Source organism: Muntiacus reevesi, chromosome 2 (assembly GCF_963930625.1).
Source record: "Muntiacus reevesi chromosome 2, mMunRee1.1, whole genome shotgun sequence".
Classification (NCBI taxonomy): Eukaryota; Metazoa; Chordata; class Mammalia; order Artiodactyla; family Cervidae; genus Muntiacus; species Muntiacus reevesi.
In genome coordinates, this window is record NC_089250.1 from 23,144,453 (window position 1) to 23,432,810 (window position 288,358).

At 41.9% G+C, this 288,358-nt stretch overlaps 1 protein-coding gene across 1 annotated transcript; it reads right to left on the reverse strand.

The window, feature by feature from the left end:
* Nucleotides 1-51,408: 51,408 nt before the first annotated feature.
* On the reverse strand, nucleotides 51,409-230,779 carry PIP4K2A (phosphatidylinositol-5-phosphate 4-kinase type 2 alpha). Its single transcript, XM_065921087.1, has 10 exons — nucleotides 230,384-230,779; nucleotides 123,556-123,653; nucleotides 121,781-121,877; nucleotides 105,644-105,796; nucleotides 91,195-91,341; nucleotides 86,495-86,533; nucleotides 65,112-65,225; nucleotides 57,692-57,932; nucleotides 56,180-56,283; nucleotides 51,409-53,620 (listed from the first exon to the last, which is right to left on the reverse strand). Exons 1-10 carry the CDS (start codon nucleotides 230,525-230,527, stop codon nucleotides 53,540-53,542), a joined length of 1,218 nt encoding a protein of 405 aa, XP_065777159.1. The 5' UTR covers nucleotides 230,528-230,779; the 3' UTR covers nucleotides 51,409-53,539.
* Nucleotides 230,780-288,358: the final 57,579 nt, after the last annotated feature.

The following is a 288,358-nucleotide window of genomic DNA, read 5'->3' on the forward strand; positions in this document are numbered from 1 at the left end:
TCCGCTCAGGGGCCTCTGCCCTGTGAGGAGCTCTCAGGAGAATGTGCCTCCCTCCCCACAGCCAGCATGCTGCGGTAACTAAATGAAGACATGCTCAATCAATTTATAATTAACACACCATTCAAAGGCCTGACAAGCATCACACATTCTGAAAACCAAAGACAGGATTGGGAAAGACCATTTTCAAGAGTGAAAAGAAAAAAAAATAAAGAGCTTTGAGTTTACATTTGTCAGCATTTCTACCTGAAATAATAATAATAATAATGAAAAAACAGAGAACAGAAGCAGCCTCTTGAAAAACCTGTTCAAATCCACGGAGCAATATTAAAATACACACCAGCACAGACGTTCCATCACTTTAAAAATGTTTTGCATCCCTGATGCCAAGCAGGATGTGGGAGGTTTCTTGCAGCCAGCACCAAGTGTTGGGGAAACATGAAAAAAACAAAAAACAAATCTTCCATATTGACTCAGCCAAAATAAACATTTCATTGCTTCTGTAATAAAGATGATTTCTTGATTGTTAATAGATGAAATTCCAGGTAACTAGCTTTCCAGGTTGTACAGTGTAGGCAATTTTCAGAGATGCAGCATAATAGCGTACATGACAAAGCATTGGATTTGATTGGCTGCGGGGAGATTGAAGGAGAGAGACAGCACTGTGAGTTAGCGTGAGAGGCCTTAGCAGGGAATTTGATGGATGATTGAATCCAAAGACTAGTGTGCCATGTATTAGGTGCTTACTAACACCCAGGAACTTAAACTCGTTGTTAAAAATACGAGGAAACTGTCTCCAAGGAACACGCTAGAAATCTCAGGCTGGTTTGTAGACTTTTTAAGACAGAAAGAAAAGGAGAAAGGAAGGAGAGAGGAAAGGAAGAAGAGAAGGGGGGAAAAGCAATGATTTAAGTGGCTTTATAATTCCCCCCATTCTCATGAGTAGCAATCATCCATATATTCTTCAGGGCTTTTCTTCATATTTTGTCTTATTTCATTGTCATCACAACCTTGAGGGAACCACAGTGAGGAAATGTACACACAGAGGTAATACAGCTTGCCCACGGTTTCTTGCAAACAGATTGAGAGGTGGGGACCACAGCCAATCTCTCCAAGGAGCAAAGCTGAGATGGCCTGTTCTGTGTCATGGAATGAACCCTCCTGGTGCTTACCTGGGGTCCCTCTGTCCTCATGTGGCTGTTCAGGTCACATATGGAATGTCATAGAGAAAGTCTTCTGAGGGCAGGGCCATGGACTTAATGACGTCCATAGATCCTGGCCACCTGATCATTTCCTTGTGACTCACAACTCAGTTGACATCTATACTCCTCGATCCCTTATGGTAAGTGGGAGATGGAGGCTCTTTGAAGGTATGAGGGTGGCTGGGAGGGGTCTTTGGAATGGCTTTCTCTCTCCAATACTCAGATCATCCCCTGGAGAAAGCCTGCTGCCATTTTGACTCTATGATCATTTAATGTGATGAAGAGTTGCCGTAGCAACATGATTCCTGCATCAGGTTGACATAAATTCATGCTTGCCTAGTTTGAAAATAAAAATTGAACATTTAGTCTCCACCAGAGAATTTATACATAAGAGCGGATTGTAGCTACAAATCCTGACTTTATTATTTTAAAAAAATTTAGTGTTGATTTGAACATATACAGAAGTGGAGGTAAGGGTAATGAAGCTTTACGTGTCTATTGCCGTCTTTAATAGCCATTAACATATGGCCAATCTTGTTTCATTTTTATCCTCCTTCCTTCTCCAGCCCTAACTTACTGTCTTGTTTTTTAAACAAATCCCAGCTATCATATAATTTCATCCACTAACACCTCAGTTTGAATCTCTAAGAGGTAAGGACCCTATGTTTTTTTTGACCACACTGTGAGACATGCTAGATCTTAGCTCCTTGACTAGAAGTTGAACCAGACCTGCCTGCAGTGGAAGAGAGGATTCTTAACTGTGGGACCACCAGGATTCTCACATGAATAATAATAAGTAAATAATTCTCACATGAATAATAAGTAAAAGATGAAAATAAAGGAAACTTAGAACACAAATTCTGCCTTTCTCCCAAATCAAACGGTTTAAATTGCATCTATTCCCTTTTATTAACATCTCTACTTCAGACCCTATTTTTATTTTGGCTTAAAATATAATAGCACTATGTAGCAGGCAATGTTCCAAGTCCTTTACATGAATTATTTCATTTAATCCTCACAGTAACCCTGTGAGGTAGATATTGATAATATCCCATTTTGAAGATGAGGAAAAAGAGGCACAGAGAGCTTAGTAACTTGGCTAATATCAAACACTTGGAATATGTAAATGAGCAAACACATAATTTTTAATTCAAAGAATGCATATTTAGCTCACAGTTTGTAGCTTGTCCAGTGCCTGCTTTCTAGTGCTTTGCACTCTCCTACCTTCTCTTAAGACTTGACATTAAAACTTTATTGAGTATTGGGATTAACATACACACACCACTGTATATGAAGTAGATGGCTGGTAAGGACCTACAGTATAGCACAGGCAGCTCTACTCAATATTCTATAATGGCCTACATGGGGAAAGAGCCTAAAAAAGAGTGGATTATATGTATATATATGTAACTGATTCTGGACATGAATTTGAGCATATTTCGGTGGGCTCTAGTCCATCCATTCGCAAAGAATCAGACATGACTGAGTTCGTGCATATGCACGTGCACACACGCACACACACACACACACACACAGAGGGAGATAGTAGAGGATAGAGGAGCCTGGCATACTACAGTGCGTGTAGTCGCAAAGGTTTGGACTCAACTTAGCCACTGAGCAACAATACTGATTCACTTACTATATACCTGAAGCTGACACAACAATGTACATCAACGATACTGCAGTTTAAAAAAAAAGTAAAAAACTTCCTGGGCAGAAACAGATTGCTGTGAGTTTAGACTCTTCCTGAAGATGACTACCTATCTTTATCCCCAGGAAGTATATTTTCAACTGTGACATACATTCTGTTGAATCCTGAGCAGTATCCTTCAGTGGAGACTCTTGGGAGGTTTGGTCCCTGAGAAGCAGAGCGGTGAGGCAGGCACCATGCTGGGTGTTGTCACTCAGCCACTTATTGGGTGTGCTTCAGAGAGCCAGGGCGAGTTGCTGACCTCAGCTCCTGGCACGTCAAAACCGTCCCACCTTGCATTGCCACCATCCCCTTACTACTATTCTATTTTCTCAGAGACTCTTGAGGCCAGTAACTAATCTGCCATAAGGTGATTTGGCTGTTTGTTCTTTTTCTGTGTCTGAGTACCAAAGCTTGCACTTAGTTAAGTACTCAGTAAATAAAATTTTCCAGGTATTATGATTCTCTGAGTTCTTTTAATATTTCCCTCAAATCAAGCAAATAGTGACATATCTGGCAGTAACTGAAATTCAGAATAAATAAAATTAGCCACATAATTCAGAGAAAATACAGATTTTTAAATCAAAGGGAAAGATGTTCATATTTGATTTTCCACTATGTCTGCCCACATTGACATCATTCAATACAGTTTTCCAGCGCCTTTGTAGACATAGTCTTTGGAGTTTATCTTGGGGCAAAACTAGCAGTATGTTATCTGCAGTTTAACATTTACTATTTTAAGGGTTAAGATTAAGTTGAATTGCCACTACTAGTAGTTATTTTAAGTTTCTAAGAAACAGGCAGGTATACAGAACAAGAACTGAAAAGGTACAATTAAAATCAATAGTAACAGAATGTACAGACATGTCCAAATTATCCCCAAATACTTTCCTCATGCTTAATAATTCAGTAAAACGACCATCCAAACTTTCTGAGGCTGTTCTGGTTTTAAATATTTGCCCTATTACTCTCATGTGTGTCTACCAGATCAGATGCCAGGCTTTGGTTTAAAAAATATAATTACTGTATACAGTGGACGAATACCAACACTAAAGTTGTGCATTGACTTGGCACTTCCCCTTCTCATACAAGCTTGTGCTCCTGTCTGTATTTTATTCCAGGGGACAGCAAATACTAAAAGTGTCTCATGTGATGCTGGGATTATACTGAAAATGATTTTTTTTTTAAATGTAATTGTGTAGCTTATATAGTTCAAGCTGTTTCCTAGGAAATAGAAATAATCCTAGGCAAGCAATTGTATGAAAAATAAGTCTGGTAATTTGGTTTACTCTTTTTGCTTAGTATAAAACCAGGAAGCAATTTAACACTTAGTATATATGATACCCATCACCTAGTTTCTGCATTTTTGTCAAGAAAGATCCTATAAATGATATTCTTTTTAAATTTATTTTTCAATTTATTTTATTGAAGTATAGTTGATTTACAATGTGTTGATTTCTGCTGTACAACAAAGTGATTTCAGTTATACCCATATATATTTTTTTCTAAAGTTATTTTCCATTATGGTTTATCATAGGATACTGGATATAGTTCTCTATGCTATACAGTAGGACTTTGTTGTTTATCCATTCCATATATAATAGCTTACATCTGCTAACCCCAACTTCTCCAGCCCTCTCCCCCTTGACAACCCCAAGTTTGTTCTCTATGTTTATGAGTCTATCTTTGTTTCATAGGCAGGTTCCTTTGTGTCATATTTTAGGTTCTGCATATAAGTGATATCATATGGCATTTATCTTTCTCTTTCTGACTTACTTAGTATGATAATCTCTAGTTGCACCTGTGTTGCTGCAAATGGCATAATTTCATTCTTTTCAAAGACTGAATAGTATTCCATTGTATATATTGACTATAAACCACATCTTCTTTGTCCATTCATCTGTTGATGGACATTTAGGCTGTTTCCATTTTTTGGCTATTGTGAGTAACACTGTTGTGAACATAGGGGTGCATATATGTCTTTGAATTACAGTTTTCTCTGCATATGTACCCAGGAGTTGGACTGCAGGATCATATGGCAGTTCTGCTTTTAGTTTTTTCTGTACTGGCTTTACATTCTCACCAGCAGAGTAGGAGGATTCCCTTTTCTCCACACGCTTTCAGCATTTGTTTTTTGTAAACTTTTTGATGATGGCTATTCTGACTGGTATGAGGTGGTACCTCACTGTAGTTTTGATTGGCATGTAAATGGTATTCTTGATACTGAGTGGTGTGTGTGTGTGTGTGTACACAACTCATTATTAAAGGATCTGAAATTCCAGCCCAGAGTGACTTCTTTGCTTACTTTGATGTGACTCACTTTGACCTGTCAAAAATGGGATTATATATGCATTTTCATACATTATCATGCTTAGGAAATAACAGACATGTATTTAGGCAGTGATTCAGTGTTCAACAAATACTTATTTGTTATATATTTACTCTTCTGCCTCAAAAATAGTCATGGATGTTATGCCAGATTCCGGCACCCTTTACTTCCTAAACTTTACACCCCTCAGTTTACTCTGGAGTTCTTTTTTAACTCAAGAACAATAACCAGGCAATACAAGATTTGTATACTGACTTTACAAGAAAAGTTGGGAGCTGCAGAAGACACAGTGTCAGTCTCATGTGAGAAGGAGGGGAAGCTTGTCTGCTGCACCCTCACAGACCCTGCATGATGCATTGCTGCCAAAGAGTTTGAGGACAGAATGCTTGAACTTGAGAACCACACTCCTCCTGGACCCTGCACCCAGGGTGCTCTCCTGAGCCCTTCTCACACTGCAAAGGCCCTGGCCTCCGATGCAGAGTAGTAGTCCCTTCCACCCGGCCCAGCCTTTAACTGGCCTTGTTCCCAGACGTCTTCCTCCTCTAGGCGTGAGCTGGCAGGGACATTGGCCATACATCCTTATTGCCAAATGCCAACTTTAACAAAATTGTTAATTGTGCTTTCTTTTGAAGCAGAGTTGTAGTGGTCAGTTTCAGAGCTCAGAGAAGCAGCGTTTATACTTGTGTTTAACCAAAGCTCCCAGTGCTGCAGCAAGTCACTGACACAAGCACTGGCTTCACTTTCCAGTCTGTAGAGTTCAACCTTCAGTCCTTTTTCAGAGATGGTGAGAGAGTGGATGGAAAAGTCAACTAAACCAAAAGTCAGAAAGCATGGTCTTCATCTGACAGGGAAAAAGCTTTTTGTTGCTGTTGCCATGAGAGCTCAGGAGAAGTGTGGAGCATGGTCTCAATTTACCTAAGAAATGATGCCTAAAACTTGATATCTGTTTTTATTGTTGTAAAAGTAAAGTCCCTGAAATCAGTAAGGCCATTCCTTCTAGTATCATTTATTCTAAATGCAGGCACAATTCTATGAACAATAAACAGCAAATTCTAAGATGGCCTGTTGAAAGAAACCAGACTTTGAGAAGTAAATAACCCAAGAGATATCAACTTATTCTAAATAAAATGTGGCCCCAAGATAGTTAATTGGGTCATCCATAATAAATAGCTAAATTTATTGAGACATTCTATGTTGTAGGTATTTGTGCTAAGGCTATGACATGGATTACCTGGTTGAATCTTCATAATAAGTAAGAAAAGCACTAATGTTGTATCCAATATTTAGAGGAAGAAACTGAGGCTTGGAGGTATGGTCTTGCCCACTAGGAAATAGTAAAGCCTGCCAGGACTCAGCTTTCCCCTCCCACTCTGATGCCCAAGCTCTCACTTGCCATGTCACATCATCTCTGTTCTAGGCTATGGGTTCCTCTCTCCCTCAACGCCCACCCTAATCAGGCCATCTGAGTCAGTAAGAGTGATTTCTTTGTTCACTTTGGCTCTTAGTGTTCTAGAATAAGCAAAGAAACTGGCAGGAGTGAAATGTGTTTATTGTAATCCATTTTCACAATTCTTAAACTCCTTGAGACATTTAATAATAAACGTCTTATGCTAAATGAGGGAACTAACTATAATTCTGCACATACTTTGTTGTAGGATTGGAAAATGTGTTCAATTTAGTTATAAAGTGATGTTCTACAGAGTGAATGCTATTTTCCTATAGATGAAAACTGTAGGTCTACTTTTTACAGGAAATTTCCCTGACCTAAGAGGGTTAAGATTATGGGGCTTCCCTGGTGGCTCAGACGCTAAGATTATAGGGATGACCATATAGGACACTCTAGAACACCTGGAAATCAGGCTTTCATCATGCTTCCAAGTTAGGTATCGCCCAGGTATCCATGTATAGATTGGACATCTCCAAGTTCATGTCTCCTGGACACCTCAAACTTTTGTACCTGAGATCAGACAAGACATCTTCCTCCTCAAACCTGCTCTTTCTCTGGAGTTACCCTCGATCAACACTCTACCATCCATCCAGTCCCCCAAATGGAAACCTGGGGTCTTCCTTTCCCCTCTCCTCTCCCTCACTCCCCATAACCAATTGGTAGCCAGGCTGTGTCTCTTCATCCTCTGGAGCCTCATCCCTGCTCTCCATCCTTCTCAGCTCAGCGTTCCTCATTGCTCACCTGGATCAGTGTGACATTTTTCCTCAACACCCACATTAGGTATCTTCTCTGGGCCTAGCTCCCTGGGCCCCTCTGTCTGGGCTCGGGTAAGCTCACTCTCTGCTTGTGCCCCCTCTATCATAGCACTCATCCTGTCTGCTGATTGCATGTTTACTTTTGTATCTTGCCCCTGTGAACTGTAAGCTTCTTGAGGGTGGGGACTGTATCTGTTTATGAACAGTCAGCTCCGAACAGAGCTGACACATGGTCATTACTCATTAAACTGTTGAGAAAGTGGAGGAGACTTTGCAGGTGTCCTGTCTTCAGTATTCCTGGGGGAATCCTGTCAGGATTGCTATGTGATCACACAGCTTATCCACTTGGGGCTTGGGGAAGGCATGCCAGGAGTTATATTTCCTTTTCATTTGTATCTCTTTTGTGATAATGAAAAAGAACACAGCAAAATCAACAGCATTTAGGAAAATCAATATTATAGGCCAGAAATAAGAGCTTGTTAATTACAATAGATAGGTCAAACAGGCTCAAACCTAGGGATTCGATCTTCAGGCTTCATGTACTAACATATCTGATTTTTTACATTACTGAAAATTGCAGTATATTACCTGGCTGTGGCAGCTATTCAAAAATTAACAACAGTAAAAATAATGATAATATTTATCACTTATTAAATGATTCCTATGTGCTCCCTATTCTGAGTGTTATGTTCATATGTCATTTAACCCTCACAACAATTTTATAAAGTTGATATTAATATCCTATTTTACAGTTGAGGGCACAGTTAAGTGACATGCTTAAGGTCACCTGCAGGTCAGTGGTGGCACTAGATATAGACCTGGCTATCTAATCTCAGAGGCCACATTTATCCATCACTGCTGCCTGACCCAGTGCACACAGGATTCCATGGTTCTGCTCAGCCAACACTCAGCCATGAGTGACTGCCACTGAAATACAATTTGTGAGCATGTAGGAAAACACAGACTTTCTGACATCCTTTCTGATAGTCACAACTTATCCAAATTCAGGCAATTAATCAAATATCACAGATGCTAATTTGTTTAACATTGTCTTTTCTTAGCTATACATAAAAGTAGGCTTCATTAAAAGGGCATTACTTCTCCAAAAAAATTTATTCTCTTCCTCCCCAGAATTACCTTTCTGGAGGCTATTTGTTGATATTACTTGGTTTGGGTAGGAACTGAGATTTTTTTCTTTAGAATGGGTGGAAAATATACTCATGCTAGTTACACAGATCTTTGTATCTTCTTTTGTCATCTGCTCACTGCTACCCATACCTTTTGAACAGTCTTCTGCCCTTGTTGGCTTGACTTTTACTTGTAGACCGGGAAAGATAACATGGGGCCTGAATTGTGTTGACACAAAATGGCCTGACTTTAAAAGCTATAATATCCAAAAATTTCTTCTGAAAGGCAGCTTCTGGAATTACTGACAGAAGCATCATCTGACATGACCACCTTCAACTAAATGTGGTCAGGGCTCCAACCCTACTGGGGTTCTTAAAAATAGTCCTGCATAAATAGTGAATAGTAATGAGGAGAAATAGGGCCTTTAAGTTTTACGTATTCTCTGATGTCCATTCCTCTATATTACTAGCCATAAAAATATGATCCACTGAAACTGCTAGCATGAAATACCACAGAAATGAGAGGAAATAAGATTCTATTGCAGGTGTACCTCAGAGATATTGCAGGTTCGTTTCTGTACCACTGTAATAGAGCAAATAATGTGATCCAGAGAGTCATACACATTTTCATTTCCCCAGTGCATATAAAAGTTATGTTTATACTATGCTGTAATCTGTTAAGTGTACAATAGCATTATGTTTAAAAAATGTACACACCTAGTTAAAAGTACTTTATTGCTAAAAAATGCTAACCATCATCTGAGCCTTTAGCAGGTCATAGTAGTAAAACATCAAAAATTATGGATCACATATCATCATAACAAACATAATCATAAAAAAGTTTGAAATATTGTGAGAATTACCAAAATATGATACAGAGACATGAAGTGAGCAAAGGCTTTTGGAAAAATGGCACAGATAGACTTGTTCAATACAGGGTTGCCACAAACCTTCGATTTATTAAAGAAAGAAAAAAATTGCAATCTGTGGAATGCAATAAAGCAAAGTGCAGTGAAATGAGGTATGCCTATGATTGAGTGCTTCACTCATCTGTGAATGCACCTGTTACACTTTCTGGGTTATAGTGTCCATGTTCACAAGGGTATAAGACCTTTCTATGAAGTTCTAAGTTACTTCATATCACTTAAAATATATATGTTTGAGGGTTATACCATGTGTCAAATTCCTAAGGACTTAAGGAAGTGTGAAACGCTTTTAAAATATAATTAGAATCAGTGAGCTATGACAAAATTGCTCAAATGTATTTAAAAACAGTTCCCCCAAGAGCTGTGGATGAATGAGTGCGTTAATCATCACCTCAGTATTAAGAACTTAAAAATGAAGAATCTGCTTTTTAAAATTACTAAGCCATCCCTGTAAGTGTCCTCAGATTGACTCATCCCCCAATCTGTCTGGTTTCTTAAGGAGCATGCCTAGACTACTCTCCATAGAGAAGAAAATGTTCTAGAATAAAGAACGATGAGTAGCATCAATTAAGATTGTTGAACTAAGAGATCAACAGCTCATTAAGATAACAGTAGGTTAGTAGCTCTTTAATATTCTTTGGAACTGGAAATTTTTAAATATCAAGTTAGAATTGAAATATTTGGGGAAATTTTTAGTATATTGTGTATCTTTGTGGGAGAAGCTATACAAATACATCGAAACCATTTTTTTGTGACATTTCAAATATAAGACTGATGTTTTCTATGCAAATGTGGATTATATAAGGTATATGCAGTTATCAAAATTCATAACACAATAACTTGGAGTCTGTGCATTTCACTATCTGTAAATTATACCACAATTTAAACAGATCCTCAAACTCTCAAGGTCATCAAAAACAAGGACAGTCTGACAACCTGTCACTGCCTAAGGAGACATGAGAATTAAATGTAATGTGATATCATGGATGGGATCTAAGAACAGAAAAAAGAAAAATTTTGAATGATATTCCAATGAAGTATGTAGTTTAGTTTATTATAATATAGTAGTTTTGGTTCATTAGTTGTGATGAAAGTACCTCATTAATGCAAGATGTTAACAATAGGGGAAACGAACTGGGAACAGGAAAGCTCTGCCATTTTTCGACAAGCCTAAACTATTCTAAAAAATTTTAAACTTATTTTAAAGATAGAAAAAAGCAGAATAAGAAGGGGTAGGGAATGGATATTATGGCAGTCACCCAAGACCCTGCTGGAATGTCAAGAAAACAAAAATAATATTGGTATACATTATTTCAAGCAGTAAGTGTAAATTAGCCACAAAAAGCAAGTGTTTTTTATTTACTGGACATTAGCATTGAATACCCTTCTATCATATTTACTTTCCCATAATAAAACCGAAGATTTTCATCATTACCATTATTGTTTTTTAACTGGGCTAACCTACTGAGAAAGGTTGTACACATAAAAATGGCAATGGACTGATTAACCAGTATAACTTTTATCTTTGAAGTAGCAGATTTCTCATCGTAAATATTGTAGTGCCACTGTTCCATCCTGTTTAACTCCACCACTCAAGAGTTACAGTCTTTATGTGGGTAAATAGAAAAATTCATTTCATGCCTGCCAAAAACGTTTTCTTCTCAGGTGTGAGTGTGTGTGTATAAAGAGATGGTGTGTGAAGAAAACTCGCTTACAATGCCTTCCACGTCTCTGATAAATATGTCTTTATGCTACAATCCATTATCATTATAATAAGAGCCTGTTGATCACCCTTTTAATACCCAGTGAGTCTTCTTTATTGATTGATGTCGGTGCTAACCAGCCCCCAGGGCCGATGGACTGTGAAGCCGTGCCTTGCGTCGCCGCATCTGGGCCGGGGTGCAGAGGCGAGGACCGCTTCGGAACCCGTAGGATGTAGCAGGTACCTTCCTTTGTGGTGTGCAGCTCCATTAGGAGCACCCCTTGCAACGACAGATTTCTTTTTGCATTTAACAGTTCTGGGACAGAGACTGGTGGAGAGGCCCAGAGCCGACGTAGACTGAGACGAAGACGAGGAATACCAAGAGCAGGAAGAGGCTGGCTGCCGCGGCGGCCACAGCGAAGAGCTCCATTTGCAGCGCAGCCTCCTGCAGCCGAGACTCCGGGGCAGCTGCGAGGCGCTGCGTTGCCATGGGAACTCGGCGGCGCCCCAGAGGAACCGAGCGTTTATTACCTGAGAATGGGCCGCGCGGACGCCGCCCCTCCCCCCCCCCCCCGACCCCCAACCCCAGCGGATAGACGCGCATCCTCCCGGTCCCCGTCAGCCTTGCGGGGAAAACAGAAATCAGACACTGCGCGAAGGACTCTTTGCAACGCTTCAGCCTGCTGGCCGAGCCCATGCCCCGGATGGAGGCCCCTGCGGGATCGGCCCGCGCAGCCCTTGCTTCGTCGCCACTCCGGCTTGTCGCCCAGATCCGGGTTGTGACGCGGGGCGCAGAGAGCCCCTTTCGCTTCGCCGACACCCTAGGACCACGCCGGGAGGAGGAAGGCAGCGCGGCGCCCCGCAGATGCAGACAGAACCCCGACGTGGGCATTTTTGCGGAACCAGCCCAAAGCCAAGCGGCGTTGGCTTCTACTACTCGCCCCTCGGGCTCTGTAAGGAGGGAGGGAGCATAAGAGACATCTACCCTGAGTCCTAGTTATTGGAACATGTTCCTGACACCCTGCCTGTCCCAGTGGCTAGAAACTTATTGCAGGAAGGTATTGTTTGTGTAATTAATTAATAGACAATAAACAATAACTGGGCTCCTGAAACCCGCGCTGCCGGGTGTCGGCCCGAGGGCTGGACGGGAGGCGTTGCGAGGTGCTGGCCCGGCCGCTTCGGGAAGCACTGGCAGCGGTACCCGAGGGGCGCATCCACACCCAGGCTCAACTTCCACGGTTTACTTAATTAGGAGAAACGCAGAAATTGGACGAACTCTATTTTACACACCGCACTTTCTCCTCTTGGGTCACTGGCGAAGCTCACGTCTGCAGAGACATCCGGGTTCCGTGCCTGAGGTTGAAAAATCCGCCTCCAGGGAGCGAAGGTCTTGTCGCTCCAGGCTATAAATATTAATAAGCTGAGAGGCCGGGGCATAATTATCTTCCTTTAATTGCAACTCAACTAAAAATTCAGTCTCCTGCCACTCAGACCCCACGAAGTCGGGAATGCTAGGTTTTGGTGTCAGGAGACTCCCTCTGCGCAAAGTCGTTCTTTGTATCCTCCGCCCAACATGCAAACCATATGCTGCACCTCTCGGCGTGTTAAAATCACCCCTGGAGAGATTTGAGCTGACGGCCCTTCGCTCGCCTCATCCCCGGCCGCCTAGTGCGCCCTATTTGTCTCCCTGCTACCAAGGGACTTGGCCTCTATCCCCCCCTCACTCTACCCCCGACCTCCTGCTACTTAGGCAATAGTGTGAGGGATTGAAAGAACTGGGGCAGCTGCTCCGGGTTTGCCCCGAAGGCACCTGTGGCGGCTCCGGCCCGGGTCCTGGGCGAGACCTGCGGGCTGCGGAAGGGCTCGGCCCCGTGGCGTCCGGGAGAGCAGTCCCAGCGTCCCGGGCGCTCCCGATCGGAGGCCCGGCCATCCGGTGCCCCGCAGCCCGCTGCGCTCCTCCCTGTATCCCTAAGGAGCCGCACGCGCGGGGAAGCGGTGCCGGCCTGCTGGGGAGCCGCTGCTCCGTGGCTCAGCGAGCGCTCCGCAGGGTCGGAGGTTGGGGTGAGTGCGTGGACTGGTGCCATGTGCCGTGCACACTCCCAGAGCGCCCCGGATGCTGAGAAATGGGCTTTCTGCGCGAAACCCGGGAAGCCCAGCCCCTCGCTGGCTGGGCCCATTGCTCAGGCCTACAGGCAGCGGGCTTGCGGATGGCCGGGCCCAGGGAGTCGCCAGAAAAAGGCCCGGGGTGAGGGCTCCTGCTTCCCTGCCCGCGGACTTCGACGGCGCAGCCCTACACTCAGGCCCACGCCTCCACTGAGTGTCCCCAGGGCTGGCAGAGCCGAAAGAAGGCCTCTTCACTCCACAGGGGCGGGAACCATCAGCCGAGTGAAGGCCCTGCGGAACCCAAGCGGCCCGGACGCGGGAGGAGCTCTACCGCGCTCCTCTCGGAAAAGCGGTGGAGGCCCGACACCCTGTCGCGAGGAGGCCGGGTCCGTCGGAGTCTCGAGGAGGCCTGGCCATCTGCGCGTCGACCTAATCACTCCTTCAGGTTTCTAAGACACCGTCGAAGGCCAAGACGAGCTGCCTCGTTATTTCGTCTTCTCATTGCCGCTTATTCGAATAGTTGTGTGCCAGCAAAGAGCTGCCCATGACAGAGAGGTGCTGTCCACTTCCTAGAGAGTTTATGAATATTTGAAATTATTAATGGTCATTTACTCGGTTCATTCCCATTTAAATTGCATCAAGAGGAAAGTTCAGAATGCAAAATAAGGATTTAGGTAAAACAAACGCAACAGTTAAGCTAGTACCCATTTTATTTTAATTAAAAATGCAAAGCCATCGAGGAGGCCCAGTTAAGAGACGCTCACTATTCAACCCGGAGCGTCGGTTAGATTAGGGTGACCTGTGGTTGTCACCAAGTTTCGTGTCCACTGCAATGATAAAAAATTTAAATAAATAAACAAGAGGTCGGATGTTTCTGCATGCTAAGTCTATTTGAAGAGTAGGCAGTTTCTCCAAGCCACTCCAGAGGCAAGATTGGGTTTTTTGCTGATCAAATCAGTTTCCTGTAGCAGGAACGTGGGCTCCAGAGTCCACAGCAAGTAGTTAACTGAGGCTCAGAGTTGGGGAGAGTTCAGTTTTGGTGGTCAGGGCAGGGCATCAGTGCTACCACCATTAACACTGTGGTTTTGCATTTTCCCCCTCTCTGCTTTCACCAGCTGGCACCCAGGTCACCTGTTTGGGAGAGTGAGCCTGGGGGAGGAGGTAATGAGGAGGGCACTGAGCTGCCAGACAAAGAGAGGGGGCAGCAGTGGGCATCTGGACTGGTATGGGTTTTTATTATCATTCCTGCACCCATCCAGTGTCGAATTAAAAAAGACAGAGCTCTATGAAGACCACATGCAGTTGGCCTTCTCTAAAGAGAAATTTGGCTTGAGTTCCTTGTTTAGAATCAGGCTTAGAGGTTGCAAGAAGTAACTCATTCTGCTGAACTCTTCTTTCTGCCATGGTGGGTGGAGACAGGCAGTGGTGGCAGGTGGGCAGCGGTTAAGGACCTCCTGTCCCTAGAGCCCAGGAAGCATCTAGAAATCTGATAGTAGCAGTATTTCTCTGATTGTCTTGAAAACTCTTTCATCTCCACCAAGAAGGGTTTCACCAGGCTTAGCTGGTTGTTGGGATATTGTTCTTTGCTAATGGAATATCTCTTCTCTCTCACCCCTGCTCTCCTACCCGCCCACACATCTCACACATCTGCCCTTTTTATATTTTGTGTTAAACTTTGTAGCTTGCTGATCAAAGTCATGTACCAACTTGTCTCTCTGAAACCCTACCCACAACTCTAAGTCCTCTCTGGCAGTACAAGTCTGGAAGCAGTTTTTGAATTGTGCTGGCTCAGCCTTACCCGGTTCCTCCTGGGGTGATGCAACACTAGAGTAGGGCCCAGAACGCTGCTGGGTCTGTCACCACCGGCTGAGCCACTTCGAGATGCCAGACTGGTCCTCCCTCAACCCCTGGAGCTTTGACAGGAGTCACAATGTAACACCTTCCTCTTTGTAGGGCTTTAGAGTCACTAATGTTCTTGCCACTTCCTTGTAACAACTTCTTGTTATTCATATTGGCAGATGAAGAGACCGAAGCCCAGAGAAGTTAATCACTGAGGCCATGACCTTGGGCTCTTGCTACCAGACCTGTCACTTTGAAGGCAGCAGTAGACACTGTGAACTCTAATCAGTATTTCATCCTAGAATTGGAACTGCGTCTCCTCTCTGTTTGGCAAACACAATTTGGCTTCAATATATCAGTATATCCTTGGGCTTCGCTGGTGGCTCAGCTGGTGAAGAACCCGGCTGCCATGTGGGAGACCTGGGTTCAATTCCTGGGTTGGGAAGATCCCCTGGCGAAGGGAATGGCTACCCACTCCAGTATTCTGGCCTGGAGAATTCCATGGAGTCGGATGCGACTTCCACTTTCACTTTTACTTCTGTTTGGCAAACATACCATTTTAGAGGTAGAGAGAGTAGCCGGCTCCTCACAAGAACCAGGGTGCAATCCAGGCAACAGTGCCAAAGACAAGGGGGAGCCAGGCCTTTCCATAGGATGTGGCCTTCCAGTTGGAGAACGTTCCCCCAGTAAGAAGAAGCCTCTTTTTACAAAGACAGGGGGTTTTGCCCAGGTGGTGATAGGTTCCCCTTTTTCTCCTCTTCCCTCCCCTCCACACTTGCTTGACTCAGTGGACACTGGGCCCAGCAGCTGGCCTTGTTTGTTCGTCAGTGCAGGCCAAGGACTGGGACTTTTTTTTCACCTCAGAAGCTTCAGGGTGTGATGTTTAATAGCATTAGACGTTCAACAACCTCAGACCTTAATTCTCCTGAGTTTTATACACCTGGGTACACCCACCATTCCCAGTCCTGAACAGCCAATCTGATCTATACCTCTGATCAGGTGTAGATAAGCCAATCTGATCTACATCTCTCACTTGGTTAGGTTTCAAGAAAATGAGACTGGGATCTAAAAGAATTGAATCTTTCTCTTTTTTGCTTGGATTTTCAGACTTGCTACTTAGGATTCCTCATGTCCTCAGTCCAGTGGCATGAAGAATACTGGCATGAGGTAGAAAGGTGTATTGGAAGAAAGAAAATGGCAGTCTTTGATGGATAGGGCTGAGGTTAACAAAGCATTTGAAGATGTTTGTAAAACTACTTATAAATGTATGAAAATTACAACTCAGCTGCTGTTCACCAAAGCAGTGAGTCAAATTACTCGGCAACTGTGTTAAGCACTTAACATGTGCTGACTCATTTCACCTCCACAACAACCCTACGGTCATGACTATGGCTCTACCCACTTTACAAGTGAGAAAACTGAGGCACAGAGTTGTTCTGTAACAGTGCTGGTAAAAGTTCAGAGTCGGGATCTGACTAAATCTTGTTCTCCTGTGAATTAATGCCAAGTCATCAATCAGACAGGTTTAGCTGGTTTCATCAAAGCTGTGGTCACTAATGCCAAGTGGCTTCATTTGGAAAGTTAATTCTTCACTCTTATCAATAACGCATTTTAAGTTTTCCTTCTCCTCTTTCCTCCCTGCCCCTTCACCCTTGGAGCTGAGATTCCTGAGACTGAGCCACAGGCTGAGGAAGGTGGCAAGTGGTTAAATGCGATAATTTGTTGCCATTCATTCCTCTTGTAACCTATGTCTGGAATGATTCCGAATCCAGCTGAGCCAAAGTGTTCAAAGAAAATACATGTTACCAGCCATCCAACATCCATGGCGCCTTGAGTCAGTGATGACAGTGCCTTTTACACAATTGTGTGTATTTAGTCTACAAAGCATATTCACACACAGTCTCTCATTTTAGGTATTTCCTCTTGGCACTTGGGGCCTTATCTCGAAATACGGAATGGAAGGCTGGCTCGCTTGTTAGAAAGATCCCAGGCTGGGCCAGCTGCCCCAGATAGAACCCAGTGACTCACTGTGCTCTCTTGTGCCTTTGGAAAGAGAAAAATGTAAACATGCCTGCCAGCTTCACAATCAAAAGGAGGCAGTCTTACCCAGACACTTTTTTCCAGGGTTTTCCCTCCATGACACCTTGTACTATTTGTTCACATTTCAATGCATTTCCCCTAAATTGTTCTCATCCTCTCCCAGCAGATCAGAGTTTAGAAACCCTTCCATCCATGAGTTAACCCTCAGTGTGGCACAAAGATACTTTTCTGCCTCTCCTTCTGTCCTAACAAATCCAAATCCTAAATTCAGCCAAGAGACTGAATTTAGGACGTCGGAGTGGATTTCTCTAGAAAGGGATGTGTGTTTTTAAAAAATTTCAGATATCTTTTTTCTCTTTTGCTCTTTCTTCCCATCTTTGGCAAGACAGAAAATGGAATGGTCCACATGCAGGTTTCTTCCTGAGTAGAAGAATCAAGTGAGGTTCCCTTGTGTATAGGCATTTGGCTACTGCGTCTATTCGGTTTGCACAACTTCTAGGATTCTGACCTCCCTCTGCCATTTTTGCAGGCCTGGGATGAGGGCAAGGTGAATGAGCTATGTGCCTTGTGCACAGAATTTCAGGAGATGCCAGAAAACTCAGTGGTCAAGATAAATATTTTAACGCAATATTAAAAAAAAAAAAAATCAACATCAACACAAAAAACCACAATGAACAAATGATAAAATTTTTCAATAAAAACAGTATGACTGACATTTCCTTTTGCCTCAAGCTTCAGTCTGGCTTGTCACAGCACTGCCTTCTTATTTATCTTTCTCTTAAATCAGAGGAAATGAGAGCAGCAGCAGGGATAAAGCTAACTGAAATCGATGTAATAAAACAGAGAAATGAGATGTGAACAGAATAAAACCAAAAGTAAAATAATGCGTTGAAAACAATAAAAAGAGAATGAAAAGGAATGCTTAGATTAATATATACATACAGCTTTTTATCAATGCCAATGAAAGATTTTCAGAGAGAATTATTTGACCCTCAAGCTATTGTTTCAGTGATTATTAAACACTTTGCTGTAGTTCAAGACATTTTTAGACACGTGTATTTTCCCTAATCCTACAGACATTTTTTTTTTAATAATAGTATTCTATGTTTTTAGAGTGCTTTATTTTTCACAGCACTTTTTTGGGGCATATTATTTCATTTATTCTCACATAGAGTTAGATAGGGCATGCTATCTTTTCTCTGAGAAAATGAATAGGTAGGATTGGGGAAGATAAGGAAAAGCTGTTTTCTGAGTGCCAGACATGGTGCTACATTCTTGACATATGTTGTTTTATTTATTTTCCAGATAATCCTGATGTATGGATATGACCAGCTCCATTTTACAGATCGATCAATAAGCTGAAATCTAGGGGGACTGGTTAGTTAACTAATAATATTCTCAGAATATTTATTTGCCAAAAAGCATATAGTATCATATTCTCGTGCTTTTGGCTATTAGTGTAATAAAATTTTTGAAAGACAAGTTAGACCAAGAAGTTACTAATAACTCCAAACAATGTATAACTCCAAGATTTTTTCTATGCCTCTGTGTTTAGTCACAGTACCTCTTAAGATTTTCTCTTTGCTTCTTCTGAATAATCTTATCTGTATCTATGCCAGAGTGAGTCAACTTCTAAAGTCCTAGTTTAATAGAAATACAGAAATTCTCTTAAAGTGGAAATATTTTGATCTAAGTAGATGTAAATGACTGGTTAGGGAAGTGATTTAGTAGTTTTTCTTCTCTGCAAAGTACATTTGGTTGGTTTAATATGCTAAAATGAAAGTGAAGTGAAAGTGTGAAGTCACTCAGTCACATCCAACTCTGCGACCCCAAGGATGGTAACCCACCAGGCTCCTCTGTCCATGGGATTTTCCAGGCAAGAAGACTGGAGTGGTTTGCCATTCCCTTCTCCAGGGGATCTTCCTGACCCAGGGGTTCTAACCTGGGTCTCCCACATTGCAGGCAGATTACTGTCCGAGCCACGAGGGAAGCTTTTAAGTATATGCCAAAGTGTGGAACTGTTCTCCGGTGTGCCCGATTGTAGTACACAGTTTAGTTTTATAAATAGAAACATGACAACATCAAAATCATGTTTAGTTCACCATAACCCTACCCTTATACATCTGTTTTATTTTTGAACACTGCATTCACATGAAGAATTTCAATGAGTAAATGTATTATTTTATATATTATTTAATATATTATTTTATAAACATCTCATGATTTCTATAGACTTCATACTGAGAAAACATGCACTTTAGAACAAATATGAGGGACTTCCCTGGCTGTCCAGTGGTTAGGACTTCCACAGCAGAGGGCACGAGTTTGATTCCTGGACCTAGAAAGTAAGATCCTGTATCCCTCGCAACATGGCCAACAAATAAATAAAACCTATGATCCTTTAAAATAAAGTTTATGTGATTTCACTTCAGGCTTACAGAAGCCGCGGAAGATAGGTCTTACTAGTCTTCTTCCAGGGACTTGGAGTCTGAGGCACTGAGGGGAGGTGGCAGACAGAAGAAGGGGCTGAGCTAGGATTCGGTCAGCTGGGACACCCTCCTCCCCTGGGCGCTCAATCACTCTGTGACAATCAGGCTATCTCTAGTCTTTTATTGATCAGTTTCCAGGCAAGAAAAGAATCCTTATGGCTCTCTGAAGGGGTTGCAGGGGTGTATCATCCTTCCAGCAAAGAGAACCACCCTCACCTCCACCTTGTTAACCTTGGATGTTGTTGTTAATTACTTTAAAAAAGATGCTCCGGGGCAGGTGTAAAGTCAGACTGTGGGGTTGTTTTAATGTGTATTTCTTTGATTACAAAATGAGGGCAGAAATATTTTTGAAACATTTGCTAATTTGTCTTTCCTCTTGCATGTAAATTGTGGTTGATATACTTTGCCCGTTTATTTACAGGGGTCAATTTTTTAAATGAACTTGAATGATCTTTTTTATTTTATCCATACTAATCCTCGTCTTTCAGAGGTGATTAAAATATTGTCCAAGCCTGTGGCTGATTTTGTGATTTTTTTTTTTGTAGACTATATTTAAAGAGAATAATTCCATGATTTAAATGATCAATTTTGCAGCACTGCCAGATGACTCGGTGGTGATTTGATTACACAGTATTATTTATCAAAACTAATTGAAGTTGATCATTTGAAGTTAATTAGCGGTAAGCTTCCTCAACTCTAACAGATTAAGCTCAAGCTTAGGGGGGAAATGAAACATACTTCTGCATTTTCTGTCCCTGAAATCAGAAGCTCTTAAATAGAACCATGTAACAAGTAAGCTTATGTAGCCTCTGTGTTTTTCTTTAAAAATAATAAACTTATATTTATTTTAATAGAAACCAGCATAGGCATCTCTGATTTTTATGTTTTTTAGTTCTGAAAACGTTTTAAAGCAAAGAACAGAAACAATATTTCATCTGGATCAACATGAGCAATCTGAAAGAGTAGACAGTGTTAACGCAGATTGAGTCCTCACTTCCCTCTCCCTGTACTTTCCTGAAATGGAAAAGAAAAATTTTTTGTCATCTTACTAGGTAGTCAGACAGCCTCTGGGGACTACACATGACTGTTCTCCCCTAATCATATAGGCTTTCTGAGGTGGAAATACCATGTATATCAGTTATTTTTCCTAATTTAATATGATCTTTGCCTATATACCTTAAATATGTGCATTTTAGCAAGCAACCTCTCTCCCCTCCCCCAACACCGAATCTTTTAAGACTCATTCATAGAGATTTTTCTTTTTTTCTTTCTTTCTTTTTTGTTAACAGATCTGCACACAGGTAGTTACCAGGGCCCAAGTACACACCCATGGGGTGGAAAGAAGTAGCCTGACTAGAAGGTGTTACTCTCCTCTGCCAAATTCCCCCTCACTCCCCGCCCCACCGCACACAAAGCCCTTGTTTTGAAAAGGTTCACCCCTGGATTATTCTCACTTCTCCAGAGTCCTGAAGGGTAACACTAACAACTGGCTTGTAGCCAGGGCCAGCATCGGGAATGAATTATAATCCCTCTCTCCTTTCTTTTTAATGTCGGAGAATCTGTATCTGTGGCCATCGTGAAAGGTTCTTTTGTTTGTTGGTTTTTTGTTTTTTGCTGCGAGTATGCAGGGAACAAATCTAAGCATAAAAAGAAGTCAGGAAATAAAACGTTTCTAGGGCAGTGCCTGCACTTGGTGGGGCGTTAGGCAGTACTGGCCATTCACTTCATGGCTACTGTTAACATTTGCCCAGACACTCTTCCTTTCCAGAAAAGTGGCCAGAAGCAAGGGCCTCTCATTTCTCTTGGAGACCATCAGCTTTCATCAAAGCCCTGAGCCGGATAATGGGTCACGTACCCTTAGAACATCTGATGGGCTTGCTGAGGCAAAGTTTAAAAAAAAATTTCAAGTGAGTTGGTACAGGTTATATTTTACTTCCAACAGATGCTACAAAATTGTTCAAAGCACAGTAGCTTCAGAAAACAGGATATCCTTGAACCATGAAGTTAATTTGACCCAGGTGGTGTCCAAAATACCAAGGATTCGTACTGAGATGGGTTCACTGGCAGTGTTCCTTGACCCCACCCCCTCTCATTCTGATATCCTGCATTCTATCATCTATTTATCCTTTGGCTTTCCTTTTTCAACTTTGACATCACTACAGGTACTTTTCTTCTTGACATGTGTAAATGAGCTGACTGTATACCTGAGGCTTGAAATATCTCCTTAAAAATCTCAACATTCGCCTATCAAAACAGCTTACAAAGCCCTTCTTTGAGAAATAGGAGTTGGAACCTATGTCCTCTGGTGGATGGTACATCTTCCTTTTAAAGAAAGTCAATTTACTTTAAACCAATGGATTGTTTATATATATATATATATTTTTAAAAATTCACCTGATCTTCTTCCTATGTGAAGAGAGAGGTAGCCATTTATTGTAAAGACCCAGAAAAACCCTATGAGAGGGGCTTCCCTGGAGAAAGACCACTTTCCAATGCAGGGGGTGTGGGTTTGATCCCTGGTCAGGGACCTAAGATCCACAAGCCTCTCGACCAAAAAACCAAAACAAAACAGAAACAACATTGTAATAAATTTTATATATATATATATATATATATATAAACAATGAGAGGAGAAAGGGAGTAACTCATAATTCTTCAGGCTTGAATTTAGCAGCCAAATACTCATTTCAATATAGTTGTTGCATTCTAGATTCTCTTGCTCATCAGCAGTGCTTGGCAATTTGGGTAGAAGACCGGAACTATTTACTTCCCTGAGGTCAAGTGTTAGATAAGAGCACTTATCTAACTTTATTTTTCTGTCACAGGTATTCTTCAAAACAAGCTAAAGTGTCACTGGAATATGAAAGTGAATGGCACATTGATCTAATTGTTAGCAGCTTTTACTCATTCGGTAAACATTTAGTACATGCCTGTTGCACACCCTCACTGAAAGAAACCCCTGACACTAGTACTTCCTGTGCTAGAGGAACCAAACCATGCCATTGTGGCTGCAGCATTGTTATTAAATAAAATGCAATTTCATTAAGTATTCTGAACAATCTGTCCAGGTAAGTGTTATGACCCTGATTTTAAACACCGGAGAGCTGGCTCAGAGAGCTGAGCCTTACATGGCTTATCTGTCTCAAGCTGGTAGCAGTGGAGCTGGGGTTGGCCCCACTTGGCCTAAACCCAGGTTTGAATCTGGAATCCCTTTAGGTCTCTGACAAGTTCTCCTTCAAAAGAATACTGAGAATGAAATAAAGGTAAGATGGTTGAAATTGGGGAAGTCAAGGCAAGTGTCAGCTAAAGTCACTCGATGGCCTTTTCTGTCTCTGATTGAGGCTGTGGATCTATTTTTAGATCATGTTATTTAGATCAACAACCCTGTTGTTGCCTGTTTCCTTACTAAGCCATCACTCTTTAATTTAAAATTGTAGTACATATATTGCTCTAGGCCTCTGGCCATCAGTCCCCACTGGTCTCTAGAACCTTGCAGCTTCCCAGGGCTCAAAGACACCTGGCCCACCTCCTCCAGGAAACCCTCCTGGGTCACTCAGGCTTTCACCACATGCTCCTCCTGAACATCTTTCCCTTCATGACCAGGGCAGGCCCTCTCTCCTCCACTGCTTGTGTATTCTTTCTGTTCCTAATAAATATTTGCTGAATGTAGGAACACCACTTACTGTTTCTGAGCAATCACAAAGGTGAAAAGAGCTGAATAGATACATGGTGTGTCAAGTTCCCTGAAAACAGCAAGACCTTGGCAGGTGGAAAGGATCTGCCAAAAATCACTGCTAGTTTGTTAATCCTCCAAAGGGGCTGGTCTGATAGAAGCAAAGTCCATGGTTCATAAAGACTGGATAAATGTTTTATATGAAAAATAAATCAGCAAATTCACTGTCAAACTCCAAATGGCCAGCAACCATGGAAAGTCACAGTTTAACTTCCTTAAAAAAAAAAACCAAAAAAAAAACTGTCACCAGTAGCCAGATGACAGAGCCTGTCAGAAAAACCATGTGTCACTTTGGAAACAGATTGCTAACTGACACACGGCATTCTTTTCCGGGCCCATCCCTGCAGACTGGAAGAGGAGTGAAATCTCGCAATACCATTTGTCATTTGACTGTGCAAAAGTTTCCCTTTAATTTTGAGGGTATTTTGAAGTTACGTAGATTTCCACCTATGAGAAGGAGTGTCTGTCATGAGAGTCTTTTATGGGAAGTAAAATATATTTGAGAATTAACTCCGATTACATCATTTCATGTAATTTGGGGTTTGGCTCATGGCAGACATGTTATGAGTCAGCTAGGGCAGATGCAGCTCATTTCTTTGTCATACAGACTTCCCAAATCTGGCCCTAGGTGCTAAGCATATCATCATTTAATCAACCTAATGGGGAAGTAAGAATTGCCAGGCTAAAAATATGTCAAAATATTCCAAGAGACTGACAGAACAGTGATGAGAGAAAGAAAAGAGTACACTGGTGGAATGAAATGCTGGGTGGAATAAATGAAACTTGCTCAACCCATCTGTTCAAGAACAGGCATTTATTTGTTTGTTTGCTGGGTGCGGTGGTAGGTATGGAAGAAGCAACATGAAGTTGACGGAACTGCCATTCCCAAGAAAGTGGTGGTGAGCAGAGCATGCCCTGCATTGTGAGAAGCACTGTGATGGATGTAAGTGCCCCATGGCCCTTGAAGGATTCCCCGAATTCACTTCTGGAAAGTCAAACTTCCCCAGGTCCGCCATTCATGACATCTCACACTTAAAAATCACATGCATGACAAAACCCACTGAAATGTTGTGAAGTAATTAGCCTCCAACTAATAAAAAAAATTAAAAAAAAAATCACATGCAAATAGAATATTGATCCTCTTAGTGCCAAAGAGACAGCACCTGGTGTCTCAGGGCAGCCCTATTTACTAAGCACAGCCCTACATTTTGGGTTTTGTTTTTTTTTTTTTGCTCAAAAGAAACATCAGCTTACTATGGCTCATGGGTGAAATTCAAGCGTGACAAATGTCCAATTTAAAAATAAAGCCTTACTAATACAAAAGGCGTGACAGAAAGAATACAGGCATTAGAGGCTGACAGATCCAGGCTCCAATCCTTGACTCAGCTGCATGATAGAGGGTGGGTTTCTCAGCCGGGCACACAGTAATTGGTAGCTAATGCTATGGATGATTATAAATATCTGTCATGAAAGCACTTAATTTATAGGGAAAACTGCCCCCAAAAAGAAAAGGCTCAAACTGCACTGACGGTGTGACTGGGGCTCTTGGGGAAGCAATCAGCACTGAGAGTGATTTGGAAGAAAGGATTTATGATAGGAATTAGCTGATGGCTGTCTATGAGGTGGGCAGCGATGGCAGTAGGGAAGAAAATCTGGAGGCAAATGGAGGAGACTGGGGACTGAATGGAATCCACAGGGTTCTGGGATCTTCATTTTCTCTCACTGAACAAAACCTTGAGTCTCACGAGGCCTGCAGAGGAGCTGATACTGAGGACCCAGGTCTCAGGAATGAGGCAGGAGCTGCAGAGGCTGCCAGCCAGGGGCTGCTCCGCCCTGACTGGTGAGGCAGCAGGTCATGGGCAGGCGTTGCGGGGCCCCTGCTGTCCTATCCTGACCTTTGGCATGTCCTGCCACTTCCCTTCTGCTTCCAAATCCAGTGCAAATTTCTCCTGGCCAAATCTCCCTGGGAACCTTTCTGGGCAGAGAGCTCAGAGGAACAGTTTCAGCTTAATTCAGTAACATAAAACAAACCTCTCCAGCTGGGAAACGTGCACTGCCCTGCAGCTTCAGAACAGGCTTCTCTTCCTCTCTCTGGTTTCCTGTCCCTCCTCACTCTGCCCCTACCCCACCCAACCCTTCACACTTTCACAGGTCTCTGTGGAGGACTCACACTGTTCCAGGCACTACATTAGATTCAGGGGATAAGATCGTGAGAGAAAACAGCCGTGGTATCTACCCTCGTGACTCATACATCGACAGAGTGAGAGACATTAATTAAATAACCATGCACGTAAGTGTAAATTTTCAACATGGTAGCACAAGGAAGCCAGGCGGCTCAGTGGTAAAGAATCTGCCTGCTAATGCGGGAGATATAAGAGATGAGGGTTCGATCCCTGGGTCTGGAAGATCCCTTGGAGGAGGAAATGGCAACCCACTCCAGTATTCTTGCCTGGGAAATCCCATGGACAGAGGGGCCTGGTGGGCTGGCTACAGCCCTTGGGGTCACCAAGGGTTGGACACAACTGAGCACATATGACGCAAATGTCATGGAAGAAAGGGTATCTGGTCTCTTGAAAAGGCACAAAGGAAGGATTTCACCTAAGCTTGAAAACCTGGTGATTAGAGTATCACTTCTCTAAAATCTCCAGATGTATCTAGAAGCACTGGTAATGCTATTGATTCTCATTGACTCCTAAGGTGAGTCTCAGACCATCACCATCACTGATACGCAACCATCACCGTGGACCAGAATGAGGGAGGCCAAATTATATTAAAATCTGGAGAGATTTCTCTAAGTTGTGTTATTTGACAAGCTAATTTTTTTAGGAAATTCCAGTTCAGATACTGACAGAACACTGAGTCACAGAGAAGGGGACTGTAGCGAAAATTTCATGTGGTGCTCCCCCTTCTCCCAAGTTGCTTACCCAGGATGCCAGTAGGACATCCCTTTGACTGAATCATTTTCCAACAGTAAGACCTGGTACAACTTAGATTCTCTATAAACGCGGCACCTCCATTGGTAAATGCACAATTTGAATATGCTCTAACTGAAAATGGTGAATTACTTTTTCCAAGGTAGCATCCAAGTACTGACATAATGTATGTTAGCAGCTTGTTTTTTGGTTCTCTATCAAGAGCACCAGGCAGGGTCCCTGCCACATGATAGGTGCTCAGTAAGTGTTCTGATATGCTCAGGCTGCAATCACAAATACCGTATTCTCGGTGACTTATAAACAACAGGAGTTTATTTCTTACACTTTTGGAGGCTGGCAAGTCCAAGATCAAGGTGTTGGCAGATTTGGTGTTTGCTGAGAGCCCACTTCCAGGTTCTCACTGTAACCTAATTCGGAGGAAGGGGTGAGGAAGCTTTCTGGGGGCTCCACCCTCATGACCTAATCATTTCCTAAAGACCTCACCTTCAAATACCATCACAGTGGGGATTACGTTTCAACATATGAATTTTAGCTGAGATACAAGCATTCAGTCCACAGCAGAAAGTATTAGTTGAATGAATGACTCCATCAAAATGATTGGTTAGATGTCAAGATCTGCTCGGCAGCTCAGATTGCTAAACTGTAGCAAGTATTTCACCTTCTCCCAACAGTAGGAAGAGTATAAAAGGTTTTATGGGACCTCCCTGGTGGTCCAGTTGTTAAGATACTGAGCTCCCAATGCAGGGGTCATGGGTTCTATTCCTGACTGGGGAACTAAGATCCTGCATGCCTCGAGGTATAGCCGATAAAAAGAGCATGAAAGGTTTCGTATTTGAATCAGTGTAGTGTTAGTCACTCAGTCATGTCCAACTCTTTGGGACTCTGTGGACTACAAGCCTGTCAGGCTCCTCTGTCCATGGAATTTTCCAGGCAAGAATACTGGAGTGGATTGCCATTCCCTTCTCCAGGGGATCTTCCCGACCTGGGGATCGAATCCAGGTCTCCTGCATGGCAGGCAGATTCTTTATAGTCTGAGCCACCAGGGCAGTCCATATTTGAATCAGGATTTGCCCAAATCAAGGTGTTTCTGTGTCCCTGATTACTCATTTGTTTTTGACCTTCAGCTCTGCAGTGACCTTTGGGTTCTCCAGGCCTGGGTGGGGAGAGTTGTCTGGTGTTGACTCACTCCTCAGTCACCACCTCTGACTCTCATAAGCCCCCCAGTCCAGCTTGTCCCCGTGGTTTGCTCCGCACTCAGTTTGCACAGATTCAGCCTTCTGTTTCTTGATTTTTGTTTCTGTCTGATTTTACTCCCACTGCCCATTGCCCACTTGACCACAGCTGCCAAACTTCCAGCATATGAGGACCAGGGTGCCAGCTGAGAGCCAGCAGGCTGAAACACCACGTGAGGAGGTTGTCCGATGTCCTCAAGGTGGCTGCCAGCATGGTAGGTGCTGCCGATGGTGCTATCACAGACATCCCGGGAGTGATTTTCCAGAGCTGCACTGTCTAGGTGCAGAGTGAGTGATGGGGCTAGTCCTGGTCCTTAACATTCCTTTGAAATTTGATGCTAGTCTCATCTTTTTGGTGATATTTTTGCTTTAAAAAAAGAACTTTTCTGAGTATAAGAGAAAAACATGCTCATTATAGATAATTCTGCCACAAGGTAGGAGCCTTGCCTTTTGGTATATGCGTCATAGAAGCCACAGGGACCACTTCCTTCCCAGTGGAGGCCACTGCACACAGCCCCAGCACTAGACATTACAGTCCCCGATGCTGTCAGAGCATCTTCCTGGAGCACAAATCTCATCTTGTTACTCGGGACTTAGGTCAGCTGGTTCTTGAAAGGAGGACTTGGGCAAAGTTCTGCTCAGCAGCTCACAGATACCTCAGTAGAAGTCGGGTAAAGGCCCGGGGGCTGGAGCAGGAGTCAGTCCCCATGAGAAAACAAATGGTAACCTCCGCATCATTGGATTTTAAAAATTAATAATTTTATTTATTAATTTATTAGTTTTGGCTACGCTAGGTCTTCACTGCTGCTCAGGCTTTTTCTCTAGTTGTGGCAAGTGGGGGCTACTCCCCAGTTGTGGTACATGGGCTTTCATTGTGGTGGCTTCTCTTGTGGCTGAGCACGGGCTCTAGGGTGCATGGGCTTCAGTAGATGCAGCACATGGGCTCAGCAGTTGCAACTCCCAGGCTCTACGGCACTGGCTGAAAACTCGTGGCACACAGGTTTAGTTGCTCTGAGGCATGTGGGACCCTCCCGGACCAGAGATCAAACCCGAGTCTCCTGCACTGGCAGGCAGATTCTCTACCACTTGGCCACCAGAGAAGCCCCATCATTGCATTTCTGATCTGTTCTCACAGGACACAGGCTTCCTCTCCCAAGCTGCCATATTCTCAGGGAACAACCGTATCTCACACTAAGAAATCCCCACCTGGAAGTCCCATGTGTGGAAGATTCTATGATGGCCCCTCCCACGCTGTAAAGCAGTGTGGGCTTTATTGCTTGTTCAGACATCTGGAAACAGTGCGTGGCTGGTGTGACTGAGGGACCAGAGCTGTCAGCCAGAGCAGCATATTCTCTCATTCTGATGGCTGTCACCATGCCTTTTGTTTATAAACTGTTGGAGCAATTAGAAAACGCTGTAAATTCAAATCAACTGGAGAGGCGTCCTAGTCTGGGCAGGGGTTCAGAGTCCTTGCACAGAACCCTTCGTCCAGAGGGGCCTCATCTGGTCCTTGTAGTTCCCGAGCCAGGCAGCCCAACCTCAAGCCCAAACCTGGGTTTCCTGGCAAGTCTGTCCTTTCTCTCAACGTCACTAGCTCAGCTTCTCTCTCTCTCTCTCCTCTGGCCTCACTCAATGGAAAACAGCTGGCCAACCTCCTTCTCTGCCTTGAAGGTGGTTATTGAAGTGCTTTCGCATCTTCCCTCTGCAGCCTGCAGCCCTTCGTCACTTACTGGGCATCTGAGGTTCCGTGTCAGCATGAAAACTCATTACCTGCCCGCCTGGTTCTGCTGGCTCAGCTTCTTCTTGGAAGCAGGTGGCATTTCCATGATGAATATATTAAAAAGAAAAAAAAGAAAGAAAACATTCCTGGTTTGTTTTTAGACAAACAGTTGTTATTAGACACCCAGTCCTCATTTGAGGTAAGTATATTCTCAAACCACATGAAGGAACTTCCTAGGCAGAAAATAGTTTTTCCTGTAAGACTGTCAGAGACAGAGATTGAAAATGTGTCTGTTGCAGGATTAATTAGGCAACTAAGGGAGATGTAAACGTTGCTTAGTTATGCAGAGGCAGAGATGTTTCTTCTTCCTGGATGTAAAGAGCTGCGTTGCAGAGAGAGACCTGTACCTTTCTTCTCACCCCCATCCCCTGGCAGTGCAGGGGAAGGGTGTGCATGAATAGTGATGGCCAGTAACTCAGGAAAAAAACCATCAGCAATTAGTGGTGTAGGAGCGATCATGGCAACACGAGGGCCTGGCAGAGATGTCTGAGGGGTTTAGGGTAAAGAAAGAGCATTTCCAAATGTGGTCTCCAAATTAAAATATTGATTTCAATGCCTTTCGATTAATTGCTATTACTTCCCTTGGGTCAGAAAGAGGATAGATTAAGAGCGAAAGGAGTACAGAGGAGGGAGGAGGAGTGAGGAGAGAGAGAGAAAGGATAAAAGGACTCAGACATTTACAAAGTAAATGAAAAATTGCCTGGTGAAATTAGACCAGGCCTGCAAGGTCTCTGACTGCTGGGAAACTCCAGTTCGTACCAGGTCATTTAGGTTGTTAAACCAACTGTCATTGGATAGGAAAGAAAGAGCTGTTTAAATTTTGGCAGCTTGATAGACTTTTAAAAAACCTCTTTTGCAAGGTTGATTTTAACATAAATCTTGAGCAGACAGAACATGTAAAACACCACTCAGGCCATTACAGTTATGTTAAAGTTTTATTTTCTCCTGCCAGTGGGATCTTTCTCTCTGCTGATATTACACGTGTCTGCCAAAACCATATAAAAGTCATTCATGGAGAAAAGTTTCCAGCGCCAGCAGCCAATCCAGTCCTTTCCTGAATCTGAAGACTGGCCTGGGGACTGGGAGGAAATAGATGTTAGGAAAGATGCTGAGTGAGGAAACCTTGAAGGGAAGATGAATACATGCAGTGTCTAGCGGTCCCAGCCTCAGGGAAGGAAGGCTCTTCAGTGCATCACAGCTAAAGCTGAAAAGAGACAGAAGTTGTTTGTGGTGTTTGTCAGTGATGTTTATCTTCTCCTCTGTCAGGCGTTGTTTTCTGCTAACTAGGAGAAGTTGCTTAAAAAACCCAACTCAGGTCAACCCTGCAGTTTGCAATAATCAATACATACATTTGCATGTATGTATTTTTCCCCACACATTTCTGCCTACACCAGTCTTTCTGTTTCTCCTCCTTTTAAAATCAGGAATTATAGAGACGGCCATAAGGAAAAAATGTTGGTCTATAGTAAGTAATGGCTTTGATGAGACACACACAAACACACAGATGCTTCCTGTGGCATTTAGAGTAACACAAACTTGCCTTGGGCTGACAGTCGTATTTTTATACTGTGATGTGGGCCATATATTCAGGACCGTGGAGACAGATAAGAATTCTGAAGTTCCCTCGTGATTACCCTTCGAAAGGAAGCCTTTGTTTAACTCGTGGCGGTATTCACAGGACAATGGACTGCCAGTGATATATGCAAATGTGTCCTTTTCCCATTACTGAAAATGACCTTTATGATTAGATTGGAATAGCAACATCAATTCCTGGGTTACTGTGACTTATTGGCCTAAAGAGAGGGAGAATGTTCATCTAGCAAGATGTAAAAACTCAGAATCAGATCCATCAAATTCTAACCGTCAGTGTAGCCCCAGGATTCTTGAGTGGCTGGAGACGTCCTTCACCTTCCATGCCTAGTTCGTTTTTTGCAAATCAGGGGGAACCACCTTTCCAGCGGGCGTTAGGAGGCTTTAGAGTTTCAAGTAAAAGTCAGAAGAGCTGGCTTAAGTACTATCAAGACATATCAGATCCCCCTACATATCAAGACCCTTTTCAGATTATTTCTGAAATTACTCCCAGTGACACAGGCTGATTCAGGCCAGATTTAGAAACACGTATGTCAATAGAAATCATTATGAAACAGTTAAGAGTTATTGACTATTGGCAGTCCCATTGCAGTTAAATGCAAAAAAATGCTAGAATGTGCGACTTCTGTGGTGGTTCAGTGGTTAAGACTCTTCTACTGCAAGAGACGTGGGTTCTATCCCTGGTTGGAGCACTAAGATCACACATGCCACGTGGTGTGGCCAAAAAAAGAAAAAAATCGAGAAGGTGATTTTACCGAAGGAGCAGTATGGCCTCACCAAGCACCCTGCTCCTTACCTCCAGCCACCCCCAGCCCGTCTTTCCCCTCACATCAGGGCAATGGACTCAGCGGTAAACAGTACCACTCTTTCCATACTCATCATGATGATTTATTTGCCCTGTGATGGCATGTTACATTTTTGAAATGCCTTAAAATGACTTGACCGGTTTCTCCAAGTCAACATGTATTAAGAATCAGGGGGAGACAGACTAACTTAAAGACGCAAAGTAGAGCCAGTGTGTGTTGACAAGCACCTGCAGTCCTGGCAAAGCAAGGGGAGATGAATATGGATGTGTCTTTTACTGACTAAAAAAAATTAAAAATAGTGTTATCATTTAGAGAAGCATCAGCTGCTATTAGAAAGAGGAGATTCCTGACAAAATTAAAAAAAAAAAAATAAGCAAAGACAAGGTTTGCAACTGCGTGAACATTTATACAGGTTACACTTAACTATTTGCAAATAAACAGCCATGTTAAAGCTCTACTAAAGCGTACTCATCAAAAGAAGTTGCCCTCACCTTGTTAAAACATTGTTCTGTGTGAAAGAGACATCTGACTGGGTTTCACAGCCACAGGGTGAAAACACTGTTAAGTATTTAATTGCTTAGAAGGTAATCCTATTATTTCAGATTTCCTCCATAATGAATTCTTTTTTTCCCCTAATTTGAGGATTTATGAAGGGAAAGTGAAACTCTCTGGTAGATTTATTTTTGAAAAGGTACTTGAAAGAGTTGTAATATCTAAGCAGCCTCTGTCTCAGGAATAGGCTCTGAGCAGCGGAATGATGATTGGGTACCAGAGGGTGAATAGATGGGACCCACGTGGACAGTCAAGTCAGGTGACGTCTGCCTTTGGTTCTGAGCATGAAATCACCATGAAAACAAGACTTTTGAGAAGCAGGGTGTAAATGAATACTTTGTTTCATCAAAGCCGCTATATGTCTCAGAGAAAGTCATGCGTTTGAGGACAGGTCTCAGTCTGGAGCATTTAACGTCAATTTGTGCACCTATGAGAAGTTTGGGGAAAACAAATTGTAAAATTGGCTTTATTTTACAATTTCTGGCACAAATGACTGGACCAGCAGGTGAATGGAAACAGAGGAGAAGGAGAAAAGGACAAATGGGTCAGTGGAGGTGTTGGGTAGATCAAGGAATTGCAGGTACCCCAGAGTTCCTGGGACGTGACGCAGATATCTGTAGGGATTTGTTTTCCTGGATGGGATGGATGGAGTGAAAGGTTTTGTGATCACAAAGAAGGTCAATCAGTGCTTATCCTTGTAGATCTCCTCTCCCACCCCACACCACCTTGGATCATTGGGAAATGGGGACTTCTGATTAAGTTGATTAATATGCCCTAAATGAACCGCTTAATTTCAAAAAAGGGTTCAGAGGCCCTAATAATACTCACACCACACAAACCAATCCAGCCATGATTGATGTGACTCTCCATAAAGCTGTTTAGGACAGAGCGGTGTCTGGTCATCATTTATCATCTCATAGTTCAACAGAGGCATCCTGACAACCCTTGTTTTCAGATACCTTTGATTCTTGATAAATAAGAATTTATTTTACTTACATTTTTATTCTTGCTTTTAGATTATGAAACATGCTATTATCCAATCTGTGCTTAAAGTTTTGACAGAATTTTGCTGGAGGGGCCACCACAGTGCTGACCTTGGTTGATGGGTTTGACCTTTGCTAAGTGGGATTCCTCAGTGGCTGCTGGCGGCTCTGAGAATGAGATCCTCTGGAAGCGAGAAGCATCCTCTGATTTAAGCCACAGACAACAACTTAGATTTGGGGATTTATGTCATTGAGTTTCTCTCTGTGACTTTACCTATATTTACAATGTAATGAGCAGGACATCTTTTTTAAAAAATTTTTTTCTTATACTTTTAAAACATTTTCATTGCTCTTCAAAAACATTTTGGAAAGTTTTCATTATTTAGCATTTTAAATGTAGTAAAGCATCTAAGGTTCACTTAGTTACAACATCCAAGAAGCAAAGAATTATTCTCACTCACCAACACCATCCCTCTGACTTCTCAAGATGAAAACATCCCCATCATCATGCTTTATCCAAATTTCTACTCCAATAAAGCTTTTTTTTTTTTCTGAGTTGCATCATAGATCCTCTAAAGAACACCCTGACAGACAGTCTGTGTACATTTTACCTGTAGAGAAAAATCAGACTGGAAATCAGACTGGAAGCCATTAGACAAAAAGGAAGGTTTCACGAGGACTTGAGCAAGGAGCTAGGTGATGATGAGGGAAAGTGAAGGTGAAGAAAAACATGTCTAACATGTTATCACGATGCCTTCAGATAAAATTCTCATCCCAGCAGAAAACCCATCAGAGCCGTGTGGACACCAGGTCCTGCAAAAGGTGTTTTTCTGTTGCAGGTGAGAGTCTGTCATGTCATCTTGGGAGGAAATTCTCATAGAATTGGGGTGAAGAGTCAGCCTCCTTCCTCACCTTTGTTTCCCCTTCCTTCCCGCCCAAGCCTGGGCTCTGAGGCAGGTACCCAGTTCTATGCAGTTATAACCCTCTTATCACTGCATTGCCTTTTAAAAATATATGTATATTTATTTATTTACTTGGCTGTGTTGGGTCTCAGTGGTGGTACTGGGCCTCTCTCGTTGTGGCACATGGGCTCTAGAGCATGTGGGTTTGGTAGCTGTAGTGTGCAGGCTAAGTTGCTCAGTGGCATGGGGATCTTAGTTCCCCAACAGGGATTGAACCTGCATCCCCTGCATTGAAAGGAAGATTCTTAGCCACTGGATCACCAGGGAAGTCCCTCACTGTGTTGCTTTCTATAGCTGCCTGAAAAGATATCATTTCATTTAGGGCAAAATCTGATCCTGTTTGGTGACCCATTTGTTACTACTACCTTGAAACCTACTTTACCGTACCTACACATCAAATCATAACTCCCAATCATTATCCTTGTTCTGACATGTTAGACATGGGTGGCCTTGCTCTGAGATAGCATAAGAATACCTAAGGAAGGAAGTTTGAAAGGAAGAACAAATAGAGGGAAGAGCCATTTTCTGATAACTTGATTCAGAAATAAAAAGGAATGAAAACCATGGATGAGGACAGGATACAGACAGATCTCTTCTAACCATCCACCCATATGGTACTCATTTGTCAATGTTAGATGAGTATATGGAAGTGGATTCCATTAATTCCTTCTAATTAATAAATTAGGAATATCCAATGAATACCAAGAGTCCCGAGTAATGTGGGGAACACATGTATCTACTATGTGCTAGGTCCTAAAACTAGTGCATAATGTAGGTTATCTCCCTTCATCACAAAGCAGCCACATGAGCTGCAGATCGTCCACTTTCTATAAACGTGGCATTGGAAGCTCAGAAGCCTGCCTGGGGTCATGCTGTAGAGCTGAGATTTCATCCCGAATCTGAGTGATTTTAAAGTCTGTGCTCTTCTCACGATGGGATACGAAAGAAGAACATTGAGCTGTCCACTCACAAAGTGTTCAAGGGAGACATACTTGCAGAATGTGCAAGGGAAACACAGATCTACCCACAGGCAGAGAGCAAAGAACAGGGGCCCAGACCCTTGGCACAATGGCATCCAGGACACAGTCCGATCTCCTGGGGAGCCGTAGCCCTCCAGTGCTGGCAGAACATTGCAGTTATCGTTTATGCTAGCCTGAAAGCCTTTTGATTTAGTTCATTTACTTTTACATCATCAGTGGCTCACACGAAGCTTAGCACATAGCAGGAGCTCCATACAATTTGTTAGATGAGAGTTTACGATGCCAATTCTGTATCATCAAATCCTGGAGGCCTTTTCCATTCATCCAGAGATCTTGTTTCTTGGCAGCACTTTCTAAGTCTCAGGCCTGATTTTATAAGCGTCTGGGAACTTGTCTGCCCACACAGACCTCTCCCTTCCTTTGCTGACTGTTAAGGCTGCTCCCTGCACAAACTCAGGGCTTATTGTTGACATCTGATTCACATGTCACAATTGTTTTTGCCTTTGTGAGAATTCTGACTAGGGAATAACAAATACATGAAAATAAGTGAAGAAATAAAAAAGGAGAAAGGGGCGGGATGGGGCTTCACATCCTATTTTTCACAAGAAAAGTTATAAATGCTGAACTGACATTCATTCAAAGAATAATGAGGAGGTGAATCTACATCTGGTACCATCCCTGACATGTGTGCTTTAGTTCAGCCATAAGAAGGCCCAGCCAGTCAGCACCTAGGTATTACCAGACTTACAAAATCTTCTTGAGAGTGTGGAGAATGTGGAAGTGAGAATTTAGCTCAAGGTGAATCCACAACTTTCTCGGTAAAAAAAAGTGCTTTAAAAGCGGCCATGCATCACCCTATCTGCTTAGTGCACAAGCAGGCATATCTAGGCTCGCAGCCGCCAGGAGAAAGGAGAATTAACCGTGCGTTTGGACTGCTGTGTGGACAGCTCTGGCCCCACCGTCTTCTGTGAGAGCCCTTTGAAGCACAGACACCTCACCGCATGCCTCACTCCAGAGGAGGCTCCGAGAAATCAAACCTTAAATCAGTCTGACAACAAATTGCTGGTGACTAAAGTTAATCACAGGTTCCCCTGAAGGCTCAGTGGTAAAGAATGTGCCTGCCAAGCAGGAGACAGGGGTTTGAATCCTGGGTCAGAAAGATCCTCAGGAGAAGGAAATGGCAACCCACTCCAGTATTCTTGCTTGGGAAATCCCATGGACAGAGGAGCCTGGAGGGCTATAGACAATGGGGTGGAAAGAGCTGGACATGACTTAGTGACTAAACAACAATGAAGTTAATCATACTGCACTGTATATTTGAAAATTGGAAAGAGAGTATCTTAAAAGTTCTCACCACAAGACAAAAAGAATTTGTAACTATGTAAGGAGATGGATGGTAACTAGATTTACTGTGGTGATCATTTCAGGGTGTATACATGTATCGAATACAGTGTATAGAATATTGATACAGTGTATACAAGTATTGAATCATTATTTTGTACACCTGAAATCAAATTAATGTTACATGTCAATTATACTTTAATAAGAAATCATTCTTTTGAAGGAATAAGACAATAATAAGTTTTAAGGGAAAAAAGCAAAAAACCCAGGCAGGGGCAATATGATCTAAGGCATGGCGGGCAATGTGAGGAGGGCATATTATTCTAAGTACAATGAGAGCCACTGAAAGTTTTTATATATGTGAATGACATGCTTCAGTTTACCTTTTAGGAAGAAGAGAATATAACTTTTAGTAAAAGGATGCTCAGGGAGGGATGATGGGTAGCAGTGGCAACAGAGAAGTTAATGGAATGAGAGATTGAGATGGAAAAGCCAGCAGGATCTGCTAATTAGTGGAATATGGTAGTAAGGGAAAGACATAACAGAGGTTCCCAGATTTGTGGATTGAACAACTGGATGAAGCCTGGAGCTTAAACAGGGTGGATGGATTTGGAGGAAGTAGGTGAATTTGAGGGACATTAAGGAGGGAGAATGAGGAGGATGTGGTATTACTGGATGTGGCAGGGGTGATGCACCTGAGGTTGGTAAGGAATGACTCCTAAGACTTTGGCTTATATACCTAAATGGAGGGAGTAAGATAGGAAACACCAAAAGAAGCCTGGGTTTGGGGAAGATAATAGCATAACTGTAGTTTGGTACTTTCAGAATCTGTAAATTAAGGGCCTTTGAAAAGTTCAGATATAGAGGATGATTAGACAATTGGCTAAAGTTTTGGGTAGGAGATTATATGTGGGAGTTAATGATGTACAGTTGATAAAACTGTACTGGAGTCATGAAAGTAGCTGAGGTTGACTAGAATTGGTTTTACACAGTGAGCAGAGGACCCAGGTCCAGCCTCCAAGGGAAACCAAAGCTCAGTTAGAATTTTCAGGTGTGGAGGACAATGGTGGCTGCTTAATTCTGAATCTTTCCATTTCCCCTCCCAAAATATCTATAAATCCAATAAGGAGAGCAGATAAAACCACACATGACCCACCTCTCCAGCAGTGTGAGAAGACAAGAGTATCATCATGCTCAAATGACCTATAGAAAACTCTAAATTCCACTAGTTCCCATCATCACCTCATCCACTCACCACTGCGTACCTTTGGGTGTGGACAGTGGAGGAAAGGAAGCTTAAGAGACTCAATTTAAAAAAAGAGAGCAGGGGGTACATAAGACAGAAAAGTTACCTCTATAAAGTTACGTCTATAAAACTTCCTGGGAAAGTCCAATGTAAAATACTGAATGCAAGTCAGGACTCGGGAATTCATAGCACTGGCTACAGGAAAGCAGCTTGAAAGAGTGTAGGAAAGGAAGTCGCCTCTTGGAGAAGCACTGCTTCTGGGGGAGACTTAACTACAAAGGGAAGGAAGGTACTTATTGGAGGTGTGGTAATGAGGAAAAGAAAGAAACAAGAGGAGGAAATTAAGAATCCTGCAGAAACAAAAGGCACGCCAATGACTCCTCCCACCCTGTTAAAGAAACACAAGAAAATAAACAAGGCCAGACCTTGTTTCCATACAAAACTATTGTAAAAATACAGAACTTACAGTAGTCTGACAGTGAAAATTCTCTCCAGAACAACAACTGTGAAGCTGAAGAAAACTATAATGTAATACTTCAAAATATGTTCAGACAGCGTGGGGGTCTGATGAAACATCTTGAACCAGAAATGCAAAAATGAAGAGAACAAAGGTAAGAAATAAGACAAGGGAATATGGAACTCAGAAAAGCAATAGGGAAAGAAAAAATCTTCTCAGAAATGAAGGTTCAATTACAAAAAACCCAAGGAAGAATAGCTTCTAGTGAAATTTTAATAAAGGATATTGAAGAAAAACAGAGAAAAATCAAGAGATAGAAAACTAGGGAAATAAAGATGTGAAATGGATTACAGAAAAAGTGGTTGAAATGGAGGGCTAAGTTGGTCCAGTATTTTTATACTTGGAGACCTTGCAGAAGTCAAAGCAGTGGAACTAAACTGATATTTAAAATTAAAATGGAAGAAAACTTCCTGGGAAAAACCAACAAACCCCGAATCTATTAAAAGGAGCTACTGGCACCCACGTTCGTAGCATTATTTACAGTAGCCAAAAGATGGAAGCAACCCAACTCTGTCAATGAATGAATGAATGAATAAAATGTGGTATATTCATACAGTGGAATACTCTATTTAAAAGGGAAGGAAATCCTGACATATGCTAAAACATGGGTGAACGTGAGGACATTATATTAAGTGAGATAGGCCAGTCAACAGAAAAAGAAATACTTTATGATCCCACTAATATGAAGAATCCAGAGTAGTCAAATTCATAGAAAGTGAAAGGGTAGTTGCCACGGAGGGGAGGGACATCCCAGCTGCTGCTTCATAGGTAGAGAGTTTCAGTTTTGTGAGATGAAAAGAGTCTGGAGGGTGAATAACAGTGTGAATGTACATGTGAATTTACTTAACACTACTGAACTCTACACTTAAAAATGACTAAGATGGAAAATTTTATGTAATGTTATTTTACCACATTTTTTAAAAAGGGAACAACAGGGGCACACTCAAAATGAACCTGGTATGATCAACCTTGAGACGTCCTGGAGTATTTGGTATCTATTGTTGTATAACAAATTACCCCCAAATTTAGCAGCTTAAAATAGCAATTCTGTGGGACTTCACAGATTCTGTGGGTTAGGAATCCAGCAGCAGTTTATCTGGGTACTTCTGCCTAAAGCCCTCTCATGAAGCTGCAATTAAGTTGTCAGCCCTGGGACTCACCTGAGGCTCAATGGGATGAGATTCACCTAATTATAGATGATTGAGCAAACGTGTGTAAATGGACTGAGGGTGCGCATGTCCTATATTTAGTTGCAAATCCATGGCTAAAATAAAAGCTATGGGTATAAGAATAATACAGAAACATATGTATGGTCTGAAAAAGTAGAGAGCAACTCAAGATGGGAAGGGAAGACAGGAAAGCAGAGTAAGCTCGTATGTTGCTGTGTAAGTAATGGGAGTCAAAAGATGCCTTTTAAAGGATAGAGTGAGCATGCGTGGGCACTGACGCAAGGGCACGCCAGGTCAAAGGTCAGTCTAGGAGGGATGGCCGCCTGACGGGGAAGCTGCCTGCTGCTGGGCTGGAAGCTCAGTGCCACCCTGAGCCTGCTCTGGGGCACAAACTGTGTAGGGGTCATGCACACTGGGCAGGATTGTGACGTTAAAGACTACAGGAAAATTCAAACTGTAAGTCATCAGAGAGAGGTGAGTGAAAACTTTGCCACTGATTTAATAGCAGAGCCAACGTGGGTGATAGTGTGGGATGGCGGTGGAGGCTATTGGTCATCTGAAAGTGTTTGTAAACTTGAGCAAAGCAACAAAAACTGGGACCTGCAGTTATTGTGGACTACAATTTGGACAGTACCCCCGAAAGAATGGATTGTGCATGCTGAGTCTTAGCATCCTTTGGATGTATAGCAGACGCTTTATTGTTGTTTAGTCGCCAAGTCCTATTCGACTCATTCGCGATCCCATGGACTGTAGTCCGTCAGGCTCCTCTGTCCATAGGATTTCCCAGGCAAGAATACTGGAGCGGGTTGCCATTTCCTTTTCCAGGGGATCTTCGGGATCCAGGGATAGAACCCACGTCTCTTGTGTTGATAGGCGGATTCTTTACCACTGAGCCACCAGGCAAGCCCATATCAAACATTACTCCCTGTTAATGTAGAATGTCAGTTCAGTTCAGTTGCTCAGTCGTATCTGACTCTTTGTGACCCCATGGATTGCAGCACACCAGGGTTCCCTGTCCATCACCAACTCCTGGAGCTTACTCAAACTCCTGTGTGTCGAGTCAGTGATACCATCCAACTGTCTCATTTTCTGTCGTCCCCTTCTCCGTCGTCCCCTTCTCCGCCTTCAGTCTTTCCCAGCATCAGGGTCTTTTCAAATGAGTCAGCTCTTCGCATCAGGTGGCCAAGTATTGAAGTTTCAGCTTCAACATAAGTCCTTCCAATGAACACTCAGGACTGATCTCCTTTAGGATGGACTGGTTGGATCTCCTTGCAGTCCAAGGAATTCTTGAGTCTTCTCCAGCACCACAGTTCAAAAGCATCAATTCTTCGGTGCTCAGCTTTCTTTATAGTCCAACTCTCACATCCATACATGACCACTGGAAAAACCATAGCTTTGACTAGGTGAACCACCTGCTTTTAAAGTACTTATTAATGTTCTTGAAAAGATATTATATTTTAGGGCATAAAGAAATCATAGATAGGCTTCATCAAAGTTAAATATTAGTAAGTTTCTGAACACAATACAAGAAAGCTAGAAATTAAAAATGAAACTAAAAACAACAGCAAAAACTTTTCCACCTGGAAATGAAAAAAAAATTCTGTTAGACAACTCTTGGGTTAAAGAGGAAGTAGGAGAAACACTACAGAATTTCTGAAACATTATGATAATGAAAAGGCTATAAATCGAGAGCATATATTTCTATTTTAAGAAGCAAGCAGTGATCAGAAAAAAATTCATAGCCCTAAACACCTATATCAAGTAAACATTTTGAATGAAAATAAATGAATTAGATCCAAATTCGGAAATCTAGGGAAAAAGGAACAATAAAGTAAGCTAAGTGAAAGCACAAAAAGACAAAAGATAAGTGCAGAGATTATGTTGAGAGTGAAAACAAAAATAGTACATCAAATCTGTTAATCAAAATTCTGGTCCTTTGGGAAAAAAGTATGGAAGGTACCACTAACTAATTTAATAAAGGAGATTTGATGACAGAAGCAGAGTCAGAGAGAGAGAGAAAGAGAGAGAGAGAGAGAGAGAGAGAGAGAGAGAAGGAGGGGAAGAGAAGGAGAGAGGAAGGAGAATGAGAGATTGATTTGAAGATGCTACCCTGCTGGCTTTGAAGATGAAAGAGGAGGCCACAAGCCCACAATGCAGGCAGCCTCTAGACACTGGAAAAGCAGGGAATGGATTCTTCCCTGGGGCTTCTAGAAGAAATGCAGCCCTTCTCCTGGGTATTTACCTACAATTCCTGAGTCACATGGTAACCTATGCTTAACCATTTGAGAAGCTGTGCCCGACTATTTTCCAAGGTGGCTGCTCCATTTTACGTTTCCACCAGCAGTGTTTTGAGTGTTCCAATTCCTCCACATCTTCACCAATGCTTGCTGTTTTGTTTTGTTTTTTTTTTTTTTTTTTTTTACTATATCCATCCTAGTCAGGGGTAAAGTGAATTGTGGCTTTGATTTGCATTTCCCTCATAACTAATGATATTGAGCATCTTTCAAAATGCTTATTGACCATTTGTGTATCTTCTCTGAAGAAATGCCTGTTCTAATTCTTTCCTTGTTTAAAAATTTGTCTCTTTTATTAATAAGTTGAGTTGTAAGAGTTCTTGGTGAATTCTTGATACAAGTCTTGTTCCTTTGTTTTGAATGTTTTTGCCTGATTGTTCATTTTCCTTGACTTTCTGTGTTGGTATCTGTACATTGGACAAAACAGGCGCCTCTTTCAGTCTTCATGGGCTAGTCTTGTACAGGAGAAAACTCCCATCAGTTAGCCCAGTTAGAGATGCTGAGGGGGGGTCTCTACCAACTCTTTCCCTCTTCAGGGTGAAACAACTTGCTGTTGTTTTTGCCAACTGAGGGGGTTGCTACGGCATCTGTCAGTCCAAGCCATTGTCTCTGTTCTCTGCCAGGCAGCTGTGTGCACCTGTCAGAGATCAAGACTGATGCTAGTGCTTTGGGCAGTCCTGGAGAAGTTGGGTCCGTGGACACACAGATGAACTCTTTCCCTCCCTAGAGGGTGCTGATCTCTGGGGTTTCTCCTCTACTCATTCTCTGCTAGGCAGGGGGCAGGTCTGTGGCGTCTGCCAGCCCAAACCCTCATGTCTGCTTTTCCCCAGGCACCTAAACTGTTCCAGACCTGTCAGAACTCCAGGACTGGCCAGCAGAGCTAGTCAGGAGTTTGCTGTTGGTCCAGTGGTTAGGACTTGAGGCTTTCGCTGTTGTGGGCCTGATTCAGCCCCTGATGGGGGAACTAAGATCCTGCAAGCCTCATGGCCAAAAAAAACCTCCTCAGCTAGTCCTCTGAGGAGGTTGCTTGTAAGAGCTGAGGAGTTGGATGTGTAAGCCAACCCCTTCCTTCCCCTGCATTAAGCAGGGGGTGAGGGGGTCTCTTCCTGATCTCTCGGTGCTGTGCCGGGTGCAGGGACTCCAGCGAGAGGGAGCCGTGAATCTCCCTGCTGACTTCTGTTGCATCTAGTTTTGGGTTCTCCCAGGTGCGGGAGCTTTTCAGTTAGTTTCTGAATTTTTTCATAAAGCAACTTTGTCTGTGAACTGGTGATGAATTGGTGTGTTTGTTGGAGAGGAAGTTCTGGGGCTTCCTATGCCACCATCTTGCTGACTTCACTCTCAATTCAGCTCAAAGGACCTCGTTTAATCTTTATATAAACCAAGATGAAACTCAAAAAGTTCACTGTTCTTTCCAAAATTCAATTATTTTCTTGAATAAAGACTCTTCAGATTGCTGCATGCTTTTTGGCTAATGTCCAGAAAAAGTAGAGTATGACTGTTTCTGCTAGTCCTGATGTTTTCATGGAGGAGTAGATTTTCAGAGGTTTTCATCCCACCATTCCAGAATTGCTTCTTCCCTTTGTTATTGAAAAAGCTGTGGAAGATTTGTATCAGATCTGATCTTCCATTAGAAAAAATATAAGCATTGGTTTATGTGATTGTGGGAACTGTTTAGCTAAGACCACAACTCACAGGGCAGAGTCTCAGGCAGGATGGGCTAGAGCTCTTAGGCATGAGCTGAAGCTGCTGTCTACAGATACAATTTCTTCTTCTGGGAAACTTAAGTTCTGCCCTTAAGGCCTTTCAGCTTAATTGAATCAGGCCCACCTGGGTTGTCTATAATAATCTTTCTTGAAGTAAATTGATTATAGACTTAAATCCCATCTACAAATTACCTTCACAGCAACACCTGGATTAGTGTTTGATTGTTTTTATCATATCTCTGGGGAAGCCATGGGAGTGAGTCTCAGAAGGCCACAGGTTTCAAGAACTGTTAATATAAACAAGGCAAGCCAACCATGACTGCCCAAATCAGATGAAGTATAAAGGTGTAGGAAGCAGTTTGAATCCACATGCACTGACTGGAAGGAAATTGAAGAGGACTTCTAATAGTTTGGGAAACTTGAAAGTAGCGGTGATGGGATGCAGTGCAGAGAACGCAAAGACCACCTGGCTCTGTGATTCAGTACCTCAGAGCTTACCAACCTGTCTGAGCCTCAGTGTTCTCAGCTGTTCTGAAAGGAGAATAGCAATAATAGCAAAACCATGGGTATGAGCTTTAAATGAGAGAAAGTGAAGGAAAATGCTTTATGAACTGTAAAGCATAATGTGAACACCTGAGTTATAGAAAGACTTCATCAAAATTAGTAAGTTTCATCACACCGATGATGTAAACACCATTTTACATAACATTATTTAGAATAGTCAAGAAGACTGGAAAAAACTGATAGCGTCTACACATTGATGGCATATATATCCTCCACCCACATGGAAACAGTGGATGTGAGGCCCGTCAGTGAATCGCAGATGCCGCTGAGGTCGGTCTCTAGAGCTGTGATCAGTTTTGACAATTCACTTGTGTATTTTTAGCATTGTTTGCTGCTTCTTGTTTTGGGTCGAAAGAGGCAGTGCACAGTTTATGGCATTTTGTTTAGTTAAAAACTAAGTAAAGTCAGTGTAGGAAAATATTAAATAAAAAAATTGTTTCAGTGTTAAACACTCAGTGTTTGTTTTTGGGGACTTTGTGTTTGACAGTGTGAGGATGTTTTGGTTTCCATGCCCAGCACTGCATCTGCATTCACTGCAGAAACATATTCTATGCACTCTTTGCACTCTTGATTATTCATTTATTTCAGAGACTTAGAAAGACCTGCTCATTTTCAGGAAATCAACTCCAAAATCAAGGGTGGGGATATGGTGGGAGAAGAATGAGTTGTTGTTGTTCAGTCACTAAGTCATGTCTGACTCTTTGCGACCCTGTAGACTGCAGCATGCCAGGTACCTCTGTTCTCCACTATCTCCCAGAGTTTGCTCAAATTCCTGTCGATTGAATTGGTCATGCTATCTAACCATCTGATCCTCTGCTGTCCACTTCTCCTTTTGCCTTCAATCTTTCCCAGCAACAGGGTCTTTTCCAATGAGTCAGCTCGTCACATCACATGGCCATAGTATTGGAGCTTCAGCAACAGTCCTGCCAATGAATATTCAGGGTTGATTTCCTTTAGGATTGACTGGTTTTATCTCCTTGCTGACCAAGGAACTCTCAAGAATCTTCTACAGCACCACATTTCGAAGCATCAATTTTTCAGCATTCACCCTTCTCTATCGTCCAACTCTCACATCTGCATATGACAACTAGAAAAACCATAGCTTTGGCTAGGCAGATTTTTGTCAGCAAAGTGATATCTCTGCTTTTTAAAATGTTGTCTAGGTTTGTCGTAGCTTTGCTTCCAAGGAGAAAGTGTCTTTTAATTTCATGGCTGTAGTCACCACCTGCAGTGATTTTGGAGCCAAAAGAAATAAAGTCTCTCACTTTTCCATTGTTTCCCCATCTATTTGCCATGAAGTGATGGAACCGGATGCCATTACCTTAGTTTTTTGAATGCTGAGTTTCAAGCCAGCTCTTTCAATCTCCTCTTTCACCCTCATCAAGAAGCTCTTTAGTTCCTCTTCTTTTTCTGCCATCAGAGTGATGTCATCTGCATATCTAGAGTTGTTGATATTTCTCTCAGCAATCTTGCTTGTGATTCATCCTGCCCGGCATTTCACAAGGTGTGCTCTGCGTATAAGTTAAATGTGTTGTGTCCGAACTTCGCAACCCCATGGAATGGAATCTGCCAGGACCCTCTGTCCATGGGATTTCCCAGGCAAGAAGGCTAGAGTGGGTTTTCATTTCCTTCTCCAGGGAATCTTCCCAACCCAGTTATTGAATCTGCATATCCTGCATTGGCAGGTGGGTTCTTTACTGTTGAGCTATCAGGGAAGCCCATGGGTTCATTTATCAGAATTTAAATGGAAATCTCCCTTATTTTGTCCGGCCAAATCCTGCTTTGGGATTATATAAGTACAACCAAAGCAAGAAGACGCTCCTTTCTGCAATTTTGGGGGGAACTATCTGAGGTCATTTAAGGCACTGAATCCACAGGACACCCCAAGCCACCAAGAAGCTTAAGGGAAAAAACAACTAGGTAAACAGAGTCCAACCAAATTCTTATAATTTAGTACTATCAGCTTTAGTAAAATCAGTAAAAATAGCACATATTTGTCGCCACAGAACCTTTATCTGTGTGAGACCAAAAAATATTTTTAAGTATATATAAAGATGTTAAAGTTGTTTCTTAAGGAAATATCACATATGTTGAAGAACTTAGGCCTCTTTTTTCACAAGACTTTAACAAACTGATCGAATGACTTAAAGTTATGACCTTTTTATAAATGGGTCTCTCAGACAGCTCCACCGGCAACTATGATGTTAATTTAAGTAATCACAGCAATTTACTAAAAATCAAAAGGCAGTGTCAGTTAGTTCAGTTCAGTTGAGTCGCTCAGTCGTGTCCGATTCTTTGGGACCCCATGGACTGCAGCACACCAGGCCTCCCTGTCCATCACCAACTCCCAGAGTTTACCCAGACTCATGTCCATTGAGTCGGTAATGCCATCCAACCATCTCATCCTCTGTCGTCCCCTTCTCCTCCCGCCTTCAATCTTTCCGAGCATCAGGGTCTTTTCCAATGAGTAAGCACTTCACATCAGGTGGCCAAAGTATCAGAGTTTCAGCTTCAACATCAGTCCTTCCAATGAACACTCAAGACTGATCTCCTTTAGGATGGACTGGTTGGATCTCCTTGCAGTCCAAGGGACTCTCAAGAGTCTTCTCCAACACCACAGTTCAAAAGCATCAATTCTTCAGTGCTCAGCTTTCTTTATAGTCCAACTTTCACATTCATACATGACTACTGGAAAAACCATAGCCTTGACTAGACGGGCCTTTGTTGGCAAAGTAATGTCTCTGCTTTTTAATATGCTGTCTAGGTTGGTCATAACTTTCCTTCCAAGGAGTAAGCGTCTTTTAATTTCATGACTGCAGTCACCATCTGCAGTGATTTTGGAGCCCCCCCAAAAAAGTCAGCCACCGTTTCCCCATTTATTTGCCATGAAGTGATGGGACCAGATGCCATGATCTTAGTTTTCTCTATGCTGAGCTTTAAGCCAGCTTTTTCACTCTCCTCTTTTACTTTCATCAAGAGGCTCTTTAGTCCTTCTTCACTTTCTGCCATAAGGATGGTGTCATCTGCATATCTGAGGTTATTGATATTTCTCCTAGCAATCTTGATTATAGTTTGTGCTTCATCCAGCCCAGAGTTTCTCATGATGTACTCTGCTTATAAGTTAAATAAGCAGGGGGACAATATACAGCTTTGACGTACTCCTTTTCCTATTTGGAACCAGTCTGTTTTTCTGTGTTCAGTTGTAACTGTTGCTTCCTGACCTGCATACAGATTTCTCAAGAGGCAGGTCAGGTGGTCTGGTATTCCCATCTCTTTCAGAATTTTCCACAGTTTATTGTCATCCACACAGTCAGAGGCTTTGGCATAGTCAGTAAACCAGAAATAGATGTTTTTCTGGAACTCTGTTGTTTTTTCGATGATCCATTGGATATTGGCAATTTGATCTCTGGTTCCTCTGCCTTTTCTAAAACCAACTTGAACATCTGGAAGTTCACGGTTCATGTATTGCTCAAGCCTGGCTTGGAGAATTTTGAGCATTACTTTACTAGCGTGTGAGATGAGTGTAATTGTGTGGTAGTTCGAGCATTCTTTGGCATTGCCTTTGGGATTTCTTTGGGATTGGAATGAAAACTGACCTTTTCCAGTCCTGTGGCCACTGCTGAGTTTTCCAAATTTGCTGGCATATTGAGTGCAGCACTTTCACAGCATCATCTTTCAGGATTTGAAATAGCTCAACTGGAATTCCATCACCTCCACTAGCTTTGTTTATAGTGATGCTTCCTAAGGCCCACTTGACTTTGAATTCCAGGATGTCTGGCTCTAGGTGAGTGATCACACCATTGTGATTATCTGGGTCATGAAGATCTTTTTTGTACAGTTCTTCTGTGTATTTTTGCTGCCTCTTCTTAATATCTTCTGCTTCTGTTAGGTCCATACCATTTCTGTCCTTTATTGAGCCCATCTTTGCATGAAATGTTCCCTTGGTATCTCTAATTTTCTTGAAGAAATCTCTAGTCTTTCCCATTCTATTGTTTTCCTCTATTTTTTTGCACTGATCGCTGAGGAAGGTGTTCTTATCTCTCCTTGCTATTCTTTGGAACTCTGCATTCAAATGGGTATATCTTGCCTTTTCTCCTTTGCTTTTTGCTTCTCTTCTTTTCACAGCTATTTGTAAGGCCTCCTCAGACAGCCATTTTGCCTTGCCTTTTTGCATTTCTTTTTCTTGGGGATGGTCTTGATCCCTATCTCCTGTACAATGTCATGAACCTCCGTCCATAGTTCATCAGGGACTCTGTCTATCAGATCTAGTCCCTTAAATCTATTTCTCACTTCCACTGTATAATCATAAGGGATTTGATTTAGGTCATACCTGAATGGTCTAGTGGTTTTCCCTACTTTCTTCAATTTGTGTGCCTTCTGTAAAAACCAAGGACAGTGATCACAACAGCTTTTAGTAAAAGAATGAAAGAAATCTCAGTGTCTCATGATGAGAGGTGAAAGATCTCTGCAGGTAAAACAGCAATTGTAGCTCAAGTCCATTGCAGAAACTATTTTGTGATACTGAAATAAGGCTCTCTTTCAGGGATCGGTGAACTTTCTCTGAAAAGGGCTACGTAGTAAAAATTTTAGGCCTTGTGGGTCATCAGTCTTAGTCACAACTCTACAACTGCCACTGTGATTTGAACGCAGCCATAGAAAATATGTGAATGAATGGGCATGGCTGTGTTTCAATAAAATTTTATTTACAAAACTCATGTGGTGGCCTGGATTTGACCCTTAGGCTGTGGTTGGCAGACTGCTGCTCTGATCAGCAGTAAGAAGCTGCCTTGTTCTTATATTACAAAACAGAAAAAGGGGGAAGAGGAGAGGTAGGAAGGAGGGAGAGGGAAGCATGTTACAAAAAAATATTTAAAATTTGGTGCTTAGTTTAGTGGGAGGGGTTAATTGCTTAGGAGTGTTTTCCAAATGGGGACCATTCATCAGAAGCACCTGGGAAGCATTTAAGTTATAGATTTTCCACCTCCAGAGAATGCCATTCAGTAGGTCTAGGGATATTTTTATATTCTCTAGTGAGATCCTTTGATTTAAAAAGTCAAGTGACAATATAAAATGCTGTAGAGAAAATGATAGGAAAATGGAATCATATAGGTTGACTTTCATAAAATGAAATACGTGGACCATTTGCTCTAATGTTCTGGAGGGTGCATACCCAGCAGGCCTCTCCAGAAGCAGCAGAAGGGATGGGTCAAGAATTACAGAGGAGTGACTGAAGTCGAGCCCCAGGGGTACCAGGTCCCTCACTCATGCTTTCAGCTTTCAGCCTTGAGTTGCCACAGAGCCAGGCCTGAGCCCTGGCTTTGCCATGAACCCTCTTGTGACCTTGGACAAGCCCCTTTGCTTCTCTGGGCCAAGGTTTCCTCTTCTGGGACCCCTCCCCCAGCAGCACGGGCAGGATTCCATAAAACACAGACATCTCACAGTGGCTTTGGAGAAATTCTAACCTTTGTCCCTCTCTTATGAAATTAAACTAAATACAAGTGTTTAAGAGTGAGAAAATCACTGACTATGGCATGTTAACAGCCATTTGGCAGGATTTTTCATAGAATCGCAAAAACAGGACTGAACTTCTGAAGGACATTTGGTTTAGATGATGGGGTTTCCGTTTATGAAGGAACTTTCAATAATCACTCAGGAGAACTTGTCAACTCGACTTTTCCAGACACTCTGCCGGCGTTCTGGGCCACTTCACTGTGCCAGGCTGGTTACAGGGCCATGCCAGTTGTGTGTGAGGAGGGGCTGCAGGCTGGGCCGGGGTGAGCAGGGGAGTCGGGTAACGCTTGTGTGCGGGACTCCAAAAGGCGCAGCAGGCTTCTGCCTTTCAGAGGGTAACTTTTCTGTTTTTAACATAGCAGTCACATGACTGGAGCTGAATAGAGTGCTGTTTAAGATAGGGGGAGAAGAAGAGATGGGGCGTGAGTTTGAGAGCTGGAAGAAGGCTGCACATATGCACGACACACACTATAACCATTTTTGTGCTGATGACAGAATTTCTGGAGAGGCCGTGTGCAGTGGTCCTGGGGCCTCAAGTCCACAGATGCTAAGAACTCTAGGACTTAAACGTCTCAGCCTTGCTTTCTTCCCACTCCCCTACTTCATTTTTTACATTTATATATTATATGCCTTACCACTTCTTTATTATTACATACAGTTCCTAATCTCTTGCATTTAACCTTAACCACCATTTCCAAAAGTGCTGCATGAAGGATTAATGCTTCAGACCAACTCTGGTCTTTCTGTGAATTAGCAATAACCAATTTTCTGGGACTAATGTGAATTCTGCCCATGAAATTAAATAACCAAAATGAAAATGAATGTCTCTGTTCCACAAAGAAAATGGAATTTAAGCTCCCTGCTGACCACAGTCAGCTCTCCTGTAATGTAGCATATATGTTCCTAAAAATCCCTGCTCTATGCAAAATTACACAGTAAAAACCACAGAGCTCATGGGAATAATGAGATTGGGGGCACAACACCCAAAAGTGTCATTATTACTGATACACTGGTGAAAAAGGAGCCTATCAATACAAACAGTAGCACAGTTTTACATACTAAATGGTCAGGAAATACATAAATACTACAATAAATGTGACACATTATCTTGAAAAATACATGGAGGATGCCTGTGGTCCTGGGTAGTGGGCATTAGAAGGGTTGTGGCTCCTGGGTTGTTGAATGTAAGGGAAGGAGAGTGATGTGAGGTCAGCAGGTCCTGGCCAGTGTGCCCCCCAGTGTGTTGAGCTCACCCTCATCGTGTGAGGGTGTGCCTGGCATGTTCCCACCAGTGCAGTTAATTGGGGTGCAGTCTTCCATTTTCAGCTGATGTTCCATGAGAACCGGTGTGCACACAGCAGATGTGAAAAGTGCATGATGCTCAAATGATCCCCTGACATCTCTCCCATTAGAACAATTACACATGTTCAAAACAAGTGCTACTCTAGCTTAACTGTGTTTGCTCACCTGGCACAATGACAAGGGAACGCTCTAAAAAGCCTTCTAGCTTTTTAGAAGCCACCAATGGCATTCCAGTAAAGTTTCAAAAAATGCTGAATGACCCACAGAACTATGGTTGGTAGATTTAAAAAATAAAACTGTGTAACTTTAAAGGGTATTCACTGAAGAGGTTTCTTTCTCTGTCCATCTTTCAGTAAGTCAATTTTGTCACGTGTATCATATCATGTTTCTGTTATTTACTAGTGAAATAGTTCACAGGTTGAAGGCAAAGCTCCTGTTTGTGAAAAGATTCAATTTTAGTTTTACTTCTTCAGGATCAGCTACAGACACTCTTAATACTGAGTATTTAAATTTTGTTTGCAATAAAGAGACACACAATTGAGAGAGAAGCACAAAGACTCCACCTTGTGAGTCATCAAAGTGCTTTATTTTGTAAAGCCCGGCTCATAACTGGAGTGTACTGTTAGCACTAGAAGATACAAGGCGAACTTCCTCACTCTGTCCGAAGATTTGATCAACAGGGTGGATGACAGAGACTGTTACAGACAAAAATAAAGCATTTTGTAAACTTCTAAAAGCATACACAGATGGGTCACAAAGGAAACAGTTACTCAAATAATGTGTGGGTACCTTCTCTTTACTTCAGGGTCTCACATTTGTAATCCTGGATTAAAGAAACTACAGCCTAACTTCAGAGTACTGAAAAGGACTCGATGCCAGAATGAATGGCAGGGTGGGGGTGGGGGCATATTAAATCACCATTTCAATTAATTTAGACACATGAAATACAGATTTGGACAATCAGATCACAGTGCTGTCAATGTCGTCTGCTGAGGATAAAAATTCTGAGTGAAGTCAGTAGATGTGGTAGAATGGCCTTGCTCCCCAGATTCTGGCTGCTGTCACCCCATATTTTCTGAAGTAAACCTATATACCTTGGGCACAGTTGCAGACTTGATAAGCCCTGAAGTAAAGTTATTGGAAGAGGCAGTATGGCGGGACTATTTGTTGAGTTGCAAGTAATTATTAAAGGGTGGATTTTTTTTTTTCTTTCCTGAACCTGCCTACAAAAATCATCTCACATTTTAAACAAAGAATTTCAAAGGCACAGCTTTAGCACAGTGTATAAGTTGATAACGTATTCCTAAGCAAGTCTAATATTTTAGCTTGACGCCTTTCAGAAAATGCCACGAAGTTGGTAAATATATGATCGATGTTGGAAATCTATAACTTGATTAGACACAGTCAGCACAGTTTAGGGCAATGAACTTACATAACCAGATCTGGGTTAAACATTTTCTTTAAAAATAAAAAAATCATTAGACTGATAAATGTACATCTGGAGGAAAACAACCCTTTTCCTTTTACTGTAAAAGACTGCCTACCTGGTACTTTGAATAAAACATTTACCCCAAAACATGACTGCAGGATACATTTCAAAATATGACAAACATTATTTCACCTATACTGTAAAATGACTTTACATGTAAACTTCAAAAATCACGTGCTGTACATTAAATTTTTAGATTCAAAAATATCCCTGTTTTCCTAATAATGTAAACAGTAATATTGAGGATTTCAGTTAAAGGGCAAATTTATAACAAAATACCACTGTCCAACAGGAGGATTGAGAGTTCTAAATGCTTTGCTCACCTTCCCACCATGGGAGATGTAGATACCATTGCCCAAAACTATGCACTTTTCAGATAAGCTTTTATTTTTATTTTGTAGCATTAATTCCTGTATTGCAACGAAAGAGTGTTATCAGTGAAGAAGCTCCAGGCAAGAAAAGAGAAGTAAGCAGTTTTCCTGGACATATTTACTGAGGTGAAAATGTACAGAGAGAGTCACTAGGGGCATCAGCTTCCTGCTGGAGGAGGGGCGTTTGTCCCCAGACACGGGGAGTCCCGACACCCAAACCAGGAGGCACGGGAGATGCCAGCCTCCTTCATCCAGCGCCCGGGTACAACTATTAAGGAGTGTCAGCGTGCGTGGTAGAAGTGTAACATCTGCAGTAAGTTTTTTTTTCCTCTTAATCACCATCATTATTATTATCATCATTATTATTATCTTCATTATTATTACGAATACTGTCTCACATCTTTCAACTCCAGAAAATAAACTGATCCACAGTTTATCGTGTGGTGCCAACCTGGTTGGTCTGACATGCATTGCCTTCTCCCCCTCCCACCCTCTTGTGCTCGCTCACTCACCCATTCATTCATTCATTCATTTGTCCACAGCTGGAATCAGAGGTTTGTTGCCCCAAACACACACTAACCAAAGCTGGTCAGTTTCCATTAATCAATCAATTTTTAAGATGCACACACGCACAGACACACACACGTCAGAAATAGCTAGAATGATGCTGGGAAATATCAGGTAGCTATTAAAGCGAGTAGCCCCCAAGTCAGTCATCTTGGCCTGAAGATGTAAACGAGGAGGTGTGCTTCACTGAGTTTGGTGTTCATTTTTCCTGCGCTGAAGCCACCTCTATCCTTCCCATGCTCACATCCGTCTACAGTTGTGCAGGACGTTACGTCAAGATGTGACCAATAAAGTCCAAAAAGCGCTTGGAATACTGTTCTGGGTTCACGGTGGAGATCTCCGCACCAGCCTGGGCAGTGTGGGAGAAGAGGAAGAGTGATACTGTTAGAATTACTTGATCACACCTACAGCAGCTTCCACTGCCGCTGAATATGAAGCCAGCCATTTTCAAACCTGTGCAGCCTCTCTCGTAACTCAGAATAGCTTGGATATGGGTCTGAATAACCAAAACTCTTTAAGAATCTGGGTGTGATGTAAATCCATGACTGATTCATGTCAATGTATGGCAAAAACCACTACAATATTGTAAAGTAGTTAGCCTCCAACTAATAAAAATAAATGGAAAAAAAAAAAAGAATCTGGGTGTGAAAATGAGGCAGAGTCTCAGGAAAAACAGAGGTTGGTGTCATATACACTGTGACTGCTGCCACCAAAAAAAAAAAAAAAAAAAATCCAACCACGTTTGAGATGTTCCCGTCAAATGTGGCATCTGTGTGGCCTCCATTCAGAAGCCACGGGGACACTTCTGTTTCTCAGAAGAGCAGACGGGAGACACCTTGAGAATGACACAAACGGCAGCATTTGGCCAAAGGGAAACTCCGGTGACGAGGACACAAGGACCATGTTCATTTTTCAGGACCAAAGTAAGCCGCCGGGTGCTCAGGAGTAAGGAGCGGCAGTGGCAGGGGCGGTGTCAGCTGTGACTGCACTTCCCCTGAGGGGCCAGCGCTGGTCCTCGCAGTGCAGGCACGGGGTGCCACTGTCCCTCTTCACAGAGGCCTGCCTGGAGCTGGGAAGCCGGCCCCTGGAAGCGGCTCAGCGGGGTTTCCTGTGACGAGCACAGTGCAGACCAGAAGACCCCCAGAAGTTACTGGCCAGCTTTCAGAGTTGCAAAGGGCAGGACCAGAGTTTTTACCAAGTCACTGGGTGCTATTTTGATACCCGCAGCTCACGGGGAAGCTGTAATTTCCATGCCTGGCCTGGGCCGCTGGGATCTCCACAGAGGAGCCCCGGTTTTGAAGGCAGAGAACGGTTCCCGGCAGCAGGTGGACACAACGTTCCTTTGCAGAGGAATGTCTTGCTCTTGCAGATTGCACCTGATTTTAGGCTGGGTGCCGTATCATGCAGCTGAGCTGGTGACATACAGGGGAGCAGGTGGAGCCGTGTCTGCCCTGGCACATTTCCAGTTTCACCTGGTCTAGAATATCCTACAGGTTTGAGGAAGGGTGGGAACAAACAGAGCCTCTCCCCACTGACCACAAAACCTCATCAGCAAGGTGTTAGGGCCCTGTCAGCCACCGGGGGGACTGGGGCGCCAGGGCGTCTCCTCCAGGTCACACGACTGGAGAGGTGAGGCAGGGACACCAGCCCAGTCCCGCCCCTGCAGTACGGCCAGGCTCTTCAACCAGAGATGAGCATCGGGGCTACCGGAGCCTTTCAGAGACAACCTCCCCCACCAGCCTCCTGAACTGGACTCGGAATCCGGGCAAGGGGTGGTGCATCTGACTGGCAGAGACTTAAAATGGTCCTCAGAAGGCTGCGGTGCGCACCCTCGTGTGAGAACTGCTGCGGACCCTCCTCTCTGACAGAGGATTTCCAGCGCGTTCAGTGGGTAGGATGAGGTCCTGGTCGGGGCACCGCACAAAGCTAGAACACCGTTAACTAGTTGGCAATATTTTGTGAAATATTTCTGTGGCCAATGGGATATGGTGTTGGGCTGGTTCCATTGCTGGAATGACAGCCTGTTTGATTTTAAAATAAAGAAAAAGAGCCTTTCATAGATGTTGATGTTCTGGTGGATCTTGGCTGACTCCGCACTGGGGAAGTGTGACAGAGCCAGAGCACAAGTTCACCCCACGTGCTGGGCTTTGGGCCTTTTCAGCACACCTGGAAAGCCAAAATGAGGTCCTACAGTGCAGGCACAGTGGAGACTCTCAACTGGTGAAGTCCAACCGGCAAAGTGGGCCTCGCTGGTTTACTGGGGGGTGGGGCTGGGCCCGGGGAGCAGTCCTCTCTACCCTGCCTAGTGACCTGATCCTGGCAAGTTACTCCGTAAATGCTCAGCTCCTTCACCTGATAAGGAGCACACTAGTTATCCTTATCAAGGCTTGTCACGGGATTCCACAAGTTACCATATACCGGAAACAGTGAGAATTCCAGGCAAGAACAATAAAAGCAAGGGACTCGTATCACTAAACTTTGATCTTGCACTCAAAAACCTTCTGTAATAGAAAAAAATACAGTCCACTGTGTGGAAAGAGATACTGCGTATCTTAGAAGCATCTTAAGCAGAGACTAAATGCTTCAGTTCTAAGCACTTCATATTAAACAGCTGTCGTCATTCAGCACTTTTGTCTTTGAAGCATTTCTCAAACAAAAAAAGAATTTGTGTAATATTCTCATGATGCATGAGTCTGTTAATAACCCCAGTGGGTAACAGAAGAGCCGCGAAGGGGCTGTGACTTGCCAGGGGCCTTGGGAGCTCTGACTCTGCGTTGGAGTGCAGCCCCTGCAGGGAACCCGAGCCATGGAAGGGACCGGGCAGCTCCTAGGAAAAGAGTGTACCTGCTCTGGCCCCTGCACCACAGGAAGCAGGGAGCAGAGAGGGAAACCAGGCGGAGATACTTACGCCATGTTTAACAGTTTTTGCAGCGTGGGCAGCTTTCTTTTTCGCATCGTAATGAGTCAGAATGTCAATAATTGCCATAAAGTACACCTCCTTCCGAGGCGAATCTGTAAAGGGATGAGAGACACGATTGTGGGACAGATGGTGACAACACCTGGGACAGTGTGAACTGCTGCGGGAGGAAGAGCTGAGGGAGTCAGGGTCTGAAAACAAAGGCAGTGGAGGCTGTTAGAAAGTCTTGTGCATCTCCAGGAAACAGCTTAACTTTCTGTTCCCAATTCTCTCTCAATTTAAAAAGTAAAAAAGAGAATATAACCCCAGGATATTACCAGCAGAGGTCCAAGGGTGAGACTGTATGTTTTTTATTAATTTGCATTTTCTTTAGTGATTGTATATTACTTTGGTATAAAGAAAAATGTTTTTTAAAGAAATACTGTTTAAAACAAGAATTGTCTTGGCCAAAAAGTTCATTCCCGGTTTTTCCATGAGATGCTATGGAAAAATCTGAACTAACTATTTGGCCAACCCAATAGAAGTAATTATGCTTACACTTTCTACTGTTACCTGTAACTGTTCCTAATGCTCATTGGCTCTAGTATCAGAACTGGATAAAGGCATACATCATCTACAATACCCGTCTTCTACATATTTCCACAAATAAGCTGCTGTTTCAGTTATGAACTATTGTTCAAGTATACTTGACTCTAATTTCCTGTGTTGAAGAAACCATTTTGGTGAGCAAAATAAAAAGCAGAACTCAAACTTAACCTGGCTGCTATGCCATGAGATTTTTTTTTAAAACGATGAACCACTGAGTAATTTTTATTATTAAAAAAACCCCAGAGGCCTGCGTTTATCTCAAATTTTTTCATGTATAAGTAGCTAACATAGCATGTAATATTCCTATAAATATCCAATCACCCAGATTTTGAGGATTAAAATCAATCTCACTTTTGGGAAGAGAGCCACAGACCCCTTAAAGGGGGAAGAGCAGAGGACAGATACGCAGCAGCAGATCGGAGATGCTCTGCCCACACCTGGGCTAGCCTCAGCTTCCTTTCCCGAGGAGGAAGGATACTTGCCCTACCCGATGTCCACAGGAGGTCTGGCGTGGACCATGTGTGTGGCTAGTTCAGGACAGACTTGTGACTTGAGATCCACATAAAAGAGAGATGGCTAATAAAAAAGTATTTAAAAATATTTCTTATATATGGTACGGACATTTACACAAGCATATGCAAATGGGTGTTATATGTACACAGCACACTGTTGTGTGGTTTCACCTGTTCCCTTCAACATCCCACAATTCAGGGATTTCATCACATTACATTTCAAAACCAGAGATTACAGTTACCTTTAATATACTCTGTCCCGAAATCAACTGATTAGGACTCTTGAGAAGGAGTCTTACAGGACAGCATGCTTTTAACTGGGTTGATGATTACCAGTAGATTAACAATGAAAAAAAAAAAACCAATGGTAAAAAAAAAAAAAGTGGATGGTGTCTCCACTTACTTTCATGGCATTTAATTCCATAGACATCAATGTTTGGATCAAACTCGCCCGGAGCCAGGGGCGGCGAGCTGTTGAGCGTGTTCCCAGGGCTGTCGGGAGGGGTCCCCACAGGATGGGCGCCGTCGCTCTCCCCCTCCTCCTCCCCATCCTCCTCACACTCCACCTCCTCCTGCTCGGCTCTCTCCACGTCGTGGATTCCCACCAGCAGGCTGTAGTCCATGAGCTTCAACTGGGCAAGAAACTGGAGAGGAGGAAGTGACACAATCGTTTATGCCTTAAACACAGCTCCAGATTTAAAGAGAGCAAGTTCACAGAAGTGCAAGTAGAAGGCTGGGAGTCCTGGAGCGGCAGAGGCGAGAAGAGGATTTCCTGCAAGAGGGCCAGGAGCCTCTCATACGGGGCAGCCTCCTCCCAGGCAGCTTCTTGGGTGGAGCTGCAGTCTCCCACTCGGGGCTGGCTCAGAATCAGGACCGCTTCCCTAAACTGCAAGGCTGGAAGCTGAGAGGGATGCGTGCATCACATCGACGAGGACTGCACCAAAGTGCAGAGAGCATGACTGGCAAGGAGGACACACAGGCAAGAAAAGTTTTCTCCCAACAATTAAGACTGGCTAATGGTGAACCCAGGGACCTCCCACGTCGCTGCCAGGGGAGCCTCTCAGATCTGGCTTGTGAAAGCACTTTGAAATGCAGCATACTCAGTGAAGCTGAGTATTATGCTGTCCATCACGAATAAGCAAAGGCACCAATGTCCCAATCAACCAGCAAATGCCTCTGTCACTGCTCTGGTGAACAACACCCTCCTTCAGTCCTGCTCGGGGTTGTCCTGATAGGAGCGGGAGCTGGGGAGGCTCCTCCATCACCCCCTCCCATGCCCTTTTATCCAGGCGCCCCCTGTGCCCACCCTGGATGCCCTCCAGAGGTGTCGGCACGTGTGTGTGTGTGTGTACTGGGTGCAGGGTGGGTGGGGCTTGGCCAGGCCCGGTCCTGCTCAGCTTGTAGGGTGACAAGGCACAAGCCCCCTTCTCCCCCTCCCTGCTTCCTCTGGCCCTTGGAAGGTCCCTGAGAAGTGGCAAGGACTGCATGTTGTCGGGACTTCCCCTTCTGGTCCTCTAGCAAGGGAAGCATTCAATCTTGTCATGCCTTTCGATGGGGTCTCATTTCTCAAAGGGTAGAAACAAAATCTCACGTGGTCCATGGGACTGAGAGTTTGGTGTCATCACCGCTCAGGCCACCTTGCATCCTGTTCTGGCCTCTGACCAGCTCACTGTGCCCCTCTACTGCCCACGAGACTCAGGTCTCAGCTGCAGGGCCCTTGCTCTCGCAAGCCTGTCGCAATTCCTGCCTGGGCACGTGTGCCCTGCACACTTCCCCTGAGGACACCGGGCTTAGCTGCACGCTTGAATTCCATGAACAGAGGAGTCTGGAGGGCGACAGTCCTTGGGATCCGGAATTGGACAACACTGAGTGACTAACACTTTCACTTTTTTTCTTTCGTTTTATTAAATTATTTGAGAAACTTCTCTATCTTCCCCAAACACTGCACGCCCCCGGGGGCAGGGGCTGTGGCCGTTTTTGCCCTTGAAACTGCATTATGATTAATCAGATCATCTCACCTGCCTTCACTAATCAAGGTCGTTTAAGACTGGCAGGTCCTCCAAGGGACATGTAGCCTGAACAATGTTGTCTGGCTGGTTCTTTTTTAGGAACTAGGAATCAGCTCTGTCGCGTTCGAGCTGAGCGGGTTAAGGCTGGATAGACCCGCCGACCCTCCAACTGGGCATGCGTGAGGGTCCTTTCACACGTGCGAGGATGGCCAGCTCCACCCTTGGATCGTGCAGAGGTCAGTAGCCTGGTTTACGCCTGCGCCGAACGAGGATTCCCGCACCTTTTCCCAATCTTTGCCCACGCTCCACGCCTCAGACCGCCCTGCCGCTCCGCCCGTAAACACCTCCTCAAGCAAGCCCCTGGCTTGGGGACGCCGACTGGAGATTTGCTCTTCCTGCTTGGCTGCCCTGCGAATAAACCCTCTGCTGCAGACCTCGGCATCTCGGCGTCTGGCTGGCTCCATGTTGGGCACAAACAAACCTGGTTCGGTGACGCCATCGCTGCCCTCCTGACTCCCAGGTAAGTGATGTAGCTACTCAATATTTACTGAACAAGTGAATGGGCTGCCTGCTGCTACTTCCCCTGTCCCCCTTTCCTCTAACTTCCCCTGACCCCTTCCTCTAAGAGAAACAACCCCCTAAACCAAATAAAAAGAATAAAGCAACAACAAAAAACCTTCCCATGAGACTGCAAGAGGCAGCACCCATTGGAAGCAAAATGAGGTCATTTACAACAATTCTTTGCTCTGCAGAGCAGTCTCTCTGTACATATAGGTCCGTTTGACTTCCAGATGCATGAGGTACAAATCCACTTTCAAGTATTTTGGAGAGTACAAAAGGGGCTGCCTGTAATTAGCATGCCAAAGGTCAGGCAGCGGAAGGGTAACAGCCTGGGCTGTACTGCCCCACGAAGCAGAGTGAGTCTGCAGGCCCACATCTTCCCCTGGCACCTGGGCTACTCAAACTGTCAGCTCTGCCCAGAGCTCCTTTCCTGGGTCTCTCTGATCTGTGGTCTGCCCACTGCTTGGTCATTTGTATTCAATAATAAAAGTGAAGTTAGGCTCCGGCACCACCCACTAAACTATCAGTGAGATGAAACTGGTAAGTTGTTCTGACATACCCAAGACTAAGGAGGTGAGTTGCAGCCCCAAGTGGGGATTATATAAGAAATGGGGATTATGTAAGTCTTCAAATCTGTGTCTGAGACAAATGGAGAAGACCAAGGACAGCACAGGGGTTAAACATATAGCTTTTGCTGATCAGGGTGACCCACTGAAGTATCAGATCATCTTAAATAAAACGTAAGTTTTGGAGCCAGATGGGCAATTAAATCTTAGGTTACTTGCTCCATCTTTTACGGATTTTTTTTTTTTTATGGAGTATCACTGCTTTACAATGTTAGTTTCTGCTGTATAACATCATGAATCAGCCATATGTATACATATATCTCCTCCCTCTGGAGCCTGCCTCCCTCTCACCCCCCCATGCCACCGACCTGAGCTCCCTGCGCTACACAGCGGCTTCCCACTGTCTGTCTGTCCTACACTTGGTACTGTATGTATGTCAACGCTACGCTCTCAATTCCTCCCACCCTCTCTATTCCCATCTGTGTCCACAAGTCTGTTCTCTACATCCTCACCTCTACTCCATGAAAAATGGTATTGATGAACCTATTCACTCTGTGTCTTGATGATGAATTCACTACTCTGAACTTCAGTTATTCTAATTATAAAATGGGACAGCCCCACCAAACTCACAGTGGCGGAGAAAGGATTAGAGAGAATGTAGTGGGGGCAATGAAAAGTGCCTTACATGTAACAGTGGAAGTGGTTTTTATAACTGTCCCTGTTGTTACTGCGGCAAAAGCCTTTTTTCCATCAAGTATGTAACTTAAACATACAGGTTCAGGTGACATGCGCCAAGAGGGGAGACGTTGTGAACAGCCTGTATTGATGCCCCAGCTCTTATCACAAAACATCATTTAAAATCTCTTCTAAAGTAGAGGGAAACACAATATGCAGTAGACCTGAGGTTCTTGCTGGAGAAAGTCACTGTAGGGCATCTTGAAACTGCTGTGGGCTGAAGATGACAGGCCCCAAGAAGAAGAGGGATCCAGGGCTGCCTGGAGGGTCTACCTCCAGCTAATATTTGGAACTTAAACACATTTGCTGTTTGCTGCTCATCCCTTTAAGCTTCTAACTCAAATTAGTGATTTTTAAGTATATAAAATTTCAAACCATGAAGATTTAAAAATCTTTGTAATCTTTAGGTTCCCCTGCTTGCCAACTTCTTAATAACTGTCCGCCAGACCTTGATCAGCTTCTTTGTCCCTCAGAATATCCCACTTAACCTGCTTCCCTCATAATTCATTCCTTATTATGCCAAATCTGAGCCTTTACGAGCCCTGTTACAAGCAAACACTTATTGAAAACTGTATGGCTAAAGAGCTGTTAGTAAACTCTTTCCGTATGTCTTTGGAGAAGTGTCTATCTAGATCTTCTGCCCGTTTTTCGATTGGGTTGTTTGTTTTTTGTTGTTGTATGAACTGATTGTACATTTTGAAAATTAAGCCCTTGTTGTCCGCATCATTTCCAAATATTGTCTCTCATTCTGTATGCTGTCTTTTCATTTTGTTTATGGTTTCCCCTTGGCTTTGCAAAAGCTTGTAGGTTTGATTAGGTCTCATTTGTTTTTTTATTTCTATTGCCTTGGGAGGCTGACTATGAAAACATTGGTACTATTTATGTCAGAGAATGTTTTGCCTATGATCTCTTCTAGGAGTTTTATGGTCCTATCTTTAAGTTGTTAAGCCACTTTGAGTTTATTTTTATGCATGGTGTGATGCTGTTTTCTAACTTCAGTGATTTACATGCACTGTCCAACTTTCCCAGCACCGCTTGCTGAACAGATGATCATTCTCCCGTTTTATATTCTTGTCTCCTTTGACCGTAGGTGTGTTGGTTTTTCCCCCTGGGCTCTCTGTTCTATTCCATTGATTCATATGTCTGTTTTTGTGCCAGTAATACACTGTTTGGATTACTGTAGGTTCGGATTCAATGGACATGAACTTGGGTAAACTCCGGGAGATGGTGAGAGACAGGGAAGCCTGAGGTTCTGCTCTCCATGGGGTCGTGAAGAGTCGGACACGACTTGATGACTGAACAACAACAAGCTTTGTAGTATTGTGCATTTTCCTCAGGATTGCTTTGGTAATTCTGAATCGTTAAAGGTTCCATAAAGATTTTAGAGGATTATTTGTTTTAGTTCTGTGGAAAATGTCATGGGTGATTTGATAGCTGCTCCCTCCCCTCCACCCCACTCCCCCCAAAAAATGTGAGGCATGAGATGGCCTGTGATGGGGTGGATGCCATGGGACACAAAGTGTAGTCTCTCGTGTGAAATTTGGATCCCAGTGTGAGCCAATGAGAGATGAGGACCAGCCCTCCAGGGTCACGGTCAAAGCTGACAAGAAGAGAGTCAGAGGGCAAAAGTGACCTTCCATTCTCCATTAAGTGCTTTCTTTGGGAAAAAGGGCTCACATATGCTCATGTGTAAACTATTAGAACTAACAATGTACTTTGCTACTTTGCCCGGCATATAAATAGAACAGAATTTCAAATGCAGAGAAAAGCTGGCTAGGTTCTTATTTTCTTACAGAAATATTTGAGCTGTAATGAATTCATTTTTTACTTAAAGCATTAAGTTACCACCCCGCCCCCGCCCCCCAACCCCATCCTGGCCAGCCAGCTAAATTAGCAAGCATGGAACTGATGGAAAATGAAACTAGATTACATTCTATCAGATGTCAAGCTACTTTACCATAATTACCTGCTTAAAAAAATTAATAATGCTTCTGCATGATTTTCAAAACTAGACACTTACCAACCATTGAGAATTTTATTAAAATGAAAGAATGCTTTATGCCCTGCCTCCATTTAAACAAAACAGCTAAGTGGGAGAGCCATGGATGGGATTAAAAGTAACCAAATCTCCTAATCAACGACACTATTAGAGACAATGAAAAGGCAAAGAGAATCCTTGTGTAATTCAACTGTAAATTTGAATGGCTTCAGTTACATTATTTCTGGAGTCTAAAAATCAGAGTGATATATAGCTGAGAGGGAAAAAAAGATAAAAAACATTTTTGCAAGCAGATGAGATATCCCTAAGGGCTATTTACTATAACTGCTAAAGCAGTATTACTTCTCAGGATCAAAGCCTTTCAGGATAATGAATAAAACTCCCAAATAGTATGTCTGCCTATGGCACTTAGTTATCAGATAAAGTTGACCCCAAAGTAAAAGGGAAATACTTAACTAATATGCATTTTAATAAAAACTGCTGACAACTGAGGAAAAATAAATGCTGAATAATGAGAAACTGGAGAAAAACTATTTTTTAACAAGACACTGGGTCCTGTTTACAAATAACCAATATCTAGGTTCTAACAAAAGCATATATGTGATGTAGGTTAAAATGCAAAAAAAAATTTCTTAAAGTAACTTATAACCTAAAAATAATCATGAATTAATTTGGTCAGTCTATGTGTCTTTAAATGAAAGATGCTAGGAGATTAAAAAGAAAATTATAATACTGCTTCTGCCCTCATGGGGGATATAATCTAATCCATGACATTTGTTTGTTCTTGGCTTAAGTCATTTTTGGTTTTGTTTTAATTTTTTTTGGCCATGCAGCACTGCTTGCCAGGTCTTAGTTCCCTGACCAGTGACTGAACCTGGGCCCTGGTGGTGAAGGCGCTGAGGTCTAACCACTGGACAGCCAGGGAACTCCCAAGTCATTTTGTCTTTAATGACACAAGAAAGAATCTTTTCACAAAGCCTTTCTAAGTAGCAGATCTGTACTGGTATGTGGGGAACTGTATTTCCAAGTTAAAAAACAAAAACAAAAACAAAAACTGCACACACGAACAAAAGTAACAGCTAAGAATACTGTAGCTTAGTAACTGTCTAAATTAGAACTCTCTTTGCACTGTTTTGTAACCTAACAAACTTCAAAAAAAGAACTTTTTTCCTGAATTTATTTCTAGTAGATTTATATAAGGAAGTTCATTGGGAGAACTGCACTGCCTTTACAATAAATAAAAGATAGGGAAAGGTGTATTTTTAATACTTAAAACAATATTTACAAAGAGAACTCCTTTATAGACTAAAAGGCCATTTCCACATAGTATTTTATTTCTCACAACATCCCCCTTGACCCTGGTGTCCTAAACTGCCCATGCTGTTCCCATACCGTGCAAGGCTGACTTGACCCGCCCAGTGATACTGACTTCATAGAGGCTGGTGGCAATATTATTGAGGCTGGTATTTTCTAACACCCAGATGTGGTTCAGATGGGGAAAACCCCAAATTCAAATAGTTACCATACACTTGTCAACATGATCTGGTCTTTGACAAAATACAGTCAGTCCCCTCCACCCGGGCCCCGGTTGCCAGGGGGGTGGGGGGCGGGCGGGGAAAGGCAGTGGGTCTGAAGGGGCTGTAACCTCGCAAAGGCTACCCCCACAACAAAGAAGATGTGAACCTGGGGGAGGGGACACCAGCAGAAGACACCATGTGCCTGCTTGCGTTTGTCCTCTGAAGGAGGGAGCTGCTGAATCGGCATACTTCTCTTTTAAATCAGCTCACATATAAGCTATACCTGTTCATATCTGCTTTGACTAATGCACAATATATATTTTTGTCTTGGTTTCAGATACAAATAGATGGTTTTAAAAGCTTCTAAAAACCCAGTAGTGTTGACATTCGTACAAGGGGCCATCCCTTATATTGGTGTGTTTTTTTTCTTCCTTACCTCTACATCCTTCTTCAGCTTTTCCAGGAATACCTTTTTGTTGTTGTCATCAATATAAATCTTTTGACCCTCATTAATGAAATCATTATCCTTTAGAGTTGGCAGTTCTTTGGCCTAAAAAAAAGAGAGAGAAAAAGAATAAGGAAGGAGCTTGACTAAAATTTAAAGGACTCCTATGCTCTCCAATCCTGGAGGTTAAGTTTCCACCCCGAGGCTGAGTTGCCCTGCTCCCTGAGGGGTCTTACCCAAGGCAACAACATGTGAGGTGGCTTGCGTGCCGCAAGGGGGCGCCAGTGAGCTATGACCACTGGAAGCATTCCCACTAGGAATGGAGGGTCAGACATACTCCATATTATGAGGCTTTTGTAACAGATTTCATGGTTTCCTAAGAATGAACCTGACGGCTTTCTGAGATTCACAAGAAGTCTTCTAAGTATAGAATTAGTATTCTTGAAATTCTTTGTCAGGAACCCTCAATTTTCTTACTGGTTCAACCCAACTCCTCACCCACCCCCTCCCCCAACACACACTCTTTTGGGGTAGCCTTTGCTGGGTTCATGTTACAGATAAAATGTTATCTTGCTCAGAAAAGCACCATCCACAATCATGTATAAATCTAAGTTGGGGAGAATATTCAGCCAGAGGTTAGCCATCTGCCCTTCTAAACCTTCCGGCACAGCACTCCAAGAAGGAAATCCTCTTTTCATTTGGATAATATTGAAGAAAAATGTCTTCTGGCATAAAGCATATTAAGATGAGATGTTTACCCTTTAAAAATAAATAGGATGGTAGTGAGCTGGCAACTAAACTTATACTTATGCTGACCAACACAAAGAATGCATGATTATCAAAACATGGGTTGCAAGCAAAAAAACCTAGCTTTAAAGTAGTGTGTATTATTCACCTTTGCACAACCTGCATCCTGGGAGGGTTCAAAACCCCTCCTCCCTCCTTTTGACTGACCTTGTTAAAAAAAAAAAAAACAACCACTCCTCTTATTTCTTCCAGTTGAAAGGAATTGAACATAATATCTTGCCTTAGTATACTCATGAATGCCTCTTTTCCCTAAGTGTGAACCAAATGGGGGGGGGGGGGAAACCCAAGGAAAGAAAATATTCTCCATCCTGGTCTCCACACTGGCTCCCCTCATTCAGAGGTATAAAAAACTCACTGGGTACATACGTCTACTGAAAAACAAAGCGAGAGAGTTAGTTGCTCAGTCATGCCGCCAGGCTTCTCTGTCCACGGAATAATTCTCCAGGCAAGAACACTGGAGTGGGTTGCCTTTCCCTTCTCCGGGGGATCTTCCCAACCTAGGGTCAAACCAGGGTCTCCTACATTGCAGGCAGATTCTTGACCATCTGAGCCACCAGGGAAGCTGAACCACCTTCCAAATCTCTGAACTTCTCACTTTTTCTTCCCACTTTGTAAGGTATACACATGTGTGTAAACTACTCATGTCTATCGGCAGACACACACGCATGTGTATTATGCAGTTCTAAATCGGTAGCTTTGCTACTGATTTTAACTTTGGGAAAATCTGCAGTTTTGTGAGTTTTGATTTTGATATAACTACTGCCAAATTGATTATCTTTGCAAAGCTCAGAAATCCAAAGATTCCATTCAATAAGTGGTTGCTGAATGCCTGCCACGTACAGGAGTGTAAAAATGAATAGGTGAACACTTCTATCCTTAAAGGAGTCTGTAATTTTGTGTGAGAGACACTGAAAGCAAGAGAATACGGCAGTGTGTGAGGCACACAGATAAATAATGTGGCTCCTGAGAACTGATCTACTTTCAAACACTTTTTTGCTGAGTCAGTTTAAAGAAATGAAATATCCTTCATCACAAAAACTCACCAGGGTCCAGATGGATTAACTGCCTAAGTTGGTCATTCATCATTTAAAAATGTAAAATGTGAAAGAAAACTCTCAATGTGAAGATTATTAAATGTTTGAGTCAATTACACAGACCCTAAGTTATTTTCTCGGAACTGAAACAGTGAAATCGCACAGTGAATGACATGTGAAGATCTGAAGTTTTAACAAACTCAGAGGCCTGTGAGAAGCTAAGCATCAGGAAAGGTAAAAAACTGGAGTGCTTCAGAAAACGCTGAAGCCAGATCTATATACAAACATAGGAGATGCAGAAGGATCACGATTCCCTAAGTAGACAACATGGGCAATATTTGTCTACATTTAGGGGATGGCTGCGTGTGTGTGTTTGGGGGGCATTAAGGATTCAGATCTGCCTAAACTCCACAACTCATTTTATGAGTGTAAGCAAAGAACAGGAGAGGGATTCTTGTTTGTGAGCGAGAAACCTGAAGGCAGGGCTGACAGGCTACGGACAAGGCAGTAAATGACATACAGTCTGCTGGGGGTACCAGTCACACTCATGGAGATGAATGAATGCCATTTTAGGGTCACCCCAGCAGAATTACCTCATGTGACAGGGAGAATATAATCCTACCTCATAAAACTCTGGACACACTGTACTATATTACTAGGCTTACTTGTGAAATTTCCAGGCACTAGGGATGTATTTAGATTGGATCAAGTTCAAAAGAGGGCAACCAGATTGGTTAAGAGACTTAAGGGCTTACTGAAAGGCTCAAGAGGTGTAGGTGGATCCCTAGGGCAGTGGTTAGAGGAACCCAATGCTGATCCACAGATGCACCCCCGCCCCCCCCGCCCCGGTGTCAGCAGGATGGCAGAGTGCTTAGGAGCACCAGGGTTTAGAAACATGAATTCTGAGGTTCCTAACCTTAATCCTCCCCTTTTCTACCCAGGGACCAGTTCCTGGACCTCTGCAGGCCATCTGGTTACATGCAGAAGGGGAGACCCTGCTGAGCCCTTGATGTGCATCCATTTATTAAAGTGCATCATCTCATTTACTCTTCAAAACCACCCTAGTTCTCACCATCCTCATTTTACAGATAGAGGAACTGACTTAAGTGAGATAACACAGCTAAGGTCTCCCAGCTTGCTAAGTGGAGCTGGTAAGCCAGTTCCCGAGCTGAGATGGGAACCTGGGCTGCCTGACTCTTAGCAGAATTCTGTGTGTGCATGCTAAGTCATTTCAGTCGTATCCAACTCTGTGTGACCCTACGGACTGTAACCTACCAGGCCCCTCTGCCCATGGGATTCTCCAGGCAAGAGTACCAGAGTGGGTTGCCTTGTCCTCCTCAGCACAACTCCATGTGTAGCAGAATGACTGAGATTTTGGCCAAAACTTGTGTGACGTTTAAATAGTGAGGTAAGTGGCACTTATTGTCGTTGTCATTGCTGGGAGCGTTCAGTAACTGATATGGATTTAAACCTAGATGCCCATCAGCAGATGAATGGATAAGGAAGCTGTGGTACATATACACCATGGAATATTACTCAGCCGTTAAAAAGAATTCATTTGAATCAGTTCTAATGAGATGGATGAAACTGGAGCCCATTATACAGAGTGAAGTAAACCAGAAAGATAAAGAACATTACAGCATACTAACACATATATATGGAATTTAGAAAGATGGCAATGATAAACCTATATGCAAAACAGAAATAGAGACACAGAAGTACAGAACAAACTTTTGAACTCTGTGGGAGAAGGTGAGGGTGGGATGTTTCGAAAGAACAGCATGTATATTATCTATGGTGAAACAGATCACCAGCCCAGGTGGGATGCATGAGTCAAGTGCTCGGGCCTGGTGGGCTGGGAAGACCCAGAGGAATCGGGTGGAGAGGGAGGTGGGATGGGGGTCGGGATGGGGAATACGTGTAACTCTATGGCTGATTCATATCAATGTATGACAAAACCCACTGAAAAATTAAAAAAAAAAAAAAGGAAAAAAAATAAAAAAAAATAAAACTCCCCCCCCCCAAAAAAAAACTGTATTATAGGTTGAGAGAAAATATTGTCTTTAAAAATAGAGCTTCACTGTTTTCTGCTAACAGCTGAATGACAAAACTGAAGTCGCCTGACAACAAGACACCTCAAGAAAACCTTGGTGCTTGACTTCTTATAAATTTCAATATATCCTTCTAATAATGAGCAGCTTTTATATTAAAGATGCACCTTTTTTTTTTTAATGTGAGGGAAACTATTTTGCTGTGAATTAATGAATATCATAAACTCTTGGTGTTAACACTGCCCACAAAGGTGATGTCCACAGAAAAGCACATAAATAACTGTGGGCAGCAACCGATCCCACCCCTTGCTTTGCAGTTCCAGATTATTTGCACTTAGGGGAGCTTTGAAAGCATTGAAGTCTCTGGGTCTGGCTTTTTAATGGGCATCTTTCATAGCCTTTCTAACTCAATGCAGAACTAGCTAGAGGGCGGAGGAAATCACTAGGGCTAAAGACATCAACTCAGAAACACTTGTGAACTGTGGACTCGGAGGCTGGCTCCCAACTAGCGGTCAGTCACCTTTTTTGAAGTGGTTGTAGGTTAAGTCTTCATTTATTAGCTCTGCGTTAAAATTCTCCCAGCTAGTGCTGTGTAGACTGGGAGCCTCCAGTACCTCACATGGTGCTTAAAAGCGGCAATGCCAAGGAGGACAAGGTGTCCTGCTCTTCCTACACTGCCCTCCCTGGCCAGGGGAGTGAGGTATGTAAAACCAAGGCCAGCACAGCTCACATCTATATCCCTTTTGCAGGAAGTGACTGTACTGGGGTGGGCTGGACTCAAAGCGGCATTCATCTCTACTGATGTGAAGTGTAAACGAACAAACACAGCTAAAGGCATAAGCAGAGCGACACCGGTCTCCCGGTAAGCGAGCTATCCTGCTTTCGTTGTGTGCATGAAATTGGCACAGTGAATATTCCTGGTACTTTCCTGGCAGGTGATCGCCTACAACTAGAGTCAGTAGGCCCAGGTTTCTACTTGGGACACAGACTGAAGCATGTGCTTTTGAGCACAGGCTGAAACCGCGCCACCTGAGTTGTATCTTGGCTCCGCCAGTTATTAGCTGTGTGACTTGAGCGAGCTACTTAACCTTCTCTGTGGCTTGGCTTCCTCATCTTTAAATGGGGATTAGCAGACAACACTTCTGTGAGTATTACACTCATTTGTACTGTTAAAAAACTTAGGGCTCTGCTTGCCACGTGGAGAGTTACATATAAATGTTATTTGCTGGTCATGTTCTCAAGTATGGGGTGTGAATCTAGAGAAAAGTTCATCACCGATAAACCCAGAGCAAGATTAAAAAAAAAAAAAGTTGGCACATTTAACACTTTTATAACAGCTGGGGTGTTTAGACCCAGCTGCTCAATCCGTCCAAGCTTCAGTTTCCTCATCTATAAAGTGGAATATTAGTAACACTTATCCAGTAGGATAATGAAAAGACAGGAAATGAATGAAAAGACAGGAAACACACGGTGCTTGGCAGTGAGAACTAGGTATTAGTTTGCGTCTTAGTTGCCCATCAGTTTTGACCATGACCAATGTTGTTACAAAGTGTTTCCTGCTAATGAAGAATATAGACTTATCCATCTCTTCTATCCTTCCTGATTTTCTAGAAGAAATAGGCTCTTTAAATTTGGGATATCAGTAATCTAAGCCATGTTGAAATCTGCCTGTGTTTTCAGGTTTTCTCATTAGGCACAAACACCTCCTGTAATGTTCTCAAGGCTGTTTCACTTCACTGCGTCACACACGGTACACTAGAGGCTGGGTACGCCCCTGCCCTGGCTGCCCTCCAAACCTTGACTGCATTCTCTTGGCCAGGAAGACCTCTGGTCACTGCAAAAGCTCTCCCTGGCCAGAAAGCTTCACTGAAATCCAAGTGAGAATAAAAATATTGCTTTACAGTAACTGGGTAAGTTAAAATTTTAGAGTAATAAAGTATATTTTATGTCATTTATTAATATGGAATAAAATAGTTATATATATATGGCCAAAGACAGACGTTTGTCTTAATTTTTCATGGGTTTCATTTTTCTCAGCGAGTAAATGATAATTTACTTGGGTAAATTTACTTGGGTAAATTGGGTATTTTAGTAAATGCGATTTTGCTGACTTAAAGCAAAAATTCACTAATTGAAATCTCAGTAGCCAGAAAACAACCCCAAAAAACTAGAGAGTAGCAAGCTCCTTGGGAACACTTTCTAAAGTGGGGTGTTTTTTTGTTTGTTTTTTTTTTTGCTGTGAGCTGTAAAAAGAAAACTGTTTCATTATAAACATCCCCTCCTTTGCTTTTTGTAACTACACTATTGGGTGAAAAGTCTCTTATTTATTTTTGGCCATGCTAGGCGGCTTGTGGGATTGTAGTTCTCTGACCAGGGATCAAATCCAGGCCCTCGGCAGTGAAAGCACTGAGTCTTAACCACTGGACCACAAGGAAAGTTCCAGTTTTTGGTTTCTTTCAAAGCACAGTATTATAGGTTGTCACTCAGCAAGTCCATATTCTTAAATAGTAAGAAATACACTGTTAACAATATTGGTCATTGTCAAAGATGCTTTATGTGCATCAGGGCTTAAAGAGAATCAATGTGTGGACAGTATTCTAAATGTATAAACACTTCTGAATATGTAAGTATTCCCTAGGATCCAATAAATGATGTAAATGATTTCTCAGGACACACTTGGCCAGCAGTTTGAGATAAAAAAGGGAAAAATATTCAGAACTAAGAGCTACAAAGTCCAGAGCTTTGTTTTTAGAACTGTGCCTCTGTAGCCAGCTCAGCAGAAGGCGGTGGCCAGGGAGAAATGATGGATCCTGGGAGCAGGGGGCTCTGCTTCTTTCCATTAGGATGGTAGAAAGAGTTTTAGAAAGTGCAAGGCATTTGCACTTTGCATTTGCTTCTAATATAAAAGTATTTAGCACTTTTAATAAACTTTAAAATTTTAAATTACTGAATTTTGCACATTCTCCAAAAACAAAAATATGCTTACTAAAAGGATTTAAATTTTCTATTTGTTTCAGATAGAAGTTAACCTGTTAGTAATATGTTATATTTCATTGGATTCTGTAACTTGGTGCATGATTGCTGTCATTCGTGTGGAGTTTAATAATATTGGATGTGTTAAGAGTTATTAGTAAAGCCAGAAATTACATGGAAATTTTCATTAGCTTTTTAATGTCACTAAAATATCTTTTGGATGACTCAAACATTTTTAAAATCAATATTTAAAATCTGTACTTACAGACAAAAACTTCAAATACAGAATTCAAATTAAAATATACTGGCTTTTAACATCATTCTACAATTAAGTTTTACAAAGAGCCTATTAAATTGCTACTAACAGAAAAATTTAAAAATAAATGTACTTAAAATGCTCAGAGCCATAATTTATATAATACAGACACATTTCAGGATGGAACCCTAACAGGGAGATGGAATGTACTTCTGTCACACTCAAGCGTTTAATGCAAACAGGGTTCTGGCACCAGAAGGTTTCAATGAAAAGGATGATGCATAGCACAGCACTCTGTGATTAAAGGACTTGTATTTCAGAAAGAAATGAATTTTTGTTCAATGTGCTCATTTGGCAACCTGTTTTTAAAAAGTCTAATTGTAAGCCTTGGTGTCCAAAATTGCTGTCCAGTGTCCCTTTGATGGACCCTATTACACTTGGAGCTGAACGCACAACATAAAAAAAATATGTGCGAGTTATTGTCTCAAGTTAGGGACTGCTGATGCTTCTGATTGACTTGTTAGTCCAAGCTCACCTAAATGAAAATAAACTTGCAAAGAAAGAATAAACCCCTTTCCATCAGGCTTGCTGAAGTAACTTCATAAGAATCAGAGTCTGTAGGGCTGAAGATATACTCCAGAAATAGTTCTGTAAGGGAGAGACTTTTTAGCTAATCCTTACATTGGAGCTGGGATAAAGATAATTTGCCTGAATAACATCACATATGTGGTATCAATTTGGGGGTAGTAAGAGAGGTTAAAGATTTTATGATAAAATCAGTTCTGCTTCTCAAAACATCGAAGTCACAAATTTGATACATGGAAAGGCAAATTAGTGAATATGCATAAAGTTCAAACAGAAGTAGCAAAGATAACAGGTGTTTTCTCACAAAAAAGTACATATAACCTTTAAAAACATAAGCGGAACGTCTACACAAGTTCATAGCTTGGGAAATGATCCAACATGTCATTAATAACTATTTCCATGCTGAGAATGTATATATTTGTGACCAGCATCTGGATATGAAAATCTCAGATAATTTTTGTTTTGAACCGCTTTGTGTAAATGTAGAAAGACTATACCTCAAAATACGTGGAGAAATAGCACTGCAACTAAGAAGCACAAAACCAGATAAGCCCTGTCATAATTCTACAATTTAGAATTGTTAAGGCTGGCAGGACCCAGCTGTTGGTTATTTATTTTCCCTAAAAGCTGATATTAAGAAAGTGAAACTTACTCCTTTCCTAACATTGTGAGACTTCTCAGAAGGGCCGTTTAAGTGGCATGGTGATGGCTTGGCTTTCCTCTGTGAGTTGTGATGTGACAGATGAAGCATATGCAAGCCCTACAGTGTTTCCATCTGATAGGCAGATTCTGTGGCCTGGATGTTGATGGCGATAATCTAAGAAATGTCAAAGTCTGAAAATGCATGGAGTTTGCCAAATTGTATAGTTTTTGGTTTAATACCAGTCTAGTGAACATTAATGACCCTAATTGATATTTTTGAACCGTGGTGTTGGAGAAGACTCTTGAGAGTCCCTTGGATTGCAAGAAGATCCACCCAGTCCATCCTAAAGGAGATCAGTCCTGGGTGTTCATTGGAAGGACTGATGTTGAAGCTGAAACTCCAATACTTTGACCACCTCATGCAAAGAGCTGACTCATTGGAAAAGACCCTAATGCTGGGAAGGATTGTGGGCAGGAGAACGGGACAACAGAGGATGAGATGGCTGGATGGCATCACCGACTTGATGGACATGAGTTTGAGTAAACTCCAGGAGTTGGTGATGAACAGGGAGGCCTGGCGTGCTGCGATTCATGGGGTCGCAAAGCGTCAGACATGACTGAGCAACTGAACTGAACTGAGTGAACATTAGAACTTCATTATTTTATTATACATCTGCAGCAGGTTGGCTTAAATTCAAGCCATATTACATTTTGGAAGTTGAGTCTGCTTCAACTCTTTCTAGAATCAACTGCATAAGTTGTCAGAAATTCCCACATCTAACAGCACTGCTTCTGTGTGCTTGGGATAACCTGAGTTGAGTGCATTCAGTGAAGCTGTGTTTATACACTGCCATAAGCCAGACTGGCCTGAGCACTCTAATGCTGTCATCTGGGAGAAGCTCCCAGGAATCATACTGCATGTTATCTTTCCTCTTCACATGCCACTCTTACCAAATTCCAAAGGAATCAAATTTTAAAACTCCACTTCCCAGAATAACCCCCATGGTTTACATTATAGAGTTCTTAAGCCTTTGCTCAGACATCTGCAGACTTATGTAACAATTCAGAACATTTTTTCCATTAGTAATAGCAATCACCATAACCCATGGCCAAAGCAGACAGGACTTTGGTGATTGTCAAGTCGGCTGCAGTGCACCTTTGCAGGAGGGAAAGAGTCACCTGAAATAAGAGATGCTTGCAAACAATAAAGCGTGAGGACCAATGAGATCCTTTAATTTTATGAATGAAGACAAAGTCAAATGATTTATCCCCTGACTTCCATTAATGCCAGAGCAGGGGTTGGGACTCAGATTGGTGAAGGCTCTGGTTTGGTGCCTTTCCCTTCCAAGCCCCCTTTTACATTAATACAGCATTTCAGGGCCAGGAGACAGGCAGATGGCCCTGCTTCTGCCCGATGGGAAAATTTCCCCTGCATTTTGGGTGCTGGGATAGGTGTATCTAGCTCTGGCTGGCAAAGGAAATAATTCACTTTCATCTGGAGAGAGAAGAAATTTTACAGAAGGTTAAAGCATTAGCTGAGTTGAGGAACTGAAAACCTTGATAACCTCCCTTTAACTGGTCATTCACTGACATGGAAAAGGAAGTGCTTTTTAACTGATAGCAAAGGAAGATTCCCAGAAGAATGCACTGCTGTTTCTGTTCCTTCTGCTCTGAGCTCACTGTCTTTGTTACCTTGCCTTTCACTCATCCCAAAGAACCAGCTGGAGGTGGTAATTAATTATAATTTGTTACAAGTTAAAGATCACAGAAGAAATGCTGAAAACTGGTTTAGGAAGGCTTTTTTTTTTTTTTTTTTTGGTGTGAGGGTATTAATGATGAATTTTGCTGAACCTTCAGTCAATAATAGGTACAATGTCAGAGATGGTGACAGTCACTTAATTGCTAGCACAATTCAGAATTCCTAAGAATCTACCAGGCGGCCTTTTGTAGCCCATTATCAAGGTGTCAACAGTGATTATTGCCAATATAGTTATACAAATGCCAATTGCAGGGCAGCTGTTTTCTTTCAAATAGGTTCCAGGGAGAAGGTTAGATGTTAAAAGGAATCTTCTTATTGTGACCCAATGACTCCATTACACAGGCTTGGCTTTACTTAATAAAACCAGACATGAATTTTGAGAACTGTGCAGAACGATGAACAAAATGCATATTTGTGTAAATCCCCAGGACTCACTCATTCTCTCTCAAGAACATGGGCGTTTTAAAGAGTCAGGTCAAATCCCCCAGAAATCAAGTGAGTCCAGTTATGTTTTCTTTTACTTGTCCAGATTCCCTGCTGGGTAGCTTGCTTGCTGGCAGCATGCGAAGACTGTCATTTGTAAAGAGCGGTCTGCTCAGCTATAATTACTAATTTGATGTCACACTGGAATTGCAGCGCAGCTGTGAAAAGATGGACCACCGGGGAGACTCGCATTTCTGTCTCATTTAGAGGGGGCAGAACTGCTGGAGCCATGAATGGAAGATGCCCTTCCATTAATAAAGAAAAGAGTTAAAGAATAAGACAAGTCATAGCAGCTGTCAGAATCTGACAACGGGTTTTCTTTTTTTTTTTTTTAAAGAAGCACCATTCTGCTTTTTAAAAAAAAAAATTCAAGACATCTGTACATGCATGTTCTGATACTTGTTGCCATGAAAGTGATTCCATTATTGTTGGAAAATAGCTTCTTTATTTCCTTCAGTTCCATATTCATTATTATGCTAATGCAGATCGCACTAATTATGTGTCAAGTTCAAATCGTAGAGATGAGACTTGTCTGCACCTATATCATGAAATATTTGAGGTGACAGTTTGAAAACTTGTCATCAACAAGTGAAAAGTACGGGAAATTAAAACAACTACAGTGATGCAAATGAAAGAAAAATTAGGAATCCAGATTACTAATTAAGCCATGTCAGTGGAGATTCTCCATGAAAATTGTTCTTTGCAATTTTGTAGCAAATGATTATATGACTGCAGTGAAAATATTCTTGCAAACCATTTGATTTTGTTTATAAAAGGCTAGAATGTATAAAATATTTTCAGCCTTTTCCAATTATTTCTAACCAGAGATAAGTGATTATTATGATAATTTATGGTTTTATTTATAAAGAGCATGCTGTTCAGAAGAGTCAAAAATATTTACTGATCATGGAAAGAAAACCTGAAAATTGACAGAAAAAAGAAACCAAAGAAATTTGTTTGAGTTTAAAAATCCAAAGTTTTAAAGACTTCAACTCTATTGATTCATTCATCTTTATGTATTACAGTTTAGTAAATATTACTTTGGTTGTTGCTAGCTTTTATAAACAAACTGCCTTATCAGAGAGGCATGATGTTCTCTTGTCAAAGCACACACAGTCTCCATCAATTACCAATTTTAATTACTTTCACATCCTATGTCTTTAAGCCTTTCCCAGTGAGCGCCTCTAAGCTAGAAGGGAGGGTGGCTGGCATTTTGGAGCTGCTGCTCCTGGAGGAAGAGCTATCAGGAGCCCCAAGCCCAGAAAGGAGCAGAAAGCACTGACGTCTTCCTTGGGGCTGTTGTATAAACAGGCTTAATGTTTATATGATGTAAGATACAGTAATACAGACTATATTTACAGAAATAACTATACTTCTCAAATGGAGGAAATATGAATTGTTTTTTTTGCCAACATGGTTTGAAGTCATTTCATTACTTTTTTAACTTTTAAATCATGACTCAATGAACTGTCTTAGTACCACGTTGTTTTGAGTTACATGTTTTCGTCAGTGAAATGTGGTAAAATGTTTCCTTTTTCATCTTCATAGGATTAATATGAATTTTTGATAATAATTCCCTTTTTCTTTTTTTGTTTTTTAAAAGGGAGTCCTAAACATTTAGAAGGTTAGAATGTGCACTAAGACGGAAGCCCGGCCTTGTCCTGTCAGAACTGTGGGGCAGGTTAGAGCTTGTCTGTCAAGTAACTTCATTTACACAAAGCAAGTAACAAGAGCCCCCGTCTCAAAGGCAGTGGTCAGGATGACATGACCAAATTTGTGTAAAACTGAAAACAGATCTGGCATGTAGTATACGCTCAACAAACATTGGTTACTATTACGTACCTTTCCAAATCCCAGTACATTGAGATTAATAGGAAAAAATACACCCCTCACCACCCCCCGCCCAGCTAAGGTTTTGCCTGTGCCGCCAGCTGTGAGGCGGCGTGAGAAGAGAGGCCCCACAGTCTCAGGTCTGTCACATGGGAGGTGGGGAAACTGGACTCTCAAGGTCCCTCTTGTCTCCGACGTCCACCCCCGGGGAGATGTTCTGAGGAATAGTTTGCATACATTCAATGTATGATAAGAAGCATCCTCAGAAAACTGGGTTTCTGTTAAACACATTCTGTAATTTCCTATCTCTTCACAGAAACCTACACCAATAAAAGGCTGAACGTTTCTGGTGAGGCAGGGAGCGGGGCTGTGGTGAGTGCCAGGGGTGCCTGGGAAGCGTGTGGTCCTAGAGGCAGAGATGGGGAGGGACAGACAGATGGTGATGAACCGTCACGGCCATGTCAAACCCTGTGGCTTTCCTTCACATGCGTTCTTGTTCTGGGATTTGGAATTCTGAGGCAATCACTCCATTGGCCGTAACTGCCTTTCTTGGCACTGTTTATTGTCAAAACGGACCAAGCGAGCCCTTGGAGCCAGAACCTGAAGAGATCAAAATTGGGGTGGTGGTGCGGAGACCACTGGCTGTAGTCACCAGGGACTTGGGGACAAAGTAAAAGCAGAGCAGTCCCTGTGTGTGGCGCACGGCATCACACCCACGGCTTCCTTGGGGGCTGGCTTCTTTTGATGATGCTGAGAAAGCCTTCTTTCAATGCTAGTGTGTGGTCCCTTAAACAGCCCAGATTATTTTCTCCTAGGAGAAGATCCCAATAATAGTGAGTCTCTAAGTTTCTCATGGACTAAAACTTAAACACCCACTTGGGTCTTCGGCACCTGGAAGAAACGTTTACATAGCAACACGGAAGCCAACAGTCCGTCATTTCTGCTGCTTTGGGTCAAAGCTGGTGCCTTCAGGGTGATTTACACAGAGGTTGGAAGTGTGAAAATACAGTCACTGGTGCACAGTAAAAATATAAACTGTCAAAGGAGCCACCGTTTCCTTTCTCTGCCTCACTTCTTAAATTTTATTTATTAAAAAAAAACTTTAGTGGAGTACAGTTGATTTGCAATGTTGTGTTAGTTTCAGGACTATGGTACAGTGATTCAGTTATAGTCACTCTTTTTCAGATTCTTTCCCCATATAGAATATTGAGTAGTTCTCTGTGCTATATTGTAGGTCCTTGTTATTAATAGTTATCTATTTTATATACAGTAGTGTGTGTATGTTAATTCCAAGCTTCTAATAAATCCCTCCCCACATTTCCCCTTTGGTAACTATTAAGTTTGCTTCTGAAATCTATAAGTCTGTTTCTGTTTTGTAAATAAGTTCATTTATATCACTTAAAAAAATTAGATTCCACATGAGTGATAACACATGGTATTTGTCTTTTTCTCTCTGACTTACTTTACTTACCATAATCTCTAGGTCCATCCACATTGCTGTAAATCGCATTATTTTGGCCTTTTTTATGGCTGAGTAACATTCCACTGTATATATGTACCACATCTGCTTTATCCATTGATCTGTGGATGGACATTTAGGTTGATTTCATCTTAGTTACTGTAACTAGCACTCCAGTGAACACTGGGGTGCATATATTTTTTTGAATTATGGTTTTCTCTGAATATATGCCCAGGAATGGGATTGCTGGATCATATGGTAGTTCTATTTTTAGTTTTTTAAGGAACCTGCATAAAGTTCCTTGTTCATAGTGGTTAAAACAATTTACATTCACAGCAACAGTGCGGGAGGACTCTCTCCTCTACATACCCTCTCCAGCATTTACTGTTTATAGACTTTTCGATGGTGGCCATTCTGACTGGTGTGAGGTGATGCTTCACTGTAGTTCTGATTTGCATTTCTCTGATATTTAGTGATGTTGAGCATCTCATCATGTTCTTTTTGGTCATCTGTGTATATCTTCTTTGGAGAAATGTCTATTTACATCTTCTGCCCAGTTTTTGGTTTTTTTTTTTTTTCTTTTTAAGAGAGCTGCATGAGCTGTTTGTATACATTGGCAATTAATCCCTTGTCAGTTACTTTGTTTGCAAGTATTTCCTCCCATTCTGAGGGTTCTCTTTTTGTTTTGTTTATGGTTTCCTTTACTGTGCAAGAGCTTTTAAGTTTAATTAGGTCCCATTTTCATTTTTGTTATTATTATCATTACTCTAGGAGGTGGAGCAAAAAATATATTGCTACAATTTATGTCAGAGTGTTCTACCTATGTTTTCCTGTAAGAGTTCCAATCCAAGAATATGGTATACCTGTTTGTATCATCTCAGGTTTCTTTCATCAGTCTTATAGTTTTCAGATTACAGGTCTTTTGCCTCCTTAGGTAGGCTTATTCCTGGGTATTTTATTCTTTTTGATGTTATGGTAAATGGGATTGTTTCCTTAAATTCTGTTCTTTTGTTAACAGTATATAGGATTGCAAGAGATTTCTGTTATTACTTTTGTATCCTGCAACTTGACTGAATTCATTGATGAGCTCTAGTGGTTTTCTGGCAGCATCTTTAGGATTTTCTGTAATATGTCATCTGCAAACAGTGACAGTTTTTACTTTTTTTCCAATTTGGATTACTTTTCTTTTTTTTTTTTTTTTTTCTTCTGATTGCTATGGCTAGGACTTCCAAAACTATGTTGAATAAAAGTGGCAATAGTGGACATCCTTGTCTTGATCTTGGAATGCTTTCAGCTTTTCACTGTCGAGAATGGTATTAGCTGTGAGTTTGTCATCAGTTCAGCTGCTTGGTTGTGTCTGACTTTGCGACCGACCCCATGGACTGCAGCATGCTGGGCTGTCCATCACCAACTCCCAGAGCTTGCTCAAACTCATGTCCATCAAGTCGGTGATGCCATCCAACCATCTCATCCTCAGTTGTCCCCTTCTCCTCCTGCCTTCAATCTTTCCCAGCATCAGAGTCTTTTCAAATGAGTCAGTTCTTCACATCAGGTGACCAAAGAATTGGAGTTTCAGCATCAGCTTCAGTCCTTCCAAAGAATATTCAGGACTGATTTCCTTTAGGATGGACTGGTTGGATCTCCACTGTCCAAGGGACTCTCAAGAGTCTTCTCCAACACCACAGTTCAAAAGCATCAATTCTCTGGTGCTTAGCTTTCGTTATGGTCCGACTTTCACATCCATACATGACTACTGGAAAAACCATAGCTTTGATTCTACAGACATCTGTCAGTAAAGTAATGTCTCTGCTTTTTAATATGCTGTCTAGGTTGGTCATAGCTTTTCTTTCAAGGAGCAAGCGCCTTTTAATTTCATGGCTGCAGTCATCATCTGCAGTGATTTTGGAGCCCAAGAAAATAAAGTCTGTCAATGTTTCCATTATTTCCCCATCTATTTGCCATGAAGTGATGGGACCAGATGCCGTAATCGTAGTTTTCTGAATGTTGAGTTTTAAGCCAGCTTTTTCACTCTCCTCTTTCACTTTCATCAAGAGGCTCTTTAGTTCTTCTTCAGTTTCTGCCATAAGGGTGGTTTCATCTGCATATCTGAGGTTATTGGTATTTCTTCCTATAGTCCTGATTGCAGCTTGTGCATTATCCAGTTCGGCATTTTACATGATATACTCTGCATATAAGTTAAATAAGCAGGGTGACAATATACAGCCTTGATATACTCCTTTCCCAATTTGGAACCAGTCTGTTGTCCCATGTTTGGTTCTAACAGTTGCTTCTTGACATGCATACAGATTTCTCAGGAGGCAGGTAAGGTGGTCTGGTATTCCCATCTCTTTAATAATTTTCCACCGTTTGTTGTGATCCACACAGTCAAAGGCTTTGGCGTAGTCAATAAAGCAGATGTTTTTCTGGAATTCTCTTGCTTTTTCTATGATCCAGCGGATGTCGGCAATTTGATCTCTGGTTCCTCTGCCTTTTCTGATCCAGCTTGGATATCTGGAAGTTCTTAGTTCACGTACTGTTGAAGCTTGACTTGGAGAATTTTACGCATTACTTTGCTAGTGTGTGAGATGAGTGCAATTGTGCAGTAGTCTGAACACTCTTTGGCTTTGCCTTTCTTTGGGATTCAAATGAAAACTGACCTTTTCCAGTCCTGTGGCCACTGCTGAGTCTTCTAAATTTTCTGGCGTAGTGAATGCAGCACTTTCACAGCATTACCTTTTAGGATTTGAAAAAGCTCAGCTGGAATTCCATCACCTCTTGTGTAGTGATGTAGCTTGTTTGTAGTGATGCTTCCTAAGGCCCACTTGACTTCACAATTCAGGATATCTGGATCTAAGTGAGTGATCACACCATCATTGTTATCTGGGTCATTAAGATCTTTTCTATACAGTTCTTCTGTGTATTCTTGCCACCTTGTCTTAATATCTTCTGCTTCTGTTAGGTCCATACAGTGCCTGTCCTTTATTGTGTCCATCTTTGCATGAAATGCTCCCTTGGTGAATCTAATTTTCTTGAAGAAATTAGAATTTTTCATATATGGCCTTTATTATATTATGTTAATTTCCATCAGTGCCCATTTTAAAATCATAAATGGCTGCTGAATTTTGTCAACAGCTTTTTCTACATCTATTGAGATGATCATATGGTTTTATTCTTCAGTCTGTTAATGTGGTGTATCACACCGATTGATTTGGAGATATTGAAGAATGCTTGCATCCTTGGAATAAATCCCACTTGATCATGGTGTATGATCCTTTTAATGTAAGGTTGGATTTGGTTTGCTAGTATTCTGTTGAATATTTTTGCATCTATGTTCATCAGTGATACTGGCCTGTAATTTTCTTTTTTTTGTAGCATGTTTGGTTTTGGTATCAGAGTGATGGCCTCGGAGAATGGACTTGGCATGTTCCTTCTGCAATTTTCTGGAAGAGTTTTAGAAAGATAGGTGTTAACTCTTCTCTAAATGTATGTGAAGTTATTTGGCTCTGGATTTTAGTTTGTTGTAAGTTTAAAAATCTGTTTCACAGATCACCAGCCCAGGTTGGATGCATGAGACAAGTGCTCAGGGCTGGTGCACTGGGAAGACCCAGAGGGATGGGATGGAGAGGGAGGTGGGAGGGGGGATCGGGATGGGGAACACATGTAAATCCATGGCTGATTCATGTCAATGTATGGCAAAAACCACTACAATATTGTAAAGTATTAGCCTCCAACTAATAAAAATAAATGGAAAAAAATAAATAAATAAAAATCTGTTTCAATTTCTGTACTTGTGACTGGTCTGCTCATATTTTCTATTTCTTCCTGGTTCAGTCTTGAAAGGTTGTACCTTTCTAAGAATTTGTCCATTTCCTTTAGGCTGTCCATCTTATTAGCATATAAGTTGTCTATGATTCTTTGTATTCCTTATGATTCTTTGTATTTCTGTGGTATCAGTTGTAACTTCTCCTTTTCCAGTTTTAGTTTTATTGATTTCAGCCCTTTTCCTTTCTCTTCTTAAAGTTTCAATTTTGTTTATCTTTCCAAAGAACCAGCTTTCAGTTTCATTGATCTTTTCTATTGTTTTTATTTCTGCTCTGATCTTTATGATTTCTTTTCTTCTTCTAACTTTGGGTTTTATTTGTTCCTCTTTCTCTCATTGTTTTAGGTAAGAGGTTAGGTTGTTTGAGATTTTGCTTGTTTCCTGAGGCAAGATTGAATTACTATAAACTTCCCTGTTAGAACTGCTTTCACTGCATCCTGTAGGTTTTGGATTGTGGTGGTTTTGTTGTCATTTATCTAGAGGTATTTTTTTATTTCCTCTTTGATTTCTTCAGTGATCCATTGGTTGTTTAGTAATATATCATTTAGCTTCCATGTGTTCATATGTTGTGTTTTTTTTAAGCAGTTATTTGCCTGTGTTTGATTTTTAATCTCATAACATTGTGATCAGAGAAGATACCTGATTTCAGTTTTTTTTAGCTTTACCAAGGCTTGACTAGTGGCCCAAGATGTGATCTATCCTGGAGAATATTCCACGTGTACTTGAAAAGAAAGTGCATTCTGCTGCTTTCAGATGGCATGTCCTATAAATATCAATTAAGTCTAATGTGTTATTTAAGGCCTGTGCTTCCTTACTGATTTTCTGTCTGGATGATCTATCTGTCCATTGATGAGAATAGGGTGTTAAAGTCCTCTAGTATTGTTGTGTTACTGTCAGTTTCCCTTTATATGGCTATTATGTATATTGAGGTGCTCTTATGTTAGGTATACATGTATTTACAATTGTTATATCTTCTTCTTGGACTGATCCCTTGATCATTATGTAGTGTCTTTCCTTGTCTCTTGTGATGATAGTCTTTATTTTAAAATTTGCTTTATGTGATGTAAGTATTACTATCTTAACTTTCTTTTTGATTTCCATTTGCATGAAATACCTTTGTCCATTCTCACTTCCAGTCTCCTAGATCTGAAGTGCATCTCTTATAGACAGCATATGTATGGATATTGTTTTTGTATCCATTCAGCCAGTCTATGTCTTTTGGTGGAAGCATTTAATCCATTTACATTTAAGGTAATTATTACTATTTTTAATTTTTGGCTGCACCCTGAAGCATTTGGACCTTAGTTCCCCAACTGGGGATCAAACCTATGTCCCCTGCATTGGAAGGTGGAGCCTTAACCGCTGGACTGCTGGGGAAGTCCCTAAGGTAATATGTATGTTCTTATTTTCAATTTGTTAAGAGTTTTGGATTTGTTTTTGTAGGTTTTTTTTCTCCCTTCACCTTTTGTTCACGTCTCTTATGATTTGATGACTATCTTTAGTGTTGTGTTTGGATTGCTTTTTCTTTTTTTGTGTATCTATTGTAGAGTTTTGGTTTGCAGTCTCCATGAAGTTTTGATATAGCAGTCTACATATAAATACAAGATTGTTTTAACTTGCTTGTCCCTTAATTTCTAGTGCATGTCTACATCCTGCATTGTAGCCCTCTCTTCTATAGTTGCTGGTTTTGATATCATATTTGTGTGTGGATGATTTCGTACCTTTACCATATGTTTGCCTTTACTAGTGAGGTTTCCCATTCATAATTTTCTTTTCTAGTTGCCTTTTCTCTTCTGCCTAGAGATTCCTTTAAGATTTGCTGTAAAGCTCATTTGATGGTGCCGAATTCTCTTAGTTTTTGCTTGTCTGTGAAGTTTTTGATTTCTCTATCAAATCTGAGTGAGAACATTGCTGGATCCCTTCTGGTGTGCAGTTTCTGCTGAAAAATCAGCTGGTAACCTTATGGGGGTTCCCTTAAGTGTTAATTGTTGCTTTTCCCTTGATGCTTTTAATATTTTCTCTTTGTAATTTCTGTTGGTTTGGTTACCGTGTGTCTCGGCATGTTTCTTCTTGGGTTTATCTTGTATAGGACTCCCTGTACTTCCTGGGCTTGAGTGAATGTCTCCTGTCTCATGTTAGGCTAGTCCTGCATGACCTTATCAATGCTGCCCTGTCTTTGGTCATCCTTCCCAGGAGGTTCCCAAGCCCCCTTTCCCAGCTGAAGCCCTCTCTGCAGCCTCTCATGCCGACTGGATGTCTGTTCTGGTGCTGAGATGACAATTCCAACAACTCCATCTGCTCCCTTTTCCCACCCACCCCACTGTCCAAACCAGGAACCTAGGAGTCGCCTTAACCCCGCCCTCCCTCTACATACACTCTCTGGTACCTAATTCACCTGCCTTGTTCAATCTCTTGAGGCCTGTGGATTCTTCTTAAATCTCTATCGTCTCTATCTTCTACCACCCCAGGTCAGGCCGCCGTCTGTTCTGGGTTGTTTCAGCAGCCTCTCCAGATGGTCCTGCAAGGTGGCCTCACCTCATCCTCCAGCGAAAGCACCAAGCGCTGCCCGTCTGTGTGCCCTTGCTCACACTGCTCTTTCTTGCCTCTTCCTCTAGCTAACTGCTACCCATCCTTCAGGTTTCCAATCAGCTCTTCCCAGACCACCAAGCCAGATCTAGGTCCCCTTGCTCCGTGTTTCCTATCAAACCACTTATCACTTGATATGGTCAGTTCCTATTTAATGTGTGTGTCGCTTGGTTGGACATGTCTGTGTGGTTCATTATTTTAGCCCCTGAAGCTAGGACAGTAACCACAGATGTTCGCATACTTCTGGATGAATAAGTAAAAGATTTTCAAATCTGTAAAATTCAAACCCAAACTGAATGACGCCAGCCTGAAAGAATTTAATTTAGAAACAAAAACCTTGAGCCCAGCTTCCAAAAGGTTTGGTCAAGAAAAGGCACCTCATCATGAGGAGGAATAGCTGAGATTAGAGAGGAACCGTTCATGTAAGCACGTCCCGATTTCGCGCTGCTTAGGTTTATGCACAGAAAGCCACTTGCCAAATTCTTAAGCTGATTCCCATTGAATCTGTCGAGAGTCCTGCATAATCGACAAAATGTGGTTCAAGTATTACCTAAAGTCCAGTGTCTCAAAAGAAAGGTAAGGAGTCTCCTCGTCTGTCCCTAAGTCCTTATACACAAAAAATATTCTAATGGGTCTTAACATTTTATAGTTGGAAAGGAGTTTGAAGCTCATTAAGCCAACATTTTACAGGTGAATATGAAGCTCAACACCGTCATTTTACAGGTGAGAAAACGGGCTCAGGGAGGCAAGGAAGCTGACTCAGGGTCACACCTGGCCTGTCCGTCATAAAGTGGGGTTAGGACCCAGGTGTTGAGCTGTACCTGTTAGTCTGGATCATGATGATGGCTGTGTTTTCAAGATCATGCTGATGGAAAATGTTTCACTCACACTTCAAACTAATAACCACCTCATTGTTCAACAGGGCAGCTAACCTGAGGGAGAGAACTGGAGGAGAGTGTTCCTCAGGTCGACGACGAGCTTCCTACCATAGCTGAGGGGAAACAGGAATCACAGGGGAGGAAGAGAAGACAGAATTAAGAGGTGCTGGGCCCATGCCGAGGACCAGGGTGAGAAACGCCAGGCACTTACCTTTTCTTTGTCACTTGCTTCCCTGGCCACTGTAGAGCCCTGAAACAGAGATGATGAAAATAAGCACGTGCGACGCACCGGCTTCACGTGAAACGTGCAAACGTCCCAGGGCAGAGCTCCGAGACAGCCGAGCGCCGACTGCCCTTTGCCCTCCCTGAGTGAGGGTGCGCGGCGCCTCTTGTAGGGGTTTCTGTCTCCAACTCTTTGCCACCTGTGCCGTCTTTTCCCTGGTTCCTGTCCTCCTGGTGGGAATCAGAAGACCCGCCAGTCACGTGAACGGTGCCTTTCTAAACGCGGGGTGGGACCACACTCTCCCTCACATCACCGGAGATGGTTGGGTTGAGGGTCTCCAAAGTACAGTGGGCCATCACTTGGCGGCAGTGACCGCTGGGCTCCGAGGGCCTATCTCCCGCACTGCGTCCTGCAGGCGGGGCACCCTGGCCCCTGACAGCCCGTCTCCCTGGCTCAGGGTTCCTGACGAACTGACCTCCTCACTCACCCTAAGACCCAGTGGGGGCTTCCTGGCCCCTTTCACGTTGGAGGCCCCTTCAAACACACATCTACTCGCACCCCTTTGGTGCCTCTAGGGTGAGCACAAAAGGTATAAGCAGAGGAAAACACAGCTTTGGTTGCAGCGGTTCTACTCTGCTGCACCGGTTTTCAAATAATGCCCCTGGTTCTGTGTTGTGACAGACAACCAAGTCTGTCTGAGATGCTGATGGAGTGGCAGGGCTTTAGGGTGGAGCTCGAGAACAGAGACTGTCCTCTGTGAAAGATCTTAATGCAAAAGAAAGATTAGGAAACGCATGGCCAGTAAGTTCCTAAGTTTGATAATAACAAACAACAGTGAGCATCCCTTCTCCGTGCTCCTTGGTGACCGTCGCAGTGTCTCACAGCAGCGCCCGTGTTTGCTGAGTAAACGGCTGGGGAAGGATCACGGCCCAGCACCGGACACCCAAACTATGACCAGAGGTCAGTGACACGAGCTGCTTACTTGTCTGTTAAATACACATTTATTGGCCTGGAATACTTGCATTAGCCAGTCATTCAGAGAATGTGTATGTGACTTGGGAAATGTTGAAGTAGCTTCTAGATTGGCCACTCTTAACGTTTTTACTCTATGACCGTCTTGCCTTCAAGCAGCTCAGGCACTAGTTAGGATGTGCGGCACCTGTCCTTCACAGATGGAGAGACTCCTCATACGGGGGGAAGGGGCCAGGCCTGAGCCAGGGGCTCCCCGGCGCCAGTTCATCATCATCCCCACGTTCAGTGTTCCCAGGTCTGCTGGATCTAAAAGACCCTGCTGGGCCAGCCCAGGACGATGGTCGAAGCTTCTTGGGGACACGCTGGAGAAGCACAAAGCTGACCCAGCAAGTGAGGATGAACCCTGTGAGGCGTCCCTGAAGGAAAGCCCTCTGGGCCAGCCGAGCCCAGCAGCTGGCGCTTGCAATGGTTTGTTTTCCTTCCTTTATAGGGTCTTGATTTCCCGCCACAATATCTTCCTTTACACACTGACTGCTAATAAAGAATGTTCCCTTATTTTAAAAGAAGGGAGGGGTGAATACTCGAGTAATTAAATACTTACAATACCTGGCTACTGTGTTTGTAATACCTGAGCAGTTCCTATGCTAATGGGCAAAGGGAGGGAATTATTTTTGTATCTTTAACCAAGTTTTTAGTCTCTGTGTATTTTTTCCCTCCTTACAATATAATTTACTCTGCTTCTGATTCTCAGTGATGCTTCATCTCTATGTAAATGCAGATCATTAGCCTGGAAAAACTCATCCAGATTTAAATTCATTCAGGATTAAAAAAACAAAATTACAGAAGTCAGTCAGAGTCACGAGTTTGAGCCATGAAGTGATGCCAGGCGCCCAGGTTCCCTTACAATGGCAAGTACTGGTGAGAACAGAGTTTATTCTACAAGTTAAAAAGGGAGATGAAATCAGGACATCCAAGGTTAAATGCAAACCATAATATTCAGTCTGTAATTTACATCAAGGTATGCATCCTATATGCCTGCTTGAATGAGGCATTATTTGAAGCACTTCAGGGGATAAAGTGGGACCAGAAACAGTTGTCTTTAAGAAACTTACTAATAGAATGGATGAGAACGAAAATTCATCCACCTCTTCTTGTATGCATTATGCTGGACGTGACACAAACATATCATATTAATCCTCTCAACAACCCAGCAAGGGAGGTAAAACCATCTCTGTTCTACAGATGAAGGAACTGTGGCCCCTACAGTTTCAGCATCTCGCACACAGCCAGCACACAGTAAGACTGGGACATGGGGCTCCTGACGTGGAGAGTCAGACCAACAGACAGACCTCTAATACTCAACAGGACGAGCTAGTAACACTTTAGAGGGCCTTGTGAGAGAGATGGTTCCAAAGAGACCTGCAGGGTTGCTGGGATTTCCAGGGAACAAAACAGCTACGACTTGGAGGTAAGAGCAGACTCGAGGTAAGAGATAAGCCTGGAACATCTCCCCTCCCTTAGACCAACATTTCACAAAGCATAGTTCAGCACCCAGGGGTGCTGCAAAGTCAAAAGTATCTTTATAATAATGCGGAGACAGTCTCTGCCTTGACATTTACATGGATACTGCAAAAACAACCGTGGGGAAAACTGTTGGCAGCTTACACCGATCCAGCAGTGGCACCAAATGGTATTAGTAGAGATATCATACGATATACGAACATCCTTGAGGAAGCAATGGCATCTATTTTGTTAAATCCTGACCCTGGATGATGTACCTTCTCAAGATTCTGTGTAGGGAGTATGCCCAAAGCTCTTTTGTTTATAAAGCAGGTATGTTTAAGGACAGTTATCTTGGTGATGGTTTTGAGTTATAAGCTGAACTAGCCACTTTTTTCCAGAAATCATTTCTACATGAAAGGACAACTGGAACCTGTTAATTCCATTCTGGGCATCTGACAGGCACTTGCTCAAAGAGGAACAAAGTTGCTGGCTCAGCTCTGTGCTGTCATTTCACAGGTAACCCACTGATAAAATTTAAGCTTTCAAGTGAAAATGAAAACTTTAAAAAACTTGTATCCACCACCCTGAGCTTGACAACTTCTTAATATAGAAAGGCTTTTCTAATGAGGCAGGTGGCGATATTAATGTGGCTTCCTGATACTGTTTAATGAAATGTGTTAGTATTTGGAAGAGCTCATAACTTGGTTAACCCATTTTGTTCAAAATGACAGAAGCATGATGTATTGAGATCAATGCATGCAGACAGACTGATGGGTTTTAAAAAGTTCACTGATGTGATTTCAGATTCCACACTGTAACTCAGCTTTGAGAAATTAGCACTTGTCAGGCCTAGGTGTGCCATCACAGAAAAACACCCACAAATTTCTGAAAAAGTTATTTTAAAAACCCCTCCCTTTTTCCAACTACATATTTGTGTAAGGTTTGATTTTTTTCATACACTTCAAGTAACATGCAATAGATGGACAGCAGAAGCAGACGGGACGTCTCTGCTCTCTCACCAAGGCAGATATCACAGAGGTTTGCAAAGATGTAAAACAATGCCACCTGTCCCACTAAACATTTTGATTTGAAAGATATTTTTCATAAAGATATGCTAACATCAATAGTTTTACTATTTTAAAAAAACTAAGTTTAAAATTTTTTCTCATTTCTAACATTAAGTATTAGTATTAACCTACATATGCAGCTTTTGGGGGTTCTCTTTTAAGAGTGTGAAGGAGTCTGAGATAAAAAAATTTGAGACTGACTGATGAAGACCAGAGGTTGGCAGACTTTCTCTGGAAAGGGTCAGAGGGTAAGTGTTTTGCGCTTTGTGGTCCAAAATGGTCTCTATGGTAACTGCTCAACTCTGCTATTATAGTGCAACCACACATGATACAGAAGCCACAGGCATAGTGGGACTCCAATAAAGCTATTAACAAAGATGGCCAAGTTGAACTTGCCAGGCACGCAGGTCACAGTATGCCAGCCTCTGACCCGGACACTGTCTACATCAGCGACCTCAGAAGTCAGAGCCCCTCACTCCACAGTCAGAATTTCCAGTGGTCTACCTCCCACTCCAGATCTTTGAAACAACCTGTCCCTCACCTCCTGACACCCTATTCCAAACTGCATCCTTCCCCCATCCTTCCTGTCTTGTCTTCTGTCCATGGCACGAATCAGTTCCTAGCACACCGTGTGACTGTCTTTGTCCACCAGAATGTCAGCTCATTGAGGGCAGGTTTGGCCTGTTTTGTTCATCACACTGTTCCCAGCGCTTAAAAGCAGGGCATGGCACATAGCTGGTGTTCAGTACATACTAGCTCAATAAATTAGATGTGGTATCTCTCATAGGTACAATAAGAAAGAAAGAAAGAAAGAAAATGAAGTTGCTCAATTGTGTCCAATTCTTTGCGATCCCATCGACTATAGCCTACCAGGTTCCTCCGTCTGGGGGATTTTCCTGGCAAGAGTACTGGAGTGGATTGCCATTTCCTTCTCCAGGGGATCTTCCCGACCCAGAGACCAAACCCAGGTCTCCCACATCACAGGTGAATGCTTTACCGTCTAAGCCACCAGATTCTCACTTAACACGAAGTGCACTGCTGGCTGCCTAGTGCTTTGAGCTCTGGGTGCCTCTTAAGTGCTCAGCCTGGTCAGTTACACACAACATGGATGAACAAGCTTAATGAACAAAAAAATAAAAATCTTACCTTTAAGTCGTATTTCCTATATACAGATAAACGGTGGCTGAACACATTTCTTGTAACAATCACATATATTTCAACTCCATCCACATTAAGCCGGTACATGCCCAGGAACTGGGGAAGAAGGGTGATCCCATGACATTCCACTATATACTGCATAGGAAAGAAAGAAAAAAAGGGGGGAAATGATCCAGTCAAATGCTGTTTGTTCAGATATAAAATAACTCCTCTGCCAATGGTGTTTTACAAAATGATAGTGGTTTATACAATCATTAATGTCTTATTTACAGAAAATGACCATGTTTATACACCTGAAGACCAGGTCTGAGTGCACCATGCAGACAGATAAGAAAATCTATCTCCAGAGACAGTTTTTTTCTTAACTTTCCCAACTAATTTGTATATAATAGCATGAGGAGAGAGGACAAGTGACTAGTCCTTTCTATATAACTCCTTTAAAGTGAAATCATGAGCTGGGTTCTCCATCTTCCTTCCTAGAAGCCTTGATGATGACTTTACGAGATTCAGGCAGCATCACCTGGCCACTATGATCAACGCCTTTGATAGTGTTAAAGTCGAGACTACAGAGGAAATTGTGGCAAGAGCTCAGTGTTAGAAGCTGGGAGAGTCAGGCTCTTGGTTTTCTGCTTCCTATTGAGACTCTAATGTTTAAATTGCTACCAGATAGTCTCCCAGAGCAATAGAAATAAAAACAAATGGGAGGTAATTAAACTTACATGCTTTTTGCACAGCCAAGGAAACCATAAGCAAAATGAAAACACAACCTATGGAATGGGAGAAAATATTTGCAAACGATGCGATCGACAGGGGCTTAATTTCTAAAATATACAAATAGCACATACAACTCAACAAAATAAACCCAATTGAAAAAAACAGAACACATAAGTAGACATTTCTCCAAAGAAAACACAGATGGGCACCAGGCACATGAAAAGATGCTCAGATCACAAATCATTGTGTGTGTGTGTGTGTGTGTGCCCAGTCATTTCTGACTCTGCAACCCCATGGACTGTAGCCCACCAGGCTCCTCTCTGTCCACAGGATTTCATCCAGGCAAGAATACTGGAGTAGGTTGCCATTTCCTCCTCCAGGGGATCTTCCTGACCCAGGAACTGATCCCACATATCCTGCATTGGCAGACAGATTCTTTACCACTGACTCCCCACCGGAGGCCCTTCATCCTAAAGTATAAAGAGCATTAAAAAACAACCCATAACATCCAATCTAGGTGTGTTTAAATATAAATTGTAACTGCCATCATAAGGGTGTTTCCTTAAAAAATGAAAAACAGTAAAGAGCACAAACCTTTAAAATTTTTATTCACAACGCTGCATAATGTGATGTAAACTTTTGAACATTTCTTCTTTTCCTTTCTTAGACATATTATTTCAACCTCTCAAGGCCTTATCATTGAAAATCCTTGATCACACTTTATTGTTAACATAACTGCACTTATTTTGGGAAAACATTTTAAAGTAAGACTCTGATGCTGGGAAAGATTGAAGGCAGGAGTAGAAGGGGATGACAGAGGATGAGTTAGTTGGATGGCACCACCGACTCCATGGACATGAGGTTTGAGCAAGCTTCAGTAGATGGTGAAGGACAGGGAAGCCTGGTGTGTTGCAGTCCTTGAGGTCTCAAAGCATCGGACATGACTGAGCGACTGAACAACAAATCATTTCCACTACTTAAATAACTTCTCTTTAAGTAGAGAGAGTTTTCTACTTAAATTCTACCTTTTATGTAATATCAACACTGGTTTCTGTGTGTAACTTACAACATTTTATCTTGTAGTTATTCTCATTAAAGATGCAATATTACTTTTAAAAGACACACTACTAAGTACTTTAAATATATGGAAAAATAGAAGGACAAATTTAGAACTCTGACCTCAGAAATAATACATCCAGGTTCAGCTCTGCAAACGGGTCTTTCATAAGTGAAAATCAACTAGAATATAACTGACTTTCACAGTTTTTTAAAATTGTTTTTCAGTATAGTACTAATCTGACATCACTGCCATTTTTGCTACTAAACATTAATTATTAGAGAAATGCAAATCAAAATGACACAGAGGTGCCACCTCATGCTGGTCAGAATGGCCATTACATTAAAAAATCTACAAATAACAAATGGTAGAGAGGCTGTGGAGAAAAGGGAACCCGCCTACACTGTTGGTGGGAATGTAAGTTGGTGAAATTACTGTGGAAAACAGTATGGAAGTTCCTCAGAAAACTAAAACTAGAATTAGCACATGATCCAGCAGTCCCACTACGTATTGCATGTATATCCAGGCAAAGACAAAACTATATAATTCATTAAGATACATGCACCCCTGTGTTCACAGCAGCATTATTCACAATAGCCAAGGCATGGAAACAACGTAAATGTCTTTCAACAGAAAAATGGATGAAGATGATGTGGGACGAATATACAGTGGAATATTTACTCAGTCATGAAAAAGAGTGAAATAATGCCACTTGCAGCAACATGGATGGACCTAGAGATTATCATATTAAGCAAAGTCAGTCAGAAGGAGAAAGACAAATTCTACATGATATTACCTCTGTGTGGAATGTGAAATACAATACAAATCATCTACAAAACAGCAGACTTGTGTGTTGCTGAGTGGGGGGATGGATAGAGGAAAGAAAGAATGGTAGTTTGGGATTACTAAATGCAAACTATTACATATAAGATGGATAAACAACAAGGTCCTGCTGTATAGCACAGGGAACTATATTTGATATTCTGTGACAAACAGTAATGGAAAAGAATGTGAAAAAATATAAATATATGGGCTTCCCTGGTGGCCCAGTGGTAAAGAATCCACCTGCCAATCAGGAGACACAGGAGGCTCAGTTTCAAGATTTTATGTGTGTGTGTACACACACACACACACACACACACACACACACACATATATATTCATATGTATCAGTGAATCACTGTTATACATAAAAAGTTAATACATTGTAAATCAACTTTACTTCAATAAAATTTAAAAAATAATTTATGAAAAAAATTAATACTTTTTTGGATATGTTAAAATGATTACTTTGTAGATTTACAAGTGACATTGAATAAAATATTCATGTCAGTGAAAGAAATAATAAGTTGCCACCAGAGCAGTGGTGTGGAGCTCTACAGACAGATGGACACACTCTGGCCCCACACTGGATTCATCACTGGACAAGTCAGTCCCAGCACTGACACCATTTTCAAGAGAGTTGCAAAAACACAACATGTGTCTATCACTCTTCAATGACCATACTCTAAACAGCCACCAGATGGAGACACTTTTCAAAAGACCATCCTTACAAACTGGGTCCCACTGTAATTTCCAAAGTTAGGTTTTCCTTTCTTTAAGATGAGAGGGAAAGAAAATTTTAAAAAGGTTCTTTTATGCCTGTGACGTGTGTGAAATCACTAGAATAACTTAGCATCAATTGTACCTACTTGTAAAAATTGTACTTAATGTTTACAGACAGATGGCTGGAAGAATAGTCACCATGGTAATGGTGACATTTAAGGTAACTCCTTCTTCATTTAAAAAAAAAAACAGTCCTCAAATTTTTCAGTTGTACAATGCACTTTTATAAAAGTAAGAAACTAATCAGAATGCCCTGTCACACACTTTAGTGGTAGACACTGCAATAATCAACTCTGATAATAAGAAGCCATCTTAAGACTTTTTTTTTAAAGCCTTTAATTTTTATCATTAAAGAAAAGAAGTACAGCATCAGTGTAGGAGTTTGATTTTTCCTACCCAAAGTTCAGAAGATTTTAAAGATGCTTCTGCCCTTAAAAAAAAAAAAATCTTACCATAATTGAGCTACATATTTCAATACGATGGCTTTTTCTGAGTAGAGTTTCACCCCCAACTTGTTCTTAATCTGAAGTCAGATGAGAGGAAACTTTTCTATTTCTCGCCTTTCAAAAAACAATAAACTTGAGTTTTGCTAATACAAAACAGGTGGTAAAGAGCTCTTGGCTGAAAGGAAGATTTCTCACATCTGATGTAAAGACATAAAAGGAGTGGTTGTCTGGTGCCTCTGAAGAGGGCTGGCTGGCTGGGCCTCGGCCACATGGAGGTGGAGGGAGTCTAGCCACATAAGTTCAGCAGGAAGGATGGAGGTTCTGGAGCCAGAGTGATGATATGCAGGGGCATCACGGTGCCTCCATTTACCAGCAGTGGGATCTTGGGCAGCTTACTAAACCATCCTATGTTTCAATGTCATTTTCTAGAAAACAAGCACCGTAATTCCTACCAAGAAGGTTAGGGTGAGGATTAGAGGTAGCAGGGTGTCAGCACACCTCACACAATTGCCTGTGTTCTGTGCTGCTCTTTCTCCTACCCGAGAGGACGGTGATCGCGGTTACTCTTTACATGAAGAACTCTGGTAAGGAATCTCAATGTCAGCCCGTCTGCTCTGTGCTCAAAATGACTCAGACGTGATCTGAGGTCTACCCAGAGGGAGCCTCTGCAGAGGTGATCTGAGGGCCCACTCGACTTGCCCCCTGCCCTGGGGGGCACACAGGCTTCAGTCTGGCCATTCAACTCCCTCCCTCTGCCCCCCACGCCTTGTGCTGCTCTGCTCAGTTTAGTGTCATCATGGCCTATCTTTTAAAATTCCTGCTGGCAGAACACGTCTCTTTGATCCAAATCTCTGTACAGAGCCACGGAATGCCCGGATCAGCGTAGATGCCACTATCTGTACTGACGAATGTGAAAGGCACCTGACTACTACACAGTAAATCACTGGTGCGCTTCCCCCCCACCCCCACCCCAGGGAGAAACACACGTACACGTTATATTCTGCAACTCCTCTATCTTTAAGATTAAATAAAACATATTTAAAACATAGATCAAATTTGATTCACCTTATCAGCAAGTTTCTACATGTTCTTATACTCAAAAGCAGGGCTCACCTATAAGGCTTCATTGAACACCTTGCAACACAGATTTAAAAAACTTAAAACCCCTGAGCTTATAATCATGTACAAAACCACAATCCCAGAAAGCCTATCATGTTAGATTCCAGTATTGACAAACAGCAGTTGGCCCCAAAGGTTTAGAAAGCACTCCCGCACCAAACTGCAGGAGCGAAAATCTCCCCCATGAATCGAGTTTCTGGGTGGGAGCCCTGGGGAAAGAAGACCCTGTTTCATTTCAGCGGAGGACGTCCCACTGGGTCTGTGAGCACCTGGGCTGGCAGACCACCGAAGTGGAGCGTGAGGGTCACTGCACGTGGGAGTTGACACAGGGAGGCCCAGATAGTAATCCCCTTGCGTTCTCCACCTGCGAACCCACTAAGTGCTGTGCACAAGGGCTCCCCCACCCCACAAACTCCTGGAGGTTATCCCACATCTAGGGAGACTGCAAACACAGGGCCACAATCACACTGCCTGAGCCTTCCTGGGCCAGCACCATGAGCGCTAGCTGTGTGACCTTTGGGAATTAGTCGACCTCTCTGTGTCTCTGCGTTTGGAAAAAAGGCGCAATAACAGTACTTAGAGCACAGGGGCTTTGTGAAGGGTGTGAAGATCAGGGAAACGGCGCTGGGGGGACAGCGCTGACTCAAGCAGGAGCCAAAGGAAATCAAGACCCTGGGGCGAGGGATGGGAGAGGCAGGCGGGAAGGAAAGGGTGAGGGAGGCAGGCTTCACCTGACGTGTGCTGACGTGCTCCCTGAGAAGTGGGTTCTATTTAAATGCGGGCTAGGAACTCCCAATTTAAAGCTCATCTCCACAGAACAGACTTTCCAAAAATGAATAATGTTTATGTGTGTGCATTTTTTTATATAAAGTATGATAATACTTTCGTAAATAGAGAAGACAGTAAAAATTATAATCCTCACTTACGTTGCTTTTAGGATCAGAACTCCGAGCACTTTCCCTTCAAAAGCTTAATCACTGACAAATTAACAAAAGAACCTGTAAATAAATGCTTCAGAAATTATTTTAAAAATGTGTACTGGGGCACTACAGTCTCATGATGCTTTTTTTTTTTTTTTTTTTTTGTATGAGCACCCCTAATTTTAATAGTTAAAAACAGCCTCAGCATCTATTAATTTCTTTCTAACATTGCTGATCTGATCACAAGACAACCTAACGATGAATCTTTGCTGCCTCCCTTTTACATGCTTAGTTTCCAATTCTTGTTGGAAGAATGGAGAAATAGGGACTTAACCCCGAGGGTCACTCTTTAAAAAGCTGCAGAGGAATTCTCTGCTGGCTCAGTGGTTAGGACTTGGTGCTCCCACTGCCGGGGCCCGGTCTGGATCCTTGGCCGGGGAACTAAGATCCCACAAGCCTCGCAGCACAGCCCAAACGAAAAAATAATAGAAAGGGGAGGATATTTCCTTCACTTTCCATCAGCGTCCTGACGTGGCTACAGGGCAGTCCTTCCTCACGGGCAGAGGACAGTGTTCCCTATCTGCCACTTTAATATCTCCATTCACTTCTGACAGGTGCTGTGCCCCAGCGCTGCCCGGGAGACTCTTCTCTAGGGGTCAGGCGAGTCTGTGGACGTCTGTCCTCTGCCACTCTGAGGTCCCAAGGGACGCAAGAGGACACAAACGGGCCAAACAAGCAGCACTGGTCATCCTCGTGCGGACCAGGAATGGAGGGCACCCACAGACAGAGGGGTGAGTCCTTTGGGGAGAGGACCAGCCGTGAACACACAAGCCTGCAGAGCCTTCCTTTCCGTGGCGCCTCAGCTCCCGCCCTTTCCCAGAGGCCCTCCTACCTGTGGCCCAAAGCTGGTTATTTCCACCACTCGGTCCCTAGGGCACATTCTCTCCTATCCACCAGGGAAGGTCTTGTCTGGCACCTGAACTGACAGATGTTCGCAGTTCAGCCAGGACACCGACCTTCTATCTAAATGAGCTACAGAACAGTCCCAAAAAAAAAAAAAAAAAAAAAAGAACAGTCCCAAATTTTTTAAAAAACTGACCCTGATCATCGTTAATTCTTCTTATGCTTCCTGTACAGAACTAAAACCATCACCAAGTATTCTTGGAGTCAGTGTCCATATTCTCTGTTAAACTTGCTGCATTACCTACGTTTGCATTTTAAAAATAATGTTTTTTATTAAGTATTTTTCACTTTAGCATTTTCATAGCTGGATGCCTCGCGTCCGCTCGGGCTGTAACTTTGGTTTTTTTCAAGAGTGCTTCTCAGACACTTGTATTTGCTGGCAATGTTCATCTGGAACCCATAGAGTTTTTACTTTTTCTGTCTTCTCTTAGAACAGTCTTTTATATGACTCCTTGGTGTCAACAATAGAGGCAGATTTTACCTCTTCATTAGTCTCCCCTAGAAATTTTTTTCTGTACAGCAGCTTGTCAGAACTATGATGATAAACTGACATGGTGAAATTGGAATTTTAAAAACATATAAAACGCAACAGCCACAGGATCTCAGCTTCCTTTGCTCTTGGGTACTCAACAAGAATAACAAGTCTTATGAATCCCCCGGTCTGTTGCTTTTTCTTATGCAAAATGAAATGCCATTAAAAGATTCACAGCTGACTGAAGGTTTCAGCAGAGAGGATTCTAAGTGATGTACTGGAATGGATAAATATTTATATCTCTGCATGAGAGTGTGAACCTGGGCTCCAGCTCTTGAAAATTGCTGTTATTATCATGTTTCACTCTTTTTTTTTTTTTTTTTAGGGGCTTGAAGTGACAATTTAATATAGCATCAAATTAATACTTCAATGTAAAGTCTTGCTTCAGTTAATGTTTTTGAAAGGTTAAATTATCTGTAATTCTTATTGTGCCTCTGCCTGTGTTTAGAGATCACTTCAATAATGTTCTTTACATGAGGCCGGGGCAGAGGAATGGGGAGGGAAGGAGAGAGAAAGAAAGGAAGGAAGGGAGGGAGGGAAGGAAGGAAAAAACAGCCTGAAACTAAGGATTGGTTTGTTTCAGAAGAACCAAACAAATAAATAATCCAAACATTTCTTGAGTTGATATTTTGGGAGAATGGTCTATGTCAGTTACTATATTTTGGTTTCAAGAGTCATAAAAGAATGTAAGGATGACTCCATTTAATCTAATGTAAGTACAAAATTTTACTGCTTTTCTTAAACTTAATAAAAATCAGGCTTAAAGAGAATAAACATTTCTCTGCAGTGTTTACAAACATTCTTAGTACTGATATATTGCAGAATATACCTACATGCCAACACTGGTGCTCCGAACTCAGTTTATTATGCTCTTGTAAATACCCATACATAACATCATCATGAGAGATGAAATGACTTTGTGAAAAAACAAACAAACAAACGCCTTATCAGGGAATTCCCTGGTGGGCCAATAGTTAGAACTCTGAGCTTTCACTGCTGAGGGCTCAGGTTGGAGAGCTAAGTTACAAGCTAGGCGGTGTGTCCAAAAAACCAAAACAACTAAAAACAAACACCTTACCGTAAGTGGAGTTGGTGTTTACTCAGTGACTACAACTGAAATGGAGAAGGGCGGTCCCAGGCGTCCCGGTGCGATGCGCTCTGGAGGCCGGGCTGTCCGGCTGTGGAGTGCGGTCAGCGGGCTTCAGGTGGCAGCTCCTCCTGGGTCCGCCTCCCTGTTCCTTGGGCCCAACACAGCAGAGCTGGGCGGAGGACCCAGGGCCCCACCGGCTGGCTGTGGCCTCTAGGGCCTGCCTGGCAGCCTGCCCTCCTACTCCGCCCAATGCTACTCCTTTCCTCTCCCTGTTCCGGAGTCCCTCTCTCATCAGTATCCTGACCCCACACTCTGCAGGGCCTTCTGCTTCGGTCAGTCACTCCTGAGGGCCAGCAGACACAAGAGACCGCAAACTCAGGACCCCAGGAATGGCAGACGTTAGACTACTGGAAATAGAACTGGAAGACTTACGTATAATAGTATTTGAAGATATAAAAGGACACAATTTCAGAAATGAGTATACAATGAAAAATGATCAAGAGTGCACAGGTGGATTTTTTAATATGGAACTTCTAGAAGAAAAAATACAATCTTTGAAATAAAAAAATCACTGGATAGGGGAGACCACGGATTAAAACAATTGATGAGAGAATGAGGAGTGGGTGACACAGCTGAGGAATTAACCCCAAATTGAGCAGAGATGTTTGGAGATGGAAAAGGGGAAAGGAAAAGTGAGAGCCGTGGAGACCAGAATGAGAATGTCCTGTCCATAGACATTGGAGAGAGGTGGACAGACAGGCCATATTCAAACACAAAAGAGCAACAGGATTTCCAGAAACTGGAGATCACGTGCTGCAGGAAACGCGTGCCAGCAAGTGGGCCCTGCGGCTGCCGGAACCTGGGGACAGACAGCGATGCCCCGTCTGCAGGGTGGAGCTGGAGAGGTGCTCCCTGAGCCATAGGGACCCCTCCTGGCGTTCCTGAGAGTGTGGGCCGCTCCTGAAGACACAGGCTCTGCTGCTACTTGCTGTGAATCTCACAGTTCCAGCTGCTTACATGTAAAACTTAACAGTGCTTTTCACATTTCCATCGGCCTCTCCTCCACAGAGAACAAAAAGAACCAATGAGCAGACTCGGAATGTTTCTCCTGCTCCAGGAGGTGGGCCCGCACTGCCATTTATAGGGGCTCCATCAGCATTGCCCGAGAGCCCATGACAGGCAGCATCTCAGGTCCACCCCGATCTACTGAGTCAGAACATGAATTCTCACAAGCTGTGTGGGGGTTCTATCTCCAATCAGTAATTTGGGAAGTGCTGATGGAGGGTCTAACTTCTCTTTTGGCACCACACCCTTAATTTTTTAAGTTTTAACTTTTGGCTTTCTTGGGCCTGTTTTCTCAGTTTCTCTCTGTGGCCAACACCACTGTCCTTCGTGGGAGGATAGAAAGATGTATTCCAAGGAAGATCCAAAAAAGTCAAGCAGTTACCCCCTCATCCTATCCTGAAACTTGACGTACTAAGTAGCTTTTCCAACAATGATTCCAGAGTTTTAGGCATAACTTCTAGATTCGGCTCAAGTTACCAACAGTCTCCCAGATAACAAAAGTTAAGAAAGGATTTTTAGGTTACTTGGTCAATTTGTCAGTTCAGTCACTTTGAAATAAAAAACAAATTTAAACCCTACATTTCAAAAACGTAAAAGATATTCTTAATGCTGTTTTCATAGGCATTTCTTGATTATCTACCTTGGAACGTGTTCCCGCCTCTAAAATTTTTAAAATTTTACTGACACTGACTCCATTTTAATTAAAGTTGAAGAAGCTACATGATTCCAAAACTTCCAATGGATTTAGGTCAGTTAAAAAAAAAATCAGTCAACGCAGGAGAAATAAGACATTCAAGAAGGTTCTTGACCATTTTTTTCCTTTTTGAATGCTCCAACATTGCTTAGCTAACCAGTCAATAATCATCATCTATAAGACCCGAGTTTGTCCTAACCTGACAGAAATCTAAAGAAGATTAGACCAAAACACTAAGTTATTTTCCCCAACTATAAAAAAGAGAAAAAAACAAAGGAAAAGGAACATAAAGGTTTGCTCTGCTTAATATAAGTTTTCCATTGGTCTGAAAGATGACGCTGTGTTTTCTTAGCACACAGTGAAAATCAGGGTGGGATCTGGGCAGCAGATAAAAACTATGGCAGGATGCTGGAGCCTGGAAGAAATCTAACTTCTTACAGTTTGGATCTTCAAATTTTTCTGCATCTGTGCCACACTCTGCCAGAAACCAGGCCCCCTAGTGGATTGAATGATTTCAACACTGGGACACTGGCAACTGAGTATGTGCAAGAGAAGTACTTAAAGATCTTATTCGATCATTTACGTAGCACTTGTTATTTACCAGACACTGTCCTGAGCAGGTTATAAATATCAATCCCCCTAATTAGCACAACACCAGATGAAGGAGACTGCTGCTGCTGCTAGATCATTTCAGTCGTATCCAACTCTTTGCGGCCCTATGGAGACTGTTGCCCACCAGCCTCCTCTGTCCATGGGATTCTCCAGGCAAGAATACTGGAGTGGGTTGAAATGCCCTTCTCCAGGGATCTTCCTGACCCAGGGATCGAACCTGAGTCTCTTTAAGTCTTCCTGCACTGCAGGCAAATTCTTCACCACTAGCGCCACCTGGGAAGCCCATACAACACCGGATGGAGGAGACACTATCATCCAAATTTTAAGGACAGAGAAGCGGGTACAGAGAGGTTAGGTAACTTGCCCAAGGCCATGCAGCAGGTCGGGGGCAAAGCAGTCAGCTCCAGAGTTCACCTTCTGAACCACCTGCCACATGGGCCCTGCTGGTGAGGCTGGCTCATCAGAAAATCAGGAGGAATTTCTTTCAACACCTAGCACTGTGCTACTCCTTCAGAGCTTGGCCTTAGGGTAGTTTTATGCTTCCAGAATACAGCTGCACCTCCGGATATATTTTACTTAAACACAAAAAAAGAGCAATGAAAGAAAAGAAAAAAAGAAGAGCCACAGAATAACTAACGCTGTCAGAAAGCCCATCCAATGTACTCCGTAGGAGCTGCCCTCTCTGAGAGCCTGTCCTGTCTATTGATAACAGGATTTGAACAAGCCTAATGACTTGTCTAGACCAGACTGCTGGTTCAGAGCACATTAGAAGGTAAAAGCAATAAAAAGCAAGAAAAGAAGAAACGACAGTTCCCACCGAAGTAAGAAAAAAAATTCTGACTAGTGGTAAATCCTAAAAGTAGTCTAGGCCACCTTACCTCCTTTATGGAATTACGTCAAGAGTAAATACATGGCACAGGGAATATAGTCAATAATATTATAAAAACTTGTGTGGTACATAACTTATAAAAATATCACAGCACTATGCCATACACCTGAAACTTATCCAATATTGTAAGTCAACCCTACTTCAATAAGAAAAAGAGAGAATGCATGCACAAAGGAATGGATGAATGAAATGCAGATGGAGAAACTGAGGTTCATAGATCCCTGAATTAGCCAGTTTGTGATCAGCTATGACCTAGGTCTCCTGACCTTCCACCTACTGTCCTTTTAAACAAACTATATTAGCAATGGTGATTCTCAGTCATGAAGACCCTTTACCTCTATTTATTTAAAGACTGTTTTCTTCCAGTTTTACTGAGATGTGATTGACATAGGGCACTGTACAAGTTCAAGGTGTACAGCATAATGATTTGACTCACATACATCAAGAAATGATTATCACAGTTTAGTTAACATCCATCACTCATACAGTTACAAAAAAAAAGAAATTTTTTTCCCTTGTGATGAGAACTCTTAAAATTTACTCCTTAACAACTTTCATATATAACATACAGTGGTGTTAATTATATTATCATATTATACATTACAGCCCTAGTATTTACCTTGTAACTGGAATCTGTACTTTTTTGACTGCCTTCATCCAATTCCCCCACCTCTGGTAGCCTCATATCTGATCCCTTTTTCTATGAGTGTCTTTGTTTTTAAAGAATAATTGACCCACAACACTCTGTTTTAAGGTTAGCACTAAGACCCTTTCATTATATTTTAAATACGTTTTGTGCTTCCCTGGTGGGCCGCTGGTTAAGAATCCACCTGTTAATGCAGCGAACAGGGTGCACCACAGGTGCTGAAGCCTGCATGCCTAGAGCTCCGCAACAAGAGAAGCCACAACAGTTAGAAGCTGGTGCACCGCAACTAGAGAAAGCCCGTGTGCAGCAATGAAGACCCAGCACAGCCAAAAGTAAAAATAAAAGACTTTTTACATGAGGAAAAACATAGATGATGAAGAAATGAGAAATGAGCTTTTTCTGGATAAAGAACATACTACAAAAATAGCCATTTTGTAGCAGTGAAGTGAAAGGAAATATTTAGGGATGTGACAGCCCATGGAGCATGTTAATAGACTTATACTTTGGTCCCCAATGCATTTTATGTAGTACCGCTGATATGTCAAATCTGCACGTTCATTACAGTAACCACCCCAGAGGAAACCTTTCAAACTGTGACTTCTGTAAAAGTCAAAAAAATTCTGAACTCAGAGATGTCATCGAGAAGTTGGTATCTGAATTGCATGTCACACTGCATTTGAACAGTCTCACTTATCATAATAATATGTTTTCATCGGTCACTGAGGTACCATACTGCTTTGAAAGTTCTGAGACAATTTAAAGAAAGTAGAAAAAGATGCACCAGCATGACAGTAAGTTTCAGCGGCGGGTGACTGGTTAAGAGCTGCATCCTAGAATTCCATCCACTCAGAAGCCAATGCCCGAGTGTCTACCCTTATACGTACTAACCCAGCACTTTAAAATTTCCTTCATAGTTGGCAATGGCGCAAGTATTGTAGAATGGATTTCAAAAGGAATCAGTGTTATAAAGATTGAATAGATGTTAAATGAATTTAGAGGCTGACTAATGTTCTTAAAAATACAAATCAGGGGAGCTCTAAGTTTCCAGAAACAAGAGGTAGGGAGCTTCAAGAGTTTCACTGACCTCACTCGGAGCAAAATGCAGTCAATCACATTTGAGCAGAGTAAGCAACTGGCAAGAAACAATTTCTGATGTTGGAGCAGAAAGCGGGACCATAGAGGAAGGAAGCTGACTTTCACAGACGCTCAGCGCCCACAGATCCAACCAAGCAGCACCTTTGAAGAAGTCACTTTGCGAGGCTGGTACTTGATGCGATGATATACACACTTTTGAGGCGTCTTTGGTTAACAGCAGCAGGATGTGTGTGTGCCTGTGTGGGCATGTGCTGCAGTGTGTGGTTTAAACACCAGTTCTCAAGGTGACTGCTTCGAAAATGCCACCAACAGTGCCATATTCACGCCCTAAGACTACACTTCCTCACGGTGACATAGTTGTGACTGGTCACGGCTGCAGAACTTGGCGATGCTGTGACCACCACCACTTATGGAGGGCTTAGAGTACAGCGGCAAGTGTGTTCTGCGGGCACCCGTGCTGAGTTTATCAAGAAAGAGCAGTGGGGGGCCCATGGTAGAAAGAGATGGACGTTCCCCAGGACAGTTCATTCTACCCCCAGGAGATTATGAAGGGACAATGCTCTGAAAAGGAGGTTGTAAGTAGACAGACACCTGTTTTCTAAAATCAGAGACTTTTCTCAAAAGGTGTGATTGGTTAAATACTCAGGGGTCAACACCTCACTGCCGGCAGGCATGTGCGGAATAACTTCCAAAATGTTGCCAACCCTTAAGCTCAGTGATTTTAAAATCAGAATGGGAATCATCGAAACTACTGTACAGAAGGGTGTTTAGATTAGAAGTGTTACATATATAACTAACAATCTACCGTTCTAAATGTTAACTGTCTGTAATCTGGACACAATAATTTTTACAAACACAGCTAGAGGGAATTTTTGTGTCAAATGTGTTCTCGTCATGACCTAACTATATATTTAAATCTTGGGCCTTGATGATAATTTATTACGAATGTTGACCACCTCAGAGTTTCAAATAAAAATAAAGAAACATTACCTGGTGGTATTTCTTCAGGATGTTGTGCATTTCGGCCACATCTTCACTCGTGATGGTCTTGATGATATACCTCTTGTCGTAGGACGTGTGGAATCGCGCTCCACTGCGGGCCTGGGAGTCATTGGGAAGAGGTGCACTCCGGGTCAGGGAATTCTTCCCGTGGACGATGGGGGAGGAAGCAAGAGAACCAGTTAAAGACCAGTTTCCAGGTCATTTGTTGTCACGACAAGTTTTCAAAAACATATGTGTTTGCATTGCTATATTGAAAATCGGTAACTAACAAGGACCTACTTGCTAGCACAGGGAACTCTGCTCAGTATTATGTGACGGCCTAGATGGGAGGGGGACTTGGGGACAGGTATATATATGGCTGAGCTCCTTCCCTGTCATAACTGTCATAACGTTGTTAATCGGCTATACCCCACTACAAAATAAAAAGTTTTAAAAAAGAACAAAATCTGTGTTTGGAAGAAGCTGATAAGGAGGAGGACATTTTGTATTCATTGTAACACAAACGGCAAGTCCTTCAAGTGAAATGAAAATAGTGACTCTAATGTCTAGAATTATCATCAAAGTTGCTCTGTTTACCTTGTTCTTTCGAATTGAACAAGAGCTCAGGTTTCCTTCTGAATAGTTAGGTTCCAGCCATGGGAGGACATTTTACATTCACTGAGTGTTTCCTTATACAACAGGTATTCTGCCAAGAGCTAGGCACAGAGCACTTCTCCCAACTCTGATAACATTCCTATGGAACAATTACTATTTACATCACTATTGTTTTACAGATGAGGAGATGGGGATCAGAGATGTAAAATAACTGAGCCACGGTCACACAGCTTTAGCAAGCAGAAGATCCAGAATTCCATCTGCAATGTGGCTGGCACCGAGCCCAAGTTCTCAATTAGTCAACTACTCAAGTAGGAAATGACTCAATTAGTAAACCCTGGGGTCTGTGGCTGCCCTGGGAGGGCCTGGCCTGGGCAGGTGTGCTCTAACACAGCTCTAGAAGATTCTGACATGGTCTACCCCTAACCCCACTTCAGTCATTGTTGAGGACAGTTCATCTCCTGGAGGCGATGAGGTGGGGCTGTGAAAAGGGGCTCTCCTGGCTTCATCTCACTCCACTATCTAGAATTTCACTCCAGATTCAGGCTGTCCACACTCCCACTAGCTAAGTCCTTGCTGCTCTGTTAGGTGACTCCTGTTTGAATCTCTTTTCTCAGAGCCTCGGGGAACTCTCCTCCTTTCCCCCAAGCATGTTACACTGCCTACAGGATTAGTGGGGTCAGCAAGCCCCCAGCATCTGAGGAAGTCTGGTCTTCACCCTGCTCACGGTGCCCCTGAGAACTGACTTCCACTCCCTGCCCAGCCCCACTGGATGGCATGTGAGGGACGCACAGGGAAAGACAGTCACTCCACCTTCCTCTTCCCAAGTGGGCATTCCGAAGCCCCAGTGATCTGAAGTCTGTCTAGTTAGGGGGACGCAGATGTCTTCAGAGAGGCAGGTGGGATCACTGCATCATGACTGTCAGGAAGAGTTCCCTGTCTTTCTAGAATATAAGCTTCCTTAACCTTTCCTTTTCCAGATGAAATCCAGGACTGAGCCTTAGGAGGTCTAATGACACTGCGGAGCTGCAGCAGCTCATGGAGGGGCTGCCTGGGCTCGGGCTGATGGAGGTGAGTGTGTTCTCACGCCCAGCACCTGCCCTGGCCCTGAATGCCACCTGGCACACCTGGCAAGGGCAGAGCCTCCCTGGCCAATTAACCGAAATTGCTTTCCTTAGCATATTAGAAAACTTGTGAAAAGCAACTCCCAATGCCTTTAAATAGAAGGATCTAGCTGTATTAAACGATGAAGACAGCTGAAATTATCAGATGGGCTGAGACGTAGGAAGAGGACTTGGGGGACGAAAATGGCTAAATTAACAAGTGTTTGATTCTTATATTGTTTTTCTTTTCTTGAAAAATAAAAATCCTCCATTATATCACTTCCTACTAAGAATAAAAGGGAAGAAAATCAAGGTGAATGCCCTCTTTGGGGGTTTTAAACATTGGCCAAAAAAAGCAATCACTGCTCTTGGCTAGTGGTCTTTTTCCTCCTGAACATTCATTTGTAAAATGTTATTCCAAATAAAACAAGAACACTAGGAATTGTCAGATTACAAATTACTTTCCGGCATAAAAATCAAAGCAGGAATAATCAACATAATGAAAGAAAGGCAGACAGGGTTATAAACTATGAAACTGACAATACATGTAGGATAACTTTTGAGGGGGAAGAGAGGCTAGCAAACGATAATCATATTCAGCAAAGGAAAGAATTAACAGCAGGCTTCCCTTGTGGCTCAGCTGGTAAAGAATCTTCCCGCAATGTGGGAGACCTGGGTTTGACCCCTGGGTTGGGAAGATCCCCTGGAGAAGGGAAAGGCTACCCACTCCAGTATTCTGGCCTGGAGAATTTCATGGACTGTGTAGTCCATGGGGTCACAAAGAGTCGGACACGACTGAGTGACTGTCACTTCAGTTTCATGAACTGTCTTCTTAGGTGTACGGAATATGAAAGCGTTAACGTTCTATCACGGACTAGTGGGAGAGAACAGAACTGAAGGCTGCCGAGTCAGTGCTTCTTAGACTTTAATGGGCGATGGAGTCGCCTGGGCATCACGTGACAGTGCGGATTCTGACCCAGCAGGTGTGGGATGGGGCGTCTGAAGCACAGATGATGCTGATACGGCAGGTCTGCAGACCACACGTGAGAACCAAGAGGCTCCTGAATCGTGGCTCGATGGGATTTGTCTGGAGCAGAGCATGGTGGGTCCAGTGTCGTAAATGTGTTATAGTTACAAACATGCCTGCCTGAATGCCAGTCCCACTATAGCCCATCCAGCTCTGGTTTGGTTAAAATGCAAAATGTTACAGTGAATAATAATTCATTGCATTAATTCACTAATGAAATGTCTAATAATACTATGTTCAGTGTATGGATTTACAAAGTAAAGGGCTAGAAAAGGCAGAATAAAAAATGTACTAACTCCTCCTATGTGCATTCCTGATATTTGTTTTTCTCTTTCTCATTTATGCATATATGTAGAATCTAGAAAAATGGTACAGATGAACCTATTTCCCAGGCAGGAACAGAGACAGAGACGTAGAGAACAGACGTGGACACAGTGGGGGAAGGGTGGGGGATGAACTGGGAGAGTGGCACTGACGTATATACACTGCCGAGTGCAAACAGACAGCTAGTGAGAACCTGCACGCACAGGGAGCTTGGCTCGGTGCTCCGAGATGACCTAGAGGGGTGAGACGGGTGGGCAGAGTTGGAGGGAGGCTCAAGAGGAAAGGGATAGATGGATACATGTAGCCGATTCTCTTCATTGCATAGCAGAAACTAACAACACTATAAAGCAACCATATTCCAATAAAAATAAATTTTTAAAAATTATATTAACTTCTTAGAACAGATGCTACCTCCTTCCAAATTCTTTGTGTTTCCTTTCAGTCTCAAAGACACTGATGACTATTTATTACAGACTTTGTATAAGGATATTGACCCTCTCATAATGGCCTGGGATATAAAACTTCACAAATTCTAATCTTGATTCTGTCTTAATCTTTTAATAATCACATAAGTAGTCCCAACCCACAATTTCTGTTTCCAATGTGTGGAAGATTTTTTTTAAGGCTGTTAGTTTTCTAATAACCAGTGAAATTAGGAACAAGCACACTTTATCAACAATTGGGATGTACTTTTTATAATTGCTGTGAATATAAAAATGTGTAAGTTGGATTTATTGAAAACTTTAGACAAGCAACGAGAAGAGTAAATGCAATTTTACACAAAATGTGTGGCCCTTAGAATGACTCTTAAGGCCTGGAAAAATCCATATTCATATTTATTTCCACAGCATGACTATGGGATAGAAAGAGCCAGGTGCCTTTTCCCGCGTGGACATAATGAAATTGGGATACAGGGGAGCCAAGTGACATACCTAAGGCTCCTGCCTAAAACCTCTGAGGCAACCTTTCGGGGCAATTTACAAAGACAAGGCTAAATTTTTGCCATTAATTAATACCATGATTGTCAACTTTCTGTAACCTCTGACATAAGGGAGAAGTGTGTGTTGGGGAGGGCAGTCCTAAGGCAGGTGCTGGTCTGGGCCCTAGAACATTCTCTCCATCATCAACCCTTGATACCCAAAGGCAGTAAGCCTCTTTGAGCATCAGTTCCCGTGATGGAAGGTAAGCTGGGGTGGTGGTCTCTCCTTGGACCTCCGACAGCTCTAAAATGTACTTCCAGGAAGACAGGGCACGTGGCTCTAGGCCGTGCAGGGGAGCCCAGGCCTCAAGGTGACTTGATGTCTCCCAACAAAAGTCCAGTGAGAGGAGAGTCCGACCGCCCTCTCAGCAGGGGCACGATAATGGCTCAGGACGCCCGGGCCAGGGCTGAAGGGAGACGGTAACAGTTCTCAGAGCAGCACGGAAATAACACGTCAGAGGCGGCAGGTGTTCTCGGGACTTCTCGTGAGAACGAGAGGGCGTGGACATAGACCGAACAGTCTGCTATCTAGAAACTGAAATTCCTCAGTGTCCTCTATTTTGTCACAAAGTAAGAGCGAACCACAGCCTCATACTTGTCCATACACTTGGACAAGTCTGGGAAGCCAAGAGGAGAAAGACCTGAGAGAAACAGCCAGGGAGTGACCTCCAGACTCCAAAGGGTCTCCTTATACTTAAATAAACCTCACATTGCAAAACAGGACAGCTGGGGGCAACCTTGGAGATTGTTCCAAACCACCCAATTTACAGAGCAGAAAACAGAGGCCCAGAGAGCAGAAACCACTTGCTTGAGACCTGAGTGGGTCAATGTCCATGCAGGGCCTTGCAGAGGCCTCCGCCTCCTGTTTGAACATGTGTCTGGAGGGCATTAGGATGGGACTGTTAACCATATATTTTTCTGCGGTGACAAACACCTTCTAACCATAATATAACGCCTGAGCCACCTGGCACAAGGCCAAACCTGTTTTTGTTCTTCAAATTTTCCAAGTAAAATGTGTAAAAATACCATCAATAACAGCCTCAATGCTAATGCAGCCCAGAATCCTCAATTTATGCTTTTATTAACATGTGTACAAACCTCTCCTGACTTCTCCTACGACAATCATTACTTGGCTTTATCCAAGGCGGATAGGAAACGGGGCTGTCTTCTCTCTCAGCAAGAGTTGAGACAGATGTGTTTGGAAGCAAGGCTTAAGGACGGGAGAATTATGTGCTGAGCCCCGGGCTGAGCTGCAGGGAGACAGGGCTGGCGCTCAGTAATGTGTCCTACGGTCCTGTAGACGGTGGTGACAACGTCAGTCCTGTGAACATTTCCAACCATGTGGCACAGTTCATCACGTCTGTTTTAATTAATTCACATGTTCTGAGAATTGCTGGAGGTCTGCTTTCTCTCTTGGTCAGTGGCTTAATCTTTAGAAAACTGTCCCATTCTCCTCCTTTCCCTGCTTACAACCACAATGCCAAGAAGGCCAAGGCTGAACGGAATAGGAATAGTCTTTCACAATGGGGATGCTCCGGGTCACTCTCTACAATACTAAAACAAGCAAACAGGAAAAAAATAAAAGGAAAACATTTGCAAATCACGACAAGATTTATGTGGAGGAGTGAAGTTCTAGCTGAAAGCAGCATTTAACCCCCTAGTTTAAAAAGCCAGGTCTGAGATGAAGATCTCATCCATCCAAAAGCCTCCAAAGCACCAAGGCTGTGGTTGGTTCATTCTTCGTCAAGATAATTCCCAACTTAAATATTTATTCTTGGAAACCTTCACCCTTACCTCCCTATCTGGCTTTATTAGAAATTTACCCAGTAAAATCTACCTAGGGTTTGGAAAGGTCCACTCTCCTTAGAAAACAAATTCCTCATCATGGACAAACCTTAGGGAGTTCTAGTTTCTTGGAATAAGGTGACATTTTACAAACTCAAAATTGAGATTCTGAACCTCTCAGTTCAAAAGTGTACAGTACAAAGCAAAGTGAGGATTCGAGGTCAAAGTCATACTATGAAGACAATACAAGTGGAAGTGAAACCTTCCACGGGTCTTCTGAAACATCCTCTACAAGTCTGGAAGCCATCAGAAGAACAGACATTCTAAACCCCTGATGTATGCACTCATCAGAAGGTTCCAAACATCAACACTGTCTGTGTTACATTTAGTTTATTCATACTCTCATTTAGTTTATCCTTATTTTCTCAGATTCACGTTGTCATGAGGAGAGGTCTGACGACCTTTCAAGTTCCAAACATCATGGATACTGAAGCTAGAAGACAGTATAACATGGTATTTAAGACATGTTAACATGTCTTAAGACAGTATAACATGGAGCTTTAAGACTGAGTGATTTTGGACAAGTTATTGAAGCTCTTCTTGTCTCAGTTTCCATACTTGTAGAAAAGTAATGATGACAGAATCATCACCATTAAAAGTTTTCCTGGGGGTTAAATGAGGCAAGACAAAAATTTTGATAACAGTGCCTGGAATAGTAGTACTCCTTAATGGTAGCTATTATTATAAATAGCAAATTTCAACTTGGAAGACATTTAGAGATACAGCTCAATTATAACAAATTACTTTGTAAGTTGGTAAGTCAAAAATGAAGTACTTATAGAATGGGTTCTTCTAGTTGGCTTTTCCTTTTTCTTTTGGCTGCTCAGTTTATGGGATCTTAGTTCCCCACCCAGGGACTGAACCCATGCCCCTAGCAGTGGAGTCTTAACCACTGGTCCGCCAGGAAAGTCCTCCAGTTAACTCTTGATTCCACCTTGGCCAAGTCTTTGGTTGTGTACCCAGTGAAAATCGAGAACCACATTCTTGCCACTCTCATACTGTCCATTTCATGGCTTACTTTCTACAGCCCTCTGTAAGAACCAGTTGCAGTTTGAAAAAGAGAATTTAAAACATTTTACACAAAGAAGTTTCAAGTTGAAAATTCCTACCCTGCAAGATTATACATGGTCCCTGCTTGGTTCTGGCATCCTCTCCAACCAAAGGGCAGGAAGGACAGTGGAGGAGTGTGCTGATCCTCTACAGGATGGAGCAAACGCGGGAGCTGGGGAGACCCCTTCCTGAGGAGGAGGAGTGGGGCAAAGCAGACTGGCTAAAGATGCCAACCAACTGGAAGGTACAGGACAGGGAATGTCAGGGAGTCAGAAAGCCTGGCCTCGGATGACCTTGAGGTGGCAGTCAGGGCAAGAAGGGTGGCCAGGGGCAGGCTGGGTGAGAGCTTGAGGGGAAAGGAGGAGGTCTGGAAGAGCAGTCTTGGGGTGCTGATCTGGGAAGTCATTTACGGAATGTGCTGGGCCACCACAAAATCCAGTTCCATGCAGAGCCTTAAAAGGCTTAATTCAATGTTGAAAATACAGACGTAATAGAAATCTGCAAAGGTCTGCTCAAGTAGTGGCTCCCAGCCTTTCTTGATTACCTTTCTTTCCTCTTTAGGTTTTCAGGTCTCAGCATGTGTGGTAGAAAGAGAAGCAGTGAGAAGTTAAGGGCCATGAGGCCCCGCTCCGATCAATGCCCCTCCTACTCCTTGCTCTGTTATTTGATTATCTGCTCAGACAGACGGTCAGACTTGATTGTCTCTAGGTTTCCTTCTTGGTCTTCTACGAGGATTCATTAATGTGCTTCTGCTTTCAGTTTGCAGAAACCAGGACATGGGCAATGATTTGCTTTCAGTTTGGGGGGATCTAATGATAAGATTTCCCTGGTAGCGCAGAAGGTAAAGAATCCACCTGCAATGCAGGAGACCTGGGTTCGATCCCTGGATAGGGAAGATTCCCTGGAGAAGGGAACCGCTACCCAATCCAGCATTCTTGCCTGAATTCCATGGACAGACCATGGGGTCGCAAAGAGCTGGATATGACTGAGCAACCAAGACTTTCACTTTCAATGATAAATGCACACAAATTGCTTTTATTCACTGGCTACCCTTTTCTTCTATACATTTTGATAGCTGTTTGTTATAAACTATGTAATGCCTTAAATTCACTTGTTCTAAATGAAAATACTTTAACACAAGCCCCATACGTCAAGAAAAGGCAGCCAAAATCAATGGTGGAGGAGGAAAAGGTCTCATGCCAAATATAAACTAATCTTAAACTCCAAACATTCTTCTTCCTTAATGACTTTACTGAGATATAATTCATGTACCAGACAATTCACCTATTTAAAGCCTACAAATCAATGGTTTTTAGTACGATTACACAATTAAACCACGACCACAATGAATTTTAGGACATTTTCATCAACCTCAAAAAGAAACCCTGTACCCATTAGCAGTCAGTCCCATTTCTGCCCTCTGCACTGCCACCGCTCCCCTCCGCCCCCCGCCCCAACTAGTAAACCACTCATCTGCTTTCTTAGAGACCTGTCTGTTCTGGACATTTCATACAACACAATCATCCAGGGCACAGGCATTTGTGACTGATCCAAACATTCTCCCTGCAAGTCCCCTGAGCACCTATCACCCCGAGGGCCTGGGGGTAGACCCAGGGCTGTGTCTGGGTAAGCAAGGTGGCATCATCGACGCACTCTATCCTGTCCAGTGCAGTGAACATGTGACAGCAAGTCCATGCTGTTTCTCAGGATGCTCCCAGGCTTGCTGGGGACTTAGGGATAAAATAGACTGACAAAAATTAAAGTTCTAGAGTAAAGCTATTAGGTGCAGGGCAGGTAAGAACAGGATAACTTTGTGTTTCAGGATGATCCTGCCACTAGATAAGTAAACTCACTTTCCACCACTCCTGTTTTCCATAGCCAAATACATCACGTATCTTAAGGAGACGGGCTGGGATCTGGGACCCTTTGCTGCAGTGCCCGCACCTGAACAAACATCTCCTCCAGCGACAGACACAAACTATAAGGGACTAAAATTAACTGTGAGGAGTTCTGACAATTTATGAACAAGATACAAAAGGGCCAAAAACCCAACTGCCACTTCCGAGGTGTCTGGAGCAAAACCAGGGTACTGCCCGTGCGCCCTGCACAAAGCACCACCAAGGGGTGGGCAAACCACCCAGTCAGCCCTCCAGCCCGACCCCTGGACCTGGTGCTGCCCATACCCTCCCCCCATTTAAAGGAGCAGCTCACGTGCTCTCAGGGAGCAAGCGAAGGCACCTGTTACTTGTTTCACTTTTTCACGTGGCAACAGGAGGTCCCAATAAAGCCTTGCCTGAATTTGGCCTCTTATCAATTTCCATAGATTAAGGAGTCCAAAAACCCTGGCTGGTAGCATTGCAAAACCCCATCTCAAACCTCAAGAGCTGCGTTTGAAGCTCTAGTGCCATGTCAGACTCAACAGGAAATAAAGGAAGATGAGAGATGAAAACTCACTCTTGAATGGACTGCTTACATTTATAATTGGAAATTTATTCTCCTTTCCCTAAAGAAAGGGATTAATGGTGCTTGCCTTCCTCCCCAAGTCTCTAAAAGTCTGCATTGAAGATGTTTATTTCCACAGTGGGAGGCCCAGGATCACTGGGGCCCCCAGGAGGGATGGAGGAAATGTCAATTTAATTAGCTCATCTTTACCACCAATCTTTCTAGACTTCTCATAAAAATGTCGTGATTTACCAACCATTATGGTCCCCTATCCAATTTTTAAATACCCAAGCATTTTTAACATTTAATTCTCTTGAACTACTCATACAGTCCTATAGACATTTGGCTTTTTTCCTCCCCCATTTTGACATGAGCTTATAATTTCTGCTAAAAAGCATGTGTAGAAGTTTTTCTGTTTAGTCAACGGGAAAGCCACATACACAATCAATTCTGACACGCTCAAACGTGTAAAGGCAGCACCTCATGGGGAGACACGGGAATACCATGCAGAAGGACCCGCGTGACAGTCACCCACTGGCTTCACAGAGCATGGCGTTCTTTCCCCTCATTTCACAGATGAGAAAATTGAGACCTACCAGGGCCGAGTGGATGGATTAAGTCACAGCAACCGTCACTGAAGAGCCAAGATGCAAACCAGCTTCCCAACGCCCAGGAAAATGTTCTTTCTCCCAAGCTGGGGTACCTGTTTCATGGACCCGCCACCTGGAAGCCGGTCGCTGCCTCATTGACAACTCAGAATTATAATTACATGCCTCAAATCACCCGGGCCAGGGGCCAGGAGCCAGAGCCCAAATCGGGCTGCCTTCTGGCTTTGCATTTGATGGTCTGAACGAGCAGATGGTCCTCTGACCCCATCAGGGAGGGCAAGGCCAACACTCAAACAAGAACATCATCATCAAGGATGAAAAGCCCACTGGGTTTAAATCCTTGGGTTACCCTCCTGGGGAATTTCAAAGAAAGTCTGAGCAGTGATCCCAGGCATGGAATGGCTTTCATTGCAGAGGTGGGTGAGACGCAGTGCAATTGAACACTTATTAATAATGAAACAACTGAGCAGAAAAGAAGGACACAGAAACGAATGGTAACGACCAGCAAAGAAAGACAAAGAGTTACAGGAACGTCTGAGTGCCGTAAGGTTGCCTTTAAAAAGCTCGGGTTGGTACTTGCCTGAGACTAAAATACAAGAGGCCTGTGTCCGAGGCAGCGTCCGACCTGGACAGGAGCTCCGTGGGCAGAAGTGAGGGTCAGCGCTCAGCTGAAAATCCCAAGACTTCACCCAACATGAGTTCAGGAGCGGAAAACGAGGGCTCACTGCCAGCCTGAGTTGCCAGGTAGGGCAGTTTGCGACGGGGCAGGAATTGGTTCAACACTTAAGAAGCAACAGAAAAAGCACATGAAAAACACCTGAGAATGCTGACGGGCTGGGACGGAGTTTTCCCAAACGCCTATTCAGAGACCTGTCCAGACTGAGGGCTGAGGGGCGCCCTTTGATTTTCAGCCCAGGCAGAATTTCTGTCCGATGTTCATTGTGAGGTTCACGGTAACTAAGCTGAGGGGCCAACGCATGCGAGGAGAAACTGTGAAAGAGCGGGCAGGGCAAACCCAAGAGATGACAGACAGTTACACAGGAATAAAAGAGCCTGCCTGACTCGAGTCAGCAAACTCGGAGTGGAGACAGTACGAGAACCACTGTGTCTGTCACCCCCAGACCTGGGCCTCTGCACTTGACCCCAATCCCGGGGCGTCCAACCACGTGCTGATTAGCCTCACACAGGCACCTCCACATTCACAGGCTAAAAACTCAACTTCCTCTCTCCCCTCCCCCATGCCCACACTTCCATCCCCTGGTGACTGGCACCCCCACGCTCCTGCTTTCTCAGGATCCGACACCTCGGCTCCTGTCCTTTGATCCTGGGCTTTCCCTTCTCCCCGTCCTGTGAAGCTGCTCTCAGCTCAACCCTGTCTGTGCCAAGTGCCCTGGTTCAGGCCTCTTCACTTGTTGGGGTATTTCGTAGCTTCCTAATTTCTCTACCTCCCTTTGATGTATTCTACACATAACCGCCTCCATCTGCTTAGTTGCCACAGAGCAACTGAGCCCTCATGTGCTGCAACTACCAAGCCCAGCTCCGAAACAAGAGAAGCCACCGCAATGAGAAGCCCTCGCACCGCAACTAGAGAGCAGTCCCCACTCACCGCGATAGAGAAAAGCCTAGTGCAGCAAGGAAGACCCACCACGGACAAAAAAAATAAGTAAATCTTGAAAAATCCTCCTGTTCTTGGGCTGGAGAATCCATTGGAGGTCTTTTTCCCAGTTCCCACTTTGAGTTCCCTTCTTTCTCTCCGCTAGCCCACCACCATCTGGCTCGGGCCTCCACATTTTGGTTCAGAGGCTCATTTCTCCCAGGAACATCCCCTCAGCCCTTCCTCCCTTTCTTCCTCAAATGTTTCTTAACTGTCCAGAGCCAGGCTGGTGCTCTCCCCTGTACCTGCAACCCTGGTAAACAAGCTACACTCAGCTTCCACCTTCAGACAGTTTCAATTATATTTGAACACCATGATAGACTTTAGAGATAATGGTAGAATTTTTTTCCCCAAGTTTAGTACATACTAAAGGTCTTTGACACTTGAGAACTTTATTTTTGAACTGGAAACAAGAACATCAAAAGTTTAATAAAACGTTAGCTTTTAAAATTATTTTAAAATTAGAATCCTCTGTTACCAATACAAAGAGGAAAATGCATCAAATGCAAATAATAAGAGATTCTAATTCAGGAGACTCGGCAGGGGGAAAGCAAGCCTGGTATTATCCTTCACAAAGAGCCAGAGGGCTGACTTTCTGTTATGTGGTGTATTTAACATTAACTGCACCATTGCAATCCTGCCTAACTTTTTGGTTTCCACTGGGCTATCCTCTTCTGCAGCTCAGAAATTTTAACTGAAGTCTCCAGCTGACTTGCCGGGCCTGTCATTAACAGGTTCCAGTACTCAGAGACTGCAAAGAGGGATGCTGTTCTTCTTTCTTGAAGAACATTAACAATCAAGACATCTGGGTTTCTGTAAATCTCATCAGCATCCATTACAGAATCTGTCATGTAATAAGTTTTTTTCAAAAGGAATTTGTTCATCCTTTCTCTTCCTCTGCATTCCCTATGTCTATCACAGAGCCCGACACACAGTAGGTGCAAATAAATACACTGAGTTGATAATTGTGCATGAAAACACCCACCTATGGGGACTAGAGCTTAACGTGGCAGAGATCAAAGAAACAAAAATCATAGCAATAGTAACAGTGGAGGCTTCTGGGGGAGCATTCCTCTTGAAAGACATCTTAAAAGAATGATCATGGAGAGACATTGTCCCAACAATGATCGGAAGAAAATATATCAACTCTGAGCATATCACAAACCAAAGTAATTTTAACAAGCACTAAGTTGGAGAAGGTTCTGAATCTGAAAGCACTGGGCATACATACGCGCGCGCACACGCACACACAGGTTTACGTATGTATGGTAAGTGATACTCTTGTTAACAATGAGAGTTCTAGAGCAGTTGCTTGACTTTAACAGCAGGAAGGAGTTCTATTTTTTAAAAGACATTCAAGGACGCAAAACCAAAGGAAAGATAACAAATGTTTATGGAGACAGCAGGGAAGCTTCTCAGTTTTAGAAGTTGGCTGAGGAGGTCAGTTGTTTCATCACTATGTTCTACTTTGATCAGATGGATGGACACTGACCTGTTTTCAGGTGCAGCAAAACCGCATTTACAAACGCAAAGCAGGTGGTGAACATTTATGCGTTTGATTTAATACGAAGGTTTGAATGTGAATTGGACGGTGGGCTCCTTTACTACACATAGATTTAAAAGACCTTTGTCCAATCAGCAAGCACTTCAGAAAAATAAACCCAGCAAGGCCAGGGAAACAGGGAGGGGCTTGGGCCACTGGAGCAATCCAGAGTCTCAAGACGATGAGACTTTGGATCATTGATCCCAGTTTCCAAATCCGACTGGGAAAAGAGAGTTCAGCTTGATACTAGGTGACAATTGATAACAGTTACCTGCTCTGGCCACAACGAATGAAGTGTCCCGGGAGAAGTGACTCCACAACAGAGGAGCTGACACGACCTCCCCTCCCGTCCGGGCCCCCCCACATGAGGCACTGCCCCCCACGACGTGCACGCAGCACCTCTGTGTGCCCGGCTAGGTGTGTGCAGGCGCCTGGAGGCACCAACTCAGAGCCAGAGTTGGCACAAGTTCCTCCCTTTTTCCAAACCGAGTAGGGAATAAAGTGGGTTAAGCCTCACATATAAGATCTTGTCTTCAGTTAGGGGCCCTGCCCCCTGCTGAAAGTATTTTAAGAGGTATAGATGTTGAGAAATGAACACAGAAATGGGGAGGGAGGCCTGAACTCTCGGCCCTCCTTACCTGCTGATTCTGTAACCGCAGATTCCACCAACCACAATTCGACCTGCAGTAGGTGGAATCCGTGGATGCAGAGGAACTGCGTATGTCTGGTCTACGGGAATTACTTTAAACACCCACTTAAAAAAAAAAAAAATACAGTTGCCAAAGAGAAAGCAGCAATCTAAATGCCAAAAGTACCAAACATGGCTGAGGGAAGGAGTGGTGTTCAAATGATTAATTACACTCACACTGGTTTTCCCTTGTACTGATCTCTCACACTAAGAGCTTAACAGACTTGCCAATTAGTTACATGTGAATCACCCTCCAGTTGCCTAATCTGCCTTCAAAGTTTGTACTCAGCTATTTGCCCTTACCTAAATGTCAACATGGTTTTGTTTTTAGGGAGAAGAGAGAAGGAAACCAGCCTAGTGTCCTAATATTTTAGCAACTAAGGATCTAATGGGTCCCTTTTAGATCACATTTAAACAGGGCTGGTTCTCAGAAGAAATATGACTTCACTGTGGTAATGAGTTGAGGAATCTAACAAGATCCTGTTGCACTGGCCCTGAAAGTCAGTTTCTGTGAAACACCAGTGTAGCTATTTAAAATTAAAAAAAAAAAAAAGGTGGGGGGGCGGTGGACAAAGGAAGAAACACTTGAATGCAGCGTCAGAGAATCAGAGGAGATTTTCTTAGGAAGTCAGTCATCAGTTGTTATTCTTTTTAAAGTACACAGTTTATTTTCACATGGCCTCTTGAAATGTAGCTAACAGTTCTTACATAATGGAGAATTATTCCTTTTTATTTTATATGAAATATATTCTACATATATATATATCTTCCAATATATTACTATTCCAAAATTTATTCTTTAAAGGTGACTTGCTTTTGCAGCAGTAAGTGTCAAGTCCAAGTGTGACTGAAGTTCTTTCTCTCTTACACACAAAGCCCACACGTGAATGCTGGCTCCAGCTCAGTTTTTAAAAGCAAACCTCGTGACCACATCCTCCCTGCAGGCTTCCCCTCCATCCTCTCTGGGGCGCACTGGAGCCTCTGCTCAGAATCTGGGCCTCCGGGGACACTTGGGCCTGGTCCACAGAGGAGGGAATGTCACCCGCAGCCTGGCCAGCATTGTGTGTGTGTGTGCTAAGCCGCTTCAGTTGTGTCCAAATCTGTGCAACTCTATGGACTCTAGCCTGCCAGGCTCCTCTGTCCATGGGATTCTCCAGGCAAGATTCCTGGAGTGGGTTGTCACGTCTTCCTCCAGGGGACCTTCCCAACCTAGGGATCCTTTTTCAAAACATAGTGGTTTGAAGGCTTCTCAGGCGTGAATGAGCCTATGAGAAATTCTTGAAAACTTTTAATAGTGGGACAGGATGGGGAGGCCACAGATGTATAGGAAAGTGTATTAGCCTGATTTGCCTTGGAGACCCATTCTTTAAGAGAAAGTACAGGATAAGCTGTGTCAATAATCACCTTGCAAGGTCACCCAGGGAATAGGACACGTGATGCAGGATAAGTTAGAATTTCTGGTTTGGGGCAAATGAGAGAAAGTGTTTACTAGATTTAAAATAAATCGGTACAGGAATTCTCGGCAGTTCAGGCCTTAGGACTGCACATTTTGACTGCCAAGGGCGGGGTTCCATTCCTGGTCCAGGAACTAGGATCCCACGAGCCACGTGGTGTGGCCATAAAGTGGAAATTAATTAATTAATTACATTTAATAAGTCAGTATTCACACAATAAAATGACTGAACTGTCATGAAAGACCAGGAAGCAGCCCTGGTATCTCCTGACTTAGATTTCTGCTCTTAAGAAAAATCCCTGGCCTTTACAAATCTGGCCGGCTCTCTGAAAATCAGGTTAACTGATGCCGGGTGCACTTTCAGGAGAAATGACCGTGCATCAGCAGATCCAACAGCCCACGAACTCGATTTTAGAAGTCAGAATTGACAACCGGGCAAACGTGGGGAGGAAAGCAACAGGCACGTCTTCACGTGGTGGGTTGCAAGAGCAGGAGGAGGTCGCAAGCACAGAAGTGTCCCGAGGACCGGTGGGGTCCGGCTGGTGACAGCGGTGCTCCTGTCACCAAACCATTCTGCACCACACGGCCCTACGGGGGCCTCGGAAAAAATGCAATGAAATTATAATGAGATCATACTATTTAACCGGCCCTAACCAAAGAATCTTTTATTTCAGAAAGCACACTTAAAAATTCTTATAGAAAATGAAAGTTACTATTATCTAATTACTTGACATGAAAAAAACATGAATTCTATTTTACGGAGCAAAAGGCATGAGTGAAACCCATTTGAAATAAATGTTATGAAAGCAACTCACCTGGAAATCCTGATCATCGATTCCAAACCTCTCCCGCAGGTTACGGAAAACCATGGGGCAGTATTCCTTAAACTTGAAGTGGCTCGGCATGTTTTCTCTGAAACAGTCAGATTGTGGAATAAAGTTCAGATGTACGAACAGTGAATCTGCCACCATCCTGCTCACCTGCAGCCAACGACGTGCGTGGAGCTCCCCACCCACAGTGGGCACAGATGGGCTTCAAGTGAGACGCGAACTCGCTGGAACTCGCTTGTGTAAGAGAACTGGGGTCTATAGCTGCTACAACCCACAGTAAGACCCGGGGACAGAAGGGACAGACATTCAGGGGAAACAGTGAAAGGGAAGCAAAAGGCTTGGAGAGTGAGGGAAGGGCAGCAGAGTCCAAACGATGCTCCCCATATTCTAACAGGTGGAAGTGAAGTGAAAGTCCCTCAGTCTTGTCCTGCTCTTGGCGACCTCATGGACCATACAGTCTATGGAATTCTCCAGGCCAGAATACTGAAGTGGGTGGCCTTTCCCTTCTCCAGGGGATCTTCTCAACCCAGGGATTGAGCCCATGTCTCCCACGTTGCAGTCAGATTCTTTATCAGCTGAGCCACAAGGGAAGCTCTCTAATAGGTTACCTTCTGAGTAAAGCTTACAAAACAAGACCTTCTCTCACTCCTGGCTTGACCTGTTTTATCTTTTATGTAAATACAGAATTCTAAATTCACATGGAAAGATCCCCCTTAAAAGGTCAACCTTTAAAGAGCATCATGAGAATAATTAACACAGCAGCTTCACATTAGGACAATGGCCCTATTAAGAAATTTCACAGTTGATCCTCACGTGAGAGAGATTTCTCTGGGGTTCATCCCACTCATTCAGAATTGCTTCCTCCTTTCTGTTCACACATGCACACATACACACACCCCTTATCGTGGTACTCTGCACATATGAAAGGAAATGATGGTAATTTATACATGTGTCCATTTTCAATCACTTGCCTGACTGTGAATGCCCTGAGGGCAGAGTATTCTTTTTAAAAAAATTTTTTTTTCTAGATTTTTTTTTTTTGATGTGGACCATTTTTACAGTCTTTACCGAATTTTGTTACAATATTGCTTCTTTTTTTTAGGTTTTGATTTTTGGGCCTTGAGGCATGTAGGACTCTCAGCTCCCTGACCAGGGATTGAACCTGTGCCCCTTGCATTGGAAGGGCCATCCATGGGCCACCAGGGAAATTGCAGGGCAGGATATGTCTTATCCATCCCTGTATGTCCGGCTCTTGGTGTGGTGCCACAGAAGGTGCTCCCTAATGATGTCTAAAATGACACTTAAAAGAGGGAGAAATAGTCTCAATGCCCAACATGGCTTCCAATTACATTTTATAAAAATGCACCTTAATTCCTTATTGTTCTAGGAGGCAGTCATTTCTGTTCATGAAGGAATCATCAGCAGAGTTTTGTGTAAGGTCTATAGCTGAGGTCTATAGCTGCTAAAAAAAAAATTCCAAGCAATTTACAGCTTCAAACACTTAAATTGTAATGAGAATATCACTCTTAACATATAAGATATTCATAGAGAACAATATGCCATATGGCAAAAAGATATTACCCAAGAGGGCCTGCTGTTGCTTCTCTGAAAATGACAGATGGTTATGTTTATCACAGGATTAACTTCATCAGCAAAACTTTACTCCCACCCATTGAAAAATAATGTGATTATAGAAATTCACAAAAACCATACTCCTGGCAGCCACTGTCAGTTCTACAAAAGGTCGTGCTTGTACTTACTTGTTAAAAAGGTGATTGTCCACCTTTATCTTCGAATAGGCTTTGAAGTCATCTGGCATCAACATAACAGGGATTTGAACATGGCTCAGTTCATTGATCTAGGAAAACAAAATAAATGGCACAGGTCATTAGTATCTAGGTGGGAAGCACTTATCTTGAACACTTCCTTTACCAGGGAAACCTGGTGGATGCTCGCACCTCCCAGACCACCTTCCTCCCTGCTCCCATCCTGCAGCTGCTTCCCTCACTCGTCAGCCACCACCATGGTCTCCCACCTCACACCCAGCTCCAACTTCCCCTGCTCATCCCTGCCTGGCACCGGCCTCCGGGATGGCAGGGGCAAGAGAGGGGTTCTGGGGGGGTGAACCCTCACAGCCTGCTGTCCCGGCTCCTCTCTATCCATCCTCCCACATCCTCTCCAGAGTCTCAGCCCAGAGCTCCTCTGATCACATGTCCAGGGCAACTTCCCTCTGTAAATACTATCTGAGAAAGAGGGCCTTTGAACTTCTGATATAAATATTTGTGGAGGGACTTCCTTTGTTGGTTGTCCAGTGGCTAAGACTTCCTGTTCCCAATGCAGGGGGCCTGGGTTGATCCCTGGTCAGGGAACTAGAACCCACCTACTGCAATGAACATCGAAGACCCTGGTGCCACATCTAAGACCCGGCATGGCCACATAAAGAAATAATTTGTTGAATTAGTGGATATGACTACTTTATACTTTGGAGGTACTCAAAAGGCAACATTGTCATTCATGCAGGCTTTACCTTTCTTATGGGACCTAATTTAAAAATAAATATTAGGGTGGGACATGAATTTACCAGAAGAGAAACCTTCAGGAAGAAAAGAAAAGAAACATATGGCCATGGGGTTAGATGACAGGGAAGTGGGTTGGACAGGGGTCAAGACCAAGGCACATCTCTATGTGGTTACAGAGAGAGAACAAGAGGTTAATCCATCTCGGTTTACATTCCCATGAATGGCTGGGACAGTTTTTGACACCTGATTGGAAAAGCTGAACCTTCTCTTGGTTAATTATTTCTGCATTTAGCTCCCAAGTGATAATTCCCTGGTTACTAGTAATAAAAATCATGTTAAAGGTTTATGGGTTCAGTCGTTAAGTTTGCAACCCCACAGACTGCAGGCTTCCCTGTCCTTCACTGTCTCTTGGAGTTTGCTCAAATACATGTTCATTGAGTTGGTGATGCTATCTAACTCTCTCATCCTCTGCCACCCTCTTCTCATTGCCTTCAATCTTTCTCAGCATCAAGGTCTTTTCCAATGAGTAAACTCTTTGCATCAGGTGGCCAAAGTATCGGAGCTTCAGCATCAGCCCTTCCAATGAATATTCAGGGTTGATGTTCTTTAGGATTGACTGGTTTGATCTCCTTGCAGTCCAAGGGATTCTTAAGAGTCTTCTCTAGCACCACAGTTCCAAAGTATCAATTTTTCGGTCCAACTCTTACATTTGTACATGACTGCTGGAAAAACCATAGCTTTGACTCTATGGACCTTTGTCAGCAAAGTGATATCTTTGCAAAGTAAATGGCAGGGGTTCTTAGTTACAAAAACAAAAAGCAATGTGAGTTTCTTGATACATCAGAGTTGTTAACCCATTGCTGGGTTCATAGAAAGTAGAGGAAATTGTTAAGACCTGCTCCTTCCCCTAAAGTGAGTTTAATCCACAGGGCATGTGCAAACCATTAAGTGAGCCTGAAAGGAGGGGCTTCTGTGAAGATAAATGCCAGTTTCAGTTTGGGTCAAAGGATAGCTGGGGAGCTCAACCCAAGACTTCAGCACTAAACTAGAACTCTTGAAGGAAGCAAAAGTGGTCCCAACGCCCGGTGGAAATAAATGCAAACGGTGCCTGGAAGAAAGCATTCCTAACACAGTCCTTCAGGATTCCCACAGATGAAGTTCAATCAAATTTGGGGCCACAAAGAAATGACAGTTAACAGAAAACTTGGTATTATGTTCAAGACTTCAGCTAGTAGAACAATCAGATACAGAATATAAAATTAAGACTATGTATAAAATGTATGAGGAAGGGACTTCCCTGGTGGTCCAGTGGTTAAGACTCCAAGCTTCCAATTCTGGGAGCATGGGTTTGATCCCTGGACGGGGAACTAAGATCCCATATGCTGTGTGGCACAGTCAAAAACTTAAAAATAAATAAAGAATAGTGGTTATAGTGCTCATGTTCTGTTCAGGAGGAGAGGTAAGAAATTAACTGTAGACTTTAAGTATTATGCAATAAGCTTAAGGGCAAACATTAAAAGAATAAGAAACACAGTATATAACTTCCAAACAGAAAAACAGACTAGGAAAAGAAAACTCAATTAAAAAAAAAGAAACAAGCAGGAAGAAAAAAAATTTTTGCACAGCAATAATGGGACAAATAGAAAGTTACTGATAGAAATAAATCTGGATATATATAAATATATAATCACAACAGGCATAAATAAACTAGCAGTTAAAACTAAAGGTTGTCAAAATGAATTAAAAACTATAAGTGATGTGCATGAGACAACTTAAAACATAAGTTGTCAAATACATAAAAGCTTAAGGAATAGAAAAAATATATTAAATAGTATTAAAAATTGCTGGAAAGCTAGCCTAGTTTTATTAATATCAAATAAATGAATAACTCTAAGACAAAAGCATTACTGAGGACAAAGAAGTCCTGGACACAGTGGTAAAAGGTTCAATTAGCCAGGAAGACAAAATTCCTATGGTATAAGGACCTAATTAATCTGAGAGTATAGAGCAAAAATTGTTAGAACCTCAGGGAAAATGGGCAATCCGTTATTAAAGAGGCACATTTGCATACGCTTTTATTGATATAGTTCAGACAGACACAAAATGAAGAAAGTTAGGGGTTTAAACAACATATTGAATATCACTCACTTGGTATTTGTTGCACACCTATTATTGTCAAGTATTATTCTTCCAGAAGCTTGGGTTACATGGTGGAACAAAACAGATTAAGATGCCTGCCCTCTGGAGCTTCTGTTTTAGTGGGAAGAGTCAGAAGATAAAACAATAAACTTAGTAAAGTACCATGTTAGAAACAAATGATCTACTAGGTTAAAAGGCTATAGAAAAAGGAAAAAGAGTAGGACAGAAAAACTAGAGAACGCTCATCAGTAAATGGTGAGGGTCACTGAACTATTTAAAATAGGGTGGACTCCAGTAGGCCAAGGTTTGGAGAAGATGAGATCTAACATGGCAGTGCAAAGGCCCTGGGGTGGGGACATGCCTGGAATGCTTGGGACAAGGAGGCCAGTGTGGCTGGAACAGATTAATGAGGAGAGAGACAGTTAACAGCTGAAGTTATAGGTAAGGGGAAGTGGTTTTTGTAGGGCCTTGCTTGTCACTAGAAAGACTCTGGCTTTTACTCTGAGAGATAGGGGAGTCCTTGCAGTTTCTGGGTGATAAAGCAATGAAATCAGTTAATTCAGGGTTTAAAAAGATCATGGGGGTGGGGCAGGGGCACAAGAATGGAAATAGGGAGACCAGTTACAAGAAAGTGTAGTAACAGCCTGGTTTTTGTTGTTCCCGTTCTTGTTGTTTTGGCATAGCATGCAGGATCTTAGTTCTCTGACCAGGAATGAAACCTAGGCCCCCACCAGTGGAAGCCCAGAGTCTTAACCACTGGACCACCAGAGAATTCCTGTAATAGCCCGTTTTGACCATGATGACAACAGTGTAGTTAGAGATGGGGAATCAGATTGTGGGTATTTACTGAAAGTAGAGACAATGTGATTTTCTGCAGTTCTGGATGGGGGAGTGTCAGAAAGACACTTTGGTCTAAAAGGCTTTGATCTAAACATTCAGAAGATGGAGCTGCCATCAACCAAGATGGGGGGACTTCTCACTGTGTTCCTTTTTATGCCTTTTTTTTTTTTAATTCATTTTATTTATTTATTTTTGGTTGAACTGAGTCTTCGTTACTGCCCTTGGGCTTTCTCTAGTTTCGGCAACCAGGGGTCTACTCTTCATTGTGGGATTCGGGTTTCTCTTTGCGGTGGCTTCTCTTGTTGCAGGGCATGAGTTCTAGGTGCATAGGTTTCAGTAGTTACAGAAAGTAGGCTCAGTAGTTGTGGCTCGAGGGCTCTAGAGTGCAAAGACTCAGAAGTTGTGGCTCATGGGTTTCGTTGCTCCTCAGCACGTGGAATCTTCCTGGACCAGGGATCAAACCCATGTCCCCCACCTTGGCAGACAGATTCTTATCCACTGTAACACCAGGGAAGTCCTCTTTTTATGCTTTTTGATATTTGAATCATGTTGAAGAATTGCTTGTTCTAAAAATTAGATACTTTAATACTTTAAAAAAAAAAAACCCTATGACAAAAATGTACATGCAAGCTATCAGCAATAGTTATAAAATATATATTATATCCACATAATACTTAATGGGTCTTCCCTGGTGGCTCAGTGGTAAAGAATTGGCCTGCCAATGCAAGGGACATCAATTTGATCTGTGAGTCAGGAAGACTCCCTGCAGAAGGAAAAGACAACCCATTCCAGTATTTTTGCCTGGGAAATCTCATGGATAGAATTATATTATGTTGAGCCCTGCATGAATTTTTGGATTGGATACCACCACCCTCATTTCTGGATCCACACTGACTTGCAAGTGGTACTTGTTTTTGTTTTTTGTGACATGACCGTTGCAGTTCCAGTTTCCCGAAGCTTGTCACTGTACTGCGGGAAGCAGTATGAAGCTGAAACTGCGAACTCCCTCAAATGAGTAGTTTGCGTGGTGTCTTGCAGATGCTGAAGTCATCATGGTTCCCTTGGAATTTTAAAATATTCCAGAGCACTCCTGGAGAATTTGCTGCAATGCCCTGGGCACCTTGGCACATTTGGGGGACCACAGGTATAAACAGCAGCAGATGCTTAAAACAGCAAATGATCAAATATAATTAGAGAATATTTATATTCTAAGATAATAAAAATAATCCCCTAAATGCATTGCACTGGATTATAACCTATAACCACTTTATATTCGCCCCAAACAACCTTAATCATTAGGCCATATAAACTGATGATCTCTATAACTTTTTCAAGTAAATCGTTTTCTTGAGATAATGCTGTATCAACTGTATTTGTGCAAAGCCAAATTACAATTCTGTTTCTATGAAATTATGGCAATAACTTTATCAGGCATCACTTTTAGCCCATTCTAGACTATATTATTAAAATCTCCTTTGTGTAATGGCCTATAAAAAACTTATGAAATTTCCACTTAATCAAGACACTAGACCTACTTATAATCATATAATCTCTCCCATTCAGTTTACTCAAGTATCTTATAATATTAAATAATTCTCAGAGTATATTTGTGAAAAATTAAAATCTATACATCTTGATGCTAGCACTGGAGTGTCAAAGTTTAGAGGGGAAAAAAAAAAAGAATCAGAACTGAAAACCAAGTCTTGTGACAAGCATAATTAGAATGAAGCTGAATAGCAATTAAATCCATTTCTCAATATCTTGTGGAAATAGAAGAGAATAAATAAAAGCAAAGGAAATTTATAGGGTGACAAGGAAAAGTGAAGGAGCAACCAACTTCATATTGCTTTCACCAAATTAAATAGAAGTTGGAAAGAACATAATGATTCCTATCACATCTCTGCTTCCAGCAATTTCTGAGAAAGCAAAACCAAGTCTAGAAGTAGGAACACAGAAATCCTCCCATTCCTTCCTCATGCTGCCGCTGTCTGTGCTGGTAACAGCATCTCTTTGGAAAGCCAGTGGGGAGAGAGACACTTTGGGGATCCTTTTTGTTCTATCTGATTCCTGCTCTGAAAAATGAAAAGTGTGGCAAAAGCCTGACAACCCTCCAGCCCCAGTGGAATGTGTAACCTGTGAATTTCCCTCACTGATGTGTATTCCACATCCATCCTTTCTATGTGAGCATCCACTCTGCTGGCTGCCGTGCAGAGACCCTTGTCTGTTTTCACACTGTCTAGAGAGGCCCACACATTAACGGAAGAAGTGCACCATGTCAAGTTCCAACAGCGATAGGTGTCGGGAGGGAGGAGGTCGTCAGCCCACGAGCAAGCAAGACAGAGGCAGGACCAGGGCGGGGGTGGAGGTGAAGGAGGGGCCAGCCTGGAGCAGGAGCAGGCAGGTGGAGGGGGTTTCCAGGAAGTAGGGCCGAGGGTGCAAGGCCCTGAGGTGGAGTTGGGGGCAGAAGGTTCAGTTAACTGGAGAGCTGGGAGACTACAGTGTCTGAATGCAGAAACCCGAGGGCACGTGACCGGATGGGGCTGAACAGCCCGAAAGGCCTGTGAGAGACCACAGGGCGCTTCAAGGGAGGATGCGGGGGGCAGAGGGCAAGGGAGAAGATTCTAGAGATACTGAGGGGGTGTAAACACGGGCTTGTGTCACAGGACAAGAGACGGAGCATCTACTGAGAGAGAGCCTTTCAAGGCAAGAGTCCAGTTTTGAACCTGTTAAATTGAATGTGCTCTTGGGATTTCCCTGGTGGTCCAGTGGCTAAGACTCCGCACTCCCAGTGAGGGGGCCTGGGTTCGATCCCTGGTCAGGGAACTAGATCCCACATGCTGCAATTAAAGGTCCTGTGTGCTGCAACTAAGACCTGGTGCAGCCAAAGAAATAAATAGAAACAAATACATATAGAAAAATAATGTGCTCCTGAAACACCTTAAGCGTGTCAGGCATGCAGGCGAACTTGTGGATCTGACATTCCCAGGGGAGGAGAGGAGGGGACACAAGCAGACACAGTGTGTAAGACAGTTTCTCCATGGGACGGATGAGGGGCTGGGAGAGTGGACGGGAAGAGAGGGCGGGAGGGCTGAGGAGCAGCCTTGAAGAGCCTCAAGTGTTCACAGACTATGAGGAGGAGGAGCCTGTGAAGGGGAATGAGAAGACGGGCCAGCGAGGGAGGGAATGAAAGCAGCGTCACCTCATGGGCAGGAAGGAGCCAATGGGAAGAAGGGCGGTGACAGCTTCCGAGAAGTGGAGTAGGACAATGATTGGAGTGTGGCCGGAGGTGTTGGGGGACCTTGGGGTGGGGGGATTGGCAGAGGACAGCAAAGGAAACCAGGCCTGGGACACTGAGGACAGCAGGGGAGGTGGGAGAAGGCCGACCTGGGCCAGGCTAGTTTCTCAGAAGCTTGGAAGGAGAGAGATGGTGAGGATGGACAAAGGGCCTGAGTCAAAAGAAGGGAGGTTCCTTCCTGGGGAGGATGGGGTCACTTGGCTCTGAGCCTGCCTGAACGAAACGGGCTTTGGGGAGGCAGCCCCTCCAAACAGCCAACAGGTACATACAAAGTATATCTAAGCAACAATGTCAAAATAGTAACACTCACTAACTCTGCTATTGGAATCACAGATTTTTTGATAGCACTTCCACATTCATTTTACTTTTCCCCCACCACCACAAAAAAAATTAAACGTTGCCCACCCCTTTTATAAAACAAAAAGAAGGCCAAAAAACCAGTAACTCTCAATTCCTTTCCTCAATCCCTTTCCCTACATTCACTAACTTTCTACTGATCTGTGGCCAACAGTGTTTTACAATAAAGAAGGCCACCCCATTGTTCTGCTAAAAAAAGAAGAGGGAAAGGGGGGCGTGAAGAAGTGGAGGAAGCTGGCCAGAGCAGAGAGGAGGTCCCGTCCACTGGCTCCTTTTTTCTCTGAGAAGGAGCAGCCATGAGGCTCTGCTGAGTGTGGAGGCATGTGGTGGCTTAGAGGGAACACAGAGAACTGGAAAAAGTGATTGCAGAACGTGGGAGAACAAGCCTGAAGGGAGAAACTCGCTGGGCTTTGGGGCACAGTGACAGACAGTGCACAGGGCGCCAGGGGAACCCGAGGAGTGACATTCCCCAGAGCTGGGCTGCAGGGAGCTGGTGCTGAGTAGGCAGGACCGGGCTTCTTCGGGTTTGAGGTTTTCGCTAGCTGGAATGAGCAGTGGACTTAATTCTAGGGTAATCACTCGGAAATGGAAAGTCAGTACCAAACCCTCCCCCCTGACCACAGAGAGCCTCCTGCTGCAGCTGATGGAGCCGCGAGCACCCAGAGTGAAGGCCGAAGCAGCAGAGAAGGAAGCTGGAGTCCAGACACCAGGTGTCCCGGGAACTCAGCGCAGGGAGCTGGGACAGGTGCGCGCAAGGGCTTCTGGGAGGCAGTGAAGCCCGGCGTGGCTCTTGAAGGATGGAGAGGCAGGACTAGTGTTTCATTTCAATACGTTTCGACAAGTTCTGTCTTCACAAACCAGGAGTTCCCCAGGAAGGAGGGAACGCCTGGCCCTCGTTATTAGAGGAAAAAAGAGATGAGAAAGCAAAGCCGACTGCGCTTATAGCTTGGCTTATGGAGAAGCATAAGATGATGAAATTTGGGACTTCCCTGGTGGTCTAGTAGCTAAGACTCTGAGTTCCCGACGCAGGAGCCCAGGTTCCCTCCCTGGTTAGGGAACTAGATCCCACATGCCACAACTAAAGATCCTGCATGCCACAACTAAAGAACCCACATACTTGAATGAAGATCAAAGATCCCACCTGCCCCAACTAAGACTTGGTGCAGCCGAATAAATAAATATGAAAAAAATAATAAGATGATGAAATTAAGAGAGACCCTTAGTGATCCTCCAGTCTAAGCCTCACTGCAGATGACAGCATATCCTGGTACAGCCTGGCCTTCATCATCAAGGAGGATTTGACACTGACTTGTATAACATTAGACAGCTACCAGCTACTCCACGGACATTTTGTCCAGACTGCCTTTCCTTCACGATGCCTTCACATTTCCTTCGGGTTTCTCTTTCCCCCCAAATCCTCTCCCTACACCCCTTGGTCAGTTGAGTAGCTAGATTTAATGACTTGTAAACAAACACTTCACAAACCACAGGACCTACTGCTTAAAGGAAGCTCTTAATTAGTAAATGATACTTTTCAATAGTGTATCCATGAGCCCCCTCTTTTTTCTAAAAGCATATTTTATTTTTTTATATAAGAGACTCACCAGTCTTTCATCAGTTTTACCAGATATATTCATTACAGCACTGCCTGATCATTGAAAGGCCTGGATAATTCTCTTCTGTAACCTATTACTGTGATATCACACAAACTATAATATATTCTTGTCTCTGATTCACATGAATGAGTTGATGCAGATTATGACAATGAGCTACATCAACTTGAATAAGGTTGGGTTGATTCTATTTCTTCTGTATTCCATGTAGGGCAATGGGCTGTGATCTTTAGAACAATATTCTTGGGTTTCAAAATCTTCAGTTTGGCCATTCTACCTAGTCTAACCATTTTATATAGCCTACCTGGAAACTGGCAGACAATGGTTTATCATCATTAGCTTGCATCAGTATTTTAACAAAGCAGTTATACTTTTCTTTCTGCTTTATAGCTATTCCATAGATACTGGAAACACAAACACATAGTTTCATTTATATATGCTATATAGTATTTATAAAAGAAATTAAAAAATATTTGGTTTAACCATTACTATTTTGGAGGAAAAAATAACACACCCCCACAGGAAGAGGCACACATCATGAAATCTAAATAGTTTTTAATTTATGGAGATAAAAGTACTTTTGGAGTTTACTTATTAAACTTTTATTAGGTTACTTAAATAATAAACTGAAGTTCTATTATCAAAGCTACATTTAACGTTCCTTTGGGTAACTAATATTTAACAAACTCTCACAACAAAGGTGTAATATCACTTTATTCTTCTGAAATACTTAATAGTTGTCAAACCACTTAGGCAAATAGTTTTCCTTTTTCTGTTTGTACTGACAGTCACATCCATAGTCCTATAAAGCTTGTGATCATAAAAGTTTATTGCCGATACCCTCACAGAGGAGCAGTAGGCTGGGTCTCTGGGTGCCCTGGGAAGGGTCTCTTGCTCATGTTTACACTGTGCCAGGCACAGCGTGGTAAACAGGCTGGTGTGGACCAGCCCAGACTTTCTGCTTAGCCATCGGGCATCAGCGTGGACGGTGCCGGGGTCCAGCATCAGACATCAAATAAAGCGGCTTTGTTGTGAACCTCAATAGACACAAGGGCAAAGCAGGGATGGGAGGGTGAGTAAAAGGTTTAGTTCAAAGTGTCCAAATGTTCCTGATTGTATTACAGTTCTGCAGGGGGTGAGGGGGGTTGGGGGTGTGTGTGGGGAGGAGTGTGTAGAGGGGGAAGATACCCTTGACATGGAAGCGGTGGATAGAGGAGGATGGGAAGAGGTGGTGAGGTCTAGGCTCCCCTTGACCTTGACTCCTGTTAATATTTGGCATTAACCTTGCTGCTCACACTTTGTGGACATCTGACAAGCATCACATTCAGCACTCTAGACACAGTAGCTCACCCAATCTTCAACCAAATGCAGTAGGTGCTGTCAGTATTGTCTCCATTTTCCAGATAAGAAAATTGAGGCTTACTGAGATGAGATGAACTAGTCCTGCCTAAACCCTCTTCAGTCAGGCAACTCACATGAGTTACCTCAAATATGCAAGTCAGAGAGCGAGGCTGGCAGACCCTAAGATCCTTTGGAGATTCTGACGGCCTCTGAGCAAGCGACAAAGCTGTCCACCTGCAATTCAAGTCTTCACTGTGTTAAAAGCTTCTAAAGGAGTCTTTTCCTTTATTTCCTCTAAGGAGTAATTACATAGATGTTTAGAATAAATGATTAAATGAATGTTTAATTGAATATGCACCACAATCTACAATTAACCTCAGCTGTAATTTTAATAAGTGCAATCTAAATTTGGAAAGACCTGTATTTCTGAGAAGTTCACTTCTCTGACATTCCTTATCATTTCCAAAAAAAGAAAAATATTGTAAATCAACTATATTTCAATTAAAAAAAGAAAGGAAAATAAATATTCCTCAAAGTTCCATTAAACCTTAACAAATCCTAAAGAGTATCCTTAAAGGATACAAAATCAATTTCTCAAGCAATTATGTATTAAAGCAAATGACTGAGTTTTCTCTTATGAAAAATATGATTAACCCATGGTAAAGTAAAAGTCGTGTGACTTTTCCTTTTGTAATATACCATATGACCCAACTCAGAGAAGGTATCTTGATCACTCTCTTCAGCAAAACATTCAAATTTCTATCCCACTCAAGTTACCTCCAACACTATAAAGTATGTTTTATTTGTTATGTGGATTAAATCTGCTGATTGCAATGAGTGTCATTCCTACAGATATAACACTGAATTCATACTGGTAAGAAAACCAAGTTGTAGGTAAGCTGCAAAAATGAGAATAATAAACAACTACTGGACAAGAAATAAATCAGTGAGACCCAGCTGGTAATGGTTCTAAAGTAAAGGCATTCAGACATGTCCCCACACAGCCTTTTCACACTGAGACACTTAAAACATCAACTTCACTAATTTATAAGGCTTTTTTTGGAGTCAAGAATATGTTTACAAAGTGTGAGGCATTACTAATGACACTTCTTTAATTTAGATGTACTTCACTCTAAATACTGTCTGTGTCCCCAGATGAATACAGAATTCAATTGGTTTTCTTTCAGGCAAGCTTAAACAAAAAGGACTGAAAAAACACAGATGAGGAAATCTCACACATGTAGTATAGACACTGAGATATTTAATCTGATTATAATAGACAATTTACCACAAATTATGCCATATTCAGATGAAATAAGAGGTGCCCAGAACATGAAGCCACAGGGCATGGTGCTGGGTATGGAGGTATGCATGCTGGTGGGCAGAACACATCCCAGACTGGGGCAAGTTGGACATGACAAGAGTGGGAATTATCTTAAAAGGCCTATTTATTCCTCCTCAAAATCTCAAGACACAGATTGAAAAGGGCTTAGTTTATCTCCCAAACATTTCCTACCACTTAAATATGAGGGCATATTTTAAAACACAATTCGACTATAATAACAATCAAGTGGATAGGCTGAACAATGAGAACAGGCCAGATAAGCACACAGAATTCAAGATCAGTAAAGACCCAAGGGGTAAAAGAACTGCAGTGCGTGATTCGACACGAATGTAATTTTGGATACTATTTTAACTTTAATTAATTTCTTAGGGAAACCAAACAATAATTATGTCACACCAGATCCCCTACACTTAAGTTTTGCAATTGCTTCAGCTTCCTCACTATTAATGATGAAAAAGCAAAAAAGGCGTCTTTTCCCCCCTCCTCTCATATCAGTGTCTAAAAATATATTCTTTCCACTTACTGGACTCATCCTTTAAAAAAAATTCCTTTGTGACTCTCTGGTTGATAAGCATAGGATTCCTCCCACCCAATAATTTACTCTGCACATTTCTGCCCTAGAGTTCATTGGCCTTAGAAAGTGAATGAGTCAAAAACTAAAATTACTACCACCATGAGATAAGAGTTAAGGGTGTTCCAGGATCGACTGGGACAAATCACAGCTGGACAGCCTAGTGCAGGGGCTGTTTAAATGTGAATTGGAACTTTCCCTGGTTCTCCCCCAAAGATGTATAAAATGGCCTCAGGCACACTTCTAAGAAAATATTTTCCATAATGTGACCCAGAATAAGTCACCAAGATTGTACAAGTCTCTTTATGCTCTTGTCCAGACCTCACTATTTTTGGAAAGGGTAGGGAGTGAGAGCTTGGGGGGAGCCAGGAAGCAAAGAGGTATAATAACATTGAGGATTAAAAAACTTTAAGAAATTAGGTAGGGACTTCTCTGGTAGCCCAGTGGTTAGGACTCCACACTTACACTGCAGTCAGGGGAGAAGGGGGAGGGGGTGGCATGGATTTGATCCCTGGTTGGGGAACTAAGATCCTGCATGCCTCTTGGTATGGCCAAAATAAATAAATAATAAATAAATAAAAAACATCTAGTTAAAAAAATAAAGATTTTTTTTTTTAAAGAAAGAAATTAGGTAGACTGCCTGTAGTATACAGATTTGTCCAAATTAGGTGCAATACCTATAACCACCCAGTTCAAGTACCTTCTAAACAAGCTTTCTAAGAACTGTTTAAATTACATCAATTTATTTGTAAAATGGAGATACTGCCCCAATTTATATACTTAAGTTCATATTTTATGATGGTGGTAGAAACCTAACGTTCTAATAACAAAGAATATGATAGAGGCAGTATACCTTTTTTTCTTACTGTTTTCTACTAATTTTCTTAGCAAGTTTGTGGTGGTAGGGAAGATCACCTAAAAATTGTATCTGCTTTTTACTATCTGATATCTATTTTCTTATTCCATATTTTAAAATACATATATTAACGAATATTGGCTCTTATTTGGAAACAACTCTGTGATCTTGTAACAAATATAGGCTGAAATAATGCAGAATTTTCAAAGCTGATGTCTCGATGATTCTAGCACAAAGCCTGCTCCAGGAATGGTGTGGCTCTCACTACAACTTAGATTGTAAATTGAAGAGCAATTTGAAAGTTCTGAGGTTTCAGAGGGGCAGACATGGTAAATTAGAACCAATTATAGAGGCAGGAAAAAACAGGCAATTGAAATGTTTTGTGAATTGTATTTTTATCTGTCTTGAGGCAAGAGGTCAACTTTCAACACCTGCTCCATCACACTCGTTTTCTAAGACTGTATTTTAAAAGTTAGTATCTTTCTGTGTGCAGATAAGACAAAACAAGTATATTTTAATTAAACACTTCTTTAGAAATGTGAGTTACCTTCAGATGTCTAGAAAAGGAATGTTTTATTTTGATGAGCCAAATAAAAGTGTTCTGATAGCAAAACTGGATGGAGATGAGAATCTGAGCACAAAGACCTGCGGTTCCAGCATTGATAACACTCAAAAGCCCAAGTTAATACCCTTAAGGGGGTTTTTCTGTTGAACAAGGATCATTAAATCAATCTTTTGATTAATGGCTACTTGACTTAAAATTAAAACATCGTCAGGCGTACTTAAACTCTTGCTTCAAATCTTTAATTTGTAACACAGACATATACTCTGCTGTAGACCATCTGTCAACCTGGGGTATCTTCAAGCTCAATCAGACACTTCTGATGGTGTTTCTCACTGGCTGGCCTGTGGCCAACTTCAACCAAAAGAATGAAGTCGCATGAAAATTTTACCTCCCAAAGAATCTGACAAGAAATGATTGAAATAAACCAAAGATTTGTGGGCTGCTACAGAGGTAATGCAGGCTTTAAAGAAAACTTAAGAAAAATTTGGTGATGAGAACAATGTGAAAGTGGTCCATTCAGAAGGACGCTGTGTTTGGAGGCAGGAGACAGAGACAGAGCCCTGATGCTTGTGCTACTTCATCACAGGCTACCCTTGAGTGAATTGCTCCAGCTCTCTTGATTTCGCTTTATACTTAAAAAAAAAAGGTTGGGGGGGGGGATTGGAGAAGATAAAGAGATTGCAAATGATATATTGTTTAGCCTAGGCTGTGATTTAGAAAATGCCTGAATTAATTACCAATTTTTTTTTCAGACTGGAGAAAATTTACATATGGATTTAGATTTCTGGCTCCTTTGAGAAATGGAAAGCCCTGGCATCCTGCCTGGCACCACTCACCACTGCTGAGTAGCGGTGGGGCATGTACCCACTAGTTGGGAACAGGCCCCACTGTTCCCTACAGTCTTGACATCTTTGCTCATTCCCGTGTTTCAGACAGCCCTGAGCTCCAGTGCCTGGAATGCAGAAGACAGTCTCCCAAATAGAAATGAATCATGAAACAACCGTCTGAAGAGATTCTCTTAATTCCTGTAAGAAACAGATGATCTCGTGAAGTGTGGTGTTAATATGGGTGAGGGAGGGTGGAGACAACACACAAAGCGAGGCCACAGCTCCAATATTATAATCAAGGACCTGGCAGGATCTTGGGCCCTCCCTGAAATCAACATAAAGGCGTGGAAGGGATGCTGAACAGAGACATAACACCTGCAACTGCCAGTGATTATGTCTCCAGAGGGACATCAAGGTGGACACACAGGAAGGTTGGGATAAGAGAGACAAAAGCCACGTGGAGATGACCCAGTGGATCTTAAGGCCAGTCTAGCCCTGCCATCCTTCTCAGATACACACATCAGTCCACCCTCTAAGCCAGCAGGAGTTAGGTTTCTGACACCACTGGAGACATCCAACTACAACACCCCAACACTTAGTGGAGAATGAATACAGACTTCCTTCCTCTGAGGGGCATGAATGCTAGCAGCAAAGACACCACACTGACCTTCCAAGTTACAAACGAACAGACTTTACTTTTCACAGTCAGAGATCTAATTGATCTCTAATTTTTGTGCGACAAAAATTGAATATTTCCTGATGGCTTTCTGTATATTCATCCTACAATGAGGTCACCATAAACAGAGAGTCCCCCAGGTGGATTGTGAAGGAGAGGCTTCCATAGGGCACTGGAGAACTCAGTGCTGCCAGCAATTCTGGCAGGAGGCCCTAAATCCCACAGCCCTCCAGGAGTGGGCCTGGCTGGCTACGGAGAAGACAGGGAGGAGTCCAGTATGGAAGATGCTATCTCCCCAGCACACCCAGGGGACCACATCTGCTGAAAAATCAACAAGAGATCGCCATGCCTACCAGATGACGGAGAAGGAGATGAACACATATAGTTCAGCATTTTTGTTTTCTTAAAGAGGGATTTTTTTTTTTTTTTTTTTTTGCAGTTGGGACCTATATTAAGATTCCAGAAGGGAAGCACTGAATTCCTGATTCAGGTAGAGTTGAACCTGTGCTTTCTTTTCCATCAACAGAACAGAGCGGCAGCTAGTTTTAGTGTACAAGGAAGAACAATGTGAGGAAGGCTACCCTTATGCAGTTTATATAACTTTCCCAGATTCCTGTGTCAAATGATGAATTGACCATGCATTTTTATCTCCTTCCCTTCCAGAAACTCTGCTAAAATGACAATCAAGGAAGCTCGAGATGATGGAAGAAAAAAAAAAAAGGCATGACAATGAAAACTCTAGCCCAGATAATAGAAGAGGAGAAATTTCAACGAATCTTTAAGAGACAAAAAAAAAAGATGATTATTAACTAATAAAAGAGGAGAAAAAGATGCTCCTCAGCACCGTGGCCACTTTGCCCTCACCATTGCAGAGGCCTGGCATCTGGGATTCAGGTAATAGAAAGCACATTGCTTATTGCCAGCCACTGCTCTACCCCCGACCCCCCACACAGGATGGATTCCTTAGAGAACCAAAGCCATGGGGCTTCAGAGCTGGGAACGGCAGGCCCAGAGCACGGCCGGGCAGGGGACTGGAGGAGCGGAGATCTCCACTCTCAGCCCTGGGACTTCAGCCCTCACCCCCCTCTCCGCCCCAGGCACACTGGCAGCGGGGGGCCACTCCCTGCGGGGACAACTGGGGCACGCCTTTCAGGAGGAAAGGCCCCGAGACGGGCTGGCCCGCCCCACCTGCCTTCAGGTGGAAGCCCAGCGGGTCGAGCACCCCATGTGCCCAGAGCTCGGGATCTGTTTTCCCACGTCTCATTCTGAAATCTGCATGGATGACAGTGAACCAGCAGATGTGGGAGGAAAGCTTCTAACATGGAAGAAAAGGACTGAATGAAGTCTATAATTTTTAGTGATAGTTAACATCACATAATATTAAATCACCAAATTCAGCACTTCACGAAGTAGTCAAAGCAACTGAGGCAGACACTTCCCCCGCAGTCCAGGGGTTAGGACTCCGTGCTTCCGTTGCAGAGGGCGCAGGTTCAATCCCTGGTTGGAGAACTAGAATCCCACAAGCCTCAAAGTGTGGTCAAAAAAAAAACAAACCAAAAAACCCTGCAGCATAGTAAGGTGAACATTTATTACTTTAACCAAAAGCTGTATATTATTTTAGCCAAAAGGAGGCATGAAAGGAGAAATGAAAAGGTGTAGTAAAACTATATAACATCATAGATCAGGGCAGAAACTCAATAGGTGATATCTATCATTGACAAATTCATAAACAACAGCATAAGCTTATTACCTAGAAATACAGGGTTAAATACCAGGGGAAATTATTATTATGTATATCTGTGTTGCTACTATAAAAAATTCTTTAAGAAACAATATGAAGTGAAAAGAGCAAGATGTCTTTAATACATTCCCACTTCAGTTTTTTTTTTTAATGTTATGTATACATATATTTGTATATGAAACTTGCAGGAAGTACCTAAAAGCTGGAGGAGCAGGTTTGGGGGCCTGGGGTGGAGGTAAAGTTCTTCATACATTTATTGTCATAATAATGATGGAGGTGAAAACCAAAGCACTCAAGAAGTATCTATGTCAGAGGCATATCATATAACTTCAAGTTAATGGTTCCCAGTAAGGAGTACATGTTCCTCTGCAAGGAGGTAGGAACGTTTCTATTTCTATCTATCAAAATCTAAGAAAATTAAACTTTGCAAAACTTATTATACAGTTTGACATATGGCCTCAGCAGTTCATATGTCAAACAGTCCTGAGCTCTATACTGAAGGGGAGATAACCTGAAGAAACAGTAGGAACCCACATCTTAGAGGGGTTGTCAGTGGAAAATATCCCCAGCTTTGTCTATGCCTGGTGCGTTATAATGCTTGCATTTTACATGTCCCCACCTGGGTAGATTTACAGAAGATACCATCTGGATTTGACTAAGTTATTAATAAATCAACCCTTGAAAAATGGACCTGTGCTTAACAGGATACCTGAAAATAAATCACCGAGTGAAGCTAATATTAAAAACACAAGCACCAGTTAACAAGAATACAGCAGTACTAACGGCTGTGCTTCTAGTATTAATACATTCTCTCAAAGAACTGATGATTTAGTCAGATAGGACAAGAATAGTTCAAGAACAACTGAAATTACTGAGAAGACTTTAAAATATGGACTCCCATCCATTTTGGTTAACTGATATGAGTACACTTCCCTGAGTCTTAGGACACTGTACCCTCAGACATTAGCTGCTGACGGATGCAGGACAGTTATCAAAATGGGCACGTCATTTAAAAACTAAGAACTCAACCAAAATTGAACAGCTGTAGTTTTTTCAGTGATGTTCAGCATCATGTAACACTACATTACCAGTTTAGTACTCCCCAAAGTGTTACTAATTTAATGATTAACATATAGACACTTCTTTCTAGGTTCCTTCAACATCCAAGGACTAAAAACCACACGAATGAATGAATGAAAGTTGCTCAGTCCTGTCCGACTCTTTGTGACCCCATGGACTACCAAGTCCATGGAATTCTCCAGGCCAGAATACCAGAGTGGGTAGCTCTTCATTTCTCCAGGGGATCTTCCCAACCCAGGGATCAAACCCAGGTCTCCCGCATTGCAGGTGGATTCTTTACCAACTGAACTATCAAAAACCTCATACCACTCATTATTCCCATTTAAAGTAAAAATAGCCAAAAGTACATGAAAAACCAATATGGCACCAAATTCAAATGAGTTTCTTTGTCAGTGAATACTGCTGGCAGACACATAGAAAACACTGGTCAACATTTGAAGACTTGAGGTTGAGAAGAAATTATGTAGCCTAGGTGACTGGCTTTATAGTTGCATCAAAGTGAAGAGAATTCTATCATGTTTCTAGAATCATGTATTTGCTAAATTATCCTATATATTCAAAGAACTATTGTGTATGGCTGAGATGGAAGAAGAGCCCAAGTACTTCAAAAGTTGTGGAATTTAAAACATGAGGTATGTAATTTTCCTTCACAAAAAACACAAGTGTTCCAAATTCGTGGACCTTTGCAGGGATCGAAGGTGACTGTCAGTAGCATGTTACTGAGCAGCAAAACAAACAAACAAATACATGTTAAGCTTCCTTTCAAAGCAGAGGTGAGACCCAACATCATGTAAGAAAATCACTATTTTTTTTAAGAGAAACCAAAGCTTTGAAAAGAGAGGATTCTAAGAAAACAGATGTTGGGGAATGCATCCCCTGTTTTGTGACCTTTAGCCAAAAACAATGTAACTGTGTCATCTGAAAACTCCTACATCAGCACACCCAAACACTCAGAAATAGAATATTCTCGCCTGTTAGAAATCTTGCCAAAGAGTTTCAAAGCTCATTCGTTACTGGGTTTTGAATCCAGTTGTGGAAACTTTAAAAACAACAATGACTTCCGGTAAACGTAGACGTTTTCAGGAAAACTAAAATTTATGAGGGCTTTCCTCATAGCTCAGTCAGTAAAGAATCTGCCTGCAGTGCAGGAGATGTGGGTTCGATTCCTGGGTCAGGAAGATCCTCTGGAGAAGGAAATGGCTACCCACTCCAGTATTCTTGCCTGGAGAATCCTGTGGACAGAGGAGCCTGGCAGGCAACAGTCCATGGGATTGCAAGAGCTGGACACGACTTAGCGACTAAACCACCACCAAAATTTACCATCTGAAAGTGAACTAAAAGTTTTGTGAAGTCAACTGAAACTGGCAGGATGAGCTAAGAAGAGGCATATGAGGATTTAGTAAAAGTGGCCACTGATACATTGTTTCTACTTACATTTATAAATCTTTGTGAGTATAGTTTTCAGCCAGTAAACAAAAGCCATTAAAACCAAGAATCAGTGGGGAGGGATAGATTGGGAGTTTGGGATTGACATGTACACATTGCTATGTTTAAAACAGATAACTAACAAGGACCTACTGTATATAGCACAGAGAATTCTGCTCAATATTCTGCAATAATTTAAGTGGGAAAAGAATTTGCAAAAGAACAGATATACATATAACTGAATCACTACTTCACTTGCTGTATACACTTGGAACTAACATAACATTGTTAATCAACTATATGTTGTCATGTTCAGTTGCTCAGTCATGTCCGACTCTTTCGAGGTCCCAAGGACGCCAGGCTCCTCTGTTCATGGGATTTCCCAGGCAAGAATACTGGAGTGGGTTGCCATTTTCCTCTCCAGGGGATCTTTCAGACCCAGGGATCAAACCATTGTTTCCTGCATTGGCAGGTGGATTTTTTACCATGGAGCCACCAGGGAAGCTCTAATCAACTATAAACTCCAATGTACAATAAATGTTTTAAAAAATCCAAGAATCAAAATATATAGAATCTTAGAAGTAGCTTTAAAAAAATCAATATTAAAACAAAATTTTCTTCAAATACACAAAGCATACTGCTCTCATTAAAAAATTAATCATTTGTTCAGTTCAGTCGCTCGGTCATGTCAGACTCTTTGTGACCCCATGGACTGCAGCATGCCAGGCTTCCCTGTCTACCACCAACTCCCCCTTCTCCTCCTGCCTTCAATCTTTCCTAGCATCAGGGTCTTTTCCAATGAGTCAATTCTTCGCATCAGGTAGTCAAAGTACTAGAGCTTCAACTTCATCATCAGTCCCTCCAATGAATATTCAGGACTGATTTCCTTTAGGATGAACTGGTTGAATCTCCTTGCAGTCCAAGGGACGCTCAAGAGTCTTCTCTAACACCACAGTTCAAAAGCATCAATTCTTCTGTGCAAAGCCTTCTTGATGGTCCAACTCTCACATCCATACATGACTACTGGAAAAACCATAGCTTTGACTAGATGGATCTTTGTTGGCAAAGTAATGTCTCTGCTTTTTAATATGCTGTCTAGGTTTGTCATAGTTTTTCTTCCAAGGAGCAAGCATCTTTTAATTTCATGGCTACAGTCACCATCTGCAGTGATTTTGGAACCCAAGAAAATATTTGTAATCATCATTTGTAATGAGGGCAAAAGACTTTTATCGTATTAAAATTATTTTAAAATATTTAACCTTACCATTTTTCATACATGTTAGCATGCTTAAATTTCACTGACATGATGTGTGATCAAAAATAACTGGAGTCCATCTTTCCATGGGGAATTTTTCAAAATGCATGCATTATACCCTATCTATTAGCCCTGTGGTGGCAAACAGGAATTTGGCTGTGTGTTTTATTTTGGAGAATTAAAAAGTCCCCAGGTATCTTTTTGAATTTTATTTATTTTTTAACTGAAGGATAATTACATTACAGAATTTTGTTGTTGCCTGTCAAACCTCAACAGGAATCCTGTCCCCATCTGCTCCCCCAACCCTACCCCCAGCCTCTGCTGCTGAGAGCATTTAGTGGTGTGTGTGTGTGTGTGTGTGTGTGTGTGTGCGCGCGCGCACGTGCGCATGCTAAGTCACTTCATTTGTGTCCAACTCTTTGAGACCCCCACGGACTATACCCTGCCAGGTTCCTCTGCCCATGGGAATTCTCGAGGCAAGAACACTGCAGTGGGTTGCCATGCCCTCCTTCAGGGAATCTTCCGGACCCCAGGATCAAACCCAAGTCTTCTATGACTCCTGCAGTGGCAGGTGGGTTCTTTACCACTAGGGCCACGTGGGAAGCCCTTAGTGGTCACTACTGAGGTAGAAACTTAATCCTCACATATTCATGCCACCCGAGGTGGGCATATCATACAGCATTCATTTAGCCAGGACAACAGCCGATTTCAAAAACTGTCCCTACCCCTAGTACTTTCTGTTATACCTGCTATTTCCCTCATAAAAATGATGTAGGATTATTCTCACTGGGCAGATGAGAAATAAATAGCTCAGCAGAGACATTAAACAGCCTCCCTTAGATCATGAGAAAAGGCAGAGTTACCGACTTCTCTGTGCTAATAAGCCCTACGTTCACATCAACATCACACACACAGTTCTGACATTGGACACTGCAGTCCTGAAGGGGGTGCCCTATGGAAAGAGATGACACTTCAGTCCCCCTGTGGCCCCATAGTTTACAAGGAAGCAGGGGTCTGGCTGAGTTCCATTCTGTGGGTCTACCGGAGGACGTGCCAGGTTAATGCAGGTGGGAGGTGGCATGCCAGGAGTCAACTTTTGAAAGCTGTTGTTGGTGGTTGTTTAGTCGCTAAGTCGGGCCCGACTCTTGCGACCCCATGGATCGTAGCCCGCCAGGCTCCTCTGTCCATGGGATTCTCCAGGCAAGAATACTGGCTTGGGTTGCCATTTCCTTGTCCAGGGGATCTTCCCGACCTAGGTATCAAAGCTGGGTCTCCTACATTGCAGGCAGACTCTTTACTGACTGAGCTACAAGGGAAGCCCACTGAAAGTTGGCAATATAAATTTATATCAAATGATTGCAAGGGATTAACTGCAATTTTAGTATCTAATCTTCTATCATAATCTTCTAGGTTAATTTCTCCTTCCCTCCCCCACGTCTAAAATACATTTCGTTCCAAAACTTTAGAGTGACTTGTTTCTGAGCCTTTTTATCTGATGTGCTGAATTAGTCATGTTTTCCTGGTGAGTTACATTCTTTAGTCTAAAAGATTATTTCAAGCATGTATAAATGCACTTTCTAAAAAATGAAAGCCAACAGGCCACTCAAGTTTTGTCCAAAAGAGAAATAATTGTTTAGCAAACAATAGTCCAAAGCTATTTTATTCAGAACAAGAGGAGACTGTTTCTGAGACATACCAAACTACATTTCTTACATAAATTTCTTTTGTCACTGAAAATGTTTCTGAAATTTGAGGATAAGCTCAACTTAGATTTCAGTTAAAATTCCTACACTTCCATCACACTGAAATGTAGAAAATCACTTTTTTGTACATATACGAATTTATTTTCTATTTTGCTGTAAGGCACAGGGGTGTGGTTTAAAAAATAGTCTTTAGCTAGTCTAATTTCTTTGTCATGGCTGAAAGGATCTTTTAAATCCTTTACTTAGAAGCATATATACTCACAAGTAAATGTCCTGAAGTATTTTACAAACAATGCAAATAACAAGCACTTTTAAAAACCTGGTTTTAAAAAAGAACTGTCACCATTTCATAATTCATTAATTTTGAAAAAGATGTCACACCAATGAGTATAGATCTCTTATCCAGAAATACTAATTCACGAGTTATCAAAAGAACAAACAATGCTGCTTGTTTTCATTATTTTAGGAAAAAGAGCACTCACCATCACATAAGTTTTGCATAAATGAATCTCTCCTTTCCCTACCTCCTCCCACTATAGTCTATGTATTCTACCAGCTATAAAAACAGATAAGCAAAACCCACCAGAGATTAGATGACAGAGAATCTTAATTCCTAATTGATCAAATAATAATTAATAAGCTATAGAGATGAATTAAGGTTGCAACACACCAGATTTAACTCAGGCACTTCTCACTGGATTTTAAACCTGGAAACTTCTAAAAGACTGCACAGGAAACTGTATTCTCAGCTGTTACAAAAAAGATCCAAATGTTTCTTTCCTCATTATATTTCTTTTTCGATTTTTAAAATTTGGCCAGAAGGTGAGCTTGTGGGATCTTAGTTCCCTGACCAGGGATTGAACTTGGGCCCAAAGCAGTGAGGTGAAAGCATGGGGTCCTAACCACTGGAATGCGGGGGAGTTGTCCATCATTATATTTCAATCATCTTTTTTTTCTCAAGCGTTTGAAGCTACTAGTATTCACTGTGATAAGGAACAGCCTGTGACTGAGCATTTAACCCTCTCCTGTGCCAGCATTACAAGTCCATTCCCAGGGACGACACAGGACGCAGGCCTCCCCTAAAGGTGAGGTGTGAGGTAAGGCAGGTCTCAAATAGTGTGTTAACATCTTAATATTTTCTCAGGAATGTCTTTTTTCCCTTAACTTCGAGTCCACTTTTGCATTCAGATACATCTTCCTCTTTGATCATGAAGCCTAAAGGTTCAGTGTCTGAAGCACACTTGCCTTTGAAAATATGATTTAAAGAGCTGAACAAAGTTTGTCAGCCACCTCTCAGGTAGAAGGCACACTTACAAAAGAGAAATGTGACTTATAGATAACTCCAAACTGATGTGTTGTCAGCTCTGGGTAAGTATATTTCTGATGATTTGTGTTTTTCTACCCCTGAACCTGTTTGAGGAGATATTGTGTGAAATTCGACGAGAATTATGAATATTTTTTATTTCTAGTAGAGGAAGACCAAAATTTTATTGTTTTGCTGTTAATTATTAACTTTTCTCATGGTCTACCTTTATTCTTCTTTTGTCACATGTATCGCAGTATATCGGGAGAGGCCAAAGGACTTCAATTTGCCTGTGTTCTTCAGTAGCAGTTTTCATTCCGATCCCAAAGAAGGGCAATGCCAAAGAATGTTCAAACTACCATACAACTGAGCTCATTTCACATGCAAGTAAGGTTATGTTTAAATAATTCAAGCTAGGCTTCAGCAGTATATGAACCGAGAACTTTCAGATGCACAAGCTGGATTTAGAAAAAGCAAAGAAACCAGAGATCAAATTGCCAACATTCACTGAATCATAGAGAAAGCAAGAGAACTCCAGAAAAGCATCTACTTCTGCTTCATTGATTATGCTAAAGCCTATGACTGTGTGGACCACAACAAACTGTGGGAAATTCTTAAAGAGACTGGAATACCAGACCACTTTACCTGTCCCCTGAGAAAACTGTATGTGGGTCAAGAAGCAAAAATTAGATCCAGACATGGAGCAATGGATTGGTTCAAAACTGAGATAGGAGTACAACGAGACTATCTTGTCACTCTGCTTATTTAAGTTCTATACAGAGTATATTATGCTGGATGAAACACAAGCTGGAACCAAGGTTGTGGGGAGAAATATCAACAACCTCAGATATGTAGATAACAACACTCCAATGGCAAAAAGTGAAGAGGAACTAAAGAGTCTCTTGATGAGAATGAAAGAGAAGAGTTAAAAAACTGGCTTAAAACTCAACATTCCAAAAATTAAGATTATGGCATTTGGTCCCATTCCATCATGGAAAATAGAAGGGGAAAAAGTGGAAGCAGTACAGATTTTATTTTCTTGGGCTCCAAAATAACTGCAGATAGTGACTATTGACATGAAATTAAAAGACAGTAGCTCGTTGGAAGGAAAGCATTGATAAACCTAGACAGCCTGTTAAAAAGCAGAGACGTCAAACTTTGCCAACCAAGGTCCGTATAGTCAAAGTTACAGTTTTTCCAGTAGCATGTACGAATGTGAAAACTGGACTATAAAGAAGGCTGAGAACTGAAGAATTGATTCTTTCAAACTGTGGTGCTATAGAAGACTCTTGAGTCCCTTGGACAGCATGGAGATCAAACCAGTCAATCCTAAAGGAAATCAACCCTGAATATTCATTGGAAGGACTGGTGCTGAAGCTGAAGTGCCAATACTTTGGGCTCCTGACGTGAAGAACTGACTCACTGGAAAAGACCCTGATGCTGGGGAAGATTGAGGGCAAAAGAAGAAGGGAGTGACAGAGGACGAGATGGTTAGATAGCATCACCGATTCAATGGACATGAATCTAGCCAACTCTGGGAGATACTCAAGGACAGAGAAGACTGGTGTGCTGCCGCCCACGGGGTTGCAGAGAGCTGGACACAAAACAACAAGTCAGTAGCGGGAAAGGACACTTTCGGTCACGAGTAAGTCATTGCGAGCTGATGGAAATGTTCAGTGGTGACACAAAGGAACCAGTCATACCTTTGGAAGTGAAGAACGAGGGCTTTTGCTGATGCTCACAGCTACCAGTTCAAGATAAAAGCGAAAACAAAAATCAGGTTCTCTGTGGTAGACCATGAACAGGAAGGCAGTCAAAAGCTACCACACTGCCTTTTTCTGCCCATCAAGGATGTGAGAACTGAAAAATATTTGAAATAAACCTGCATTTTTTAAACTAAAGTCAAATATGTGGACAAAAGATGGAAAGCCATGTAAAGCTATGATACATGACAAATTGTGCTTCTACAGCTGCCCTTTAACTATAAACAAGGCCTTTTATTGTTGAATTTAAGAATCCCTGTGAGGGACTCCCCTGGTGGTCCAGTGGCTACGACTCTGCACTCCCAATGCAGGGGGCCTGGGTTCAATCCCTGGTCAGTGAACTGGATCCCACGTGCTGCAACTAAAGATTCCACATTCTGCAACAATGACAGAAAGATCTCGCATGCTGAAACTAACACCCAGTGCAACCAAATAAATAAAATACAATAAAGTAAATACATATTTTTTCTAAAACAATCCCCGTGATATTCATTGATAGCAATTATTCCAGAGTACTAATGACCCCTTATCTAAAGACAAACCAAGGAGACTAGGAGACTCTAGGCATTTGCTGTAAGAAAATAATAAAACAAAATTTCTTATGATAAGAAAAACTGGCCTATAGTTATCTTTTTTTCCCCTAATAGATTATTAGCATGTTAAGAGTAGGAACTAGATTTTATTCATCTTTGTATATTCCTGCCCACCAAAGGGACCAACGACAAGAAACAGTTGTGAAGCAAATTGTAAGCTAAATCCTTCGCTTATAAACTTAAAAGGGACTTGACTATATTTTATCTAACAAAGATAAATCCTGATATTTCTATCAATCGCTAAGAACACCAAAAGCTACAAAACCAATAACTAAATTCCTATTTACCAAGTTACCAACATTTGGGCTGATAGCATGCAAGATGACTTATGGTAAGATTAACTGACTGGTATTAAATAAAATAAATGAAATATTCCCCAACACTATATTTACCTTTGAGCCACCAGGGAAGCCCAAAACATCTAGGGAGTGGCCCTTAATTCTACCAGCTGAGCTATTCTTGAGAAGATGATGTTTGTTTTTGTACATTTGCATAGCATTTCAAATTTACAAAGAATGTCCATATTCCTTACTGAAATCATCAAACCTCTTGACACCATCCGAAGGCCCAGAAACCACAAAAACAATGATACCCTGAGCGCTTTAAAGCGCTGCTCTGCACTAAGGAAACAATAACTCCTCATACTGACAAAGCCTTTCTTCCACTCCCATGTAATTTGTTCACAGCCTATCAAGCTGAACAGAACAGTAAGCAGACTTAGCTCAATAAAGCTTAAGAATGTATTGTTTCAATACACAGGCACCTTTAATCTCACCATCTCTAAATAAACACTATGGAAAGCCCTAGGGGGAAAAAAGAAAGAAAAAAGAAACCAGATACTATAAGTATGCTTTATAAGACCTTACTTACATGGGGTTAAATGTTACCTATTGTGTTCTTCAAAAACGTGAATTCATAAAGAGCTACTGAGACCCAGAATGACTCGAAGACAAGGACAGTGATATTCCAAATGACGCAGTAAGCTAGAAGCGGATGACTTTTAATTTCAAGGAAAGCAAAATATCAACCAAATTAGCTATAAAATAGGCTGCCCGTTTAAAAAAAAAAACACAGGGCCCTCCTCTGTCAGCCCAGTGGCTAGGACTCTGCACTCCCAACACAAGGGGGCCTGGGTTCGAGCCCTGGTCAGGGAAGTAGATCCCACATGCCAAAACTGAGACCAACACAGCTAAATACATCAATAAACACTTTAAAAAATAAATAAAAGAAAAACACTCTATGATTTATTTCAAAAAGCAAGGGTGACTTTTAGAGAATATGTAAACAGCACTGAAGATAAATACAAATAATAAAATAGACAGATATGATATTTGAGGTGGTTTACAATTTTCACTGAGAAGATAGGCCTACCCTCACCAAAGCTTTAGAAAATGACATTTTCCAAATTGTTGATTTGTTAATCCAGTCTTACTATTTTCTCTTACCTTTTAAAAAATACTCTGGAAGGATACATAACTCCTATGTAAAGTACTACTTCACAACAAAGATGACAGAGCCTGTAATTACTGATAGCAGTGTGTGTGTGTATGTGTGTGTGTGTGTATATGCCACTCAGAGTCCAACTCTTTGTGACTCCCTGAATTGCAGCCCGCCATGCTCCTCTGTCCATGGGATGCTCTAGGCAAGAATACTGGAGTGGGTTGCCATTTCCTCCTCCAGGGGATCTTTCTGACCCAGGGATTGAACCTGCATCTCCTGAGTCTCCTACATTGGCAGGCAGATTCTTTACCACTGAGCCACCGGGGAAGCCCCCTGATAGCGATAAATATGCTCAGTTCTAGAGAGTGGGGGAAAATCTTCCTTTCTGAAAGATTTGTTTCAAAGTGGGATTTAAAAAAGATATTTTACTTTCACTAAATGATGAAAAACAGAGGTGTTAGGTATTGCTATAGTCTGAATGTTTGTGTCCCCTCAAAATTCATATGTTGACATCTTAATTCCTAAATGTGATGGTAGTAGAGGAACCTTTGGAGGTGCACAAGTCCTCATGGATGAGACTTCTGCCCTTATGAGAGACCCATAGAGATGGCCACACCCTTCTGCCAAGTGAGGACACAGAGAAAGAAGCCAGCTATGAACCAGAAAGAGGGCCCTCACCCAAATGTGACTATGCTTGTGCCTTGATCTTGGACTTCAGCCTCCAGAACACGAGAAATAAATGTTTGTTGTTTAAAAGATGCGGTCTATGGTGTTATGGTCTAGAAGCCCAGATGGACTGAGACAGATGTTCTCCCCAAAAGTCTGACCTTTCAGTTGATTGGACCACGTACACGATGCTCTGTACTCGATAAGCAGGTTCCTCCTGACTAATCGCCTGCCCACTAGGGTAGGTTTCCAACCAGAAGCCACAGCATGAATCGAGTCTGGAGGACAGACTGCCTTCTTGTTTGATAGGAAGCTGTTAACGATACCGTGCCACTTCCTCCACCAACTGCCAATTGTAACAATGACTTACAGTACCCTGATGATTGTCATAGTGGTTTAATTATGCAGCTTATATTCTTTCCTCTAACCCTATGACAAAGAACACTAAAGCTGAGGGTCCTGATATACTGTACTATACACTGTGATGCTACAAAGATTGCTTCAAGTGCTCTATCTCGTAGTCATTTTGGAATATGTCACACATTGTTATTAGATATTAAAATACAGAGTTACTAAATGACTGTTAAAAGTCTGACAGGATGGAGTCGATCTTGATAACATGGAATGGGGCTCTGATAGCGAAACTGCTTTACGTTATACATGTGAGTCCACCGAGTCAGCAGCTTCTAGAACTGCTGTATTTGTTCACTTTACACCAGTGACCGGGGTGTTCTTTTTTAAAACACTGGCAAGTGTGTGATTATCAGCAACATTTTAGAGTGAGCCAGAGAGGAGAGTAAGAAACTCAAAATGACTAACAGAAAACTCATGTTCTACAAGTCTTAGTTTCAGAAACCACAACACCCACCAAAACTCAAACGGGATGTGCAAATTTGAGGTCTGACTCATCACCTGCCAGTTACTGTGCCCTACCTGAGTTCTGAGTCCTCTCACCTTCCTCTGCCCTCCATCCCAGTTAAGCCAGAAGACTTGGGCCAAGTTTAACACATCAACTCTCTCACTCTTTTTATAAGAGTAAATACCAGTGAATGGTAGGAACGTTGGCAGGAACTAAGATGCCAACTTCTCACAGGTCAGGAGCCAAGTTATGTATGCTGCCCAGAAAGCAGCCCAGTAAGACCACGGTGTGGTCCTACAGACATGCACTTGCGCTTGGTATTGATAATCCCTCTCCCAAATAGTGGAGAAGGCAATGGCACTCAACTCCGGTACTCTTGCCTGGAAAATCCCATGGACGGAAGAGCCTGGTAGGCTGCAGTCCATGGGGTCGCTATGAGTCAGATACGACTGAACGACTTCACTTTCACTTTTCACTTTTATGCACTAGAGGAGGAAATGGCAACCCACTCCAGTGTTCTTGCCTGGAGAATCCCAGGGACGGGGGACCCTGGTGGGCTGCCGTCTATGGGGTTGTACAGAGTCAGACACAACTGAAGTGACTTAGCAGCAGCAGCAGCAGCAGCTCCCAAATAGATTTTAATAAATAACCTTTTTATAAATAATGGTAATAATAGATTGTAATCCATAGAATAAGAACCTATGAGTTTGTGCCAAGACAGACAGAAGAGGAGAGGAAGTGATTCGTTACAATAGAATTCCAACTAATAAATGTAGAAGGAATGATGGCAATATTTTAAAATTGCCAACTGGCAAATATTTACAGTAATAACTATTTCAGGCAAGAATCATTAATGGATGCTAAAATTAATGAGCAAAAATATGGTGAGAAAAAGGATATTTACATAGTCTCCAAGTATCTCCCCATAAAATACTTATTAAGAACAAAGACAAACTTATTAAGAACTGTTTATAATTGCCAGGACATGGAAGCAACCTAGATGCCCATCAGCAGACGAATGGATAAGGAAGCTATGGTACATATACACCATGGAATATTACTCAGCCATTAAAAAGAATTCATTTGAATCAGTTCTAATGAGATGGATGAAACTGGAGCCCATTATACAGAGTGAAGTAAGCCAGAAAGATAAAGACCAATACAGTATACTAACGCATATATATGGAATTTAGAAAGATGGTTAACAACAACCCTATATGCAAAACAGAAAAAGAGACACAGATGTACAGAACAGACTTTGGGACTCTGTGGGAGAAGGCGAGGGTGGGAAGTTCTGAGAGAACAGCATTGAAACAAGTATACTATCAAGGGTGAAACAGATCACCAGCCCAGGTTGGATGCATGAGACAAGTGCTCAGGGTTTGTGCACTGGGAAGACCTAGAGGGATGGGGTGGGGAGGGAGTCGGGAGGGGGGATTGGGATGGGGAACACATGTAAATCCATGGCTGATTCATGTCAATGTATGGCAAAAACCACTACAATATTGTAAAGTAATTAGCCTCCAACTAATAAAAATAAATGGGGAAAAAAAAGAACAAAGGGAAAAATAACCATAGGGTGGAGGAAGCTGATACCACTATAATCAAGAGGTCAAAGTCAACATGACCACTAATGAGATAAATCAACATCATGTGTCCTCTGATATGATGCACTGAGGTGGACACCACTCTGATAATCTGGCACTCTGATAAAAAACACACAATCTAAACCCAATCATTAGGACACAAACCCTAACTGAAGCCATTCCATAAAACAACCAGTCAGTGTTCTTCATCAAAAGTGCAAAGATCCAGAGAGATACATAAAGACAGAGAAACTGGTTCAGATGAAGAGAGGCTAAGGTGATAAGATAACCAAATGCAACATGTGATCCTGGAACCAGAAAGGAAACCAAAATAAATGGGACAACTGGGGGAATGTGAATAAGATCTATCAGTTCATAAGAATATTGTATCAGTGTTCATGTTCTGATTTTATTAATGTATTCTTGGCTATGTATGATGGTAACGTCTAGATGAAAGGTATATGGGAATTCATTATATTATTTTTTCTCACATTTTTATATGTTTAAAATTATTTCAAAATAAAAATTTAAAACAAAATTAAAATTGTGTTTTTAGTAGAGAGCATCCATCATTGTTTCTCTATCCAATCATCTGTACTCTGTTCACTGAAATTAACTTGGTCTTACATGTCAATTTGCAGCCCTATGCCACAAAGCCAAGCTGTATCCAAGATGGTGGAGTAGAAGGATGTGTGCTCATCTTCTCCTGTGAGCACTCCAAAATTAAAACTTGCTGCTGAACAACTGTCAACAGGAGAACATTGCATCCCACCAAAAAGAGATAACCCATGTCCAAGAACAAAGGAGAAGCCCCAGCAAGACCATAGGAGGGGTGAAATCGTGTTTAGAATCAAACCCCAAATCAGCCAGAGATGCTTGGGGGGCTCATATGCTCATATGCTCCTTGAGCATACCAGGACCCAGAGACCCCACAGAAACTGAGCCAGAACTGTGTCTGAGTGTCTCTCGTGGTGGAATGGGTCAGCAGTGGACTGCTGCAGTGGATGCATCCAGGGCAGGGCTCTGGGAGCAGTAGACCTGGGTACAGCATAAGCTCTCTTGGAGGAGGTCGCCATTAACCCCACCACAGAGCCCCCAGAACTTACACAGGACTGAGGAAACAGACTCCTAGAGGGCACAAGCAAAACCTTGTGTGCACCAGGACCCAGGGAAAAGGAGCAGTGACCCCACAAGAGACTGACCCAGATGTGTCGTGAGCGTCCGGAAGTCTCTGGTGGAGGTGTGGGTTGGTGGTGGCCCGCTGCAGGGTTGGGGGCAGTGCATGCAGGGGGCACCTTTTGAAGGAGGTGAGATTCTAAACACAATTATCTTCATTACCTCCACCATAGTTTAGCCTCAGGTCAAACAACAGGGAGGGAACACAGACCCACCCATCAACAGAAAATTGGATTAAAGATTTATGGCCCTGCCCATCAGAAGAAGACCGAATTTCCCCCTCAGGCAGTCTCTCACATCAGGAAGCTTCCAGAAGCCTCTTATCATTCTCCACCAGAGGGCAGACAGAATGAAAACCACAATCACAGAAAACTAACCAATTTGATAACATGGACCACAGCCTTGTCTAACGCAATGAAACTATGACCCATGCCATGTAGGGCCACCCAAGATGGACGGGTCATGGTGGAGAGTTCTGACAAAACACCGTCCACTGAGAAGGGAATGGCAAACCACTTCAGCATTTATGCCTTGAGAACCCCATGAAGAGTATGAAAAGGCAAAAAGATAGGACACTGAAAGATGAATTCTGCAGGTTGGTAGGTGTCCAATATGCTACTGGAGATAAATGGAAAAATAACTGAGAAAGAATGAAGAGACAGAGCCAAAGCAAAAACAACACCCAGTTGTGGATGTGACTGATGATGGAAGTAGAGACAGATGCTGTAAAGAGCAATACTGCATAGGAACCTGGAATGTTAGGTCCATGAATCACGGCAAATTGGAAGTGGTCAAACAGGAGATGGCAAGAGTGAACATCGACATTTTAGGAATCAGTGAATTAAAATGGACTGGAATGGGTGAATTTAACTCAGAAGACTATTATATCTACTACTGTGGGAAAGAATCTCTTAGAAGAAATGGAATAGACATCACGGTCAACAGAAGATTCTGAAATGCAGTACTTGGATGCAATCTCAAAAATGACAGAATGATCTCTGTTCGTTTCCAAGGCAAACCATTTAATGTCACAGTAATGAAAGTCTATGCCCCAACCACTAATGCCGAAGAAGCTGAAGTTAAACGGTTCTATGAAGACCTGCTATAAGACCTTCCTGAACTAACACTCAAAAAAGATGTCTTTTTCACTATAGGGGATTGGAATGCAAAAGCAGGAAGTCAAGAGATACGTGGAGTAACAAGCAAATTTGGCCCTGGAGTACAAAATGAAGCAGGGCAAAGGCTACCAGCGTTTTGCCAAGAGAATGCACTGGTCATAGCAAACACCCTCTTCCAACAACACAAGAGAAAACTCTACACATGGACATCACCAGATGGTCAATACAAAAATCAGATTGATTATATTCTCTGCAGCCAAAGATGGAGAAGTTCTATACAGTCAGCGAAAACAAGACTGGGAGCTAACTGTGGCTCAGATCTTGAACTCCTTATTGCCAAATTCAGACTGAAATTGAAGAAAGGAGGGGAAACCACTAGACTATTCAGGTATGACCTAAATCAAATCCCTTACAGTGGAAGTGAGAAATAGATTCAAGGGATTAGATCTGAAAGACAGAGTGTCTGAAGAACTATGGACGGAGGTTCATGACATTGTACAGGAGGCAGTGATCAAGACCATCCCCAAGAAAAAGAAATGTAAAAGGGCAAAATGGTTGTCTGAGGAGGCCTTACAAATAGCTGAGAAAAGAAGAGAAGCTAAAGGCAAAGGAGAAAAGGAAAAATATACCCATTTGAGTTCAGAGTTCTAAAGAATAGCAAGGAGAGATAAGAAAGCCTTCCTCAGTGATCAGTGCAAAGAAATAGAAGAAAACAATAGAATGGGAAAGACTAGAGATCTCTTCAAGAAAATTAGAGATACCAAGGGAACATTTCATGCAAAGATGGGCTCAATAAAGGACAGAAATGGTATGGACCCAACAGAAGCAGAACATATTAAGAAGAGGTGGCAAGTATACACAGAAGAACTGTACAAAAAAGAACTTCATGACCCAGATAACCACGATGGTGTGGTCACTCACCTAGAACCAGACATCTTGGAATGCGAAGTCAAGTGGGCCTTAGGAAGCATCACTATGAACAAAGCTAGTGGAGGTGATGGAATTCCAGTTGAGCTATTTCAAATCCTAAAAGATGATGTTGTGAAAGTGCTGCACTCAATATGCCAGCAAATTTGGAAAACTCAGCAGTGCCCACAGGACTTGAAAAGGTCAGTTTTCACTCCAGTTCCAAAGAAGGGTAAGGCCAAAGAATGTTCAAAGTACTGCACAATTGCACTCATCTCACACGCTAGTAAAGTAATGCTCAAAATTCTCCAAGCCAGGCTTCAACAGTACATGAATCATGAAATTCCAGATGTTCAAGCTGGATTTAGAAAAGGCAGAGGAACCACAGATTAAATTGCCAACATCCACTGGATCATCAAAAAAGCAAGAGAGTTCCAGAAAAACATCTACTTCTGCTTTATTTACTACACCAAAGCCTTTGACTGTGTGGATCACAACAAACTGTGGAAAATTCTTCAAGAACAGGGAATACCAGACAACCTGATCTGCCTCCTGTGAAATCTGTATGCAGGTCAAGAAGCAACAGTTAGAACTGGACATGGAACAACAGACTGGTTCCAAATTGGGGAAAGGAATATGTCAAGGCTGTACATTGTCACCCTGCTTATTTAACTTATATACAGAGTACATCATGAGAAATGCTGGGCTTGATGAAGCACAAGCTGGAATCAAGATTGCCTGGAGAAATATCAATAACCTCAGATATGCAGATGACACCACCCTTATGGCAGAAAGCGAAGAACTAAAGAGCCTATTGATGAAAGTGAAAGAAGAGAATGAAAAAGTTGTCTTAGAACTCAACATTCAAAAAACTAAGATCATGGCATCTGGTTCCATCACTTCATTGCAAATAGATGGGAAAACAAAGGAAACAGTGTCAGACTTTATTTTGGGGGGCTCCAAAATCACTGCAGATAGTGACTGCAGCCATGAAATTAAAAGATGCTTGTTCCTTGGAAGAAAAGTTATGACCAGCATATTAAAAAGCAGAGACATTACTTTACTAACAAAGGTCCGTCTAGTCATAACTACAATTTTTCCAGTAATCATGTATGGATGTGAGAGTTGGACTATAAAGAAAGCTGAGGGCCGAAGATTTGATGCTTTTGAACTGTGGTGTGGAGAAGACTCTTGAGAGTCCCTTGGACTGGAAGGAGATCCAACCAGTCCATACTAAAGGAAATTAGTCCTGAATGTTCATTGGAAGGACTGATGCTGAAGCTGAAGCTCCAATACTTTGGCCATTTGATGCGCAGAACTGACTCATTGGAAAAGACCCTGATGTTGGGAAAGACTGAAGGTGGGAGGAGAAGGGGACGACAGAGGATGATATCGTTGGATGGCATCACTGACTTGATGGACATGAGTTTGAGTAAGTTCTGGGACTTGGTGATGAACAAGGAAGCCTGGCGTGCTGCAGTCCATGGGGTCACAGAGAGTTGGACATGACTGTGCAACTGAAGTTTACTGATGCCACATATGCATCTTATATAGTATTAATTGGAATATTTCTCTCATGCCCCATAGAGAAAAGAGTACCATCTGTTCTACTCTATGAGCAAGAAGCATAACCCTCAGGGGTAGGATATATACCTACAGCCTAGGCACCAGGCTCAGTGCTGAATGAATGAATGAATCTTTAAGGCTTATTTTTTAAAAGTTAAAATTATGGGGAAAAAGATAAGGGGAATAGGACATGAAATATTCTAGACTCTGTTACATTATCAAGTTTTATGACTAATTCCCAGTCAAGGAGGGGGGGGAATGCCTTACTTTTGGAAAGTAGCTGGGCTTTATTTTCTATTTTTCTTTATTTAGTTAGTTTTCTATCTATGCAGCACGTTTTTGTCTTCGGCATTCATCATTTCTAAAAATTAACAATAACAACACATCCTCAAGGCTAACATTTATGTAGGACTTAACTATAGGTGGCTCAATGGTAAAGAATCCACCTGCCAATGCAGGAGATGTGGGTTCGATTCCTGGTCTGGGAAGACTCCCTGGAGAAGGAAATGGCAACCCACTCCAGTGTTCTTGCCCGGGAAGAACCCCATGGACAGGGGAGCCTGGTGGGCTATAGCCCATTGGACACAACTTAGAGACTAAACAGTAACAAATGAGTCAGGTATCTGCAGACTGCTTCACAGTCTTTCTTAGGCAACCGTTTTAACAACCCTGTGAAATGAACAGGACTGTTTCACTCCCCAGCCCTAAACAAATAAGAAAACTGAGGCTGCAAGCAGCTCAGTGACTGGCTCAAGGTCATCGTGACCGCTACACAGTGTGGCCTGATTCTATTCACCTGGTCAGAGCGACTCCAGAACCTGGGCGCTCAGCCATGGCAGTCAACTGCCGCTTGTCTCATACTCATACATAAATAAAAAGGACATAAATTATAAAAGAAAAAAATAAACAAACCTGTCTAGTTACTTAAAGTAACCAGAGGAAAACTGCCTAAGGGGCAGATGACCACTAAATGAACCAAACCAAGCACTCACGTAGAGGACAATTGTCCACTTTAAGTTTTTACAACTTTCTGCTCTTTCTGGTTTACCCTGTCACCCACGGTAAAAATTCTTCATGGACGAACCCCCAGCTTTGCCTGGTCTGAGAGGGAAAATACAATGCCACCTTCATCATTCAGCATAGGCTGCAGCTTCTGGGTGCTGCTCCGAGCCTGCGGGAAAGGATATAGGGAGAAGAGGGGAGCTGGTGGGGTACAGAGGGACATAGGGGCAAGAAGCCCAAGGGGGCAGGGGGGCTGTTGGGTAGCCCATCCCCAAATGTGCCTCTGTGGCAGTGATTATTTTGAACTAAAGTCAATTAAGAAACAGCCAGCCTAAGAGGGACACTCCAGGCTTCCCTGGTGGCTCAGTGGTAAAGAATCCACCTGTCAAGGCAGGAGTCATGGGTTCGATCCCTGATCTGGGAAACCCCACACGCCACGGAGCAACTAAGTCCATGTGCCACAGCTACTGAGCTCACACGCTGCAACTACTGAAGTCATCCGGTCTGAGAGCCCGTGCTCCACAAAAAGAGAAGCCACCGCAATGAAAAGCCCACACGCTGCAACTAGACGGGAGCCCCTACTCCTCGAAACTAGGGGAGAGCCCACGCAGCAATGAAGACCCAGCACAGCCATAAAAAAGTAAATAAATAAAATTATATACATATATACATAAAAGGAGGAGGGACACTCTGACTCTCCTGTCTCCTTGGAAGCAAGAAATCAATTTCATGTGAAAGGTGCCTTCTCTGCATTTAGAGATAGACAGTCACCCTTATCATCAAAGACAGGGGATTCATGCCAGAAGCCTATATAAACACGCCTGGTTATTTCTTTAATTGACAAGCCCGAACTCTGTCTAAATTCTTCACTAATTGGGTTCTCCAAACCTAAGTCTCTTTGTCCCATCAATTCCTCAAAAATCTATTTGTCTACAACATGTAAAATCTGCCTGCTTTGGTCCCACTTCTAAGGTCCCATTTCCATGAGATCTCTGTGCCCATGAATTAAAACATGCTTCTGTTTCTCTGGTCAATCGTTTCTGTCTCTCTGGTCAATCTGTCTTCTGTCAATTTTATTCTGAGTGCAGCCACAAGAGCCCAGCAGGGGAGGGGGGCTACATCCCCCTCCCGGATGGTGCTGAATCCTTCTCAACTGGGTTGTCATTCCCTGATGCCACACCCAGAAGTTCATAATTTGACATTCCAACAACACTTCATCCAAGTGACAACTGAAGAAGCAAGACAACAAACGTGGATCCTAAGCACTTGAGGGTCGCTTTGTTTTCTCAAACCCTTGCCCCAGCCTGGAGGCGACTGGCCATAGGAAGCCAAAGTTCCACATGGAGAAGAAGGAAGTGTATCTTTCAAGGCATCTCAGATGCAGTGTTTGGAGCAGAGCCTATGTGCTTGGGGCTGGCTGGGAGCACGCACTGAGTCCACAACACTGCCTGGCACTTGGTCAGTGCGCCTGGCTGTCACCGTCATCAATATCCCTAGGGTGCTGTCCCAGAGAAAACCCTTAGTAAATCTTTGCTGACTTTCATTTAAAACAAATGTGGTTACATAAAAATGTGATTATTCATACAAATACATACTAGGGATGTAATGTACAACATGGTACATACAATTAACACTGCCGTATGCTATAAATGAAAGTTGTCAAGAGAGTAAATCTTAAGAGTTCTCATCACAAGAAAAAACTTTTCTCTATTTCTTTAATTTTGTATCTATATGAGATGATGAATGTCACAAAACTTGTGATATTCACTTCATGATGTAAGTCAAGTCATCTGAAACGTATACAGTGCTGTATGTCAATTATATCTCAGTAAAACTGGGGGGGGGGGGGGGAATGCTTATTTGGCTTAGAGACTTGATGAGCCTGCAACTGAAGTGAGAAACTATAGCTGACATTCCACAGAGCAGATGCACTGCAGCTGAGAGTCCGAGGCAACCCTGAGCGCCTGGAAGACATCTGGCCACAAATTACGGCCTGGACCAAAGCAGCCAGCCCCAGAGGATGGGGGGTGGGGGGAGGAGGCGTGATCAGAACAGGACTGTATTCCAGAAGTAGCGCTGCCCGTTTCCTTCAAGAGCGTTAGGAAACCTAAGACAACGGTTCACCACACCTTGTGTTCTGAGAAACCGTGACGATGTCTTTCTCTGGTGTCTCCCCTTCCTTTCCTATAGCACCTCTTGTTTACCGTGCACCTTCATTTCCTTAGTGGTTGCAGATCTGCAGAACATGCAGACACTCGCTGACAGAGGTGTTCACACAACTTTAGAACTGTATGCAATTTTGTTGAGCTCTCTGCAACAGTATCATGCTCTGTGGTCCCTTCCGGCTAACCTGTTTGGCATGACTTGCTTTTAATTAAAATGAAAGAGCATCCTTAAAAAGTCCAAATTTAGAAAACGAATCAAGAGGTAGTTATTCTACATTAGAAAAGGAGATGGCTCTAAAGAAGGATTCACTGAAGTGTTCTTTCCTACCGCCCAACTCGTTGTCTCTCCGTTCAGTACAGTGCAGTTTTTTATGAAGTATAGATTTTTTTGTCTATGGAGGAACCATTTAGGAAGGAGCGCAGACAACAGCTATATGAAGCAAAAGTCATCTTTGATTTCATCAAATAATGGTTGACCTGAACTAAGCTGAAGAATGTTTCCCTAACTGTTAAGGTTCATTCCAAAAGCAACCTCTTAAAATCGGTGCTATGTACCCCCACCAGCCCCGCCCCACCAAACAATTCTAACTTGAGTATAATCCAGACCGTCCATAGGAGATATTTACTGCTCTTTAAGTGAGATTTTATTTTTTAAAAGTCTTTATTGAATTTGTTACAAATTTTTTTTTTTTTCTGTTTTCTGTTTTGGGTTTTTTGTGGGGGGCTGTGAGGCATGTGGGATCCTAGCTCCCTGACCAGGGATCAAACCCACACCCCGCCGCATTGGAAGCCAAAGTCTTAACCACTGGACTGCCAGGGAAGTTCCTAAGTGAGATTTTAAACATGTAATCTATGTATCCATATTTTTTAGAGACCTATGTAAGTGAAGACCTAACGTGTGGGTGTGTGTGTGTGTGTGTGTGTGTGTGTGAGAAGTCGCTTCAGTCGTGTCTGACACTTTGCAATGCTATAGACCATAACCCGCAAGGCTCCTCTGTCCATGGGATTCTCCAGGCATAAATACTGGAGTGCATTGCCATGCCCTCTTTCAGGGGATCTTCCCTATCTAGGGATTAAACCTGTGTCTCTTATGATTCCTGCCTTGGCAGGTGGGTTCTTTACCACTAGTGTCATCTGGGAAGCCCAAGACTAAGATGAGCAGAGTTCAAAACCAAGTGATGAAAACAGACATGTAAGATGAGTGAAAATTGCCAGCAGCTTTCAGGGGGGAGAGGGAGGAATAAGTAGAGCACACGAGGTTCGGGGGGCAGGAAAAATACTCTGGATGATAATTAATGGTGGAGAAGTGTCATCATACATTTGTCAAAGCCCATAAAATGTACAATGCAGAAGTGAACCCTAATGTAAACTATGGACTCTGGCTGGTAATGAGGTGTCAATGTTGGTTCATCAATTGGAACAGACATACTGCCTGGTGCAGGATGTTGATGGTGGTGGGGGGTGGGCTGAGAACTCTCTGCACCTTTCCCTCAGTTTTGTTCTGAATCTAAAACATCTCTAAAATATATAGTCTATGATTTTTTTTTTTTTAAGTGCTAGCATCTAGCAGGAAGAGAGTGTTATCCATGGAGTTTAAGGAGATATTGGAGATAGACTTTGGAGGAGGGAAAGGACTTGGGTTTGGATAAGAAAATGTGTTACTAACTTGGGAAAAGGCATGGATCTTGGGTGGGGTTAGGCGGCATTCGGGATGTTGGTTCCCTGACCAGGGATTAAACCCCCGCCCCTTGCAGTGGAAGTGTGACATCTTAACCACTGGACTAACAGGGACATGGAGGACTTCAAGGGATCAACTGACAAGACTCTGAGTGCCAGGTGGGCAGGGCTGGTATTTGTTCTGAGGGCAGTGAGGTGTTACAGAAGGTCTTGAGTTGGGGCTTATTAGACGAGGGTCATCTAGGGATTTTGGAGAAGGAAATGGCAACCCACTCCAGTATTCTTGCCTGGAGAATCCTGTGGATGGAGGAGCCTGGTGGGCTGCTATCCATAGGGTCGCACAGAGTCAGACATGACTGAAGTGACTTAGCAGCAGCATCTAGGGATTTAGCTCCTTGCTGTGTGGACTGGAATTTGGAGGGACGATGAAGTCTGGAGGCCACAGTGTGGGCCCGAGTCAACGGGCTGGGGCACAGGATGTGGTGGGGGGAACCCAGAAGGGAAGGGGGAAGGCGGGGAGCTCAGAACGCCCAAGAGATTTTGGGCCCTTGAGACTAGAACAGTGAAGTCACTACCGAAAATAGGAAATACAGAAAGAGAAGTAGATTTGGGGTACATAGAAGATGTCTTATTTTGGGTGTGTGCAGATTATTCATGTGGAGAAGTCTAACACGCAGCTACAAATGTGGTTCTGAGGCCAAAAATATTTCAAAGTAAACCTGCAGAGAGAGAGTCATTAAAGCCTTAGGAAGAGCTGCCATTGTAGAAACTGAGAATGTTGCAAAGGGGCTCAGTCAGAGGGAAAAAAGAGCATGGTCAAAGAATCCTCAGGAAGAGGACTTGGCCAAGGAGTCTGAAAAGGAGTATTTATAGAGACAGAGGAACCAGAAGGAGCAGGCCACGTTCCCTCCGAGCCCCACTCAGGGGTGCAGACAGCTACCCCTACCATCACAAATCATTCATTAAACCCCTCCCCATGTCACTGCAGAGCATATATGTTGTTAATATTGACTGGGAGACTTCAGCAGAAACTAATGCCCATGGTCAGCAATTTTTATTTTGGTTGGCCAGAAATAAATTCTGTTATTCAACTAACACTTTGCTGGTTATTACATTCAATGGTTGCACCTGACACGCCTGTAACGTCCTTTAATTTTCGTGAAATGTTGTCTTCCATCCACTCGTCTGTAGAAGCGGAGGAGTATCCTCTAGCACCGTGAGTTTCATTTTCACTTTCCGTATCAGAATCAATCACTAAGGTTTTTTGTCTTTTGGTTGGTCTAATCTTCACATTGTCTGAATCAGAACTATATTCTGAAGAACTATCACCCTCTGAGACACTAGTATATACATTGCTCAGACAATGACAGAAAGTATCTGCATAAAATTCACTGATAAATTCTTTGCTCAAAATTTTGCAGTGCATCGTTTTTGAAAATTTCACGTTTATAATATTCCAACAAGGCTGAACAAAAACCTAATGGAGCAAAATGTGGATGATAATGACAATCATTGCTGTATAATGGACCCTAAATCAATTTGAAGCTCTAACAACTTCGCACGGTGGTGTTAATTGTATCACTCTCTCTATTGCTACATCTCTGGTCAATAATCTGTTAAGCAGAAACTACACTGTTACTTTGTGAAAACTCACTAATATCTAGAACAAGGAATACAGACATGTACTTCAAATTTGAAGTAAGACTTCCAAAATACAAGGGGATAAATGTGTGGGAGACTGCATACTGGTATCCCCAGTGAATCCCATCTCCCGCATCCACACCCTTACGTAGACTCTGGTCTTGGCCATGCACCAAGCTTGTGTCAGCTAGTGGGACCTCAGCAGAGGAGACAAGACCATAGGTGCAAGCCTGACAAGACAAGTTTCTGGGTCCTGGGCTTCTCCTTCTGGGCTGCTGCTGGCATGTAACAGACTTGGCTGACTGCTAGACCCCCGAGATGAGCCATCGGGGATCAGCCAGCCCTCACGGGTCCCCCAGGGCCAGCCACCTGAGACCAGAAGCATTGCCCAGCAGAGGCTGGCCCTAACTGCAGAATCATGACCAGATATAGAGTTGTTGTTTTTAAGCTGTTAAGTTATGGCGTGATTTATTGTACAGCAATAACTAAGTGCTGCAGAACATTTCAAACATGGGGGCGAAGCATACACATGCGGGGAAACAAGAAAGCAAATGTGCAAGAAGACTGAGGTTCAGAGTGAAAAGTTGACTCTCTACCCACAGAAAATTGAAAATGACCCCATGATTTGAGAGAGGGGCTCATCCCTCTGAGCACTTTTCCTGATGGCTCTTTTTTACTTTTTATTATTATTTTTATTTTTTGGCTGTGCCACAGGGCTTGCAGGGCCTTCGTTCCCCGCCTAGAGATGGAACACATGCCCTGGACGGTGAAAGCGCCGAGTCCTAACCAAGGGACCGCCAGGGAATGCCCAGATGGTTCTTTTTAAACTGTTACTTTCCCACCTGTTCTTTCCACCCCTAATAATCTACAAATACAGATTTCAGAATTTAAGAGCAGAAAGGCCCTAGAGGTGACCAAAAGACGGAAATAAAACCAAAGAAGTGATTCATTTCTAAAGAACCGCAAACTAATTACTCCTCGCGTCAAAACCAGAATGCAGAACTGCCACCCTTCAGCCCGATGTGCTCTGGGCCGTACAGACCAGCCTGGTCGTAACCGCACTCTTGGCACAGGTGACACTCACTGTCTTCAAGAAAGCCAGCCTTTCCCATGTCCTAGGGCACACGGGGTGCATGGTCTTCTCCTCTCTGTCAAGTCAGGTGCAATGATTGGTTGGAATCAACCAGGGAAGGAGCATGAACTGCACAGGCGAGAGGGTGGCAGTAACCACGGGGCTGAGACAAGCCCAGGACTCCGGCCGCCACCAGCACTGGAGCGATCGCAAACCACGCTGCTGCAACAGTCAGCCTGGATGTGCGCCGGCTGCCAGGATGCGGGGCGCTTTTTACTGAGAGGGCTTTGCAGTGCACTTTGAAACAGGCATTCCTCATTCACAGGATGACACGAATGGATAATCTGAAAATAAGCGAGAAGGTGGTTTGGTGATGGATTCACAAACATCACCTCCAGAAAACCTGCTCTTTGGAGACCCAGTGCTCCACAACTTGGCTGCCTTATTCTCTCCTCACCCCTCTCCTGAACAGTCCCCGGGGACCAAAACCTTCAGTGGAATTTGCACTAATGATCCCCCAGTGGGGCTTCAGGAGGATTGCATTTTGAGTAAAACTCGGGTTTTTGAATCAGGTTTCGTCATCCTGGTTGACTGTACTTGTTAAGAATACGTTAATATTAAAATAAAAAGTATTAGGTCTTGATTTTAAAAACATGATATAATAAAAAAGTTTGGTGTGCTGTGCTTAGCTGCTCAGTCATGTCTGACTCTTTGGGACCCGTGGACTGTAGCCCACAAGGCTCCTCTGTCCATGGGGATTCTCCAGGCAAGAATACTGGAGTGGGTTACCACGCCCTCCTCCAGGGGATCTTCCCAACCCAAGGATTGAACCCAGGTCTTCCACGTTGCAGGCAGATTCTTAACCATCTGAATCACCAGGAAAGCCCACGAATACTGGAGTGGGCAGCCTATCCCTTCTCCCGGGGATCTCTCCGACCCAGAAGATGAACTGGGGTCTCCTGCATGGCAGGTGGATTCTTTACCAGCTGAGCTACAGTGGAGGAATATTAAAAGCACATCATATTAAATGAACTCCATTGTCTCTACTACATTGTCTCTTTCCTTCGAATAACTTCTTTACAGTTTCTTTATAGCTATATATAGCTTTATATACAGTTTCTATAGTGTGTTTATTTTCTTGGGCTCTAAAATCACTGCAGAGGGTGACTGCAGCCATGAAATTAAAAGGCGCTTGCTCCTTGGAAGAAAAGTTATAACAAACCTAGAGAGTGTATTAAAAAGCAGAGACGTTACTTTGCTGATAAAGGTCCCTACAGGCAAAGCTACGGTTTTCCCAATAGTCATGTACGGCTGTGAGAGATGAACCATAAAGGCTGAGCACTGAAGAATTGATGCTCTTGAACTGTGGTGTTGGAGAAGACTCTTCAGAGTCCCTTGGACAGCAAGGAGATCAAACCAGTCCATCCTAAAGGAAATCAGTCCTGAATATTCATTGGAAGGGCTGATGCTGAAGCTGAAGCTCCAATACTTTGGCCCCCTGATTCGAAGAGCCAACTCATAAGAAAAGACCCTGATGCTGGGAAAGACTGAAGGCAGGAGGAGAAAGGGATGACAGAGGATGAGAAGGTTGGATGGCATCACTAACTCAATAAACATGAATTTGAGTAAACTCTGGGAGACAGTGAAGGTCAGGGAAGCCTGGGGTGGGGCCCCTGGGGTCACAAAAAGTAGGACATGACTGAGAGGCTGAATAGCACCAACAACAATATATGGGTGGCCATGGCCTTTGATTAATTTGACTTAAACTTACAACCTCTCTCAGTAACTTCTCTCCTCCCTTCTCCAAGAATCAATTTTCCTGACCTCCTGCTTTCAATTATCCTTGAAGAATGTCTTGAAATTATCCCATATTTCAGCGTGAAATCAAAAGGAAGGGCAGGAAGAGTCCACCACATCCCCTGTCTCTCCTTCCCTTTTCTATTTTCCTCTCCTTTCTCTTGATCCATCTAAATATTTTTCAAAATAAACATTTAAGGACTTCTCTAAGGTCCAGAGGTTAAGAATGGGCCTTCCATTGCAGGGGACTCAGTCAGGGAACTAAGATCCCACATGCCCTGGGGCAACAAAACCCACCAGGCAACTACCCATCCCACAAGCTCTAGAGTCCAAGTTCCGCAGCAAGAAGACTCCACATGCTGCAACTAAGACCCAACACAGCCAAGTAAGTAAATAAGTATCAAAAAGCAAACATTTAAAATAGAAATTGTCTTCTACCATTTCCCTATGTGAACAGGATTTTTTTTTTTTAAGGGGAGGAAGGACACTTTTCTATTATGTTCTATTAATAGAAAAGACACTTTTCTATTATATAATTCTATATTCAATCACAAGAAATTTTCTGACAAACTTTTTTGGTTTTCGTTTTAAAGGAATTTGGGGGACCTTGAAATTCAAAGAAGGAGATGGTTTACAAATCACTGTGTCTTGGAATATTTATTATAGTTTTTCTCTCAAAGATTAGCAGTAGTATACCCAAGTAAGAATCTTTCTTGTCACTATCCACATTTTAAAATCTTGACTGCTCTCTGGCACCTGGTTAAAATAAAGTATTTTCGTTAACAACACTCTGAGGGTGTGCTGTGACTAATGGGATGGTTAAGCTGGAAGGCATTAATATATTCTTGATGCCAGAGCCAGAGGTACTAGCCCATACCTTCAACCGGAGGGAGCAAAATCAAATTAGCTTGATTAATATACAGAAAAAAAATAAACTTACACTTACCAAAGGAGAAAGGTATGAGTGTGTGTCGGGAGGGATAAACTGGAAGCATGGGATTAAGAGATACACACTGTTATATATAAAATAGATAAATGGTAGTGATGACTAGAAAGCACAGGGAACTATATTCAGTATCTTGCAATAACACATACGTATCTGAGTCACTTTGTTGCACGCCAGAAACACAACGTTGTACATGAACTATTCTTCAAAAATAAACAGTCTGATTACACTGAGAGGAAAAACAATTCACGCAAACATGTGATCAGGAAGGAGGGGGAGCCTCAGTAAGAGGACACCCCCCAAAGCAAAGATTTCAGAGGAAAAAAATAAAAGTAAACTAAAAGCCAAATACAGATAATCCACTGAGACCAGGAAATGACACCTGAAGCACATTTAGGTCATTGTCAGCTTTTACCATGAAAGTAAGCAAACCAAAAAGTGTTCAGAGACATCACAGCTCAGCTTGCCAAAAACACCCCCCTGGTCTCCCCTGTTTATATTTAAGAGAAATCAACGGAGGTTTTTAAAAGAATTAAGACTTTAATTAATTGAGAGGCACGAAATAAATGCATTTCTCTTACTTGCACCATTCAAGAGTCATGACGAAGAACTTTTTTTTAAAAAGAAGTATGTACATCCTCAACTTTTATCAGGTCCAAACAGACTGCGAAATGAACAGCGGGGAAAAGCAGATAATACACTCAAGAATGCAAATTAGAAAAAACAAAGTGTACACCATCACAGACAAATAACCTGTCTAAAATGTCTTTAAAATTAGGACATCATTTTTCACAACCCAAAACTGCTTTAATATTCCCAGTCAAAACCCTTATTTGCTATAGCTACAAAAAGTAGTACCTATAGCCTAAAACTAAACATCTTTTTTAGTGATCTGTTACTTCAATACACATAAAAGAACTTTTATGACTATCAACAAAACTAAAAAGTTGGGGCTTCCCTGGTGGTCCAGTGGTTAAGAATCCGCCTGCCACTGCAGGGGACACAGGTTCAGTCCCTGGTCTGGGAAGATCCCACATGCCGAGGGGCAACCAAGACTGTGTGCCACAACCACTGAGCCCGCGCCCTAGAGCCCAAGCTCCACCACGAGAGAAACCATCGCAGCGAGAATCCTGTGTCCCACAACTAGAGAGAGCCTGCATGCAGCAGTGAAGACCCCATACGGCCAAAAAGAAATAATCTTTTAAAAGAAATAAAAAGTTGTATTTAATTCATAGAGGAGGAAACAATTAGATGTGTAATGTCTTCATCTGTACAAATCCATAGTCTCTCCAAGCAGAACACGAGAAGGAAATTATTATGCTGAATTTCATCCAACTCACAGTCGTATTCCAATTTTCTAACTTAATTAAAACTGGCAGTTTTACTGAGAGGAATCAAATTTCAATCAAATGGGTATGTCATCTTTTTTTTTTTTTTAAAAGAAAAAGCAAAAGCAAAATCAAGATTTCCCATGCAAAGGATTAACAGAGCTTTGATTAGAATTGAGAGCCACAAGTTAAACAGGTGTTTTGAATTACCACTTTTATTAAAACACAATCCTTTACATGAAGCTCACTGGATTTTTTTTTATTAGTTCTAGGAATACTGAAAGAAAATGTTTGTTTGGCTTAACACAATGGGGACTCATAAATCATGGAAGAATGACGACGGTGCTACCTCTGGGAAATTCACGACTTCAGTCTCTCCCTGGGTAGCAGCACTAGGTATTTTAGGACCAAAAGAAGCCTTGGCAACAATCAAGAGCTCTTTCTACAGACACAAGAGCATCCTGGTCTGGGGGTGGGGCAAAATGAGATTCAACCCGTAGATCTGTCAGTTTGTTGGCCAATATGTCTTTTTCTTGGGAATAAAAAATTACACTGAAAGGGTTTAAGGGGCAGCAGAATTGGCTGGCAGGATGGCAGCTGTGGCGGGCAGATAGGGACCCCCTACCCGACAAAGGGCCCCGGGAGTGGATTACACTGATGCTGTGTAATAAGGCAGTGCTCCCAGTGACCTGGGCGCTCCCTTGGGGACTTGACAGCCCTCTTCATGGAGTTCTGCTGAAAAAGACAATTATGGGCACATCCTAATATTCAGGCTTCTTGCTAGATCCAATTTATTTACCTTCTTCTCAGCCTGTGGGAAAATGGAATCTAGACCCCAGTGATTGAAACTAAGTTGCTTAAACATGGCTTGGTTTTGTATTCCCTTATGCAAAGTAGAAACAAAGTGCCTCTGAGATAGAGGACAAGCAGTTGTTAGATGAAAGAGAACGATATCTAATACTTGATATAAACATGTAGCAAAGATGTGGAGCCTGATGTGATCTAGGGGAAAATGATCAAGCAAAATGACAATACACAGTTCTAAGAAGCAAGAGAAAGATTTGGGGGAAAAAAAAATACATAATATGTTTCACATTCCATTTTGAAAAAAATATTTTAACGCCTCTGTCTTATATGATCAAACCTCATCAATAAACAAGTGGAACATAAGCTTGTAGGACAACAGTGTTTTTAGAATTTATCATCAAATCTTATGGTAAAATTTATTATATTCTATGACAAATGATGCTGCAGGCAGAAAAGCAGTTTTAGACTCGGAGGGTACCTAGTACCCTACAAGACCCCCTTATCCACCCCTCCACCTCATTTTATAAATGAAACAACAGGCTCAGGGCATCTGTGGGAAAGCTGGGAGAAAAAGGCTTTCTCCCAAAGGCTCCCGCTGCCCAGAGGCCTCTGCTTTTGCCTACAGCCCTTTTGAAGTGGTCCTGAGATGACCAAGGCCATTCTATCACGAAAACACAGTCTGTCTCAGAAATGGATCCTCAGAGATCACATTAAGGTGGTGACACTGGCATTAAAAGTGAGGATGTTCTCTTCCAGAAATCTCATATTTACTCATTTAACACACACTCAATCCTCTCTTTTGAATGCCCTGCTCACCACTCACATCCCTCCCCACACCCACCTAGGTTATCACAGGAGTAAGGATTCTACATCCGTGCTCAGTCGCTCAGTCATGTCCGACTCTTTGAGACCCCCATGGACTGTAGCCCACCAGGCTCCTCTGTCCATGGGATTCTCCAGGCAAGAATGCTGGAGTGGGTTGCCATTTCCTCCCCCTGGGGATCTTCCTGACCCAGGGATCGAACCCACATCTCGTGTGTCCCCAGCATTGGCAGGCAGGTTCTTTACCCCTGAGTCACTTGGGAAGCCCAGGAGTCTATACACTGGGACCCTAGTCCCTGGTCATCAGAGTTCTCTACTCCCTTCCAAAGCTGCCCGGTCCAGGGCTGGCCCCAGCCCCACGCAGGTGCATTGAATCTTCTTTCCTGAGTTGGACTGGAGACCTTCACCCTGGCCTCTCCCCACAGCTCACTGACAGGATATAAAGGATGGAGGCCATCATCGTCCTCCACAAACCAGCCTGGAGTAGGCTGAAGCAGAAGATGAAATAGGTCCTCACAATGAGGGCAGCACTGATCCCCACCACACTGCAGGCTCTGGCCTCCAGAAAGCACCCTAGTATCCTGGCGACGGAGCCCTCTTTCTGCTCAGCTAGAATGGGGTAAGCTGGGTGTAATACTTAGGGAAATCATTAACCCAGGTAAAACGCTTTTAATTTCATGATCAGCTCCCCTCGGAAATCGATAGCCCTGGCAGCGCACAGCAGATCAACAAACAGGACACATCTGAAGGCCAGCTGTCCACAGGCACTGTGAGGAACCTACTTCTCTGTTTTCTGCAGACTGGCTCTTTGGTCATGAGGGCTCCATCTCTGGGGTCATGACTTTTCTCTCAGTGAAGACAGGGCTTGTCCCCAAATGTAGCTGGAGAAAGAGCCAAGAGCAGGGAGGGTTAAGATTTTCTTGGAGTTCCAATTCTATTCTTACTTTTAAAATAATTCGACAAACAACAAGGTCCTACTGTATAGCACAGGGAACTATATTCAACATCCCAAATTTTTTTTAATTAAAAAAAATAATTCAGATGGTCTGATACTGTGTTTTTATTCTTCCACCTCACGCAAAAGAACTTATCTAAGAACTATATTTTGCTTGCATTTTGCTTCTGGGTATCTTTCATTATTTAATAGGTGGTGGGTTAAGTACACACATTTTTCTTACAAACAGCCTTGGGCTCTGACAGACAGGAAGCAGAGGAGTTTGGACGGCAGGAAATCAGACCACCCTTACTTCTGCAGAGAATTATCGTTGGGAATGCCATCTGTTTATCAGAGTAAAAGTTACTGCCTCTACACTGAGTTTCTAACTTACGAGGGACACATTTTCCTCCCCTTTTGAACCTGGGGAGGGGTGGGAGCCAATGCAGTCTCCCTAGAAGAATCTCTAGGAAGCTACTCTTTACAACCCACCCTGCAGAATGGGACCAATCCCAGGGTTAGATGCACACATCAAAGAAAGGTGAGGATTATCTAGCAAGATCATTCTCAAGATATATTGGCTGATAAATTCTTTAACTACTGACTTCAATGTATATAGACTGAATCTCCTTACAGAAAAGAATCAGCAGGAAAAAAAAAAGGTGGGGTGTGTGTGTGTGAAAGTTGACCAGGTTGTCAACTCCGCTGACGCTCATAGAGGTTTTCTCTCCTTAAAATAAATAAGCAATATTGTAATATTGTTGACTTACACTACAATGTTTTTTCAAACCAGGATCGAAACCCACTTTCTAAAAGAGGCTCTCTGGCTCTCTGGCAAAAGCGGAATTACAAAAATACAAGATTTTGGGAATTCCCTGATGGTCCAGTGGTTAGGACTCTAAGGTTTCACTGCTGAGGGCTCTGCTTCAATCTGTGGTTAGGGAACTAATACTCCACAAGCCTCCAGGCATGGCCAAAATAAATAAATAAATAAATGAACATACACAAAACACAAGGTTTCATAACCCCCAGCATCATTATTCTTCTCATTATTTCCCAAACTCTGAGAGTGTGTATGTGTGTCCACAAACACCTGCCCCTCAGCAGCACCCGCAGGGAGGGAGAATCACATTCTAAATAATTATCTGGATAATTATTCTATTCCAGATAATTCAGCGTCTAAACACTGAGTGTGTTTTCCTGTTTGGTCATAAAGTAGAGGAGCCATTATATTGTGCAAGGGTTTTGGGATGGAGACAGAGGCAGGGATACAGACAAGAAAATGAAAGGAACACCAGGAGGTTTTCATTAAGGATAAATATACACTCCTGAGATTTCATGCTTGAGACATCCCCTCTCAAACCCCACCTGAGGCCCACATGATCTAGACAATATGAAGGACAATAACAGAAACAAAAAAGTGGCAAGTATTCAGTGTGTCTTCAACGATGGGGGGAAAAAAATGAAGTGACTGGTGTGAGAATGGTTCTTCCCACAATCAGCCATGGCATCTGCGTGCCAAGTAACCAGGGAACCGCCCAGAAAGGTCACGGAGGACGGGACTGTGAAGACGTTCTGTGCATTGGGTCCCTGGAGGAAGCTGGCAAATTAAGCCACAGTGAGTAACCGTATGAAAATATGCCACTGACAGCAAGTATATGCGGAGTGACCCTCTGGGATTTTGTGCAGTAAATCCTCCATGAGCAGCACGGCAAAGTCAGCCCTGGAAACGGAGGGCTGAGAGCAACAAAACAAAAACAGTGTGAGAAAAATAATTAAGAATTATTCATGTTCCAAGAAAAACATTTAGAAGGTAAAAATATCCAGGGGAACATTTCAACCATATCTTTTCACAGTGAATCATTCTTATTTAAAAACCCTCTTGAATCCCTTCCTACATTTACCCATCTTCCAAGGGTGGTCAAATTTGATCTCTTCCCCCTCAGTGCCATCCTGGGATGTCCCAGTCTGACATCTTTCTGCCAGTTACTAAGCCTCTGCAGGATATTAACAGACCCTTCTGTGTGTTTATAGATACAGTTTGCTTTCTCTTTCTCTGCAAAGGCTGGATCTTAAAATAGACTGAGTAAAGGAAAAAGGAAAAAAAAATTAGGCAACAAATAATAAGTGATATTATGTATAGAAAATACTCAGACAACACAACAACACTCATTTAAATTAAGGGGTAAATCAACATAATACAGTCATCCTGTCTGTCTGCTGTTAGCCGACATTAAACGCCCCTTAGGTTATTTCTGGGCTTCCCAGGTGGCACCAGTGGCAAAGAACCTGGCTGCCAATGTAGGAGTCATAAGAGACATGAGTTCGATTCCTGGGTCAGGAAGATCTCCTGGAGGAGGGCATGGCAACCCACTCCAGTATTCTTGCCTGGAGAATCCCACGGACAGAGGAGTGTGGTGGGCTACAGTCCATAGGGTCGCAGTGTCAGACATGACTGAAGCAACTTAGCATGCCTGCAAGCAGGCAGGTTATCACTGTATCAAAGAAGAGGAAAAGTAATACCACAGAAATTTCTTCCATGGAACAGCTTCTCTTCATTATTCCTCTCATTCAAATTTTTATGAATATCTTTGAAAATCTTTAACCACTGTTCCAGACAACGAACTCTCTGCCTTTTCTAAGTATTTTCCCTGCAGATTGAAAAACACTCATTAATTTGGGTTGATTCTTTTCTTTCATACATCTTTCAGAGTTTATGGGAGGGGACCCTGAAACACTTATCTGTTTGTTTGTTTTTTTGGCTTCCAGTGCAGTTTATCTCCAGGAAGAACAGAAAACTGATTAACCACAATCAAACATTACAAAAATTTCTTGTTCTTTGTGGTCTGAAACAGGCATGTTTTCTCCCCCATGCTTCAAGGCAACAAATATAATTGAATGTAATGATTTAAAACCTACTCCAAGACTAACTAGCAAGAAGTGCTTCTGCCAGACCACAATGTCTATGAGAGATGAATGTGGCCAATAAAAGCTGGAGATACACATTCCTGAAATCAGAAAGCAGAGAGATGTTTCTGATCATGAGAATGTAGCCCAGAGATATTTGCTTGGGGGCAACAGCACATTTTTGATATTAATACCTTGCCATCAAGAAGTACTCGACCTGACTTCCCTCAAAAGTCTCATTTTTACAAGTCAGAAAACCCTGATTTAAAAAAAAAAACAAAACACTAACATAGGCACTGGAACATTTTCATTCATAGTGCTAATTGGAGTTTAGCTTATATGTCATTCATTTTTTTCAGAAAATTTCTCCAGAAATTCTTGCAAATGCGAGATTGAGCATGCATCCGTTTACTTAATGGATTCTCTAGAAGGCTTTGCCAAATTCTAAATGTTCCGTCATGCATTTATTCACCAGTTATCAAGCAACTTATGAATAATTTAACATTTTCCCGTATTTTACTATCAGATTAATCTAAGATGTCTCTAAGTTTCTTTCTCCTTTGACTATAATTTTTCGATTCAAGAAAAGTTTCTTTGTTAGGTCCACATTTTGAAAATATTAACTTGGCTATCAAATGATTCATGCTCCACATTAAAAGGCTAGTGACAAGAGTCACTGTTGAATGAGAGAAAATATTCTGAGCCGAAATACGAGCCAAATTGCCATTTCTTTTGTATGCAAGTGCCATGTTGCGTCTGCTACCTTGTCTGGCCAAGGACCCCGTGGCTATACAACGGAACACAGGATTAACTTGATCAGAGGAACAAAACATGACCCCTTATGCAGTGTAGGAGGGAGGGCTGGCCCGGAACAAAATGCTTAAGTAGATCTCTTCTTCAGCAACCAGTCTCTTCCTTTCTGTGTTTCCTTTAAGGTCATTTACACCACCCTCCCCTCCCACCTGGTCACAAAAGGTCCCCAGTATTGGCTGCAGAAAGCTGAAAAGAGCACCCCCGGTCTCACTTTAGGTTATCCCTTGGGGACTTCTCAGGTGACAGGCACCTGACCTGATGATCCAGCGGAGGAATTTATTAGTGGGTGTCAATGTGTGGCTGTCAGGTCACTCCTTTTTTTTTTTCCAGCCTCAGTTTTCTCTACCATAAAATGGAAATAGGCACCGTGATATATCAGGACACAGTGATCTATCAGTGCGAGGCCATATTTGAGCTGGATTTTGTTAATAATCTGGATTTCTGGTCTCAAAAGTATAGTCTCTCATTTAGGTATATGACTCATGGTATGCCATGAAAAAGAGAAAGATAAATACCATATGATGTCACTTGTATGTGGAATCTAATATGGGATGAACGAACTTATCTATGAAACAGAAAGACTCACAGAGAGAACAGATCTGTGGTTGCCAAGGGGAAGGCAGGGTTAGGGAGGGATGGACTGGGAGTCTGGGGCTGGCAGACGCACACTATTACACAGAGGATAGATAAACAGCAAGGTCCTGCTGCAGAGCTCAGGGAACTGTATTCAATACCCTGTGAGAAACCATAAAGGACAAGAATATGAAAAAGAATGCACACATGTATGTATATACACACACACACATACACACACATATAACTGAACCACTTCGCTGTAGAGCAGAAATTAACACAACATTGTAAATCAACTATACTCTGACAAAAATTTTGTTTTAGAAAAGAAAAAGTCCATTACTGTATCTAAGTTCAGTCTTAACTCAGGTTCTATGTACTATGTGCAACACAGGGAAAGAGAAAATGATATTTGGTTCAATGAACATTGAACAAATAATTCTCAGTGGAAAATACTGCTCTTTGCCTTACTTCACTGCTGCTTTAAAATGTTGATGAGAAAGGTCATGCGCCTTGGGGTATGAATCTTACTGGATGTGAATGAAACTCAGGGCGACTCCAAGGATAAATCTGAGGAGGAAAAACAGATAAGAAGGTAAGGAAAGGGAGGTGCGTCCTCCCTCTAGCCTCAGACGTGCGGAAGAGAAGGAGGGGAAGGCGGGCAGATGATGTTCCGCAAAGCAAAGCCACTTCCTCTTTGCTCTCCCCACCCAGTCACAGTGAGGGGGTCCCCTGAGACCCTGAGCCAGGCTGATGGAGAAAACTGACTCTCAAACTTCTAGCTCCTGTCTTCTCTGCACGGGCCAGTGTCACTGGGGAGGTGAGCTGTTAGCACCAACACACTCCGCGTTCCATCCACTGATCATCACCTTTTCTTAGCGGCTCAGTTCAGCAGATAAACTGCACGCTGCCCTGAGACAGAGAGAAAAGGGGAAGATACTGTGTGCCCATCAGCAGCTCCTAACATCCAGTGGTCAGAGATGGGCTGAGGGTAACCTGCACAGACACCTCCTGGGTCGGGTTAAAGAGTCCTGTTGGGAGGCAGTGCTCTGAGGTTCCCACAATTGCTCCAACAGATATCAGTGCGACACTCCCAAAGTTAGTGGAGACTTTGGTGAAAGTCTGCAATCTGAATAACTGTAGGTGAGAATGATATGTAGGTCAGTACTAACGCCAAGACCAAGCAGCTGTAGTCTCTGAAGTGACTGTACATTCTGTAAAGGGAGGTTTTTGGCAAGCGCATCAGCGTCCTTCTTGCCAAGGGCCATAGATTTTAATAACGGGGAAGAAAGGAAACCCCCCAGCTCGGGGGTTCTGGAATGGTAAATGACTTTCTGCTGGGCAAAGATGCCCAAGGCCATCCTATTTCCAATTCAATTTTGGAAAACAGATGTTTCAGTAAATTTTTCAGGAAAATTTAATCTCATAATTATTTCCAGAAATGCCATGAAAATGTTTCTGAAGGATGAAAATGATTTTATTTCCTCAAGGTCAGCCGGTCAGTCACTCAGCACTTCTTGAACTTCCCCTAGGAGAAACATCAACCATTAAGGAAATGGAAAACACAGCCCTCACTTTCCAAGAATTTACAGTGTGAAGGTGAGGGGGGAAAAGGCAGAAATGCAGAGCCTTAGAGTGGCCAAATGGTTCCAATCACAAAGTATAAAAACTTACAAATTAGAGAATTCTACTAACAGCTACATAGGGCTTCTCTGATGGCTAAGTGGTAAAGAATCCACCGGCCAATGCAGGAGACTTGGGTTCAATTCCTGGGTGGAGAAGACCCCCTGGATAAGGAAACGGCAACCCACTCCAGTATTCTTGCCTGGGAAATCCCATGGACAGAGGAGCCTGGTGGGCTATAGTCCACAGGGTCGTCAAACAGTCAGATACGACTTAGCGACTAAACAACAAGTAACAACCACACCTGTGAAAGGCATTCTCGACATGGACTAAGATTTTATGATTTAAAAGGTGGTGGTCACTTTGCTGTACAATAGGAACACAACACTGTAAGGCAACTGTACTCCAGTGAAGCTTTTTTTAAAATTAAATAGATTAGATGAAAAAATGAAAAAAATTGGTACAACCTCCAATTGAGCAACATTTATGAAATTAATAAAAATTGCATGTGCACCAAGAGATCACATATGATTTTATTTCTATGAAATGTCCAGAATGTCAAATCCATAGAGACAGAAAACAGAGTGGTTAGTTGTCAGGGGCTGAGGGGAATGATGGCTTACTGCATAAGTCTTATTTGGGGGAGATGAAAAAAATTTAGAACTAAATAGAGGTGCTGTTTGTATGACACTGTGAATACACTGAATGCCACTGCATTGTATACTTTGAAACGACTAATTTCATGTTTTGTGAATTTCACCTTAATAAAAAAAATTTTGATTTAACGAAAACAATAAGAACAAAAGGATGGTGGGAGGGAAGATGGGTTAGCTAGACTGAACAGAACTAGTTCAGCTGCCTCTAACAAGCAAAGCCTTCAAAGTAAGGTAAGTTATAAAGAGATGCAAGGGTGGGCATCATGTAATTTCCAGCAAAGAATCCGGTCCTGCTATTGGTGAGCTGAAGGCATTCCCCAAAGTCTGAATCAGCCCAGTGTCACAGAAAGTAATGTGATCTGGAGCCACATGACCTGCTTAGGTAATTCCAGGAGGGTGCAAACCCCTTGGACCCTCTCCTCACACTTTGAAATAGGGGTTAAAACTCCATCCAGCTATTTCACAAAGTATCTGATGTGCTGTGTGGGACTGTTTTGAAAACTAGGAAAGGTTAAGCTTGTGACACTTCAAATTAAAGACAAAGAGGAAGGATCTGGCAGGAGTGGGTCTGGAGCTTCACTGAGGAAAAGGCAGGGGAAAGAAATGAGTGGGTGAAGGAAAAGTACCTCCTGAGAAGGAGGAGATGGGGCACATGCAAGGTAAGTGATGGAGGTCTTGGGGAACTACCAGGTGGAAAAATAATCAGACCCAACACTGAGGAAAAGACCTGATGCTGGGAAAGACTGAGGGCAGCAGAAGGGGACAAGAGAGGATGAGATGGTTGGATGGCATCACTGAATCAATGGACATGAGTTTGAGCGAACTCCAGGAGATTGGGAAGGACAGGGAAGCCTGGCGTGCTGCAGTCCATGGGGTCGCAAACAGTCGGACTCAACTTGGTAACTGAACAACACTGAGGCAGCAGAGCTCCCTAGGTTTCTAGGGGAAGAGGAGTTCTTAAACCCACGGGTCAGACACTGTCCGCTAACACTGCATCGTGTCTGCACACCTGGATGATATCCTCCAGGCTGGAGTCCCCCATGGAGTGGAGGGCCTGCCTGTGACCACTGCCCTGAATTTCACAACCACGGTGCTTCCTGCTCTATCTCTGCAGAAGCCTGATGCTCCGTGTTTTCAGATGCCACCACTGTCTCTTGATTTAGCCGATCAGTTCACAGTCTGTTTTATTTGTTTTGACAATACAGGGGGCTCTCAAGAACAGAGGCAACCACATACCATTGTGATGGATTTCTTCTAGGATTTTTGGTTTCAGTCGTTTGCAGATGGCTGAGCCCCTACAGTAAACCATTCCGCAGCCTACTTTTTCTCCTTTAAAAATTCTTCAAAATAGGGGACTTCCCTGGTGGTCCAGTGGGTTAAGAATCCACCTTGCAATGCAGGGGATACGGGTCCAGGGAGCCAAGATCCCACACGCCTTGGAGCAACCAAGCCTGTGTGCAGCAACTACTGGGCCCTTGAGCCACAGTTAGAGAGTCTGTGCGCCACAAGGGAAAGATCCCCCATGCTACAACTAAGACCCGAGGGAGCCAAATTAAAAAAAGAAAAAAAATTCTTCAAAATATTTTGGTTTATAGGTACTCAGCAACTATTTGTTGAAAGGTAAAGGTGACTAGATGGCTAGAAAATATTCTAACATGCATCTGAACCACAACTCATTATTTTTTCCTTTCTCAAAAAAATATTGTTGATTCCTGTGTTTTGTCATACCTGTGCTCAACTCAGGTGGAGGGCTTGGTTTCTCAGTCTGTTTACCAGGCTAAGGCCTGCGTTTGTTACGGAGTGTTGCCTGGTTCCCCTGGAGACTCGCAAAGGACTGGCAGGGACATCATCAGTTCTGACCACATGAACATCCCTGCCATCGGCCTCATCAGAGTCTTGGGAGAGTCACACCGAGCATCCTGCCCATCCTAAGGACCAAGTTCATGTGCATCTGCTCTAAGAAGCGCTCCTGCCCTCATCACTCGAGCTCTCACTTTGTGCTACTCTCAACTTCTATAGCACATTTAATGAAATAATGACAGAACCACCCCTAAGTGTTCAATGTCATGTTATTTTTCTTTTCCTCTTGGATTAGTCCTGGCCCCGAGTGATGAACACCTGCTGTTCTCACCACTCAGCACCTATTCAGCTCCTGGTGACAACATCCTGTGTCCTTAACTGGGGAAACCAGCCCCCTCCTGATCCCCAGCCCAGCCCGGGAAGTGGAATATGTGAACTCTATCAGGGTCAGAAACAGGACTCGGTCTGAACCAGTGACAATCAGGCCCAAGACTTTTATTCAAACTTGTATGAAGGTAAGAGACGCTTTCCTGTTGGATTCAATGATGAAAAATGTAGAGCTGGAGTAATTCAAGCTATCTTGCCACCACGAGGGTGAAGATCAAGCAAATGCCAAGCGAGTGACGTTGAGACAAAAAGGAAATGGCAGGGAATGGGAAACCCTGGGAGCCTTGAGGTCGAATGACACCTGGATTTTGTACAGGTCAGTAAGTTCCTTTCTTGATCAAGCCAACTTGAACTATTAAAACCAGTCTTGAGTCCTAAATGATTTACCAGTTGGATTTTAAACTCCCCGAGCCCAAATAAGTGTCCTTTGGTTACCAACGATATCGAGAATGGTGTTAGATGTTTAATGTACACATTAGGATCATATTTTATTTTGCTTTGTTTCTGTCCCAGCACGTAATACTGTGATGGGTGCATCAAACATCTGTTTGTTACTTTTCGGAACTCAGGCTTCCAAATGAAATGAGACAGTCTCCTGAGTATCATTCCCATCGCAGCGTGCTGGTGGAGGCAATGCTGATGGTAATGCTTCCTGTCCTCTGCCCATCCCTCTGGACATTCAGGAAGAACAGGTGAGAATAACCCCAAATCACTTAGGGTGATGAGTGATTTTTTTAGGAGCAAAGCACCAGTCTTCCACCAACACCTCCAAATTTCAATGGACTAATATTTGCCTTTTCAAGGAACTTTTTAAATTTTCTTTTTTACTTTTGTATGGCTATAACAATTCCTCCAAGAGCAATTTCAGATTTCTCTCTTCACCTGAAGGATTCTAAAAGGATGTCTTTATTATTATTATTATTGGTCACTCCACTTTCAGGATCTTAGTTCCCTGAGCAAAGATTGAACCCACATCCTTGGCAGTGAGAGCAGGGACTCCTAACCACTGGACCACCAGGAAACTCCCTCAAAAGATTGACTTCAATCTCCACACTACAAAGCAAAGAAAAAAGCCCATCACATCACTAAAAAGACTATTTTTACAGAAACAAAACCAAAAAAGGCTAAAAACTAAAACTAATTTAGAGTCTACAGTGCTAAACACTGTGTCCTTCTTCCTTTCTTTTCTTGTTGTGGAAGGAACACCTAACGTGAGATCTACCCAATTTTTAAGTGTACAATACAGTATCGTTAATTTACAGGCACAGTGGTGTACAACAGATCTCCAGAATTAAATCATCCTGTTCTTTGTTCTTTAGGTAAATGTGTTCTAACAGAATATACCCACCAAAGAAAAGAAGACTTGAATTTTGGAAACGTGTTCTTTACCAGATACGACTCTTTGAAAGGTATATAGCATAGTTGGCCTGTCAACCTGCAGAGCTAAAAGCCTAGGCATGAGACAGGAGAGAGTAGATGGAAATATGACTATTACTATGTTTTTATGTTTCTTTTTGGTCTGTGCCCAGTCTTAGTTGCAGCATGCAGGACCTTCAGACTCTTTAGTTATGGCCCTCAGGCTCAGCAATTTTGGCCCAAGTGTGAGCTTAGCTGCTACAGAGCATGTAGGATCTTAGTTCCCTGACCAGTGATCAAACTTGCATCCTCTGCATTGCAAGGAGGACTCTTAACCCCTGAACCACCAGGGAAGGCCCACTATGACTTTTTAAATGGCTGCAATCATGCTAACTTTCAGAACCAGTATCTTTTTCTTTTCTTTGATGGATATAAACTGATGTGCATGCTAAGTCACTTCAGTCATGTCTGAGTCTTTGCAACCTTATGGACCATAGCCTGCCAGGCTCCTCTGTCCATGGGATTCTCCAGGCAAGAATCCTGGAGTGAGTTGCCATGCTCTCCTCCAGGGAATCTTCCCAACCCAGGGACTGGAACCCACATCTCTTACATCTCCTCCATTGGCGGGTGGGGTTCTTTACCACTAGTGCCAACTGAGAAGCCCCACAAGCTGGTACTACTGGGAGATCATTGTCAAATGGACTTACAAAAGGGATCAACCTATTCTGTGGGTTACAAACCATCCTGAGGTCAGTACTACAGAAATATGTGGCACCAAAAGTACAGCCAGAAAAAGAAACATGTAATTGTTTTCTAAGCAATCAGCTATGAGTGAAATGCAAAAATATCGATACTTGACTCACCCCAGAGGGAAACTGTTTTCTGTCAATGTTTGTTGATCTTTTCAGAATTAGACTTTCAAAGGTTTGCTCTAAGTTGAACACGTGGCAACAAAATGTCATGCCACAATATAAATCATTTTAGAAAAATATTGCTGGTTAGAAAATGCAACAAGTTCTGAAAAATGACTCCAAATGTTGAATGTGACATAAAGTACAAGGAAAGATTTTCTTTTTTCCTGGAAGGAATTGCAACAAAATACCATCACTAACACTTGAAGTCCATGCTCTGACGGAGAAATCAGACATGGTACATTCATGTTTTGCATACAAATAGGAATCTGAGAACTTTATAAAATTTATGTTGAAGGAAAGAAAAACAAGGATAGTTGGTACAAACCACAGAAAGGTCAAAATACAGTGAGACAGATAAAATAACTCAAATTCAAGAACCACAATTAGAAGAAATTCCATACCTATCTGTTTAAAAAAAAGAGAAGCTTCTTTCAGTAGATTTTTACCAACTCTCCTCTATCTCATCAACCCACAGGGGTTATATAGTTGCTACGTAGCAAAAGATCTCAAAGGAATGCAAATGAGAATGTCTTCCTTTTTAATTAACTCTAAGCCGCTATCCTAAACCCAGTAATATCTTAGGCATTTTACATATATTATCTCATAATGTCTGCGGAACAATTCCATTAGATATGAATTTTTGTCTCCATTTGAAAGAAGAGGAAATCCAGTTCAGAAAAGATAAATAACTTGCCCAAGATCACAAGGTCGTATTTAATCCTGCAAAAAAACCCCATAGCTCTTCGGGTCCTTTTGATAAGGGCTCCAGAAGGCCCTGGAGCAGCTCTCCAGGTTCCCAGAGGCTGCCTGGGGCAGCTCAGCGCTGTGGAATGTGCACCAACCAGAATCTCAGTGATCTGGAGAGGGCCAGACCCGCCACCAGCCCTCACCAGCCCTCGGGCCTCTGCTCCCAAGGAGGCTGGGCTGGGTGAGTCCTGGCTCCTTCTCATTCCAACAGTTGAATTCAGTTTGAGAAATCTAGCTTCAACCAGGTGTCCATGATTTTTTTTCTCTTCTTAAGCATATGTCACCCAATATGCATGCATGCTAAGTGGCTTCAGTCATGTCCCACTCTTTGTGACCCCATGGACTGTAGCCGGCTAGGCTCCTCTGTCCATGGGATTCTCCAGGCAGGAATACTGGAGTGGGTTGCCATACCCTTCTCCAGGGGATTTTCCTGACCCTGGGATCAAACCCATGTTTCCTGTGGCTCCTGAATTGCAATCAGATTCTTTACTGCTGAGCCACCAGGGAAGCCCATAACCCAACATATTCAAACATAAAATAAATGTCACTCCACACTTTTTAGCCACAAAATGATTCAATTATGGACAAAACTGGACAGAAAACCATGACGGACAGATCTGCTGGGGATCTTTCTAGAAGCTGCTCTCATGTGACGGGCTGTGGTAGAGCTGGAGATCTCATGCAGCTGAATCGTCCCTGTCTTCTGAAGCTCACCCTCCCAACCCACACACTGCCCACCCACAGCAGAGCTCAGCCCCTCCCAGCTGCAAAGAGCACATGGTGTGTCCTGATCACACCTCACAAGCTTTGCTGTTTCCCTGACTGTCTGCGCTGCAAGACGTGGGCTCCTTGACGGCATGAACACGGTCTCACTTATCCCTACATCCTCACTATCCACTCCTTGCTACAAAGCGGGGCACACAGTCAGTGTTCAACAATTGTTCACCTGAATATTCAATTTTCTTTTTTAAGGCAGACAGGAAGGCAGATGAGAGAAAAGAATCTAGGCGATCTGTATGCTTTATGACTCACAGGATCCCATTCAACCCACACTGGAATACAGGCCTCCTGCCTCATTTTGTACAAAAGACCTATTCCTGAAAGTAAGGAGATTTATACCTTGAACTCATCTTGCTAATGATTTCCATGAATTTTAATCTTAATTTCAGACAGCATTTCCTTACATTTTTCTTTAATAATCTGGACATCCTCCAAACTCCTGACAACAATAAACATTTAAATAAACTTGACAGCCTCTCTATAATTCAAGAAAATTTGCAGGACTTTTTTAAAGCAAAAAACATGCCATGGAATCCGGACACTAACGTCAGTTAATCTACACTGCTAACGACTTGAGTGTTTTATACAACTTAGAACCTTTGTTTTAAAAAAAAAACAAAAAAGTTTCCCTGGTAGCTCTAAGGGTAAGGGTAAAGCATCTGCCTGCAATGCAGGAGACCCGGGTTCAATCCTTGGGTTGGCAAGATCCCATTGAGAAGGAAATGGCAACCCACTCCAGTATTCTTGCCTGGAGAATCTCATGGATGGAGCAGCCTGGTAGGCTACAGTCCACGGGATTGCAAAGAGTCAGACACAACTGAGCGACTTCACAGACCCTTTGTTTCTGTCTCCAGCTGCAAACCATAACATGACAAAATCATTTGTTATGTGCAAGCACCTAAGATGAATCAGATCGGGTTTTCCCATGAAAGATACCTAGTTATTCTCCAAACTCATCTTGTTTTTCATTTGGATTTGTGTAAATTAGGCTATACCTATCTGTATGGATGCTCTTAATACCTGAGAACAAAGACAAGCAATGTTACCTGTTCTGAAGTGGGCTATGGAACCCCACTATCAAGGATGCCCTCCTGTCTCCAGACACGCCCCATCCCAGAGGTAGAACCAGTCAAGAAGCCTTCAGAAGAGGCCGTTATAATCCAAGCTTCAATCAGAAGGTAAGGGGGAGCAGACTATAACAGCAATGTGTCCTAACACTGGAAGAGCAGGGATGATGATACAAAGGAGGAAACAGAGAAGCAGTGTGCCTGGACAGTAAAGGGATTCCTTTCCAGAAAGGGAAAAATCCCACCAACGGGGTGAGGAGATCACAGCTGGACACGAGCTCAAGGCTCACAGAATGCCCTCAGATACTCAGCCCTCTCTCCCTCCCCAGCTGCTCCCTTGCTGGTTTGCAAGCAGCCAGCCCACTGCCCTTCATATTCTAGAACACTTTTCTTTGCACCTCATTCTAATCATCTACATCTGCGGCCTAAATCTATATGTGCTTTTAGTTGATGAACACTGTTGTAACAGTTTCAGTTGTATAGCAAAGTGATTCAGTTATGCATACACATGTATTTATTCTTTTTCCAATTCCTTCCCATTTCAGTTCAGTTCAGTTGCTTAGTCATGACCAACTCTGAGACCCCACAGACTGCAGCACGCCAGGCTTCCCTGTCCATCAGCAACTCCCAGAGCTTACTCAAACCCATGTCCATCAAGTAGGTGATGCCATCCAACCATCTCATCCTCTGTCGTCCCCTTCTCCTCGTGCCTTCAATTTTTCCCAGCATCAGGGTCTTTTCAAATGAGTCAGTTCTTCGCACCAGGTGGCCAAAGTACTGGAGTTTCAGCTTCCCACTTAGATTGCTACATAACGTTGAGCAGAGTTGCCTGTGCTACACAGTAGGTCCTTGTTGGTTATCTATGTTAAATACAGCAGTGTGTATGTGTCCATCCCAAACTCAATAACTATCCCTCCCCTCACCCTCCTTTAATTTAAACCTTTAAGTTAAATTAAACCATAAGCTTTTAAATTAAACCATAAGCTCCTTGAGGGCAAAGGACTTGCTTTTTAGAGCTATTTTCCCCCTTTCTCAATGTCTGGTAATAGGCAGTATGTACCTAACAGGTGCTCTCTAAATGAATCAGTCAATAAACAAGTATATTTTAATTTTGGTATTTCTGAGCAGATACTTGGAGCAGAATCTAGAATGAGGACTAGAAAGAAGAGGCTGAAATGACAGAACTAGTCACAAGAGGAAAAGCACAGACAAACATTGGGGAAGATGAGGAAAGAGGATGGGATGTGAAGACTCCTATGCAGTTCAGTCAGAGGCCAGAATGGAGCTCATGGTGTATGAGAATAAAAATTCCTAATAACTGGGCTCTCCTGGTGACTCAGTGGTGAAGAGTCCATCTGCCAGTGCAGGAGACACAGGTTCGATCCCTGGTCCAGGAGGATTGCACATGCCGCTGAGCAGCTAAGCCTGTGCACCACAACTACGCATCCCTGTGCTCTAGACCCTGGGAGCAGCAACTACTGAGCCCACATGCCACAGCGACTGAAGCCCATGTGCCCTGGAGCCCGTGCTCGCTACTAGAGAAGCCACGGCAGTGAGAAGCCCGAGTACCGCAACTAGAGAGTAGCCTCCACTTGCTGCAACTAGAGGAAAGGTCTCAGATCAAAGAAGACCCAGCAGAGCAAAAAAATATGTATATAAAATTATTTTTTTTAATTCTTTCATAGATACAGCATCTGATTCTGAAGAGTTGGGCATGAGGCAAAACAACAAGAAAACCCCAGTAAGTAACCCAGTAAGTAAGTATCATACTGGAGGGAGCAGAAATGAAGATCAATCTAGTCTAGGCTCCAGATCAATACTGGGTCAATGTCAGGTCTGCACTACTTCTTATCTCCTCTTCCACACTTTCATTTTTATACCGATGAAATTGGTTGATCTGGTTTTTCTATCAGACTGCATTGTTCCATCATCTCTATCTCCTCTCTTCCCATACTCCAGACCCTTACTTTATCCACTTCTCTAAATATAACCCAGAGAACCAGGAGCCTTTTGTAAGATCAGAAGGGTTCTCTCTGATTTGGGTTCAACATCGCAGTGAGATTCTGCCGAAGGCTGAAGAGGATTTCTGAAATGCTATGCCACAAGTTTTCCAAAAGGCAACCTCAACTTGATACTTGTGAGCATGCCAGGAGATGCAGTTGAAAACATTTTGCATGTAATTAAGGATTCTGGACTCCAGTGTTCAGCTTTGCCCTTTAATATGCAAGGCACATCACTGTTTATCCAGGAGAAAAATAAACTCCTGAGCTAGATTAAAAGCTTATTTGGCAAGATGTGAAGTCAAGTGATGTATGAGGAATCTTTGGTTGATCTGATGACCACTTGAATGGCTTAGAAACGCACAGCACCCCCACAAGAAATGGAGAAATAATAGTAACGGAGTAGGGGCTTCCCTGGTGGCTCAGACTGTAAAGAATCCGCCTGCACTGTGGGAGACCCAGGTTTGACCCCTGGATTGGGAAAATCTCCTAGAGAAGGGAATGGCAACCCACTCCAGTACTCTTGCCTGGAGAACTCCACAGAGGAGCCTGGCAGGCTGCAGTCCATGGGGCTGCAAAGAGCACGGACATGACTGAGCAACTAACAACACATATCTGCACTCGGGCCGGGAGGTGGGGGAGGAGAAATGGCTAAAAGCCAGTGGCAGGGACATCTAACGACAGTGATTCAAATCTGGCCATCTGACAATGCTAGGAATCTGCATGCTTGGACATGGGGTGGGAGGCACCCATGGAGGAAGTTCTGGCACGAGGAGTACAGCCCACATGCAGTTCTCCAACATCCAGAATACGTTGTCCAGGATGAGGAGAGGAGGAGAAGAGCTGGTAAACTCCAACATTCTGGGATCGGCCTATAATTAGGATGCATATTCTGTTAGTCTTACCAAAAGTCCAGGATCACTGGTAGATTAACCAGTCCAGATTTGGGTCAGCAGTAAATTGAGAGGATCCTGGCACTTCTACTTGGATAGAAGTCCTTGGCTTTCCAGTTAACAAGCTGTGTGATCTCCCAGTTAACGAGCTGTGTGATCTCCAAGGATATATTTCTGAGCCAGTTTCAGAAAAGAGGTCTGTTTGTTGTGACTGTAACACAATAGTAGGTGTTTAATATATATTTGCTAAGTTAATAAATAAAAGAATGCTTAACTGAAATAATGTATACAAAGAACTAGCACACAGTTGGTGTTTAATAAATGTTTACTACTTTGACCTTCCTCTTCTCTAACTTTGAACTCTTTGTTTTCCATGTGGGTGGATTTCTGTTTGGCGTTTTCTTAACCTTAAAATGTACAAAGTCATTTTATTTTAATTACAAAAGTAATACATGTTCATTGTAGAAAGTGACCATATTACATATTATATTTGAAAACTGAGATACATATTTGTATGTAGGTATCCCATTTCATCAAAAGTTGGAGGTTATCTCAGAATGCTAAAAAAAAAAAAAAAACAGAAATACAAAGAGAAGAAGATAAAAAATTCCATCATCCCAGGAATGTCATTATGTTTTGATATATACTTCTCCAGACTTTTTTCCAGGCAATGCTCTCTCTCTATATATATATATAATAAAAATGGAAATAATACTATATATTATTTTGTAATATTTTTTACTAATTTTCCATATAAATACAGTTACATCATTAGTATTAATAAAACTCAGTTGTATAGTCATATCATAATTTAACCATTCTTACTGTGCATTTATAATCTGCATAGTTGGCCATTATAAACAAAGCTGCATAATAAATATCATCATACTGTTTTTTGAAAGATGTTTCTAATTAGCTAAACAATGATAAATTTCTAGGAGTGGAATTACTGGGTCAGAGATATGCATATTTTTGTGTATGTATACATTATATACTGGAGAAGGGCATGGCAACCCACTCCAGTATTCTTGCATGGAGAATCCCCTGGACAGAGGAGCCTGGTGGGCTACTGTCCATAGGGTCGTGAAGAGACGGACACAACTGAGCAACTACACACACATGCATTGTAGTTGAATGCTTTCATGTTTATTGGTTATTTATGTTTCTTTATCTGTGGTTTTTCTTATTCATATTTATGTTATTTCCCATTAAATCTCTTTTTCTTGATCACAGACACACAGACCAGTGTGCCTTTGTGGCTGCCAAACTTGCTCCATCTTTTCTTTTGATTTTACTATAATAAGCACTGATTATAAAACAGTTTCATTTTTATGTGGCTATATCCATCAGTCGTTCTGTTTTTGGTTTGGTGTCTATGTGTTTTTAAACAAAAATGCTACAATTCCGAAATTTTTCCTTTTTAGTTTTTAGTACTAATAATGTCACAGGTCTAACACAAGAGGAAACAGCTTTGTGATATACACAAATTACTATCCCAGGGCCACAGATTATTTTCATTTGTAAAGAAATATATTTCTGCATTTCTTTGAAAGGTAGCATGTTTCATTAAAGGTTTTGGGTTTATACTGGCTCAGCGATATAAAGAATCTGCCTGTCAATGCAGGAGATGAGGGTTCGACCCCTGGGTCAGGAAGATCCCCTGGAGAAGGAAGTGGCAACCCACTCTAGTATTCTTGCCTGGGAAATCCCATTTGAGGAGCCTGGCATGCTACAGTCACAGGGCCATAAAGAGTTGGACACAACTTAGCAAATAAGCAACAACACACATGTCTACTTTTACTTAAACAACTGACTATGTATCTGTCTTATCAGAAAAGAAAAGAAAAACTTCACTTTTTCCCCCTAACCTTCTGGCTCCTCCCAAACCTCACAGTCAATGTTGATAGCCTCGTTGGAAGATATGACAAAGCAAAGAAAAGCAGAGAAGAAAAAAAAAAAAAAAAAGATCTTTTTTTTTTTTTAAAGCAATGCAGAGAAATACTTTGTGTTTTTAAAATGAAGACTCTTATTACATATACTTTGCTGATACTTCCGTTCCCTAAAATACATCACAGAGTTCACCCTACTGGTCTAACTCACTTTTAATAGCTACCTAATATCCCAGAGTATGAATGTATTACAATTTATTTGTCCATTCCACTACTGAAGGTTATTCACTTTTTGTTTCCAGTATTTTGACACAATATACAGTGATGCCAAAATGTATTTGATTTATAAAACCTTCCTACCCAGTGCTTTTATTTCTAGGGGAGGGATGATCAGGACTGGGAGCATGCCTTTGATAAATATACACTTTTAATGTTGATAGATATCTCTAGGTTATTTTCCAGAAAGACTATAAACATGTAACATTCTCTTATAATGTTTGAGACAGGTTTCTAATAAACCTGACCATGTGAAGATTGATTTATCATTTATATCCTGAGGAAAAAAACTAAATTCCCACTGATCACATTTTAATCATTCTCCCCAAATCCTAATGATTTGTGCTATTTTTTGCTTCCCATTAATACTTGTATCCAATTATTTATACTACTTAAGGAACACAGAAAATAATATAAAATTTTCTACCATTGATTTCAAAATGAACATCTGAAAAATGCGACTGCTATATAAAGACTTTAAAATACATTGACTAACTTACTGATTATCAACCAGTTTTTTATGCTGGCCATCTAAACTACAGGCATGGAAAAAACTACATATATACCAAAGTCATAAAGGAAACCAGGACCTTTCAAAGCCTCTTTCCCCAATTTACCTAAGGGTAGCTTTTTTATGCAGCAGGGAAGCACTCATTGAGGAAGTCTGATTTGAAATTCTATCAGTCCAAAAAGAAATAATCAAATACTTAGAGAGAGACAAGAGGAAGCTCTAAAATTCTACTCAGAAGGCAACTCCAAACCCAAAGGCCAACACAGCCTTCTGCCAACATCTTGCAGCTGGTTTATCATCAAATGCTTGCTTTAGCCACAATAGAACCCCAGCTGCGGTTCTTCTTAAGGACCTAAGGGCTTACTGCACTGCTTCCAGGCACTTACTTTTCTACAGGCCGTAACATGGAGTTAAGCCCCAGCTGAAACAGAACTTCTCAAGTGGTCGCTTGCACTCCTTTGCTCCCCAAATACACGTTTTCCCATTAGCTTTCAAAAAGGTTTTAAAAGTTCTATACTGATGGGTGGGTGATACGCCAGTGCAGCATCAGAATAACCAGCGCTCACCTCTACAAGAAAGCTCATCATTGGCTGATGCCATTCTATGGGCCGTAAGTATAAAGGGCTGGAGTAGGTTGCCATTCCCTTCTCCAGGGGATCTTCCCTGACCAGGGATCGAACCTGGGTCTCCCACAATGCAAGTGGACTGTGTACTGCCTGAGCCACCAAGGAAGCTTTTGTAAAAAGGGCAGGTGGATATAATTCACTACTTTATGTGCTTTAGGAAAACTTATTTTTTAAAAAAAGTATAAGACTTTGACTTAGAGAAGGAATTTATGGTTGGGGGGAAGGGGTAGGATGCTGGTAAGGGATAGTTAGGGAGTTCGGGATGGACATGTACACACTGCTATATTTAAAATGGATAACCAACAAGGAGCTACTGAATAGCACAGGGAACCCTGCTCAATGTTAAGTGGCAGCCTGGATGAGAGGGGAGTTTGGGGAAAATGGATACAGGTATATGTACAGTTGAGTCCCTTGGTTGTTCACCAGAAACTACCACAACATCATTAATTGGCTATACTCTGATATAAAATAAAAAGTTTAAAAAAAAAGAAATTAAACATCATCTACAATTAAAAAACAAAGACTTTGACAATATTAATAGTTATATTGAATAAAATGAGAAGAAAAAATACTAATATTTCTAACCCTCAGACTGTAACTTTGTATTAATTAAAAAAAAATAATAACATGTGACTGGTACAGAAATGCTTCATCAGACTCAGAATATTTTCCACATCATGTAAAACACCTTATTTTACCAAGTAAGAATGTGGGTACTAATGGTTTCATACAATGCTTGAAAGAGCAAGATCTCCATCAAGTAGCAAGGAAAATAAAATAACTATAGAGTTCAATTTCATTCCATTAGGTGGCCTTAAATTAAATTTCCCATACAGGAAAAAGAAAATTCTGATGTGTGTATTCAAATACAGCATACTACTCTTAAAATACTGTGTGATTATTTCACAGAAAATGAAATTACAATTATGGCAGCAAATACCTTAAGATCTCACTATAAGCTCTTTGGCTTTGAATGTGCTGGCTTTCATCCAAAAGTTTTAAGTGAGAAAGTCACATCGACGTGGTTTTAATCATTCTTCAACAAACAAAGGATCATTTATAAAACTAACGGTCATAAAAACAATTAACACCTAACAAAGGAATGAATTCTCATGTTACATGTGTTTCCCTGAACACACATTTTCACACCAGAACATTAATATGGGTGGGTTATATGATTAAAACTCTCTTCTAAAACTGAATCCTTTACTTGTATTTCTTAATTAGAAAATAATGTGTATTTCAGACACTTTTCCTCACTTGTAAAAAGAACACTAGAAAGAAAATTTTGAACACCAGTTTTAAAACCCCTCTGAAATATTTTAAAAGTAGGTCATGCCTTCATGATTGATATGACTCTCAGCCATGGAAAATTCTCAAGTTGTCAGTGGACTTACATTAGTAATATTTTTAAATTGTTCTTTTAAAATCTCTGCATTAAAAATTTTCAAAATTCTCTGAAAGTTTCTTGATAGGTGTTTTTCATCAGCAACTATCACTAATTAAAAGACAATGGGTTGATTTCAATGAAAATTAGTCTTTCCTGGCTAATTAGCAAAAAAAAAAAAAAAAGCTTTCCTTCTGCTGGAGGAACTAGATGTTTCTGGATTGCATTCAATATGGTAGAAAGTGAAAGCCTTTTGTTAGTTTACAAGTTAGGTAGCTCCCAATTCAGAATACATTTTCTCTAAAATTTAATGTCACAAACAGAAGTTGGTTTTCTAAACTAGTCCACAAGAGTCTATGCAAGTGAAATTCATCTGTAAATGAAATACTGTTATATCAGTTTCAGGGCAGAAAAATATCAGAAAATAATTTCCTTTGCAATACGCATTCTATCATCAACACTTGACATTAAACAAAAACAAAACACTAATGGAAATTATGTAAGAAATTTTTACTCCTCTTGGTGTTTGAAGCAAAAACATAGTTTGGGCTATTTTTATAAAGCAAATGAATGAGATAATTTAATAGCAAAAATTTAATAGCCTACTTTGGGGATGTATCTTCAAGTTTAGCTTCTGTTAACTGTATTATCTGTTCTATATACTCATTTTTAGTGAAGCATTCCTGGTTTCAATACCCACTCTTTTCTTGTTAGTTGGTAATACACTAGTATTATATAGAAAATTATCAGTTTACATTTATTTAGGAAAAACATGTTTAACTGGAGAGAAAGATGATTTAAAGATTTCTAGGGAGCTTTCAGGACTTCCCATGTGGCTCAGTGGTAAAGAACCTGCCCGGCAATGCAGGAGATGTAAGAGACATGGGTTCCATCCTTGAGTCGGGAAGATCTCCTGGAGGAGGGCATGGCAACTTACTCCAGTATTCTTGCCTGGAGAATCCCATGGACAGAGGCGCCTGGCAGGCTACAGTCCATGGGGTCACAAAGAGTTGGACACGAGTGAAGCAACTTAGCATGCATGCATGCACTCATGGAGCTTTCAAGAGCTTTGAAGATAGAGGACTCTGCTTAAGTCTCATTTTAGTTCAAAATGTATTGTTCTGAAATTCTCTGATGGGTAACAAAAGTGTTAACAAATGTTTTTCAGCTATACTTAGGGGAGACCTTTTTGGTACAAAAGAGAGAAAGAATAAAAAGTAAAAGAGGAGAGGTTGAAGATAAAAAAAAAAAGAGGGAAGGGAAGGTATATTTGCATAAATGATAAAAAAAAGAAAGAAACCTTTCTAAAGTGGAAATTGTTATGAAAGAAGAAGAAAGGACAACTCTGGCTGGATAATCCATCTCCACTGAGTTAGAACAAGGTTAGTGGTGGAAAGAGGCAAAGCTTCTGCTGGAAAGGAGGTCATAGCTCAGAGAATAACAACAGCATGGATGGTTTTCAACTTGAGAAGTTCTAAGCGTAGGTACCAGGGCAGAGCAAGACCGGAAGATCCTACCCCAAATGCCCTACAAATCACTTGATTCCCCCAGTGTGGAAACTTCAAACGAATTTAGACATCACCTCCTTCAGGAAATCTTCCTCACTGCTCCCCATCAAGGATGGTATGGATTCCTTCCCTATGTCACAAAATAATAGTTCATACACATTATCACTATGTTTATGTGGATGATCCTTCAGCTAAACAGATTTTTTAAGGGCAGGAACTGGGTTCCATTCCTTTGTTTTCACAGAAAGTAATGCCAGAAAATGCAATCAGTGTTCATGAATCAACTAAAATGACCCACAAAAGTCAAAAGCAGACCTGGAACTAGAACCAGGTGTCCCAGTTCTGGTCTGGGGGTCTTGTTTCAAGTCGAGGGCATATTAAACTCAAAAGTAGCATGCAGTACCCACAAAGAAATTTTAAAAGGTATACAAATCATTCTAACAGCACAGAAACATATACCGAACACAATCCCCAAACAACCACAACTGCCTTTTCTGTTCCTGTAGCACCTCACACCAGACCCTTAAGAAAAGATGGGGGGGGGGGGGAACCCCACTATTCACCTAATTGTGGACTATTATGTAATAGGGAGACAGAAGGCACTGTTCCCAACCCAGCCAATAATAAACTAGACCCTTACGCAGGATGATTGACAGTCTTTGTAATTTTATCCCAGGGAGAACAATAATAGACACTATTTTTATTCATACCAGTATTTAATCCTTTTTCCTCAGTAATATACTGGATGGCACTAATTTCTATGGGTTAATTATATATTCCCTCAAACAGAATAGGTTTTTCTTTAGCTTTGTTTTATTGGATTCACAGAGCCATCCCAGAGGAATAGTACAGCCAAATGAAAAGTCATCTCACCAACTATAAGACCAGCTTATTTTCTGCAGAAATGTGCTGTGCAAGCAAGCCTTCTCTACTCCACCCTCTTGGTTCAACACAGAATCTTTACTTCTGCTTCTTCCTGTGTCTAATGTGGTGTCATGTCTCTTTCGTGCATGCTGACAGCCAAACATTTAACCACAGGGACGTGGACTTTCACTTTCCCTAATATCTTCAAGCCACTGAGATACTGTCTTGCTCGTGGTGGGTATTTATAAAACATTAACTAGCCTTGACATCTGTATCAACATTAGTCTCCCTAGCAATCCCTTTCATCTCATATCACTTTCTTTTGGTGAACTGTCCCTTTAAAAGTAGTTTCTGGGACTTTCCTGGCAGTCCAGAGCTTTCACGGACTCTGTGCTTTCACTGCAAGGGGGGCAGGCTCTATCCCTGGCTGGGGAACTGAGAGCCAGGATGCTGCATCCAGGTGCAGCCAAAAAAGCTAATTAATTAAAAGCAGTTTCCATGTCTCTCAAACACCTCTACTCCCAAGAATCATGCTACAGCAAAGAGAGACAGACAGACAGGTAGGCAGACTTGGAAGCAAAAGAAGGGGAGGTTAGTTGCTTTTACTACTCAAATTCTGTTCCTTCAACATTCAGTTATGTGTTCAACAAACACTTACTATACATCTACTTTGTGCCAGTCACTAAACTGGGTGCAGTTCTTACTCTAAGCCTCAGCTGACAATGGACAGATGCGAATATTTTAGGCAAATGTAATTTTATAATTATAGATTCCTTGTAGCAGGACAAAATTTTATTGGGACAACCAACCAGTTTTATTAAGACATTTTGTTTTATGTTTACTTGGGCTATTCAAAGATAGCCAAGGTTATAACCATTAATCAAAGAGAACTTATTTAATTGCCTGAAGAGAACACAGCTCAGGATGGTCATCATTGGTATGAGATGTCTTTCTGGTCCTTCATTCTTACAATTTACATTGTTTATTATTCATACAATGTTGATTGATACACTGGTTATTGGGAACATTAGTACTAACACAAGAGTGGAGAAAATAACAGCAAATGAACTTCTTGTATAAGAGCCACCATGACAATTAATTATTTACCCGACACCTTGGCTTTAATTCTTAGGAAAAAAACAGTAAAGAAGGAAGGGCAATAAACAAGCCATCATAAGTAACAAACAGGCGGGTTCCCTTAAATGGTTACTGTAGTATGTTTCTTATGACACGAGAACTATAATTTCATAGATGGGCTATCATGTCCATCCTACATACTATCCAGAGAAGAGAGAGAAGGCCAGCAGTGTTAAAGTCTTGGTCATCATCTTCGAATGCTCTTTATTTCAAGACTTGGGAGAAGGAAACTGATTCCATTTTGGTAAAATAACACGATTTATTTTACATGATCTTTTACTTAAATACTCTGAGAACGCTGGTCAGTATTCCCAACTACCATTCACAAGCAGATGGGCAGACTGTGGCACCTCACGCCACCACTCCATCCCCACGCTGTGACACGCCGTGTGCAGCTGGGCCCCTTCTCTTCTTCACGCCTTTCCTCTTTCCTCCTGAGGTTCAGTGTCCAGCACTTTCCCAATGTCTTGTTCACTGACAGTATCAGCTCAAAGACTATGCTCCAGACAATACGTGCTTTCATTTCACCAAAGTTTCTTCCACTTGATATAATTCTTGACTAAGTGGCATTCAATAGCAAATAAAGGGACTTCCCTGGTGGTCCAGTGGTTAAGAATCCACCTGCCAATGTAGGGGACATGGGTTCGATCCCCAGTCTGGGAAGACTCCACAAGCCACAGGGCAGCTAAGCCCATGCACCATAATTACTGAAGCCTATGTGCCCTAGAGACCACTCTCTGTAACAAGAGAAGCCACCGCGCTGAGAAGCCTGCACACCACAACTGGAGAGTAGCCCCCGCTCCCTGCAAATAGAGAAATGAAGACCCAGTACAGACAAGAAAAGCAAATAAAGGTTAAGTTCGCATCTAAACTAATCAAAACATATCCCCCTCTTTCAGAAGCTAGCACCAACAGAACTTTCCACTAACAAGGCATTTTTCCCAACAGGCGATGTGATGGCTCCTAGATGTCAAGGACTAGTAAGTCTGAATCAGAATCTACAGGTCAGCCATCAAACTGATCACCTCTCAGCCATCTGACTCACTTCCTCAACCAAAAGGCACTGAATGCACACACTGCCAGATCAAGAGAGGTATTCTATAAAAATCTGAATGTGGCAGGAAAAATAGCAAGTGAGTCTCCATCTGATACATTATTTCACTTTGAAAGAGACTTCCCAATGTCCAGGACAAAGATAAGACCTTAGCCAGAGGGCTCAAAAAATGGGCTGATAAGGGGCACATGGTTTCTGGACAGTTGCCCACAGTCCAGCTATTCATAGGCCCTTCTTGCTGAAAAGTCACAGAGCAAGAAGGAAAGGACTCATCTGTTCAATGAAAATGGACTGAGCACCTACTATATTGCAGGCACTGTTCTAGGTGCGGGGGGTACATGGCGAACAAAAAAGAAAAATCTCTTGCCTTCATGGAGCTTCTCAGTTGAGGAGACAGATAAAAAATTTTTTTAATTAAAAAGGAGAATATCAGATGGTACTAAGTGACAGGGGAAAAGCTGAGGTAAGAGGGTAGGGGAGAAGAGGGTTATGCTTTTGTATAAGGGACTCAGACATGACGGGCCTCTTTGGTAGCTCTTTAAGGGAGACTGCAAGTAACTGAGGGACCAAGCAATTCAGGACTGTCATTACTGTGTGTATGCACGCACATGTATATGTATATTATAAGGGCATTAACCAGAGTTCAGAACTGTATCTGGCAGAGGGTTTGTCTGATACAAGTCACACTGATAATACCAGAAACAGAAAAAGAAAAGTACCTTATTTTATTGCAAATCACTCACATTTCTCTTTGGCATTCTAGTTAGGGCATTCTGTTCACTTTTAAAAATAATTACGTGTGTTGACAGTTTCTATAATCTGTGAATTTCACATCAAGATAGTAAAGGAGATGATGCTTACGTTTTGCAAAATAGGAGGTGTGGGAGCTACCTGGACTGCACATTCCTGCCGTGGCGGGTGTGCTCACTCACCAGGTAGTCACGGGCGAGTCACCAGCGGGTCCATGCCAGGCCCACCTCTCCTGGGAGTTACACTGTGATGGGAAGTCAGACTGAAACTTAACCAGGCAAGCAAATAATTAACTAACGACCAGTTGTCAAGTTTTGGTTATAAGGGAAACAAACAAGGGGTTTACAGGGAACAGGGTTGGGGGGATGTTTATTCAGACATGGGGGCAGGGAGGGATTCCCTGAGGAGCCTCAGGCAGGGGGGGCAGAATGTCCACAGGGGCTGTAGGTGGTGTTTTACACACGAGTGCTTCTCACCTTGGACTTGCCATAGTTTACATGTTCAGTCCTAAGGGCTGCCACGTGGGATGAAATGCACAGAACAATAAGACAGAACTGGGTCTGAGAAGCTAAATGCTAGAGATAAGGAACAGATTCATGGGGCTTCAGTACACTGTTCTCTTTACTTTGGAAAAGTCTTAAAGTTTCCATTAATAGAAAGTTTTAAAAAAAATACCCTCAAAATCACCTCTAGTCGCCAGTTGACTACAAATTATTTACTTAGTTTAACTCGTATGTAACAGGGAATCCTAAAACCATCCTAAACAGGGATCCTAAAACCATCAGAAAAAAATTTTAATGAAGCTAGAATATAACTCAGTCAGTCACTAAGGTGTCAAAATGGCCCTGTCATGGGAGTCTAAATAAGAACAATGATATGAAGATTTATTAAAAGGAGGCCGAGTGTGTTCCATCATACAGTCAAATATGATAGACCACTAAGGACTCTTGAAAGAATCTAAAAACACTAAAACATGCCCTGCCACTCTAGTTCTTTAAAATGAAAAGCTGACCAATAATTATGTTAAAATAGATTTTACAGGGCTAGAACACCAGTTCAGACTCCTCTAGGTTTTTCATTCCTTTTAAACCGGTAGGAATAAATGATACCAAAAAATTATATTTGACTTTAATTGCTTGACTTTCATTTTTAAAATATTTTCATTTTGTCACAAGTGCCTGAAAAACATCGGGTACATCCTTCTTAGCCCTGCCAACCCCCCTTTCAACAATACAGAAGAACTTAAATACCAATTACAGAACCTCAGCAAAGAAGCTGCGAGGGCTCCACTTTCCCAGGCACTCCCATCAGTTTACTCATGGACATACTCTGGTGTGTGTGTATCTTCATGTGATCCCCCCAAATAAATCCAAATGGAAGATGGGGCACACTGAGATACTTTTCTTAGTGGCTATTTCCAAACCTTTCTGCATTAATTTCACTCTCTTGCTTTATGGAAAATAGTCTATTCATCCACCATAGAATATTATGCAGCAATTAAAAAGAATGTGCTTCATATGTATTGCTCTGAAAGGAGTAAGCATTAAAAACAACAAAAGTTTTGGCAGTACTAGCTGTAAGTTGAAAATAAATGAATAAAATTCTCTAAAATCTGTGTAACCTTGGTTTAGGCAATCATTTCTTAGAAGGCAATCATTTCTTAGATAGGACACCAAAGGCAGAAGCAACAACAACAAAAAACAGGTAAGTCAGACTAACATCAAAATTGAAAATATTAATGCGGCAAACAATGCTATTAAGAAAAGGAAAGAAAACCCACAAAATTCGAGATAAGATTTGCAAAGTACATCTCTGATAAGGGACTTATTCAGAAGAATTGTTACAACTTAGTAATAAAAAGACAACCTAATTGAAAGATGGGCAAAATGTCTAAATAGAGATTTCTTAAAAAAAAGAAAGATATAAAAATGGCCAATAATCTCATCAAAAGATGCTCAACATCATTAGCCATTAGGGAAGTATGAATCAAAATCACAATGAGATACCACTGCACACCCACTGTGTGTAATAAAAAATATGGCTGTAACCAAAAATATGGTATTAAAGTGTTGGGAAAGAAGTAGTGAAATTAGAAACCTCATACGTTGGTGGCAAGAATGCAAAGTGATACAACTGCCTTGGAAAACAGTTTGGCAATTCTTCAGAAAGTTAGACAGTTACCATCATGGTCCCAAAATTCCACTCCTAGATTAATACCTGAGAACAGAAACATATGTTCACACATCAATTTGTATATGAATGTTCATAGCAGTGATACTCATAATAGCCCAAAAGTGGAAACAACCCAAATACCATCAATTGATGAATGGATAAATAAAATGTGATGTATCTACACAAAGTTATATTATTTGACCAGAAGAAGGAATAGGCTCCAACATAGATGAAGCTTGAAAACATTATGCTAAATCAAAGAAGCCAGTCACAAAAGGCTATATAAATGTATAGACAGGAAGGAGATTCCTGGTTGCCTAGGGCTGGGGAAGAAGATTGAGCACGGAAGAATGGATGCTTTTGAGTTGTAATGCTAGAGAAGACTCTCGAGAGTCCCTTGGACTGCAAAGTCATCAAACCAGTCAACCCTAAAGGAAATCCACCCTGAATATTCATTGAAAGGACTGTTGCTGAAGCTGAAGCTCCAATACTTTGGCCACCTGATGTGAAGAGCCAACTCACTGGAAAAGACCCTGATGCTGGGAAAGACTGAGGACAGGAGAAGGGACGAAGGAGGATGAGATGGTCAGACAGCATCACTGACTCAGTGGACATGAATCCGAGCAAACTCTGGGAGACAGTGCAGGGCAGCGGAACCTGGAGTACTACAGGCCACGGGGCTGCAAAGAGTCGGTCATGACTTAGCGACTGAACAACAAGGGCTGGGGGTGGGGATGGGGAGGGGATGAGGCTGTGTTTCTTTTAGAGGAGATAAAAAGTTCTAAAATTAGGTTGTGCTAATGATTACAGAATTCTGTGAATATCCTAAAAGACCCTTAACTGTACACTTTAAATGGTATTCAGGTTGTACATTTGTATGGTATGGGAATTATAGCTCAGTATAGCTGTTTAAGAAAAAAATTCTCTAGCAAATCTAGAAAAGAAAATGAAGATATTATAGTAAATACCTTTGAATTCTGTGAATTTTTCATAACCTATTTAAACAGGCTGCTGTGGTCATTAAAAGTCATGTTTTTGAAGTACTTTAATGGTGTTATAATATTACAGAAATAGAGCAGAGTACAAAACAACATATAATTTTATAAAATAAGAATATGTTTGTTAAAAAAAAAAAGCTGGAACAGGGATTTTCTCTCTAGATGGCAGAATGGTGAGTAATTTAATTATCACGCTTTAGGATTTTCTATCCTTTTTCTAAATTTTCTCCAACAAGTATACATTATTTTTACAGCCATAAAAACAGTTATTTAATTTTTCAGACGAACCCACACGTACCAGGAACTCAAGCATGCAATTGTAGTTGGCTGCAGATCCTTTATTAGCATCTTACATTAGAGAATATTTTTTCCCTTTCATCTTTCATAGTAAAAAGCCTACATATATGCCCCGACTTTTTCCACGGGCTAATACTGCATAACAAAGCACTCCAAAGCACAGTGGCCTAAAAGCACCAGCTTTGTCGGCTCACAATTCAAGGAGGGCTCCTCTCAGCACCCTAAGGTGACCCCACTCTGACTTCTGCGTCTTGGTGACGGCTGTCAGCTGGAGGGCCTTCCTTCACCGCGTCCCTCTTCATCACGGGAAAAGTCCGGCTGAGACCTTTTTTCCTGGTTAGCTGATAGTCAAGAGGGTGAAACTGGGCTGCAGGCAGCCGGCATCACAAACCCCGTATCCCACTGGTCACAGCAAGTGAGAAGGGCCAGGTTCAGAGGGAAGAGCAGCAGACCCTGGCTTGCAAGGAGAGAAGCAGTGACGCAAGAATGGGAGAGACTTGGGGGACCCACCTGTAGGCAGCTTGGAGACACACCCAGAAGAAACCCATTTCTAAAAGAGTCAATCCTCGAGCAAGAAACACAACAGACAAACTTTGTGTTTGGCGAAAGGCTGCTATCTGGTTCCTGTTTTTTGCTGTTCTTATAAGAGATGCACTCTACTGAAAAAATGTTGGCCCCTTCATCTGATAAAAATCACATTGCTTGCTGAAACTTAACTATTCCAAAAAAATCACAGAAAAAAAAAAAAGAGCAGAAAACTCTACTTTCTGACCTTAATAATATTTGACTACAACGGGGACGTATAGTATTCTAGGCTGTGTAGGTCATACGGACTCTGTTTTGACTAGTCAACTCGGCCTAATTCAGACACAACAGCAGTTACAGGCAGTACACAAACAAAATGAGTGTACCTGTGTTCCAGTAAAACTCATCTATGGACAACTGGAATTTGAATGTCATACCATTTTCACCCATCATGAAATATTCTTTTAATTTTTTAAAAAAACATTCTTGGGTTTTATGTAGAAACCATGCTTGGCTCAAGGGCCGCACAAAACAGGAATGGGGCCTGATCTGGCCCACAAGCTATACTTTGCCAATCCCTGGGCTAGAGTTAATTCAAAAGATGTAATAAAAATGCCCAAAGAGGAAATACTCTGTTGAGTACCTCACACACACAGCCACATGCGTTTCCTGTGTAGAACATTCAACCTGCAGCCACCAAATTTCTCAAGGCCCTCAAACTGCTCTACTGAAGAGCCACTTTACCTTCTGTTCGACTTTTCTTGTTACTTCAATTTTGTTTTGTTGCTGACAACAGAAAATGCTGTTTGTTTCCTCTGCCAGCCTTCCAACCTCAGGTAAGCCCACATACTAGAAAATGCCAGCTACCTAAGAACTAGAAAACTATGTATCCTAGTCATTTTATTCCTAGTGTAGTGTTTTATTCAATTGGAAAAAAATGTTGATGATCACATTAACAGTATCCAGGAACCTTAAAAAAAAGTGCAGGCAACAAGACACCTCTCAGTTTAGCTAAAAACATAAAAAAGGAACAGACAACACTATTGGTGGTGGTGGTGGTGGCTGCACCAAGCTGATAAGGACAGAGAGAAAGACAGCCTCTAAGATAACTAAGAGTATCTGCTCTGATGTTAAGCCTAATTTGCAAACTCCTCATACTTGAATTTGGCTCTTAGTCTTTATTCAGGGAGGGATGATTCTAACTTGATGTTCACTGGGGTCAATGGACCACATTAACCCTTGCTCGGAACACTTGGTCCTCTCACCAGGCATCTGAAGAGGCACAGATGGTCCGATAATCTTTAAATATGCATGATCTGCCTCTGAAAACACCGGCATCACCCCCACCCCCATCACGCAGCATCTCATCATCTCCCCTGTTACCTGTGGTCCTTTTTTCACACAAGACTGATCTTTTGGATCCTTCAGCTTTTTTTTTTTTTTTTGCCTAGCAAAGGCCATCTCTGATATCAAGGCAGGGGAAGGGTGGGGGAGGGGAAGCTTATTTTACATGATAGTACAGTACAAATAAAAATGAGACTTTATATTGGAACAAGTCAGTAACCTTATCCTATTCAGTCCCCAGCTTCTCACCAGGGGAGCTAAGAGATGACAGGTTACTGTCTATGCCCTCGACTTTCCAAAGTGATGCTAATACCACTACAGTCAAGGCTTTGCTTTAGGATCTTAATACAAGTCACGTTTTACACGTGTACTTCATTACCTAGAGTTTGCTGTCCCATTTTAAGTCATTGAAGAGACAGACTTCACACAGGGAGCATATTGACACTGAGTTTTTTCAAACACAGAGGTGGGACCAGTGCCTGGGGCCTGAGTCAGAGCCGGGTTTGCTCCTGACTCACCCCAACAGTGTCCACTCAGCCAACTGGCTCTCTGGGCTGTTTTCTCAACCATCAGACATGAATGATGACCCATGCCCTCACCTCTCAGGGCTGTGCAAAGGTCAAACCAGTGACAAAGGTACAGCTGCTTCGTAAATGTTAAAACAGAGGTTATTTTCTTTTATCACAAACCTTCCTCACGTATCAACAAGTAAAGTTTTGTGCATTTCTGCAGGGGCTGGGAAAGAAGTCAGTTGAGCCTAGGTTTTTGTTTAGGTTTGCAAGCACAGCTTCGTCTTTCCAGACTGAAGAGTACTTTTTTATTTTAATTTCTTCTCCTGGTTTGGAATGTCTTTTAGTTATTCCTCTTAACCCTTTCCAGTTCTCTGTAGCCCTCTACCAAACAGTGGACACGCACACACACGTAAGCATGCTTATGGTTCAAAGCATAAGATCTTCAAGTATTTACAACTCTCCTAGAACCACCCCGTGTTTCCTGGCTGTCATCAGCTACATCAGGCAGCACATCAGCCAAACACCCTCGAGAAATAGTCTGAATGATCCTGAACTACAAGCGTGGAGCCCGGTAACTTGCTTTGTATAGTGTAGACTCCTTCTTTGTGGTGGTTCTAAATGCACTACTTTACCATTTTCTGTACACGCACGCGGTAGCAGACTGGCTGGCCCACTCCTTCCTTCAGTTTCAGATCTGGGGCAGATCATCTTTTGCTTCATCTTGCCCATTAGTCTGCTGTTTTCCTATCTGTAAATGCTTAATCTCAAAACGTACATTCAGGCCATCTCAAAGATAGCACAGACCGGGTCTTCTTTTATTAAAAACCAGCATCAACATATGTGGTCTTAACACTAATATCCTTTGTCCCGCCCCTGTTCCATCTCTCACAGCCAGACCCTTCACATCTTCTGCCAGACAAAGTTGTTGAAAAACTTTTTTTCCTTTTAAATTAAACACTATGTCCCCATTTTCCCTCCCCCCACATCCCCATGCCTGGCTCCTGGCATCTACTGATGTACTTTCTGACTAGGAATTTGACTACTCTAGGTACCTCGTATAAATGGAATCAAAGACTATTTTAAAAACTTTTAAAGTGTCTCTCTCTGTGCCTACCCTCCTGCCCCAGCTCACATCCAGTGTGTTTACGATTATTCTTTGAACGATACTAGCTTGTGTCATTATACTCTTTTGTGTGCATATGCTTACAATAATATATATTATAATCATATATATGTATATATGTTTATATATATCTACCAGCTCTCCTTATCCCTTTAAAGGTATTTCTTACCTCAAAAGGAAACTATATTAGTGAAACACCATTTATAGCTATCAGACAACTGGAAGCTCCCTCCCAATACATACTATCAGCTCAAACTCCCTGTTATCAACGAGCTCCCTGGTCCACAGACACCAGAGTCACTGGGGGATCATCCGTGGAAGCAGAGACACCTGCTGAAAATTGTTATGATGCCTTAGGCAGATGGCAGAGAGACCACTTATAAAGTACCCTCAAGTTCTTGGAAAACGTCTGGGAAAAAGCCCAGTCTATTACTGCTGTTTCCCAGCATTTCACTACCCAGCCAAATAATTTCAAGTTGTGCTCTGGTGGGTCCTTCGAGCATTTCTTACACCCATCTTGCTCGCAGCTGTTTCTTTTTAGCCCAGCATATACAGCTGCTTGACGGCTCGTATTGTCGGCTGTTTCGGCAAGTGTCCAGCCTAGTAAAACACTGGGTTAGGATGGATTACTTTCATGCTTGTGTGACAGATGCCAAGAAAAAAGCCCTCATTACTGGTGACAATCTTGTCATTTTATGTCAACTATGGCAGATCAGCCATGGGTATGTTTTTTTCTGGAATACTAAGGTTTACATTTTCCAAAGGATTTTGATTCTTAAGGTTCTACTTTCATTTGAGAGTGTTAAATGATGTAGAATGAAAATGAAAAGTGTATAATTACACAGCATAAGAGATTTTATGCCTGTAATTTTTAAGAAGGGTTTAACAAAGTATCTGTGCCTATCCTTCAATTGACTTTCTTTAATTTACCCAGTGACTTTATTCTTCATATTGGGTCAAGTATTTACTGCTACACAGGTACACAGGCGGAATGGGTGAGGACATCAGTCTATGTCTCTGAATCATAATGTCAACTGTAATAAATTTCAGAAGACAAGTGAGTCATTAAAATAAAATTTTCCTTGTGAATTTTTGGTCATGACACAGAATTGAAGCCCCAGGGTCAAGAAAGCTAAAAGTTGTACAAACAACAATATATAAAATTAGACACAAGGACAGATTGTTAGAGAACAGGGAATAGAGCCAATATTTTATATTAACTTGAAATAGAGTATAATCTTGAAAAATATTGAGTCACTATGTTGTACACCTGAACTAATGTAATAATGTAAATCAACTATACTTTAATGAAAAAGAAAAAAGAAAGTTAAAAGCTACCTAATCCTATCACCCACCTGGGGCTGGCACTCCTGGATAAAGACAGACCTTGCGTAGCCATTGTCAGCTGCAACGTTGGTAACTTGTCAGCACTCAGTCAGCAACTGTGTTCTTGGTCATCTGACACCAACAATAATTTTGTAACATGGTTTTGTAATAAATTACTTTTTATATATGAACGTAAGTAGACTCAAGACCATTGTATCTCTCTGCCTCATTCTTGACCGAGGGATGAGAGGTAGGCTTAGAACTAGGGGATCAGGAAGGCTGCCCAAGTCCGGTCTGCCCGTGGGAGTTGCTCTGGGTGTGAATGTTTATGCGTCTTGTCTACCACCATGGATAAAACTTTGAAATGTGCTGACCTAGCAGAGAGTCAGAGAATTACAGGAATAAGAAACTCATTATTTCCCAGGCAGCTGACTGCATCATCCTTGGACAACTTGAACTCCTAGAGAGTTGTTTTTATCTACTGCAGGAAATCTAATCAGCTCCAAGTATTACATCTTTTTTTGAACATTAATTTTTATTGGAGTATAGTTACCTTACAATATTGTGTTAGTTTTACTGTACAGCAAAATGAATCAACCATACATATACACACACATATACATGGGCTTCCTTGGTGGCTCAGATGGTAAAGAATCTGCCTGCAATGTGGGAGGTGTGGGTTCGATCCCTGAGTCAGGAAGATTCCCTGGAAAAGGGAATGGCTACCCACTCCAGTATTCTTGCCTGGAGAATTCCAAGGAGAGAGGAGCCTGGTGGGCTATAGTCCATGGGGTTGCAGAGAGTCAAATACGACTGAGCGACTTCCACTATCATATATATACATACACACATACATACACACATGCATGTAACTCCGTTTTGGACTTCCTTCACATTCAGGTCACCACAGAGCATTAAGTAGAGTCCCCAGTATGCTCTTATTAGTTATCTATTTTATACATAGTTTTATATCTTAATCAAACCCCACAAAGGAATGGAGGGAGAGGATACTGAACTCCTGGGTTCCTTTCAGAGACTTGAAAAGTGATATTAACAGATGTAAAAAAGGACTGTTTTCTTCCTGGCAGCTATCCTAGAGTAAAGAGCCAATCAATAATTGAAGCGCCAGCAGCTCTTCTTTTGGTTTTAATCCATGAATAAAGGTCAGTGTGGTAATGAGTAGGTTTATACCATTTTAATATTTTAAATTTGAAAATGAATACAGTTCACATCTTATTAGAGATGAGTAAATGGGCCCACCAAAATTAAAATAATATGAAATATTCTTAAAGAAGAAAATTTTCAAAAAAAATAAAAAAAAAAAAGAAGAAAATTTTCTGACTACATTAAGGAAGCAATTTGAATAGAAAAATTTGAAGTTGATCACATAACACAAAAGAGTTAAAATGTGCTATCAATAGGGAAAAGGATTCTGTACACACTTAAGACGAAGGACTGCACCAAATCGACCTATACACAGTCTCAAATATCATGAGCAAAGTTAAAAACCACCTACAGCATTTACTTATATATATACTTTCTGTTGCAGGGCTGGCATATGATGGGAAAACTGCACAGTCTCAAAAAGCATGAAGTGTTTTACTCACAAAAGCTGAGGCATTATTCCTATTTCCATTCAGTTCCTTACATATGTGCATTTCCGGAATCCAGAGCAAAAGATCTGGGCTTGTTATAATTTATCACACATCTCCAAATAATCAATTACAATCAAGACTTAGATTCAAGAAAGGAATCACTTGAGGATTCATGTATATATCTGTCTACAGCCCACCCTCTTCTCCTTTCTGGGCAAGGTTTTCCTTCTAGGGGAGTTCACAAGGCTGGGCTTGCAGGAACCTTTCAGGGGCCTGCTGGGACGGGGACCCCCCGGAGCTCTGGGTCCTTCCTTCCCCCTTCCCTCCCCAACGGGCTTCAGGTCTCTCCACCCAGAGCCCTTCCCCTTTCACACACCTAGAAATGTCAACAAGCCAACTGGTCTGCAGTGTCCCCGATCCCTCAGATGAAACACACACAGGCACTCCCCTGTGACCACCACGAAAGGTGCTGTGTGTGCCCAGGTCTCAGCAGCTGTCCACATGCCCTCGACACTGTTCACCAGCAGCATTCAGGACGGCGGCTCCGATTCCGCCCATCCCCGAGGTCTTCTGGCCAACCTGCCCTCAGTCCGGTGACATGAAGCTCGTGCCCTCCTGCGTCCTTGTCACCTTCCCTCCTGCACTGTTTCCTGGGAGCTCAGAAGTCAAAAACCGGGAGTGCTTTTCTAGATCCGTCACTTTTTTCTTCACATCTGTATATGACAGAACCCAAGGTTTCTTTTTCTTCTTTTTTTAATAGGATTTTTTTTAAAAATTTATTTATTTATTTTTGGCTATGTTTGTCTTTGTTGCTGCACATGGACTTTCTTTGGTTGCGGCGAGCTGGGGGGCTACTCTTCGTTGCAGACCCCGAGCTCAGCAGTGCCCACCCCAGCAGCCCCCGGAAGGGTTCCAGCAAGCCCAGTCATGTGAACTCTCCTAGAAGGAAAATCTTGCCCAGAAAGGAGAAACGGGGAGGGGGTTGTAGACAGACATATGAATAAATCCTTAAGTGATTCTTTCACTGAATCTCAGTTCAGGTTTTAGGCACATGGGCTCAGCAGTTGTGGTGTACAGGCTTAGCTGCCTCGTGGCATGAGGGATCTTCCTAGACCAGGGATCGAACCCATGGCCCCTGTGTGGGCAGGCAGATTCTTAACCACTGCACCAGCAGGGAAGTCCTGTCCTCCTCGCCCCAAGTTTCTTCTTATTCTCTTGCAGGTTCTCCTCCTTCTCAGGAGGACTGATTTCTGTCTCAGTGTATTTCTGTGTAGATGCATCATCACAAGAGAAAGAGGGTGCTGGAATTTTATTTCCTCCAGAAGGACTTACAGAACTTTTTGGATACTGAGTTTTTAAAATTTTTTTACTCCTTAATTTTCTTTTCATCATCAAATATAAGTCCCTACACCATCATCTGTGCAAAATACAAGTAGTCTAATACAGTATAGTGTATGCTAAGCTGCTTCAGTCATGTCCAACTCTTTGCAGCCCTATGGATGGTAGTACCAGGTTCCTCTGTCCATGGGATTCTCCAGGCAAGAATACTGGAGTGGGTTGCCATTCCTTCTCCAGGGCATCTTCCTGACCCAGGGATTGAACCCACACCTCTTATGCCTTCTGCATCGGCAGACAGGTTCTTTACCACTAGCGCCACCTGGGACGTAGAACTGTTGCTTATTGATGTGTGCCCCACTCAATGCTACAAAGGATGGGGGGCTTGTCCATGACTTCGACTGCTGGATGCTATTTCCTGTGTTTTCAGTTGTGAGCTCCTGACAGAAGGGAAACCCAGTTCTCAGCAAACAGTGGACCCACAGGGCTTTCGTAAGTGGCTTGAGAACACACTTCAAAGCAGCACATCTGTAATGTCTCAGAAATGAGTGAGCTTTCTTTGTCACATTTCTAATAATTACTGGAAAGGAAGAGCTTCTGAAAGCATTTCAGAACTGGAGTCAAGACTAAGTTCCTTGTCACTAGGGGGAAAAAAGTCACAAGTTCTATCTGGTTCTAACATTTTATGATTTTTGAGATGGAATCTAAGAAATGAAAAGAATCTAATGAAAGAGAAGTAAATCTGGAGTCCCCTCCATTCCTTCATTCACATAAGGGACTCTAAGACTCTCCTAAGGCATGTGCATGGGGGAGGAGTGAGCAGACAACCTACTGGTGCAAGGAAAAAAAAAGACCAGAGCATCAGTTTACGGTTCTTTTTGCCTTAAAAGGAAAGAAATGCATCTTATATCGACATCAGCACCCTCATTTGGGTTTTCATGTTAGAGGGCCCTATGTTAAGCGTTTGGTTTATTTACAGTAGGATGTCATCTTTGTGGTTTTATTAAAAAAAAAAAAAAAAAAAAAAACACAAACCTTTAAGCACTGAGCTGAAGAGTGACCACAAAAATATTTTGTACAAAATAGAGGTGTTATAGTTACTTTACGGCAAAATACATAGAAGAATCTGTTTAAATTTATTGACCTATTCTATGATCACAAGTGGGCTGGCAGATTTTTCTTTATTAGTGAGGTTACTAAATCAATCCCTTCAAGGTAAAGATGAGGTTTTTAACTAGTGCAAGAAAATAGCTGCCTTTTGGAAAGAAACAAACATGCTGTGGAGAAAACATTTTGAAAAGAGATGTGTTTCTGTATCTACAGAAAACTTAGAAATACTTTCCAAACTCTCATAACATTTTCAATAAATATGAAGAGGTTTTTTATTTTTAACTCCCCCATCTTTATTAATATAAACTCTAATACCTATGAACATAGAAATTTATCAGATAGATTTTAACCAAAACTCTTGCATAGCTGGTAGATGGTTTGAAAATGAGAATCACTAGATAATAAAATTTTTCAATAATGTTTTTCATCCATTTGGATCAATAAACATTTGTAAAGTAACATTTTTTTTCTTTTTTCAGCTATTCTAAGTTTTAAAAACAAACAGCAAAATAAGTTGAATGTAGGAACAGACTTTCAAATTGCTTTACTGCAAAGTATTCACTGAGATTTTTAAAAACAATAATATAAATTCATCCATAGTACCTTCATTAAAAAAAAAAAACACAACATGTTAATGTTATTTTTAACTGGAGCAAGTTCTTATCTGTTAAAATTTATTTTATCTTTAGTGCAACCTTTTAAAACATTTGCATATTATAAAACATAAAATGATGCAGTAGTACACATATGAAATATATAAATAAAAATTCAAATATGGAGGGCATGTGCTCAGATTTTTTTCACTGATGTGATACAGAATAAAAATTTGGACACCTATTAAATATGTGGTAACCATCCCAGATTATCTTTGTTTATTCTAAGTTCACAAAAAGTAACAACTTTTAGAATCATTATTTATTTAATAATTTCTTCAATATAGTCAGTAATGCCTTTAATCAAAGGATTTCCTGAGATGGCTATCCAAAGAAAACAATCTCTTGTATCAAGGAAGTATATATATTTCATAAACAAAAATTTACAAGTTATTTCTGCCTTATCAAATTCAAGATGTAAAACTTTTTTTTCCATCCATCACACCTTAGTACATGTCTTGTTTTCCCAACCATTAAAGCATTGCAATGCATGGAGGGGGTGGGAAAATCAAGCTATAAAAAGATATAAGTAATCACAGACACAAAAAGATTAAATTCAACCCCTGGTAGGGGAACTAAGATCAAACATGCTGGGCAATGCGACTAAAAAAGTTAAAAAAAAAGAAAAGGACAGAAATGGTAGGGACCTAACAGAAGCAGAAGATATTAAGAAGAGGTGGCAAGAATACACAGAACTGTACAAAAAAGGTCTTCATGACCCAGATAACCACGATGGTGTGATCACTCACCTAGAGCCAGACATCCTGGAATGTGAAGTCAAGTAGGCCTTAGGAAGCATCCCTACGAACAAAGCTAGTGGAGGTGAACAAAGCTAGTGGAGGTGGTGGAATTCCAGTTGAGCTATTTCAAATCCTAAAAGATGAGGCTGTGAAAGTGCTGCACTCAATATGCCAGCAAATTTGGAAAACTCAGCAGCGGCCACAGGACTGGAAAAGGTCAGTTTTCATTCCAATCTCAAAGAAAGGCAATGCCAAAGAATGCTCAAACTATAGCCCAATTGCACTCATCTCACATGCTAGTAAAGTAATGCTCAAAATTCTCCAAGCCAGGTTTAAGCAATATGTGAACTGTGAACTTCCAGATGTACAAGCTGGTTTTAGAAAAGGCATAGGAACCAGAAATCAAATTGCCAACATCCGCTAGATCATCGAAAAAGCAAGAGAGTTCCAGAAAAACATCTATTTCTGCTTTATTGATTATGCCAAAGCCTTTGACTGTGTGGATCACAATAAACTGTGGAAAATTCTGACAGAGATGGGAATACCAGACCACCTGATCTGCCTCCTGAGAAGTCTGTATGCAGGTCAGGAAGCAACAGTTAGAACTGTTAGTTAGGACATGGAACAACAGACTGGTTCCAAATTGGGAAAGGAGTACGTCAAGGCTGTGTATTGTCACCCTGTTTATTTAACTTCTATGCAGAGTACATCATGAGAAACGCTGGGGTGGAAGAAGCAGAAGCTGGAATCAAGATTGTTGGGAGAAATATCAATAACCTCAGATATGCAGATGACACCATCCTTATGGCAGACAGTGAAGATGGACTAAAGAGCCTCTTGATGAAAGTGAAAGAGCAGAATGAAAAAGTTGGCTTAAAGCTCAACATTCAGAAAACTAAGATCATGGCATTCAGTCCCACCACTTCATGGCAAATAGATGGGGAAACAGTGGAAACAGTGGCAGACTTTATTTTTTGGGGCTCCAAAATCACTGCAGATAGTGATTGCAGCCATAAAACTAAAAGATGCTTACTCCTTGGAAGGAAAGTTATGACCATCCTAGACAGCATATTAAAAAACAGAGACATTACTTTGTTAACAAAGGTCCATCTAGACAAGGCTATGGTTTTTCCAGTGGTCATATATGGATGTGAGAGTTGGACTATAAGGAAAGCTGAGCGCCAAATTGATGCTTTTGAACTGTGGTGTTGGAGAAGACTCTTGAGAGTCCCTTGGACTGCAAGGAGATTCAACCAGTCTATCCTAAAGTAGATCAGTCCTGGGTGTTCACTGGAAGGATTGACGTTGAAGCTGAAACTCCAATACTTTGGCCACCTGATGCAAAGAGCTGACTCTTTTGAAAAGACCCTGATGCTGGGAAAGATTAAGGGTGGGAGAAGAGGGGGACAACAGAGGATGAGATGGTTGGATGGTGTCACCAACTCAATGGACATGAGTTGGGGTAAACTCCGGGAGCTGGTGATGGACAGGGAGGCCTGGTGTGCTCATGTGTTCATGGGGTCGCAAAGAGTCAGACACAGCTGAGCTACTGAACTGAACTGAATATTTTTAAAACTCACTGGCTACTTTCTTACTCAATATGCACTTCTCTATAGCACTTCATTCATCTCCATAAATATGTTTAACAGTTACAACATATTTCAATATGCAGATACATCTTACTTCATTTAGTCCAAGTTTCACACTAATGAATAGTCATATTATTTCCAGTTTGTGTCTTACTATGAAAGATCTTTGTCTTGTTTTTTTTTTTTTTTAAAGGAAACACAGGCTAGATGTCTTCTCAGTGTATCCAATAGTTTCAAGTAAATATTTCTAGCTTGTAAGTTGTTATTTAGGACTATTCTACCTACCATCAGAAAAGTTTTTTCTTCTTATAAATAACCAAGTTGAAATGAATTCTTAACTGGTCTTTTGCTTTGGAGATTCAGAAATGGGAATGAATTTGTTTTACAATAGTATTTTTGGCCATTCTGGCTAAGTGGAAGATAACAATTCCATTCAAAATATTACTGTGCACTAAAACTTTTTTGAACTCTTACAGAAACTTTTCACATGAGGAAACAATGTATTTTCTTTAGAACAGAAGGGGTACAAAAAAATCTATGTTCATAATTCTAAAAGTTCTCATTTTGAATTAATGAAAAATTGATATTGTTTATTTAACTGAAGTCACACTGACTAGGTTCTCATTCAACACACATCCCAAAGCCTATTCAGAATAGTCTGTGACCCCTAACACGTGAATTAAAGAGACTTCTTTAATAAGATAGAATATCTTCTGCTTTTTGTGGCAAGCATTTAATATTTTAAAATAGTAATAGGATAGAAATATTTCTCTTAGGTAATTGATCACTCAAGTTAAATATATATTACCATCTCTTATAAAAAGCCCTTAATTTTCTATTTAATTCAAGTTTTAAAAAAATTCAATTAAGGTTCAATTTTTAAACAAATGTATTCTCCAGGGGCTAATTTCAAAGCCTGCATCCATCTGAAATAGTAATTTAGGCTGCCCGAAAATTGGCAACTGTAGCTGCTACTGTCACAATAAAACACATCCACATGAAGTGGAAATCACGGTGATCTGGGTGGCTCTGGCTTTGAAGCTTTTCTTTCTTTCTAAGAGTTCTGCCTTTGTTTCTTCAGTTTTCTTCAATGTTCTCAGGAATTCTCTTTCAGTAAAAGGGAAATGTTAGTTTTTCTATTGTGTAAAAGAGTTAATTAAATAAAACAGGGAATTTTATTATGTTATGAAAATACACAGTATACTCACTCACTTCTGCTGAAAGGAAAAACTACCTCGCTTTCTGCTTTCTAAATCCCAGTTATCTAAACAGAAGGGAGCTGGACGTTCACAATTTAAACCAAGTGAAGCTTCAACCTTCCCTCTCAGGCCTGGCCAGGCGGCAGGTTGGCTGGAAGGTCAGCACAGGTGACTGATGTGTTTACATCAGATGAGGTGCGGCAGAGCAGAGCGGATGCACACAGACCCGCGCTGCGAGCCAACGACAGGACGACAGGCGGGTCTCACACACACGCGCACACACACACACACACACACACACACAGATTGCGGACTCCGGTGGACATCCATGGCACCTTCTGAACAGATGCATTTGAATCACCCATAGGTCAAGTCTGACACGAAGCAGCAAGTCTAAACAACAACAAATTCCTGACTAGGATACTTGGAGGCGAAGCATTTTGTGCGCCAATAAATGCCATTGGATTGGGTGTGGCGTGCTGCAGTCCATGGGATCGCAAAGAGTCAGACACGACTGAGTGACTGAACTGAACTGAACTGAATTGTGGTGCTGGAGAAAACTCTTGAGAGTCCGTTGGACAACAAGGAGATCAAACTAGTAAATCCTAAAGGAAATCAACCCTGAATATTCATTGAAAGGTCTGATTGTGAAGCTGAAGCTCCAATACTTTGGCCACCTGATGAGAAGAACTGACTCACTGGAAAAGACCCTGATGCTGGGAAAGATTGAGGGCAGAAGGAGAAGGGGGCAACAGAGGATGGGATCGTTGAATGGCATCATTGACTAAATGGACATGAGTTTGAGCAAACTCTGGGAGATAGTGAAGGACACGGAAACATGGTGTGCTGCAGTCCATGGGTTGCAAAGAGTCAGACACGACTTAGCAGCTGAACAACAACAACAAAACTCCTCTAAACAGAGCTTGAAATGAGTTTAAAGCATCCTCTTAAAAAGACATATGTAAAGAAAATTGTATCATTTTACTCTAGTATTTTTCTGCTCAACTTAGAAATACTCAGAGTAGGAGATGTGGGAAAGGGCTCTCACCCACATTGCTGGGACTATAAACTGGGGCAGGCTTCGCAGGAAGCACCCTGGCAAAATGGACCAAGAGTTTTAATATATTCATACCCTCTGATCAACTCCCTCAAAGGGGAATCTAAGGAGATCATCCAAATAGGAAGAAGTTTTATATAAAGAGATGTTGAATGCAGCATTATTTATGGTAGTAAAGAACTGGAACCAATGTATAGACTATTAAAACTTCATTAGGCAGTCATTAAAAATTGTCACTGTGAAGAACACAGTGATATAAGGAAATATATAGACAGTATAATCTCAAAGAGATTTTTCAAAAAGCAATAATGATTGCCTTTGGATAAAATGATCATGTTAATTCTTCACCATATTTGACAGTATTTTTCAAACAGAAGATATACTATACATACACAAATATACATACATACACACATCTCTCTTATTAGAATTTAAGTTCCACTGAAACCATCAACAACTCTAGTTCACCTAAATAGACATAAGGAAAAAAGAGTTCTATATAACACAAAATAAAAATATTCACTATGGCCTATTTACTGGATCAAATCTTTACTGACATGTTTTAAATTTGTGAATATCTGATGCTAAAATTACAAAAGAAAAGTGAATAAGTCAAACGCACATACTAGCTTATCCTAACCTGTATTCTTCATTTAAAATGTCTCTTAAATTTTCTCCTGTCCTCCTAATTTGGCTCAAGGTATTCAAGGAAAAAAAAAAGTGCCTTCTGGATTTATCATAATTGTTCTGAACCGTTCTTTCTATGCCAGAGCATTTGAACTTTTCAGCTGTGTGCAAGCAGAATCTACTTTACGAATGGGTTGAGTTTCAATGTTCCAAGCATTCATTTGGAAGGTGGCTGACTGGCTGTTTTGATGGAGAAACATATTTCAATTCCTAATGGAGTAAAAGCCTGGGGTCTTGGTTCTATGAGGGAGGGGGTCAGTTGGAAAGAAAGTTTCTTCTCAGGCTCCTGGGCACAGAAAAAAAGCTAGAGCATATTTTCTAAAAGATAAAGCTGATTAGCAGCACAGTAGAACCAGTCATTTGGGAGCATGGAAACTTCAGGAGTCAGGGCAGATTTGTGAAAGATGCATGAACACCCCAGATACCCGGGACTGTGATAGACAGTGGGGGAAATGTGGTGAGGCTGGAGGAGAATTACTCAGGAAAATTCAAGAGTAAAGAAATTGAGTTTCTGCTTATTTGGATCGGTGTCTTCAAGTTTTTTAAGACTAGGAATAACTTAGTCTGCAAGGCTTCCAACACCATCCACACCTGGTTATCCCCAGAAATGAAACAATGACAGTGATGGTGTTTGTGTTTGGGAGTAGGGGGATTCCAATCTGGGCATGCAGGCATGCAAGACAAACTGTAAGAACAAATGTTTCTATTTGTACTGTGATAGATGTATTCCTGAAAAACTTTAGATTCTGTTTACACACTAAATATAAATTTTAGGCAGGCCACTCAAAACCTGTAGAACCTTTAAAAAAATAAACTGCTAAAGCCTTTCATGCCCGTCTTCAGAAGTGCTTAATTTCTATGAAATACAGAAAGGACTTTATCTTTAAAAACTCAATTGTGATGATCACGTGATGGAAAGAATGTAAGAAACACTGAGTCTATCCAGACTAGAACCAAATGCACGAAAACTGGACAGAAACATGAAAGTCATTCTTCCAACCCCGAGGATCTGGCCACCCGCCTCAAGGAAAGAGCAAGGACCAGGGGACAGAGTGTCTCTGGCCTGCTGCCTTTGGTCATGTCAGGTATTTTTGCATCCTGTTACCTGGAGGCATTAAACAGTAATGTGCCCAAAGAACAACTGGGTACGGACCAATTTCTGCCTCAAAGGCCATCAGTCCCCATCGGCCCAACTTGTGCAAGCTAATTTGCATAATGCAAGCTTGCACCCAGCAGAAAAGCCTGAGTAATTGTGCCTTTTCTGGGGTAGATTTAAATCTGCAAAGGAAACCCTGCTTTCTTTTCTTCTGTCCAGTCTAATCACCACCTGAAGGCTTTCTCCAGGAATTCCTTAGGAATTCAACATGAAGTTCGGGATGCCTGACCTGAGAAAAGCAGGGAGGCTGCTGGCACACAGGCCACCTCTGTGTACATCAGAAGATGAGCTTTTTATGTGCAAGCAAATTACAAAAAGTGAGCCTGGCTCTGACTGCTGCAACCCTTGGCTGGGAGGGCATGAGGGCAGCAGTACTGCCCCTCCCACGTGGGCATCTCTGTGCAGGTTATGTGATGGCAGTGCCATCCAGGCCTCTCATCCTTGGGTCCATTAGTACAATACAGAATGCTTTCCTCAACGTGCAGGTGGAAACAAAAACAAAGTATGTTTTTATGATTACAAACAGCACTAAGCTCTGATTGCTAGGGTGTCCAGCAACTTGCAGGCAGGATCTGAATATAACCAAGCTCAAAAGAATCAACGCAAACAGTAAGGAATTTAAACAGGAATACATGTGAGAAAATGGAAACGAAACTGTAAAACTAGAAGATGGGAAGCATAACAGCACCCGAAGAAAGGTTCAGCAGGTCCCTAAAACAACACAGGTGCCTTATGCTCTTGTACACGCTTCTCAGACAGTAAAGAATGTGCTGCAATATAGGAGATCCCCGTTCGATCCCTGGGTCAGGAAGATCCCCTGGAGAGGGGAAAGGCAACTCACTTCAGTATTCTTGCCTGGAGAATCCCATGAAGAGAGGAGCCTCGTCCACAGGGTCGCAAACAGTTGGACATGACTTAGACTAAACAGCAGCAGCAACACCCTTCTTACTCTGCCTGTAACTGTCCTCTACAGCCTCTTTACCAGGAGAACTCCAACACAGTTTTCAAAATCTAACTCCAGGAGCACTAAGTCTCCCGGGGCAGTTTATGAAGCCTTTGTCTTCATCTGTAGCTCTGTGCACGCAACCGGGGCGAGGTGCACCCAGAAAGACTCCAAGGTTTGAGAATTGTCACTGTCCCTCCACCTAGGTGCCAAACCTGCGCCGTGGGAGACCCCATGGCCCCAGTCGGCTGCTCCGATGGTCACTAACTCTCTTCTTTGTCACTCCCCCTTTTTTTCACTGTTAAGAAGTCTGAAATTAGGTGCAGGGTGACTAAATGCCATCTGAATGGACTTGCACCTGGGGGCAAATAAGCATAGCTGCTGTGTGGGGTAGGCTTGTACAATGCAGCTGAGAAAAGACAATGTTGTTAGAGAAAAGATTCAGGAAAAGTCTTGCAAAGATTCGAGAGAAAGTGAGGAAGCAGACACTTTGGATCCTTGTCTACGTGTGGCTCTCAGGGCCCTATGGTTCCAGGAGCTACCCCATCACCCCTCCCTGTTTTTTCCTCTAGCTAAGCTGATTTGTGTGACTGTCATTTACAACCAAATAAATCTTGAAGGCAGTTTCATTAATTCACCAATTTAGCACCTTGTTTACATAATTACATGCCTATCTTTCCAGTAGGGTTATGAACCCCTTACAAGCAAAAAACCTGTCCTTTTCATACTTCTTCCTCTAAGGCCTTAAAGAAAACACCTCAAAAGAAAAAAAAAAAGTACCCTAGACCAATTACAGGTTATTAGTAGAAGAACTTTAGATATTAAAATGACACTTTTTACAAAATGGAGTACATATTAGTTAAAACTAGACCATGAAACCACATCTCCTAGTTTGTGGAGGTAGAATTTATTTAGATTGAAGATGTCAAATGCTGAATTATCTGTCAAATGCTGGATTTACCTATAAACTGTAAAGGTTTATGTAAACATCAAAATTGCAAATATAATCATTTCTACAAAAGAGCAATCTCGGTGCAGATGATATGGATTCTTTTTGGCTAATAGCCCAAAAGGTAACCATTAATGTAATGGTGCATGAATGAGAGAGAATGATTTAGGTACCCAAACTAGAAAACCCGGGGTCACCCTCAGCGCCTTCCTATCCATTCCCTCATGCAATTACCAAATCCAGCCAAGTCAACCTCCCAAACATCTCTGAAGACACCCTCTCTCGGCCACCAGGGAACTGCCCTGGTTCAGACTCTGGTTGCCCCGTACCTGGAGGACAGCACTGACTTTCCCAGGGTCTCCTCTGGTGGCACTGAGTTCCTCGCTGCCTGACCCCGGGGGTGGACAGAGCAGCACCGAGCACCCTGGGGTCTCTGACTTCACCCTCGCTTGTATCCTGTCCTTCCCTCTCTTCAGAAACTTTGATGCTGATTTCCATATCTGCTGATAAGGTAGAACTATCTGCCACTGAAAACAACTAAACATCCTGAATAAAATATATTTTTAAAACACCTTCTTAAAGGCATCAAAGTGCTGAGGAGGCAGGAGTTATCTTGCCAAAATTTGAGTGAACATGGGATGCGAGAGCTGTCAGCCCCCATGGGAGCCACTGCACTCTGAAGGCTTTGATGGTCCCATGGGTGAAGAGAAACAGAAGTCAGCGCCTAGAGCCCCCCAAAGTGGGGATCTAACAGGAAACCCTCTCTCCATAAGGCCAGGATCCAAAAGGGTTACAGCCTCAGGGGAAAGGTGATCCCACAATAAACCATTCTACCCCCATGGGACTACAGCCCAAGCATATATCACCAGCAAGTCCAAAAAATCCCAACCTCTGAGTTTAGTTTAAAATGGCCTTGGTCCGGAGTGCTCCTAGCCACCTGGCAACAAGAAACGATCCTCATTAGAGGGACACACTTTCACCCTAAGACTCAAAAATCCTCCCCAAATGTTGTCCACAGGAAACGAGCAGCTCATGGTGACAATTACCAAGCAAACATGGGAAGCGGGCACCATGACGAAGAACCAGTAGAAATGTAACACTGTAGAAAGATACCCAGGAAGATCCGAGGCACTGGGATCATCACTGATTCCACAACGTTTGTAGAGTCTTCAGTTTCACATACGGATGGCATGCTTCTGAATGCAAGATCTTTTAGAGGCACACCAGAAGACATTAACAAAATAGCCCCCAAGCTTTTTGGGACCAGGGATTGGTTTCGTCGAAGACAATTTTTTCCATGAGGTGAGGCAGGATGGGGGGGCAAGGGGGTGGTTTCAGGATGATTCAAGCATATTACATTTATTGTGCACTTTATTTCTATTATTATTATATTAGCTCCATCTCAGATCATCAGGCATTATTAACGATCCTGGAGGCTGGGGACTCCTGCATGAACAGACTCCCACCACATGGGTTAGACCAGACATGACCCTGCAGTGCACTCTTTTACACACCAGGGTCTCAGTCTTCAACACAGTTGACTTGGTGACGTTCTGGGAGAGAGGCTGTTGACTCGGAACCTTCTCCACCATATTCACAAGGCAAAGTTCTCCCTGGTGGCTGTGGACACAGGCTCCTTGATTTGTCATCAGCTTGTGGTTACCCCACACCTCTTATCACCAGCTTGCAGGCAGGCCTCCCCCACTCCCCCAGGCATTGCTCAACCCACTCAGCAAACTGCTCTAAACACTCTGCTCAATCCTAGCAAAAATGGAACTTGTGTGCTGATGAAAATCCAAAGCGGAAGGGCTTCTGATACCTCTGTGGAGCACTCAGTGACTCCACTCTTCATTCCACAGTACTTACTGGGTGCCTACTACATATGAGCACCGTTCTGGATGCGGGGAGGCAGCAGTGACAAGACCAAGTCTCAGCTGTTGGAGAACTGATGTTAACAGCTTCACAGTCCAGTTGGGGGAGAGAAATAATAAACATGTAAACAACTCCATTTCCCCTAGTGTCAAGTGTCACGGAGAGACTAAGAGCCATGTGAGAGCAGAGACTTCTCTAGATGAGGTCACAGAGGCCCTAGACAAAGTCAAGCCTTTAGCTGAGAAAGTAAAATGAGGAGCAGGGGCCTGCCATTCAGAGACCCAAGGAAAAACATTCCAGACGAAGAAGAAACACAGTGTGGAAGCTGAGGGGGGTGGGGGTGGGCTGCTCTGAGCTTGGTTTATTTACGGAAAGAAAAAGACCAGTGTGGCTAGAAGGGAGAAGGCATAGGGGAAAGCTGGGGCAAGGCGGGTAAGACCTCCAAGCCACTTGAAAAGTGTTCAGTTTTCTTTTCCTCTTCAAGTTTGTTTTTATTTTTTATTGAAGTATAACTGCTTTATAATGTTTTGTAAGTTTCAGGTATACAGCTAAGTGATCCAGTTAAATGTGCATAGGGCGGCCTCTGGAAGGTTTTCAGTGAAGAAGTGACAGGACATCGTTGATGTCTCAGAAAGATGAGTGACCTGCCACCGCTGCTGAGAACTGGATTGAGACAGGGCAGCGTGACCACAGGCAGACCTGAAGCCTCCTGTGTGTTCTAGAGGAAGAGGATTCATCTGGGGAGAGGGAAGTGTGCAGAGTCAGGACTCGGAGATGGGAGTCGAGAGGGAGGGGTGAGGCAGAGAGAAGGATCGAGGTTGGTTCCTGGGTTTGGGGCTTGAGCACTTGGGTAGATGGTGTCTATTGACTGAGACGAGGAAGAAACTGGATCAGGGCAGGTAGGACAGGGCAGGGGGAGGAAACCAAGGGTCCTGGTGGGGACGCATCTGAAGTGCCCATTAGGTATCCAAGTGAAGACATCGAATAAGACACTGAATATGGAGCTGGCAGGGAGGTCAGAAGGGAAGATACACACTTCTCAGTTATCAGCATGGGAAGTCACAGGACTAAATAAGGTCATACAGATGAAACACATTCTGAAGATCTAGAAGCAGACACTGAACAGAGTCCTGGGGCATCTCAACATGGAGAGACTGAGGGGGAAAGGTGCCCATGAGGCACCTAAGGAGTGAAGGAAAACAAGAAAAAAAAAATGATGGTGCCAAGAAGGGGCGCCCCAGAGTAGGGAGCATTGTGCAATACAAAGTGAGACAACGATGGCCAAAAAAAAAAGTCTTTCTCCAACTCAGTGGCCACCACCCATAGGTGGCTCTGGAGCACTTGATAGGGAAACCTGTTTTAAAACTTCCTATAAGATTTTTCATGAATAAATTTTTCATATGCTCTCTTCTTAGATGCTTCGAATATAAGTAATGACTTTCTTTCTATAAAAGAAAAATTGTTTTCCACCTTATGAATAGCCAATACCTAGTCAAAGCCTTTAAGGCTAAAGAAGGAAAGAAAAGATCACTTAAGAGGGCAAGAAATTAGTAAGTTCTGGCCCCGACCCAGCAGCACATCTCCATGGTGGTGAAGTGTATAGGGCTGAATCCCACCACCTCCTAGCACTATGATCTCAGCAGGGAATTCATTCACACTTGCCTGTTCCCACCATGTACGATTCTTCCCACCTGCTGCATGCTCTCCTGGCTTCCCACCCCCCAGCACCCTCAACTTACTATTGGAATGGTTCTTAACTGGGTTCTCCAAACCCCTGGAGTGGTCCATGGATAGAATTCAGCAGATCTGTGAAGGGTAGGATGTACCCTATCCATTTTCATTCGTTTGTTCAAAAACATTATTCTGAGAAGGGATCCACAGCCTTCATTTGACTGCTATGGTTGGGGGTGGGGGTGGGGGGTGGGGCGGTCCATGGCACACACACACACACATACACACACACACACACACACACACAAACCGAAATGTGAATAAAAGTATATATGGGGAAAGAAGCTAGGAGGCAGTTTTTAAATGTCCTCAGATGATTCAAACATACAACAAATTTTTGAGAGGCACTTGTCTAATGCTGATTAATATGCTACCGGCCTAATGGCATTTGAATTTGTTCATTTTTAAGGTACAATTACTGAATTCTTATCATGTGCCAATTAGAGTGTTCGGTTTCAAATACATTATCTTACTTGACCCCAAATAATCCTGTAAGATAGCCATCATCATCTCCATTGTAAGAATGAGTAAACTGAGGCTCAAGTAGAGAAATCATCAACCTGCTCAAATAGCCCATCAATGATGGAGGCAGGATTTGAACCTAATCTGTCTGAGCACAAGACATTTGGCCAAATTGTCTCAATTCCCTTAAATTCCAAAATTTGTACTTCCAAAGGTATGTTGGCAGAATTAACTACTCTGGTTGACCACATTTTCTAATCAACATAAGGTAGGTTTTGTTTATTACAATTCTTGCTGTAGCAAAAACGCAGCAGACAATCCTGTCATAGAAAGAGGAGATCACTGTCTTGCCAAGAGCATCATTCTGAATACTCAAGTTCACTCTAAGGTAGTCAATAAATGGAGAAGAAAATGTATTCTGTTCTCAGGATATAATCCCAAGTTTTAGCGGTATAAAAATATTTCCCTAGTAATACATTTGCATGTATGTGCCTGGTATTATTCTTTTCTCTATAAAGTAAAGGGAAGGGGGAAAAACAATTGTCTGAGACTAGTTCTTCACTGAATGGTTATTTGGGTTCCATTCACTGGGTTTCATCTATTGTCTAACTTGTTACGGTTTTCATTTAATTGCCTCATTCCATTCAATTTAGTCAACATTTCACAGTTATTCACTTCACTTTTAAACAGCAGTTTCCTTCTTTTATCTTTTTTGGTGCCCAAATAGAAACCCATGAACCTAAAAGGCATCACTATTTCTCCAATATCATTGCAAGTCTAGGATCTTGATGAGAACATAACAAAGGCTACAGTGCTCAGCTCAGAAAACGGCGTATTTGCCAAAACACACAAAACATGGTGCCTGGGCTCCGAGACAATCCCTCAGCTCTAGTGCTGGGATGGACAGCTGCCTGATGCTGCCTGCCCGTTCTTTGGGGAACTGTGCTTCCTCAACCCCAATGAGCAAGAGCTGTCACCTTTTCACAACTGCTCGATCCAAGAAATGCCACAACCGACGGAAGCTGGACCAGTCAGAATCCTTCCATGGGATTTTTATTGACAGAATCAGAGAGAGAAAACCCCTTTGCGGGGAGGGGAAGATTACAAACAGTGAGATTCCAGAAGCATTAGTTCTCTGCTCATGGAGGAAACCTGACAGCTATGAGCAAGAACAAAACCAAAACAGACAGAAAAGTCCCAAGAGTACCCAAGTACTGGCTCCAATTATTCACAATGCCCAGCCTAGCCCTGCTTTCCTGGTTTTACCAATTCATCCTTCCACTGTGATTTCCAAAACCCTTCTAATATTTCAGAATTTGGCCTGTTTTCATCCACATTTCCATGGCTTGCAACCAAAAAAAAAAAAAAAAAGAAAAAAAGGAAAAAAAATCCAAACATTAATATTGATGTTGATTACTTCTAAACACTGCACTTGTTTTAAGCAAGTTTTACATCCTCTAAACTTTTTCTATCCAAAAGGTCTTCCTGGAGATATTTAAATGGCTTTTAAATACTCATTTCTAAAAAGCTATTTCACTCTCATAAAAATCTTTTAGAATACCTATTTAAAACAAGCCCTGGCTCCTATCATTCTATATGTTCCACACACTATTAAAAATATTGTAAGAAGCTAACTGCCTGATCATTTTTAGTTTAATTCCAAATGTAACAAGACAAAATTGCCTTCTTAAGTCATCTTTTCCTTTATGTATTCAATTATATTCTCCACTTAAAATACTTAAAATAAAAATTGGCAGTGGTCCATTCACTGATGGGTATTCTAAGTCAGAAAGCAGTAACATATCAAATTAACCACATAAAGTCAAGCTTATTCTTGTCACTGAGAATTAGCACCACAATGGACTTGAAATTTTCCACCTTAATTTCAAGTTTCTACATTTCGATCAAATAGACTTGGACATAACAGACTGCAATGCAGTCCAGCTACAATCAATCCCACAAACTCTTAGTTCACACATCTCTTGCCATCACCACAAATTTCCTAGCCTCTAGCCATGGCCTTGAAAATTCCCTGACAGTGGTTGCATTTGCAAGGTTATAATAGTCATGTAACTATTGTTATGTATTATTACTCTTTCTATAATAGTCCAACTCCATCATTATTCTTTCGTCATGTATTATTACTCTTTCTAGTCTGGGGACCCTAACTCAATGCTAGGAACCTAACTGACTGTAAAAGTAGTTGAATCTTGAAGTTAGGGGGAAAAGTTGGAAATCATCCAGTTCAACAACCTTACTTCACAGAACAAATATCTATGCAAAAATAGTTAATAGGCCCAAGGTCAACAGAGTTAGAAAAAGAATGGGAACACAGATCCAATGAGCATTTTACTGTTGTATGTAGATGATTCCCAACATTATAAGATGCCTACAATGTAGATTCTCAATGTAGCAGATGACTACAGAGTAGTAGTTTCCCCTTTAGTGCTCCAAATACAAATTGTAAAAGCAAGAAATTGCAATCTTCTTGACATCTTTTCCCACTAATTTTGATCACATTATAAATGTACAGAAGGGGACTTCCCTGGTGGTGCAGCGGATGAGAAACCGCCTGCCAATGCAGGGGACATGGGTTTGACCGCTAGTCCGGGAAGGTTCCAGATGCCAGGAGCAACTAAACCCATGCACCACAACTACTAAGCCAGTGCTCTAGGGCGTACAAGCTGGAACTAATGAGCCCGAGTGCCTCGAGCCTGCGCTCTGTGAGATGAGAAGCCACTACAATGAGCAGCCCACTTATGCCCAATGAAGAGTAACTCCCACTCAACGCAACTAGAGAAAGCCCGCACAAAGCAATGAAGACTCAGCACAGCCAAAAATAAAATAAAATAAATGAATAAAATTATTTAAAAAAAAGAAGAAATATAGAGAAGGACTGATTTGAATGATCTCTTCCTGCTCCGCTAGGCTTTCCCAAAAGTCTCCATTCATACACAATACAACTGACAAATTTATTCTCATGCTATACTGTAAACTTTGGTGCACACAAGGTCATATGAAAACATTTATCTAAGACTCTGTTACCTAAAATGAAATCAACCAGAAACACATGGCATCTGAGTGCTTAGATTTCATCTTTATATACACTTCCTTTCTTTAAAAAAAAAAAAAAAGAAAAGAAACATTTTTAAAAAGAAGGCTGTGAAATAGACCTTTCTTATGTCAACTCAGAGCCCTCAAAAAAAAAAAAAAAGATATCTGAACAAAAACACAAGGAGCATTTTTAGCAGTCTTTTGCACAGAAACTACCACAATATGCCTGATGATATATATTTGTTGAATGAATAACATGGTTATATTTCATACTATGGAAACTTGACTTGTCTGGATGACTACACTTAGACTTGCAAACTTTCTTGAAAGCAAAAGAAAATGCACTATCTACAAATCACACATTATTTTTACAAGCTTTACATAGTTTCAAAACATTTCCAATTAGCAAGAAATTCTAAAACAAATGTAGCAATTCAAAAATACAAAGTACCAACAGAAGTGGTTACAGTAACACACACACAATTACAAGGTTCCTAAAGTAAACTGGAGTTCGACTAAATTCCCAGAGAACAGGCTCTTTCAGAGGCATGTTATCGCTAATAGTATAGTAAGTTAAACCATCAGACACAAACACTCTCCTGATCAAAACACCAGCACTTCAAAGGAGATAAAAGCATCCATACATACAGAACTTTTTTTTAAAAAAAAGCAACTAACAACTACATAATTTTAAAAAGCTTAACAAATTTAAAACAACTCTGAACTGTACATGTATTACATAGGAAAAATAACACTTTATTTACTGTAATAAAATGGGGGGGGGGAGGAGGATGTCGTAGTGTCTGCTGTTGCAAAAGCCGGCTAAAGAAGTTGTCAGGAAGTTAAAATGAACTTCAGTGAATCAGGCATTAGGCTTGATAGAAATAATCATGTCTCAACCTTCTTAAAAACAGTCACTCTTTGCAAACACAATCAATCAATTCTAATACAGTTTCACCTTGTCCCCAGCTCAGCTAGGGGAAGAAAAATACAAATACGATGTTTTTGAACCACTTCAACCAAGTTCATTACATTGAGAATGTTCTTTTAAAAGGCCAGCATGGTTTTCCGTCATTTCTATTATGGTGTAAACGGCCCATAGACATCCATCGAAATCAAAAGTACGGAAGACAAGCTTACATACACTTATCCCCAGACGCCGATTGACTGCAGTGGGGAGGTCATGGTCAAAATTCACGGGCTCATTTAAACTTTCACGGCTCAGCCAACAGCGCCTATCGGGTTTCTGGATCCTAAGGTGATTAAAACTGCAAGAGTTTCTCGCTGTTAAGATCAGCAGGAGGTTATTTGGGACCCTCAGACCGCAGTCCGCATAGCCCGCAGCCGCGCATCTTCAGCACCTTGGCTTGTGTGCTAGGCTAACCTTTCCAAGCCAACCTTCCCAGGCCGTCTCCTCCAGTTTTTGAAATAAACCTCCCAAACGGGTGCGATCAACTCAAGACCGCCTTCCACCGCGCCCGCCGAGACCCTTCTCCTGCGGTCATCCCCAGGTCGCCCTTCCGCAGGCGGCGACTTCGGCCTGGCTCCCCAAAGTGGGGCAGGAGATGTGAGGAGCAAGACGCCCCGCCAAGCAGCTCTTCAGCAGGCACAGCGGCAGGGCGAGACAGGAGGGGAGTAGGGAAAGATGCTAAACGCCAGTGCCATATTTACATTGCCGTTTTCTTTGCCAGAAAGATTCCTTGTCTCCAACAATATCTCCTTTAAAGGGGGGCGGGGGAGGGGGGAAGGACCTAAGCACTAAGCCGCTGCCCAAAGCTCCGCGATCTCCAGTATTCTCGCCCCCGTCCCTCGCGCTGGGAGGATCCAGACACTCCCAGCCTCGGACAGGTACACCAGCCCGACAGCGGAGAACCGGGCCGCCCCCGCAGAGGAAGGGATCGCCTGCACCCTGGCCCCAACAGCCCCCGCCGCCGGGGGTGACAGCCCCGGCGGAGTCGTGCCTCGCACAAACTTCCCAGTTCCCGGGCTGCGGGGACAGATCGGTCGGAGAGCGGACGGACGGAGCGATACCGGTACTCGCCGCAGAGCTCAAATGCAAATTGGACCCTCGCGTCCCGCATCCGGCCCTAGGGTCCCAAGGGGATCCCGGAGGCGCGCCCGGGCGGCCCCGAGGGGCGGACGCGAAGCGCGCGGGGCTGGGGGCACCCAAGCGCCGCGGCGAACGGGCAGCCCCGGAGGGCTAGTAGCCGGAGGGCCGGGGCCCGGCTCGGGCTCCCCGCCCCGCAGCAGCTGCAGCGAGAGGAGGAGGGGAGCGAGGAGGAAGAGGAGGAGGAAAGGGACTGCGCGCCGCAGCCCGAGCCCTTACCGAGTGGTTTACCCCCCACATCAGGACGCTGAGCAGCGGATCGCTGGCCCGAAAGAGCTTCACTTTCTGCGCGACGAAGTGCTTCTTCTTGGTCTTGGTCTTGCTCGCCAGGACGGAGGACCCCAGGTTGCTGGGGGTCGCCATGGCCGCCGCCTCTGTCCCCTCCACCGCCGCGCTCCCGAGGCCGGGGACCCGCCCTCTCTACACGCCGGCCCGGGGAGGCAGCCGCATCCCCCTCGGCGGCGGCCCCGGCGCGCCGTGTCCCCGCTCCGCCCGCCGGTGCGCTCGTCCCGCTCAGCCCGCGGTGCCCGCTCGGCCCGGCTGGCGAAGAAGGCTGCGCTCGGCTCGCGCCCCGGCTCGGCTCCCGCGCCCGCCCGCCCGCGGCTCGGCGCTCAGCCCGCGGCTGGACCAGGCGCGCCGCGAGCGGCTTCCGCGTTGGGCGCCGGCGTCATGACGCAGGGGGCGGGTGCGCGGGCAGCAGCTGCGGCGCCGCCAGGCGGGGCGCGGCCGCGGGACCGTTAAGCTGCGCCCTCGCGCTCCGGCTCGGCAGCAGCTGCCCGGCAGCCCCGGGAGTGCAGGCGAGCTCGGGGCGGTAGCTCCCCGCGGGCCGAGGAGGCCGCGGGGTGGGCGTGCGACGCGGGAAGCGTCAGGACTCCCGCTCGGAGTCCTGGAGAAAAGGGGGAAGGGTGGGGAGAGTGGGGAGGTCAGAGGACAAGAGCACCCCAGAGGCGGTGGTCAGGCGAAGAAATGAGGCTCCATGCAGCGCCGCTGACCCGTGCTGAGAATGGGGAAAGCTAGTGAGACCTGGAACGCTGTGGAGACTGGGGCTTCCCTAGCACCGAGGGAGAGAGCACAGCGTTGGCCGCCTCCCAAAGTGGCCCTGCAGTGACCTTATTGATCCTCCTGTGCGTTTACCCATCGGGTCTTTTGGACCCCGACTTGGGCCTTCCCACAAGCCTGCAGAAGTGGGACTGCTGTCTAAGCTGCTGCGCTGTCATTCCCACCACCACTAACACCCTCTCTTAGACAGGACCCAGCATTCCTCATCCAGAGCCCTGAGTTTGACCAGGAGAATCACACCCTGAATTTCACCTTCTACCTCAAATCCTCTGCAGTGTTTCCTATACCCCTTCCTTTTATCCATTCCACTCATTCAAAAAACTGAGATCATGGCATCCGGCCCCATCACTTCATGGCAAATAGGTGGGGAAACAATGGAAACAGTGACGGACTTTACTTTCTTGGGCTCCAAAATCACTGCAGATGGTGACTGCAGCCATGAAATTAAAAGACACTTGCTCCTTGGATGAAAGGCTAGGACCAACCTGGACGGCATATTAAAAAGCAGAGACATTACTTTTCCGAAAAAGGTCTGTCTAGTCAAAGCTATGGTTTTTCCAGTAGTCACGTATGGATGTGAGAGTTGGACCATAAAGAAGGCTTTGTGTGGAAGAATTGATGCTTTTGAACTGTGGTGTTGAAGACCCTTGAGAGTCCCTTGGACTGTAAGGAGATCAAACCAGTCAATCCTAAAGGAAATCAGTCCTGAATATTCATTAGAAGGACTGATGCTGACGCTCCAACACTTTGGCCACCTGATGCGAAGAGTCAACCCGGTAGAAAAGACACTGATGCTGGGAAAGATGGAAGGCAGGAGGAGAAGGAGGCAACAGAGGACAAGATGGCATCACTGACTCAATGGACATGAGTTTGAGCAAGCTTGGGGAGATGGTGAAGGACAGGGAAGACTGGCTTGCTGCAGTTCATTGGGTCGCAAAGAATTGGACACAACTGAGGGATTGAACAACACCACCTTCCAAGAAATCTTTTCATTGTCTTCATCCACATATACCTAAATTTAACCCTTCTTAATGACCCATCTCAGGAAGCTGCCGTTCCAAGCATGTCTAAAAACCCACTGTCCCTACATCTTCCCCAGTTATCATACTGTCCTAGGCACTTACCTTACTCAGTCCACTTGGAGAGTCTTTATATGTCTACTGTCATTATTACTCCTCTCAAGTATAGCAGTTTCCACTATGCACTCTTGTAACCTGCTTTCAGGGAAAGAAAGGTTGACAGACCCCATCCCTTAAGGAGCTTGATGAGCCTCATGGGGTAGGAAGTGACAGGTCATGTGGTCACCTTCATTTGCTCCTTTTTTCTTTGACTATTCCTTCAACATAAGGGTTGCCCTAAAGTCCTTTTATTCTTTCTCTCTTGTTTCATACTATTGTCCAAAATGTAATCTGCTTCCTTGGCCTCAACCCTCATCTCTCTTAGTGGTTAAACAAACAAACCAAAAAACCCCCTAAATTTTCAGTGAGAAGAGGTAGTGTTGCCCAGTTCTGCCACCAGTTGAGCAAAACAGTTAACCTCTCTGAGCCGCTGAGACAGTGGCTCTGCAAAGCACTTTGTTAATGCAGCACTGTATACAACGAAGAGGGAACAGAGAGTTCCTGTGAATAACCCATAAACTCTCCCCTGGCCCCAGAGAAGTACCTGGTTGAATATCTCTACGTCAGTTGCCCACAGACACCTAAAAAATTGCCTAAAACCAAGTCAAACATTGTCCTCCATTTCATGGTTCATTTTTCTATTGTATGGAAAATGGCATTCATGTCACTGAGTTACTCCAGCTAGAAGTTCATTTGTTTAACAAATTATCATCGACCCAGTCATGAAAGCTTAGAATCATCATTGATTATTGCCTCTCATCACCACTCCACATTAACCCCTTTACCAAATCCTATTCATGAAAACAACTGTGCTCTAATATTATCTCTTCCCTGGTGCCTCACGGTCCTCCCAGTTGAAATTAATCCATTCGACCTCAGTGCTTCCACAGCACTTTGTTCTATGATGGGTCTATTGGATTTAACTGTATATTAATAATGCAAGATGATAGGCTCGCTGTGAAGGCTTAAAAGCTGAATTTAGTGATGGCAAAGTATTGAATGAACCTACAAGAAGGAAAGATGGATACTTGTGACCACTGTCAGCTGAGGTCTCACTCAGGAGGGCAGCAAGGTCTGGATGGGTGCCCAGGAGTCATCCGTGTTAGGGGCAGACAGTGGCATAGGTATGGAGATGTAGATCCACGTGATATTTTCAGATAGCATAATGAGGAAGGTGTTAGTCGCTTAGCTGAGTTCTACTTTTTGCGACCCCATGGGCTATAGCCCACTCTGTCCATGAAATTCTCCAGGCAAGAATACTGGAGTGGGAAGCCATTCCCTTCTCCGAAGGATCTTCCAGGTCCAGGGATTGAATCATGGTCTCCTGAATTGCAGGCAGATTCTTTACCTCCCGAGCCACTCTATATAGCACAATGAGGAGGTTTGTAGTTTTTAAAGGACAGAATTTTCCCCCAACTTTATTAAGATATAATTGGCATATAACACGGGGTAAGTTTGAGGTGAACAACTCAATGATTTGATACACATCTACACTGTGAAATGACTACCACCATATATTTAGTTAACACATACATCACACATAATTACCGCTTGTGTGTGGGGGTGTGTGTGTGTGTTATGAGAACGTTTAAGATTTACTGTCTTAGAAACTTTTAAGTTTTAGTATAGTATCATTAAGGAACAGAGTTTTTGGTAACTTAACTCACTTAGAATGGCATTTAAGGTACTGTCATTTGTAAATAGGTCATGAGTTGACTTTTGCCAATGACTTTTCACACGACCTTTTTACTCTGTGGAGGATGTGTGCAGTGTCAGAGTTCTCAAGTCACGGAAATGACCTCAGAAAGTACCTACCCCAGTTCTCAAATTATCTACATTAGACAATGGAGATTTAGAGAGGTTTAAGTGATTTCCTGACTGGTGGGGGAGACAACAGACTCTGAAGGCAGGGTCCATGTTATACTCACCCTGTAATCTTCCAATGAACCTAATATACTGGCTTTTTCATGGCAGCACCTATGGCCAAGTTTTGGTGAATGGATGAAAAAGAAATTTTCATCTCTCATGTCAAAGTTACAAGAGTCTATACCCACAAAGGGTGAATGGAGTGTTCCACTTAGAAATTCTTTACTGCGGACTTCCCTGGTGATCCTGTGGTTGAGACTCTGCTCCCAATGCGGGGGGCACAGGTTCCATCCCTGGTAGAGGAACTAGGGTCCTGTAGGCCACAGAGTGCAACCAAAACAAAAGCAAAACAAAACGCATCCAAACTAAATACAGTTTATTACAGAAAGAAAGAAATACCTTATTGGGAAATTAGATTAGGTTAGACATAATGTCGGAGAAGGCAATGGCACCCCACTCCAGTACTCTTGCCTGGAAAATCCCATGGACGGAGGAGCCTGGTAGGCTGCAGTCCACGGGGTCGCTAAGAGTCGGACAGGACTGAGTGACTTCACTTTCCTTTTTCACTTTCATGCATTGGAGAGGGAAATGGCAACCCACTCCAGTATTCTTGCCTGGAGAATCCCAGGGATGGAGGAGCCTGGTGGGCTGCCGTCTATGGGGTCGCACAGAGTCAGACACAACTGAAGTGACTTAGCAGTAGACATAATGTTTAAACTTCAGGGTTAGATACTACTTTATGTGGACTTAGTTGTTGTTGTTCAGTCACCTAGTCGTGACCTACTCTTTGTGACCCCATGGACTGCAGCATCCCAGACCTCCCTGTCCCTTACCATCTCCCAAATTTCGCCCAAGTTCATGTCCATGGCCTTGGTGATGCCATCCAACCATCTCATCTTCTGATGCCCTCTTCTTCTGTCCTCAATCTTTCCAGCATCAGGGACTTTTCCAATGAGTCAGCTATTTGCATCAGGTGACCTTACTGGAGGGAAGGGTACATCCAACTAAATGCAGAGTTCCAAAGATTAGCAAGGAGAGACAAGAAGGACTTCTTCAATAAGCAGTGCATAAAAATAGAGGAAAGCAACAGAAGGGGAAAGACTAGAGATCTCTTCAGGAAAATTGAAAATATCAAGGGAACATTTTGCCCAAAGATGGGCACTATAAAGGACAGAAACATAGAGACCTACTAGAAGTAGAAGAGATCAAGAAGAGATGGAAAGAATACACAGAAAAACTGTACAAAAAAAGATCTTAATGAAACGGATAACCACAATGGTGTGGTCAGTCACCCAGAGCCAGACATAGTGGAGTGTGAAGTCAAGTAGGCCTTAGGAAGCACTGCAGTCAATAAACTTAGTGGATGTGATGGAATTCCAGTAGAGCTATTCAAAGCCCTAAAAGATGATGCTATCAAAATCTGGAAAACCCAGCAGTGGCCACAGGACTGGAAAAGGTCAGTCCTCATCCCAATTCACAGGAAGGGCAGGACTAAAGAATGTTCAAACCATTGGACAATTGCACTCATCTCCAATGATAGTAAAGTCATGTGGATTTAACAACCTAGCAGTTTGATCACTGTTTTCCTTTGGAGTTTGTGTGATAATGAAACAATAATGTGTCTTTGGTTCAGCACCTAATTCAGGCTGCTTTTATAGTCAAGGAGGGAAGCACCTAACCATCAGCATTCCACAGTGGTCTTGATGAGGGGTGGGGCTAGAGAAAGAAAAGGAAGGAAGTTCTATTTTGGATGGACATGTGGTCATGTCAGTCAAGGGGAAGGCTGTTCCCATCTCCTTGCATTTGGCCTGTTGGGTTGTTGGTGCCAGAAATACTCCAGCAGTCAAGTTCATGGAGAAGAAGGAAAGAAACGTTGGGAAGATGGAAAACTTCTCAATACTGACTTGCTTCTGATTGTTGTTCTTTAAAAAAACAAAAACTTTCTTTTACTGTAACCAAGTTTATTTACTATCCTAGAAGAGTGTAGTGAAAATGTTAGGTTGACTAAAGTATGCAGTAGAAACAGTGACAGATTTTATTTTCTTGGGCTCCAAAATCACTGCAGATGGTGACTGCAGCCATGAAATTAAAAGATGCTTGCTCCATGGAAGAAAAGCTATGACAAACCTAGACAGCATATTAAAAAGAAGAGACATTACTCTGCCAACAAAGGTCCATCTAGTCAAAGCTATGGTTTTTCCTGTAGTCATGTATGGATGTGTGAGTTGGACCATAAAGAAGGCTCTGCATGGAAGAATTGACGCTTTTGAATTATGCTGTTGGAGAAGACTCTTGAGAGTCCCTTGGACTGCCAGGAGATCCAACCAGTCAATCCTAAAGGAAATCAGTCCTGAATATTCACTGGAAGGACTGACACTGAAGCTGAGGCTCCAATACTTTTGGCCACCTGATGCAGAGAACTGACTCATTGGAAAAGACCCTAATGCTGGGAAAGATTGAAAGCAGGAGGAGAAGGGGATGACAGAAGATGAGATGGTTTGATGACATCACCAACTTGATGGACATGAGTTTGAGCAAGCTCCGGGAGTTGGTGATGGACAGGGAAGCCTGGCGTGCTGCAGTCCATGAGGTTGCAAAGAGTCGGATACGACTGAGCGACTGAACTGACTGAAAGTATGCAATACTAGAAATGGAAGCTGAAATAGTGTATATGCTCTGATTTATTTTATTTTATTACCTTTTTCATCAAAATACACGTCCTCAGTTGAATAATTTCAATTAGAATCTTTCCTTGAGAAAAGGAATTCATTACCTTCCTTAGTGCTATTTGGAAGCTGTTATTCGTTCCACTGCTCTATGAAGAGATCAGAGCAGAATGTGGGACAATGCCCTTTGATCTTCTGTAGTGATATCCGGAGTCTTGCCATTCAAAATGGTATTATTTTGGAAGACTATTACTAAATTGCATATACAGTCAAACCCAGCCAAAATGCCAGCTGAGCAAATGAGATCCAAGAATTCAACTGCCACACATGAGTTATTTTCGGGGGGAGGGTGTTGGCGTGATGCAGCACAGCTTGCCATCTGGGAGTTCTGGGGGTCTGGCTGGGCATCCAAAGCCTTCCTTGGCTGGCTGTGGTTTGGCACCAGCTGGCAGGGGTCATCCACCCATTTTAAATATCAGTGTTGATTCTTCTGGCTTCTGCAGCTGGCTGGAACTTCCAGGACAGGGGCAGCAATTCCAGGAATCTTCCTCTTGGTTGGCAGCTCTTCTGTTGGCCTGACTTGGGCAGATTGAATTGGGAGAAGACAGAATATAAAAAAGCCAACACTAGGGTGACCACTTCTCAGCCTGCCTCACCTTTCCTTCCACTCCCCAAGCAGAAGATGAGGACTGTAGCCAGGAACAGGAAGTGGAGTGGAGGAGAGTAATCAACCTCTGATAGCAACATATCTTTATTGTGTACACATTTATAACGGAAGTAGTAATTTCCAACATTGACAGAGCAATGAAATGAATTAGAGCAGATCCATATGGCAGACTACAGTGCAACCAATAAAAATGATAATTTCACAGAAAATGTAATGACAGAAAATAATTATGATATTAAAATAAGTGAAAAAGTGGAGTGGAAATTATTTATGGTTTTAAGATTATAAAATGAGTTTGTATATGTATACATGTAAAGTACTAGAAGAAGCAACTAAGTTTGCATGCCACAAATAAGACCCAGCACAACCAAATAAATAAATATTTTTTAAAAATACTAGAAGAAAATACATCATACTGTGTGTGTTGTGTGTGTGTGTGTGTGTGTGTGTGTGTGTGTGTGTGTGTGTATGGTGCAGTTTGGATGATTTTTAAAGTATATATCTGCATTCTCTAAAATTTGCATGTCTTTATAATAATTTTTAAAGATGTAACCATCTTCCCTCATTAAATAAATAACACATTAATGGCATTTAACATAGTAGCCTAAGTTCTGTAAGAGAACAGCTTTGTAAGTTACTCCTTGCTATTTATTTCAGTTATTGTTAAAATAAGTCTTAGTGGAACAGGCCATTTTTCTACATGCAGGAGAAAGGGAAGCTCCTCCCTGAGTTCATGAAGACTCCTTAAGAGAAAAGAAGGTTACAGATATGTGGAAAATAGTATAGTGTTTTTTCTATGTATTAGACATTCAATTCCCAATGTGTAGGGTCAATGAATTTGTATTCTTTTTAAGAAGCTGGACTTCCCTAGTAGTCCAGTGGTTAAGGATCCTCCTGCCAATCCAGGGGACACAAGTTTGATCCCTGGTCTAGAAAGATCCCACAAGCCATGGATCAACTAAGCCAGTGTACCACCACAAGTAGTGAGCCTGTGTGCCCTAGAACCCATGCTCTGCAACAAGAGAAACCACTGCAATGAGAGACCTGCTCACCATGATGAAGAGTAGCCCGTGACACTGCAACTAGAGAAAGCCTGCACACAGTAATGAAAACCCAGCACAGCCTAAAATAAAGTAAATTTTTAAAATTAATTAAAAAAAGAAATATGAAACCAGTAAAAAATATGGACTCCAAAAGGAAACTGCAAAATTAATATTCTAATAAAGATTTTATTAACTGTGCACCATGCATAACATAATACTATCAAGTTTGTTAGAGTTTATATAAAAATCACATGACAGAAGCTATTTGTGGGTTTGGTTTCATGTTACAAGTATACCTAACGGTTGATTCAAAAGATACTAAATAGCCAGTCAAATATGTCAGTCATAGCCCAAGATTCTAAGAGCAAAATTATAAATATTTTTTAACACATTTTACAGCAAGAGTATTGTATTAGTATTGTATTAAATGTGAGATATGAGTTCATTTTAGTATGCTTGATACCGTGAGTGGGTAGAGCCTCCAAAAATTAAGGATGCCTGACACTTAAGTTTAGGGAGGCAGGAAGTTCCCATTCTTTGTCGATTAACTCTGGGCCACGCAGTCAGTGTGACCTTCAGGAGTCAAGGCTGAATGAAAAGACCAGAAGAATCAGATTTTAGCCTGAGTTTTCAGTCCTGGCTAAGGGAAAAGTCCATAGTGTCCAGAGGCAGAAAGCAAGGAGACCCCAGCTGTGGGGAGGCCGGCAAGGACCCTGCTATGAAAGTAGCAAATCCTGCAGGCTGCCTATGAGTTTGCCCCAGTCCCTTATGGCTGGGGCACGAGTTAAGTCTGACCATTGTTAAAGACGGTTGGTATTCTCATTTATTTTTTCACTGACACTTCAGAAACAATGCATTCATGAAACTACTATCTATTGATTGTACATACTAAGTGCCGGGTACCACTGTAGGGACTACATATGACTTCTTCCCTCATAGAGTTTACAGTCCAAGAGGATAGAGTAGAAGCAAGTTAACAGAAAACCTGACAATTACAGATTGTGGTGAGGGGTCTGAAGGTAATAAACCCAGCACCTTTATGGAACGTAGGCAGAGTGTCGGGGGCATCCTCTCCAAGGAAAAGATACATAAGCCTGAAAGATGAGGAAAGAGTTGGGTGAAGAGCAACCCGGACAGAGGGGCCATCAGCCTGAGAAGCCCTGTTCTAGGGTGCAAAGGAGGCCTAGCGAGGCTGGCAGGCTCCTCAACACTGAGATCCTGGCAAGGATTTGAATTCTATTCTCAGTGTAATGGGAGCCCTTAGGAAGCTGAGGATTTGTTTATAAAAAAAGATTTCCGTGGCTCCAATAGATTGAAAGATCATAAATATCAAAGTAGGGAGAGAATTGAGATAACTATTATAGGAAAACCCAGGGAACAGATGATGGGGGCTTGGACTAACGTCTTTATTTTTTATTTTATTTATTTATTTTTTCATTTATTTTTATTAGTTGGAGGCTAATTACTTTACAATATTGTAGTGGTTTTTGCCATACATTGACATGAATCAGCCATGGATCCACACGTGTTCCCCATCCTGATCCCCACTCCCACCTTCCTCCCCATCCAAACCCCCTGGGTCTTCCCAGTGCACCAGCTCTGAGCACTTGTCTCATGCATCCAACCTGGGCTGGCGATCTGTTTCACAGTTGATAATATACATGTTTCAATGCTATTCTCTCAGATCATCCCACCCTCACCTTCTCCCACAGAGTCCAAAAGTCTGTTCTATACATCTGTATCTCTTTTTCTGTCTTGCATATAGGGTTATTGTTACCATCTTTTTAAATTCCATATATATGCATTAGTATACTGTATTGGTCTTTATCTTTCTGGCTTACTTCACTCTGTATGATGGGCTTCAGTTTCATCCATCTCATTAGAACTGAATCAAATGAATTCTTTTTAATGGCTGAGTAATATTCCATTGTTTATATGTACCACAGCTTTCTTTTTCCTTTTTTCATTTATTTTTATTAGTTGGAGGCTAATCACTTTACAATATTATAGTGGTTTTTGCCATACATTGACATGAATCAGCCATGGATTTACATGTGTTCCCCATCTCGATCCCCCCTCCCTCCTCCCTCCCCATTCCATCCTTCTGGGTCTTCCCAGTGCACCAGCCCTGAGCACTTGCTCATGCATCCAGCCTGGGCTGGTGATCTGTTTCACCCTTGATAGTATACTTGTTTCAATGCTATTCTCTCAGAACATCCCACCCTTGCCTTCTCCCACAGAGTCCCGAAGTCTATTCTGTACATCTGTGTCTCTTTTTCTGTTTTGCATATAGGGTTATCATTACCATCTTTTAAAATTCCATATATATGCATTAGTATACTGTATTGGTCTTTATCTCTCTGGCTTACTTCACTCTGTATGATGGGCTCCAGTTTCATCCATCTCATTAGAAGTGATTCAAATGAATTCTTTTTAACGGCTGAGTAATATTCCATTGTGTATATGTACCACAGCTTCCTTATCCATTCGTCTGCTGATGGGCATCTAGGTTGCTTTCATGTCCTGGCTATTATAAACAGTGCTGCGATGAACACTGGGGTGCACGTGTCTCTTTCAGATCTGGTTTCCTCAGTGTGTATGCCCAGGAGTGGGATTGCTGGGTCATATGGCAGCTCTATTTCCAGTTTTTTTTTAAGGAATCTCCACACTTTTCTCCATAGCGGCTGTACTACTTTGCATTCCCACCAACAGTGTAAGAGGGTTCCCTTTTCTCCACACCCTCTCCAGCATTTATGGCTTGTAGACTTTTGGGTAGCAGACATCCTGACTGGCGTGTAATGGTACCTCATTGTGGTTTTGATTTGCATTTCTCTGATAATGAGTGATGTTGAGCATCTTTTCATGTGTTTGTTAGCCATCTGTATGTCTTCTTTGGAGAAATGTCTGTTTAGTTCTTTAGCCCATTTTTTGATTGGGTCATTTATTTTTCTGGAATTGAGCTGCAGGAGTTGCTTGTATATTTTTGAGATTAATTCTTTGTCTGTTGCTTCATTTGCTATTATTTTCTCCCATTCTGAAGGTTGTCTTTTCACCTTGCGTATAGTTTCCTTTGTTGTGCAAAAGCTTTTAAGTTTAATTAGGTCCCATTTGTTTATTTTTGCTTTTATTTCCAATATTCTGGGAGGTGGGTCATAGAGGATCTTGCTGTGATTTATGTCAGAGTGTTTTGCCTATGTTCTCCTCTAGGAGTTTTATAGTTTCTGGTCTTCTATTTAGATCTTTAATCCATTTTGAGTTTATTTTTGTGTATGGTGTTAAAAGAAATAAAAGGAATCCAGATAGGAAAAGAAGAAGTAAAACTCTCACTGTTTGCAGACGACATGGTCCTCTACATAGAAAACCCTCTAGACTCTACCAGAAAATTACTAGAGCTAATCAATGAATATAGTAAAGTTGCAGGATATAAAATTATCACAGAGAAATCCCTTGCATTCCCATACACTAACAATGAGAAAACAGAAAGAGAAAATAAGGAAACAATACCATTCACCACTGTGACAAAAAGAATAAAATACATAGGAGTGTATCTACCTAAAGAAACAAAAGACCCATATATAGAAAACCATAAAACACTGATGAAAGACATCAAAGAGGACACAAATAGATGGAGAAATATACCGTGTTCATGGATTGGAAGAATCAATATTGGGAAAATGAGTATACTATCCAAAGCAATCTATAGATTCAATGCAATCCCTATCAAGCTACCAACGGTATTTTTCACAGAACTAGAACAAATAATTTCACAATTTGAATGGAAATACAAAAAACCTCGAATAGCCAAAGCAATCTTGAGAAAGAAGAATGGAACCAGAGGAATCAACCTGCCTGACTTCAGGCTCTACTACAAAGCCACAGTCATCAAGACAGTATGGTACTGGCACAAGGACAGAAATATAGATCAATGGAACAAAACAGAAAGCCCAGAGATAAATCCATGTACCTATGGACACCTTATCTTCGACAAAGGAACCAAGAATATACAATGGAAAAAGAAAACCTCTTTAACAAGTTGTGCTGGGAAAACTGGTCAACCACTTGTAAAAGAATGGACTAAACATCTTTTTAAAAAGAAAACAAAACACTTTATTGAGGTATGATTGATTTGTTGTACACTTTAATGTATTTGACTTGATAAGTTTCACAGTATCTTTTTAATGTTGGCAGCATCTTTAGGCATGTTCCATTTTCCAGCCCTGATGTTTCTACTTTTATTAGGATTTGGGTTTAAATAACTTTTGTCTTGTTGATCCTCTCTATTGAATGTTTATTTTATACTTCAATCTACAGATATGTATATGTATATGTATATTTTTGGCCATACACTGTGGCCTGTGGGATCTCATTTCCCCAACCAGGGGTTGAACCCATGCCTCCATGCATTGGAAGCATGGAGTCCCAACCACTGGACCACCAGGGAAGTCCCTGGACTAATGTCTTGACAATAAAGATAAGGAAAACTGGGCAAATCATCAAAGAGGGGCAGTCGTGTTTTATCATCGATAAGTATGGAGAAAGTGCTGACTTGGCCTCGCTGCTTAAAGGGGAATTTAGTGGAAGATCTCAATCACTGCCTCATTTGCTTTTTTTTTTTTTTTAATCATTCCTACAACCAAAGAGGATTGCAGCCATGAAATTAAAAGATGCTTGCTCCTTGGAAGGGAAGTTATGACCAACCTAGACAGCATATTAAAAAGCAGAGACATTACTTTGCCAACAAAGGTCCGTCTACTCAAGGCTATGGTTTTTCCAGTGGTCGTGTATGGATGTGAAAGTTTGGACTGTGAAGAAAGCTGAGTGCCAAAGAATTGATGCTTTTTTTTTCTTTTTTTAGTTGGAGGCTAATTACTTTACAATATTTCAGTGGGTTTTGTCATACATTGACATGAATCAGCCATAGAGTTACACTTATTCCCCATCCCGATCCCCCCCCCCCCCTCTCCACCCGACTCCTCTGGGTCCTCCCAGTGCACCAGACCTGAGCACTTGTCTCATGCATCCCACCTGGGCTGGTGATCTGTTTCATCATAGAAAATATACATGCTGTTCTTTCAAAACATCCCACCCTCACCTTCTCCCACAGAGTTCAAAAGTACAGAATTGATGCTTTTGAACTGTTGTGTTGGAGAAGACTTTGGAGAGTCCCTTGGACTGCAAGGAGATCCAACCAGTCCATCCTAAAGGACATCAGTCCTGGGTGTTCATTGGAAGGACTGATGCTGAAGCTGAAACTCCAATACTTTGGCCACCTCATGCGAAGAGTTGACTCATTGGAAAAGACCCTGATCCTGGGAGGGATTGGGGGCAGGAGGAGAAGGGGACGACAGAGGATGAGATGGCTGGATGGCATCACCGACTAGATGGACATGAGTTTGAGTAAACTCCGGAGTTGATGATGAACAGGGAGGCCTGTCATGCTGCGATTCATGGGGTCAAAAAGAGCCGGACACAACTGAGCGACTGAACTGAACTGAACTGAACAACCAAAGGGCACCCTGGTTTGAGTGCTTACTGCTCTTCATGAAAAGGCACCCTAAAGTGTGCTTTAATGAACGTATTTTTAATTCTCACATCTAATATCTGCTGTATTAATGCTACACTAAAGAAAACCTAGAGAAAGAGTTGATGTGTATGTCTGAAAATCATCCAAAGAAATGCAACCCAAAATCAGCATATGGGAAATTATCACAGCTGCCTTCGTACTGCTGTGTCCAATAGTCAGAGATGGGATGCTTTCCACGGTCTTTGCTGCTCTTGAGGATCAAACGGAAGATAGAAAACAGTAGCCTTGAGAGTCAACAAAGGACAAAAGCCTTCCGACCCTGGGTCTGAGCTGGTTAACTCCGGGCAGGTCTAGTCCTCCAGCCCCCGTGGGGAAGAACTGAAGTGGGGAAGAGGAACAAGGGGTTCCTAAGAGATTCTCAAGTCCTGCCCAGGCTGTTTCCACTTCCTCCTTGCCACTCTCAGTTCCCGAACTTAGCTGTTCCTGCTTCCTGCATAAGCAGAAGCAGGCCCAGAGCACTGAGTTGGGAGGTGCACTCTATGGGCATCCCTTAGACACATCTATGTTCTCACATCCCTTCTCCCAAACCCGGGAGCCTCCATTTTCACACCCGATTGTGCCCCTGAGAGTTATAGAGAAGTCTGCAAATCTGTTGAACCTTCTCTGTCACCTGTATAAAGATTCAGAATTCTCTATGCCTGAGTTTTCTCACTGTTTCAGTTTTGGGTGCCTATACAGTGCTGCTTAATTTCTGTCATCATAATCTAGTGTCTGTTCTGTCACCACCGGCGGGTCTTAGTCATGTCTCTTAAATTTGAGAGAGGTGGGGTTGGACTTCCTGGGTTGCTTAGATGCAGAAGAGTAGTACCTTTTAATTCCCCTAAATATTTTTGTGCCAGCTAACATTTAAACATTGTACTAAAATAAGGCTATTGATGAAATCATTTTTACATAAAATTCTAGGCCTGAATTTTAATGATAGGAGAGTGATGATCAATCATAATATCTATGCCCTTTATTCATGCTTTCATCTTAAATATGACGTGGCATGCACTTAGAGAGCTGGCAGAGAACTAAGTTTCAATAAAGAATCTTGTTTTTCCGGTCTTCATTTAGGCTTTTTCTGCTTTAGCTTTCACATTCAAATTTTAAGTAGATCATAATAGTAGTATTTTAAAACTTGATAAAAAAAAAAACTTAATCTGAAGCCAGAAATAGGTCTATGATCATTTTTTTCCTCATTCATACATCACATATGTGTTGCTGCTGCTAAGTCGCTTTAGTCGTGTCCAACTCTGTGAGACCCCATAGACAGCAGACCACCAGTCACCTCTGTTCCTGGGATTCTCCAGGCAAGAATACTGGAGTGGGCTGCCATTTCCTTATGTTTTGAGGTCCTAGAAGATTCTGGGCACAAGCAGATCTAAGATGCATCCTTGCCTTGAGGAGCTCAGAGCTTAGTAGAGAAGATAATTCCATGAACTGATCATTTCCAACACTATACATGCACTATAGCAAGACCAAGGGGTACACAGAAGAAGACCATTGGATCAGACTGTGCAGGTAGAGGAAGGAGAGGAAACTGGGTGGTACTGAAATTATGGTACTTGAGTAAAAAAGAAAAAAAAATGCAACATAATCACTGCATCTTTTCATTTCATTGTTGTAGTTACACAAAAAGTAGTTAAGTTCAGTCCTGTAAAAAGTTTAAGATATACAGAAAGTCATGAACTAAGAGGAGAAAGTGCCACTCCCACCCCTCTACCCCTCTCCCCTTCTCTCTCCTTCTCCATCCTTCCCTTATGCCCTTCCCCCTCCCACTTCCTTCTGCTCTCCTCTCTTTACAGTGATGTGTCCTTATGCTGGCGGGTGTGTTCCAAAGCCCCCAGAGGATGCTCAAATTCTCAGAGAGTACTGAACCCTGTATATGCTGTGCTTCTTCCTACACGTACATCCCAATGATGAAGTTTGATTTATAAATCAGGCACAGTAAGGGATTAGGAACAATAACTAATAGTACAATAGAAATTTCAGTTGCAAAATAAATGTGTTACAGATCTGAAATGTACAGTGTAGGGAATGCGGTAACTATGCAATTTATTTGTATAGTGACAGATTGAATCTAGACTTATTACGGTGATCAGTTTGGAATGTATAGAATTATCAAATCAAATAGATAATTATCAAGTTATCAAATCACTGGAACACAATTATCAAATTGTGTACCAGGAACTAACATAATTTGGTAAGTCAGTTATACTTCAACAAACAAACAAACTCATAGAAAAAGGAGATCAGATTTGTGGTTACCAGAGGTGGGGGAGTGGGAGGAGAGAGAATTGGACGAAAGTGGCTAAAAGGTACAAACTTCCAGTTATAAGTACTGGAGATGTAAGATACAACATGATAAATATAATTAATGCTGCTGTATGAACTTGGGCAAACTCTGGGAGATAGTAAGGGACAAGGAAGCCCGGTGTGCTGCAGGCCATGGAGTCGCAAAGAGTCAGACATGACTTAGCAACTAAACAACAATGTTTTATAGGACCATTAAGAGAGAAAATCCTAAGAGTTCTCATCACAAAGAAAAAAACTTTTTCTATTTCTTTAATTTCATGTATATATGAGATGATAGATGTTCACTAAACTTACTGTGGTCATCAGTTCATGATGTATATAAGCCAAATCATAATGCTGTATATCTTAAACTTTTACAATGCTGTATGTCAATTATATCTCAACAAACCTGGAGAGAAAAGCAGTTTAAGAGAGAAAATGTTTGCAAATGGCACATTTGATAAAAGACTGTTACCCAGTTACTTTAGAACTCTTAAAACTCAACAGTAAGAAAATAGACACCCAAGTTAAAAGTGGGCCAAAGGCCTTAACAGACACCTTACTAAAGAAGATATACAAATGGCAATTAAGCATATAAAAAGATGCCTCATAGCAAATGTCATCAGGAAAATGCACATTAAAACAATAATAAGATACCACTGCACGCCTATTAGAATGATCAAAATTTGGGACCACTGACAGACCCAATGCTGGTAAGGATATGGAGCAATAGGAACTTGAAATAAATAAATAGGTAAGTAAATAAATAAAAATGAAATAGAACAATTATAACCATATGCTATAATAAAAGTTATGTGGCAGTGCTTTCTCTCAAAAAATATTATTGTACAAATATAATGCCTTTACCACCTTAACTAAGCACTTATCACTCACTGAGTCTTTATTTAAAGTCTGAGGTGCAACAGCAAAACTAGCATGAATTTCTTTTTTCTTCTTCACAATTTCATGGGTGGATTTGTTCTTACTGTAGATTGTAGCAACTTGGTCATATGATATTTTTTCTTTTCTTATTAAGTTGAGAATGATCACCTTCTCACTTACAGGAAGCACTTAGCAGCTTCTCCTTGGCATAATCCAAATTGTCAGTATCACTATCCTGCTCTTTGGGCCATGATCAAGTGAAATATGGGTCCTTGAACACAGGCACTGCTATGTGCAACAGTCCATCTGATAATCAGGATGGCTAGATATGCTGGACAAAGGGATGAATACCATCCTGGGCTGGACAGAGTGGGATGGCGCAAGATTTCATCATGATACGCAGAACAGCGCACAATTTCAAACATATGAATTGTTTATTTCTGGAATTTTCCATTTAACATTTTTGGACCCAGGTTGACCATAAGTAACTGAAACAGCAAGAAGCAAAACTAAGGATAAAGGTAGGGGAGACTAAGGAAAGGAGACCATTCCTTACATATTGTTTTATGACTTGCTTCCTTTCTACTTGACACAATGCCATGGAGATCTTTCCTTATTTTAGTAACAGGCTCATCTCATTATCACAAATCTCATGGTTACAAAACTGTCTTTTTTTTTTTTTTTTTTTTTTTTAGTCCATTGTGTACTTCATTGAGCTTTTAGCTCAGTTCTTAGCTGAACAGCAGAGAACTTGGTCGAATCCCTTCTAGATAAACTTGGTCAACTCTGAATTATTCTCCATTGCTGTTAGGTAAATCCTCAGTGAAAGTTGGTGGCCCTCTGCCTAGAAGTGACCTAGGATGGGGACAGGGGGCTTATGTGTTGTGGCCTGGCGATAGAGACCATTGACGGATTGCGGGCGGCCCCTTCTCCTAGGATCCACCAGGATGACCTCTACAAGGCCACAGTTCTACTCAGGCCTTTGGGTTCAGGAAACTTCCCAGCTTGACTCCAGTTCCCTTTGCTTCTGCCCTTCTCCCCTCAGCCACCCAGCCTCCCTAAGAGAATCCCTGGGGCTTTGGGCGTCCTGGTCCTTCCACCTGGAGCCTCAAGCGGTCAGCCCTGCTCCATGCCCAGGGCCCTTCGTGGTTGTTCTCTGTGAGGCTCTCAGCCTCCCAGGACACACCCAGTCATCGAGGCCTAGATCTCTGATCTGGGACTTCTGGCCCACAGCAGGACTGATTCTGCTGCTCTCCTACTCTGAGAAAATCTCCCAGCTGCACCAAAAGGGTCTTTCCCCATCTCTTTCTAAAAGGCATGTGTTCATCCCAAACTATCAATGTTTCAAAGAAATATTTACATATATATCTTTTTATATGAATGTACTAGAATTTCTCTAAGATAGGTACCTACAAGGTAGAAATAACAAGTTATAGCAAATTGCTTTACAAAGATAATTTACTTTCTGATAGTGTATGAAATGTTCTTTCTCCCACACCCTTATTGACACTAGATACTGTGTTTTTAAAAATGTTGCTAATCTAATGAGCAAAATAGGATTTTTGATTTAATTTTTTTTTTCATGTCTTGAATGAATTAGAACTGGAGCAAGACATTTTTCCATCTTCATTGACTGTTGCAGGTTGAGTCCTAGGAAGCTGATGCTGAGATGGAGATCAGGGAGCAGGAAGTTATTAGGGAGTGCTCTTTTGATTACCTTCCATGGGGGAATATCCACTCCAGTATTCTTGCCTGGAGAATCCTATGGACAGAGGAGCCTGGTGGGCTACAGTCCATGGGGTCACAAAGAGTCAGACACAACTGAGTGACTTGGCACAGTACATGGGGGAAGGGAGGAAGGCAGGATGAGGCAGAGGGACAAGTTGGGTTGTACAACCTCAGCTGAACTCTTGGTGATCTCTGATGCCAGGATGGCCCTTTGGAGCTGTCCTGAGTTAGCGCACAGTGGCCAGCCGTGTGCCCCCAGTCCTCGAATAGAGGCCGCCCTGGGAAGGCACATGCCCTTTCATGAGACTGCTCTTTTCCACTGAGGCTCATTCCCAGAGAGACTGACAGCTGAAGGCAGTCAGTCAGTAGCACTCTCAGCAGCTGGGGAAATAAATCCTTCAGGACTAGGACATAGCATGGCACACATTACACTGACTATATTTATTAATTTTTGAATTGCCTATTCATAGTATTTCTGGGTTTTTTTTTATTGATTGGTAGTGGTACTTTATTCTGGATGTTAATCCTTTAAACAGTACATGTGTTGTAAATATTTTACCTCAGTCCCCTGCTGGTTTTCAACATTAAGGGGTCATTTATTTTGAAGACCTATTACATTTTTAGATAATCAAATTTGTCCATTTCTCTTCTCCAAGATTATAGAAATATTTATATTTTCTTTGAATTGTTCAGTCAATAAATTGTGTTTGACTCCTTGTGACCCCATGGACTGCAGCATTCCAGGCTTCTCTGTCCTTCACTATCTCCCTGAACTTGCTCAAACCCATGTCCATTGAGTTGGTGATGCCATCCAACCATCTCATCCTCTGTTGTCCCCTTCTCCTCCTGCCTTCAATCTTTCCCAGCACCAGGGTCTTTTCAAATGAGTCAGCTCTTCACATCAGGTGGCCACAGTATTGGAACTTCAGCTTCAGCATCAGTCCTTCCAATGAATATTCAGAATTTATTTTCTTCAGGATTGACTGGTTTGATTTTCTTGTTGTCCAAGGGAATCTCAAGAGTCTTCTCCAACACCACAGTTCAAAAGCATCAATTCTTTGACACCCAGCCTCCTTTATGGTTCAACTTTCATATCCTTACATGACCATAGAAATATTTATATTTTCTTTGAATAGTTCTATGTTTTTTAAAGAAATATCTACAGCTCTTTAATTTCTCTGGATTTGTGTTCATGGTAAGAGGTGATGTCCAACATCATATATAATACTTAGTAGACTCTTCTCTATAGGCTGATGTAAATGGACATACATCCTAGGATTAAAATTTTCACTTAAATGGAAATATTTTTTGATTCTGCAATTCTAGTAATCTGTCATCTGTACTTAAGCATTTTCTCATTCTCATGAACTTGAAAATAAACTTGTCTTATTGATTACATTAAATGTATAGACTAAACTGAAATATTACAACTTTAAAATATTGAGATTTCACAATGAAGAACACCTCTCTCTCTCTTTGTTTTTAAGATTTAAAAACAATTATATTTAGGAACTTCCCTGGTCATCCAGTGACTAAGACTTCATGCTCCCAAAGCATGGGGCCTGAGTTTGATCCCTGATCAGGGAACTAGATATCACATTCTGTAACTAAGATCTGGCACAACCAAATAAACATTTTTAAAAATTACCTTTAGTAAAATTTTATAATTTTCTTCATATAGGACTTATACATTTCTTGTTAGGTTTACTTCTAAGTGTTTTGCTTATTTCCCTCCCTTTTGTCAATGGAATCCATTTTTTTTTTCTTTCAGTGATGTATTATACTATGCATGCAACAATCTGCTTGTTTAGTTACTAACAATTTATTATACCTATGTTCATAAGTGAAATTGTTTATGATAATATTCTATTAATAAATCTTACATAGTTTTGGTAACAGACATATTTTAAACTTTACTTGTTTTTCCTATCATATTTATATAAATAAAAAAAAAATATGAGCCATCTGTTCATTTATGGTATAGCAGAAGCCACTCAAAACCCTTTTGTCCTAGGGTCTATTTCAGGGTTTTGGGGTAGTTATTTATTTTCCTATTCAAGTTTCTATCTTCTGGGCTCAATTTTGATAACATACATGGTTCTAGAAAATTAACCACTTAGGTTTTATATTTTATTGCTATAAATGTCTACACAGTAATCTCCTGTTATGACAATTTCAAGTTATATTTTTGCTTTCTTTTTTTTACCTTATTTGACAAAATTCCAGGTGTTTTTATTCTTCCTTTCAAAAAAGGTTTTATTGATTAAGCTGATCTTATAGTTTTAATTTTAGTTTTTAAATTTCTTACTTTCTGTGGATTACTTTATTCTTTATTCTAGATTCTTAAATTGAATGATTAATATGTCTTATTGATTACTAACCTTTCTTCTTTTCTAACATATACCTTTATGTCCATAAATTTTTTTCGGAAGTTCCCTGGTGGGTCAGTGGTTGGGACTCCACGCTCTCACTGCCAAGGGTCTGGGTTCCATCCCTGCTTGGGGAACTAAAATCCCACAAGTTGAGGGGTGCGGCCAAAAAAAAAATTGTACATAACATTTTTTTCTAATCACCACTCTGCCTGCATCTCACAGGTTTACAGTTTCCTCATTTTTTCTCTTTTCTAAAAAGTTTGTAATTTTACTTTGAATGTCCTTTTGATTTAATATTTGGAAACGAAATAACAAAAATATTTTTAAATTTTGTAGATAACTCAGCAGAAATAAAAAAGAGATCTTAAGATGCCAGAAATAAAGAATGAAGTGCTATAAGTCGATGGGAAGGATGACCTGTTGGCCCTGTTTCCTAAGGGAAATCTTTTCCCCATCAGGTCTGCTAAGGCAGTGGTTCCCAACCTTTTTGGCACCAAGGACTGGTTTAGTGGACGACAGTTTTCCCGCAGGTGGGGGGTGGGGGGAAGAATGGTTCAGACAGTGATGCAGCAGATGAAGCTTTGTTCACCTAGCCCACCACTCACCTCCTGCCGTGCAGCCAGTTTCCTAACAGGCAGCAGACAGGTACCAGTCCATGGCCCGGGGACTGGTGACCCCTGTGCTAGGGGTTGCAAATCCAAGGGCTCATGACCTGGGTACTGCACAGGTTTGAAAAGTAGAACTGAGTTGTGTGCATAAACCTGAGCTCAAAAGTCAGCCCCACTTGTGGAAAGGACAGTAGAAAGAACTGGGCCCCTCTGCCTGGTTAAGGAAGAGGCAAAGAAGTTTGCCATGCATCTCAGTAAGTACTGGGCAGGCTATTTTCTGCACACCTACAATACTGTGTCCATGGGAAAACTTAAGGCTTTTTGTCAGGCTTTTAGTTTCCTGTTGATACTGTGCAAATTACAGTAACTTGGACAGAACACTGTGACATGTCAGGGGACTACTTCATCCTACCCCCAAACCAGGGAACCCTCCAAGAGAGCCTGGATTAGGCATGTAAGGTGTATGACAAACGCGACTTAAAACAACAAAATTTGTTATCTTATGATTATGGCAGTCAGAAGTCTGAAATGGATTTCACTGGGCTAAACTCAAGGTGTTAACAGAACTGTATGTTTGAAACTTTGTATTAATACTTTGGCATTCCTTGGGATCTACATTTAAAGTATGTTCCTCTAGAGAGGATGCAACTTGGACCTTTTTTTTTGCCATACAAATAATGGGACTCTGGCTCCCCAAGGTGGGTGAGTACACACTGTGGCTAAAATGCTATAGATTTGTCAGTCCCCTCTTATTACCTCACCTAGAGTCAAGACCAACACAGGCAAATACTCTTTTATTCCAAGGTATATCTTTTCTAGTTAATCCACTTACAAAATCATTTTTAGGTGAAGGTTCTGACTTTCATGGGCATCCTCGACTCCGCCTGCTTGGCCTCTACTTTGCTTGGCCTTCAGATTCTGGGCCATCAGGGATCTGCAAATGCCCTCAGGTTAAGTGCTGGTTTGAGTGATTTGAAATAGTGTGTTCAAGTGCTTCACAGCCTGATTGTTTTCCCTCACTTTCTCCACAGCAGAGATACATCATTTTGAAATATACTGTTTTTCCTATATTTTATCCATCACTTAAAAAGGATTCTGGAACTTCCATGGCAGTCCAGGGGCTAAGACTCTGCACTCCCAATGCAGGGGGCCCATGTTCGATTTCTAGTCAGGGAACTAGACCCCACCTGCTCAATAAAGATCCTGAGTGCTACAACTAAGACCCAAAGCAAACAAATAAAGAAATTAATTAATGATTTTTTAAAAAGGCTTCTGTACCTGGATGATTCCACCAAATTTTACCAAATTGCTGGAAAGAGAAACCAGAAGACAATCTTTTAAATGATAATGATTGAGAATTTTCAATCACGGTAAGTTATAAAGGCTCTAGGGCAGCGGCTGAGAGGAGCTACCCCACGCCCGAGGTCAGGGGTGGCGGCCGAAGAAGCAACCCCATGTCCAAGGAGCAGTGGCTATGCGGGCACAGGAGGGCTGAGAGGAGCTATTCCACATTCAAGGTCAGGAGGGGCGGCCGTGAGGAGATACCCCTTGTCCAAGGTAAGGAGCAGCAGCTGCGCTTTGCTGGAGCAGCTGTAGAGATACCCCACGGCCAAGGTAAGAGAAACCCAAGTAAGACGGTAGGTGTTGCGAGAGGGCTTCAAAGGGCAGGCACGCTGAAACCACAATAACAGAAAACTAGCCAATCTGATCACGCGGACCACAGCCTTGTCTAACTCAATGAAATGAGTTAACCCATGCCGTGTGGGGCCACCCAAGACAGACGGGTCATGGTGGAGAGGTCTGAGAAAATGTGGTCCACTGGAGAAGGGAGTGGCGAACCAATCCCTTCAGTATTCTTGCCTTGAGAACCCCATGAACACTATGAAAAGGCAAAATGATAGGATACTGAAAGAGGAACTCCCCAGGTCGGTAGGTGGCCAATATGCTACTGGAGATCAGTGGAGAAATAACTCCAGAAAGATTGAAGGGATGGAGCCAAAGCAAAAACAATAGCCAGCTGTGGATGGGACTGGTGATAGAAGCAAGGTCTGATGCTGTTAAGAGCAATATTGTATAGGAACTTAGAATGTTAGGTCCATGAATCAAGGCAAATTGGAAGTGGTCAAACAGGAGATGACAAGAGTGAGCATCAACATTTTAGGAATCAGTGAACTAAAATGGACTGGAATGGGTGAGTTTAACTCAGATGATCATTATATCTACTACTGTGGGTAGGAATCCCTTAGAAGAAATGTAGTAGCGATCATGGTCAACTAAAGAGACTGAAATGCAGTACTTGGATGCAATCTCAAAATGACAGAATGATCTCTGTTCATTTCCAAAGCAAACCATTCAATATCACAGTAATCCAAGCCTATGCCCCAACCAGTAATGCTGAAGAAGCTGAAGTTGAACGGTTCTATGAAGACCTACAAGACTTTTTTATAACTAACACCTAAAAAAGATGTCCTTTTCATTATGGGGACTGGAATGCAAAAGTAGGAAGTCAAGAAACACCTGGAGTAACAGGCAAATTTGGCCTTGGAGTACGTAATGAAGCAAGGCAAAAGCTAATAGAGTTTTGCCAAGAGAACGCACTGGTCATAGCAAACACCCTCTTCCAACAACACAAGAGAAGACTCTACACATGGACATCACCAGATGGTCAACACCAAAATCAGATTGTTTATATTCTTTGCAGCCAAAGATGGAGACGCTCTATACAGTCAACAAAAACAAGACCAGGAACTGACAGTGCTCAGATCATGAACTCTTTATTGCCAAATTTAGACTGAAATTGAAGAAAGTAGGAAAAACCACTAGACCATTCGGGTATGACCTGAATCAAATCCCTTATGAATATACAGTGGAAGTAAGAAATAGATTTAAGGGACTAGATCTGATAGACAGAGTGCCTGATGAACAATGAACGGAGGTTCATGACATTGTACAAGAAACAGAGATCAAGGCCATCCCCATGGAAAAGAAATGCAAAAAGGCAAAATGGTCATATGAGGAGTCCTTACAAATAGCTGTGAAAAGAAGAGAAGCAAAAAGTAAAGGAGAAAAGGAAAGATATTCCCATCTGAATGTAGAGTTCCAAAGAATAGCAAGCAGAGATAAGAAAGCCTTCCTCAGTGATCAATGCAAAGAAATAGAGGAAAACAACAGAATGGGAAAGATTAGAGATCGCTCCAAGAAAAACAGAGATACCAAGGGAATATTTCATGCAAAGATGGGTTCGATAAAGGACAGAAACGGTATGGATCTAACAGAAGCAGAAGATATTAAGAAGAGGTGGCAAGAATACACAGAAGAACTGTACAAAAAAGATCTTCATGACCCAGGTAATCACAACGGTGTGATCCCTCACCTAGAGCCAGACATCTTGGAATGTGAAGTCAAGTGGGCCTTAGAAAGCATCACTACAAACAAAGCTAGTGGAGGTGATGGAATTCCAGTTGAGCTATTTCAAATCCTAAAAGATGAGGCTGTGAAAGTGCTGCGCTCAATATGCCAGCAAATTTGGAAAACTCAGCAGTGGCCACAGGACTGGAAAAGGTCAGTTTTCATTCCAATCCCAAAGAAAGGCAAAGCCAAAGAATGCTCAAACTACCACACAATTGCACTCATCTCACACGCTAGTAAAGTAATGCTCAAAATTCTCCAAGCCAGGCTTCAGCAATACGTGAACCATGATGTTCCAGATGTTCAAGCTGGTTTTAGAAAAAGCAGAGAAACCAGAGGTCAAATTGCCAACATCTGCCAGACCATTGAAAAGGCAAGAGAGTTCCAGAAAAACATCTATTTCTGCTTTATTGACTATGCCAAAGCCTTTGACTGTGTGGATCACAATAAACTGTGGAAAATTCTGAAAGACATGGAAATACCAGACCACCTGACCTGCCTCTTGAGAAACCTGTATGCAGGTCAGGAAGCAACAGTTAGAACTGGACATGGAACAACAGACTGGTTCCAAATAGGAAAAGGAGTGTGTCAAGGCTGTATATTTTCACCCTGCTTATTTAACTTATATGCAGAGTACATCATGAGAAACGCTGGGCTGGAAGAAGCACAAGCTGGAATCAAGATTGCCGGGAGAAATATCAATAACCTCAGATATGCAGATGACACCACCCTTATGGCAGAAAGTGAAGAGGAACTAAAAAGCCTCTTGATGAAAGTAAAAGAGGAGAGTGAAAAAGTTGGCTGAAAGCTCAACATTCAGAAAACTAAGATCATGGCATCTGGTCCCATCACCTCATGGGAAATAGATGCGGAAACAGGGGAAACAGTGTCAGACTTTATTTTTTGGGGCTCCAAAATCACTGCAGATGGTGAGTGCAGCCATGAAATTAAAAGACGCTTACTCCTTGGAAGGGAAGTTATGACCAACCTAGACAGCATATTAAAAAGCAGAGACACTACTTTGCCAACAAAAGTCCATCCGGTCAAGGCTATGGTTTTTCCAGTGGTCATGTATGGATGTGAGAGTTGGACTGTGAAGAAAGCTGAGCACCGAAGAATTGATGCTTTTGAACTGTGGTGTTGGAGAAGACTCTTGAGAGTCCCTTGGACTGCAAGGAGACCCAACCAGTCCATCCTAAAGGAGATCAGTCCTGGGTGTTCATTGGAAGGACTGATGCTGAAGCTGAAACTCCAATACTTTGGCCACCTCATTCGAAGAGTTGACTCATTGGAAAAGACCCTCATGCTGGGAGGGGTTGGGGGTAGGAGGAGACGGGGACGACAGAGGATGAGATGGCTGGATGGCATCCCTGACTTGATGGACATGAGTTTGAGTAAACTCTGGGAGTTGCTGATGGACGGGGAGGCCTGGCGTGCTGCAATTCAAGGCCTGGGGTTGCAGAGTCGGACATGACTGGTCAGCTGAACTGAACTGAGTGTAAGAAGGACACCTAGTCTAGACTAGAATGAATTAAAACATCAGCACCTAAGCATGTTATAGTTAATTGCCTTTTGTCAAAGACAAAGATTAAAGATAGAGAAATCTCACCTCAAAAGGATGACAGTTAAGCTGATATCTGTCTCTCAGTTGCAACATCAGCTGCCATATGACAACAGGTTACTGAGTAAAAGTTAACTATCAACCTAGAAATCTATTCTGAACTAAACCGTTCTATATCTCATCCATCAGGTTGGCACCAATTAAAAAATCTAATTATGCAAAGAATGAGTCACGATGTGAGGAAATCGGAAATCTTATCCACTGCATTTCTGTCAATGTAAATTGGTGGAATGTAAATTAGGGTAACTTCTTAGCACAATCTGACAATATTTAGGGAAGCTGATGACCTAAATTTCCTATGCCTCAGCAATTGACCTTCTCTGGTAAATGCTATTATGTATTCCTTCCCTAGTTGCTCAGCTGGTAAAGAATCCACTTGCAATGCAGGAGACCTGGGTTCGATCCCTGGGTTTGGAAGATCCCCCAGATAAGGGAAAGGCTACCCACTCCAGTATTCTGGCCTGGAGAAATCCATGGACTGTATAGTCTATAGGGTGGAAAACAGTTGGACACGACTGAGTGACTTTTACTTTCATAGAAGTGCACACAAAGGTGTACACTGAAGAATTACTGTAATGGCAAGAAACTAGAAGCAATTTAAATTTTCTCAGTAGGAGAATGGATCACTGAACTGAAGATTTCACAGTAGCTAAACTGAATGAACTTGGTCTTATGTATTTAAATGGATATATCCCTTGTAAAATATGGCTCAGTAAAGCTGGAAAAAAATAGAGGGATATAGTTTCACTGCTTTTTGAATTTAGATAATATCTCAAAAAGATATACATTTAAATAAATTAAGAAGCAGTTGGGCTTTCCTGGTGGTCCAGTGGTTTAGAGTCAGCCTATCAATGCACGTGACATGGGTTCAATTCCTGGTTGGAGAAGATCCCACATGCCACAGAGCAAGCAAACCCAGGCACCACAACTAGGTAGCCTGAACTCTAGAGCCCCTCAGACCGAAGCCCATGCACCTAGAGCCCGTGCTCTGCAACAAGAGAAGCCATGGCAACAAAAAGCCCATGCATTGCAATCAAGAGTAGCCACCATTCACCACAACTAAAGAAAGTCCTCGCAGCAATGAAGACTCAGCCCAGCCAAAAAATAAAAAAATAATAAAAATAAATCTTAAAAAAAAAAAAAAAAGGAAGAAAGCAGCAGCAAACATAGACGGGGAAAAAAAGGCTCTCTGCCCTCCCCATGTCTGCTAAAAGCAGGACATACACTTCTGTTTGTAGAGGAGTCTCTCTTTCCAGTACCAGGAAGAGGAAAACTCTTTTGTTGATAGTTTATTATTCTGAGCAACTTCTTATTTCATTGAGATACAATTGACATATAACATTGTATTAGTTTAAGGAGTGTACAACACAATGATTTGATATATGTATATATAATGAAATGACTAAAGTTTAATTAATATCTGTCATTCCACATAGATATAATTCTTTCCTGGTATTAAAAACTTTTAAGATTTACTCTCTTGGCAACTTTCAAATAAACACTGTGCTATGCTATACTTAGTTGCCTCAGTCGTGTCAGACTCTTTGTGACCCTATGAACTGTAGCCCACGAGGCCAGGCTCCTCTGTCCATGGGATTCCTGAGGCCAGAATACTGGAGTGAGTAGCCTATCCCTTCTCCAGTGGATCTTTCCAACTCAGGGATTGAACCAGGGTCTCCTGAATTGCAGGCAGATTCTTTACCAACTGAGCTATCAGGGAAGCCCTGTCTTCCATTCGTTTCCCCATATACTTACATTCCCAAAGTTTTCCAGGTCTAAAAGCCTAAACCCCTTTTCCTTTGTCTTATCAATTTTCTCCACAATTGTATTATTATTTGTTAAGATGCTATATAATCCCCATGTTCTAATAGCACTTCAAATTTCTCATCAGTAAGTTTCTAAATTGCTTTTTCTCTTGTTGATCTATTTTTGCCAGTTTAATTTGCTAGGATCAAGTCTAAACCTTCAGAGAAAACAATAGCACCCCACTCCAGTACTCTTGCCTGGAAAATCCCATGGACGGAGGAGCATGGTAGGCTGTAGTCCATGGGGTCGCAAAGAGTCTGACATGACTGAGCGACTTCATTTTCACTTTTCACTTTTATGCATTGGAGAAGGAAATGGCAACTCACTCCAGTGTTCTTGCCTGGAGAATCCCAGGGATGGGGTCATACAGAGTCGGACACGACTGAAGTGACTTAGCAGCAGTAGCAGTCAAAACCTTTGACTAGAAAAACCTGTGAAGTCAGGTGGGCCTTAGAAAGCATCACTATGAAGAAAGCTAGTGGAGGTGATGGAATTCCAGTTGAGCTATTTCAAATCCTAAAAGATGAGACTGTGAAAGTGCTGCACTCAATATGCCAGCAAATTTGGAAAACTCAGCAGTGGCCACAGGACTGGAAAAGGTCAGTTTTCATTCCAATCCCAAAGAAAGGCAATGCCAAAGAATGCTCAAACTACCACACAATTGCACTCATCTCACACGCTAGTAAAGTAATGCTCAAAATTCTCCAAGCCAGGCTTCAGCAATACGTGAACCATGAACTTCCAGATGTTCAAGCTGGTTTTAGAAAAAGCAGAGAAACCAGAGGTCAAATTGCCAACATCTGCCAGACCATTGAAAAGGCAAGAGAGTTCCAGAAAAACATCTATTTCTGCTTTATTGACTATGCCAAAGCCTTTGACTGTGTGGATCACAATAAACTGTGGAAAATTCTGAAAGACATGGAAATACCAGACCACCTGACCTGCCTCTTGAGAAACCTGTATGCAGGTCAGGAAGCAACAGTTAGAACTGGACATGGAACAACAGACTGGTTCCAAATAGGAAAAGGAGTGTGTCAAGGCTGTATATTTTCACCCTGCTTATTTAACTTATATGCAGAGTACATCATGAGAAACACTGGGCTGGAAGAAGCACAAGCTGGAATCAAGATTGCCAGGAGAAATATCAATAACCTCAGATATGCAGATGACACCACCCTTATGGCAGAAAGTGAAGAGGAACTAAAAAGCCTCTTGACGAAAGTAAAAGAGGAGAGTGAAAAAGTTGGCTGAAAGCTCAACATTCAGAAAACTAAGATCATGGCATCTGGTCCCATCACCTCATGGGAAATAGATGGGGAAACAGGGGAAACAGTGTCAGACTTTACTTTTTGGGGCTCCAAAATCACTGCAGATGGTGAGTGCAGCCATGAAATTAAAAGACGCTTACTCCTTGGAAGGGAAGTTATGACCAACCTAGACAGCATATTAAAAAGCAGAGACACTACTTTGCCAACAAAAGTCCATCCGGTCAAGGCTATGGTTTTTCCAGTGGTCATGTATGGATGTGAGAGTTGGACTGTGAAGAAAGCTGAGCACCGAAGAATTGATGCTTTTGAACTGTGGTGTTGGAGAAGACTCTTGAGAGTCCCTTGGACTGCAAGGAGACCCAACCAGTCCATCCTAAAGGAGATCAGTCCTGGGTGTTCATTGGAAGGACTGATGCTGAAGCTGAAACTCCAATACTTTGGCCACCTCATTCGAAGAGTTGACTCATTGGAAAAGACCCTCATGCTGGGAGGGATTGGGGGCAGGAGGAGACGGGGATGACAGAGGATGAGATGGCTGGATGGCATCACCGACTTGATGGACATGAGTTTGAGCAAGCTCCAGGAGTTGGTGATGGACAGGGAATCCTGGCATGCTGCAGTCCATGGAGTAGCAAAGAGTCGGACAGGACTGAGTGACTGAACTGAACTGAATCTTTATTATATTAAAAATGCGGGGATTCTCTGGTGGTAGAGGTCAGTACTCTGTGCTTCCAATGCAGGGGTCACAGGTGTGATCCCTGGTTGGAGAACTAAGATTCCACATGCTTTACAGGGTGGCAAAATAAATAAATAAATAAAGAAAACCTTTATGAAAGTTGTGGGATTTCACTGTGCTTTAGTTTCCTGTGTCATATAAAAAGGACAAAATGCTTTTCTTTCCAATTTAGCCTTGTTTCCCAAGCATTAATTTATCTCTGATGATTTCTGTTCTCTTTCCCTGTATTAGTTAGGTTTTGCTGGGTAACAAACCACCCCACAACTTAGTAGCTTCAATTAGCTCACAAGTCTGTTGATTAGTAATTTTCACTGAGTTCAGATATACTGGTCTTGGCTGGATTCACTCATGGATCTGTGGTCCAGTATCCCGATATGCTGGGAGCTCGGTAATCTTGGAGGCTCATCTCTTAGCTGGGAGTCACACCACCTAGTATCTCACTCACCAGTAGAATATCCCAGGCTTTTCCCCAATGCTGTGGAGCCCCCAGGCAGTGAAAGAGAGCTGAATCTAAGGTACAAGTGCTTTTCAAGTCTCCACTTGCATCACATTTGTTGATGTTACATTGCCCGGAGCAAGTCACATGGCCAAGCCCAGAGTAAAAGAGTGGAAAAACAGACTCCATCGTCCCATCTGGAGAATGTATAAAGTCACCTCACAAGGGTATGCATGCAGGGAGGGAAGAATCCATGGCTATTTTCACAATCTATCCATTCTCTAAAGATTCACATTACATGGATAGGAAGTATTATTTACCATAGTGTAGCACCAAGTTCTCATTAACATTTTCATTGTGAGATAATATTATCAGAATCTCTGGTTGAGTGTAAATATTGAAATGTTTTCTAATGAATTCTTTGAAATACAAATACTGTGTAATCTCTTACTGATACACATTGTTAAAAACAAATAACAACAACCCCAAGAACAAGATAGCAACATCGTAAAAGTTTTCTTTGTTTAAAAAGTTATTCTTCTTAGATAATGTTATCCTACTAGATTAAAATAACATTTGATTTATTAAATTTACTTCCATATTACTATAAATACTTATGGGGCTCCCCAGAGGCTCAGCAGTAAAGAACGTGCCTGCTATGCAGGAGACGCAGAAGACCTGAATTGGATCCCTGGGTTGGGAAGATCCCCTGGAAGAAGAAATGGCAACCCACTCCAGTTTCTTGCCGGGAAAATCCTATGAACAGAGGAGCCTGGCAGGCTATATATAGTCCACGGGGTTGCAGAGGGTTGGACACGACTGAGCACACAGGCATGCATAAACACTTACATGGTGAGTGGGGAAACCAGGAGGTAGAAGACTTGGGGCTAATCTTAGTTTTGTCTCTACTCTTTGCAATTTTAGACAAATCACTTAATCTTTTGAAGGCTTAGTTTCTTTATAGAATAGATGTTCTGGGGAACAAAATCACTGTTTTATTTCAACAGTGAAATTAAAAATTTTTTTCAGGAATAAATTTATGCCAAAACCAAAACCCAGGTCTCTCTAAGAGTAGAAATATCAAAGTCTAGTTAGAGGCTCAATTATTGGAAAAATTTTTGTGTAGCTACCTGATCGTAGATGGAAGTCTGGCTATTTCCCTTTCACTACATGTCTCATTTTGTTACAGCTCAATACTACTTAAAAATATAATAAAATGAAATAATAGATCTGAAAACTTATTTATTTATTTGGCTGCACTGGGTCTTAGTTTTGGCTTGTGGGATCCAGTTCCCTGACTAGGGATCAAACCCGGGCCCCCTGCATTGGGGGCATGGAGTCTTAGCCACTGGATCACCAGGGAAGTCCCATCTGAAAACCTTTTGATAAAACTTCTAAAAAGCCTTTTTTAAAAAAAAGTTGCTGAACAATTGTGCTTCCAATTAGCTCAACATTAGAAACCTTTCTACAAAGGAAGACATGGGCTTCCTTAATACTTGGAATGTTCAGTATTTCTTGCTTACTGTTTCCTCTCTTTTCATGGATTGTACTGCAATTCTATGAAAAGACAGAACTTAGGGAAACATTCTATACATTTTTCAGTTGACAGGCAGCAGCCAACATTTATTAAACAAATGAGTGAATTTGAATCAGGTTTGGCAGGAGACTTCTCACTTGGTGGTAGAAACCGGACATGTCCTATTTGCTTTATTCAACAGTCTTGCTTTTCTTAAAAAAAAAAGTCTTTCAATTTGTTAATGTGGTGTATTACATTGATTGATTTGTGGATATCAAAGAATCCTTGCATTCCTGGGATAAAGCCCACTTGGTCATGATGTATGATTTTTTTAATATGTTGTTGGATTCTGTTTGCTAGAATTTTGTTAAGGATTTTTGCATCTATGTTCATCAGTGATATTGGCCTGCAGTTTTCTTTTTTTTTGGTGACATCTTTGTCTGGTTTTGGAATTAGGGTGATGGTGGCCTCATAGAATGAGTTTGGAAGTTTGCCTTCTTGTGCGATTTTCTGGAAGAGTTTGAGTAAGATAGGTGTTAGCTCTTCTCTAAATTTTTGGTAGAATTCAGCTGTGAAGCCATCTGGTCCTGGGCTTTTGTTTGCTGGAAGATTTCTGATTACAGTTTCGATTTCTGTGCTTGTGATGGGTCTGTTAAGATCTTCTGTTTCTTCCTGGTTCAGTTTTGGAAAGTTATACTTTTCTAAGAATTTGTCCATTTCTTCCAAGCTGTCCATTTTGTTGGCATAGAGCTGCTGGTAGTAGTCTCTTATGATCCTTTGTATTTCAGAGTTGTCTGTTGTGATCTCTCCATTTTCATTTCTAATTTTGCTGATTTGGTTCTTCTCCCTTTGTTTCTTGATGAGTCTGGCTAACGGTGTGTCAATTTTATTTACCTTTTCAAAAAACCAGCTTTTAGCTTTGTTGATTTTTGCTATGGTCTCTTTTGTTTCTTTTGCATTTATTTCTGCCCTAATTTTTAAGATTTCTTTCCTTCTACTAACCCTGGGGTTCTTCATTTCTTCCTTCTCTAGTTGCTTTAGGTGTAGAGTTAGGTTATTTATTTGACTTTTTTCTTGTTTCTTGAGGTAAGCCTGTAATGCTATGAACCTTCCCCTGAGCACTGCTTTTACAGTGTCCCATAGGTTTTGGGTTGTTATGTTTTCATTTTCATTCGTTTCTATGCATATTTTGATTTCTGTTTTGATTTCTTTTATGATTTGTTGGTTATTCAGAAGCGTGTTATTTAGCCTCCATATGTTGGAATTTTTAATAGTTTTTTTTTCCTGTAATTGAGATCTAAACTTACTGCACTGTGGTCAGAAAAGATGACTGGAATGATTTCAATTTTTTTTAAATTTACCAAGGCTAGATTTATGGCCCAGGAGGTGATCTATTCTGGAGAAGGTTCCGTGTGCACTTGAGAAAAAGGTGAAATTGATTGTTTTGGGGTGAAATGTCCTATAGATATCAATTTGGTCCAGCTGGACCATTGTGTCATTTAAAGTTTGTGTTTCCTTGTTAATTTTCTGTTTAGTTGATCTATCCATAGGTGTGAGTGGGGTATTAAAGTCTCCCACTTTCTAACACCATACACAAAAATAAACTCAAAATGGATTAAAGATCTAAATGTAAGACCAGAAGCTATAAAACTCCTAGAGGAGAACATAGGCAAAACACTCTGACATAAATCACAGCAGGATCCTCTCTGACCCACCTCCCAGAATATTGGAAATAAAAGCAAAAATACACAAATGGGACCTAATTAAGCTTAAAAGCTTTTGCACAACAAAGGAAACTATAAGCAAGGTGAAAAGACAGCCTTCAGAATGGGAGAAAATAATAGCAAATGAAGCAACAGACAAAGGATTAATCTCAAAAATATACAAGCAACTCCTGAAGCTCAATTCCAGAAAAATAAATGACCCAATCAAAAAATGGGCCAAAGAACTAAACAGACATTTCTCCAGAGAAGACATACAGGTAGCTAACAAACACATGAAAAGATGCTCAACATCACTCATTATCAGAGAAATGCAAATCAAAACCACAATGAGGTACCATTACACGCCAGTCAGGATGGCTGCTACCCAAAAGTCTACAAGGAATAAATGCTGGAGAGGGTGTGGAGAAAAGGAAACCCTCTTACACTGTTGGTGGGAATGCAAAGTAGTACAGCCACTATGGAGAACAGTGTGGAGATTCCTTTAAAAACTGGAAATAGAACTGCCATATGAATCAGGGATCCCACTTCTTGGCGTACACAATGAGGAAACCAGAATTGAAAGAGACACGTGCACCCCAATGTTCATGGCAGCACTGTTTATAATAGTCAGCACATGGAAGCAACCTAGATGCCCATCAGCAGATGAATGGATAAGAAAGCTGTGGTACATATACACAATGGAATATTACTCAGCCATTAAAAAGAATTCATTTGAATCAGTTCTAATGAGATGGATGAAACTGGAGCCCATTATACAGAGTGAAGTAAGCCAGAAAGATAAAGACCAATACAATATACTAATGCATATATATGGAATTTAAAAAGTTGATAATGATAACCCTATATGCAAAACAGAAAAAGAGACACAGATGTATAGAACAGACTTTTGGACTCTGTGGGAGAAGTTGAGGGTGGGATATTCTGAGAGAATAGCATTAAAAGAAGTATACTATCAAGAGTGAAACAGATCACCAGCCCAGGTTGGATGCATGATCAAGTGCTCAGGGCTGGTGCACTGGGAAGACCCAGAGGGATGGAATGGAGAGGGAGGCGGGAGGGGGGATCGGGATGGGGAACACATGTAAATTCATGACTGATTCATGTCAATGTATGGCAAAAACCACTACAATATTGTAAAGTGATTAGCTCCAACTAATAAAAATAAATGAAAAAAAATGTGTTCTTAGAGACATTTTGCCACAGTGATATGGAATATGGGAATATGGGAATAAATTATCTTTATGCTATATCAGTACTTTTTACTGCCATGGGGGCCGTGAACATTTCCAAAATAACTCATTTCACCTATGTGTATAAATGAGAGGCCAAATAGCATGGGGGGGAAGGGGAAAGGAATTTGAACAGGGCTTATCTCATCACCGAAAGTAGAAATCTGTCCACAAAATGACAGTGCGTGAATTGCAATGATTGTAAATTGTCTTCTTGCAACTTACACAACATTTAAGATTTTTAGAATATAAACATCAGTGGAAATAATCCTTTGAAGGAAAAGAATTCATAACCTTAAAGGAGTTGTCATTTGGAAACCAGTCTTTCTTGCGTCTTATCTTCGTGACCTCTCAACTGCATTTGGAGCTAGAGGCCACTTCCTTCTTGAGGCTCTTTCCTCCTTTAACTTCTGAGACTGGTTGTTTCTTAGTTCTGCTTTCATTTCTCTGAGTGTCCCTCATGCTCCTTGCTTGTTCCTCTTGCCTCTTAAATATTATCATCTTTTGGGATCCATCCTTAGCCTTCTTCTCTTTCCCTGCCCAAATTCATCCACTTTGCCAGCTGCAATTACCACCAGTGTCCACACTGTAAACCCATCAACATCCTCCTTGATCTTGAGCTCTCTGCCAAGTGTTAGATTCCTGGATGTTCTCTGGGTGTGTCAAACTCATTTTCTTTTCTCAATAACCTGCTGCTTTTCCAGTGTGTGTGTACGCACACGTGTCCATGCATGCGTGTTGCCTAAATGAGACCTGAGAGTCTTAATATACTAAGTTCTGAAACTACTTCGTAGCCCCCAGTGGCTTCCCATGCAGTTCTTTCTTTTTGGACTACATGCCCCCAAAGGGTGATAATTCTCATATTATCACTTGGGGAAGGGGTCCTGCTGTGGACAGGACTCAAAACCCTCTGACTTTCTCCCCCAAATAAGCAAAAGATCACATTTTTAAAGCATTTTATTAGGAGACAGGGAATCTGTTCTAAAAAGAGCACAATGAGAAATAAAATAATTCATTAATCAAATATTTATTGAGTACCTTCTGTGTGCTAGATGCTGGGACATCATGGGGAGCACAAATGGACGTTGGTCTCTAAGTCTAGGCAGAAGCAGGGTAGAGATGGGGAAAAACAGATCTTAAGCAAAAAAAAAAAAAAATCACACAAATACATGTGAAATTCCAACTGTGACAAATGCAATGAAGCAGTGGTTCCTGGAGCGATCCTGTAATGGTGTGATTTAATCTGGGCTTTCCCCCCAAGGAAGCTTAGCCAGAGCCAATATCTAAAAGATAATGTGGTAGATGATTGCAAAATTGTCCCAATTATTTCTGTCCTTTTGCAAGGTGACTTGCAACTCCTGCCATCAGGAGAATTTTTTCCATAACTGTCTTTATCTGAGCTGACTCTGTGATGATTCTTAGCTGATAGAAAGAGGAAGGAATGACGGTGAGTAAGTTCTGAACTTAGGCCTTAAGGGGGTTCATGGTTCACCCTCTGAAAATTCCAACATCACTGTATGAATAAGCTGAGCTAGGCTCGTGGATATTAAGAGACACCTGGCCCAGTCAACCCTGACCTTTTAACTAACAACCAGCTAACTGCCAGACATGTGAATGAGGCCACCCAAGACCAGCCAGGCCCCGGCTGACCTGTTAAGCAAGCACAGACACACAAATGCGAGCCAGCTGAGATCAGTCCAACCCGGCCCAGAGCAGCTGAACCATCAGCTGACCCAATGATCTGAGCCACGATCAAGTATTTGTGGTTTTAAGAGGCTGAGTTTTGAAGTATTTATCAGCCATAATGGCTGGCTGATGCAGATGGATAGAAATTAACCAGGCAAAGAGCTTTATATTATAGACAGAGGACCACATGTGCAAATCCCAGGGAGTGGAGGGAGTGTTGCAGAGATGAACAAATTTTGACTCCATATTGGAGCTGTATCTTTGACTTGCTTTTTGCTGTTGTTGTTATTATAAATATACATAATGACTGCCTCAGAGGACCTGGCCCACCTGTGAAAAGAAGAGATGAACACATCTCTTCCAAAGGCTGACTATTTTTAGAGATGTTTTGCAGAGTTCATTGCCTCTCCCTCTATTCTTTTTGCATTTTGACTTTAGTTCCCCATCCCCTCTCTCTCTCTGTTCTATAAAAGAACCTGGCATCCAGACTCCAACGAGATAGTTATTTTGGGAAGTTAGCCTGCCATCTTCTTGGTCAGTAGACTTTTGGAATAAAGCCATATCCCTTGCCTCAACTCCTCGTCTCCAGGATTTATTGACCTGTCCTGTGATGAGCCGAGTGAGCAGGAGCACGGTAGATCCTGGGATGGAAAGAAGAAGGTGGGGATGGATCAGAAACAGCTTGGGGCTGAGTGGGTAGGGGTGGGACTGTGCACACCTGGGAGACTGTGTTAAGGGCTTGAGTCTTGACTCTACAAACAATGGGAGGACGCACGAGGGTTTTCAGCAGGAAGGATGCATAGCTAGATGTGGGTTTTGGAATTCGTCTGAAGAACAGAGAACAGATTCAAGGGGGCCAGAATAGAACAGGGAAAGTGTTGCAGCAATCAGGTCAGAGATCATACCAGTGCATGCTAGGATGGTGGATGGTGACTGGACCTCAGTGTTGTCCCAGGTAGATTCTTAACCACTGGACCACAAGGGAAGTCCTTGTTGCTAACTGATATGTTATTGCAAATCGAAGGTTTCTAAGGGCTTATCAAAGGTGATGGCTAGGTTTTTTCTTTTTTGCAAATTATGTATTTTCATACCTATAAAGTCTAAAGAGCATCATGATTAATTAAAATTTTTTTTTAATTTGCTTTAGGATTTATTATTTATTTATTTATTTATTTTTGTTTTTTGACTGTGCTACATGGCATGTGGGATCCTAGTTCCCCAATCAGGGATCAAACTGTGCCCCCCTGAATTGGAAGCATGGAGTCTTAACCACTGGACTGCCAGGGAAGTCCTTAGAATCTGTGTTTTAAAAAGTCATTTAAGGCTTACAGCAAGATTCTTTATGCCCTCTACCCCCACACACGCATAGCCTCCCCCATTATCAACACTCCCCTAACCAGTGTAGCATGTTTTCCGCAATTGATAAGACTACACTGACACAACATAATCACCCAAAGTCTATAGTTTATGTTAGGGTTCATTCTTGGTGCTGTACATTCTGTGGGCTTGGACAAAGATGTACTGACGCGTATCCATCATTATAGTATCATCCGAAGCATTTTCACTGCCCTACAAACCCTCTGTTCTCTACCTCTTCATCCTCTCTCCCCTCCCAACCCCTGGCAACCAGTGATTTTGAAACTATTTGAGGGTACACAGAAACAATGGCTTTTGTACTCTTCCTTACAACGATGCACTTAAATACTCAGAAGTTATTTCCTCTTCAGCTTATGTCTCCAACTGTTAGGAGCTGCCTAACATTTGCACTTCTCTTGAATGCCTTCCATTCCCTCATCATGTCTTTCTTGGTCTATTTCTGGTCTCCTCATTTACTTCTTTGCCTCTAGTTTTATTTTCCCCCAATACATTTTTTAGGCAGCTGTCAGAGTGCTTTTGTTTAAATGCCTATCTGACAATATCACTATCCCAAAGTACTCTAAGGATAAAGCACCAGCTCCTAGTGACAACTTTCAAAAGCTTTCTGCCTGTAGCCATGGACTTCCCTAATCTTAAGTCTTGCCATTGACATCCCCACCCCTGCCCTTATGGAAATACTTTCATTTCCTCGACTGTACTGTAAATCTTCAAAATAGGTCTTAAGGAAGAAAAGCTTTAAAAATGGGCTGCATCTGCTTTGGTGACTGGCTAAATCAAAGCAATAAATAATAACTCTGAGCAGGCACAAAAGCACTATAACAAAGATTATGTTAAATAACCAGCCAGGATCATTTAGGCTGATACTATGGCAGCTGAAATTGAGCTTTTGGTAGCTGCATTCAAGTTGAAGTTCTAGGATCTTATTTGCCTCATGCTTGTTAAATAGTTATCCATGTCTGGTTATTGCTATATTTCATGGCTCACTCCATTTAAGTAGTGAAACTAGAACTTATTGCATGTCACTATAATTGCTTTCCAAAAATATTTAAATTCCATAATAGAGAACTCAGTTCTTAGTTATGACTAATAATTTTTTCTATTCTTCTTAGGAAGTAAAAAAATATTTGATACAAATAGCCATTATCTATTTTTCTTAGAATTTTTCTTTTCCTTTGAAAGGATTTATTTCACTTTGAAACTCTTTGAGGTTACTTTGGCATTATTCATCAGTTCTCTTCTAAATGACTTTAAAAATATTCATCATTTCATTCAGATGATAAACAACAGAATATTGCTTCAGGTTTAGAAGACAAAGAAAAATATCTTTGGCTTCATTTTGAAGTTCTTCAGAAAGAATTTCTGTAATGTTAGCACATAATAAAAATTTGGAAGCAAAGGATAAACCCAAATCTGAAAGGCAATTATCAGTCAACCACTGGATTCGCTGCTTACCTGTGTGAAAAAGTCTTTGACACAATTCCCAGTGTTCTAATAATCTCCAGAAACTTCTCAGCCATAGCTAATAAAATATAGTGTAAAGTTCAATGTACTTTTTTATAAAGTATACATTTTTATAGCTATATTCCACATATAATTACTTTAAAAATTTGGTAATTTCTTTACAGATGGGCAAATTCTATAGTATATAGAATTAGTAACATTGAAAGTATTTTTAAGTTTTAAAATAGTCTCACAAATCCTGGTGATCATTAGACCCATCGATTGACGGTGTTCATTTAACATTCTTGGCTCTTCTTCGCCACACTTAATCTAACATGTTCCCTCCCATTGGCACTGCCTTCATTAGGCTGGCCATCTGTCGTAATTCAGATCGAGTCTGATTTGCTGTCGATGAGGTCAAGCCTTGTAGAGCAGACACATCATGTTGCATTTAAAGTCTGAGCTTTATTGAATGTGGCCTGGGATATTTTCTGCCTGTGTGTTACACACATTGACAGCTGTTCTTGCATTCTGCCATCCATCTCCCATCACATTTCTTTGAATAAACTCAAGAACACTGAGTTCACTGATGATGCCCTGCGACATTTCTGTCTTTATTATTCCAAATATACCTAAAAAATTCGTACATTTGAATATGTATCTATTTTTATTTTCTCAATTATTTCCAATTTTCCAACCGATTACTTTTATTCTCAGTAAAACACTAGATTAAGATAGAAAAAGTTTTAGCTCTGAGTTTCAGGTACTCTAATTTCCAAATTTATCGATCATGTTTCATGACCACCTTCAGGCCAACAATGCAGTAATTTCACATAAAAGTCCCTGCTTTCATGGTCTCTGAATGGTTCTATATTTTAAAGCCAGAACTGGTAAATAGTATAATGGTTAAGCTCAACTTGACTACCTAGATTTGAACCCCAGGCCTATGCTTACTAGTTGTGTGCCCTTGGGCAGGTTATTTAATCTCTCTGAACTTCAATTTTCTCATCTGTAAAATTGGGATAATGACAATACAGGCATCTTAGGATTCATTTTTAGCATTAGTTATTAGGATGAGAAAAGCACTTAGAACAATTTTTGGCACATGGTAAACACTATCTAAGTGCTGGTTTTATGTATAACATGGTATTTCAAACAAAAAAATCTAAGTATCAAAGCTTTAAAGTTTCTGAGTTGCAAAAAACCTTTTGTACTTTGTAGGTAAATTCTGTTTGATATTATCCATCATTTATTTTGGTGAATTTCAAACTATGGACAGAATCCTGACTTTAAATTGCATAATTCACTAATATGTATTAATCATAGATGTGTAATGATTAGTTATTGAAGAAAATGAAATGCTAAATTATTCTATGCTCCTACTATTTGGAATTCCACTTGATGGGTGGAGGGTGGGATTGAGAAGAAATGCTTAGATGGAAAATGAGTAGAATCATTTCTTTAAAAATAATTTTCAAAAATTAGAGTTACTGATAAAGAAACTGTAAGAACCACTGAAGAAGAGTAAGGAAGCGATGAGCCAATTAGTGCCAACACTGCATGTACCAACATGAGGCAATAAGTGTCTTTGGGTTGGCAGAACACCGACTGAGCAGAGCTGATGCAACTGAAGCATCATCAGCAGTTGAGTTACAACAAAGAGATCAGATTTTTCTTGCTTTATTTTCTATCTTCATGAAAATAAATGGTGCAAATTATCAGGGAAAATATAAAAATGGCTATTTTCCACATGGAATTGGTTTCCCACATATTTTGGAAGTTCTGTTTCCCTCTGCCTTTTTTTTTTTTTTTCACTTGGGAAGTTGGAGTGACTCCCTGAGGCACTCAGTTCTGTTTCTGTATAATCCTTGGAGTGTGTGTGTGTGTGTGTGTGTGTGTGTGTGTGTGTGTGTGTGTTTACATCTGTTTTTTTAAAGGAAGGAAATAGAAGTGGAGTTTATGATACAAACTTAGCTCTCTTAGACAGTAATGAAATATTTTCAAGTGATGTATTCTACTTAGATATTTATTTATTCAGCAAGCTTAAAAAATTTTTGATTACCTACAATGTGAGAAGTGCCAGGTGGTGGGGAACTCATGACCAGAAGCAAAGCAAAATCTCTTTCCCACAAGAGGGTCATCCTGGAGGGGAGACAACGACATGAAGAAACTGTAACACAAAAGACATAGGTGTCCGTCAGCATCACACACAGGGCACAGTGGAGGACAGAGGACAAAGCATACATTACACACTTATTTCTAATTAGAAAAAAAGGTTTTCTCTATTAGCGTGACATTATAAGGCTCTAAACATGCTGTCAAAATATTTTCTAAAGGCAATTATTATATTGGTAATACTAGCATTCTAGCAAAGCTAAGAAAAATTCCCAAGGAGAAATAAGGCAAAATTTGCTATGTTCCTGTAGACAATTTTATGATGAAGCTGAAATAATTAAACCAGTGGTATTGGCACAGTACTAGCCAGAAAGCTCAGCTAAACAGAGTAACACAGCATAAAAGTCCAAGGAAGATGAAGACCTTCCCACTGATCACAAAAGGATGATTAAAATTTAAAAAAATCAGTGTATTACAGCAATTGGCTAGCTATTTAAGAAAAAAGCTGATTTTCAGCCTTACTGTGCTAAGTCGCTTCAGTTGTGTCCGACTGTGTGAGACCCCATGGACTGTAGTCCGCCAGGCTCCTCTGTCCTTGGGATTCTCCAGGCCAGAATACTGGAGTGGGTTGCCTGTTAATGCTTCTCAGCCTCACACTAGATGTCAAATTGATTCCAGGTAGATTAAGAAGCTAACTCAAAAAAAAGAAATAGCAAAAAAGAAACTTTTATCAGATATAGAAGGCCTTTCTAGCATAACACAAAAGGTTAAAGGATAGACATGGATAATGAAAATAAAAACTCAGTGTACATCAAGATATACCATGAACAAAATTCAGAGGATTAAAAAAACAGGAAAAAAAAAAAAACCAGGAAAAAAAAACTGTAACTTGTATTTCGTAAGAGGGCTTTTATGAATTCACAAGAAAAATAAATACACCAAAGAAATAAAAAGTCACAATATACACACTGAAACATAAATGTATATATAAATATTTATAAAGACTAAAAAGATATATGGCAAAATGTTAACAGTGGTTAATCATGTACTTGAGATTATAAAAATTTTCATCTTTTCTGTTTACTTATGCTTGAGCTGACTCATTTGAAAAGACCATGATGCTGGGAAAGATTGAAGGCAGGAGGAGAAGGGGCCGATGACAGAGGATGAGATGGTTGGATGGCATCACCAACTCAATGGACATGAGTTTGAGTAAACGCTGGAAGTTGGTGATGGACGGGGAGGCCTGGTGTGCTGTGGTCCAAGGGGTCGCGAAGAGTCAGACATGACTGAGTGACTGAACTGAACTGAAGCATTCTTCAATGAGTATGTTATAAAAATATACAGTAATAGTAAAAAAAAAAAAAATAAGAGAGAGAGAGAATAGGAGGAAATACGCACTCTAATAAAACACTAATGAAGGCATCAGCTTGGCATATTACTTCAGAAGGGGAATTTAGCAATACTTGCCAGAAGCTGTAATATTTCACACACACTTTGAATCAGTAATTTCTTTTTTTTCACAATTTCTTCTACAGAAATAACCAAGACTAGTTAAGAAAAATATAGCTGTAAGAATGTTTATGACATTGCTGTTCAAAACAGAAAGAAATGAAAATAAACAAAACATTTCACAGTGTAGTTCAAGCTGAATAATTGTGGGTTGTGCCCTCAATGAAATATTAGAAAACTACTAAAATGGAAATGCAATGGTATGGAAATATTTGGGTTGAATTATTGAACAAAAAATCATATTATGAGATAAAGTTCAGACAACATTTTAATGATCTCTATAGCTTATATCTATATTTCTCTCTCTAAATATATTTATATATATCAAAAGATATGAAATCTATAACTTAAAATGTTAATATGGTTACCCTTTGAGTAGTGAGATTCCAAATGATTAAAAATTTTTGCTTATTTGTAACTTCTAAAGTGTTTTTCCAAAATTGTGTGTATGTAGATATATACATATATATGCTTTTTGTAATGAAGAAAAAAGCATTTTTAAAAAGGCAATCATTTTAACTAGCAGTCATATTCAATGAGTTCATTATTGGGCTTGTATTAATTACTTTTAAAATTCAAATATGAAAAAGACTTGTGTCACATAGCACAGTAAATAAGAAGACCCTTCCTATACAATAATCCTAATCCATATTCCATAGCCCCTTAAAATGGGGTCAATGAGATACTTCTTTACATCAATTATCTTTGATGAGCTTTGAGAAAGATATGGCTTATACTAAATTCTGTGATTAGAGAGTAATTTTATAGCAAGGTTTGAATATCATTGTGAAATGGCTAATTTTTGTTTCAAAGGTAATCATATGTGTTTAGAACTCTATGCTTACACAGCTCTTTTATCTATACTATTTTATTTGAATGCTCACAGCAGGCTTGTTTGCACATGAGGAAACTGAAGTTTTAAAATGTAAAGGAACTTGTTCCATGTTACTCTGCTAGTAGTGGATGGAATTGGGTTTAAATCCAGAACTTTTAATGGGAGCCAAACAAGAGGGCACAGATTCCATACTCTTTGCTACACCATTTTGCTAGCATTTAAAAGTAATTTATTAGGTGACAGTTCAAACTTAATATTATATTGTCCCATTTCTATTCATTGTGCTGATTCTTTGAAGAGCCTATGAAGGGCACTTCAGTTATTCTGTCATGTGACAGTTCACCCAGAATGGTCCTATGCACAAAGGCCATGAAATCCTCACAGATTATAGAGAGTAGATTAGGGTAGACTAGAGCACTTGTATCATTATATCATATCATGCCATTCAAAGAACGACAGCCACCCTACTGCTATATGTTAGGTGCACCATGCATATTAACAAACACGCAACCCATGAGATAGGCTCTTATACCCATCATACAGATGAGAAAACCGAGGTTCAGGAAAGTGCATTTGGTCACACAGCTCATGAGTGGAAAAAGCAGGATCTGAATTCAGCCATCTCTGACTCCAGATGCTTACTCCTACCAGATGCTGCTACCCTTGATCCAATCTGGGTCTAGACTGTGCAGAGAAAACATGTGTCTTCCTAGTGCTGCCAGTGTGAACTTCAGAGCACCTCAGACTGCTGGATAGGGGGCTATATGCTCATTAAATCAGGGGTCACCAACCTCTGGGATCTAATGCCTGATGGCCTGAGATGGAGCTGATGTAATAATAATAGAAATAGGACTTCTCTGGTGGCTCAGTGGATAAGAATCTGCCTGCCAATGCAGGGGGCATGGGTTCAATCCCTGGTCCGGGAAGATTCCACATGCCATGTGGCAACTAAGCCCATGCACCACACTACTGAGCCTGTGTGCTGCAAGGAATGAAGCCCAAGTGCCTACAGCCTGTAAGACAAGCCACCGCAATGAGAAGCCCGAGCACCACAATGAAGAGCAGCCCCCATCACTGCAATTACAGAAAGTCCATGCAAAGCAACAAAGACCCAGTGCAGCCAAATATAAAAAATAATAAGTACAAAGTAAAAAATTTCAAAGATTAACAAAATATTAATAGAAATAAAGTGCACCATAACCATCACCTTCCCCCACCCCCACCCACCCCCACTCCTAGACTGTGGAAAAATTGTCTTCCATGAAACTGATCCCTAGTGCCAAAAAGGTTGGGGGTTGTGTCACTGTACTAAATGGTGATCTAGTCCAATGTCAAGGGGAAGGTTACAGAACTAGAAAACCAGAAGAAAAAAAAAGCTTATCATAGACAAGGGGAAGCCTAGGGACTTTTTCTACTTTTCTTTGCCCTTTTGTAAGAAAAATGTTCTCTTACTAGTAACAATTTATAAATCTCTTTAAAGTAGTTTCTATCATTGAAGATGAGATCTTACCAAAATAATAATAATAATAAACTATATTGCTTTCTCTTAAGTTTTTAATGAAGTTTCTACCATCTAAACAGTCTTCCTGTCTAGCAACTTGACATTTTGCTGATCCAGTAGAGAAGGGCCCTTTAAAAGTTCAGATTAAGACAATTCCAAATATTTGGAAACACAGTGTATGTGTTTGATATTCTGGTTATTGTGCCTATGGCCTATAATAGAAATAACCTTTGCTAGACCACAGATAGAATCGGATCTCAAAATAGGCCACGAGGAATATTAATCACATATTTTATTTCTGTTGACAGTTATTTACATAATAGTTTAAAAGTCTGGATGTTAATAGAACTGTGTGGTAAGGATGCAAACTAGAATTTTTCATTTCAGCCCAATGTTAAGCATATTTGCTGCTTTCATCTTCTGTGACCAATAGTTTTTAAATGCTTGTATTCTAATGCAAAGGATCACAAAATTATGTTATCCATTAATATGAGTGGGATAATTTGGATGATAAAATATGTAGACTTAGATGTGTGTCTGGATATATACACAAACATGTATACGTATACACGGGGCTTCCCTGGTGGCTCAGCAGTAAAGAATCTGCCTGCAATGCAGGAGGCGCAGATCTAATTCCTGGGTAGGGAAGATCCCCTGGAGGAGGGCATGCCAACCCACTCCAATATTCTTGGCTGGAGGATCCCACGGACAGAGGAGCCAGACAGGTTACAATCCATAGGGTCGCAAAGAGTTGGAACATGACTGAAGTGACTTGAGCACACACATACATGCTTCCAAATCACTTTTATAAATCTCAAGGGGACATAGAAACATTGCAATTTGGGTGATTTCCCAAATTGTGCACTCGTCAATTCTTAACTAATCATACACCAAGAATTTCTTCTAATTTCTGTGTTTTTCCCTCTTCCACCTTTGACTATTTCAGAAGACCAGAAACAGTGTAAGAGTAAAATGACTCAAAGAGGTATGCTTTTCCACTCCTTGAGTTGCTGTTTGAATGTTAACATGCTGTTTGAGAAAGAAATTATTAGTCACAATTTTGGAAGTGAAATTTTAGAACACTTATAAACATTTCCTAACTTATAAATAACAGACAATTGCAAATGTTTATTCTTTATCTACCCGATGGAGCCTCAGCTGTCAAGCAGTGGGGAGGGGAGGTCAGGAAGGAGCATTTAGTTTTTCCAGTTTCAGAAAAGGAGCCCTGTAAAGCAGGTATAGGAATCTAATACTTCAGCTCTTGTACATTCATGTGCTCAGATGTCTCTCAAACTTAAGGCTTTTCTCTCTCTGCCTCTCTCTTTTAAAATCGCATTTTACTTTCCCTGACATCGTACCTGTTGAAAAGCTGGCTTGCTCTTGTCTGTCTGTCTCTCTCTTCCTCTCTAGGATGAAAGTAAAAAGTGAAAGTGCTAATCGCTCAGTCGAGTCCCACTCTTTGTGACACTACGGACGGTAGCCCGCCAGGCTCCTCTGTCCGTGGGATTCTCCAGGCAAGAATACTGAAGTGGGTTGCCGTTTCCTTCTCCAGGGGATCTTCCCGACCCAGGGATTGAACCAGGGTCTCCTACATTGTGGACAGATTCTCTACTGTCTAAACCATAGTGTTTAAAAATGCAAATACCTTTGAATGTTACAAGAGTCTAAGTCATTCATATCTTCATGTAAATGGACTCAAGAAGGTTGCTTGTCTTAAAAGTATCTAAAAAATACAGGGTACCAAGTTTGCTGGCGTTCTGGAAGACTTCAGAGGGCTTGGGTTTGCTGAGTCTGCAAAGTGCCCCCATGCTTTTCATGGGGGTGGGTGGTAGGAAGAATTGGAGAAAAGATGCAGCCAGGGGTTCCAAAGTCGGGACAGAGAGGCAGAGAGTCGAGTGGTGCCGGGAATAAACTGCCTACTTTGAGAATTTGTCTCAAGGCTTTAATTTTTAGTTTAGATGGGAAAAAATGACCCATTCACACATCCATTTCCCGCCCTCCCGCCCCCACCCCACTCCCACTGGCACCAGCCAACTTCTGGTTGTCCCCTTAGTTCAGGCAGGGAGGGGCAGAGAATAATCTTCATCTGAATTGGTCCAGCAGTTTCCTATTTCCTGTTTTTGTTGTATCACTGGAAAATTTTCCATATGTATCTGCAGCAGACTACAGACTCTCAGAACAACTAGAGAAACTGGAAGAGTCCTGTTAGTTCCCTTCATGTGTAAAAGAAGTTGTTGAGTTTTCAGAGCAAACTGGTGGCAGAGTCAAAGCTAGAAACCACCCGGCTGGTAGTACTATTAAATACTAGAGGCTTTGTGTAAAAATATGGAAAGCTAAGTAATAACAGTGAATGAAGGTAAACTAATTTAACTTGCTAGTTTCATTTTCCTCAAGTGCTGTGTTTGTAAACCAGTTTTTGGAGTTTTTCTAACCTAAGAATGCGTATGATGACGGTAGAGCTGTTTGACAAGCCCCTCCTTATTCACCACCATCCTTTTTTTCCCTTACTTGTTCTTAAAATTGGGGGATAATTGCTTTACAGTGCTGTGTTAGTTTCTGCCGTCGGTTCAGTTCAGTCACTCAGTCGTGTCCGACTCTTTGCAACCTCATGGACTGCAGCATACCAGGCCTCCCTGTCCATTGCCAACTCCCAGAGTTTACTCAGACTCATGTACAACAACGTGAATCAGCGGTATGTATACATAGATCTTCTCCCTCTTGAGCCTCCCTCCCACCCCTCTAGGTCAAAACTGAGCACCAGGCTGAGCTCCCTGTGTTATTCAGCAACTTCCCATTAGTTATCTATGTTACACAGGGTAGTGTATATATTTACTCTCATCCTCTCCTTCCCTGCCGTGTCCACAAGTCCTTTCTTTATGTCTGCATCTCTCTTCCTGCCCTGCAAATAGGTTCATCAGTACCATTTTTCTAGATTCCATTTATACACATTAATATGCAATATTTGTTTTTCTCTTTCTGACTTACTTTACTCTGTATAACAGGCTCTAGGTTTGTCCACCTCAGTTCGACTGACTCAAATTCGCTCCTTTTTATGGCCAAGTAATATTTCATTGTATATATGTACCACAACTTCTGTATTTATTCATCTGTTGATGGACATCTAGGTTGATTCCATGTCCAGGCTATTGTAGACAGTGTTGCAATGAACATCAGGGTAATGTGTCTCTTAGAATTATGGTTTTTCTCAGGGTATTGCTGGGTCACATGGTAGTTTTATTCCTAGTTTTGTTTTTTTTAAGGAATCTCCATACTGTTCTCCATAGTCACTGTATTCCCACCAATAGTGCAAGAGGGTATTTTTAAAAATTAATTAATTATTAAGCTGTTTATTTGGCTGCATCAGGTCATGGTTGTGCACACAGGATCATGTGGGATCTTTTGTTGTGGAGCATGGACTCTCTAATGGCAGAGTGTCAGCTTACTTGCTCCAATGCATGTGGCATCTTAGTTCCCAATCAGGAATCAAACCTGCGTCCTCTGCATTTCAAGGTGGATTCTTAATCCACTGGACCACCATGGAAGTTCCACCACCATTCTTTTTAAAAAAATTTGTGCGTGGAGGCTGTCGTTGTCTCAATCTGCTGTCTTACTTTTCTCCTGTGCTTTTTTAGCTGCTTCTCACTTTTTGGGGAAGAGAGGTGGTGGTGGGCGGTGAAGTTCCTATTCCTCTCACAACTTCCTTCTCCTTTGGGAGAAAGCCAACTAGTACATTCAATGCCTGGGGGCTGTCGATATCCAGTTTTAGACTCTTGGGTCAGGCCTGCCCTGTCATGTACTAATTGACATGAAATAATTAGGATGTCACTTGATCTAACAGGTGAAGATGAAATTAACAACTGAATTCACATTCACTCTGGGGTATATTCCCCTAGAACTTTGAGGGTATGATACTGTTTTTATATACCAACGGCAGCCTTCTTAGATGGCTCCCTTCTAATGCAGTTTCCTTAAGATGGATCGATTTATGGTTCAAATCTCAAATAACACTTGACATTGATGGGTCCAAAATTAGGCCAGTCACCAATGGTCCATTCAAAAGCTATACAATTACCAGTAGTCAAGCTTCAGGCAATTTGTGTTGCAGAGCACATAAAAGTATCTGCAAAGTCCTTCATTTGTATGCATAAACATTATCATATTTAAATGCATTTTACACTCTGAATAATATAAAATAGGGCTATTGACCCAAATAAACTTAAGTGGTGGTCCTTAAGTCCTATGAAAGTTTGTAGGAACACACAGCTTCATAGCTGTCCTCAGAATCTCCAAGGGCTCTGTGATCCAAGCAAAGAAAAAGAACCATGAATTCGGGTAATAAATGGGTCATTTAAAGCATCTCACTAAATTTACTGATTTTTGTCTCCACTCCATTTGGATGCATTTCCTCATTGATTTTCTTTAACTTGCTGGCTTAAAAGACGTCAGTTTTCAGGTTTTTCTTACATCCATTCTTTCATACTCTGTTGATTGATTTGGGATGACAATTGAGTAAAATGACAAGTCATAGATAGAATAGGACTTTGATGTTGCAGCAAGGTGATATCTGCTGGGAGAGAATCACAGGCTTTAGAATGAGCAGACGGAGTTCTACTGTGGCACAAAGGTCACTTAAGAGCTTTGAGTCTCAGTCTCTGATTTGTATGTGCAGCTATTTCATGGGGTTGTCATGAGGATGACATAAGATAAACATGGAAAGAAACTACTGACCACAGTTCGTGACAACCATTAAATAGGCCTTTTCCTCCCTTGTCTGGTTTGAAACAGATTATTGGACTTGGCTTGGTTTCTTGAAGATGCAAAGACCATACCCCTGTTGATATCTGTAATTGTACTCTTCTGGGTTGACCTTTTATTTTTAGGCCTGGAAACTTTACCTTCCACTCTCCCCATTCTTGGTCTACCACCTCCTACTCCTGCCATCTTCTCACTTACTGCTAATCCTGTTCCCTTTCCTAATATCCACAGGAAGAGTCAATTCATTGTGATCTCAATGTTTCCAAGGACCTCAGAGAAAAAAGATACCAAAGGGAAGAATAAATATAATATGTTTAAAGCATGACAATAAATTACTCAGTTTCATCTCAAATTTTGCTCTGAGGGAAGGTTGACATGAAACGTTTGAAGAAACATGAAACAGATCCTAAAGACAGATGATTTTTCAGAGTGAAAGGCAATTTTTTTCCCCCAAGCTTCAAAGCAAGGGTTCCTTTTGTCATCTGCTTGATAGGTTATTTTTGACAGGATTTAACTTGTGAAATTGTTCCAATGCCCTTTAAAAGAGTCTGGGCACATAAGTGTGCTAGTGAAGATAAATGTTAGGTCTTAATTGAAATCTTAAAAATGTCCATGTGGCAAAAGTATAGACAGCATATTGATTCTTCTGTGAATTAAAAAAAAATGAGTACCTTTTATGACACTGTGTTTACACTCAATAATCAATAGGATGATCTGAGAAATAAGCTAGGAAAAAAACATGTTTTCTGGATAAGTTTTCTCCTTAACATGTCCCTTTCAACTCTGATTCATCACATCCTTCAAAAATTTTTTCTCTAATTTAGACATTATTCTTTATTATTTCATTAAGAATCTTAACATAGTATACCAATGAAAGAGTGAATACACCTGTAAAAATTACTAATAATTTATAGTAATAGAGAAACCTTTTTTGCTACAGAAAAATTTCTAAATTTTCAGTATCACAATTTCAAAGGAATTTCATAAAATTGTATTAAATTAAGAAGAAATTTAATCAATTTAATTGTGATACAGGTTGAAGGATTTTTCCAGTGCAACATAATAAGCTATACTTTAGTTGCATAAACATTAATAAAATACACTTATTGCAAAAATTTTAATAAAATAAAACTTTTAGAGGATTCAGAACTTCTTAAAAACTAATTTCTGAGCAACACTTTAATTTTTTTATTTTAAAATACTTTTATTTATTTGGCTGTGCTGGGTCTTAGCTGTGGTATGAGGGATCTAGTTCTTCCACCAGGGATGGAACCTGGGCCCCCTGCATTGGGAGTTCGGAATCTTAGCCCCTGGACCACCAGGGAAGTCCCTCACCTCATTTTTATAGAAGAGGAAATCATTCAAGTCCATAAAGCTAATAATAGAAAAAACATAGTGGCACCTGACAACAGGATTTGAATAATTACACATGATTATATTCATCTCTGGGCTTTCCAAGTGGTGCTAGGGGTAAAGGCGCAGGTTTGATCTCTGCTCAGGAAGATCCCCTGGAGGACTTAGCACACACACAGGGATATTCATCTTTATTATGAAAAAGTTCAAATAATCACAAATGTCTCCTTATAACCACATTAAATAATTATCAAGACCAACATGTTTGCTTCCTCTCTCCCTTTTCTCTTTTACTTTTTCGGTTTGCTGAAATAATTTGAAGAAACACCCAGATCTGTCATTTTACCCCTACATACATCAGTATCTGTCTCCAAAAACTATGGACTTTAAAAAAAAAACCAAAAAACAAAAACCAATGCCATTCTCATACCTTATAAAGTAACAATTATTGTTTGGCATCATGTGAATCAGTCCATAATTAATTTCCCTAGTTGCTTTAAAAATATCTTTTTTTCATTTGGTTTGTTCAAATCAAATTATGAGCATGCTGCTGTTGCTGCCACTAAGTCACTTCAGTCGTGTCCGACTCTGTGCAACCCCATAGATGGCAGCCCACCAGGCTCCCCCGTCCCTTGGATTCTCAAAGCAAGAACACTGGAGTGGGTTGCCATTTTCTTATTCAATGCATGAAAGTGAAAAGTGAAAGTGAAGTCGCTCAGTCATGTCCAACTCTTAGCAACCCCATGGACTGCAGCCTATCAGGCTCCTCCGTCCATGGGATTTTCCAGGCAAGAGTACCGGAGTGGGGTGCCATTGCCTTCTCCAAATTACGAGCATACATTTTAATAAAATGTCTGAGCAAGTTCTTGTGATTTCAGAAAATAAAGCAATGAAAGAGAGATGAGGTCTTCAGTCTAAATACTAGTGAAGATTTAGGAAAAGATGTTCCAACATTAATAATTTTATAGCCTATCAATTAAAAGAAATAATTGGGAAGATCCATAAGAAGTTATTTTTGTTTTTTGCTCTTTAAAAAGAAGGAAAATTTACTATCTACTAAGACCATGTTATGGGGCTTCCCAAGTGGCACTACTGGTAAAGAACCTGCCTACCAACGTGAGACATAAGAGACGTGGGTTTGATCCCTGGGTCGGGAAGATCCCCTGAAGGTGAGCAAGGCAACCCACTCCAGTATTCTTGCCTGGAGAATCCCATGGACAGAGGAGCCTGGTGGGCTAGGGTCCACAGGGTTGCAAAAAGTCGGACACGACTGAAGCAACTTAGCATGAAGCGTGCAAAACACTGTTTTATGAACGGAATGTTTCCACTCAAAATTCCTATGTTGAAACTTAACCCCCAATGTGATGGTATTAGGGGGTGGGGCCTCTTTTATAAGGGTACAAATCCCATTTGTGAGGGTTCCACTTTCGTGAGCTAACCACCTCCCAAAGGCCGCACCTCTTAAGAGCATTAAGTTAGGGGCTAGGATTTTAAGGTATGAATTTTGAAGGGACAGAAACATTCTTGACTATAGCACAGCCTGAGACCACTATTTCATGTTTCAGAAGGGCACTTAGTCCACGTGTGTACAAAAGATGTCATCTTAGAAGGACAGGCCTTCTTGGGAAAGCACATTTAGTAAATCTATAAATGTTTCTTAGAATATGGATTTGGCAACTGAAAAATACTTCAAAATTAGTAATATCAAATGTTGCACTTATTGGAGCTCAGGGTGGGCTGCCCCAAAATATGCCACAATAGTATATTGATTATTTTGAATTAAATTACTTTAAAAATGACTAATGCAAGAGGGACACTCTGACCCTCCTTTCTGTCTCCCTGAAAGCAGGAAACCAGTCTCCCATAAGAAAGGTGTTCTCCCAGCATCTTGTGGAGCAAGAACACCCTTATCTCCAGAGAGAGGAATTCAGACCAAGAAGCCTGTATAAACAAATTAAATCACTTCTTTAATTTATGACCCCAAGCCCAAACTCTGTTTAAATTCTTCACTCCTTGGGCACCCAAAATCTAAGCTTCTTTGTTAATTTCTCACAAATTTATTGTTCCTTTGTCTAAAAAGTATAAAAGCTGCCTGCTTTGACCACTTTAATATATACTAATATATAATAAGTATATATATTATATATACATACATTTAATTATTTATTTGTTTTTGACTGTATGGGTCTTTGTTGCTGCGTACAGGCTTTTGCTAGCTGTGGTGAGCTGGGGCTACTCTCTACATGTGGTGTGAGGGCTTCTCTTGTTGTGGAGTGCAGGCCTTAGAGCCTGTGGGCTTAGTTGCCCCAAGGCATGTGGAATCTCTCTGGACTGGGATTGAACCCAGGTACCATGCATTGGCAGGCAGATTCGTAACCACTGGACCACCTGAGAAGTCTTATTGCCCTGAGGCCTCCGTTTGCACAAATGAAAATTTGTTTTTCTCTCCTGTTAATCTGTCTTGTATGAATTTTATTATTAGTCCAGCCACAAAAACTCAAGAAGGGTAGAGAAGGAAATTTCCCCCTCCCAACATACTTATACAGTTTATATATATATGTGTTTATATATATATATATGTATGTATGTATATATATGTATATATATAATTATCCAGATACTTAGGAGCAAAAGAGACAGTATAATACAGTGGTTGAGTCAAAGGGCATGGAGTCAGACAGAATGACCATTATTTATTAGTTTAATAATTTAAAATTATTTATTAATTCTCAGCCTTTTGACACCTTAGTATTTCCTCCATAAAATGGGAGACTATAGTTCCCCATTAGGGGAACTCATAAGGGAGACTATACTTCCCTTATGAGTATATGAGACTATACTTGTAAGAATCCTCTCGATAGGCATGTAATGTAGCTAATGCATTATCTGGCACATAAAATGTATAGATCCTCCCCAACTTACAATGGAATCACGTCCCAATAAACTGATCATGACCGAGAGTTGAAAATGAACTTACATCTACTCTCCAGGACACCAAGGCTTAACCCAGCTTACCTTAAACATGCTCAGAGCACTTACATTACTCAACAGTTGTATAAAATCATCTAACACAAAGTCTATTCTATAATAAGTTGCTGACTATCTCATGTGACTAATACTGTACTGAAAGTGAAAAACAGAAAGAAAGTGAAAAACCTTTCTGTCTGGGTCCAGAATGGCTGTAAGTGTATTGGTTATCCATCCTTGTGATCTGGTGACTGACCAGAAGCCCTAGCCATTGTCCAGCATCAAGACAGAGGATTGGACCTCCTATCATTAGTCCAGGAAAAAAGTCATAACTCAAAATTTACAGCATGGTTTCTGCTGAACTTGGGTTATTTTCACCCCACTGTAAAGTAAAAAATGTCTCAAAGTCAAACCATCATCAAGCTGGGGACTGTCTGTACTTAAATTCTAGCTCATTGTTAACTTCTAAATTTTCAGACAGTTTGCTCAAAAGAACACAAACAGCCTCTCACCTGGACTGGGATTTCATGGGAACTTAGAGGGTTGATGAAGAAACTCCATTTTCATCTCTTCAAGGCAGATGGCTGTTTTCTCTGTCTGCTGATGTGTTGGGCAGCTAGAATTAATACTATCTCTAGGGTGAAGTGTTTGAAAGAAGTAAGATTAAGTGTGGACAGGTTTTTTTTTTTTTTCCATTGTTCGTTAAACACTTTGGTGACTAAGAGTCTTCTCAATACATCTCCCAAGTTGATGTACTAACTCATATTCTTCCACTTTTACATAATACTCTAATTTTTTTAATGACCTGTTCATAAAAACAAATTCAAGTTTACAGGTTGAAAAATCAAGGCCCAGGATAATTAGCTAACTTGCTTAACGTGGTAATAGCTACCTTTTCCTGGGACCTCATCTTCTCAATGTGCGTGCTTGTGCACCCTTAGTCGTGTCCAACTCCTTGCAACTTCATGGACTGTAGCCCAGTAGTCTCCTCTGGACATGGGATTTTCTAGGCAAGAATACTGGAGTGCCATTTCCTTCTCCAAGGGATCTTCCTGACCCAGGGATTGAGTCTAAGTCTCTTGTGTCTCCTGTATTGGCAGGCAGATTCTTTACGACTAGTGCCACCTGGGAAGCCAACATCTGAATGCTTTCTATTTATCTTAACTCTGTCACTATGTGAGCAATCCCGGGAGGATGGTGTGATTTCATGTCCATGTTAGAGATGAGGAGACTGAGGCTCAGAAAAGTTAAAAAAAAAAACTTGTCCAGGGTCATTTAACTGGTAGGTGGAGATTCGGAACCTGTACTGGGCAGTCTAGCACCAGAATCACTCTGTGGTATCAGCTAAAGACTCTCTAAATTGGGCACTCTTGGATTTAAAGAGCAGCCCATCACCACGGGCTGGGGTTAGTGCCTGATGGGGCGAGGTGGGCACTCCTCCTCTAACTCCTGTGAGCAGCTGCGTCTCTTCTCCTACTCCCAAGGCAGGAAGGCAAGCAGACATCGTCTCCACCCTCTCCTCCCATGCCAAGATCCCACTGTTCCTCTTTGTCTCTTCTCTGTTGTTTCACAAAGATCTACTTGTTTAATCTTTCCATCTCTTCTTTGTTTCAGTCTAAATAGAGACAGGGATGAGGGCAGAGGAGGAATTGAAACCAAACCCTTCCCAGGGTGAGAGATGAACATGCCAGGATATCTATCTGACCTGTCAACTAGATATTTCCTCAAAATGCCTCTTAACATCACACTTTTTTTTCCTTCTTATGCCCTTTAAGCTCACTGATTGTGTGGATATCAACTGCTTATATATCTGGGGGAGAAGGTCTGTCATTCTGAATTCATTTTAAAAATGAATATAAAAGCTGTGACCATGGCCTCGCTGTACCCACCAAACCCAGAGTGACTGAGGACAGGGTGAAAAAAATGCTTACATATTGTTCTTGTAGTCATTAGGGGCTTAGAGAGGCACTTGCAGAAGACAAAGAGCTGGAGAGATATGCTAGTAGTTGATCCTTTGAGCTGAAAAACCATTCTTTTTTATTTATTTATTTATTTTTATTGTAGTGGTTTTTGCCATACATTGACATGAATCAGTCATGGATTTACATGTGTTCCCCATCCCGATGCCCCCTCCCGCCTCCCTCTCCATCCCATCCCTCTGGGTCTTCCCCGTGCACCAGCCCTGAGCACTTGTCTCATGCATCCAACCTGGGCTGGTGGTCTGTTTCACCTTTGATAGTATACTTGTTTCAATGTTGTTCTCTCTGAACATTCCACCCTCACCTTCTCCCACAGAGTCCAAAAGTCTGTTCTGTACATCTGTGTCTCTTTTTCTGTTTTGCATATTGGGTTATCGTTACCATCTTTTTAAATTCCATATATATGCATTAGTATACTGTATTGGTCTTTATCTTTCTGGCTTACTTCACTCTGTATAATGGGCTCCAGTTTCATCCATCTCATTAGAACTGATTCAAATGAATTCTTTTTAATGGCTGAGTAATATTCCATGGTGTATATGTACCGCAGCTTCCTTATCCATTCATCTGCTGATGGGCATCTAGGTTGCTTCCATGTCCTGGCTATTATAAACAGTGCTTGCAATGAACATTGGGGTGCACGTGTCTCTTTCAGATCTGTGAAAAACCATTCTTAATGCTAGAATTCAAATGTTTCAGTTCTTTGAAAACATTATTTTTATCCTTTTACTTGCTTTAAACAATAACAGCATTCATTTTGGATTAGATTTTTTTGATGGTGCCATGTGTTTTCTTCCTGATTTCTAACAGGTATACTAGCTATGTGCACTGCCCCCCCTCCAACCCAGTTTTACTGTGTCTCAATAACCCTACAGTATGATGCATGCTCTCATAGTTGCAGGACGAGGAACAAGATCCCAAGGCCCAGGGAACGCCATGTACAAACGAGCAAGTGCCCCAGGGAACTCTGCTCCATGTGATGTGGCAGCCTGGATGGGAGGGGAGTTTGGGGGAGAAAGGACACCTGGATATATATGGTTGAGTTCTTTCACCCTTCACC

Excerpts from the sequence above, each read along its gene's own strand:
- PIP4K2A (XM_065921087.1), bottom strand. The coding sequence starts at position 230,527 with ATGGCGACCCCCAGCAACCTGGGGTCCTCCGTCCTGGCGAGCAAGACC. Across the intron at positions 123,654-230,383 it reads TGTGGGGGGTAAACCACTCG|ATCAATGAACTGAGCCATGT; the intron begins GTAAGGGCTCGG and ends TTGTTTTCCTAG. Across the intron at positions 65,226-86,494 it reads AAGCAAGTGACAAAGAAAAG|GCCAAAGAACTGCCAACTCT; the intron begins GTAAGTGCCTGG and ends TCTTTTTTTTAG.